The 274,021-nt window shown below is 59.1% G+C and overlaps 10 protein-coding genes and 1 long non-coding RNA gene across 22 annotated transcripts; 4 read left to right on the top strand and 7 right to left on the bottom strand.

The window, feature by feature from the left end:
• Positions 1-9,404: 9,404 nt before the first annotated feature.
• On the bottom strand, positions 9,405-12,451 carry LOC144380012 (uncharacterized). The gene is made up of 2 exons (XR_013443674.1): positions 12,276-12,451; positions 9,405-12,083 (listed from the first exon to the last, which is right to left on the bottom strand). It is a non-coding gene; the product is annotated as an uncharacterized LOC144380012 (long non-coding RNA).
• Positions 12,452-14,013: 1,562 nt separating this feature from the next.
• UBAC1 (UBA domain containing 1) lies at positions 14,014-35,109 on the top strand. Its single transcript, XM_036092131.2, has 10 exons — positions 14,014-14,322; positions 19,043-19,163; positions 20,275-20,348; positions 24,162-24,269; positions 25,516-25,618; positions 25,934-26,042; positions 26,707-26,935; positions 30,036-30,122; positions 30,673-30,811; positions 34,503-35,109. The coding sequence occupies exons 1-10, from the start codon at positions 14,185-14,187 to the stop codon at positions 34,616-34,618; spliced, it is 1,224 nt and encodes a 407-aa protein (XP_035948024.1). The 5' UTR covers positions 14,014-14,184; the 3' UTR covers positions 34,619-35,109.
• Positions 35,110-51,972: 16,863 nt separating this feature from the next.
• On the top strand, positions 51,973-112,276 carry CAMSAP1 (calmodulin regulated spectrin associated protein 1). Of its 9 annotated transcripts, none has more exons than XM_078062004.1 (19): positions 51,973-52,114; positions 52,263-52,422; positions 72,792-73,054; positions 74,077-74,238; positions 84,256-84,336; positions 85,353-85,385; positions 88,006-88,147; positions 96,095-96,234; positions 96,323-96,419; positions 100,164-100,338; positions 100,717-100,808; positions 101,317-101,398; positions 102,276-104,640; positions 105,442-105,578; positions 105,849-106,057; positions 106,140-106,245; positions 107,501-107,616; positions 108,066-108,184; positions 111,137-112,276. In XM_078062004.1, exons 2-19 carry the CDS (start codon positions 52,263-52,265, stop codon positions 111,437-111,439), a joined length of 4,782 nt encoding a protein of 1,593 aa, XP_077918130.1. In that variant the 5' UTR covers positions 51,973-52,114; the 3' UTR covers positions 111,440-112,276. The 9 variants fall into 9 exon arrangements, with proteins under 9 accessions (XP_077918130.1, XP_077918131.1, XP_077918134.1 ...); XM_078062005.1 differs by having other exon boundaries at positions 51,974-52,114; positions 106,143-106,245; XM_078062008.1 differs by lacking the exon at positions 85,353-85,385 and having other exon boundaries at positions 51,974-52,114; positions 106,143-106,245.
• A 10,873-nt stretch (positions 112,277-123,149) lies between these two features.
• KCNT1 (potassium sodium-activated channel subfamily T member 1) lies at positions 123,150-179,356 on the bottom strand. Of its 3 annotated transcripts, none has more exons than XM_036113120.2 (32): positions 179,271-179,356; positions 159,979-160,020; positions 153,315-153,394; positions 152,555-152,654; positions 149,317-149,373; positions 148,579-148,627; positions 148,450-148,509; positions 147,761-147,835; positions 147,609-147,692; positions 146,832-146,926; positions 145,675-145,855; positions 143,847-144,011; positions 143,630-143,766; positions 142,507-142,570; positions 142,298-142,406; positions 141,771-141,879; positions 141,259-141,408; positions 140,941-141,179; positions 140,533-140,767; positions 139,386-139,491; positions 136,293-136,465; positions 135,813-135,884; positions 135,434-135,568; positions 134,477-134,588; positions 130,739-130,840; positions 130,367-130,450; positions 130,157-130,285; positions 129,795-129,815; positions 128,792-129,116; positions 127,433-127,495; positions 124,295-124,379; positions 123,150-124,199 (listed from the first exon to the last, which is right to left on the bottom strand). In XM_036113120.2, exons 1-32 carry the CDS (start codon positions 179,354-179,356, stop codon positions 124,079-124,081), a joined length of 3,645 nt encoding a protein of 1,214 aa, XP_035969013.1. In that variant the 3' UTR covers positions 123,150-124,078. The 3 variants fall into 3 exon arrangements, with proteins under 3 accessions (XP_035969013.1, XP_035969002.1, XP_035969004.1); XM_036113109.2 differs by lacking the exon at positions 179,271-179,356 and adding an exon at positions 164,870-165,057; XM_036113111.2 differs by lacking the exons at positions 159,979-160,020; positions 179,271-179,356 and adding an exon at positions 164,870-165,057.
• A 13,073-nt stretch (positions 179,357-192,429) lies between these two features.
• On the top strand, positions 192,430-196,351 carry SOHLH1 (spermatogenesis and oogenesis specific basic helix-loop-helix 1). Its single transcript, XM_036113104.2, has 7 exons — positions 192,430-192,566; positions 192,813-192,960; positions 193,335-193,456; positions 193,542-193,639; positions 194,750-194,936; positions 195,416-195,486; positions 196,045-196,351. The coding sequence occupies exons 2-7, from the start codon at positions 192,883-192,885 to the stop codon at positions 196,254-196,256; spliced, it is 768 nt and encodes a 255-aa protein (XP_035968997.1). The 5' UTR covers positions 192,430-192,566; positions 192,813-192,882; the 3' UTR covers positions 196,257-196,351.
• A 4,801-nt stretch (positions 196,352-201,152) lies between these two features.
• LOC118548947 (uterocalin-like) lies at positions 201,153-203,909 on the bottom strand. Its single transcript, XM_078061307.1, has 6 exons — positions 203,817-203,909; positions 203,559-203,692; positions 203,238-203,311; positions 202,877-202,987; positions 201,258-201,359; positions 201,153-201,172 (listed from the first exon to the last, which is right to left on the bottom strand). The coding sequence occupies exons 1-6, from the start codon at positions 203,907-203,909 to the stop codon at positions 201,153-201,155; spliced, it is 534 nt and encodes a 177-aa protein (XP_077917433.1).
• Positions 203,910-216,364: 12,455 nt separating this feature from the next.
• On the bottom strand, positions 216,365-219,046 carry LOC118548944 (minor allergen Can f 2-like). Its single transcript, XM_036113103.1, has 6 exons — positions 218,951-219,046; positions 218,100-218,237; positions 217,531-217,600; positions 217,103-217,213; positions 216,485-216,586; positions 216,365-216,390 (listed from the first exon to the last, which is right to left on the bottom strand). The coding sequence occupies exons 1-6, from the start codon at positions 219,044-219,046 to the stop codon at positions 216,365-216,367; spliced, it is 543 nt and encodes a 180-aa protein (XP_035968996.1).
• A 12,079-nt stretch (positions 219,047-231,125) lies between these two features.
• LCN9 (lipocalin 9) lies at positions 231,126-233,734 on the bottom strand. The gene is made up of 6 exons (XM_078061306.1): positions 233,639-233,734; positions 233,202-233,338; positions 232,984-233,057; positions 232,524-232,634; positions 232,110-232,246; positions 231,126-231,146 (listed from the first exon to the last, which is right to left on the bottom strand). The coding sequence occupies exons 1-6, from the start codon at positions 233,732-233,734 to the stop codon at positions 231,126-231,128; spliced, it is 576 nt and encodes a 191-aa protein (XP_077917432.1).
• Positions 233,735-240,487: 6,753 nt separating this feature from the next.
• Positions 240,488-242,830, top strand: GLT6D1 (glycosyltransferase 6 domain containing 1). Its single transcript, XM_078061305.1, has 3 exons — positions 240,488-240,573; positions 241,440-241,577; positions 241,966-242,830. Exons 1-3 carry the CDS (start codon positions 240,488-240,490, stop codon positions 242,630-242,632), a joined length of 891 nt encoding a protein of 296 aa, XP_077917431.1. The 3' UTR covers positions 242,633-242,830.
• Positions 242,831-245,181: 2,351 nt separating this feature from the next.
• LOC118548946 (lipocalin 1-like) lies at positions 245,182-250,353 on the bottom strand. 2 transcript variants are annotated; one of them, XM_078061317.1, is made up of 6 exons: positions 250,115-250,353; positions 249,382-249,515; positions 248,500-248,573; positions 248,189-248,302; positions 247,356-247,451; positions 245,182-246,635 (listed from the first exon to the last, which is right to left on the bottom strand). In XM_078061317.1, exons 1-6 carry the CDS (start codon positions 250,223-250,225, stop codon positions 246,610-246,612), a joined length of 555 nt encoding a protein of 184 aa, XP_077917443.1. In that variant the 5' UTR covers positions 250,226-250,353; the 3' UTR covers positions 245,182-246,609. The 2 variants fall into 2 exon arrangements, 1 of the variants encoding a protein (XP_077917443.1); XR_013443673.1 differs by having other exon boundaries at positions 246,582-246,635; positions 247,356-248,302.
• A 10,131-nt stretch (positions 250,354-260,484) lies between these two features.
• On the bottom strand, positions 260,485-263,473 carry LOC118555416 (beta-lactoglobulin-2-like). The gene is given in 6 exon segments (XM_078061304.1): positions 260,485-260,501; positions 260,759-260,863; positions 261,266-261,379; positions 262,127-262,200; positions 262,800-262,939; positions 263,373-263,473. Coding segments are annotated over 6 exon segments (546 nt in total). The 5' UTR covers positions 263,469-263,473.
• Positions 263,474-274,021: the final 10,548 nt, after the last annotated feature.

The following is a 274,021-nucleotide window of genomic DNA, read 5'->3' as shown; positions in this document are numbered from 1 at the left end:
CTGGGATCCCCGCTCCTGGTCCCTCTGCCTGCCCTGCTTCTCAGCCACCCCCAGGCACCCCAGCCGCAGATGCTCTCTCCCGGTGAGAAAGTCACACCACTTTGGGTCAGCTCCCCATCTCCTCCTCCGGGCCCTGCTGCCCCTGGGGGGGCGTGGGGTTGGGACGGGCACCCTCAGTCCGCCTTCGGCCCCTCCTCCCTCCAGGGGCAGGTGGTGGGAGCGGAAGGGGTCCCGGGGCCGCAGCCCCCACGTCGTGCTGCGGGGTCTTCCACCAACAAGACTCAGATGGATCAGAGACGGGTCTGCGAAGTCTCATACCTATAACTTTAAATTAAAAAAGCCATGTGCTGTTTATGGTTCTGCTGGCAGCTCTGCGCAGCCCCATAAAGATCATATTATAGTACAAGCCATTATGTGCCAGCTTACTATATATATATTTCTAAATGGTTCGGCAAACAGCGGCCTCCTTATGGGCAGGGAAGGAGAACTGGTTCATTTGGGGTAACAAATGATCCTTGATTTGATTTTAAATGCAGTGACAGCCAAATTTATTTCTTATTTAATCACTTCCCTGTGCTGTTGAGAACAGGGTGATATTAAACTCCACAACGCACAGCAGACTCTGGAATCCGCCGAAAGAGGCACGCGAATAGATTATGTTTATAGGGCAGAGCGAGTTGTGGAGCGGGGCACATAACCAGAATGGGTATTTTTGTCATTTATACAGTGGCTTACATCATTATTTCTTCCTGCTTCCAATTTTTCAGTAATAAAAATATAGGCAATGTGATTCTCTTTGCATTACAGATAAACCATCTTGATTCTTTATTAAATATTTGTATTAATCTCAAGCACTACAAAGCGTTTGTGCAGATAAGTCAGGCTCCGAGCAGCCATTCCCCTCCGCTAGCTCTCCAGGAAGCGGCCCCTTTATGAGCGCACAGTCCCAGAGAAGAAGGTTTCCATACTCTCCGCCAGGTTCCCCTCCGTCCCTGCTTTATGGCCGTGCATGTGCGCCACGCTCAGCACATATTTGTTCCTCAAGATCCAACGGTGTGGGCAATCACTCCGCAGTCCCCAGTTTTCTGTTCTATTTAATTAGGAATTACCGCTCTGGAATCACTCACGGGCACCAGCTGGGACCCGCGACCCCTCTCGGCTGCACCGGGGGCTCCGGGAGTGACCTGGGCTGGGCAGCACTCAGGTGTTTGGGCCACAGAGCGATGGGGGCCGGGTCTGGGGGGGGGCAGCCAGAGTCTGCTGCAGCGGGGCTCCTGGTCTTGGGGGCGGGGAAGACAGGGTGCCGGCTCTGGCCGGCTCCTTCCTGGGTGGCCTGGGGTGAGTTTGCCTGCCCTCTCGCCATGGTGCGGGGGACACGTGGGTGACAGGGCTGGGATCACAGTTGGGACGGCTTCTTGCTGGGGGAATTCCTCCAGCCCCTGCCGTGGACCCACCCCAGAGCTGGGATGGTCACCTTCCTGGGAGGCCGTAGGAGGTGATGTCCTGTAACATGAAAGAAAGGAGGGTCCCTCGGCCCCCAGCTGCCCTCCATGTCTTCCCTCCACCCTCTCTGATTCGATTGCTCCCACGGGGATGGGTCAACGCTGCCTCGGGTGGCTCAGGCTCTGATGACAGCACAACAGTGGGGACCCCTCTGGGTGGTCCTGGAGGGCGTCTGCTCTTGGATGGGGTGCGGGTCTCAGCCTATCCCTGCTCGGGGGTGCACCTGTGAGGGGCAGGTGGCTGGGCCTGGGGCCCTGGAGACTCCAAGGGTCTCTCAGACTGGATGGGGGTTCCGATGGCTCCGGGGGTGTGGCGAGGGAGCCCACTGGTGGTCAGTGGAGGGCAGAGGGCATGTGGTTTTGCTGCGACCACTAAGGACGCTGTTATTCACACTCCGTGCCGCCAAGACACAGCCACCGCTGGACCCCCTTCGCAGTCCAAGCGAGCTCCCCACCCCCTTGCTTACCAATCTGACCTGGGAATGCCAAGTACCTGTGGCCCCTCACCTCTGGACCCTTGGCAGGCTCGGGCTGGGGGCTCTCTAATCTCTAACCCTCGTATCCTCCACTGACTCCACGTTCAGGGACGGTGGGAGGCTCAGGTCGGGTCCTGACTCTGCCAGGCAGGTCTGAAGGCCTCAGACAAGCCCCAACCTCTACACCCACCTTATGGCCTGGCAGGGCTGCTGGGGGTCCTAGTGAGAGTGGGTAAGCCATGGTGAAGGGGCCCTGTCCCTCGATCCCCAGAAGTACACCCCAGGTCCACCTTGACCAGATAAGGCTGGAAGAGCCGTCTGGGAAGGCTTCATGGAGGAGGAGCTCTGGAGAAGGCCCTGTGTCCAGCATGAGTCAGGCCAGGGAGGGGACAGCCTGGAGGGGGCAGTGCACGGGCAGGGGGTGGAGCAGGGGGGTGGATGGTGGGGTGGAGCTGATGGAAGCGTCCCCGAATGCCAGGCTGCAGAGCCGGCATGACTACCCAGGGAAGGTGTCATGCCCACAGCTCCCCGTGGACCCCGTACTGGGAGGACACTTAGGAAGCAGCGCTTGGAGCCAGGACTGGTCCAGCACCGGACCACACGCCAGGACCCAGCACGAGATCTTCAAAGCTACAGGTGTCTCCAAGACAGTCTTTGAGGTGGAGAAGGGGCAGAGCGAGTCTCGAACCTGGGTCAGTCCTGAGCCTGGGGCTGCCCGGACCCAGAGGAAGGAGGGGTGACTGGAACCACTGCCCAGTCCAGCCCAGGGGGTCAGCCATGGGCAGGTGTGAGCTCTGGGGGGCTCCTGGTGCCCCGGTCCAGAGCAGGTGGGACCCACCTCCTTTGCTTATGGACAACCAAGGTATCCTTGGGGCCTGGACCGCCGACAGTGTGTGTCTGGGGTTGGTTGGCGTCCGAGAACTTCGCTGCCTCTGCAGAAAGTGCCTGCATGGAGGAGGGAGGGCGGACAGGCCGGCTGGCCAGTCACCAAGGGGACGCCGTGTTCCCACCACCTCCTCGGCAGGGACCTGATCTGAATGCAGCATGGGCAGCGCAGGGCCTCCATGTCCAGCGGGGGCCGGGCCAGGTGGGGCATGGGGCGGGGGGGGGTGGGGGGGAGGGGGGCTGGGGGAGGGGAAGAGTGGGGGAGGGGAGGGGGAGGGTGGCTGGGGGTGGGGAGGGGTGGGAGGTGGGGAGAGGGTGGCTGGGACCTCCCAATGGCCACCCCCGCCCTGAGCCCCATGACCATCCCAGGGAGGCCCCCATCCATGGCAGAATTGGATGACTGAAGTGGGGACCCCTCCAAGTCCTGCCACCTCCCTAAAATCTCGGTCCTGTTGGAAGAATGGGAGGTTGGGTGGGGGTGCAAGCCGCCGCTGCTCCATCTCTGTGCCTCCGTGTTTCCACCTCTTGGTGGGACTTGTTGCCCCGGGAGGGAGTGGTGATCACATGAGTGACAAGGGCCTAGCACAGCCAGGTGGGTGCCCACTGCAGCAGGTGGGGGACTGAGGTCACCTGCACTCGGGGCCCCTGTGTCCTCCTGAGTCTCCACTCACCCCTTCACTGCAGCCTGGCACGTCCCCCCCAGCCTGGCTCCGTTGCCGTATAGACTGGGGCTCAGGGTGCAGAAGGGCCGAGGGGCCCGGGTGCATGTCCTGCCTCCTCTACCCGGGGGCCGTATGACCAGGGGGCACTCCCCATCCTTACCCATGAAAGCAGAATGCTACTCGGGTGTCCTGGGACTGAGCGGGGTGTGGGTGGGCCAGGCCTCCTGGCTCTCCGCACAGGGACAAGATGAAGATGGGCCGACACTGTATCCCTAGAGGGTTCCACGTGGCCCCCAGTTGGGACAAACCGTTGCCACCTGGGTTGCGTGCCAGATCCCCAGCCGGCTGAGAGGCCCCTGTGCTGAGCCTGTGGGTTCCTGACTCATTTACAACTGGGCATCCCTGGAATTAATGCTTCTGGTGGTTGCACACAAACCCAATGGGAGGAGGAGGATTTGTGAGGCCCCTGGGGGCTCCCTCAACCCCCATGGGAGTGGCCCCCCAAGGCAGCCAGCCTCCCCCTCCCCATCCTGGGGCCAGGTACTGGGCTGGACTGAGCCCCAGGACCCCTGAGGGTGGGAAAGCCACGGGGCAGCCCACAGAGTCCCAGGATCTGCAGGGAGGTTCTGGGGTGAACCCTGCAGATCACCTCACCCATGAGCCTCAGTTTCCCAGAGGCCCTGATGGGAATGCACAGGGGGGCAGCTGTGTAACCCTCATGTCCACCCTCCCTGGTGCTGTGGAGGCCAGCTGTCATCCCCCCACACACATACCTCCCCGTGGAGGCTGCTCCAAGCCCTGACCACCCCCATGGCTGTAGAGCGAGGGCTCTTCCGGGCCACCCTCACAGCATGTCCTCGGGCTAGGACCTGTGGGGCCTCCGTTTCTCCTAATCTGGACGTGATGTCTATGGAGCCAGGCCCGGGTGTCTGAGGTCTCATCCGCTGAGGGTTGGGGTGACCCAGGGCTCTCTCAGGGGTGGGGGGGCAACAAATATGTGGGAGAGGAGTCAGCAAGCCCCTGTGGTTAGATCTCACTGGAAGAGGCCGCGCGTTGCTTGGAAGAAATTAATTTTGTTTTGTTCACATCCTGCTGACAGTGTATTTGCCTGGCACCTCTAAGGGACTCTCGATGGTTCTGGTTTCTGGGATGTTGTAATAGAAGTTTTGAAATATTCCAGCCACCCCAGGGAATCGTGGGTCCTGTGGGCCTGAGCCCTGGGCTGGCTGTGCCCTCCACCCCCCCCACCCCCCGCCCCAGGTCGAGGCCCAGCCCCCTCGGTAGCACCTGCACTGAGCTATGGCAGCCACAGGTTAGCGCATTCGCCTCTGCCTGGGGGAAGGGAGCGGTCCGTGGGAGGCGGGGACAGAGGCTCAGTCTGGGGAGGTGGAGCGTCCTGGGGACAGGGGGAGGGGCGGCTGCACGAGTGTGTGTCTGACCCTCCGGAGCTGTGCCCTCCAAAACGCTAAGATGATAAATTTTATGTTTTATGTTCTTTACCACAATTAAAAAATATATATTTAAAAAAATGTCTGGGGGGTATAAACAGACCAACATTGAGGGAGTATATCAAAGGGACACAGAGGCCATCCTGAAAGAGCCCCAAGGGGCCCAAACTGGAACAGAGTGAGCAAAACAGGGAGTCATGTTGGACTCTAAGCCAAAGTGTGACATCGATCTCCAGGGCCCACGCGGGTATACGGAGCGGGAGGGGAGACAGGTCTCCGGTGCGCACCGGGCGTGGGCGGCTGCGGCAAGCCCTGCCCACCGCGCCTCCTCTGGTCACCAAGGTCACCAAGGTCACCACCTGGCCTGTCACTGACGGTGTGCACCTGACACGTGGGCTGAGAAAGGCACCTCAGCTCCGGGGTCTCCCCAAACCGCCGCCCCAGTCCAGTCACGAGGAATCCGTCACACATATCCCAGCTGAGGCCACGCCACGAAATCCCTGTCCTGTGCTGTCCAAGGCCATCAAAGTCATCGAAAACGAGGAAAGTCTGAGTGAGCAACTGTCCAGGCCCAGAGCAGCCCCCGACAGACAGCTGCCTGCAGGGTGGGTCCGCGACGGGACCCTGGGCAGGGAAGGGACTTAGGTAAAAACTCAGGAAATCTGATAAAGTGTGCACTTTAATTACTTACGTGGAAAGTGTATTCCTGGGGGTGCTGCCAGGCGCTCTCAGGGAGCATGTGACGGGGGCCTGTGGGGGTCCCTCCAGCCCCAGGCCCCAGGCCAGCTTATGGGCGCATCTCGGCGTCTGAGCCCCAGGTGCGGGCAGGACCGCGGGTCCTGGAGGAGGGGAGCCTGGGTTGGGACACGTGGGCTCGGGGGCCTGTGGGGAGGAGTCAGGTAGACAGAGGGACGGTGCCGGCACTCTGAGAGGGGGTGCAGAGGGAGAGTGACCGGAATAACCACATCTTAACCCATCATAATGTGGACAGTTTTGTTATGAAAAACACCAGAAAGCCATTAATGTAAATCATGAAATATTCAGCAAGGCAGTCACTTAAATGGTTCGTGTTCCCAGAATCGGTGCCGGGTGCTTCCTGCCTCGGGGGCGCCCAGACATCAGCTCTTTTGTGCATGTTCAGAGGTCATTATCTCAGAACTGGGAAGTGTTAGATCATCGCTGCGGATGCTCGCCTCAGAGCAGGGGAAGGAGGTGCTTCCGGGGCCACGGCCACCCTGCCCCGCGCCCCCAGAGGTGCTGTCCTCAGAGGGGGGCTGCCAGGGTGGGGCCCCCTCCGCGGCTCCTGGGCAGCTGGGTCACCTGTGGGAGCCGTCCTCTGCATGAAATTCCTCCCTAAACATACAGCCCAGCCCAGGTCATGCTGACAATAAAGAGAGCTGTCATGATCCCTTGTTTGCACTTTGCTGGCCCCTTCCAGGCCTTTCTTCTTATTTTTTTTTTTTAAAGATTTTATTTATTTACTTGACAGAGAGAGACACAGCGAGAGAGGGAACACAAGCAGGGGGAGTGGGAGAGGGAGAAGCAGGCTTCCCGCTGAGCAGGGAGCCCGATGCGGGGCTCGATCCCAGGACCCTGGGATCATGACCTGAGCTGAAGGCAGACGCTTAACGACTGAGCCCCCCAGGCACCCCCAGGCCTTTCTTCTGACAGCAGGCTGGGGTAGCACAGCTGGTAGCGTCGAGGCGAGCATTTGGCTCCAGATCTGTTTGGCTCCAGAACTGTGCTCTCAACCATCATGCCTGCCCCTGGAAAACTCCCCGCAAGATGAAGCAAAGCAAAAAAACAGGAGGAGGAAAAGAATAGAAGGATAGACCCATTGGGATGGCTGACATCAAACCCAGAAGATGACAGTCTCAGCGAGGATGTGGAAACTGGGAGCCCTTTCGTGCTGTGGGTGCTAATGCCGAGTGGTGTGGCCACCGTGGAAGAAAGGATGGGGGGTCCTCCAAAAACGGAACATAGACCTACCATCTGACCCAGCAATCCCACCTCTGGGTATGCCCCCAGAAGAATTAAAAGCAGGTTTTGAGAAGATATTTGTGCACCCACGTTCATAGCAGCATTATTCAAAACAGCCAAAAAGTAGACACAACCCAAGTGTCCAGTGATGGATGGATGGATGGATGGATGGATGGATGGATGGATAAACAAAATGCAGTTCATCCACACCATGGAATATTATTCAGCCTCAAAAAGTAAGGAATCCCGACACCTGCTACGATGTGGATAAACGTGGAGGACATGGGGCCGAGTGAGATCAGCCCGGCACAGAGGGACCAATCCTGAAGGATCGACTCTCAGGAGGAGTCAGACCCACAGACGCAGGAAGGGGGAGGTTGGGGGCTGGGACCTGGAGTAGGGTGGATGGGTCAATGGTTAGTGGGGACAAGAGGCTCAGTCTGGGAAGATGAACATCATGTTCTAGGGACGGATGTGAATGTGCTTGATGCCCCTGAGCTGTGCACGTAAAAACGGTTAAAATGGTAAATGTTATGTTATATATATTTTACCACAATTTTAAAAATAAAAAATGAGCACATGAGGATGGTGAACAGTGTGGGTGGAGGGGCTGGACAGGATTCCGCAGGCAGGACGGACGGGGAACAGTGGGGTGGGGACGGGGACAGTGGGGTGGCCTGAGCTGGGGCAGTGTTTCAGCACCTTGGAGAGAGACACGGCCGCACCTGGAAGGGGGAGGGGTCCGGGTGCAGGAGATGCTGGGGCCTTCCTGACATCTGTCCGCCTGCTCCTCGCTCTGGCAAAGCGGGCAGGTGACATTTCTCAAGGACCTTGCACCTCGGGCTCTGCAGGGCTTCTCCAGCAAGGGGTGGGGGGCCGGTCCTGCCCGAGGCTGTGCACTTGAGGACCACCCCAGCTGGGACAGGCTCTCAGGGGCCTGGGTCCCATCCTGCTCTGTACTGACTCTGCATGACCTCAGGAAGCCTCCTGTCCATCTAGGGGCCTCTTGACTCTACCCACTGCCACGGAGGCTTCCTGGAACCAGGGCGCCCATCTGAAGACAGGAGAGGTGCAGGTGAGGCTGGGACAGGGGGCGGGGAAGACCTGCCCGCTTCTCTTGTGTGCGGCTGGCCTGAGAGCTCCCGACACCAACATTGTCCGCTGGGGTGGCATGGCCCCAGCCCCTGGGAGAGGCCTGTGTGCTGTTCTTGTCCCTATTGGCACGTATGCCCCGGGCCAGGCCTGGAAACAGCACTCCTGGGCGAGCGGCTCTGCCCCCCGAGCCCCCCCCACAGCGCCGATGGCGTCCCTGTGAAACATCACAGCACGTCCCGCAAATGCCAATTCAGCAGAGAGCACACAGCCTTCCGGAAACAAAGCCCCTGGAGGCCCTGGCCACTCAGATTCTCTGTGACAGGATCCCAGGGACAGTTAAAGACGCCTGGTTACGGGAAAGCTGCTCTGGTCCCCGTCAGTGGCTTTCAGCGGGGGTCGGTTGTGCCTTCTGCGCACGCAGCGCGGCCGCCCATCAGAGCACGCTTGGGCGTGGGTACGTCCTGGGTGCGTCCACCCCGGAAGAGTTCCACTCTTTCCTCAATCCCAGCCCTGGGGCCCGCGTGGCGGCACCTCGGTTGTCAGCAGAGGGCCCCGTGGGCCCCTGGAGGTCAAGACCCCAGGCTGGACACACCCTCCGTAGCTCTGTTCTGGAAAAGTGAGACGTGATGTGATGCTCCGAGAGCAGTTCTCAGGGGCCACACCTTGTCAGTGCACGTTATTTCCAGAGTAAACCTGTGTCGTGGCCCTCCCCCATTTCACAGATGAGCAACTGAGGCCCAGAGTGACTTGTTCATTCATTCATTCTTCACTCGTTCAAAACAAACAAGAACGTGGCCGACTGCCTGTTCTCCCACGAGCACTGTATTGGGGCCGGGGTCCAGGAGACAGAGAGGCCTGCCAGTGAGGACGGAGAGGCAGAAGTGAAGACAGGGAAACGGGAAGGCCGGAGTTCGGATCCAGGGGGACTCACGCCTGGTAGGGGCAGCCAGGGTGGGCTTTGCAGCAGAGGGATGCTTGAGTGTAGTCTCGGGGGTCGTTGGGGGACAGTGCAAGCTGGGGCGGGGGCTTTGTGGGTGCAGAGCATGGGGAAGCCCAGGTGGGTGGGGTCCGGGGCTGGGGGTGAGGGGCTCGGCCCCCTTGGAGGCCGACCCGAGGCCAGGCTGAGGAGGTGCCCCCCAGTCTGCGAGATGGCCGTGGTGAGGGCCCTTAGGGTCTGTCTGGCGACAGGCTGGGGGCAGGGAGGCCAGCGCTGAAGAGGGCACCGAGGCTCAGGAAGAGGGATGGGGTCCAAGGAGCTTCCCACCTACCAACAGCCCATCTCTGAAAAGGAGTTCCTTCCCATATGAACAATTATGGAAGGGAGCCATGGCATCTGATTTTCCACTTAAACACGTATTTAGTGAATTGCTACGGTTTATTGGGCGCTTGGAATGGCCTATAATTGCATCAGGTGGTAGAGATCACACTGGGAAGATGCTCCTGGGGACGCTGCTGGGTGGTACCCCTCCTCCGTCTGCTCTGGGGTGCCATCATTCCTGCTCCATGGAAATCGAAGCTCCGAACGACAGGGCCGTGGGTCCTGGTTCTCTGTCTCTCCAGACCTGAGGCTGCAGTGAGGGGCTTAAGAACACTGGCTCTGGCATTGGGTAAGCCTGGGTCAAATCCTGGCTTGAGACCCCTTTTCATAGGTGAGCAATGGAGGCCCGGAGCGACTTGCCTGGGATCCCTCGGTGTCGGGATTTGACCTGGCCTCTGTGAGCTCCTCTGCTAAGCTTCCTGCCTCCTGGGCTGGCTCACGGCTGGTGACACGGTTGTGGCCCCAGGCATTTAGAGTGACTGCAGGATCTCAGGAGCCGAGGGGCACCTGCTTATAAACTGTGAAGTGCTCAGGGCAAGGGCAGGGGGCGCAGCCAGCTCACGGCTTATTCAGCGATGCTCCCGTGGGCTGACATGTGGGCTGACTGTGTGTCTGGAGTGCGTGGTGGGGAGGCCCAGCACCCCCACCCGGCCCCCTACAGGGCGGGGACTGGCTCCCGGGGACCTTCTGGGGGACCAGAAAATCACGGCTACTTCATTATTTCAGGGCCTGGAAAATTACTATTTGTGACAGCAAGCTTAAAAATGAAATAATAAGTCTGTCCTTTTAAAAAGCAAATTGTGACACTGGAATATTCATGAGCTGTGACTTCACGGGAATGGCAGCCGGGAGATTAGCATTCGGTTAAGTCAGCAGCACAGGAATTTAGGGAAATGCACTTGTCACTCTGAGGAAACGAGTGATTAATACTTTTCCTGTTTGCGGGGCCCCTAACGGGTGAATTTTTAATGTAATAATTAATTAACCTTGGGACCACTCCTATCTGCCAGGCTCCCAAGGCCTCAGGTCCTCGGGGGCGGGGTGCGGCGGCTCGCACACGCCCCGCAGGGTGGGTGCCCGTGACCTCTCGGCTGGGGCTTGAGTAGGGTGCCCCCCAAGCCCGCGCCCGCCCGGGACCTCAGCATGGCCTTACTTGGCCACAGGGTCTTTGCAGATGTGATCAGTTAAGGATCTGGAGATGAGGTCATCCTGGACTGAGGGTGGGCCCTGTATCCCGTGACAGGTGTCCTCTAAGACGAGGAGAGGAGTGGCACGGGGAGGAGAGGGAGATTTGGGACACAGGGAGCAGGGAAGACGGGGCAGCAACGGGTGCGGCGCGTGTCCATGCTGAGGGGCTCCAGCAGCAGGCCGGGACAGACCGTCCCCCACAGAGGGGACCAGCCCTGCCCACACCGTGGCCTCCAGAGCTGGATGAGAGTAGATTCCTGGTGTTGGAAGCCCCTGCTTTGTGGGACACTCCCACACTCGGCGACCTTGGGGGGCGGTGCGGGGTGGAGGGCAGCTGAGCATGGGGCTGCATCCTGGGAACCAGGAGCCCCCCAGACACCGGCAGCAGGTGCCGGGTGAGGGCTTTTGCGTGAACAGGATAAATGACCAGATGCCCGCCTCTCCTCTCTCTGGGCCTGGGTCTCCCACTGCAGGGTGTTGGCCCAGAGCTGTGCTTTTCGAACTGGGCTCCCCAGGGCACCCACAGGGGTGACAGGGCTGTTGCTTCTTGTTGGGTGCCTCAGGTCCCCCTCAACCACCTCCTCCTACCTCTTGCTATCTGGAGGAGAGCTCACAGTCATCCTTTATGGCCCGTTCCCATTACCCTCGCAGGGAGTTGCTGGCCGAGCTGCTGTGCCCTCAGAGTCGGGCACCACCCAGCCGGGCTCCCAGCAGGGGCGCTGAGAGGACTCCCACTGGGCCCTGCCTGCAGGTCACCCGCCGGCCTGCAGGACCGCGGCTCGCCCCCGCCCTCTAGTGGCCGCCTGGAGGCACCGCTGGGCGGCCGCTGTTGGAAGCTTTGGGTCCCTGCAGGCTGGGCTGCCCTGGGGGCCAGGAGGGCCAGGGTGGACGCCCCTCGCAGCCAGACTTGGAGTCCCCCTAGCCAGGAGATGCTCTCCAGCCTTTGTGGCCCAGCCACTGCCTGCTCGGGGCCCAGGACCTCAGTCTGGGCGGGAGCCAGAGGGGGTGGGGACACCATGGGGAGGGAGGTCAACCCCTTGGTACCCCCCAGGGCTCTTCCTGGGGACTCTCGGTGCTGGGATGGGAGCCAAGGCTCCTGCTGACTCCCCGTTGGGCCCTGGGCCTGCCACGTTCAGACCAACCGGCCCTTCTTCCTGAGAACACCTCCCAGAGTGGGCAGCCACCTTATTCTTGCTGCACTTCCAGCACACAGTAGGTACTAAATAAACACAGGTGGGGGCGAGGCAGGTGCACCAGGATGAGTCAGGTGCATGATGTGCTTTAGAGACCAGCATCTGTTGGGTGGGGGGGAGGCAGGGGTTAGACACGGGGAGAAGCTCAGCTGGCTGTGGCCAGGCCGGGGGGGAGCCCTAGGGCAGGGGGAGAGGCTGGGTACTTATACGCCACGGCTCAGCCACGGGAGGAGTGTGAACTGTGACCCTGCAAGGCAGCAAAGACAGCTGCTGGCCGCTCCCCAAAGCTGGGTGGCAGTCTTCCCTCTGCGTGTCCACACGTGTCCTAATCCTCACCTGGAAGAGGAAACAGCTCGGTGCATTCAACTGCCTTCCAGCCCTGTCCCCTTGGACACCCCCGCACATCCACCCCTGCACACAGAGAGCAGAGCTCAACATCCTTCCCTCCCTCCCCTCAGGTGGCAGCACCGCTGTGCACCTTGTCACCCACGCTGGAGGCGCTCACGTCCTCCTTGATTTTGCTCTCACCTACACCTGCCCTCCATCAGACGCATTTCCAAGCCGGGCTCGCCTCTCCTGCCCACAGGACACTGTCTTCACTGTCTTGGTTCAGGCCCTTCGCATCACCCTCTGGAAGGACACAGTAGCTTCCTGGCTTTCTCCTGCATCCAGGCAGCCTCCTGTCCTCCCCACCCCCACCAGAGTCACCACCATCCACACCGCAGCTCCCACGGCCTCCAGTGAGGTCCACTTGCTGTAGCGCAGTTTCCTGTGTCTTCGCCCCATGGGGCCCCTCCAGCCTCCTTCCCTCCCCTCACCGCCACAGTCTCCCAGGTCTCCCAGCCGCTGTGCTGAGAGACCGCCCCTCCTTTCCACATGCCATTGCTCCATTATTCTCCACTTCTCATTCTCAGCCCTCCTATGTCACTGGGTCCCCTAAGCGCCCCTGATGCGCCCCTCCTCTCTGGCTCTTCTTGCCCAGGTGTCCTTCTGTCCCGTAAGCCCTCGTCGGCATAGCCATCAGCTCCTGCGCTGGGACGCCTCTTCCCAGGGCAGAATTCCGGTCTCCGGCCTTAATCATTCCTGCGTGCTCAGTGAGTAGCGGAGGGTCTGACTCATGGAAGCAATTACGAAACACTAGACTGGACAAATGAGATTCGGACATAGTCAGAATGATTCTAGGGGAGAGTGAGGACATGTGTACAGAGCAGCTTGGGAACAGACCCCCGGACGACCTTCCCATTTAGACTGCCAGCCTCCTAGAGCAGGGGCCCTGCGCTGTTCGTCTCTGCTCAGTAACGGAGTTTTGGATGAATGAAGGAGTGAGTGGCTGCAGATCAGTCACCTCGTCTAGCTCTGGCCCAAAGGGCCGCTTCCATATCTGTCATCCTCACAGGGAGTGCGTGCAGAGTCCCCGGGGCAGGTGCCCCAAGCTTCTGCTAGCGGTTCTGCCCCCTGAGCCGAGGGCCGCGCCCCGGAGCCTCTGAGGCAGGAGGTTCAGGTGAGGCGGCGGGACCGCACTCCTAACAAGTTCCCAGGTGCTGCTGTCGCCGGGTTGGGGACCAGCTTCGAGAGATCGCTCCAGAGCAGTGCCGTCCAAAAGAAACGCATTGGCTGCCTCGTGTGCAATTGAAATTTTCTTGTAGACACCTCTTTAAGCAGTAAAAAGAAGCAGGGGAAATTAATCCAGTACTCCCAGACTGTTATTTCAAGACGTAATCAATATAGGGGCGCCTGGGTGGCTCAGACGGTTAAGCGTCTGCCTTCCGCTCAGGTCACGGTCCCAGGGTCCTGGGATCGAATCCCGCATCGGGCTCCCTGCTCAGCGGGAAGCCTGCTTCTCCCTCTCCTTCTGCCTGCTGCTCCCCCTGCTCGTGCTCTCTCTCTCTCTGTCAAATAAATAAAATCCTTTTTTAAAAAGATGTAATCAATATAAAGACAACATTGAGTATTTTTCATTGCTTTTCCCCGCGAAGTCTTGGAGATCTGTTGTGTATTTTACACTCAGAGCCCACCTAAGAATAGACCACCAAACTCAATGGTCCCGCTTGCCCGTGGCCAGGGCGGCAAAGCGCGGGCAGAAGCGGGATGGATGGAGCAGCAAGAGAACTACAGCTCCCGGCATGCATCGGGCGCTCCCGGTGACGCACTTCCGGCGCGGCGGCGGGAGGGCCGAGGCCGCTGGAGAACCACAACTCCCGGCATGCTCCGGGCGCGCGCTGTGACGCACTTCCGTCGCGGCGGAGACAGCGCGCCCCCGGCGGCCCGGCGGCGGGAGCGAGGCGACCGCTCGGCCCGCGGCAAGTGACGGGCGGCCAGCCGAGGGGAGCCGGGGCGGGGCGGCGGCGCCCAGCGAGAGAGCGCGCGGGCGGCCAGGCCCCGCCCCGGTGACCTTCACGGCCCGGGCGGCGGGCGCAGGCCGGGCGGCGGCGGCGCGATGTTCGTGCAGGAGGAGAAGATCTTCGCGGGCAAGGTGCTGCGGCTGCACATCTGCGCTTCCGACGGCGCCGAGTGGCTGGAGGAGGCGACCGAGGACACGTCGGTGGAGAAGCTCAAGGAGCGCTGCCTCAAGCACGTAAGGCCGGCGCGCCCCAGGCCTGCCCCCTCCCGACACCTTCCAGACGCCCTCCCCGGGCCGGCCCCGGGCCGAGCGCCTGTCGTTGGACGGCTGCAGCAGCCCGAGGAGCTGGGGGCGGGCGGGGCGACGGAGGCAGGACACGGAAGTCGCCGCGCGCGGCAGGGCCCGGGGTTTCCCCGCAGCTGTGCTTGCTTGCCCTCGGGGTGAGGCTCTGGAGGCCGGGAGCGGTGCCCGGGGAAGGAGGGGCCCGCCGAGGAGAGGGCCTTCCGTTGCCCGCAGGCCGGCCTCTGGGCCGGGGCCCGGCTCTGGCCGCTCCTGCCGCCGAACGTGCGGGCCTGACCGTCCCTGAGCCCGCTCCCCGCGGCCTTTACGCTGACTCGTGGGTAGAGCCGGGAAGGGGCTCCCGCCGGGAGAGCCACCTTCTGCGGCCTGTTGGTGTGAAATATCCCTTGTGTGGTTGGTCCCCGGGTCGCTGACTTTGGAACTAGTTCTGGTGGCCTTATCTGATATTCTCACCGGGCGGCGAGACGCCTGTCTGACTCCGGCTGCCAGGGAGGCTGCTCGGCACCCTGAGGGTTTCCTTGTCAGAATGTAGCTTGGCCTCTTGGTGCGGATCCCGCGTGGCGAATGACACGGGTACGGCGACGAACCCCAGGTTCTCGGGTTGTTGTAGCGACTGAGTCGCTCGTGAGTGTGGTTCCGCGGGTGGTCCTCGACTGTCCGGGGTCGCCCGTGAGTGTGGTTCCGCGGGTGGTCCTCGACTGTGCGGGGTCGCCCGTGAGTGTGGTTCCGCGGGTGGTCCTCGACTGTGCAGGGTCGCCCGTGAGTGTGGTTCCGCGGGTGGTCCTCGACTGTGCAGGGTCGCCCGTGAGTGTGGTTCCGCGGGTGGTCCTCGACTGTGCAGGGTCGCCCGTGAGTGTGGTTCCGCGGGTGGTCCTCGACTGTGCAGGGTCGCCCGTGAGTGTGGTTCCGCGGGTGGTCCCCGACTGTGCAGGGTCGCCCGTGAGTGTGGTTCCGCGGGTGGTCCTCGACTGTGCAGGGTCGCCCGTGAGTGTGGTTCCGCGGGTGGTCCTCGACTGTGCAGGGTCGCCCGTGAGTGTGGTTCCGCGGGTGGTCCTCGACTGTGCAGGGTCGCCCGTGAGTGTGGTTCCGCGGGTGGTCCTCGACTGTGCAGGGTCGCCCGTGAGTGTGGTTCCGCGGGTGGTCCTCGACTGTCCAGGGTCGCCCGTGAGTGTGGTTCCGCGGGTGGTCCTCGACTGTGCAGGGTCGCCCGTGAGTGTGGTTCCGCGGGTGGTCCTCGACTGTGCAGGGTCGCCCGTGAGTGTGGTTCCGCGGGTGGTCCTCGACTGTGCAGGGTCGCCCGTGAGTGTGGTTCCGCGGGTGGTCCTCGACTGTGCAGGGTCGCCCGTGAGTGTGGTTCCGCGGGTGGTCCTCGACTGTGCAGGGTCGCCCGTGAGTGTGGTTCCGCGGGTGGTCCTCGACTGTGCAGGGTCGCCCGTGAGTGTGGTTCCGCGGGTGGTCCTCGACTGTCCAGGGTCGCCCGTGAGTGTGGTTCCGCGGGTGGTCCTCGACTGTCCAGGGTCGCCCGTGAGTGTGGTTCCGCGGGTGGTCCTCGACTGTGCAGGGTCGCCCGTGAGTGTGGTTCCGCGGGTGGTCCTCGACTGTGCAGGGTCGCCCGTGAGTGTGGTTCCGCGGGTGGTCCTCGACTGTGCAGGGTCGCCCGTGAGTGTGGTTCCGCGGGTGGTCCTCGACTGTGCAGGGTCGCCCGTGAGTGTGGTTCCGCGGGTGGTCCTCGACTGTGCAGGGTCGCCCGTGAGTGTGGTTCCGCGGGTGGTCCTCGACCGTCCAGGGTCGCCCGTGAGTGTGGTTCCGCGGGTGGTCCTCGACCGTCCAGGGTCGCCCGTGAGTGTGGTTCCGCGGGTGGTCCTCGACCGTCCGGGGTCGCCCGTGAGTGTGGTTCCGCGGGTGGTCCTCGACCGTGCGGGGTCGCCCGTGAGTGTGGTTCTGCGGGTGGTCCTCGACTGTCCAGGGCAGGCTGAAGAGCACGCTGGCTGCTGGAGCGAGCCCTCCTCTGGGCCGCGCTGGGTGTCAGGAACTCACGTCAAGGAGGAGGGGCGCCAGGCTCACGCCCTCCGGCGGGCTCGCAGGCCTTTCTTCGGTCGAGTCCTTTCCCCACGTAGGAGACCCCAGGATGGCCGTTAGCCAGCAGGCTGTTAGAGCCGGGCACCGCTGTTTGTCTAGCGGTGTCATGTTAACAGAAACCTCCTCAGGTGCCGTGTCCCTCTCCCCTGCAGCCCACCTAGGACAGGAGCTCCTGGGGGCTGGGCCTGTATTCACGTGTCCGGGCCAGGCTCCCAGGGGGCCCCAGACAAACGTGTGCATGACTGGAATATGTGGGGATGGACTGTCAGTCCAGACCTGCATGGACATGGCATGCCACCTGCTGAGTCAGGCAGGGAGAAGTCAGGGGTAGATGGGAATGGCATTTCGCTTAACTTACTAATTTACATAGCTATCATAATGTTATTTTATGAAGGGGAACAGGAAATGAGAACTGTTTGATCCACAGATGCTTGCTAATGAATTTCAGGAGCTCTTGGGGTTCATTAGGCAGCCAATTTGAATAAGATGCTAATTATCATGGACCTGATATTTATTATTCCAGTCGGGATTGAGGTGTGTCGTTTGGGATTTTTCTGGCACTCTCCTACCTTAAATTGAGATTTTATTCCACTCTGCAGTCTCTCCAGGTGTGGAGGAGCGGCGTAAATCAGGGGACCTGAGAGCTGAGTTGTCAGAAAGTATTCCCACCTCGGTGCCCGTCCTGTTCCGTAGGCAGGGCGCGCTGCCTCTCGAGCCGGCCAGGACGCATTAGTTAGAGAAGAGAATTCTCAAGGTGTATACTCGAACGTCACCCTGGAGATCGTTCCCTGAGTGTCCTGTTGCTGCGGGCAGTGAGGCTTCGTGCGTGCTTGAGCTTCTGTCCCGCCTTCCCACTTTGCCCCGGTGCAAGCTGGCGTCATTTTTTCCTTCCTCCCCGAAGGGGACAGTGTGGGTGTCTCCCCACCCCCTCCACTTCACCCCATGGTCCTGTTGGGAGTGTGTTGCTTTCTCATTGAGGGGTATTATCATCACAACTCTTAGAGAGATGGATTGCCACACTTGCTTTTCTCTTTTTGGGTTTTTATACGGATTGGGATCTTTCGTGAAATTGCCACGACATAACCTGTACCTGTTCTTACGGCTGTTAATGTTTTTTTTTTTTTTTTTAAGATTTTATTTATTAGAGAGAGAGAGAGCAAGCACACGGGCAGGGGGGAGGGGCAGACGGAGAGGGAGAAGCAGGGAGCCCGATGTGGGGCTCGATCCCAGGACCCCGGGATCATGACCTGAGCCAAGGCAGACGCTTAACGACTGGGCCCCCCAGGCGCCGCAAGCTGTCCACGTTCCTTAGATCATGTGACAGGGCGTGTTGGGACGACACAGGGCGTCAGGTGCAGGAGCCCCCCGCTGGCTCCTCTGGGGCGGAGGCAGGTTCAGGAGTCACAGCCGCCCTGCCCGGGCGATGGGCTCTTCCGGGGCTATTTTGCTGCCACACTCAGCTTGCTCACAGTGCTGCTGCTGAGGACAAAGACCCAGAATGAAGTAACCGCGCACGGTGCGGATGACTCACGCCTGTGTTGTGCTCCTGGCATGCTGTTGGCATGCTGCACAGGACGGTGGTTTCAAGAGCCAGATGAGGATTGTTTTGGAAAATTGTGTTTCATAGACTGTATTCTGAACTTGTCAAATCCACTAGCCTGCAAATTTCAGAATTAGCAGAAGCACACCCCGTATTTCTGGGAGCAGAGCCAGTTTCGAATTCAAGGCGAGTGAGGGGGGTGGTGTCTGCTGCCGTAAGTGGTAGGAATGTATCCTCCTGTGGGCTGGGTTCCATCTGCGCCCCCTTCGGCCCTGCCAGTTTACGTGAATGTGTGACAGCCCCCCGAAGCCTTCACGCCACAGGTGTCGTTGCAACCCCCTATGGCCTGGACGTCAGTGCCCCCCACCCTGGTGTCACGTTCTGGGGCTTCTGGGCCCTGGCCAGTGAGCTGTAACTGTGTGCCGCTCCACCCCCTTTGAACGCCCAGGAGGGGCCCTGCTAGCGGCTCCTGCAGCTCCTGGGTCTGGGTGGTGGTCGCTTGGTGAGCCAAGGGCCGAGCAAAGGCCGGTTGCCCTCCTCTCGGACTTGTGCAGGCGTTGAAGTGGTCAGGCCCCTGTTTCTGGCTCTCTGTGGACTAGCTTCTCTCTCGGCTGTCTCTCAGCCCCTTCATGTATCTGGAAGAGAGAAAAAGTGCACAAATCATACTTCGATCTTAAGGTTTTCAGGGAACAGTGGACCTGCTATTTTCGTTTTAAAATGACTCTCCAGACCTTTCCAGACGAAGGAAGCGATTCAGGTTGCCACTAATTACCAGCAGGGTATTTTAGGTCAGGCTGTGAACCTATTTCAGGAGTACTTAGTGGGTTGGTGGACAGATCGCTGCCCTAGGGGATCAGATGTTGTGGCATTTTGTTCAGCTTCCAACATTCATGGGAGTTCTTTGACTTCATCTGTGCCTTAATTTTCTAGCTAGTAACCAGTAAATGCCTGGTGTGGCTTGGGGTGTCAGGTTCTAATATCATTAGAGTTATGATTTGTTTTCTGTCTTGAAATATATAACTTTGTCCCCCCCAGTGTGCCCAGGGGAGCTTAGAAGACCCCAAAAGTGTGACCCATCACAAATTGATCCACGCTGCTTCGGAGAGGGTGCTGAGTGATGCCAAAACGATCTTGGAAGAGAACATCCAAGACCAAGGTAGGGGCCTCACAGGGCAGCGGTGGGAGCCATGGCGCAGCTGGGAGCCGGGGAGCGAGAGGCGAAGGCGCCCTTGGCGTCCGAGTGTGTGCTCCAGGCTGGGGCCGAGCAGGGAAACTGGGTCAGCTAAAATGGTTTTGTTCTTCCTTTGTTAAAACAAAGTGCGCATTATGGGCTGTTTGTGAAAAACAGCACAAACCGAAATTGGACAAGCAGCATCCATCTGAGAAACCAGATGTGAACTTTATTTTTAATTCTGTGTCAGAGCAAGACCAAGGCCTCCAGAGCTGCTGCAGGCTTTATTCTGGGGCTGGAAAGTACAATTATGGTTATTGTTTCAAATGTCCTAGGAAGATACTCTTATTCTGTGCACATCTGTTTAGTTGCTTAGAGTTTGTGTTTGGAGGCTTTTGGGGAGAAATCTTTGGTTTTCTATTTGTCATTCAAAGGATGATTTTAATTCTGGGATTCCCTTAAATAATCTCTTTTGAAAGTACTGTTTATAGACCTTCATCGAGCGTGGAGGTCAAGCCCACAACCAGGTGGGAGCCGGCTGACCTTGCGCACACGGCCTCAGTTTAGCTCTGAGGGTTGAGGCCAGCTCTCCAACCTCAGAAAACTGAGCCCATTGAAATGAGGATGTTTTGCAAGATTCCCACCAGTTCTTTGCATGGTTCTCAGGGCTGCGCTGTGTGTGCCTCCTGGGCCACCAGTCACCTGTGTGACCCGTGGCCGGGTTCTTGCCACGCTCTGGAAGCTGTGTGCGGGCAGGAAGGCAGGGAAGCACGGGCTTGGCTTAGGCGGCACCCGGGGGGAGCCCCTGCTCGTCTGGCCTTGGGTCCTCTCGCGCCCATTTTTTTTTTTTTTTTAATGATTTTATTTATTTGAGAGAGAGAGAGAGAATGAGGTGGGGAGTGGGAGAGGGAGAAGCAGGCTCCCCGTGGAGCAGAGAGCCCGATGTGAGACTCCATCCCAGGACCCTGGGGTCATGACCTGAGCCGAAGGCAGATGCTTCACCAACTGAGCCCCCCAGGTGCCCCTCTCTTGTGCCCATATTGTCATCTTATGGAGGAAAACGGTAACCAGCTTGACAGACGTCTTTTTTTCCTAGATGTCTTATTGTTGATAAAGAAGCGTGCTCCCACTCCACTTCCTAAGATGGCTGACGTCTCGGCCGAAGAAAAGGTCAGTTTCAGATTTTGGAACCGGAAGTCTTGGTTAGAGTCTCCCACCCTCCAGCCCGTGAGAAAGAAACCTCCTGGGTACGAGGTGTTCCCAGACCCAGCAGGGCCCACAGTCAACAATCACGGGGGCCTCCTGTTGTGGCCGAGCCCCTCCTGGTCAGGGGCAGGCACGCAGGGAAGCCTCCACGCTGTGTTCTCTGGGCTGCGCGTCCGGCACCTTCTCGAGGTCAGGGTAACTCCTGAGCCCCTGTCAGGCCTGCCTCTTGTCGGGCGAGGCCTGCACTCACAGGACAAGGAGAAGGAACGCAGGGAAGGGGTGGTGGGCGGCGCACTAGGGCCCCTCTCCCGGGAGTGCAGGCGCGTGCGCAGTGGAAGGCCAGGGGTCCCCTAACACCTGCGCCCAGGTGCAAAGCGGTGCCATCTTAAAAGGGCAGCCACACTAATTTCACAGTTTTCCTTTGTTTCTCTCGGGTAGAGTTTCCTATTCATGCTTTGCAATGCTAGGGAGAGTGCTCACCCCGGAGAAAGCAGGCCAGACTCCTGGGGCGGGGCCCGTGCCTGCCAGCGGAACGCGCTCTCAGGGAGCAGAGCTATCTGAGGCCCTCCTGGGGGTCAGGCGGCAGGAGGGGCGCCTTGGGCTTCGCGTGCCCCCTTATCTGTGGCCACACCTGGCCAGTGCCGGCTCGCACACGGGCCGGCTGCTCACCCCATCTCCAGGAGGCAGATCGGGGCCTGCTCTGCCCCACCCTGAGAGCTGCCCGCGCGAACCGCGGTTCTCAGGTCACAGTGTCGGCTGGGGGTGACCAGTGTAGACAGCGGGGTTCCCACTGCCCCGGCACCTCTGGGCGCCTCGCAGCACACTGTGGACCTCACTTGGGAGGTCACCTTTTCTGTGCACATATTTGCAAAATGAAACATTGTAAGACGTTAGTGCCTCTTTTTGTGAATTAGTATTAATTTTAGGTGAAAGTAGTACACATTTATGGACTCAAATAACATTACCAGTCTCTTAATAAAAGCAACCTCCTCCCACCTGCGTCACGTGCCCTAAAGTTGCCCTCTTGGAGCTCTTTCAGCCATTCCTTCAGTAATTCTTTTTCTGATTTCAAAACCACACGCAGAATTGGTTCTTTTTTTCTTTCTTTCTTTCTTTTTTAAAGATTTTTTATTTATTTTTGACAGAGAGAGAGAGAGCACGAGCAGGGGGAGCGGCAGGCAGGAGGAGAGGGAGAAGCAGACTCCCAGCTGAGCAGGGAGCCCGATGCGGGGCTCGATCCCAGGACCCTGAGATCATGACCCGAGCCGAAGGCAGACGCTTAACGACTGAGCCACCCAGGCGTCCCAGAATTGGTTATTTCTTAGAATATCAGTTTTTGATTCTTTGGCTCCTTGATGTTTGGAGTGTTAGATCCTGACACTGGTTGAAGATCTCAGGGTTTCCATCAGTGTTAGTGTGCGCGTGCTGTTTTCCGTTAGGAGCGAAGGGTCCTGAGATTATTTATCCTTTTTCATGTTTCTCCTGGAATCAATAATTACCTTGTCAGCTTGTTTTCTATAGGCTTCTCGCTAATTTTTTGAAATTCTTTGCTGGGATCGATAAATCCCTCTGGAAGCAGGGTCCCCTGTACGAGGCCATCTGCCAGTCCCCGCTGTCCTGGAGACATCGTCCCTCCAGCTCCTCCCCGCAACACCCCTCTTCCTCAGTGGCCTCCAGGCCTGTCGTGCAGCCTGGGCCTTCCCGCCTCGCCCCTGTGTTAGAGCTTCTGAACCTTGTGTACCTGGACACTTCCTGCTGCCACCTGTCCCGGTGCCATGGACGCATCAGCCTAAAACCGCACACAGCTCCCGGTCTGCAGGTCAGCAGTCTGGGCCCGCTCAGCTGGGCCCTGCGCTCAGGCTCTCGGGTTCCAATCAAGGTGTGGCTGGTCTGCATTCCTCCAGGGAAGCTCTGGGGAAGGGTCTGCTTCGGGCCCCTTCAGGTGGTTGGCAGTTCCTATGGCTGAAGGGCCGAGGTCCCCTTTCCTTTCTCTGTCAGCCGGGGCACTTTCTTTTGGCACGTGGGGCCCGCCACTCTTCCTTGCCACGTGGTCCCCTGCATCTCTGGAGCCAGTGACAGAAAGAGCCCCGTCCTTTTGCAGGGCCTGCCTGATTAGGTAAGGCCTCCCAAGGCAGGTCATTTCCTTTCCTTAAAGTTGGCTGTGCCACAGCATGACCTTACCCAGGGTGCGGCCATCCTGCTCACAGGCTCTGGGATCGTGCAGGCATGATGGCCAGGGTGGGATCTTAGGGCCATCTTCAAATTCTGCCAGCAGAATCCAGTGTCTTGCAGTTGACTTGTCTCTTGGTCTGGTGGAGCCTGGCTTCCTCTGGCATCTAGAAAGGGAAGGGAATCTTGAGGCCCTGCACTTCAGCATCGAGTGGCTGTTGGTGAGCGCCAGCCGTGTGCGTGCACAATGAAAATGTTGGTCCCCGCTTCCAGGGTGTCCACGGGGCCGTGGGACTGAGGACTCGTCTTCTGTGCATGCTCCGCTCCCTCTTCTCCCACTCCCTCCGGGGTCTCTCAACATCTGGGGAGGCTGTTGAGAGCTCTCAGATTTCATGGTTTGCATGGATGCAGGTCTTCCGCCTCTGCTGTGTTTGGCATGCAGAGTCTGGAGATTCATGGGTTTTTGTTTTGAAGTTTTTCTGGATTGTTTTTGGAGAATGCCCTCCTCTTGTTTTCTCTTCCCTCTTTCTGGAGTTCCTGTTGGTTGGATGCTGGACCTGCCTTCAGGATGATTTCCTGGACATTATCCTCTAACTGTGCTACGGCCTGTTGATCTGGCCGTGATAGTTTACATTTCCCAGTGGGGACTTGGTCTCCGATGATGACAGTGTCCTGTCTCTCCGACGGTTCTCTGGCATGAAATCCTCTTCCTTTTGTTCTCTCTTTCATGCTTCTTTACTTTTCCCCTTCTCATTTTGGTCTCTGTCTTTCGTGTTGGGGGCTTTCCGCACGCCCCTGCCCCTCCTTAGCTGCCTTCTCAGTAAGAGGCACGGGGGGCTCACCGGCTGCTCTCTGTGCCCAGTGGGGTGTGCCTGCAGCTCGCTGGGCTTCCCTGTGGGGCAGACCCAGCCCTGTGCCCCCCCTCCCCACAGCGGTGAGTCTCCTGCTCGGTGTCCTTACAGCCACTAGTGATGGGGGGCTGGGTCTTACTGTCAAGGATTAGCATGGTACCTCCTTTTCCTGCTGCTGAGCCCAGGCTCCCTGGCTCGGGGGCTTCTCAAGTCTGCCCCCCAGGTGGTTGCTGGCGGAGCAGGGTGGTAGGGGAGCGCTGTTCTCGGCTCCAGCTGCTCACTCCCAACCTGCGCTTCCTTTGGGCTCTGGCATTGGCCTGGAGTTGGCCGGGCCTTGTTTCTGGTCAGGCTTCTGCTCTGTGCTGACCCCTTTCTGTTTTCTGTTTTGGAAGAACGGTCTCCATGTCTCCCGCTCTCTGTCTCGGGAGTCTTGACCGTCTGATAGGGTCGTGCTGTTGCGGCAGGGCTTCGGGAGCAGGCGGGGGGAGTGCGCGTTCCTGGCCCCGGCGCAGCCACAGCTCACGTGTGACGGTCTCTCTGTGGCCACAAGGGACCGTGTCTGTCTGCTCTCCTGCCCTGCCACCCTCTGGCCATGACAGGCAGGAATTGTGTCCCAAGTGAGCACCGAACCCGCAGGGACCCTCTGCTGCCGACGGAGAGTGATTCTCTCCCTAGTCAAGCTCTGTGTGCTCAGCTTACGTGGTCTTGCCTTTTACTGCTCTCATATTCATTTCTGACTTTCTAATTTTCTGTGTAGAAAAAACAAGACCAGAAAGCCCCAGATAGAGATGCTATCTTCCGAGCAACTGCCAACTTGCCGTCCCACAACATGGACCGGGCCGAGGTTCAGACCAACGTCAGAGACGTGAGTGCTCGCTGTGGGCCGCACCTCGGGCTCATCACACCCGCGTGAGGGCCGCATGGCCTCTTGGCGGTACTTTGGGAAGCCGGGGTGAAGGGCAGACAGGAACTCTGCGTATGACCTAAAATTATTTCTTTTTCTTTTTTTTTTTTATAAAGATTTTATTTATTTATTTGAGAGAGAGAGAATGAGAGACAGAGAGCAGGAGAGGGAGGAGGGTCAGAGGGAGAAGCAGACTCCCCGCTGAGCAGGGAGCCCGATGCGGGACTCGATCCCGGGACTCCAGGATCATGACCTGAGCCGAAGGCAGTCGCTTAACCAACTGAGCCACCCAGGCGCCCCCTAAAATTATTTCAAAACATAAAGTTTAAAAAGACATTGGAAGGCAGGACTGAAAAGATAGATCCTACTGGGAGTATGTTAGAGTTTTGCGCTAAGTTTGGCAAAATCTTGTAGCTAGAAGTCTGGACTCTTAGTTACTTTGGATTGGAAAGTTCTAAGCTAAAAACGTAGAGCGTGTCCAGTGTCCCGTGGACCGGCCCAGAACCAGGGGTGTGCCCGCGCTGTAGGGGACTGGGACAGCGTGACCACCTAATCCGAGAGCGCCACCTGCTCATGTAGCAGCAGAGAGTTCCCTACTGACCAGGGCCTTGGGCTCTGACACACATCCCCAGGCTGTGTGTGGGACGGCCCCATAGTGGCTCTCACGTTCTGAAGCCTGTTGTGGGGAAGAGGGGCGGCTGACCCCTTTCTCGCCTGTGGGACTGGGGACTGGTCTGTCGGGGTTCCTGATTGCATTCCCAGCGGCGTTCTTCCTCAGTAGGGGCCAGTTGGCTGCAGCCGACGCTGCTGTGCCGGCCAGCCTCTGGCCAGGTGAGAATCGGAGGCCCGGGTCTGGGAGGCCCATCCAGTCAGGCTGATCTTTTCTGCTTACGTAGCGGGCTGGCGCTTTCTGTGTTGGCCAAAGGGCTGAGCAATGTTTCCAGATGTTTCTCGGTGTCGCCAGCCAAGAAGCCATGCACACAGCCCATCTATGCCAGCGAGGCCTCTCCTCCCTGCCAGGCTGAGCCCTCCTGCCACTCTGCGGCCCCACCCACCTCTCCCTCCATTGGTCTCCACATCCTGGAACCAATAGCGGCGTATAGTTGGACTCAAAGATACAGAGCTGTAGGGCCCAGGAGTGTGCTTACACACCCAGCAGGTCTCTTGGGCACTTGGAGAAGTAAGAGCCTTTTTTCTTTCCCTGCAGTTCCAGACAGAACTCCGGAAAATCCTGGTGTCTCTCATCGAGGTGGCACAAAAGTTGTTAGCACTGAACCCGGATGCAGTTGAACTGTTTAAGAAGGCGAATGGTATGAGCATGCCCCAGGTTGACCGGATCCTGCGTTCAGACCCCGCTGTGTGCCCCGCCTCAGAGGCTGTGTCAGCCCCCTGCAGTCCCCGTTCACACTCGTGGTCCCCGCGTCAGTACTGGGGAGACTGAGAATGCTTTACGTTCGTACTTTCTGTTGATGTGGGGCTCCTGTTCAGCCTGTTGGCTGAAGGTTCCTTGTTGATTTGCTGAGATTTAGGGGGTTTGGCATGCAGGTGGGGCCCTGAGGCTCTGGGGTGGGGGCAGTCCTCGCAGTAGCCTGGCCCTCACAGGTGGCCCCATCTCTCGCCTGCAGCGATGCTGGACGAGGAGGAGGATGAGAGAGTGGACGAGGCTGCCCTGCGGCAGCTCACGGAGATGGGCTTCCCGGAGAGCAGGGCCGCGAAGGCCCTTCGGCTGAACCAGTACGTCCGGGCCATCTCCTCCCCTTGCTCCCGACGCTGTGGGGCTCCCCCGGGGTGATGTCCTCCGTCCTAAGCTCTTAGATTGAACCATTTATAGTAGATGTGAGCTTTTAAAGAGAGACCTTAAATGGCGTCCCAGAGGTAACTTGGTGGGGCATCTCGAAGTGTCTTAAGACAGTGGCCCTTGCTGGGAACGTGCCGTGGGCACGCTGTCCTTTCGGGTCCTCCCGGGGCCATTGTGTGCAAGCACCACGTCAGAGCCTGTGTGTGTCTGGGACGTGGCGGCTGGAGGTGTGTGCAGTGTCCCCTCCAGCAGCTTCCCGTGCTTGCCTGGCCGCAGCCACTCGCTTCTGCGTCTACGCGTGGACCCGAAGCAGATGAGTTGTACATCAGAGGACAGTCCGTGGGCTGTGCTTCTTTCTGCCGTGGGCCTAGATTCTCGTGTGTACCTCACCAGTTTGCTCCCCAGGCTCAGTACTTGGGTTTCGGTGCTCTGGCCGGGGTCTTGGGGTTGTGTGGGGCAGGGCCCAGAGCACCACAGCCCTCGGTGCTGAGATTCTCCCGACGAGGGTCACCAGAGAGGCTTTCCCTGGGGATGTCAAGGAGGCTGGAGGCCCTGGGACCGGCCTGGGGGTGCTGGAAAGAGTCTCCTGTTGCCTTTCAGCATGTCGGTACCTCAGGCCATGGAGTGGTTAATCGAGCATGCGGAAGACCCGACCATTGACACGCCTCTTCCGGGCCAGGCCTCGCCAGGAGGGGCGCAGGCCGAGGCCGCCCCTGAGGTTGCCCCTGAGGCTGCTGGGACTAGCACGGGAGATGAGGAGCCCAGAGATGAGCTCACGGAGATCTTCAAGAAGATCCGGAGGAAAAGGGAGTTTCGGGCTGACGCTCGGGTATGTGTTCCTGGGCCCGGGGGCAGCCAGGCGGGGTTGCTGTTTCTCCACGTGGGGGTAAAGCTGGGTGAGGGGCTTATAGACAGGCCTAAATTCAGTTTTAAGTTGCCCTCCCACAGATCCAGGTGGCTGTTTGTCCTCCGAATAATTGGCCGACACGTTTGTCATCTGAAAGCGACAACAGGATCCTGTCCACGTTGTCGCTGTTGGCGAGAGCCACGGGCTCTGGCAGAGCCCTGCCCAGGGTGGGAGGGTGGTGCGCTGCGGGGCTGCCTGCGGACGGGGGGGCTGGGCCGGCTCTGACGATCCCGTAAGCTGGCGTCTGCAGGCTCCGAGGACCGGGGCCCGCCGGCTGTGGCCGTGTCCGGTGGCTGACGTCGGCGTGCCGTTTATGCTGCTGCTCGGTCGTCCTCTTGTTGTGGATGCTTCTGTGGCTCCCTGTTCTCCACCGTGCTGTTCTTTTACTAGGCTTCTGGTTTCCTCTTGGACGTTTTCTGTGCTTTAAGCCTGCGTTTTTCTTTCAGATTACAGATGCATGAGCTCCAGGTGTTAGGGCCCCGAGTCCACACGCTCTCGTGCTTGTGCCCGGGGTGCGCTGTTGTCAGAGTGGGCTCCCCTGCGGGCGTGGGTTTCCGTGGGAACCCCGTGTGGCTGGGCTGTGGGATGCCCCCCGTGGGTGATTGTGAGGCTGTTACCCTGGGCTGAGCGACACCACCCGCCGGGGGCCTGGTTTCATGTTAGGCGCGCAGGCAGGGCTCCTGGGCCCCCGTGTGGTATAGGCCGTGGCTCTGGGGTTGACGCTTTCCTGCACGGGGGCCCCTGCTTTTCCACCTCCCCTTTCCTTTTGTGGGGCAGACCCTTTGCAGGGTCCTGGTCTCAAGCTCCAAGTCCTCACCTTGTAGGGACCCAAGGTCCACATCCTGTCTGGGTTTGGCCACCAGACCCCTGCCCCCAGGCCCTGCTGATGGCTCCAGCCCGTTCCCAAGGCATGGCCTTTGTCAGGCTAGTTTGCTGCTGGTCTTTGCTTTCTGGTGAGCTCAGCTGTGCATCTGGAAGCGTTTCTGCTGAGCTGGAGCTGGTGTTTCTAGAGCCCGGTCTGTGTGCTGGGCCGAGCCCTGTAGGACGGGGGGCCGCGCTCTCAGACGGTGCTTTGTGCTCTGCCGCGCGGCTCCGGGCTTCCCCCGAGGGTGCTCCCGTGTTGTCCTTGTCAGGCCCGCCGCTGCTCAGCCCTGTCCCGTGGGTGCCACCTCAGCTGTCTCGATGCGCTCTTCTCCCAAGATGGGCACCTGTGCGGGGCCTTCCTGTGGCCTCTTTGTGGGAGAGGGTCTCTGAATGTTGTTATCAGAGGCTGTCGATGCTGGACCAGCTCATCACAGTCCCCCGCCCTTTCGTCCTACACCATTCCAGAGAAGAACCCGTAAGGACAGGAGTGTTTGCGTGGTTCCTGGGAAGCCTGGGTCCGAGAGCAGGGCTTGCACTTGAGACCAAAAACAGACTTTTTGCTGTCGTTCCCCTCCCCCCACGCCCCCCATGCCAGTGCCAGTGGTGGGGACAGCAGGGTGCGGAGGGCAGGGCAGGAGTGAGTGCGTGGGCCCCGGGCAGGAAGGCGGGGGCACATCCCTGCGGTCACCGTGCGGAAGTCCTAGGTCGTCGCTTCCCCGGGCTGAGGTAGGAGGGAGTGACGGGAGAGGCTCGTTTTTACTGACAGCCATGGGGAGGCTACCCTATCCTTAGATTTAGTGGGAGCTTCCAGGCGATTTTATGTGACTTGGGTGTCAGACTGTGGCGTGGTGGGTCCTTCTCCCGGCATTCGTGGGTGGAGCGCCCCACCCCTGGGGGTACGAGCTGGTTCAGGAAAGCACACGACGTGGGTTGTGGTAGGAAGGGCTGCCTCCTGAGCTCCCTGTCCACCATCTGGCTCTGGTGAAAGTGTCCTGACTGCCACCTGCCCTGACTTCCTTCCTTTCGGGTGCTCTTTGGGACACCTGACAGCCCAGTTCAGGCTGAGCCCAGCCCGCTGAGGTGTGGCACTCTGTGGCCGAAGAGTGTGCCGGGGTGCTGCGGGTTGCTGCCTCGCGCTGACGCCCAGGAGCCCCGCGGAAGTAGGGCAGTTAAGGCGGGAAGGTCAAAGAAGTAGAAGACCGGGACCTCATTCAAAAGTGTGATTGGATCTTTAAAGAATTAATAAAATCTTCACCTTTTTTTCTCAAAATGGACTCTTAAAAATCGTGTAAAAGTCAAGAATAGGGGCTCCTGGGTGGCTCAGTTGGTTAGGTGTCTGCCTTCGGCTCAGGTCATGATCCCAGGGTCCTGGGATCGAGCCCCACGTCGGGCTCCCTGCTCAGCGGGAGGCCTGCTTCTCCCTCTGCCCCTCCCCCGACTCGTATGTACGCGTTCTCTCTCAAATTAATAATAAACAATATTAAAAAAAAGTCAAGAGTAAAGTGAAGGATTTAGTGTCTTACATGATTTTTGTCCTGAAAATGGACGTCTTCCCCACCCCCTAAAACATTGAACATTGGGTCATTGTTCCCTCCAGGAATCATCAAATGTTCATACTTATAGCTTAAATCTTATTACATGTGAGATGTTTAAAATTAATTTTAGTGTCATGTTTTAAAGATAAAATCTGAAGAGCCCCCCCCCCACCTTTTTTCTTCACAAATTGATATTAATGTGACCATTTTAGTCTTAAATCGGGTTTGCTTACAAGGCCTCTCCCTAATACCTGTCATTGTGGGTAACGAGGCCGTCTGTCCGCAACGAGCTCACGTGTGGTTGTGGAGACCGTTTTGTCCCAGTGTGGGGACCAGCCTACGAGGGTCTGACGTGGGCGTGGCCTGCCTGTGGCATGCTGGGATCCGCGGCTGCGCCGACTCGGCCTGGCTCTGATCCGTCTGTTGCTCAGAAGGACGGACTGATTCCCTGAAGCTGCGGAGGCAGAATCGGGCCCCAGGACGCCCTGTGCTGATCTCGTCAGCCCCCCACTGGGACGCCGTGCTGACATGTGGCCCGAGTTTGCGGACACTGTCGCCTGGCCCCCGAGGCGTGCTGCGCGTCCTAGCCCGCGGCCCTGAGTGGTGTGTGCGTTCTCCTGCAGGCCGTCATTTCCCTGATGGAGATGGGCTTCGACGAGAAGGAAGTGATAGATGCCCTCAGAGTGAACAACAACCAGCAGAACGCCGCCGTGAGTACCACGTGTCCGTGCGCCGGAGGCTTCCCTCCCCTCGCCAGCAGGATGCGCCCAGGACAGTCTGTGTGTCCGGCTCCTTCCTCAGGCGCTCTGTTGTTGGCTTTCCAGGAGAAGCGAGAGGGGAGATGGTCCGATGGTATAAGATGTTTTACGAGTTCTTTGTCTTTCTAAGAAAGTACGTGTTCTGTGGGCGAGCGTGTGATTTGTTTACTAAGTTTGTTGAACCAACAACTGCGAATCAGCCAGCTCCGGGCTCACCAGCAGCCGTGCCCACGGGACTTCCCGGGGACGCAGCCTGGGGTTCCGTGCATTTCTTCACTCTCCTCCCGGTACTGTGGGTGGGTCCTGCCTCACCCCTGTTCAGTGGCCGAGGACCGAGAAGTCACAGCCGTTTGCCTGAACTGCGGTGCGGGGATCAGTGTGGCTCTTCCTTCCTGATGTCCGAGCCCCTGGGCCTGGGCCCCACCCTGGGAGCAGCCCGGGGGGCAGCTGGTGCTGGTGGGGGCTTGGGAGGGACTCACGGGTGTGGCTCTTGCGTTTGCAGTGCGAGTGGCTGCTGGGAGACCGGAAGCCATCCCCGGAGGAGCTGGACAAGGGCATCGACCCCGACAGCCCTCTCTTCCAAGCCATTCTGGATAACCCGGTGGTGCAGCTGGGCCTGACCAACCCGAAAACGTTACTAGGTACGTGGGCTTCCCCAGGGGCAGACCCACCACACCCCACAGACGTCACCGAGTGATGGCGATGTGTCCGCCACTGTCCGTGACTCCTGCCTGAGTCACCACGGGGCTGGCAGGCAGGCTGTGCTCACGGGGTGACGGCTCCGGACGAGCTCCGGAACCAGTTAGAGTGGCCCGTCTAGATCGGGGGAGCGTGGGCGGGTGTTTGCCTTTGCTCTTCTTGTTGTGGGGGACTTCTTTGGCCCCCGTTTTATCTGTGAAACACAACACATGGACAGAAGCGTGTGTATTTTTCTAACTTAAAGAATAACAGTAAGACTAATAGCCACACATCTACGTTCAGCTTCAGAAGATGGTGTTAAGGGGGCGTCCGGGGGGGCTCGTTCGTTTGAGCGTCTACCTTCGGCTCAGGTCATGATCTCGGGGTCCTGGGATCGAGTCCCGCGTCCCCTGCTGCACCGCTGTCCCCCCTCGAGCCCTGGGAGCGAGCCTTCACTGTTGCTCAGGCTCCTGGGGGTGGTGCTGCCTGTGTCTGTCACCCGGAGCCCCCGTCCCCTCGTGCCTGCGCCCGTGGGCGGGGTGGGTCCTGGGCGGGCTTCTGCGTCCAGCGTGACTGTGCCACGGGCCGGGTCCCCGCTCTGCCGTCTGGTGGGACTCGCGTTGCTGCCTTGTGTGCGGCGCTGCTTTGGGCGGTCTGCCTTCCCCGGCCTTGCCTGTGGGCTGGGCGTGTGCAGGTGGGGCGGCGGGGATGCGTCCGGCTGCCCGCGTGCTCCGCCCCCGTGGCCCCCAGGATGCCTGCGGAGAGCAGCTGCCGCCCCGGCGGGCACAGGTGTCAGCGAGCTTGGCCCTCGCCGCAGCTGTGAGGCCCAGCCCCTTCCGGAAGCTTCGGCCACGCCGGGACCTCAGCTCTGAAAGGCCCATCTTTTGGCTTCTTTTTCTTGGATCATTTTTCTTATTCAGTCACAATTTCCTCACATGTGCTGGACGCTGATCTTTTATTAGTCTATTTGTATCTTGAAAATCGTTTTCCCATTCCTGGCGTTTTTGCTGACTGACCTTGATGTATTTTAACGTATTGAAAGTGTGTGTGTTTCATCTGACCTTGATGTATTTTAACGTATTGAAAGTGTGTGTGTTTCATCTGAGAAAACCCTCCGAGCTCGAGGCGAGGAAGACGTTCTCCTTTATTTGTTTCTAGGAGTCTTGTCAGTTTTGCTTTTCTCATCTGAGTCGGTAACCTACCCGGGAGCGTGTGCGGTGCAGAGTAGGGAGCTTTTCTCTTGGTCCCCAAGTTCTGGGCTTCGGGGGCACGTGTGTACGTATTTTCCTTCTCTGTGCGGGACGCGCGGGCCCCTCGCTCGGAACCCGGGCTCCCCTGCTGCCTGCAGGCCTGACCGGAGGAAGGAACGCGCTGCCTTGGGTCGGTCCGCAGCCCTCTGCTCTAGGCTGGTTTTGTCTTTTCTCCAAGAGGGGCTTCCATCACGACGGACGTGGGGTTTTACTGAATGTCTTTCCCCATCTGCTGGGACGGTCCTGTGGTGTCACGTTTGCTCACGGGAAGCCTTTCCTCACATTTCCGAAACAAGGCAGGCAGAGCTGGTGCCCCCCGGCTGGCGCCTGGTGGGGCTGTGGCCTGCGGACGGCGCTGGGGGCCCCGGTGCTGCCCAGCACGGGAGGGGCTGCGGCTTTCATGCCCGGGCGCTCTGCCTGCCCCCGGGAGGCCTCCCACGGCCGCCAGGCCCCCACGCCACACAGGGTGCACCTTTCTGATAAGTGTTTAAGGTAACCGGTATTACCTCAGACGAGATAAAGCGCCCACCATAGCTCATCTGGGACGAGCAGGAGAGGACGCAGAAGCCAGCGGAAGTCTCCTTGCCCCCACCCCCGGTCGGCGGGTTTCCTTCTGGAGCATCTGCGGGCTTGTGTGCCGTCCCGGTTTACTCCCGTCCTGCCGGTGCATCCCTGTGCGGCATCTTCTGGCCTCGCCCTTTAATTTTTTTTTTTTAAGATTTATTCATTTTAGAGAGAGAGACACACACACAAACGGACTGTGTGTACATGCGGGAGAAGGGGCAGAGGGAGAGAGAATCCCGAGTAGACTCCCCGCTGATCGTAGAGCCCGATGCAGGGCTCAATCTCACGACCCTGAGCTCACGACCTGAGCTGAAATCAGGAGCCTGACGCTTAACCGACTGAGCCACCAGGCGCCCCTTGGCTTTGCTGTTGTAAATGGAGGAGTTTAGCGGGTACAGATCTTTGATTCTATGCGGAGGCCTCAGGTGGCACACGCTGTTCCCGTTTTTAGTCACTCAAACCGCTCTTCCCCTTGTGGCCTTGGGCCGGCCGCGGTGACCGCCCCCGTCTGCTTCCTGCTTCGGGTGCAGCTCGCGTTCTGAGGACAGCATGACCGGGTCGGGGCAGCGGGTCCCCCCGCCTGCTGCGTGTGCTGGCCTCGCGCCCCGTGTGGCCTTGAGCATCTGCCGCCCACTTCAGTTGTGGCCTCAGCCTTCGAGCCTGGCTCGGAGCTCTTCACATGTCGGCGACTACCCTCTGTCACACGTGCAGACTTTCTGTTTGCCTTTTGGTTTGGAATAATTGTCTTTCTGGGATTGTCAGGTGTAAGTCCTGCCGAAGACCTTCCTCACGTACACACCCTTCTGTGTGGTCTCTCGCCGACAGCCCGGTTCATGGTTTTGTTCAGCCCTTTCCTCCCGGGAGGAAGCCAGACGTGGGCTCCTTCCCTCACTGGACCCCCACGCCGCCCACGTTACCTCTTGTTCTCCCAGACACCCTGGTGTTCTTCCGGGTTCTCTGATATTTTTACCTGGTTTTCAGAGGTTTCGATCAGGAGGGCCCCCGGTGATTGTTTTAAGGGCTGGGAGGGCTGTCCATCCTAAACGCGATGAAACCCCACTTTTCTGGTGAGCCGTGGTCCCACGTGACCCCAAAGAGCTGCCAAGTTGTGGGGGAAGCAGCTCCCCGAGGCCCATGCGCGTGGGGCGGCTCCGTGCTGGCTCGGGGCTGGCTGCCGGGCGAGGGTCGCTCACGCCCGTTTCTGAGGGAAACGGTTTTATAGAACTGTTTAGACGATTCATTTTATGTTGTGGAATTGTTCAGTTACATTTTTATTATTTTTTTGCTTATTGACTTATTTATTAAGATTTTACTTTTAAGTCGTCTCCGCACCAAACATGGGGCTTGGACTCACGACCCCGAGGTCACGAGTCGCCTGTTCCACTGACTGAGCCGGCCGGGAGCCCCTCGCTTATGTTCTTTAAAGTCATTTCCTTGAGACTGAACGTTGATTTTCCCAGTCAGATATCGTTACATGTGCAGCAGTGTCTTTCTGTTTTTTCCGCGTCTGGTGACTTTGCCAGGCTGGGATTGGAAGCAGAATTACTGACTCATAGGCTGTGACTATTTTTAAAAGATTGCTGATTGCTGTTGCCAAATCACTTTCCAGAATCCGTGTGCCCGCAAGTGCACAGGCCGCCGCCGCCCGCCCGGGACGGGGACGCGGTCTTCGGAGTGCGGCTCATGAGTGTGATAGCAGACGCTGCTGGGGGGTCGTTGAGGGGGTCGTGCGTGGCCCCCGGTGATGCAGGGCTCGCCCTTTTAGGACAGCGACTGCCAGGTTCCTGGCTGCGAGTGCGGAGGAGCTGCCTCAGCCGGCCTCGCTCTGTCTTCCCCACAGCATTTGAAGACATGCTGGAAAACCCCCTGAACAGCACCCAGTGGATGAACGACCCGGAGACTGGGCCAGTCATGCTGCAGATCTCCAGGATCTTCCAGACCCTGAACCGCACGTAGGCGACGCGGCCGCTCGGCTGTTCTGCCCCAGCGCCCGTCCCGGAGCTGGGGGCGGCTCCAGCCCAGGCCCTCTTCCTAGCCCCAGCCAGTCGCAGAAGAGCACGGAGACCCCTGGGTGCCGCGGGCTGCGGGGGGAGGGGGTGGGGCTGGAGGGGCCTCCCTGGAGCCCGCCCTCCGCGCCCGCCCTGGGCCGTCAGGGCGCCGGCTCTTCTCACGCTTTGATCTTCCGCTTGACGACCTGTGTGATGGCCGTGTGCACGGCTGCGTCCAGCCTCTGACAGTGTTTACAGACGCGGTGGCTGCTCTGGGAGGGGTCGCCTCCCCCACAGGGTCCCTCTGGGCTCTGGAAACGCTCCTTGACCCGACCCGTAGGCGCTGCTTGCTCCCTGGAGGAAGGCATGTTTCAACCCAAAGTGTTAACGTCAGTACTAACTTCAGTAGAGGAATTCACAGATAATTTTTCTTTAATAAATAAATGCCCTTTTTCCTACTGTCTGTGTTAGTGTCATTTTAGTGCTGGAGAAGAACCTGTTCGCGCTCCTGACATGGCGCGCTGGGCGCCCCCACGGGCACATGGACTATCGTGCGCGCTGTCTGCGGTGAGCTCGCGTTCCGACTGGAGCTCGGGGCTCTGCAGGCACGGGGCCGGGGAGCGCCCCCAGGCCCTCGAGGCAGAGCGGGGCGCCAGCCATTGGCCTCTACCACCGTTTCCTTTTTAAACGTTATTGGCGGGGGGCGCCTGGGGGGCTCAGTCGGTTGAGCGTCCAGCTCCTGATCTTGGCTGGGGTCGTGATGTTGGGTCGTGATCTCAGGCTCCCGGGAAGGAGCCCCCACATCGGGCTCTGTGGGAAGTCGGCTGGAGATGCTCTCCCTCTCCCCCTGCCCTCCCCCTGCTCACGCGCTCTCATACTCTCGCTCTAAAATAATAAATCTTTAAAAAACGTTCGTCGTGTTGCAAAATGAGGAACTGCGTTATAGCTTTCCCTTTTTTCCAATCCCGCTCCTCATTCGTTGCTTACTGCAGCGCTCAGACACTTCTCGGAGCCCCTCTGCTGAGGCAGCCCCCACCTGCCTGCGCCCCACCTCAGTGTGCTCTGCTGTTGGCCGCCTGGGTAGGTGCAGGCTGGGGGCCCCTCGCTGCCGGGGAGCCTCAGCCCAGCGCCCTCGCCCTCAGCGGCACTTGGGTGTTTTACGGAAGTGCTTCTTTCCACAGATCTGGGATTTCTCATTCTTTCTCACCGTGGTCCGTCTTCTTGGGAGCCTCACACTTGTCTCAGGCACAGCTTGGTGGGCGGGAAAGGTGGCTGAGCCGAGGCCTGTGGTTCAGGGTGCGCTGGTGGTGGAGGCTTCCGTCCGAGGTGAGCCGTGGCCAAACGGGCACGTCCCCCCTCCTGTCCCTGGGCAGCCACGCTGCTCCCCACCGGCTGGACCCCTGCCCCCGCTGTGACAGATATCCTAGAACACCTGCTTTACTGTCTGCAGTGAAATCTGGAGAAAATAAAACCTAATCACTTGCCCGGTTTGGAAAGAATATGAAAAATAAAGATAGCAATTTGAACAAAACGTACACGTAGACTCTCAGGTGCGGCCGTCCTAGAAGGCACGCGGCTGGTTCCTGCACCTGCGAGTTGTCACCGCCCTCGGTGGCTGCGCTCTCAGGACAGCGGACAAAGCACACGGGGATTTGTGACGTAAATCCTGGGCTCTTGATAATGTTCCAGGTCCGGCAAAGTGCGGTCTTCCCTGACTGGCTCGGGCGCTGCGTTCCCGGCGACGCCACGAGAACTAAGCGCGAGCAGTGGTGTGTTCCAGGTGGAGCCGTCTCCAGGCGCCGGCGATGCCGAGGGGGCCAAGGGAAGCTGTGCGGGCACGGATGGGACGAGGGCCACACGTTTGCGGAGGGCCCGGGCACAGGCGAGCCGAGGGGCCCCGTGCGAGAAGAGACCGCGCGAGCGTGGTGGGTTCCTCTCTGCCCGCCTCCCGCCGCCGCCTCTCCGGCGCTCCTCTGACTCCTTCATGGGGGCCGTGGAAGGTGCTGGGGCTCCACGTTTATCAGTAGGCGCACTCCCTGTGCCACGTGTCCGGGCGCAAGAACCAGCCTGAGAGGAGTTGTGTTCGGAGCCCGTGTGGGAACCGGGTGGCGTTTCTGGCCAGGACGTTGGCTGCTGGCCTTCTGAGTGTGTCTGCTGCTAGGACGGGAGAAAGCAAGGACAAGCTGGGGAGGGAGGCCGCCGGCCCGCCCCCGGCACAGGCCCCAGCAGCCCCCGCAAGGCTGCCCCCCAGGCTTCTTTGCTCGGACCAGGAATATGGCAGTGCTCAGGCCCGGGCCCGCTCCCGTGCGCCTCCCTTTGTCCTCTCCTGTCCTTCCCAAGTGGCAGCAGATAATGAAGGGCTTGGGGTCCACGGGCCATTGGATTGTCCCCTGCAGTGGCCCTTGCCGCACACTCTGTTCCTCTGGGAACTGAGTGGCTATTTTAAGTGAAATGTGGGCCCCAAAGAAGTGGGGAGTGTGTGCTCCAGTGAGCAGAGTAAGGTTCTCCTGGGTGCAGGTGGGGAGTGCATCCCCCTCAAGAGCACTTGCCTCCAGAATTTCGGGGGTCCCCCGGAAGGGGGCCTGGTGAGCCATTCTGCCCAGCTCTCTTGCGAATGCCTGGGGGTCGTCCGGGCAAGGGCACGCCCCAGGTCGTGTGTTCCAGGAAGGGCCGGCCCTGACCACCGCGAGGTGTGCCCTCCCACCACGTGGCTGGAACCAGGGCCGGCGTGGGGCTCCGTGGCTCACAGCTGTCCGCCCTGTTGCCCTGTTGCCAACCCGGGGGCGGTGAGGCGCGAGGCCGGGGCGGCCTGGGGCCGGGAGCCCGTGGCGGTCAGAGAGGCGCTCTGGGAAACGTGTGCACGCCTGGGCTGGTGTCCCGGGCTCAGCTGTCCCCCGGGCCCGCGTGGGCCCAGGGAGAGAGCAGAGCGTGAGTGCCGCAGACGGCCCTGTGACGAGGGACGGGGAGCAGACCGGCGTTTCCCATGGGCGGAGGGAGGCACGGCTGCTCTCTCCAGGGTGCAGTCTGTGACCCCACACCTCTGGCACGCAGCGGGTCCTGGATGCGTGGTGGGCGCCACGCCAGGGGACAAGACCTGGGACGTGGCGCTCTCAAGACCAGGCACTCCCATCTGGCAGGCGCTCTTGGAGGCCTGAGGTCAAGGGTGAGGGACAGAGACATCAGGGCTGACCGGTGGAACCCGTGTGTCCCATGTCACCTGCTCTGAGACTCCTCGCACGCAGGCAACTGTTAGGGGTTGAACTGTGTCCTTCAGAGCAGGTGCGTCGCCGCCCTCAGCCCCAGCACCTCGGATGCACCTGCATCTGGAGATGGGGCTTTCAGAGAGGGGATGGGGGGAAACGAGGTCACCGGGGGGCCCCAGTCCGTCCGGGCACTGAGGAGGTGGACACACGGAGCGGGGGCCAAGCTTCCAGACGCGCTTTGGCCTCCAGCAGCTGCAAGAGGCTGGAACAGAGTCTCCCTCCGGGCTCAGCAGGAGCCGGCCTCGGGCTGCAGCTCTAGAACCGGAGAGCAGAGATGTGCTGCTGAACGAGGACCCGTCTGCGCGGCTGTCCCGGGGCCCTGGGGAAGTCCTGCCCCGTCCGCCCCGCGCACAGCCAGCCTGGGGCGTGCGGGCGGGGCCGTTGCCAGCGGGCTCGGGGTCTTGGGAGCGGCTGTGTTCCCGGCACTCACAAGGCGCCTTCTTGTGACAAAATGTGACCTCTTGGAGCCTCTGGTGCCCCTGGCCTTTTGTGACCCCAGTTGGCAATTCCCATTACGAATTTTGCTCCTGGCAAGACCTGGGTCAAAGCCAAGTGTTGGAGCCCAAGCCCCCATGGTGAAAGGGGGAAAGTGACTCATTTATAAATCCCCAAGCAGTGTGTAATTGCGCTTTTGAGATGGTGCAAGATGAAGGTTGTGGCCTTAACATGTACCCTCTCGGCGTGGGATGGCATCTGCCGGGCCCCGTTGGTCACAGCCAGGGCTCCTGCTCCCCGGAGGGTTTGCTGGGCGCCAGCCGTGCATGGCCAGCCAGGACGGGTGGACGGGGTTGGGGAGAAGCCGTAATCAATCAAGTGCATGGTCGAGGCCACTGACCCGCAACCGCCTCCCCAGAGTTCCTGGGTCCTGAGGTCCCTCCTGGATAGTGCGTCCTCCCAGGGAGGGCTCAGCAGGATGGAGGAGCAATGAGGACCCTGTGTCCCGCTTGGAGGGACAAGCTGGGATGAGCTCCCAGCCGTAGAGCCGGCATGCGCGGACACCTGCGTGCCTGGCCCGCGTCTGCCCAGCTCTGGCAGCCCCCACGCGCCCTCAAGCCCTCCCTCTCCTGGGACGCTGTTGTCCCTGGGGGGAGGGGGCAGCAGAAGCTTCACACCGTTGAGTGTCTGTGGCCCTCAGAGCCTGGCCTGCCCACACATCTCCCTCGGGTTTCTCTCCCGGGGGGGGAGTTAGATTTTTAATGAGTTCAATTAATTAAGTTCAAATTGAATTAGCACCTTATCTTCAGGGGAGCAGTGATGAAGGGGAGGCCAGGTGGGGGGCGTCAGGCTGAATGTTGGGGTGCTGTGGTCAGTGGGTGGCGGATCTGACTTGGGAATGGTCGACCACTGATGCCAGGGCCTTGACTTGGGAAAGGTCATGCTTCTGTCCCAAGCCAGTGAGGGTGGACATGACGGGTTTCCCGTCCCAGCATGTGCTAGAGCTTGCTTGTGCGCTGGCCATCTGGTTTTTTAAAAAGATTTTTATTACTTTTGGGGTGCCTGGGCGGCTCAGTCGGTTAAGTGTCTGCCTTCGGCTCGGGTCATGGTCCCAGGGTCCTGGGATCGAGTCCTGCGTCGGGCTCCCGGCTCTGCGGGGGGTCTGCTTCACCCTCTCCCTCTGTCCCCGCTCTCTCTCAAATGAATAAATAAAATCTTTAAAAAAAGATTATTATTATTATTATTATTATTTTTTTAAATATTTATTTATTTGACAGAGAGAGACACAGTGAGAGAGGGAACACAAGCAGGGGGAGTGGGAGAGGGAGAAGCAGGCTTCCCTGCTGAGTAGGGAGCCTGATGTGGGGCTCGATCCCAGGACCCTGGGATCATGACCTGAGCCGAAGGCAGACGCTTAACTGACTGAGCCACCCAGGCGCCCAAGATTATTATTATTTTTAAGTCAGCTCTACCCCCAACGTGGGGCTCAGGCTCACAACCCCGAGACCCAGAGTCGTGCGTTCCACTGACTGAACCAGCCAGGCACTCCCATCCGTCTGCTTTTACTCAAACACTTTTGACACCAAATATGTAGGTTGTTTCCGCAAACAACCTGGTCTCCAGCTCTCAGACACCAGTGGGGTTTCCTACAATTCAGTTCAATGATGCTCGGACACCCAGAGTTACCCCAGAGGACTGCCCCTTCAGACGCCAGGGTCCCCCCGACCCCCCACTTCAGTTTGCTAGAACAGAACTCTGAAAAACACTTCACTTACCATCCCCTGTTTAACGGGTACGATGGACAGCCCGAGAGGGAGGCGGGCAGGCTGAGGTCTGGGAGGGGCCCCGAGCAGCTGGGGTGCACCACCCTCCCAGCACACGGGTGCGTTCAGCAACTCAGAAGCCCCGGACGCTGTCAGTCAGCGGCTTTCCTGGAGGCCCCACTGCATGGGCCTGACGATGGTGTCGCTGGCCATGGCGCTGGACTCAGTCTCCTCTCCCGCCCACGGTGGGGCTGGGGCTGAACGCTCGCCCCTAACCATGCCCGGTCCGGCCCAGCCCCAGCCTGAAGCTCTAGGCACACCCCACTCACCTCATTAGCCCACAAAGCGTGCTCTGGTCACCCCTAAACCCAAGGGTTCTGGGAGCTGTGTGCCAGGAGCCAGGGACAAAGGTTGAATATTTGTTTTTATCACATCACAACTGGGAATTACAGTGACGCTGGCCACCCCCCCACCCCATGGGAGCATGTCATACACGTGAACATCATCTGTCACACGTGTCTGTCCTGGGCGACCTCAGGGACCAGGAAGCCCAGCCCTGAGCAGGGGCCCCGCCAGGCTGGGGCGGCTGGGCAGGGGGTCGCTGGGGCGGACGGCAACCCTGGGCAGGAGGCCTCTGCGTCCCCCGTGGGGCTGGGTGGCCAGGCCATCCTCCGTGTATTTGGGAAGAGTGGGAAATTGTTACCTTGTGGGTGGCTGTCCGGGGCCGCTGGGACCACGTGCCCCTGACGTGGTGGCTTCAACCCAGCCTGGTTTGTGGTCCTGCCTCACGTGAGGGGCCACAGTGCAGGTGCGGCGGGCTGGTCCCTCCTGGGGCCCCGGGGAGGACGGCTTCCTTGCCTTTCCAGCTCCTCGCGGCCTCGCACCCAGGTTTGAGGCCAGCGGCGCCTCCCGTGGGATTTTCTCCGCCCTCTGCTTCCATCCTCACGTCTTCTCCCTCGGACTCTGAGCCTCCCGCCTCCCTTTTATGATGTCGGGCCCTGGTCCGCTCCGGCAGCCCTGACGGGGCGCCGCCCACGGGCCACGACCACAGCTCAGGGCGCTGCTAGTCCAGGATCCCGGCGACCACAGAGTCCGTGTCTGGCGAGGCCGCTCCCCAGCTCACAGACGTGACTTTTCGCTGCGTCCTCACGCGGCGGGAGGGGTGCGGGAGCCCCTGGGGTCCCTCTCCTGCGGCTCCGCCCCGCGACCTCCTCCCCTCCCAAGGGCATCCCAACACCTTCACCTCGGGTGGCGTTAGGTTTCAACACGTGACTCGGGGGGGGGGGGACACACACCCAGCCTACGGAGGAGGGTCTGTAGGCTACAGCCCAGGCCCGTCCAGGAAATCCAGGATGACCTCCATCCCGAGTCCTTGACCCAGTGCCGCCCCCCGTCCCCCTTGCTGTTCGGGCAGCACATCCACAGGCTCGGGGGCGTAGGACGTGGGTGCCTGGGGGGCTCGTTCAGCCCATGTCACTGTTCCACGGGTGCGGACTCCAGGGGACACAGCATGCCTGTCGGTTGAGGGTTAAACCAGCCCGTATGTGGCCGGACCCTCGGGGTGCGTCTCGGAGCACGGGGGGAGGGGCAGTAGGTAAAGGCACCCCACAGGCCACCACCCCCTCCCTGGAGGGCTGGGTGAGGGTCCTCGGCCGTGGGTGCCGAGGGCTCGCTGAGCAGGAGCTGTGAGCGGGTGGCCGCGAGGCCTCGCTCAGCGATCCAGAGAAGGACCGGCCCAGGCTGTGTGTCTGATCACGGGGAGGATCGTTCCGCCCTGGACTGCGTGCTGCGCCTCTGGGGCCCTCTTCGTGACAAGCCCGGGGTCAGCAGGCGGGCCGCGCCGCTGTGATGGGGCTTCAAGGCTATTTCTCTCCCCGCGTCCCGCCTCACTGTGTCCGCTCAGGCAGCCCTCCCGGGCTTCTGCTTTATCTTGACCTATTCTCAGATTTTTTTTTTAAAGAAAAGAGAAGAGGTTGGCCCATTTTGCACTGGCAAAAATACTTTTTTTCTTTTATAACAAAATCTTCCCTCTGGGATACGGGATGGGAATGTGCGGACAGACGCGGAGGACCCAGCCGCGGAGGGACAGTGTGCCAGGCTGTGATGAGCATGAGGGCCGGAGCCGGCCATCGGGGTCCAACACACCTCACGTTTCCATGAGCCCCCCTGCCTGTTGGTTGATGTTCTAGGAAGACCGAAATACACCGGATTTTAATGGAATCAAAACTGAAAATAGAAACTTGTCATTTTAAAATTTCCATCAAGAAGAGACAGCTGCCAAGTTAATAAAAAGGTTAAATTGGCCTTTTCTTCAGATCATGCCTGCAGGAACTCCACGTAACGTGACTGCTGCCTCCACCTGCCGGTCTGGCAACCGTGTGGGTGCTGCCGGGGCCGGGCCGCCGTGGCCTGTGCCCGTGTCCCCCAGAGCTGAAACCCCACCAGCAGCGGGCACTGGGAGAACCCGCATAAACGAGCAAAAGCAAGGAGAACCTGGGGCTTGCAGAAACCTTAGGGGAAAAATTGGCATAAAAATAGGACAAAGCCGGCGGAGGCCCTGAGGACGGTCATCTTGTTTCTGCAGGGGTTGGGAGGGTGCCCGGGCTGCCTGGAGGGGGAGCAGAACCCAGGAGCAGATGGACAGCATCTGGTGGGGTCGGGGAGCCAGCCCGAGGCCGCCTGTTGCTGGGGAGAATTTGCTTCCCTGTGTCCTTGGTGGACTTTTGAGGGACCAAGGCAGTGACTCGCCTGCTCACACTCTGAGCGGGTGGGCCAAGGGGAGGATGGGGTGCCAGCCCCCGACTTGGGAGCTGGAACCCCACCTTGGATCTCTCTCGGTCCCGCCTTCAGGGCCCCGGAGCTGGGGAGACAGTAGGGAGCAACTCCTAACATCGTCTTCGAGTCTGGAAGGCTCCCTGACAAATCACTCCTTCTGCAGATACAACCAGTCACATATTTACAATTAAGTCAGGTTTTGGGCAATCAGGCAGAGTTTGTCTGGAATTCTGGGTTAAAGACGATGCCTCCCAAGCTGAAACTTTCAGGAGCGCCCAGAAGCCTGTGCCAGTGGATCCTTCGTATAATGGAATTATCCAAAAATAAAACCAAACCATTGAGTGGAGAGGCCCCCATCCTTCTTGAGTGTCGTGTAATGACGCTGGCCCAACAGTCCTAACTGCCCCGGGTGGAGCCTGTCCTCTCTTTCCGCGTGGTCCCCTCCGACACCCCCAGCTCCCCGGGCCGCGGTCCGGACCCCATCACCCCCATGCTGTACCCTCCTCTGCTCTGCCCCACTTGCACCCACATGCTCCGTCACAGCCAGTGAACCCCTGTGCGCTCACCGGTAACACGCACCTGCACCATCAGCCTGCTGTCCCTGAGGAGAAGCCCCTCGGCGCTGCCTGGCTGGCGTGCCGTCTGCAGCCCCTCCCCGCTCCCACCCACCCACACACCTGTGCCGGGCCTCCTCCTGGCCCCTCAAACCCACAGCACCTCCATCCCGCCCTCGAGCAGGTGACCGGCCCCCCTCCAGTGCCCTGGCCATGCCCTTTCTCCTGCCCGGGGTGGAAGGACGTCATCGGACTCCCCTGTCCTGCACCAGTCCCGGCGTGTCCGCACCCACAGGCCGTGGCTTCTCCCGCACGCCAGCCCGGGGCCACCACTCCGTATCTCTGCGACCGTTGACAGCAGAGTTCCGTTCGCTTTGCCTCTGCCGCTCCATAAGTCGTCTTGTCCAGGGCCCTAGATGGCGGCTCCCTCTCCTGGGGCCCGTACCCCGACCTCCAGGCCCACACACAGGACCCAGGCTGCCCGCTGCCCGAGGCGATGGCCCGCTGGGGGCTCCTTCTCCCCGTAGGGCCCCTTCTCTCATGGCTGGCAGTGCCCTCCCTGTGGTGGCATCTCCTACCTGGGCCACCCTGGGAGCTGACGTTTCCACGTGGGGTCCAACAGGCATCCCGAATTCAATGTATCCAGACCTACCCCAGGCCCTGCTCCTTCCACCACGAGCCGTGTCCTGGCTTTGCCATCTTGGGGCAGGAAAAGTTGGCCTCAGAATTCTTAGGACAAAGTCCCTTGAGCGGAGATGGAATGACACAAACCACTGAAACCAGCTGAAGAAGAAACAGACAATCTAAGTAGACCCCGAACAAGTGAAGAGGGAGAATTCTTTTTTTTTTTTTTTAAGATTTTATTATTTTCTTTTTTGGGGGGGAGGGTCAGAGGGAGAGAGAATCCCAGGAAGGCTCCAGGCCCAGCACACAGCCCCACACGAGACTCAATCTCACGACCCCGAGATCATGACCTGAGCAGAAATCAAGAGTCAGATGCTTCACCGACTGAGCCACCCAGGCGCCCCCCCAAAGTTTTATTTTTAAGTCATCTCTACGCCAAGCGTGGGGCTTGAACTCACAACCCGGAGATCAAGGGTCGCACGCTCCATGGGCTGAGCCCGCCAGGTGGCCCAGGAGGGAGAACTCTTAGATAGCCGCAACAGAGAGGGGCCTGGGCTCGGGCCTGGATGCTCAGCCCCACCCAACGCCCACAGAGGGATGGACACCACTTCTGCACACACTTTCCACAAAATACAAGAGGAGGGAACACTTCCAACTCCTTTTATGAGGCCAGTGTTACCGTGATCCCAAACCAGACAAAGACACCACAACGCCGGGCCGGTATCTCATCAACACGGACACGAAACCCCGGACGTCGCAGTGGTTAACCACACCCGGGAGTGCGCATGCGGGATTGTCCGTGGAAGTGCCGCCCGCAAGAGGGCCGGGTCAGACGCCCCCTCGTGTCCCGCTGGGTGGCCGTGGTGGGGCGTCCATTTGCAGACAGAAGTGCCTTTGTGGGGGCTGTGGGATCTGGTGCAGCCCAAGACCGAGGAGCCTGGCGAAGGCAGGCTCGTACCCACGCCCCTGACCTGCCCGGAGAGGTCCTGGCTACAGACCCTGGGACAGCTCCGTCTGGCACTGGTCCAGCTGGCAGCACCTTCTGCCAAGGGCCCTGGCGGGAGGTGCGCCCAGCCAAGCCTCGGTAACGGGACACAGACCTCACCCCAGCCGTGGGTCCTGAAGTGGCCCGTGACCGGCCCCAGCCCCTCCTGGCCACAGTCCGCCAGCAGTCCGTCAGCACGGGGACACACAGCAGGACATACTCCCATCTGCGCCCCAGAGATTCCGAGCAGGCCCGACCCTCAGCTCCAGCCCCTCTGACCCTGGTCGGGAACAGTCCAGGCCGCCCAGGAGCCCGGCGGGGACACATGGATCTGTGCCTCCAAAGCCAGGCCTGCAGGCCTCGGTTGTGCCCGCGCACCCTGAAGCAGCCGGGACTCAGTCAGCCATGGTCTGGGGCCCCACCGGTGGCCTGGCCAGAGGATGGCATCTCCCCGTCCCGGGGATCTCGTTGGAGTGACACCTGTCTGCGCACCTGGTACCATAAGCAGAAAGTTAGGGTCCCCCGGAGAAAGACAGGCAGACATAGCTTTCTTGACATGTCATTTTAGCCCCCAGGCATTTAATGAAAAGGACAAACAGCCACCATCAGGCCAGTGACATGTCATTTTAGCCCCCAGGCATTTAATGAAAAGGACAAATAGCCACCATCAGGCCAGGAAACAGCCTAATCATATTCAAAACGGAAGACTGGCCTGATGCACACTTGAGCTGTCTTGGCGGGATCTGAACCCCTCTGAGCACTCGGATCCCCTGCCGGGCTGGGGACTCTGACCTGGACTCAGTTGCCTTAAGAGGACTTTTGCCCCAATTCCATGCCTTATTCCCCACTGCGCGAGGCTCTTCATGAATATGCATGCACCTTTGCTTACAAGTTCCCCAATTTTGTTGTCTGGGGAGATACTGCTCAGGGAAAGATCCTTTACTTGTTGCAAGTAAACCCTTCCTTTCCCTGTTGTTTGGCTTGGTTGTGTGTTTTGGCTTGAAGCCCACCGAGAGGCGAACTTGGTTTTGGGCAACAGTCGCTATCTGAGGGCCCAACGGCAGACCCAGCGGCAGCCCTACCAAACAAGGTCCTGGCTGAAGGCAGGTGTGTCCCCCAGGGACCAGACAGGACCCACGCCTTGGTGATAAGCCTGCCATTCACGGATCCCGCAGCAGCCCCAGCCTCTAAGTCGGCTCCTCCCCGAAAGGCCGCAACACCAGGGGTGATCCCACCATCCTGAGCAAGGACGGAGGAAGGTGTTTCCCGGCCCAAACCAGTCTTTACACCCTGGAAGAGGTGTGTGCTCCCCCCCCCACACCGAAGTCCTTCAGAGACAGAGGAGGGATAAAGACATCTCAGACAAACCAAAGCCAAGGGAGTTCATCACCACTGAACCTGCCTTACAGGATATGATAAAGGGAGCACTTAAAGTTGAGAAGAAAGGATGCTAAGTGACAACATAAAAACAAATAAAAGTATAAACCTCCCTGGTAAGGGTAAATATATAGTCAAATTAGAACACCCCTAACACCGTAAGGGGCGTGTAAATCACTACTGTCTCCAGTTTAAGACTTAAAAGACGAAGCAGTACTATTAAAACTAACAACAGCTACGATAATTTGTAAGTGGACGCACAATGTGGAAAGATGTCAAGTGTGATGGTGGTGGCATGAGGGGGAGAAGTAACGGTGTAAAGTGTTTGCACGTGACTGAAGGTAAGTTGTCACCTTAAAATAGACTGTTATGGGGCGCACGGCTGGCTCAGTCGGTAGAGCATAAGACTCTTGATCTTGGGGTCATGAGTTCAAGCCCCAGGTTGGGAGTAGAGCTTACTTAAAAAAAATAAGACTCTTATACCTACAGAAAAGAGAAAGGACTTAGAGAACACCACTGGAAGAAATAAGCCACAAAAGAAGACAGCAGGAGAGGAATAAAAGAACAAAATAATACAAAACAATGAACAAAATGGCAATTCTGAGTTCTTCCATTTAATAGTTCTTTTAAACGTAAATGGGTTAAGTTTCCCAATCAGAAGACATATCCTGGCTGAATGGGTTAAAAACAGGATCCAACAATATACTGCCTATCAGCGATTCACTTCAGTTCTAAGGACACACGTAGGCTGAAAGGATGTGAACAGACATGCCCTCTGCACACAGATGCCCAATATGACAGCAGGAGCGACCATGCTTGTATCAGACGAGAGAGACTGTCAGTCAAAATTGGTCACGAGACACAAAGAAGGTCACTGTATAGTGATAAAGGGGTCAGTTCATCAAGAACACATAACAATTGTAAATACATAGCACCCAACATGGGAGCACCTAAATATTTGAAAACAATGTTAACAGAAGTGAAGGGGAAAATAGACATACAGTCGTAGGAGGGGGCTTTAAGACCCCACCTTCAGCACTGGATGGAGTGCCCAGAGAGAGAGTTGGTAAGGAAACAGCGCATTTGGACAACACTGTGGACCACACGGACCTGACAGGCATACACAGAACACTCCACCCAGCAGCAGCAGAACACAGTTCTTCTCAAGTGCACACGGAGCGCTCTCCAGGACACATCATAGGCTAGGCCGCAAAGCAAGTCTTAACAAATTGAAGGAGATTGAAATCCTATCACACATCTTTTCTGACCACCATGATATGAAACTAGAAATCAGTAACAGGAGGACAGGGGCGCCTGGGGCGGTGCAGTTGGTTGAGCGTCCGACTCTTGGTTTCGGCTAGGGTTGTGATCTCACGAGAGATCTCGTGTCAGGCTCCATGCTCAGTGCAGAGTCTGCTTGAGATTCTCTCTCCCTCTTCCCCCTATCACTGAAAAAGATGTCTTAAAATGAAAAACAGGAGGACAACCAGAAAATTTACAAATATGTTGAAATTAAAACACACTCATCTGAACAACTAATGGGTCAAAGAAGAAATCAGGGGCGCCTGGATGGCTCAGTTGTTAAGCATCTGCCTCCAGCTCAGGTCATGATCCCAGGGTCCTGGGATCGAGTCCCACATTGGGCTTCCTGCTCAGCTGGGAGTCTGCTTCTCCCTGTCCCACTCCCCCTACTTGTGTTCCCTCTCTAGCTGTCTCTCTTTCTCTCTCTCTGTCAAATAAATAAATAAAATAAAATCTTTAAAAAGAAAAAAGAAATCAGGAAGTATCTTGAGACAAACAAAACACAACATACCAAAATTTATGGGATGGGGCAAGAGCAGTTCTAAGAGGGAAGTTTATAGAGATAAATGCCTACATTAAGAAAAAAAGAGAGATCTCAAACCCCCTAAATTTATACCTCGGGGAAATACAAGAACAAATTAATCCCAACATTAGCAGAAGGAAGGAAATAACATAGATGATTAGAGCAGAAATAAATGAAGTAGGGACTAGAAAAACAATAGGAAAAAAAATCAAGGAAGCTAGGAGGTGGTATTTTGAAAAAAACAAAATTGACAAACCCTTTGCTAGACTAACCAAGAAAAAAAGGACTCAAATCAACAAAAGTATAATGAAAGAGGAGAGACATTATAAGAGATAGCACAGAAATACAAAGGATCATAAGAGACTACTATGGACAATTATGTGCCAAACTGGATAACTTAGAGGAAATGGATATATTCCTGGAGATGTATAGCCTACCAAACCTGAATCACGAATAGAAAATCTGAATATACCAATATTGACTAAGGAGATTGAATAAGTCATCAAAAATCTCCCAACAAAGAAAAGCTCAGGACCAGATGGTTTTACTGGTGAATTCTACCAAACATTTTAAGAATTAACACCCATCTTTCTCAAACTCTTCCAAAAAGATTGAAGAGGGGAAGCACTCCCAAACAAATAATCCAATTTAAAAATTGGCAAAGGATCTGAACATTTTATCCAAAGAAGACATTCAAGTGACCAACAAGTACATGAAAAGGTGCTCGACAGCTCTCATCATCAGGGCCCTGCAAACCCAAACGACAGTGAGATATCATCTCACACCTGTGAAAATGGCTACAGTCAAAAACCCAAGAGATAACGAGTGTTGGCGAGGATGTGGAGAAGGGGGGCCTCATGCACTGATGGTGGGAAAGCAAACTGGGGCAGCCACTGTGGGAAATGGTACAGAGGTTCTTCAAAAAACAAAACAAAAGCAATTAAAAACAACTACCATATGACCTAGCAATTCCACTTCTGGGTATGTATCTGGAGGACATAAAATCACTGTCTCAAAGAGACATCTGCGCCCCCATGTTCATTACAGCATTTACAGCATTATTTACATAGCCAAGGCACGGAAACAACCTGAGTGTCCATCAGTGGATTCAACGTCAAGGAAACGTGAGGGTCTATTTATACACACATATGTATCTCGCTTATATGAGTGAAATGAATACAGCCGTAAAAAAGGAAGTCTTGTCATCTGTGACAACAGGAATGAACCTCCAGGGCACTATGCTATGTGAAATAAACCTCACGGAAAAAGACAGGTACTGTATGATCTCACATACATGTGGGGTCCCAAAACCAAACTCATAGAAACAGAGAGTAGTAGATCCGTGGTTGGCCGGGGCTGGGAGGTGGGGGAAAGGGGAAGATTTTTGTCAAAGGTACAGACTTACGGTTTTAAGGTGAATAAGTTCTGGGGATATAATGTACAGCATGCTGGCGATTCAGGACTGTGTTGTATCCTTGAAGGTTGCTGGGAGAGTGAATGTTTTTTGGTTTTTTTGAAGATTTTATTTATTTATTTGACAGAGAGAGAGTGCGAGAGCGTGCGAGAGAGCACAAGCAGGGGGAGCAGCAGGCAGAGGGAGAAGCAAGCTTCCCGTGGAGCAGGGAGCCCGATGCGGGGCTCAATCCCAGGACCCTGGGACCATGACCTGAGCCGAAGGCAGACATTCCACTGACTGAGCCACCCAGGCGTCTCTAGAAGAGTGAATGTTAAATGTTCTCACCACACACACACCCACACCCACACCCACACACGGTAACCAGGTGAGGTGACGGACGTGGTAATCATCTCACAATATAGGCCTACCTACATACCACAGAGGTACCGAATCATCACGTGTGCACCTTACAGGGTGTTATAGGTCAACCACATCTCAGTAAAGCTAAAAAAAAAAAAAATCCACCAAAACCCCCCAAAATGATTTGCCACGCTTGAAAAACAATTATATGCTGTGACCAGGTGGGATTTATCTCAGGAATGCAAGGCTGGTTCAATATCTGAAAATCAATCAATACCACATTAATCGAATGAGTAAAAAGACCTTACACCATATCTCAATAATCACAAAAAGGCATTGGGCAAAACCTGACACCCTTTCATGACAAAACACTCCAGCAAAATAGTAACAGAGAGGAGCTTCCTCAACCTGGTAAGCACGGAAAACCCCCATTTGACATAGTACTCGGCAGTGGGGGACCGGATGCTTTTCTCCTAAGAGCAGAAACGAGACAAGGACATCTACTCCGCTATCTCTACTCAGCGGAGTACTGGAGGCTGTGGCCAGGGACATCAGGTAAGGGGAAGACATAAACTGACACCCAGACTGAAAAGTAAGAGGTACGAGTATTTGTGTTCAGTTGTCACCATTTTATGTATAGAAAATCCGAAGGGATCAACTGAAACATGGTTGGAACTAATAACGCGACCATCAGGGTAGCAGGATACAAGATCAGTACTGAAACCCTGGTGACCCCTGCTCCTTCTCCCCACTCCACATCCTGTGGAGGGCATGGTCTCCCCCGGCTGCCTTCCCAGCCCTGCCCACCACCTGTGCCCTGACCTCCGCAGGGTTAGTCACCCCCCACCCCGCTGTGCTCCAAGTCCCCCTATGGCTCCCCATCTCCAAGAAGAGGTCAGACTCTACTGTGCTGACCTGCCACCCTCCCCGCGCCCCAAAACCCCTTTCCTAGCGGTGTCTCTCCTCCTGGGCTCTGGACTCAGTGGCCTCCCTGTCGCTCACGGCCCAGCACTGCCCTGTCCGGGCTTCTGTGCCTGCTGTGCCCCTGACCAGACAGCGCTCCCCCGGACGCCCCAGCCTGCCCTCCCTCCCTGCAGGCTCCCGTGCCCCCGCGCGCTCGGCCTTGGCTGCCCCTGCCGCTGCCGGCCACTCGGGGAACCTAGGCCGGGGTCTCCGCTGGGTGCTTGTGCAGTGACTGCGGGCTCCTCGTTGTGGCGCAGGGTGCCGGCCTTCCCCACCGGTCCCTGGTCTCCGCGGGCCCGGGGTCTCTGGGCCGGGCGGTGGGTCCGCGGGGGACTACCGCGCACACACGCGGTCTCCCGAGGGCGGCAGGGGCGCGGGCCCGGCGCCCACGTGGGGCGTCCCCGGCGGGCTCGGTGTCCCCGGGGTCGGGGCCCCGCGGTGGTGGGCGGGGCGGCCCTGGCTGCAGCGGCGCTCTCTGGGAGGGGGAGCCTCCGGGGCTGCCCTGGGCGGGGGATGTCGCCCTCCCGAGGTGGCCGTCGGCCCGTCGGGCGGCGGCTGGGGCCGGCTGGGGCCGGGGCGGAGGAGGCGCGGCCCAGACAATGGACTACTGCGGGACCCGCCGGAGCCTGCGTGCCCGCCCGCGCCCGCGCCCGCCCCCGCCCGCGCCCACTCCCGCCCCCGCCCGCGCCCGCTCCGCGCGACCCCGCGCCCGGAGCCCGCGGAGAGGGGCGGGGCCTCGGGCTGGCCCACTGCGCGTGCGGTGTGGGGCGGGGCGAGCGCGGGCCGGGGGGCGGGTCCCCGGGCTGGCCCACTGCGCGTGCGGTGAGGGGTGGGGCGAGAGCAGGCCAGGGGGGCGGGGCGGCAGGCGGCACGCAGCGCGCGTGCGCAGGGTGTCGGCGTCGCGCGCGCTCCCGCCGGTTGGCCGCCTCCTCAGCGGCCGCCGCCGCCGCCACCGCCGCCCCCGCCCCCGGCCCGCGCACGCGCCCCCCGCCCCGGCCCACGGCCCAGCCCGCGCCCTCCCCTCGCCGCCTCCCCGGCCTCCGGGCCTCCGGGCCTCCCGGCCTCCGGTGCCCCGGCCTCGCGGCGCGGCCCCGCAGCATGCAGCAGCAGCACTGGCGGCGGCGGCGGCGGCGGCGGCTGTGAGGTGAGGCCGGGGCGGGGGCGGCCTCCCGGGGGCGGCAGTGCTCGCGGGCCCGGCCCCCTCGCGGGTCCCGGCGCGGCGAGGGGCGCGGCGCCTTTGTTGCGGCGGAGGCCGGGCGCCGCCCGCGCTGCAGCGGCCTTTTTGTGTGCAGATGGTGGACGCGGGCGGCTGCCCGGCCGGGGAGGGCTGGAGGAGGATGGAGGCCGCGCCCGACGGCGCCGTGGACATCGTGCCCCTGGACCGCTACGACTCGGCCCGCGCCAAGATCGCGGCCAACCTGCAGTGGATCTGCGCCAAGGCCTACGGCATCGGTGGGTCGGGTCGGGGCCGGGGTCCGGGGTTCGGGACCGCCTTTGTGCGCGGGTGGCCTCCGGAGCCGGCTGGTCGCGGGCGGGGGTCCTCCGGCAGGTGCCGCGGGGAGGAGCGCGTCGGTCGCCGCGGGTCGGCCGCTGCCCGGCGGTGGGTGCGGGGCTGGCCGTCCTGTGCGGCTTGAGTGCGGGGCAGACGCTGGACGCCCGGCGCTCGGCGTGCGCGCAGAACCTCACACGCGGGATTCCCCACCGAGAGATTGGGCTTTGAACGGGTTGTGCCTAACGCGCATCCTTCCCTTCGGGTAACGCCCGTTTCGGAGAACTGGGCAACCTTGTTACTGAATCCAGTTTGTTAGGCCCTAATATGCTTGGTGGATTAAGGCGCTCCTGTCTCCAGCTCGCGGAATTTTACGGACGAAGTGATTCTCGTCGTGGCTTTATTAACCTCTGGTGCTTTTGTTTTGGGGACGCACCGAAGCTAATACTGTGTGACCTGCCTTTTCATTTGAAGCCTGTTTTAAAACGGCCTTGACTCCGGTGCAGACATCCCTGTGCGTAGAGCGGCGCCCAGGCGGAGAGGGGCCGTGGGGACGAGCGCGGCGGACCCGCTGAGTGCTTCCCGAGCGTGGCCGTGTGGCAGGACCACAGCAGCTCGGTGGCCTGTGCCGTGGGGGAGGCTCAGGCGTGAGGACGAGCCCGCCCTGCGGTCACAGCCTCCGCGCGTCGCCTTGTTTTAGGTTGGCTGAATCGCGCGCCGGGAGCGTGTTTTCCTTGATTCTGCGGCGTTCGGTTTCGCAGTTTTCGTTTACGGCTGCCCCGAGCGTTGCGGTTTCCGTGGAGTATGGTGGGGGCACCGCCGCGCGTGCATGCGTGGGATTTAGGGGAGGCACGGAGCTGAGAAACACTGCAGAAGCTTCAGAGTGAGATGTGACAAGGACTACGCGGAGCGGCCCTTCGGCACGTAGCGGTCGGGCGAAGGGAGAGCCCGACGGCGGGGTGGGCCCGCGGGCCGCCGGCGGCCTTTTCTTCGCGGCCCACCGCGTCCGCGTGCCTTGTGACCCGCACCACTCGGTCTCACGTGTGCTCGCGCCTGTCCTGACGGTGTCTTCTCGGGAGTTTCGTGCGTGTGACGCTCTTAGGTTCTTCTCGCTTCGGCCAGACTTCCTGCTTTTCCACGCTGTGTAGTAGTTCACTGGAGGCCCGTTCGCGTGCAGGGGCGCGGGCGGGGCTCCAGTCTCCGCTGGGAAGCTCGGCGTGTCCCTGGGCAGGGCCCTGGGGCATGTGTGCGGGCTTTCCCTCCTGTAGGTATTTTTAAGATTTTATGTATGGAAATGACTGCGGTTCTGGTAACGAAGGCTGGAAAGGCACGGATACCTTTTAAAAGCCCTCTGGGTGCTTGCTTTCTCGTTTCTTTAGCAAAGCAAATGCATGTTTATCTTGTTGCTTTTAGCTTTGGCGGTCAGCGTGGGATTTGTCAGCTATCTGGAAATGAAGGTGCGTCTCCAGGGTTGGTCTAGTTTTATTTCCAGTACCAGATCTCTCTTTGATACTTGTCGACTCATCAGGTAATTAATTCAAAGACTCATATTAACATAGGCCTTACAGTTTTGAAATTATTAAAGGTGGGTTTTTATAGAGCAGGATGTGCTCGGGAGCTGAAGGAGAGTAGATGCTGTCCGAGCATCTAAGGCTGGAGTGCACGTTGCCCGTCAGTCACTCGGTCACTCTCCTGTTGTAAAAAAGGAGTGACCTTAAGTGCCATTTGTTTACAGAGCAGAGTGCTCTAAAGCGGTTACTGCATTCCTGGTTTTGATTTTAGCCCATGACCTTAGAAACTTAAAGGTTTCTAGGCCTTGGTTTCAGGGGATAATGGGAGGGTGTAATTTTTGTTATCTTCCAAGGACAACGTTGAAACAACAACAAGGGAAAGTACTGGAAGGCACTCAGCTGTTTGCAGACTTGTTGCTATGTGGCCGAGTGGTGGTGACTTTCCCGTCTAAGGAGCCCTGGAAACCAGGCAGACACTGACCACACCTCAGCCCTCCATGGCCTGGGGCTGAGCTGCCTGAGCCAGGCAGGCCCGGAGGGGCCACCAGGGCAGCTCACTGGGGTGGAGAGAGCCCACGGGGCCAGTAGAGCCCATCTGTGGTGGAGGATTGACACTTTTGTCCTCACTTTTGCCTTGGAGTGATCAGACAACTGATTGGGAAAGCATGTTGTGGGATGGGAAATCCTCATGGTTGGGACGGGTCTCTGCGGTGGGGCTGGTGGAGCTGCTGCCGTGTCTCGTTATATAGGCCACAGGGTAGCCTGGACTCTTGTCTGCTTAACGGATACGAGGAGCAGCATCTCTTTGTTGTCACCTCTAGGGGTCACCACCTTGCTTTGTCACAGTGACCTTTGGTGAAACTGTGTGCTTGGAACCCCTCTCCAGGCCCCAGAACTGGGAACAGAGCCGGCTGCCCCTTTTTCCCTGGGCTGGCGGGAGAACAGGGCCTGTGTGAGTCTTAGTGCGGAGATCCTCATTTGCAAGCAGATGGTCGTTTTTTTTACCTGGTGATTCACTCAGATTCCTGGTTTATGAGTTCAGATTGTATTTTTTTATTTTTAAAGGTTTTTTTTAAAGACTTTATTTATTTTACAGAGAGAGAGAGAGAGACAGGGTGAGCACAAGCAAGGGGAACTGCAGAGGGAGAGGGAGAAGCAGGCTCCCCACTGAGCAGGGAGCCTGACACAGGGCTTGATCCCTGGACCCTGAGATTATGACCCGAGCTGAAGGCAGTCGCTTCACCGACTGAGCCACCAGGGTGCCCCTGGATTGTGTTTTTTAATAGTCATTTGTTCTTGGCAAGAGATTTGGGGGCTTCGGAGCTGGAGGTGACAGGGCAGCCTGGAGGCACCTGCTGGGTTTCCTGGGTGCTGAAGGAGCCGCTGCTTGGCTTGTAGCACCACCCTCCCTCAGCTTTGGTGCCCCGAGGACTGCCTGGGGTCTGTGAGGTCAGGGGCCGTGGTGTCCCGGTGGATGCCCTGGTGCAGGGCTCAGCTGTTCGTCAAATGGATGCCAGAGTTGGAAACCCTCTTGAAGCAGCTGAAGTACGTAGAGATACGATCTGTAGTCTGTCCTCGTGGCCATAACGTGGATGAGTTTGTATTTCTAGAGCTATACCAGTTTGCACACATTCTCTTTCCTGTCTTGATGCCATCAACTAAACGTTAACCAGAGAACGGACGTCCATCTTTAAGTTCAAACCGTCCCGATCCTTTAAATTGGAGCAACCCTCAGAACGCTCGGCCTCTCTTACGCTGCAGCATGTTAAACTTGTGCACGTATTCCAAAAATCCCATGATATTTTTTCTTTGTATTACCTTCATCCTCTTAGCTCGTAGGCTGCTCCTGCTGTGGATTTGCTTTGTGGCCGGGTTACCGTATCTGTACAGTGTTCTTTTTAATTTCCTAGTTGAACTGTTGAACAGCTCAGATTGCTTTCATCTGATCTGAATGTGGCCAGGATGGAGCTGGCGATAACCATGTAGCTGTCCCGTGCATCATTGTAGTGTGGCCACGTAGCGCAGGGCGTAAGTTATGGGATGAGGTCTTCCCGTTGGCTTGAAGTCCACGTGAACTGCTGAGTGTGTGAAGGGAAATGAATGAATGCAGCATGGCGTCAGTACCACAGCTGTCCAGGGGCCGACTGGGGCGCTGCCGCGTGGGGGAATGGGCTGCAGGGAGCAGTGGGGAGGCTTCGTGGGGCCAGAGGCTCTGAAGGATGGGGTAAGGTGTGGGAAGCCCCTCCAGGAGTTAGAGGGGAGGGTGTCTGGCCGGGTTGTGTGCAGGGGAAGAAGTGCTTGACACGGAGTCAGGTAACCTCATGACAGGATTTGTGGACTGGAATAGTAGTGATTAGTTTAGGAAACAGTCTGGACCAGATGGTCTGTGGTGTTCCAAGCTGGCTAGGGATTTCTTTCGAGATGTGTGGCTGGGAAGGTTTTTGTGTAGGGGGAGTGGTGTGATGAGACATAGAGCCTGGCAAGATTCTTCTAGCAGGTTGAAGTGGGCAGGGGCTGTAGTCAGGTGGAATATCTGGGATCATGTCTCAGGCCATTGTGGCTGCCATGACAACGTTCCATAGGCTGGATGACATCTGTCTCCCCCAGCTCTGGAGGCTGCAAGTCCAGGATCCTGGTGCTGGCAGAGTCAGTGTCCTGTGAGGCTGCTTCCTGGCGTGGGGTTGGCTGTCTCCTCGATGGGGCAGGAGGGGCGGGGAGCTCTCTGGAGCCTCCTTATAAGGGCACTAATCCCACTCGTGAGGGCTCCACCCTGCTGGCCTTCTCACCTCCTCACCTCCTCACACCTTCACCTGGGCCTGGGTTTCAGTGTCTGAGTTTGGGAGGGTGCACGCTGAGTCCATGGCAGAGCTGGTGTCATTTTGTCCGACGTGCCGAGGCCTAGCCTAGTTTGTCTGCAGGGGGGATGACAGAGCGGATGAGCCGACAGGTGTTAGGAAAGCAGAGCCCCCCCCCCGCCCCCCTCTCCCCCCAGACGGGCTTGACTGATGTCGGGGGCGGGAGGTGGGCCTGCACAGGGCTCTCTTGACGGGAATATTCAGTCCTTATTCCACGGAGCTTTTCTGCTTTCACGGCAGAACCGCACCTATGAGGTTCTCTTTCTGACTCCTCCGTCTGGCCCAGCCCTTTTTATTGTGCGTGCGAACCAGTTCACTTCCGTGCCCCTCGGTGACTCCTCCCCTCACTTCAGCCTCACTCACACAAAGTTAGACTTCCGTCAGCTCAGTGAGCACGTGCTGTGGAGTCTGGGGTCCTTGACGGGCCTCTCGGGGCTCAGGTGGTGCCCACATGGCTGCGCGCTCAGACCCCTGGGCGCCTGGGAAAGGAACAGCTGCTGTGGCAGAACAGGAACGGGAGGGTGAAACTCCCCTGAGGGAATCTAGAATGTTCCATTCAAATAAGTGAGGCTGAGTTTGTGGCTTCGGTGGGTAAGAGCCAGGCGGAGGTGAGGGCACAGACGGGGTGAAGAGGAGGGGAGAGGGCGGGGCGTCTCCCTGCCCGGGGGCCGGCCAGCCCTGCAGCTGGGAGTGGTGGGCACTGGGGCAGGGAGCTGGCGCCGGTGGGAAGGCCAGTGTACCTTGGGAGAGATGCCTGGGGCCAGGTCTTGGAGTGCCTTGAATGGTTGGTTGGCAAAGTGGGGTTTGGTCATGTGTGAACTCGGGAGCTCTTGAAGGTTTCTGAGGAGAGAAGAGACGTTTGAAACCTGTGCCTTTCAGAGGAGTAATGCCCGTTGTTTGGCAGGTATACAGTGAAGAATTTTTGTTCGGACTTTTGGGAAAATCAGCTTGTTGAGGGACACTTTACATACTTAAGTACAACAGAGTGCGCACATTCCAAGAGCGTAGTTTGAGGAGTCTAAGCACGGTCAAGGTAAGCCCTTTCCACTGACCGTCTCCAGGGGCCTGTGTGAGCCCCTCCAGCGGGTCCCAGCCCAGAGCCTCACTCATGTGCTCCAGTGGCTGTGGATGAGCTTGGTTTTTCTAGAGCCTTCTGTACCTCTACTCACACCTCAGCTACTCCCTGTGTGGCTTCCTACACGTAGGCTGATATTTTGGAGACTCACCCACGTGTGCAGACCTTTTTGCTGCATGGGGTGAGCAGTGGCCCCCGTTGTCTGGCTGCCCACAGTGTGCTTGCTCACTCACTCGTGTGTGGCCGCTGGGACTTCTGTCTCCCATGAATAGCACCGCTGTGAGCACTCAAGGACACGGCTGTGTGTGGGCATCTGTCTCTGTCGTCCTGGGGGACACCTGGCCGTGGAGTTGCTGGGTCACATGGGTGTGTTTAACTGCCTGGCTGGTTTCCAAGGTCGGCGTATCTCCTTTCTGTTTCCACCAGCAAGCGTGAGAATTCCAGTTGACCTGCATCCTTGCCAGCACATGGCATTGCCAGTCTTTTTAATTTTAGCCATTCAAGTGTACATGTTGTGCTCTGTCCCTGTGGTTTGGGTATGCATTTCCCTGATGACTCAACGATGATGAGCATTTTTTTTATGTGCTTATTGGCCATTTGAATCTTTTTTGTTGTTGTTGTTAAGTGTTTTTGGGTCTTTGGCTAATGTTTTAAACTAAACTATATAAATTGTATTTACCCAAAAACTAAACTTTTATTTTGAGATAATTGTATGTTAACATGGCATTTGTAAGAAATTACACAGAGATGTCTTGGGCACCCTTTCCCCAGTCTCCCCTGTGGTAACTTCTTGCAAAACCGTAATTTGGAATCACAGCCAGGATATTGACGTTGTATAATGTAGATCTAGAACATTCCGTTCTCACAAAGACCTCTTAACGTTCTGTTGCCTTCTGTAGCCACACCTACCTCCCTTCTGCTTGCCTTGGGGTTCGTTTGCTCTTTTTCTAGTTTCGTGGGGTAGGTACTTAGATTATTAAGCCTTTTTTTCTTTTCTAGCCTAAGCGCTTGGTGCTATGAATTTTCCACTTGGTACTGCCTTTGCTGCATCCCACATGCGTTTGGTACGTTGTATTTTCATTTTCATTCAGTTCTGTGAACTTTATTTCCTTTGATGCTTCTCTTTGACCCATGGATTATTTTATTTGTAAGTGTAATTTCCACGTGTTGAGATTTTCCTGTTTTGTGTTTTAGTTATGATTTCTAGTGTGATTCTGTTGTGGTGAGGTGATACTCTGTAGGATTTCTATTCTTTTAAACTTGTTAGAGTTTGTGTTATTGCCCAGGATAAGGTCTTTTTGGTGAATGTTCCATGGGCACTGGAGGACATGTGTTTTCTGCTGTTGGGTGGAGCGTTCCACACATATCAGCTAGGTTCTTTTGGTTGGTTGTATTGTGCAGATCGCTCTCCTGGTTAATTTTTTTTTTTTTTTTAAGATTTTATTTATTTATTCATGAGAGAGAGAGAGAGAGGCAGAGGGAGAAGCAGACTCCCAAGGAGCAGGGAGCCCGATGCGGGACTCGATTCCAGGACGCTGGGATCATGACCTAAGCCGAAGGCAGACGCTTAACCATCTGAGCCACCCAGGCACCCTCTCCTGGTTAATTTTTGTGTAGCAATTCTGTCAGTTGCTGATAGGGGTATTGAAGCCCTTAACTATACTTGCATACTTGTCTGTTTCTCTTTTCAGCTCTCTCCATTTTTTTTTTTTTTCCCTCATGTTCTGAGGCTCTGTAGTTTGGTGCATTCACATTCAGGATTGTAAGGACCTCCTGATGGGTAGACTGTCTTACCGTTATGTAATATATCTCTGTCTTTAGTAATTCATTTTTTATCAGATACTCATATAGCTATCCCTGCATTTGTTTGTTTGATAACTGTTTTCCTGGTATAGTCTCTCTTATCCCTTTATTTTCAGCCTTCTTAAGTCATTGAGTTTGAGGTGAGTTTCTTGTAAACAGCATATAGGTGTATTGTTTTTTTTTTTAATCCACTCTCTCAATCTTTGTCTTTTTTTTTGGTGTACTTAGGGTATTTACATTTAATGTAGTTGTTGATAGTTAAGGCTTAAGTCTGACATTTTATTGTGTTTTATGTTTCTTGTTCCTGTTTTCATTTTCTGCCTTCCTGTGCATTACTTGACTACTTTTGAAGATTCCATCTTGATTTATTTATATTGTTTTTGGGTGTGTGTGTAGTTTTCTTAGTAGTTGCTCTGGGTATCACAGTGTATATGACTTACATCAGCTGACTGGTATTGTTTTGCCATTTTGAGTGAAGTGTCAAAAACCTTTTTCCACTTTGGTCCCTTTGTTCTCTCCACCTTTAAATGCCATTGTTGTGAGTATCTGAAGGTGTTGGGGTTTAGTTTGTCACCAGATGTAATTTAGAAAACTCATAAAGAGGATAGTCTATTGTTTTTTACCCAAATTACTGTACCTTTCTGTTATTCTTCCTCCCTAATGCTCCAGGATTCCCTCTTTTATCATTTTATTTCTATTTGGAGAACTTCCTTTAGACATTCATTTAAGGTTTGCTGGAAATTACATTTTTTAATATTAAAAAAAATTTTTTTTGAAGATTTTATTTATTGACTTGAGAGAGAGAGTGAGAGAGAGAGCACAAGAGCGGGGTGAGGGGCAGAGGGAGAAACAGACTCCCCGCTGAGCAGGGAGCCCGACGCGGGGCTTGATCCTACGACCCTGGGATATGACCTGAGCTGAAGGCAGACACTTCACCGCCTGAGACACCCAGATGCCCCAGAAATTACTATTTTTTTAAGTTTTCCCCTGCCTAGGGGTGCCTGGCTGGCTCAGTCATTTGGGCACCCAACTCTTGGTTTTGGCTCAGGTCATGAGCTCAGGGTCATGGGATCGAGCCTCCATGTCAGGCTCCGTGCTCAGGGTGGAGTCTGCTTGAGATTCTTTCCCTTTCTCTCTGCCCCTTCTCCTGGGCAGAATAAATAAGTGAATAAATAAATAAATAAAGTTAGTTTTCCAATTAGAATGTCTTTATTTCTCCTTCATCCCTTCATCAGATGTGGAATCTGGTTGACAGCTCTTTTCCGCCAGCACATGAGAAAGGTGTGCTGCTTACATCCAGTCTGCGTGGCTCTGGGAGAGACCTGTTGTCCATCGAGCTTGAGGCCCCTGTTTGGAGTGCAGTGTTTCTCTTCAGCTGCTTCCATATATTTTCTTTGTCTTTAATTTTCAGAAGTTAGTGATGATGTGTCTTGGTGTGGATTTCTTTGGGTTTGTGTTATTTGGGGTTCACTCGGTTTCTTGAAACCTGTGGATTTGTATTTTTTGCCACATTTGGGAGGTTTTCAGCCATTATTTCCTCCAGTACTCTTTCAGCACCACTCACTGTCCCCTCTTTTCGGGGACTCCAGTGACACGAACGTTGGCTCTCGTTTTCCTCTCCTGCGGGTCCCCGAGGCTCATTTTTCTTCGGGGTGCTTGCTGTCTGTCCAGGTTGGGGAAGTGTGTTTCTCGGTCCACAAGCTCACCGCTTCTACCTTCTGTCATGTGCACTGTTGAGTCCAGCCACCCGGTGCACTTTGTTGCTGCAGTTTGCAGTTTGTATTTGGTTCTTTTATAATTTCTTTTTCTTTGCTGAAATTCTCTATTTTTCTTGTTTCAAGACGATTTGTAATTGCTTGTGGACTCACTCTTACGAGAGTTGCTTTAAAGTCCTTGTAAGAGAATTCCAATATTCCACTGGCATTGGTGTTGGTGTCAGTCGGTGGTCTTTCCTCATTAAGTCATGATTTCCCTGGTTCTGGGTGTGACGAGTGATTTTCGGTCGTTTTCTGGTCACTCTGCCTGTTGTGTGGGGAGCCTCTGGGTCTCGTTTACAGTTGGTGCTGCACGCGGGCCCAGGCCTACCTTTGTGCAGCGTGAGCCAAAGACAGCCTAACATTCGGAGCCCGACTGGTGCTGGGATATGTGCCTGGTGCGTCTGCGGCCGCAGGGGCCTCTGCTGGCCCTCCTGGCGCTGCTTTTAGGAAGCAGAAGAGCTTCCTGGCACTGGACTGCCTGGAGCCTCTGGAGGACAGAGAGCATTTCCCAGGCCGGGTGCTAGTCGTGGTGGGGTCCCCCTGTGCAAACTGTTGGGGGGATGGTGTGTGTCTCAGGCCGGTGGGGAAGGAGAGTACTTCCGGGCTGGGGGCTTTGTGGAGGTAGGTGTTCCAGACTGCTCATTAGTGGGGCTTTCTTTCTGTCCCCCCTGGTTCTCCCAGGCTGGCCTGCTGTAGCAGGTAGGCCTCCTGGTCAGTGAGGGGCGGGAACGAGCCCACTTGGCTTGCCTTCTCTTGCTAGCTGAGGGTCCAGAAAGCCAGGTCTTGGTAACCTTCTGTTGGGTTGGAGGTTGTGAGGTTCCCTGTGGCTGTGCTGTTCCTCCAGTCCGGGGGTCCCAAAACAGTTTGCCTTCCTCGGGCAGCTTTCAGATTCTCCTTTGGTTGTCTTTTTTTTTTTTTTTTTTTTTAAGATTTTATTTATTTGACAGAGAGAGACACAGCAAGAGAGGGAACACAAGCAGGGGGAGTGGGAGAGGGAGAAGCAGGCTTTCCGCTGAGCAGGGAGCTCGATGTGGGGCTTGATCCCAGGACCCTGGGATCATGACCTGAGCCAAAGGCAGACGCTTAACGACTGAGCCACCCAGGCGCCCCTCCTTTGGTTGTCTTTTGACTTACTTCCAAGGTTTACGGTTGCACTTAGAGGAGAGGAAGAGGGAAGGACAAGTCCGTGCCACCTTGTCCTTGACCACAGGTCCTTCATGGCTGCTCTAAGTTTTTGCTTTGTTTTTCAGTTTCATCCAGAGTACCAGGATGTTCTTTGGTGTGTACATCTCCTTTTTTATCTTGCTGGGTTTCATGACTTTACAAGTATGCGAAAATTCTTGTCTATTTGTTGAAATACAGTTTCTGTCCCATGTTTTCTCTCCTTCCTTTGTGGGCCTCCAGTCACACTCCTTTGACACCTGCAGAGTCTGTCATTTACCTTCTCTACTGCATGTTCTTGGTGGCTGGTCTGCTGTTCACCAGTCCAGTCTATGAAATAAAATTTAGTTACTGTATTTTTCTGTTCTAGAGCTTCTGCTTCGTCATTTTTCTGATCTGCCAAGTTCTTTTTTCTTTTCTTTTTTTGTAATTTCCAAATCGTGTTTCTGCCAAATTACTTCGTCTTTTTTTTAATATGTATTTTTTTATTTTTAAAGATTTTATATATTTATTTGAGAGAGACTGTGTGTGTGAGAGAAGGAGAGAGAGCAGAAGCAGGGGGAGTGGTAGGCTCCCCGCTGAGCAGGGAGCCCAACGTGGGGGCTCGATCCCAGGACTCCGAGATCATGACCTGAGCTGAAGACAGACAGAGCCACCCAGGCGCCCCTTCCTCTTGTCTTTTTTCCTTTCATTGTTATAAGAATGGTCAGGGGAGGTCTATAGCTGATCACTCCAGCCGTGGGGGTCCCGAGAGCCTGTTACTTCATCTTTGTTTCTTTGCAGTTTGATTAGGAAGCGTCTGGCCACTGTTTTCTTCCAGTCAGTTCTGTTTGGTTTTGCTGGGCTTCCTAAGCCTGCAAATCTGTGTCTTTAAGTAAATCGGGGAGATTTTGGCCATGACTTACTCAGATGCTTTTGGGCACCAATCTCTTCTCTGTGGGAGCACAGGCGTTAGACTTCTGATGTCCCACTGCTCTCTGAGCCTCTTCCTTTTCTTCAGTCTGTGTCTTCAGTGATGATTTCATGCACATTTCTTAGCTTCGCTGACCCACTTCCCCGTCCTCTTCATTCTCCTCCCTGTTCAGTGAATGTTTTGTCGATACACCGTATTGTTCAGTTCTCAAATTTTGGTTCTTTTTTTCTTTAGTTTTATTTCTCTGCTGAGAACTTTTATCGTCTCATTTATTTTAAGAGTCCTGACCTTGACCTCATGGAGTCTGGTTATAATCCATGCTTTAAAGTCTGATAGTTCTGAGATCTGGGTCATCACAGGGTTGGCATCTGTTGATTGACTTTTCCCCCAGAGAATTCGTCACATTTCCCTGTTATTTATTTATTTTAAAGATTTTATTTATTTGACAGAGAGAGAGAGTGAGAGCAGGAACATAAGCAGGGGGAGTGGGAGAGGGAGAAGCAGGCTTCCCGCTGAGCAGGGAGCCCGATGTGGGACTTGATCCCAGGACCGTGGGATCATGACCTGAGCCGAAGGCAGACGCTTAACGACTGAGCCACCCAGGCATCCTAAAAGAAAGTTTTTTTTTTTTTTTCAGATTTTATTATTTTTTATTTGAGAGAGAGAGAGAATGAGAGAGAGCACGAGCTGGGGCAGTGGCAGAATCCCTATTGAGCACAGAGCCTGACATGGGACTCGATCCCAGGACCCCAGGATCAAGACCTGAGCCAAAGGCAGACACTTAACCGGCTGAGCCACTTATTTTTATTTTTTAAAAAAGATTTACTTATGTAATTTAGAGAGCGAGCGAGAGCGCGAGTGAGAGTGTGCGAGGGGGTGAGGGGCAAAGGGAGAAGGAGAGAGAATCCCAAGCAGACTTCCCGCTGAGCATGGAGCCCAACTCCGGGTTTGATCCTACGTCCCTGAGATCATGACCTGAGCTGAAACCGAGTCACATGCTCAATCGACTGAACCACCCAGGCGCCCCTTTCCTATTTTTTACATGTTGACTAATTATGGATTGTGTCTTGGACATTTTGAGTATTACATTGTGGGGCCGTTTTCTGGATCCTGCTAAAGTCTTCCGGATACTGTTGATACGTTTTGGTGCTTTGTTTTGTAGCTGGGTGGTAATAATCACCTTTAGGTTCAGGCCACGGGTCTATTTTGCTGTTTGTGTGCGGTGGTTTCAAGGTCAGTTTGGTTCTTTGGGTCTGTCCCACATGCATGTAGCTCAGGGTTGTGTGGGTTCATCCATGGAATTTGGGGTCCCCTTCCCGGCTGTCTCCTTTCTTGGATTCTCCCTACACTTTTGGCTCCAAGAAGCCCCTCTCCTCTGGCTAGAAAGTCAGGGCTGCCCGTGCTGTCACCGTGCACCTCTGCACGCCTGGGGCGGTGTGGTGAGCGAAGAGAGGACAGAAACAGCAGGTGCCCTCCTGGCTTCAGACCCCAGAGGCCCCTCCCCTCTCAGCGGGTCCCACTGCGTGCACTGTGTGCACTGTCGCCCTCCGGTCACCAGGGCAGGCTGGAAGAGAGGGAGGGGATAAAGCCCGGGATCCCTCCCACTCTCCAGCGTGCGGGGCCCTTTCCCTGGTCCCCTGGCTGGAAGGACCTAGTTTCCGTGAGAATTTTGGCTGTGTGCCTGCCCCATGGTGCTGCATCGGGCCGCCCTCGGGTCCAAGGCGGGAGAGGAGGTGGATACAGAGCTGGGGACCCCGTAAGTGTTGCTTCTTCAGGCTTTGCTTCTGCTCCCGCAGTTGCCTGCTGTTGTTGGCGTTGAGAATCCTCATGGGGCTGCTTTCGGTTTCATGCAGAGTTCGTGGTGGTCAGTGGGGAGGGGCTGTCCTGAGCCTCCTTCGGCCTGGCAGTACCGCAGGCCTGGGAGCCTGCTTCTCTTGCTTATTGTCTCTGCTGGCTTTGTGCAGGATGTCCTGTCGTTTTGTTCATTTGCTTATTTTCCTTTGTGCTGAATGGGTGAGGTGTCTAGAAGACGGTAGGGATCATCAGAAGTCTGAGGTGGTGCCTTCCTCCGGGAGGAACTTGCATTTGCGGACACTGGCCCCCGTCCCTGATCCCCTCCCTCCAGTGCGTGGCTCTGGGTGCCTTCAGGGGCTGCTGTGCTTCCAGTTCAAGCCTGTTCTTAGGGTGCAGCCTTTGGGGTTCCCAGTCGAGAGTGTCTGCGAGGTTACCTGGGTTCCCTGCTCTCCTTGTCCGGCCCTGCAAATCCAAGTTTTGCCCTTAATAACTTGAAAGGTTGCCAGAAATGCGGCTTACCCTTTTTTTTTTTTTTAAGATTTTATTTGAGAGAGAGAGAGAGCACCAGTGAGCTCTCGCACAAGTCGAGGGGAGGGGCAGAGTGAGAGAAGCAGGCTCCCCACTGAGTGTGGAGCCCAATGTGGAGCTCGATCCTTGCGACCCTGAGATCATGACCTGAGCCGAAGGTAGATGCTTCACAGACTGAGCCACCTAGGCGCCCCAGTTTGACCTCTTTATGCCTGCTCTGGATGCACAGGTCCTCCTGGGACACAGGAAGGAGCGTCCCATCTGGTGAGCGTGCTGGAGTGTGGGCTCTCTGGAACATGCCCTGGCGACCTTGCCCTCGTCAGCTAGCCCGACCCTCGAAGGTGTTAATTCTATGTGTACTGTGTGGATTATGCTGTCCACCGGTACCGGACAACTCTCCATGTGGGTGTGTAAAGATCCTGACTCTGCGTTTGGTCACGAATCTTCCCTTGCCAGATACAGGGTACTCAGTTTGCACCTCCTTCACGCTGGTCCTGCTGGTGGGCACCCGCGGTGGAATCCCTGGGGTGTTAGCTGCGTGCTGTCACTTCTCTGGGGAGGGGGACTAGCACTTCCTGGGGAGTCTCTGAGGTGTGAGTGAGGAGGGTCTTGCCAGGACGCTGGCATTAGGATTTGTGCTCAGCCCTTCCCTCCCCTAGGCACCGTCCTTGGTAAGAGAGCTGTTCCCCGAATTGTACTCTGGGCCTCGGAGTGGAGGTGAGGGGGAGGAGGAGGGGTGTGCTGAGGGTTGATAGGTCTGTTTCTCACCTTAGTTTGGGTTCCGTAGCATCCCAGTGGTACCCAGCAGTGCTGTGTGCTGGGCCAGTGCCAGTGCTTCTCCACCTCATCGGGGAGGAGCGCTGTGAGGTTTGCAGCCCATTCTTCTCTGCACCAGCGCCCGGCCTCCTCTGCTCTGGTCTTTGGTTTCCCTCCATCCTGGGACTTCTTTTTTCCTGGAGTTTCTCAGAGTTTTGTGTTTTTTTATTCATTTAAAAAGTGTTTGTTTTTCCTTCTTAGAGCATGCTTATAAAAACCGGTTGCGTCCTTGTCAGATGACTCTGATGTTTGGGCCATCACGGAGTTGGGGTCTCTTGATTGCCTTTTTTCCGTTAGTTGTAGATGCCCCCTGTTTTCTTTGCGGAGTAAATCTGGATTGTATCTTGGACATTCCGACTCTTATGTGTGAGACTCTGGATCCTGTTAAAATCTAGAGAATTTTTTTTTTTAAACAGGTACCAAGCCCAGTTAGGTTGAGACTGAGTCCTGATGACCTGCCTTGTGTGGGCCTTAGCTCAGTGCTGGTTTAGTCCTGAAAGCCTCTGGGCCCCTCTGGCCTGTCCACGGGACACCACGGAGAAACCTGGGCCCCAGCGTAGTTCTCAAGTCATTGCTGTGCTGATCCCTGTTGGTGTCACCCAGGGGCGACTCGGGTCATCCGGGACAATACACACGGATTTTAGGATTCCCTATCCAGCACCCCTTCCTGCTTTCTGAGGGGGGGTGTTCCCAGGGTCTGTCCTCCTGGTCTGGCTAGAAGACAAGTCTGTGCTTCCTGCAACTGAGTCTGCCTCAGCAAAGCAGTGGGAGAAAAGAACCCACAGGGCGCCCTGCTCCCCGCGACTGTTGGGTACGGCTTTGTTATTGGTGCTCGCCTGGGGTAGGGCAGGAAAGTCTGTGGGCTCTGCCCAGCACAGCTGTTTTTCTTTTCTGTCTGGCGTTCCCAGCGTAGGCTGGGGGTGTGGGCAGAAGTCGAAGGCCTCTGGCCAATTTTACCGCCCTTACAGTGATTTGGGAAGCTTGTTTCCACGTGTCCACAATGAGAAGCGTTGTGGGTCTTCTTGGTGGAGCCTGTCACAGCCACGTTTGGAGCCTCGAGTGGTGATTCTCAGCCAGTGGCACAGATGCTGACGTCTGGGGCCCCACGTGCGGTGGGGGATGGGCTGGGCCGGGGCTGGGCACCGCGGGGTTGCTGGCGGCTGGGGGGTCTTTGCTGGCCTTAGACGCAGCTGGAGCCTGTTGGGGTCTCGGGCTTCAGTGGGGGGCCCTTGCCCAGCTCTGGGTGCAGGGACGTGGCATCGGTCTGCAGGGTGGAGTGTGGTGTGGCGGACGGCGACGGCATGGCTGCTTCCCTGACGCGTCTCTTTAAGCTCTTAAACCTCCTGATGGTCGCGTGGGTGGCAGCAGCAGCTATAACACTGTGCGAGGTGCATGGACTCCAGCTCTGCCCTCCCCCGTGACTTACAGCCTGCCCCAACCTGGGGAATAGGGGGACAGGCCCTCTTAGTGCCTGAGGTTCTGGGAGGCCCAGTAGTAGGAGGCTCTGACCCTCTGACCCCCGTCCCCTGCGCACCTGCTGTCCATCTCCACTTCCTTCTGCACCTAGTGCCCTCCCTTTGTGGTGCAGGCTGGCCGGAGCCCTCCCATCCCTCACACTGCCTTTGAGTCACAGGCACCCACAGGGTCCTAGTCCTGCGTCACCAGCCAGCCAGTCACAGTGTCCGCGCTGTCACTGCAGGCCCGTGTCACTGGGACCGCTGTCCCGCAGACCGCGCTCTTGTGGCGCCCGGTTCTGCTTGATTGCCAGGCATCGCCCTCCCGCTCAGGAGCCTTCTGCGCAGCGGACACCTGCCTCCTGCCTTCCAGGTGTCCGGTCGGAGCTCCTTCAGCTTGTGGCCACTGCCCTCCCACTCGCCTGCTGCCTCACCCTTCCCGCCTTCTGTCTGTCCTTCCGTCCATCCCTCTGAGCCAGAGACGTGGCCGCCAGGACCGCTGGCGGCGGGCGCCCCCCCTGTGGCTCTCAGAGCTCAGTCCGCTGGCGTTTCGCCCACGGTCAGTGAGACCTGCCCCTGCTGCCGCCCGCTGGCCCCGCTGCCTCCCTCACAGCCCTCCCCTCGGCCCCTTCGCCCGTCACGCCCTTGCCAAGGCCAGCGCTGCCTCCTGCCGGTACATCCACGGACCCCTTCCGGTCTCCTGCTGTGTCCCCCGGATCACCGCTCGGCTGTGTCCTTTCCCCGACCCCCCCTTCTGTCGCACCGCTTCCCCGATCACTTCTGCGCGCACTCCTGGGCGTCTCTTCCCAGGCCGGGGGCGCCCCGCCGCGTGCTCTCCCCGGGGCTGTGGTGATTCTGGGCCGGAGCTTCCAGGCTGCGTCCCCAGCCAGCCCCGTTCTCTCGTGCTCTGGTCTCCATGTTTTTCCGTCTCTGTTGACATCTCTGCGAGGGCCCCACAGGCGCCTCAGAGACGTCACGCCTAGAATGGCGCGCCCCCTCCCTGCCTGTCCCCCGCGCTCCTGGTTCCTGTCTTAGCAGGAGCCACCGGCCCGCATCTCGTTGGCGAAGTGGGGAACGTGCTGTGTGTCTCGGTCGCAGCGCGGCCCCGATGCCGCCGCCTCCCGGGTGTCCGTGCCCCCGCCGTCCCTCAGGCCGCGGACTGCAGTGGGGCTCCAGCAGGCAGTGACCCCCGTCCTCCAGCTCCTGCCCCCCCGGGGCCGGCCGCACCCGTTCCTGCGGGCCCTCGGGCACCTGACCGGCCTCGGGCCCTGACGGCCCCACTGGTGTCCCGGGGCCCTCCCGGTGCGCAGCCGGCCGGTGCCTGGGGGGTCGCCTGCCGGGCGAGTGAGGAGGTGGCCCGCGCCGCCTGCAGCTCCCAGCCGCCGTGTCCCACAGTCCTCTCGTCGGGGTCCTTCCCCCGTGTGTCCCTCGTGTGTCCTTGTCCCTGCCCCCTCCTTCCTGCTCCATTGGCCGCTGACAGCCTGGCTGCTCCGTGGCCCGCAGGGCCGGCCCGCGGCCCCTCTGCGCCCCGCAGCACCCCATCCCCTTCTGTGTGGGCGCCTTGTGTGCATGTTGCCTGGTGACGTCTCAGTCGTCTGAAGAGCCTCTGCCCCGGGCGGTGGGTCTCCTCATTCGACTCCCCTCGTTTCTGTGCATTTTTGGCTCAGAGGAGGGGCTCAGTAAATAATGACTAAACAAACGAGTAATTCTGACAAACCGGTTTTTTGGTTTGTAGAGGAAAGGAAGAATAAGTCACTAGTGATAGGTTCAAGGCATTTACAAAGTTGTCTTTTTTTAAATAGTTGACTTTAATAAAACCGATTGGAAATTTCAGAACTGTGCACAAGAAGTGCCGGCAGGAGTTGAGTCCCCTGAAGCAGACAGTTAGCTGGCTCTGCTGGCCAGTGGGCGCAGGGGTGGGTAGGGAGCTGGTGCCCTGGTGGGACGGGCAGGGACACTGGGCAGCAGGGGGCCTTTGTTGAAGTCCAGAGCATTTACCTGGAGTGGATGCGTCATTTTCCCGTAACTCACAGGATCCTGAATCTGCAGGTGAGGTGAGTCAGTTATGTGACTCATGTTCATATGTAATTAAAAAGTGGTTTATGAATCAATTTATAGTGATTATTTTCGAAGCTTCCACTAAGTGGGCCACCCGTGGAAAACCTTTCTACCCAGTAGATTGTAAGCGAAGGCAGCTGCAGAGCCATGGTGGGTGCTCTCTCCAGCCTTGCCGGGTTCCAGGGTTCCCAGGACTCCCGTCCTTCCTAGGGTCAGCCCCCCACTGTGCCTGTGTCCCATCCCCTCCTCTCAGAGCTGTGACCCCGGGGCACCTTTCTGTGGAGGGGAGCCCATCAGGTACCTAAGTGAGAGGTGACAGGGGCTGGGGCTGGGCGACGGTGGTGTGACAGTGGCTGTCATTTCCTGGATCTATTTCAAAGGGAAAGTCAGCCAGAGTTGCCAGGGTTTGGCAGGAAGAGAACTGGATGACCCTGAAGCTTTTAGTCTGAGCGGCTGACCTTGAGACGAAGCCCAGGAGGGGCACGTGTGGGAGGTGGAGTTCACTTACAGGCAGATTAGGTGCCGTGGCCAGCAGCCTCCACCTGCCGATCTCAAGGAGGCAGAGGGATGGAGGAATTCGGGGGCATGGCTGGGGTCAGGATGACTGAGGTCACCTGCCCAGTGAGGTGGGAAGTGCCCCTTCCAGTATTTGGAGAAATGAGGGGCAACTCGCAGAGGGGATGGAGGTGAGGCAGGCATGGAGAGAGGTGGAGGACTGAGGGGCTGGTCCCAAGGTCCCAGTGTTGGCTGGTCCTACTGCTCCTGCCCTGGTCAGCCTTGCATCCATCCCCCCCCCCCCCCGCCCCCCACAAATGTCCTCAGACCCTGGACTCCCTGGCTTGGTGTCCTCCCCTGACTTCCATCCTGCTTGGGACCAGGCCTTGAGTCCTCCACGTGTGTTCTCCCAGGCTGCTCTCTGTTCCCTGGGACGGCTCCTGTCCCTCCCTTAGTCCCCCACTCACATGTCACCATCACCTACCAAGAAAGCAGAAATCTTCCCACTGTGTTTTGCACTGGGACTCACTTCTTTTATTATTGGTATGGTCTGTTGCGTTTCAGAACTCTGGGGGATTTCAAGATAGGATAGTCTCTGACAGGGTCCATTCATTCACCAGACTATTGCTGGTTTGTCCCTGAGGCAAGGGTGTGTCCCTCCGGCCCTGGCTCTCTGGGCCTGCCCGGCTGCCTGGTGCTCTACCTGAGCTTTGAACCTCGGTGCTTGAAAACAGGTCAGCGTAAGTGTTAGCTACCGTTGTTAGAAGTAAGGACGGGTGTGAAGTGCTAAGGAGACTGGGGGAACACGGAGGAGCCCCAGACCCACAATGAGGTGATTGAGGCTCTGAGAATAGAGCCTGTAGACGAAGAGGGTGAGGGGCCAGGGAAAGAGGTGGAGAGTGCTTTTGGGGTCACTGGCAAGGTCGCCTCTTCCTCGGGCAGTGCCACAGAGAGCCTGGACTGAGCAGGAGAGGGTGTGTTGGCGGCCCCGGGTCTCAGCACTGCGTGTCATGGGTTTCCTTCGCCAGCCTTCTTGGAGAGACTAGGCTTGTCTGAACTCTTCCACAGGTTGGGATGGTTCCAGAACTCAACCATGGGGGCGGTCTCAGGGCTGGAGAGTTAAAGGTCTGCGGGCCTCACCCGAAGAGATCAGCCTCTGTTTAGCTTAGTGTTTCCCAGTCCACTTGAGTACACAGTGTCCCCCACTCTTGGAGAGCAGCAGCTGACATCGTGCAGGGCAAGTGTGAGGGACACCACTGGGGAGGCCATTCCAGCCATTTAGAAAGTGAGTGTCCCCAGCTGTACACAGATGCGCGGTGTAGTCGTGTGGGAGGTGGTGTAGACACTGCGTCAGGCACGTTCACAGTTGGTGTCTGCCGCTTGTGACCTTGAGCACGTGGTGTACTCTCCCTGTGCCTCTGTTTCCCCGTTTGTAACACAGGGACAGAAGTCACAATTTGATGGAATTGTGGTGATGTTTAATTGACACGGCTCATGTGGCATTGATGTTGCCTGGTCCAAAGTCAGGTGAAGGCCTGGGGCCGCTGCTCCGGGTTTGCCAGGGTGCTTGTGGGCCCGGCGTTCTCGTCCAGAGAGACCCTGGTGTTTGGCCCCGCTCCCATCTCCAGCTGGATGTCGGAAGAAAGGTGCACTTGACTCCCTGTCCGAGTCAAGGCCATCAGTGCGGCCGCGATGCTGGGTGTGCTGCACGCTGTCCCGCAGGGTGACCAGCTGCGGGGCGCTCCTGGGTGCCACACGCGGCCCCGTGGTGGGACCAGGTGCCCTGCCCCCCTAGCCTGACTGCCTCTCAGTTGCCTTTTGGCTCCATTACCCCCTTTGGGCTCCCACACCTACCTCTCGCCTCCCTGCGTCAGGAAGAGTTGCTCCTTGAGGTTGTGGTGGTGAAGTTGCCAAGGGGTGTGTGTCGCCCACGCCCCGCCGGGTGGTGTAAGCAGCTTGTTTGCCTCTGCGGGTGCGGAAGGTGTGGGATTATGCAGTAGTGGGGTCTTCTTATGTTATTAGTCACCCATCGTGATCAGTGGCAGCTCTGTCCTCTGTTAGCATTTTGGATGGACGCGTCACGCTCATGTGGTAATCTCTTCCTTGGCTCAGATAACATCCCCGAGGACCTCAGGGACCCCTTTTACATTGATCAGTATGAGCAGGAGCACATCAAACCGCCCGTCATCAAGCTCCTGCTGTCCAGCGAGCTGTACTGCCGTGTTTGCAGCCTCATCCTGAAGGGGGACCAGGTGGCCGCCTTACAGGGACACCAGTCTGTCATCCAGGCCCTGTCCCGGAAAGGGATTTACGTGATGGAGAGCGACGACACCCCTGTGACGGATCCCGACCTCAGCCACGCACCCATAAAGATGGTGAGTTTCCTGTGCGTTTGTGGGCGCAGGGGCTGTCCCTCGCCTACGGGGACTGCTTCTGGTGCCATGGGCCCCTGCACGGCACCCCGGCCTGTCGTGCTGCCGGCTGTCGTTCTGCACCGCGTCTGCGCGCGTGCGGCCAGGTCGGCCCGAAGCTTGAGGCACAGATGGCCTGAGCACGAGTGCCCCGCAGGATGGCCAGGGTTTGCGTCTGAGCCGTGAGGCCCTGAGCTGTGCCTGTCTTCTAGTGCGTGTGATTTCAGAGAAAGGGGAAAGAGCCGCTTCCTGTCCACTCTCTTCCTCGTTGGGAGTGCTCTGTGGGTGCGAGCTTAAGTTGAGGCATGTTAATGAAAACATTTGGAGGCAAATTTTTTGCAGATGTTGTGCTAAACAGTTGTTGAGCCTATCCTGGTAGATTCTTTCATGCATATCGTGTTTTTTGTCCAGATAAAGAAGGAAATGTGCTTTTTTCTCCCCCTCCCCATTTTTCTCTGGAAGCCACCCCACTGCTATGACTTTTCCAGACCACTCTGGGTCAGCGATTTTTGGTGCCTCCCACATTGCTGTTTTGACTGTTCACTGGCATTTTGCATTCTGTGGCTTTTCACTTGTGGGCTTTGTGGATGATGGGTTGTGAGTCAGGAGGATGTTCCTCGGGTTCTGGGAAGAAAGGATGCAAAGGTGTGGTGTAATTTTGGTGTTCAGCGCTCTTGACTGGTACCCAGGGACCAGTTTGTGGTCTTGCAGCCTCGGGCACAACTCTTCCCTTTGTACCTTTTCTCTCAACCGCGAAGTAGAGATGCCACCCTTGGGGCTCTCCAGGTTGCCATGGAGATGAGAAAGGAGGCACGGAGCCCTCCACACCACAGGGTGCCGAGTTGGCCGGACCCTGGGGACGGGTAACTTGCAGATAATGACCTTGAAACAATGCAGTTGGGTCAGAGTTTGTGAGCAGGGTCTCTGTGTTGAACCTGGTAGGAGAGGTGGGTTTGGGCCACCCTGATTGTTGCCTCTCTTTCCAGAGTGCCCACATGGCGATGGTGGATGCCCTCATGATGGCCTACACCGTGGAGATGATCAGCATCGAGAAGGTGGTGGCCAGTGTCAAGCGCTTCTCAACATTCAGTGCCTCGAAAGAGCTTCCATACGACCTCGAGGATGCCATGGTGTTCTGGGTGAACAAGGTGAGTGCTGGGAGCCGTGGCCAGAATGGGGACAGGGGGCTGCGGGTCGTCTCCCCGAGCAGTGTGAATGGCCTGGGGTGCTCCTTGGGTGGCAGGTGCTCTCCCCCTCCAGAGGAGGGGAGGGACCCTCCTCGTGTGTCATGCTGAGAACCAGCTCCTAGTGGGGGCCGCGGAACCAGCAAATGAAAGTGCTGTGGCCAAGCAGTGTGTCTGTCGCACTGCAAACAGGTGTGCCCCTGGACAAGAAAAGGAAGGGTGTGCGCGGGGTGCGATGAGCAGCGCGTGCTCGTGGTTTCAATTCTTACACTCTGTGGAGTTTTATCTCAGCACCTCTGTGCATCAAAGGGGTGCTCGATTTTACAAGGAGTTTTGGTGATTAAGAGAAAAGTGGTGTTGTTCCTAAGTGCTGTTTTCTCCTTTTAAGTTTAGAAGCTTACAGTGTAATCTTTTATACAGTGTATAGAAAGAGTATTTTTAGTGGCATGTGATTATTTATAGGATTACCTCACCAAAACTTTTTGCTTATTAAGCATCTTTATTTGCAAAAAGGTGTGCACTGAGGGACACTTGGCTAATAAAGCAGAGGAAGCAGAAGACGGAGCAGTGCCCTGTGAAGTTGTTCTAGTGTGCCACAAATTTTAAAATGATTTCGTTATACAGTTGGCAGGTGTATTCTTTATAAAGTAAGATTTTAGTAAGAGGCAAGGTAAAAATCAGTGGCCATGGAATTAGTCGAAGAACATGGCAAAGCCAGGCCATGGTGTGTGTGTTGGCTCCCTTGAAAGGGCCTCCTTCATTGTCGTGAGAAGCAAGGCCTTATGTCAAGTGCGTGTTGTGACTTCTAGCTAAGATGCTTGCCCTGTTGTTTACTTGGTTTCCTACCCAGGTGTGGGTCAGGGGAATCAAATAGAGGGGCAGACGACTTTAAATCTCTGCTCAGTAAGGTAGAAGGCTTTTCCAGGCTTCACTAGAACCTCTGGGTCCTGGTTTGGACTTGGAAGCTGGCCATTGTCCAGAAGGTCGCCTCTTGGTGGCGGGCACTATGTCTTACTTGTCTCCTGGCTTTGTGTAATCCTGTGCATGTGGGAAGCACCCACAGGAACTTGGTTAAAAAATGATGTTCAGGACTGGTGCGAGTTTCCATAGGAAACTGAACCTTCAGTGAGTCTTTCCTTTTTTTTTTTTTTTAAGAGAGGGAGAAAGGGAGGGAGGGACAGAGGGAGAGGGAGAGAGAGACTCTCAAGCGGGCTCCACGCAGAGTGTGGAGTCCGTCATGGTGCTCAGTCTCACAATCCTGAGATCACGACCTGAGGTGAAATCAAGAGTCGGATGCTTAACCAGCTGAGCCACCCAGGCGCTCCTTGGGTGATATTTCTGTAAATCCCAACATGAGCTTCCTATGGTCAGTTGTTCAAGTGTTTATTTTATTTTATTTTATTATTTTTTTTATCGTCGACATACAGTGCGCATTAGTTCCAGGTGTGCACATAGTGGTCGACAGGTCTGTACGTCATGCCGTGGTTTCCACAGACGCGGCTGCTGCCTGTCGCCACACGGCCTCCTTAGGGGATCTTGACCATATTCCCTGTTATATGGTTCATCCCTGCTAAAGTTCAAGTTCTAACTTTTTTTTTCTCTAATAACTTTTATTGAATTTTTTTCCCCTTACAAACGAAATGACATGGTCATGATAGAAAATTTAGAAAACACGATGAGCAAACAAAACAAAATATAAATTCTCTATAACCTTACCACCTGGAAATGGAGTGTTTTGATATAAATTCTCATCATTTTTATTCATTTGGATGTAATAGATAGGCTTAAAAGCGCAATTAGGTGCTTCCAGGTGCTGGGCCCTAAGCTGAGGCTTGCCCTTTGGCAGGATGGGGAGGGGTCTCCGGGGCCAGCTCTGCTGCCCACCTGCTGTTGTCTCTAGGTGCTGGCTCCGTAGGCGGCCACGAGCATTTGCCTCCCACACACAGCTGGTGGGCGGTGGTTGCTGTGTAGCTGAGGTTCATTTAAAGGCTTTAGACTGGTTTTTGCCAAATTTCTGACCATATGATTGTACTGTTTTTCATACTGTTAGTCCATGGAGGTGTCTTACTCCATGACTTCCCATGGATTAGATATTACTAAAAAAAACTTGTCATTTTTAAAGGTGAGATATAGTGTCTTATTTTCCTTTTATTTTTCTGTTCACTGGTCAAATCAAAGTTTAAAAAATAGAGTGTATGTTTGGCTATTTCCTTTTTTTTTTTTTTTTGTAAATTGCTTATTATCTTTGATCATATTTCTTTGGGGGCAGGGTCTCCCCTGCCTGATCAAGTTTCTCGTATACTAAGGGTGTTCTCCATGTACCATATTTTTATACACGATTTTCCAGGTTATTGCTACTTCTGTTTGCCTGTGGACCTTGGCTGATATGTGGAAGGTGATCTTCATGTGGTCCAGCAGCATCACTTTATCTGCTCACATGTGTTTTCTGGTATTAACCGCTGTATTTTAAAGAAGTGCACTCTGTTTCTGGTGCTGCATCTGCCTCTGGTAGGCATTGCCTTCTGATTTACTATTCGCTCATGTGACCTTCCCCTCAGGTCCCTGCGGGCCTGCTGTGGTCACATGGCCTGCTGTGGTTGGATCTGTATTCAGACGTGACATTACTGTGACTAGGAAAGACATTTTCACAGCTCGGGACCCTTTTCTTGTGCCACACTTTGGTTTTCCTGGAGTTAATACTTGCTTCAGTTTTTTGTGACCTTTTTTTGTCCTTGCCCGATAGTTATATTTTATTCAGTGTTTTCCATGTTATGCTATTTCCTTAGCATTTCCATATGAACGTGTTTCTTACACTGATAGGTTTTCTCTCATGTGTGTTCTTTGATGTTGACTGAGCAGTGAGCTCTGGCCAAGGGCTCCCCCCACACTTACTGCTTTCACGTGGCTTCTCTCCAGCGTGGATGTGCAGGTGTCAGATAAGGGGTGTGCTCACTCAGCAGGTTTCTGGCACTGGCTGCTCGTGAGGCTTCTCTCAGATGTGAGCTCTGATGTAGGGCGAGATGCGCCCCCATGCTCTCTGCACTCAGAGGGTTTTTCCCTGAACTGTGATGAGGTCTGAGCTCCCCAAAGCCTTTCCTGCATGGACTCCAGTGGCTGTGGGTCCTCTGATGCCTGACAGCTTACAGCGGGCCCGAAAGCCTTCCCACCTTCATTTTGCAGGTGGGTTTTCTCCCCACTGAAAACTGCTGCATGTTTAATAAGGTTCAGGCTCTTCAGAGTTCACATAGGAGAGTTTTCTCTCCAGCATCAGTCTTCAGTGCCTCATAAGATCTGAGTCTTCCTTGAAGCTGTGGTTGTAGATAGTGTTCCCAAGATTCCTGCTGGGTGAGTGCACTTGAGTACAGACTTAAGCTTTTCTCACTGCCGTGCTGGCCTGTTTTCACTTGGGAAGGTATTTCTGTGGGTTCACTTCCTTTCCGTGTTTGTCTGGGTGCTGTCACCCCTTTCAGCCACTCTGGAGTCACAGGCCTGTCAGGTGACCTCTGTGAGTGTATTTTCTGTGTGGCATCACTTCTAGGGACTCTCCTGCCCAGCCTAGGTGGCTCGGTGGTTGCTACATAGGCTCTTGCCTCCCCGTCAGCTGGCACTTGCCTCCCACCCTTTGGAGAGCCCTTGGCGTCCGTGCCGGGCTAGCCCCCTGGCCTCCCTCTCAGCCGGTGCCTCTGTGCCGGGAGCGTGTCTGGACATGGCAGCATGCTCAGAAAGGCTGCAGCTTTGCCAGCATTTCCCAGCTTCTGAGCAAGCCCCTTCCCTCTCCCTGGATCATCAGGCACTCTGGGGCTGGGGAATTGCCCTCCCTAGGACTGGGACTCACCACTGAGCTGTTCTCCAGATTCCCTGCTCTCTGTGTGTGATTGAGCTGTCCTGTGTCCCCAGAGTTCTGGAGTTTTACAACCATCTTGTTGTGGCTTTTGACATTTTTCTTGATGCCTAGCCAGTTGCTTAGTCTTTGACAAATAAAACCCAGCTTCACTGCTATATGATTTGCATGCAATAAATGGGTCCAGTTCTTCGAGTTTTGACAAGTGGCTATCTGTTTAACATTCACAATCAAGGTAACATTTCCATCACTCTAAAAAAGTTCCTTTGTGTCCCTTTGCAGTTAATCCTCCAGCCTAGATTACTACTGATCTGCTTTCTTCACTGGAAGTTAGTTTTACCTCTTTTAGGTTTTGATAAAAATGGATTATGTGTATGTGCTCATTTTGTGGCTGGGTTCTTTCACAGAATAAAATGATTCTGAAATTGATCCATATTAGTGCATCTGTCAGTGGTTTTCTTTTTATACTCAGGAGAATTCCGTTGTATGAAGAGAGCATGGTTTCCCTATTCCCCTGTTGATGGACGCTATGGTTGTTTCCAGTGTCTGCCTCCTGTGAATAAAGCTGCTAGGGACTCTTGTGTATAAGTCTACACGCAGATGTGTTTTCATTTCTTTGAGTAGCATACGTAGGAGTAGAATTGCCAGGTCAGTGATAAGGACGTATTGTTGAATGTTAGAAGAAACTGCTAATGTATCTTCCATTTGAAGCTGCCACTAATGAGGGAGCCCCAGTTGCTCCGGACCGTCGCCAGCACTTGGCACGGTCGGTCTGTCAGTGGGAGCCGTTTGAGTGGATGTGAGAGCTTTCTTACCACGGTTCTCATTTGCATTTCCCTAACGACTGAAGACATTTGTATATATTCTTTGGTTAGGTGCATGTTCAAATATTTTGCCCAATTTTAGGTTTTGTATTTAATTCTGTGTCAGTTTTGGTGACTTGTGACTTTCAAGGAATTTCTCAATTTTACTTAAATGGTTGAATTAAATTATTATCCTTTACATGCGTGTCTGTCTGTAGTGATGTCTCCTCTTGTTTCTTGCTCTGTCACTTTTTTTTCTTTCCTTGGTTTGGTCTGGTTTGTCAATCTTCTTAATCTTCCAAAAACCTACTTTAGATTTTTACTGATTTCTTCTATTTTCTGTTTAACTTCTCTTTTAATTATTTTTTCTATTTATTTTGAACTTAATTTGCTCTCCTTTCTAGTTTAAAGTAGAAAGTGAGTTCTTCATTTCAAGCTGCTGGCCCTCTGAGCAGGAGCCCCCCCCCCCCGTTTGTGCTGGAGTGCTCGCCCTTCTCGCTACGGGGTCCTACTTTCTCCGTGGGTTACCTAGAAGTTTGTGGTTTAGTTTCCACACAGTTGGGGGAGGTGATTCTAGATCTCTTTGAGTGCTCTGGTTTCTAATTCTGTTGTCCTCAGATAGTAGAGTCCGTGATTTCAGTCCTGAATCTATTGAGATTTGTTCCACGGTCCACTGCGTGGCTTTGTAGAGTGTTCCGTGTGCACTTGAACACGGTGCGTGCTGTGCCGGGCTGGGCGGGTGCTCTGCGTGTGGGTGCCCCGTCCCGCGGCCACTCTGATGGGACTTGAGGTCGCCAGCGTCCGTCGTCGGTTTTACGCTGCTGTGTTGGTGTTTGCAGTCTGCTGTTAGATTTACAGTTTCTAGGATTTCTGTATCTTCTGGATGGATTAACCCTTTCATCATCAGGAAGTGTCTGTCCTTTCTCTTGTCCCCGGGGTCTCCTTCATTTCCTGTAGCACAGCTGCCCCAGCTTTCTAACCACAATGCACCTGTGCTGTCTCCTTTCCTTTCCTCTTATTTTTACTTTTTTACTTTCTTGTCATTCTTTTTTTTTTTTTTAAGATTTTAGTTTTCAGTAACCTCTACACCCAATATGGGGCTCGAACACACAACCCCCCAAGATCAAGAGTCGCGGGTTCCACCACTGAGCCAACCAGGTGCCCCCTCTTGTCTTTCTCTTTAAAATGAGAATCTGCCTTATCGTTTAGACCAATTACATTTAATGTGATTATTGAGATATCTGGGCTTGATATCTGCTTTCTGTTTATCTCATTTTTTCCTTTTCTTTTTCTCTTATGGCTTATTTTGGACTGAATATTTCTCACTACTCCATTTATCCAGTAGTTTTTGGGGGCTGGTGTAGGGTTTACAACATGCATCTTTAGTTCTTTACAGTTTGCCTTCAGATAAAGTGATACCATTTTCACAAATGATGTCAGAAATGGCTTTTCCCTTCCTGGCCCCCATGATGCTGCTGTCGTTCACTTTACTGTAATCTCAGACATAGTGCTTTTGCTTTCAACAGTTAGATAGCTTCTGTTTTTTCATCATTATTATTTTCTTAAAGATTTATATATTAGAGCGTGGGTGTGAGCAGGGGTGGAGAATGTCAGAGGGAGAGAGGGAGGGAGAGAATCCCAGGCAGGCTCCCTGTCAGGACCCTGAGATCACGACCCGAGCCAGAATCAAGGGTCGGACACTCAATTGACTGAGCCACCCAGGCGCCCCCAGATATCTTTTAAAGTAATTGAAAATAGGGAATATTTATCCACAGAGTTTCCATTCTTGTTGCTCATCATTCCTTTGTATAGATAAAGAACTCTCAAACTTTTGGTCTCAGGTCCCCATTACACTCTTAAAATTACTGTGTATTCTAAAAAATTAAAAAAAATTAATCTATCAGTATTTACCATTTAGATATTAAAAACAAAATTTAAAAATTTTATTGATTTGTTTAAAAATAACAGTAAGCTAATTTCATGTTAATAGCTAATATAAATATGTTTTTATGAAGAATATTTTCTGGAAGAAAAAGTGGTATTTTACAGTTTTGTACATTTCTTTACTGTCTGGCTTCCTGGAGGACAAGCTGGATTCTCTTCCCTGCCTTGGCATGTAATTTGCTAGAGTGTGTTTGTGTTGAAGCGTGTGAAGAAAGTCTGACTTTGTGTGGAAGCGGGAGCGTGTGGCTGGGTGTTTGTGAGATGACGGTGTTGCAGCCTGCCATCCTCTCCTCCACTGTCGATGTGGCCTCTCCTCTACCATGAGCCGTGAGACTCCGCGCTGCCAGTCTTCGGGCCATTTTCTGGGGTACTTACACCGATGTGGGTGACACCTGGGTGTATCCGTGGGGCAAAGGGAGCTTCGGATCCTCCTGCTCCGCCATCTTCCCTGCAAGTCCATATGCACATCTCTTTTGATTCTGCACCAAAACTTGACGAGTAGTCGTTTCTCAAAGGTTAAACAAAATATGGGATTTGAAACTATTACCAATTTTTAAAAAAAACTTGAGGGGGCGCCTGGGTGGCTCAGTCGTTAAGCGACTGCCTTCGGCTCAGGTCATGGTCCCAGGGTCCTGGGATCGAGCCCCACATCGGGCTCCCGGCTCAGTGGGAAGCCTGTTCTCCCTCTCCCACTCCCCCTGCTTGTGTTCCCTCTCTCGCTGTGTCTCTCTCTGTCAAATAAATAAATAAAATCTTAAAAAAAAAAAAAAAACTTGAGATAAAATTCACTATTTTAAAGTCTACAGTCTCATGGTTTTTAATATATTCACAGGCTTGTACAGCTGTCCTCACCAATTCCAAACAGTTTGATCACGTCCAGAAAGAAAGTCCCCATCAGCACTCCCTGCCCGTCCCCACCCCCAGCCCCTGACCGCCGCGGACCTGCTTCCTGTCTCCGTGGGTTTGCCGACCGTGGGCATTTCGTACCCGCGGGAGCGTATACTCCACAGCCTTCTGGGTCTGGCTGCTTTCACTCGGCGCCCCGTGGTCTCCTGTCACCCGTGTCGTAGCTCGCACCCGGGCTCCGTCCCTCGTACGGCTGCATGGGCCTCCGCTGTGTCGGTGAGCCGCGCTGCCGCGGTGCGCTTCTCAGCTCAGGGAATTCGGGTTGTGTCCACCGTTTGGCTGTCACGGTGCTGCTGTGGTCGTGTGTGTACGAGATTTTGTGTGGATGTGTGTCCGTGTTTCTTGGGTATTTAGGGACCGAATTGCTGGGTCACGCGGAAGCTCTGTGTTTACCTTCTTGAAGAGCGGCGACACCAGCTTACATTTCTTCGGCAGTGTCTGCGGCTTCCAGTGTCCCACGTCCTCGCTGGCACTTGGCTTCCGGTTTTTCGAGTCGAGCCATTTTCGAGGGTGTGAAGTGGTGTCTCGTGGCTTAAGTCCGAATCTCCCCAGTGGTGGGAGCCCCTTTTCATTCCCACGTGCATGTCGGACATTCGTAGGTCTTCTCTGGAGAGACGTCTCTTCAGATCCTTTGCCCATTTTGAAATCAGATTCTTTGTCTTTTTATTGTTATAAGAGTTCTTTTATGTTCCAGATACTAGATCAGGGACTTTTGTCTCTGGTTATGTTAAAGTCCACTTACGGTTCTTGTGTCCTTCCTGGCCCTGCTACTCACCACGACTGTAACCTCATACACTGGCCATTTGGCACACGGTGTCATGGAGAGCTGTATAGACCTTCCCAGTGTGGTCACATTTCATGAACAGTATCAAAAATTACATTCATTGGGGGTGCCTGGGTGGCTCGGTCAATTAAGCATCTGCCTTCAGTTCAGCTTGGGCTGTGATCCCAGGGTCCTGGGATCGAGCCCCGCGTCGGGCTCCCTGCTCAGCGGGGAACCTGCTTCTCCCTCTCCCTCTGTTCCTCCCCCTGCTCCTGCTCTCTCTCTCATAAATAAATGGAATCTTAAAAAAAATTACATTCATTAATGCCACCATCAATCTAATCGGAAAATCCTTCCAATACTAGAAAGCTATCTAGTGAATGACAAACACATTTTCCAAAGTATTTTTTATTATGAAAAATTGTAAACATGAAGAAATATACGGAGAACACCCATGTACCTAACACTTAGATTTTACATTTAACATTTTATGATACTTGCTCTGTTACTTATCCATCCATCCATCTATTCTGATTCACTTATTTTAAAATTTATCTGTATTGATTTTTCTTTTGCCTTTTTCTTTTCAAAACAAAGTTTCTGCCTTCTTGATTTGATTTGCATGAGTTCATTTATCTGTATTCTTGTTTTCTTTTTTTTTAAGATTTATTTATTTGAGAGAGCGAGTGAGCAAGAGAGAGAGAGAGAACATGAGCCGGGTGAGGAGCAGAGGGAGAAGCAGATTCCCCGCTGAGCAGGGAGCCCGACGCGGGGCTCGATCGCAGGACTCCAGGCTCATGACTTGAGTGAAGGCAGATGCTTCACTGACTGAGGCACCCAGGCGCCCTATTTGTATTCTTGTTTAGTAAAACATTCAGTTCTGTGTTTTTTCATCTGATTATAGCTTTGACCATATCCCTTGAAGCATTGATGAGTATTTTTCCCCATGATTTTATTTATTTTTTAAAGATTTATTTATTTATTTTGAGAGAGAGAGTGTGCGTGCAGGCTGGGGGTGGGGTGGAGGACTGAGGGAGGGGAGAGAGAGAATCCTCAAGCAGACTCCTTGCTGAGCCCGGAGCGTGACTCAGGGTTCGATCCCAGGACCCCGAGATCATGACGGGAGCCGAAACCAAGAGTTGGAAGCTCAACCGACCGAGCCACCCAGGCACCCCTCTATGATATTACTTTATGATTGCCATTTTGATTTTATCTTTGGGTTAATCATTTGGGAGAGAATACTTTAATTTCTAATAAGTTGTATTAGTTGTTTAAGGGCTATACAGTTAAATCTTATGATTAAAGTTGATTTGGTGTCATGTGTCAATGAGTAGGGAACATGTGAGCCACCTGCTAGGCTCTGCAGCAGGCCGTCCCAGCCACACGGTCTCAGCAGTGGCGTTTGCTGATGGTGACAGCTTGTACTATTTGTGCGCCCCAGGCGTCCAGCGATGCGACCCATTGACCCTGTCGTGAGGTGGCGAGCGTCACACTGGATTGGAGAGGCACGGAGTATTTCCTGGAGGGGCAGGCCAGCTTTGGTCTCCATGTCGAGCCGCGATCATATGGAATCCATATATTCCTGCATACGTGTAATTGGCCTAAATGATCCCTGCATCTAAGGGAATGCAAACAAGCGAGGTGGGGTCCTTGGGAGGAGCAAAGATGCGGATTTGAAGATACGGAAGCAATTGCCCTTTTAATGCATTTTTTTTCTACTTCAGGTAAATCTTAAAATGAGAGAGATAACAGAGAAAGAAGTTAAGTTAAAACAGCAGTTATTGGAAAGTCCAGCTCATCAAAAGGTAAAGGGTAAATTTAATTATTCTGGAATGCATCTAGTTAATGTTGCTCCCGGTTTTAAAGAATAGTGTCAGTGTTTACTACTTGCTTATTCTTTATTTGCCCACCCCTCTTCCTGTCGCCCCTCCCCCCCCGGAGCGAGGCTCCGAGGTCCCCTGGCAGACTGGCTCCGTGAGGGCCTCGGGGGCGGGCATGGCAGTGCGCTCCTCGTTTCTCCCTGGCCGGGGTGGTCTTGTGTTTCACGTGGGAGGGTGAGGGAGATGTTGGGAGGTGTTGGAAGCTCAAGAATGGGGGCGTACAGCGTCACCTGGGAGTTAGCTTCTGATTTCACTGGTTGAGGAGAAAATTGCCTACTGTCAAAGGTGCCTTGAGAATCCCTTCTTTTGCTCGTGAGGTCCAGCGTAGCTGGTGGCGTATGTCTAAAACCCTGTCTGGAATTCAGACAGATAATGTTATGTGTCTCACGAAATGACACAGATGGTGCATTATCCATTCTGCTCATTTCTGTCCTTTCCTTCCCCTGTGATGGTATTTTTTTGCTAAGCAGCAGATGTGTGACTGAATCCACATCCCTTAAATGCATGTGCGATGTGGCCCAGTCACGTCTGTGGTCTCGGTGTCCCCTTGCCTCCTTCGTTCGCTCCTGGACTCTGGGGATGCCATGGGCACCACACCCTGGGCCACACTTTTGTGAGCCTCCTTGTTCTTCGGATGGGCACAGACGACGCACTGAGCGCCTCTCCGAGCTGCATTGGCATCTGTCCTTCACGGTGCCCGGCCCGTGCCGTTTCCGGGGTGTTCTTTCCTCCCGCAGAGGCTAGTGCTGTGGGGGGGCCTGTGACCTTCCACGTCAGTCGTGTGATGATAGAGGGCGTCCAGGTCACGGGCACCGGCAGCTCTTACTTCTCAGAGGACGTCCGGCTCTCCCGTGGATGTTGTGTGACGGTGTGTCTGGCGCGGTCCGGCCGTGGCCTGTCTGCTGACACTCTCTCCTGCTTCCTCCCCGCTTCCCGAGCAGTCCCCCTCCAAGTGGTACTGGAAGTTAGTGCCCGTAAGTGAACTCTGTGCATCCAGACAGCCATCCTGTTGCAATCACTTGCTTCCATTAAATAGCTGCTCACACTCGAACCTGTTTCTTTTGTTTAAATGTCCTCCTTGGTATTGTTACTGCTTTTCTATAGTACGAACCATAACCTGATTCCGGGCTCAATGGGCTTTTTGTAGACCACACAGTTTGGTTTTGCCCAGTTTCTTAGGTAATTTTACAGATAGAGTTTAGTGTTTCTTTTTATGGACACCTATTTACTTGCTTATGTGATGAACATAAACGTAAATGAGAGGATCCATCTCTAGTCTAATGGATACCAGAAGGAATAGTCTAATTTCCAAGTTACTCTTGACATTTTGTCCTTCTGATATTACCTTCCCTAATGGTGATATTTAACGTGACATCTCCTAGTAGGTGTCACACAGGTCATGTGATGGACGCAGGCAGCGTGCCTTGTGGAAGGCCTCTCGTGTGGCAGAGGGGGACTAGCCTCTCCAGAGATGTCTCCTGGGATGTGCAGAGCACCCCGCCCGGGGTGGGGAAAGGGCCAGCCAGGCGAGGGTCTGAATTGGGTCAGCAGGGGTACAGGATTTCTAGAATCCAACTTAACATTAAGTGTGAATTTTCCCATAAAAAGAAAGTTCAAAAGCAGTGATTTGGATCTATAATTTCAGCTGTGCTCCCCTTGGTGATGTGTTCTAGAAGCAGAACCTGTTTGTTACCCCATTCCTGTGGACAAATACTTGGCTCTCCCAGTGGTGCATTTCAGAATGGAGTTGTGGAACACAGGGCTTTCTGTAGACTCTAACTGCCCATTCCTTTGGTTTAATTACTGGGACCAGATAGTCCTTAGAATTTTATCAGGGAAATACCAAGGCTGTAAGCTGGTCGGTGGGATCCATGTGCTGAATTCTGCTTTGTGGCCGACTTTGGGGATAATTTTGCTTCTCTTTGAGATGTATTTGTAACAAAGAAGAGGACAGCCTTGTTATGAGTACGTATCTCTTCACTTCTTGAATCCCGAAGGCCAAATTGCTAAGTAGGAAGTTTTGTTATTTAGTGAGGATATTGTCAAAAATTGAGCTGTCCTGGAGGAAGTCAAGTCTTAGCTGAGAGTCTCGTAGAAACTGGAAGCTGCGACCAAGAGCAGTGACCCTTCAGCTTCCCTTGTAGACGTTGGTAGCCTCCAGTGCCCAGCAGGTGGGCTAGTGAGGACGGGCGCGGGAGGTGTGGTCAGGCCCGGCAGGCTTAGACATTTCACCCTGGTGCTCTGCAGCCTGGAGGTTTTAGAAACCTGACCTGAAGGTAATCGTACGAGCTCTCTGGACCCTGAAGTTCAGTTGTCTTCCCTGGTTTTAAACCCATGCCATCCATCTTCAGTGGAGACGCCATTTGCTTCACCGCATGCTGTGGTCGGTCCCCATGCGTGCTGTCTCGTGTGTGTGGAAGCCCGGCCCGGCGCATGCCCTCCCGCTCTGCATGCCGCGCCCCGGGGGCCCCTGCGGGCCGTGTGCACGCCGCCCGTCGTAGCTGCTGCTGCGGGCCCTGAGAAACAAGTTAAAGTCTCCGTCAACACAGGCCTCAGGGACACGAAATATAAACCCCATTCCTGCTTTGAAAGAATGTGTTAGATGTGTGTGATGCCAGGTATCAGTATTGATTGTCCCACTCTGTATATTTATTCAGACAACTTCAAATTCTCGATTGCTGAGAGATGGTTTTTCTTTGGGTTGAACCCCTCTGCAGTCTAAGTCTCAGAAATCCACAGTCATTAGTATGGACTGCTGATTTTCTTTCTCCCGTTTGTCTCGTGTATTTTCTTTCCCTGGAAAAGATGCAGCTGTATTGTGAATGTTAATGCAGAAGAAACCGAGCGAGCGCACAGCGGGACATTGGGGACAGGCGCCTGCGTGGGTCCCCTCCCCTTGGCGGCTTGTGTGTCTGTACACTCGTCACCTGACGATCAGTGGTGGGGGCCGCGCTGGGAGGCTGGGGGTGGCTCGGAACACCGTGCACACCCTCTCGTGCAAAGGCAGAAGTATGGAAACTGTGGAAAACCACTTGTCTCAGCTTGCATGCATTCAGTTTCCTGATGCTTTGTTGCATTTATTAGAGGGCCTGGTTGACGTATTCTATGAAATTTTGTCTAACCCGGTTTGGGGAATTTCTCAAACCATACATTAATGTTGTTTTGTAACCTTTCTTAATGGCTGAGGTTAATGCTGATAATACTGAGAAAAGGAGCAGTAAGGCGGGTCTTCCGAGCCTTAGCTTGTTCACCATTTAACTTGTTTCTCATCCGTTCAGAGTGCGCGGCTTTTGGTACTGTGGCTGTGCCCTCTGCCTCTTCTCTGTGCGCCCTGCGGAGTGGGACGGCCCGGCGCCGTCGGCAGCTAGCTGCTGTCACCGAGGGTAGCCGTGGCACTCAGTTCCCTGGATCTTGGCATGTATGTGCAAGGCCGACTCTGTCATCCAGACATTTGAGCTTTTCCCATATGATTGCCATTGTTGTAAACGTCATCCAGCGGGCATTATGTTAGTTGTCAATGTAACGGCCTGCCTGTAACATGGGTGGTCGTGGAGGCGCATCACGTGTAGACCGTTTTCCTTTTATCAACTGCAGGTGCGCTATCGCCGAGAGCACCTGTCCGCGAGGCAGCCGCCCTACTTCCCGCTGTTGGAGGACCTGATGCGGGACGGCAGTGACGGGGCCGCGCTCTTGGCCGTGGTCCACTACTACTGCCCAGAGCAGATGAAGCTGGATGGTGAGTGCTGCACGTCCCTGGGGGTGGGCCTGAGCCCTGCAGGAGCGCCCCACGCACATGGGTCCAGGCGTGTAAACGGCGGGGGAGTAGCACGCTGAGTCCTTGATCCCAGCTAGGATATTAGCGTATATAGATTAAAAAAAAGACGAGGATGATGTGCTTATACTTAACTTACATTTTTATCTCATGAAGAAGTTGGATTTTGAAAGTATTTGGGTAAAGTCTTAGATATATGTGATTTTTCTTACATTTCAGAATGGTTAGGATTTTGTCCGTCTTGCTACAATTGGTTTAAAACACCTAGAACCACGGTGCCTGGGTGGCTCAGTCGGTTCAGCATCCAACTCTCCATCTCAGCTCAGGTCTTGATCTCAGAGTCGTGAGCTCAAGCCCTGTGTCGGGCTCTGTGCTCTACTTAAGAAATGAAACAAAACCAAAACCATCTAGAGCCTAGTTTGGGGATGGGCAAGTATGGAATGCGTTTCTGAACGACTCCCGCACGCGTGGTGCTGGTGACAGGCCAGCTCTCAGGCGCTCGCGGCCCGATGGTGGGGTAGGAGATGAGGGTGGCTCCGTGGACCGCACGACAGCAGAGGTCTGCGGGGGCCTTGGGGACAGGAATTCTGATTGAGGTTTCCTAAGCATCCTTCCTCCTTTCTGAGGGAGGGAGGTACAGGCCAGGAGCATGCCCAGACGACTCCCTTATCCCTGAAATATTTGTGTTAGACCCTGACATCAGGGGATGGAGCTGCAGCTGGTCCTGCCTCAAGCAAGAGAGTGCTGGATTCTATAGTTTTTATAGCTAAAGCAATAGCTGAACTTGAGAGAAGGGAGAGTCTCAGGTTCCAGAGAGGGTCTCTATCTTGGAGTGAAAATCCCAAGTTGACACCTGTTCACCCTGGGGCCCATCAGGCCTCTCATGCTTGTCTGGCCTCGGGGCCATGTGTGTTTGGGAGCACTGTGACCAGAGCATGGAAAGGACTAGGAAAGGCCCACGTACCAGCCTTGGAAAGATGCAGGAGACTCGTTGGATGCCCGTGGCCCTAGGCCTGGGGTAGAGATCTTTCTTGAGGAAATGGAGCTGCCAGGATGGCTCTTGGGTGTAAAGGGGTTGATGTGTATGTTGCCCGTGTGGCAGGGGGAGGTTTTTTCTTGAACTGAGTCTAGCACTAGTGGAAGCCTCAGGCCATGGCAGGAGGGAGAGTGGAGGTCTGCTTATGGGGGGCATCTCCAGGAGCCAGGGTTCACCGCGTACTCTCGGAGAACGACCACCCCACTGCTGAATATGAGCTCCATGGGAAAGCAGGACCATGTGGGGAGGCAGCAGATATGACAGACAGGTTTGGCACCCAGGTGTGGGTGAAAAGGAATGTTGGAACGAGAACACAGAATGTTCAAAATGACGAAGGACATAAAAGAAGAGGTGGGAACCCGAAGAGAGATGGGGGAACCGGATTGTTCGGTGTGTGCTGGAACTTTCCCGTGCCCTCCACACCTCGTTTTGTGTTTCCATGCCTGTTGCCCTTTGTGTTCTGGGTATTTCTGGCTCACCAGCGCAGACAGTTCCTGCTTCAGTTGCATCTGGCCTGCTCCTCTGACCTGTCCACTGGGGGTCTTAAGACAAAACGAGTTTCTAGCAGGAGGGAGTCCCTAGGACAGAGGAGGTGGAACCGCGGGACGACGTGGCTGTGTTGAGCCTCGTTGCATCCGACAGCGGCACATCAACGTGGGCTTTAAAAATGACCGAAGTACAGGAGGAATGAACAGAACAGAATCACACTCCTAAGTTCAGTCACAGAAACTGATGAAGCGCCGATACGAGTGGAGGAAGGCCACAGAAGATTCGGACGCGAAGCGAACAGGCTTGGTCCAGTGCACCGACTGCCGTGGAGTATGCTCTTTTAAAATAAGCAAGCCCGGAAGCATCTATGAAAAATAGGCTTGATTAAGGCCCCCAAAGAAACCTTAACAGATTGTAGAGAATTGAAACTCTTCTTGCAGTGCATGCAGTAAAATGAGAAATCTTTCTCCAAACCTCCAAAATCTTTAATGCTTAGAAACCAAAGAAGATACTTTGAAGTATTTGTGGACCAATATCGCAGTCCTAGTGGGGTTCTCTAGTATGAGCTCCGCAAGGGCAGGGTTTCTTTTTTTTTATTTTTTATTTTTTAAAGATTATTTATTTGAGGGCGCACGTGCACGCACAAGCAGGGGAACGGCAGGCAGAGGCAGAGGGAGAAGCAGGCTCCCCACCGAGCAAGGAGCCCGATGTGGGACCTCATCCCAGGACCCCGGGATCATGACCTGAGCTTCCTGAACTGAAGGCAGCCGCTTCACCACCCAGGCGCACCAAGGGCAGGGTTTCTGTTTGTCTTGTTCAGTGACACATCCCACCCATCTCACCCGTGCCGAGGACAAGTTGGTGTTCGGTAGACACTCGCTGTGCAGCGAACGAACAACACACACCCAGAGCTTGTGGCGGGGAAGGGCAGACCTGTGGAAAATGAGGAATTTTAAAAATGAATGAACTAGGTTGGTCTAGTGCATTAGAAAAGAAGTAAGCCCAAAGAAAGTTGAAGGAAGGAGAACGAGGAATAGCTTTCTCTCTCCTTCTGTAGTCAGAAGTCCCTGACACAAAGGAGCTGAATTGCAGATTCCGTCTTGGAGGAAACCAGGACACATCTGGACCCTGAGCAGCAAGCACCTAATTAAGGAGCGGCGGGGAGCAGAGCAGAAGCGCTCGAGCTGGGGAAGGAGGCCGGCTCACTCCTGTAGAATCCCAGAAAGGCAGTAGAACAGACATGCTCGGGATGTGGGACACACTGGGGTCTTGGCAGGGGTGCTTGCGGTGAGGGCGCGGGGCCCTTCACCCCATGAGGGGGTGGTGACCTCCCCCAACACACCTCAGCAGATGGGCGACTGCTCTTGGGGGAAGCTGAGCCAGACAGCTCTCGTCTCAGACCTCTTACACACGGGCGGGTACGAGGGGGCTCACTGAAAGCTGAGCCTTGCGTTGAATTCTTCATACTGGAAGGTGAGAGAAGGTGAGACTGCTTCTCCTTTCCATTCGCCTGCCCCAGGGAGCCTCCTTCCTTCCTTGGCTCCACGATGTCAGTCTGCGTACATTCACAATGGGGAAGGACTCACTGATGAATGAAGGGGGTCTGGTACATCTACACAATGGAATATCATGCAGCCATAAAAAAAGAATGAAATCCTGTCATTTGCGACCACATGGATGGACCTAAAGGGTATCAAGCTAAGTGAAATAAGACAGATAAATAGTGTATAATTTCACTTATATGTGGAATGTAAAAAACAAAACAAATAAATACTGAGGACAAACTGGTGGTTGCCGGGGGTAGGGGGGCAAAGTAGGTGAAGGGGGTGAAGACTACAAACCTCCAGTTATAAAATAAGTCATGGGAGGAGAAGTGCAGCACGGGGAATACAGTCAGCCGTACTGGAACAGCCTGTGGTGACAGGTGGTGACAGTTGGTGACCACACATACAGTGGTGAGCATTTCATAATGTGCATAATTGCTGAGTCACTCTGCTCTACACCTGAAACTAATACAATGTTGTACGTCAACTGTACTTTGAGAAGTTGTGCTGGGGCACCCGGGTGGCTCAGTCGGTGAAGCGTCTGCCTTCGGCTCAGGTCATGATCCGAGCCCCGCATCGGGTGCCCTGCTCAGCGGGGAGCCTGCTTCTCCTTCTCCCTCTGCCCCTCCCCCTGCTTGTGTGCTCGCTCTCTCTGTCTCTTGCAAAAATAAATAAATATTTTGAAAAAGTTGTACTAATTTTCCTCTAATCTTTCTTGCTCTCATCATATCAAGAGGAATAAATTAATGTGCTTGAAGACATTTAATTTTTACCAACATTTCTTGTATTAGTAATATTTAAGTGAACATATGTTTTATATCTCATTTCATGGCATAATGACAATTTTTATATCATTGAATAAATAAATGAATTAATACACAGTGCTAAAAAAAAAAAAACAATGGGGAAGGAAAGAATCTCTGCAGAAACTGGCCTTGGGCAGAAGTCTCACAGCCGCAGCCCTCTGGTGCTCGTCCGGGAGAGGCCTGGCTGCCGCCCGCCGCCCCACTGCAAAGCCTACTTCCTTACCCTTGACTCCGGGCGGCCGCCGATCCCGCAACATTCGAGGAAGGCACCAGCCAGAACTCGAGGCCATGTCTGCAGAGGCCATGCAGGAGAGAACACGGGAGATGAGGGGGGCGGTGGATCTGTGGCCAGGGACAAGGCACCACAGGAGACCGTCTGAAGGACAGTGCCAAATACAGGTATGCGGCGTAACTGGGCGCCGACGGCCTCTGGAAATAAGACGTGGCTGCTGAAATTTCAGAGTTCGCTGAAGTGCTGGAGGACAGCTTTGAATCGCTCTCCCAGAAAGTAGAGCTCAAAACACAGTGGACAGTGGGAGAGAAGAGGTGGGACAGTGAGAGGCTCCGTCTGGACAGACAGGACAGGAAGGCAGGAGAACTTCGCCCGGACAAGTGCAGAACGTGCAGAAAATATGCTGTTCAAAGCCGCTGTCCGCTTGTGATGGGCGCGCTGGGAGCCCACCGGTTCTCGACGCAGATGGACTCCTGTGGGCCTGCTCCACCTATGCGGTCTGCCCTCGGGGTCCTACCCCGCCCCTGCCCCCCTCCGGGAGCCACTTGCCCTGAGTCCTGAGCAAAGGAGGACCTGTTTATAGTCCTTGGAAGAAGTTTTTAAACTATATTCTTAGATCCTGAGAATCAGTATAAAAATTGTGATTTCCTTGGATTGTTCATTTACTGCCAGTCCAATAAATGAATTTTTATAGACAAAGTAACGTAAAAATTCACTTGGAAGCGTGAAGGCCAAAGGGACAAAATGACTGTTTTGTAACATTTTATCTGGATATGTTTAAATTTACAGGAGAATGTACAAGGAATTCCTGCTGTGGTTCTATCCAGATGTTCTCATTGTTACATTTTGTCAAGTGTGTGTTGGATTTCTCTCTCTGAACCATTTGAGAAGGATTTGGGGGACAAAGGCATTCTCTCATCACAGAGGGATCAGGAAGGTTAATGAGTTAGCTAGAGCACTGACTAACGGTCCGAAAGTCTGTCAGTTGTCCCTGTAGTGTGCTGTCCGCCTTGGTCCCAGCGGGGGTTCGGGCTCCGCACCACTCACTGAAGGTGGTCGTCAGCCCCCTTTGTGGTGTCCTATCATCGGGAGCCCGTTCCCAGTCTTTCTTGTCTTTCTTGGCCTTGACCTTTTGAAGAGTACAGTAGGTCATTTAGTTTGTGGAATGTTCCTTGTTTGGGTTTGTCCATTGTATCCTCCTGATGAGATTCAGGGTGTGCATTTTTAGCAAGAATGCCGCAGAAGTGGTGGGCCGGTGTTGGTGGCCCCTTGGGTCACTTGGTTCAGTAGGTGCTGCCGGGCTTCTCCAGTCTGAGACCACTGGGTTTTGCTTTCTCATTAATTAGTAATTTAGGGAAGGGGCTCTGAGACCGAAAGCCTGTTTCTCATCAGACTTTTACCTGCTGGTGGTCCTGTCCATTGGTGGTTTTCTCTCTGGACTTTCCTATTTGTCCTTTAGCCTGCCAGTGCAGGGGAGTGGAATGTCTTCTTGTCACTGATTTAAGTGTTGATTTATATCGGGGGGTCTCCAGGGTTCTTGTTTTATCCAGCAGATTATAATCCATGTGTTCATTATTCTGTTGTGGGTTATCACAGGTTTCAGGCAAGCTGATCTTGGAAGAATTAGAGCGTGGGTACTAGGCTCTACAAAGACCAAGTTTTGTTGAACTTTACATTGGCCAAACCAGGTGGTTTGGGCCTGGGAGAGTCATGTGGCCTGAGGAGCGGGACCGGTGGTGTTCTGGGGGCTTGGTCCTGGTGAGGCGCACTGTGCTGTGGACGAGCAGCCATCTGTGGGGGAGGCTGTGAGGTCCCGGTCCACCGGAGGTGGGTGTCCCTGCCTTGGGTGAAAGACCTACACCTGAAAAGGAAAACTTAAGAATTTTGAGAGGAAAATATTTTTAGGACATCAGTGTTGGGATGGATTACTGAAATTACAAAAAAGCACAAGCAATAGAAAAGACACTACATTTAACCATATTGTAGTTCAGTGTGCTGACAAAGGAACAAAATGAAATGATAAATGATATCCCTGAAAACATGTTTGGAACAAGCATAAACTGACAAAGGATCGTCGCACAATCTTTTCGTAACCATGATGAGTTAAGAATTTGTACAAATGAATAAGAAGAAGGTGAACAACCTAGAGAGTGAGAACAGACTTTTGGTAGAAGAGAAAGTCAAGAATGACACCACACCAGTGGTCAGGGAGGTGCCATTTCAGAAGGGGATTTCACGCCCGTCCAGGTGGCAGGAACTCCGAGGCCTGCTGATTCCCAGGTGGTGGTGGCAGGGGGCCGTGAGCAGGCAGCCGGTGTGCGGAGCGGAGCTCGTGGTCCCGCCCGCCCCTTCTCGGAGTATTGCACGTACAGAGAGCGCACACAGATTTGGTTCTCACGGCATAATAGTGAGAACTGTAGGACGCTGTCTAGCTGTTCACATGAAGGACTAAAATGTACTCGCATCCCCGTAGATGGACTTGGAAACATAAACCTGAGCTTGGGGGAGAAACGGGCTGCAAAATGGTAGGCGGAGTGTTATCATGAATGTAAATTTAAGAAAGCCGGGTCAGTGGTGCAGTGTGGACGGACACACAGCTTGGTGGCTGTACCACAGCCCACGCTGGAGGGCTCACGCAGCTGGAGGAGAGCCGTTGCCCTGGGGTGGGGGTGGGCTTCAAGACTGTCTGTGGTATTTTATCACCGAAGGAAAAGATCTGAATCAGATAAGGTGTGGTATCATTTTTCCATCTGCGTAGAGGGTACTTGGGAATCTGGTCCTTACATTTGTAATGTTACATAATCTGAATTTTAAAATAAGGATGCGTTTCCGAGCACTGTCCGTGCGCACGGCTACTCAGCTCTGAACAGGTTTCTCTGGAGAGGTGACAGTGCGGGCCGTGGCGTCGGAGCGGCTTCCTCGTGAAGGTGGCACACCGCACATCTCACTTGCCGCGCTTCCGAACTCTTGGCAGCGGCTTCTTTTTAAAAAGAAGTTCTGCTTTATTCTTTAAAATAAGTTCTGCTTCTGGCATTCTTTTCTTACGTGTGTATATTTGCAGGCAGAACAACCCTAAGTGCTCAGTGCAGCTCCTTCCGTGTTCGTCCTGAGCTGTGTCTCGCGGTACTTGTCCAAGAGCAGCCGGCTCCCAGCCCCCAGCAGCTGGACTCCTGGGACCTGAGGCACATGCGCGAGTTGCCCGCTGGGAGGGTCTGGCGTCCTGCAGAGCGGTGTGCTGGGGATCGTCCCGCCCCACGTGGCCAGTGGCCAGCAGTCCCAGCCTCTTTGACGAAGGGAGACTTCTGCTGTGTGTTGTCTCCTGATTTTTTTTTGTGATTAGTAGTATTCAGTATTATTCCTTGGATAGCCTGACGTTTCCTGTTCTGTACCCTGTCCGTCCCCCCCAGTGGAGATCACTTCGTGCAGAGGACTTGCAGTTGGTGAAGGAAACGCGGTAGAACACTAACCAGCTTCGTGCAGCAAGGCCCTTTTAGAAACTGCAGGGTGGTGCTGCTGTCCATTTCAGAGCCCCAGTCTTAAATCTCAGATAGTTTGTTACGCTTTTTAGACGTTAACAGTTAAATTCAGCTCCTGGCGATTCGCAGATCTTTTTCTTGAGTGTTTCCTTGCTGTATTAGGGCGTCACTGTCAGGTTTACTATGTTTAAGTCTGAAATGTTACCCTTCTGTCCCCACCGTTCTCCCCATTCAGGATGCGTTCAGGGCAGAATCAGACACACGCCGACATGCGCTTTCGAAGCAGAGTGTCTTCGTGATAAAATGTTCTTTTGTTTTTATTTGTCAGACATATGCTTGAAGGAGGTCACGTCGATGGCCGACAGCCTGTACAACATCCGGCTTCTGAGAGAGTTCTCAAACGAGTACCTGAACAGATGTTTCTATCTCACCTTAGAGGACATGCTCTATGCTCCCTTAGTGTTGAAGGTAACCGTGAGTTATTGAAGACACGCTGTTCAACCCATGAAGGAGTAAGCTGCTTATCGCGTCCGTGGTTCTGTTTGCTTTCTTGTAGCCGAACGTTATGGTTTTTATTGCCGAGCTCTTCTGGTGGTTTGAGAACGTCAAACCGGATTTCGTTCAGCCCAGGGACGTTCAGGAACTGAAAGATGGTGAGTGACAAGCCTTTGGGGAATTGACAGTGGGTTTTGTCCGAGAGATGCCAGGTACAGAGCTCAGAAGGTGCCCGTCACCGGCCTCTACCTTTCCGTACAGGGTGGTGTTTGAGTGCTTCCTCCTGGGAACACAAACCTGTGTGGTTGTCTTCGCTGCCTGTCTCCGGCTTCTGCGTGTGGCCCACAGCACTTACTCAACAAGCTTTTCCGCTCGGGGCCTGTGCTTGTCCTGCAAAATCAGAATCCCAGCTTACTGGGAGAAGAGCTTCTGGGTGGTTCCCATTAGCCTCCTTGGTTGGAAAGTAGACAGCTCCACTCTTGTCCATGAGGAAGGAAAAAATCTGTTGACCATGGGGTAGGATAAATCTGCCAGCCTTTGAGAATCTACAAAGATGTAAGAAAGTGGTATGGGAGAATATCTTTGTGTCTGTGTGATTCCTTATAAAGAATCTAAAAGGCCACAAAAGAAACAGAAATTCAGCCATATTAAAATTAAGATTTTTCTTTTCACTGAAAGAAGATAAAGAGTTAAAAAAAAAAAAGAAAACTAGTCACAAGGGGGAGAAAATGCTTATAACATGTACAACAGATACCAGGTACCCGGAGTGTGTCCCTGTATATAAAAAGCTCATGCATTTCAATAAGAAAAAAGAATGGAAAATGACCAAAAGACCTGAACAGGTAGTTCAAGAAACTAGTATTGCAAATGCCCAATAAACTTATGGAGAGATGCATAGTCTACTTAGTACTGAAAACAGCAGTGCTGAACAACAGCCCCAGCAGACTGGCAGGAAGACAGCTGGGCAGTGCCAGGGCTTGGGCAGGATCAGGTGCGGTTCCCTCCCCTTGCCACTGCCGCCCCAGCTCAAGAACCTTCACAGCATCTCTTGCCTGAGAGGCGGCAGCCTGTTCTGCCTCTGCCTGCGGGCCCCGTCCTAGCTGCTGCCTCACTCGCCCTCCTTGCCACGGTGTCCTGTGAGGTCGCACGCTGCACATGACCCTCTCTGTGCCTTGGACCTTGCTGTGCTGCCCCAGGAGTCTCTCCCCCCGGGAATTCACCCAGCAGCGTGTGCTGAGCATCAGCCGCGGAGCAGGGCTGGTCCTGGAGGTGCAGATGGGAAGATGCGGCGGGGGTGACCGCTCCGTGTTGTGACCTGTGCTCTGACCCGGGAGAGCTGGCCTCCGAAGGGTGGGTGGTGGTTTTTCAGACAAAGCGGGAAGGAGGCTTGGAGGCAGCAGTGCCCGGAAAGGGAGCACATGTGAGGCTCGCTGTGGGATGTGGCCTGGCTAGCGGGGCCCACGCGGGCCCCTCTCCTCTGTAGGGCGAGCCGCTGGCGGTGGGCTGCTGCCCGGGCGTGCTGGCGCTTCGGGCTGCAGGGGCGGCTGTGCCGCGCAGACGGGAAAGGCGGCCCCTCGGCAGAGCACGCGCGTCTGCTTAGCGGTCACTGGTCCTCCCTGGGGGGCCTGGAGTAGTTGGCATGCCGCCACGTGCTCGCTTGGCCTCGTTGTGGACCGGTGCCTGCCGCGGCCTGTGTACCGCCTTTCTCCTCCGGGCCTAGGCCCGCCCCTGCCTCCGGCTCCTTCACGGGCGAGCCCATTGTGCCAGCCTGGTGGGGCCTGGGGACAGGCTGGCCGGCAGCGGCCAGCAGCCTCTGCCCGCATTCCGAACCGCACCTGTTCACTGGGCTTGCGCTTTCCTTCTGTCAGCTGGCTGTCCCGCGGCTACAGGCAGGAGCTGCGGGGTGCTGGGCCGCGGCCGAGTCACCCAAGGCGCCGACAGCGCCCGTGCGTGGTTGACGGCCATGTTGACGGCCATTCGCGCTCATCACTGGGAGTGTGTGGCGGCACTCCGCTCGGGACATCTCGTTCTGGGTGTCCCGTGGCCGAGACACATGGTCTCTGCCATGCCCAGTGCATGCCAGGCCTTGGTTGCTTGGTTTGTTTGTTTCTTTTTTTTAATGTGTAAATTTGCTTTTTTTATTTTTTATTTTTTTAAATTTTTATTTAATTGACAGCGAGAAAGGGAACACAAGCAGGGGGAGTGGGAGAGGGAGAAGCAGGCCTCCCGCTGAGCAGGGAGCCCGATGCGGGGCTCGATCCCAGGATCCTGGGACCATGACCTGAGCTGAAAGCAGATGCTTAACGACTGAGCCACCCAGGCGCGCCTGTTTGTTTCTTTAAAGATTTATTTATTTGGGGGAGAGAGAGAGTGAGCAAGTGCGCACGCATGTTGGGGGAGGGGCAGAGGGAGAGAGAAACTCAAGCAGACTACCCGCTGAGCACAGAGCCCGACACGGGGCTTGACCCTGGGACCCCGACATCATGACCTGAGCTGACATCGAGAGTCGGACGCTCCACTGACGGAGCCCTCCAGGCGTCCCAGGGCTTGGTGTTTGAAGGGGTGTGGTTCTTTGTGGTGGGCAGCGTGGCTGTCCCGTGGCATCCGGGGTCATCCTCTGTGTTTCTCCCCCTGGGACTTGTCACCGTGTGGCTCTTTTCCTGCCACTGCCACCTGCAAGGCAGAGGGTCTGCAGAGCTGTGGGGCCCGGGCCTGTGGAGGGGCCCCTGCTGGTCTGCGCCCCTCGGGGAGCAGTGTTCTGGGTCGCCGTGTGACCTCCGGGGCTGTGAGATGCTGTCATTTGTGTATCACTGTGGACGGGACGACCTGGGTACCCTGGACCACTGGGCCCCTGGTTCCTGCTCTGACCTTCTGTTGCCCTGCTGGCAGTCCCAGGGGCCACTCCTGCCCAGGCCCTGGAGCTCAGAGGTTGCTGTCCGTGTCTCTGCCGCGGCAGCTCCACGTGGGCCCTCCTGGCTGACTTTGGCCAGGACCCGTCTGGCTGCTCCCCGGGCAGCCTGGGGACCTCGAAGTGCGGTCTGTAATGCTGCAGCCTTCAGGCCCCTGGGGTGCTGGTCTCCTCCATCCCTGATGGCTTATTAGGGGTTCTGCTTTACTGCTGTGGCGGGGGCGGAGGGCAGGCTGCGCAGCTTCTCCGGCTCCCGTCCACGTTCCCAGCACCCAGGGTGGACGCCGCTGGCCCGCCGGCAGCTGGCCACAGGGGTGCTTCAGGCCTCGGGGTGTCAGGATCGACTCACGCCTGCCTCCAGCCGTCTGTGACACCTGAAGCGTCCCTTTGTCCCAGCACCCGGGCCCCTGAGTAAATGGTGTCTGTCCCTGTGGGGCCCGACTCTGGGGTCAGTGCGCGTGGTCTTGCCTCAGTGCTGTGGGTCCTCGCTCCTGCGGACAACTCTCGTCTGGGCGGATGGTTCCAGGCGCAGACCCTGGCTCAGGCCCACACGCGGGGCATGCAGGAGTGACCCCCTGGAGTGGGGGGGGACTGCCCTCTGCACCCTGAGCGCCTGTGCTTGGTTTCTTCTCGCAGGACGGGCTGACCGGTGCCGTCTCGAGTCCAGGGCAGCCACGGTGGCCAGTGGCGGGGCACCCATGGTGGTGGCGGCTCATTAGTGGTCAGAGATGCCAGCCAGTTCCAGTTCTTGACCTGATCTGTGGTGTAGCTTTTCATTTTGGTATAATATTTGCTGTAGTCATTACTACAAAATACATTTGTTGAATTTGAAACCGGTTTTTTGGAGAAGTTTGGTTTTAAGTAAAAGTTGCATTAGTTTTTGGTTCTTATAAAAGCTGCGTGGTTTTTTTTTTTTTTTTTTTTTAGGTGCTTCTTGCTGATGTTTTAAGTAACTAAGTAACGTGGACATTTCTATAAATTGCCATTTCTGCAGCTAAAACAGTGTCACATAACAAGAGCAGCCGGCCCCCCGTTCCTATCTCCAACGCCACCAAGCGCAGCTTCCTGGGCAGCCCTGCGGCGGCGAGCCCGGCCGACATGCAGCCTCCCGCTCCGCCGCCGGCCGAGGGCGGCCACAGACACCGTCTGCACGACGAGCCTGAGCACCTGTGAGTCCCCGCCCTGCCCCCTTTTCCGCTTACTTCGCACTTGGAGTTGCATTGTCTTTCTGAAGGGGCGATGGAGAAAGTGCTGGGGGGTTGGCAGCGGGAGGGCCTCCCCCTGCCTTGCCCTCTGACCCCGGGACCCCCCAGGCAGACGGAGGGTGACCACAAGTCACTGTGACCCCAAGTTGCAGTTTTGGGATATTTATCCCAGGTTTGAAGTTCTTGGTACTCTTTTGGCTTGTTTTCATAATAATTTTTCCCAAAGAAGCTACGACTCTCTCCTAGATTGTTGTGAATTCATGATGCTCTTTATTGTACGTTTGCTGTTGACCTTGCAGTCTGATAAGCCAGTGATTCTCTCTCCTGTTCTCTCCCATTTAGGGGGAAGGGGGCCTCTGCCTTTAGCCAGTCACATCCTTTACTGCCCCTGAGACAGAGACAGCAGAAGGCCGTGCAGGGGGAGGGCCCTCCTGGTAAGAGCGCCTCCTCCACCCTCCGATCTTCCTCCTGTAGCTTATTAAAATGGTCGTTCTCAAGTTGAACGTTCCACTGTGATGTAGCCATTTTAGTTAGGAGATTATGGTAGAATAAATTTAAATTAATTTATTATTATATTGATGTCCCTTAGAATTTTTAGTCTTTATAGTGAAACTGTCCTTGAAATCTAATAAATTATATGAAGTATACAGAAAATTGCTGTGTTGTGTTAAGCAAGAACGTCAGTGCGTTGATGTTTACTTAAGAGTTCTGATTATTTTATATCATGATTTGGACTAATGACTGAATTAGGTATTTCTTATTGAAATTATTGAAATGGGCATTGTTGTGATGATCTGCTTTTCTTGGGCAGTTCTGGTATTGGTATTCTGCATTATGATGCATTTCCTTAAGAAATGGTTGTTACGTTGAAAGAATTTCAGATGTTATGAAATGAGTTGCTTAACACTGAGCATCCTTAACACTGAGCTTCCTCACATGCAGATCAGAGACACCGGTCCAATTCTTTAACCCGAGTTGATGCCCAGCCACGAGGTGCAGCAGCGTGGCCGGATAAAAAGAACAGGTGAGCTCTGCGTCACGGAGAAGCTTCTGTGTGAAGCACTTATTAGGCTCACATAGCAGTTCTCCAGATGGGGTCCACCCAGGGCTCACTGGGACCCACCCTGGGGGTCTGCGGGTCAGAGCCATTTCCCGACAGTGCTGGGCTGTTCTCTGCTTTTCTCACTCTGGTGACAGATTGAATCGGACGCAGACACGGGAGTCTGGGTGGATAGCAGAGACAATTACAAAAGTGTTTTGTATTATAAACTTTTTAATTTTAGAAAATATGGTCATTTCTCACAGAACACGTTTCTTTTTGTAATGTATTTATTTATTTGTTTGACAGAGAGGGTGAGGGAGAGGGAGCACGAGCAGGGGGAGGGACAGAGGCAGAGGGAGAAGCAGGCTTCCCCATGAGCAGGGAGCCTGATATGGGACTGGATCCCAGGACCCTGGGATCATGACCTGAGCCGAAGGCAGACGCTTAACTTGGCTGAGCCACCCAGGAGCCCCTCTTTTTGTAATTTTTAATCATTGATTTTATTTATTTTATTATTACTATTTTTTAAATCTTTTTTTAATCATTGATTTTAAAATGTCTCAGTTTTAATTTCTAGTGTGATAAATTTTCGTATTGATAAATACATAATAAATATAAACTCTTTGAGGTCCTCAGTGATTTTAAAGGGTGTAAAGAGGTCCCGTGACTGCCAACGTTTGAGAACTGTTGAACTTAAACTGGTCTCTGGTTGTCCCCTGCCCTGGGAGGGTTTGCCTAAGTCCCCTAGACTTCGGATTTGTACTCTCTTTCCGTCACTAGTGTCTTGTCACTCAGTGCGTCTGAGTCACGGCTTGTATAGACAGTGGCGTGTCCCATGGCTTGTTTCCCCACCTTGCAGGCCTGTGTCTCAGCCGGCACCCTTCGCTCCCCACCATGCTGTCAGCTGTGATCTGGACCCTGGCTCCGGTGACAGTGTCAGCCTGGCCCGCTCCATCAGCAAGGATAGCTTGGCCTCCAATATCGTTAACCTGACTCCGCAGAACCAGCCACAGCCCGCAGCGCTGAAGGCCGATGGGAAGAGCCTTCTGAACAATGTTGATATTGAGGATGAGGACGAAGAGCTTGTGGCCATCATTAGAACGGATGTGGCTCCCCATGGCGGTGACCGGGGCCTGCTGACGAGTGCCAGGTCCCCCCAGAGACTGGCAGACACCCTAGAAGGTCAGCCTGACAGCTTCTTCTTGGAGCCGCTGATGCCAGCAGTGCTCAGGCCGGCCAAGGAGAAGCAGGCGATTGCCAAGGAGGAGGAGTGTGGAGAGGGGCGGCCGCGGAGCTTCACATCCAAGAGGCCCAGTGAGGGCCACCAGCCCGTGGTGCGCAAGAGGGCGCCCAGCAGTCACGGTGGTCGTGACTTGAGTAGGACTTTCACCCCGATCTCCTGTCCAGAACTTCCCGTGGCCATGGATCCCGCACCCACGGGGCCGGGGCCGCAGGTGGCAGGGGACGCCCGCGGTGGGCTTCTGGCCAGTGGTGGCTTTGATCTGTTACCTCAGGCGCAGTCTGCCGACGGCTTCTTTCTTCACGAGGACCCCGAGGGCAGGTTTTGCGTCAGCCATGCCAGGAGCCCCGGCGCCCACGACCCAGAGCCGTGGGTTGTCCCGAGGCAGGACTCGGACTCCGACGTCGCAGACCTGGAGGAAGCCGAGCAGGATTTCGTGGGCGAGGAGCACCCTGTGGTGATGGCCAGGTACGTCGGCGAGGAGGAGTCGGCGAAGCTGCAGGAGGACATGCAGGTGAAGGAGCACGAGGACAAGGACGACGCCAGCGGCCGCTCGAGCCCATGTCTGAGCACCGTGTCGCAGATCAGCAGCGTCTCCATGGCTAGCGGCAGCGTGAAGATGACCAGCTTCGCGGAGCGGAAGTTCCAGAGGCTCAACAGCTGCGAGACCAAGTCCAGCACCAGCAGCTCGCAGAAGACCACGCCCGACGCCTCGGAGAGCTGCCCGGCCCCGCTGACGACGTGGAAGCAGAGGAGGGAGCAGAGCCCGAGCCGGCAGAGCAGGGAGCACGCCAGCCTGCTGGCCTCCGAGCTCGCACAGCTGCACATGCAGCTGGAGGAGAAGCGCCGGGCCATCGAAGCGCAGAAGAAGAAGATGGAGGCTCTGTCGGCCCGGCAGCGGCTGAAGCTGGGCAAGGCCGCCTTCCTGCACGTGGTCAAGAAGGGGAAGGCCGACGGCGCCCCCCAGCCGCGGAAGCCGGACCACTTGGCGGGAGAATACGCTCAGCACAACGGAGAGGACTTTGATGGCGGGGTTTCCAAAACGGAGGAGTTTCTCCTGAAGGAGGAGGGGCGGGAGGGCGCGCTGCCATCTCCAGATGTGGACGCGGAGAGCCTGCTTCTCCTGCAGCATAAAGCGAAAGCCCCCGCCGCGCTGCCCGAGCTGGAGAAGAGCAGAGCGCTCTCCGCCGCCCTGCTGGAGGGTGCCGGCGAGGCGGTGGACGTGAGCGAGTGTGACCTGTCCATCGAGAAGCTGAACGAGACCATCAGCACACTGCAGCAGGCCATCCTGCGGATCTCGCAGCAGCAGGAGCAGCTGCTCATGAAGCCCCCCGCAGCCCCGGCCCCGGGCACGACGCAGAACGCCCAGGACCAGAAGGTCAGGGCGGCCATCCACTTCGTGGAGCCGCTCTCCCCACCCGGGACGACCAGTCACCGCAAGCCGCCTCGTCTCGGGCAGGGTCGGAACTCCCGCTCGGGGAGACCAGCTGAGCTGAAAGTGCCGAAGGACAGACAGCAGGCTTCCTCCCGAAGCAAGACCCCGACGCCTAGTATAGAGACCCTCCCTCACTTACGGTCCTTCCCCCCTCGGACCCCCTCCGACCCGGGCTGGGACAGTGTTGCAGAGCCTGGAAATGACCCTCATGACAAGTGCTTCTTCGACAGCTACAGGCTCCACGATGAAAGCAACCAGCGGACATTTGTCTTGTCCTCTTCCAAAGATGCGAACATCCTGTCGGAGCAGATGAGCCTCAAAGAAGTTCTGGATAGCAGTGTGAAGGAGGCGGCGCTCGGCTCCCCGGCTGTCTCCGGGAAGGAGAGCGTCCCTGTGGACGAGCCCCCGAGGAGCAAGGCCAGTCTCATCGAGGTGGACCTCTCGGACCTGAAGGCCCCCGACGAGGACGGAGAGACCGAGGGCCCCCAGAGCTCGGTGGAGCTCACCAGCGAAGGCGATCAGAAGCCGGGGGTCGGCTTCTTCTTCAAGGTAAACTGCTGCTGGCGTCCGTGTCCGATGGGCGTCGGGTGTCGTCTCTTGCCCCTGGTTGTGCGGGTGTGTTAGATGCTTGCACCCAGAGCCGGGCCCCGCGCGCTCTGTCACCAGGACCTGACTCCGCCGGAAGCACCCACGGGCACTGCCTGTTGGAGCGAGCGTGGCCGCGTGGCCGTGTGGCCGTGAGGCTTCAGTGCTGGGTCCGAATTGGGAAACCATGTAATTTTCACGGGTCAGAAGTGTTCTCTTTCTTTTGGTAGTTTTCTGACCATTTAATAAGCGTAAACGTTCTTAGCTCGCGGGCTCTGCAGAAGCAGGTGGGGCGCTGGGTCCGGCCTCCAGGACGAGGTCTGCCGAGCCTGTGAGAGCGGCCGGCGGGTGGGGCGTCTCTGTGGGGGCTTCCTGTTGGTCCCGGTGCCTTTCTTGTCGTGTTTTCTTAGTAGAAGGGGAGACGGGTTGTGGGGGCTTCCCTGCTGTCTCCCACGACTTTCCCACAGGGCGTAGGGTGTGTGTCCTCTAACAAGCATGCGGGCTTTATCTGGTGCTTAATGCTTTTAAAGCGGAAGGCCTGAGTATCAGAGCAGGGGGCCGCTCACGTGTGGAAACCGAGGTAAACGGGACTCCGTAGGAGACATGCGGAAAGGTCTGTCGACGGGGCTCTTTTCCGGGTGGCCAGGTTGTTCCCTAGCATTTTAGCGTCTACAAAGATGGCCTCATCTGGGGGACGCGTGCTGCCGGGGAGTGTGCGTGTCGGGGGCTGTGTCCTGCGGGATGACGCGTGCCGCCTGCTTGTAGGATGAGCAGAAGGCGGAGGACGAGCTTGCCAAGAAGCGGGCGGCCTTCCTCCTGAAGCAGCAGCGCAAGGCCGAGGAGGCGCGCCTGAGGAAGCAACAGCTGGAGGCCGAGGTGGAGCTCAAGAGAGACGAGGCCCGGTAACCTGGCCCCCGGCCCGGCCCTCCCGCTCCCACGGCCATGCCCCCCTTCCCGTCCCCCAGCCCCATCCTGCCGTCCCGCGGGTCTGGGCCGAGCCCTGGTTGACGTGTTTCTGGGCTCACTCCCCTCAATTCGCACGACGGTCCGCGGCTGTGGGCGCTCGTCCCAGGGTCGCGCCGCTGTGCGGGGAGCCCGGTGTGCCCGCGCGGAGGCCGGACCGGCCCTCCGAGCCCCGCCGAGCGCATCAGAGGAGCGCGTGTGTCCCGCAGGCGCAAGGCCGAGGAGGACCGGATCCGGAAGGAGGAGGAGAAGGCGCGACGGGAGCTCATCAAGCAGGAGTACCTGCGCAGGAAGCAGCAGCAGATCTTGGAGGAGCAGGGGCTGGGGAAGCCGAGAGCCAAGCCCAAGAAGCCGCGGCCCAAGTCCGTCCATAGAGAGGAGTCGGCCAGCGATTCGGGGACCAAGTGCTCCTCGACCCGTAAGCAGGCGGGGCGTGCGGGGCGGCTGCGTGCGGCGGCGGGGTGGCCGAGGCGGGCCTCGCGGCAGCTCTCCTGTCTCAGCAGCCGACCCCCTGAGCCGGGCCCAGTCGGGCTCCAGCCTGTCCCTGGCCTCCGCGGCGACCACCGAGCCCGAGAGCGTGCACTCGGGGGGCACGCCTTCCCAGCGGTAAGGGGGGCACGTGGGGCGGACGTGGGGGGGCGGGTTGTGTGCTGTGATTTCGGGGTGATCCCCCCCAGCCGGGCTGCATCAGAGCTGTAGAGCTGGAGCACTCTGGCTTTGTAGCCTCCGCTGCGGGGCTGCGTGTTTCCCGTGAGCGAGGACGCATCCCTAAATACCCGCTGTTCCCAGATGGCGCCTCAGTGGGTCCTCTAGTCTACGCTCTGTGGTCACCAGCTGTCCCGTAGTGTCCTGGATGGCCTAGGACCCCACTCAGGACTGCGCATGGCCCTGAGCTGTGGGCATCCTTAGTCGAGACCAGTCCTCTGCCCTCTGTCCTCCGTCACCCGGGTGCAGTTCCTGTGGTGGCCGCCCGTCGCTGGGGCTTTGCGGGACGCGGTTCAGCCTGCGTGTCTCCGGCGGCCGCTGTTTGTCGCTGCGGCCGGCGTGAGGTGGTGGCTTCTGCTGACGCGGGAGGACTTCCCTTGGGACTCAACAGTAATTTGGGAGGATGCGCTGGGGACCTCACTGGTACCACCGCCAATGGCCTTGTCCCTTCTCCCTGTGTGGGGTGGGCCCCCCGTGTCCTCCGTCCTTTACTGTGTGTGTCATCCTGTGGCCATGGCCACGTGGCCCTCCTCTTCACATGTCTGGTGGCTTCTGTCACCGGGGCCGTGCACAGGGCCCACGTCAGGGACTCTGGGTCCTGGCTGGGGTTTTGCTCTGCCGCTCGCTCACCTGGGCTGGCCGGGCTCCGTGGAGACTGCCCGAGGGGTGCCCTCAGGCCCGTCGGGGTCGGAGAGTCGTCGAGACCCGGGGTTTTGGACTCCAGCCCCCTGTGCTCCCTTCCTCGCTCCCTCCCTCCTGGGGTCTTGCCTGTGGTGTGTCAGGAACACACATGTCCCAGACTGTCCGGCAGGGACCCAGTGCTGCTTCCCTGCTCCACTGGGGTGGCGCCTAAGACAGACCTCTGATGGAGGCCAGCGTCCCTCCAGGGTGTCTGCTTTCGTCACACTGTTGTACCCGAGGCGTCGGACTTCTGTGTTTTGCCCAGTTTATAGTTGTGCTCCGTGGGGCGGAGGGCGGGTCAGACGGGGTTGCCCTCGGCATTGCCGCCCGTCTCCTCCGCCGCAGACGTTCCTTCTTGCCTGGATGGTGTGGGCTGGCTGGTGTCGGGTGGGCTCAGCCAGCCAGTGTGGGTGGTGGGCGAGGGGGTGCCCGTGACCATCCCTGCCCTGCCCCCGCTGCCCCTCTCCTTGAGCAGAGTTGAGTCCCTGGAAGCCTTGCCCACACTGAGCCGCAACGCCAGCCGGAGCACGGACAGAGACTGGGAGACGGCGTCCGCAGCGTCCTCTCTCGCCTCCGTGGCCGAGTACACAGGTGACGGCCTCGCTCCCCGTGGGGGTCATGGGTGTGTCCCTGCCGGGGCGGGGCGGGCTGTCCTTGGCTCTGCAACCACCTTAGTGGCTGGCGACGTGCCTTTCTGTCCCTGTGGCCTCACGCCCAGTAGTGTGTCTTGGCACTGGGGAACCTTAGACTTTGAAACTATTTCTTGGTTTTGTCTTTATATCAAAATAAGTGAAACTAGAAAGGGGACAAACTAATAACCACTTTGATCCTTTTCTAGTTTATTTAAAGTTCATAACTCGGAATGAATTCTTTCACATAGATTTGAAGCAGCTGTAACTTTCCCTTTCCAAAAGCCTTGACCTCGCTGACCCAGCCGGCCTGCTGCTTGGCTCTGGGGAACTGGGGTTTTCCTGCGCGTGTGAGCATGCGAGTGTGCGTGCCTTAGCGTATACGTCTGTGACGCTTGCCTGTTTTCACAGGTCCCAAGCTCTTCAAGGAGCCCAGTAGCAAGTCGAACAAACCGATTATTCACAATGCTATTTCTCACTGCTGTCTGGCCGGAAAAGTGAATGAACCTCACAAGAATTCAATATTAGAGGCAAGTATCAAATGTCAGCACTCAGTTTTTTTCTTTATTTTTAAGTGGCGTATAGTTGGCACACAATGTTATGAACCATTAGATTCTTATGTAGAATGAAGGGCTTTTCCTAAAACAGAAGCTCACTGTTCACACGTTCGGGCTGCCTGGTGCGGCCCCGCTGCTGGTGCGTGGGAGAGAGCACGCTCACACGGGAGCCGTCCGCTCGGTGCTCCGTGGCTCAGGGGGAGGGACGGCTTGAGGAAGAGCAGGCTTCAGATGAGCCAGACTCCGACTGCTGTCCTGGGGACAGAGCTGGAGTCCAGGGCAGGGCCCTACGGTGCGAAGCAAGTGGCGAGAATCAGTAGCCTCTGCGGGTTAGCCGGGGCGGGGTGACCGCAGGTAGCAGAGGGGGCCGGGTGGTTTCTGCACTCTGATGCCCGTGGCCGAGGCGGTGTCGGCTGGAGACCGAAGGAATTGGCAGAGGTGTCCTGAGGGATGAAGGGGAGCACGGCGGCAGGAGGGGGCTCCAGTTTCAGCTCCCGGATCACTGGAGAGATGGAAGTTCGGCAGTAAAATGCCTGTTGTTTGGTTCTGTTGTGCTGACCGCTGCCTCCCTGCGGGCAACTGATCACACCTTATGTGAGAATGCGGTCGGGCCTCGGTCATTTCAAGGTGAGCTGATGGTGGTCAGCAAGACGATCTGCAAGGCAGTTGGCAGGAGAGGGTCAAGGTTAGGAATTGGATGCCCTTAGCCTGACTGGCGCTCAGTGTCGGGGGGAGCGATGCCCTGTGCACCATGCAGGGGTGGGGGACGCCGCTCCTTCGGTGTATCACGCTGGTCTGGATGCTGTGGACCAGTCAGGGAGCAAACCCAAAGGTCCGGGCTGTGAAGCTGACATCGTGGGGAGTGAGGCGGCCCCTGATAGAGGAGTTCGCGGGCTTCTTCCGGGGCAGGCAGGGCACGGTGCCTGCTCTGTGGGGCTTGGCCCTGGTGTTGGGGCGTGAGAACCGCCACAGACTGTGTGTGGGTGAATGGGCGTGGCTGTCCCATAAAACTGTTTAGAGCAGCAGGTGGTGGCCGCGCTTGGCCGTGCTGTAAGCGAGGAAGCGACCAGTAACCTGGGAGAGGCGGAGGAGGGTGGGATGAGAGCCCGGGGGAAGGATGCTGCAGGCAGCTGGGAGCATGGCACGCACAGCACCACGGTGGGGGGCCTGGGGGAGCTCGGGGCAGGTCAGAGGGCACGGGGAGCTCCCACAGGGTCTCTGTTGGCGGGGGGACCCCAGCTTTGCTTTCAGTGAAGTGGTGAATGCAGCTGTGGGCAGAGGAGGGCCCAGAAACAACCCGCCCTGTGAACGTCATGTTGACTAGCGGGCCGAGGATAGACGCGAGGGGAGTGAGGATGCGAAAGGAGGCTGGTGCCTGGGATGGGCCGCCGGCGTGGGGGCCGTGGGGCGGGCAGGAAGGGCCTAGTGCCTGGAGGTGCTGCTTATTTGCATCTCGCCCTGTGTTTAAACACAGTTTTTATTTAGTTGAAGTCAGTGTTGTATACACTTTTGGATTCTGGTTCCAGAATTCATTAATCTTTTAAAATATATATTTGTGTGTTAATATATTTGAGTTCATCACAAGCCCATTATATTCTCACAAAACTAATAGGTATTTATGAAAAATAAGTCTGTTTTGTAAAACAGAATTAATTAGAAGAGTGGATTTGTTTTACATTTTTACAAATCTTCTAAATTCCTGGCTCTGCAGAGGACGGCTGGGTCCCTGTCTGCTTCTGTAGCCGTTACAGGGACGCCCATCCCCAGCCTCTGGAGAAGCCCCTTGCCGCGGGCCAAGAGGGTGAAGGCAGAGCCTGGCCGCTGCTGCGGGAGGGTGCTGGGCTCAGAGACCCCTGGCGGGGGGAGGTGCTGGGGTAGGCGGTTCAGCTGGGGCTTTAACAGGAAAGTGGTCTGGAATTCAGAGCACAACACAGCGGACCCTGTAATGTACCCACAGTGCTGCTTGCCTCGGGCTCCTGTGGGTGACCGCATCCCTGAGGTGTCGTTCACATGCACAGACCTGCAGGTCGGCGGTTTTCCGTCTGCTTGCTGAGTAGTGCGGCTGTCAGCGCCGATTCCAGCACAGAAAGAAACCCTGTCCCCACCCGCCCTCCCTGCAGCCCCCGGCTCCCATCATCAACCTGCTGTCTGTCTCTGGATGGGCCTCGCCTGCACGCGTCCCATGAAGGGGATCCCGCGCCGGGCGGCCTTTCGGGGCTGTCTTCTCCCCCAAAGCATCCCGGCTTTGTCTCATCCCTGTTCAGTGCGTGTCCGCACCTCACTCCCTTTCGTGGCCGAATCCTACTCCATCGTGTGGATGGGCCCCAGTTGGTTTATCCGTTCTCCAGTTGAAGGACGCCTGGCTTTCCACTTTTCTGATGATGGTGAATGCTGCTGGTCAGCAATCACGTCCGAGGTTTTGTGCGGAAGCTTTGGCTTCTCTCGTGTCTCCACCTCAGACAAGAACCGCTGAGCCACAGGGTGACGCTGTGCCTACGTTCCGGGCAGCTGCCCAACCGATTTCCGCTGCCTGCGGCTGCGTGGGAGGCTCCGGTCTCTGCACCGCCCCCAGCACTTGCTGTCGTCTTCCTGTTCGGTTGGGGCTCTCCCAGTGGGCGCGAGTGCTGTCCCAGTGTGGGTTTTGGTCTGCGTGTCTCTGGTGGCTCATGATGTCGCGTGTGACTTTTCTCTCCATTTCCAAAGCTTCTCGCACACCTCGACTTCTAAGTCAGGTGTCGGGGGCAGGTGTCGTGCCACCGACTGTCCGAGTGGGAAGACTGGAGCTCCGGGCTGTGGGTGGGCCTTCCCGAGAGCGGGTGGCCTGGTGGCCCTGGGGTCGGGCGGCGCCCACGGAGCGCCGGAGCGGCTCTGAGTGTTGGAGCGACTCTCAGGCCCGCGTCTCTGTTCCTTTACCCCCCGGTACAGGAGCTGGAGAAGTGTGACGCCAATCACTACATCATACTGTTCCGCGACGCCGGCTGCCAGTTCAGGGCGCTTTACTGCTACTATCCCGACAGCGAGGAGATCTACAAACTGACAGGCACAGGGCCAAAGAGCATCACCAAGAAAATGATTGACAAGCTGTACAAATACAGCTCAGACCGAAAACAGTTTAACCTGATCCCAGCCAAAACCATGTCCGTCAGCGTGGACGCGCTCACTATTCATAACCACCTGTGGCAGCCCAAGCGGCCCGCGGTGCCAAAGAAGACCCAGCCCCGCAAATGACACCGGTGCCGGCGGGCGGGTCCGAGGGCGTGCGGGCAGGATCGGTAGTTACTGTTTTTTCCATTTGGGTACGAAGTGTGCATAGTCACAGACCTTCCCCAGAGAGGCTCCCAGTGAACCACGGAAAACCCTCCCTTGGCTCCCAGCGCACACAGGATGCCGGACGGAGCGAGGCGGGGGACGAGGCACCGTGTTCAGCAGCTCACGGAGGCCACGGCCGCTGCTGACCTCGGAGGGTCAGACGAGGGGTGCGCGTGTCTCGAGGTCTCCAGGCCGTGGATCCCTTTACTTGAAGTTCTCCTTCAGTGTGAATGGAAAGTGACCCCCTCTGCTTTGTCCCCTCCTACCCCACCCCCTCTTGCACGTGACCTGACGCCCCTCGTGCTGACCAGCTGGGGTCCCGGGAGATGAGCGGGCTGGGGCTCGGTCTCGGGTCAGGGTGTTGGAATGTCTTTAGGAAAGGGATTTGAATTGGGGGGATCTTGTTCATTTGAGAAATTGTATGATATTTATTGATTGTGTCTACTGCCAATGTTTATATCCAGTTCTAAGATTTCTGAAAAAAATTCTTGTTCTTTGCTGCTCAGAAAACGTTTACTGAAAATACCAGTTCACTAAAAGCACTGAAAATCTGCAAAGTCTGTCTTCTGCTAAGATGCCGTTTACAGGCGTGGAGACGCTTCTTGCCGGCACGCGACCGTGGCGAGGGGTACGGTCAGCCGGCGTCTGCCTGACTGGAAATAGGCAAACGGAGCAAATTCTAGCCATCGCTCGCGAAGTTTTGGATAGTACTCTAATGATTTGTTCACTTTAATAAAGACAGATTTTGGTAAAGTAGACTATTTTTCACTCTGAGCATGTTTCTCTGGAGAGGTGATGCCCTTCAGCTGATGGTTCCTTTAGTGGGTTTATGGTGTCCTGACCCGTCCATCTTGATTCTGGCTTCTGAGGAGCCGCGTGCCCTGCGAGGGGTGTGCGGGGCTCCCTTCAGATGGACCATTCTATCCTGCGTATTTAAAAACAACGTAAGTGGTTATTCGCAGTTATGTTGGAACTCCAAGTGAGCGGAACGGCTCTGGATCGCCTCTGTGTTGGTTCAGACGGTCGTTCGCGCTTCTCCCGACCAGATGCTCCTGGGAGACAGGTGCGCCCAGCCCCGCCTGGCCTTCACGCGGCCGCAGTCCTGCCGACGCTGATTGACCGGCGGCTCTGAGCCCTGGTCTGAGCCAGCCGCCGGAAGATTCTGGAGTCACTTACGTTAGTTTTGCACGTTTCCTTGGAAGTGTTACTTGAATCTATCTCGAGCTGCAGAAAACCCTAAAGAGGAATAGAGAAAGACACATGTCCCTGCTCCCTAACTCCAGGTAGGATCAAAGGTAGGTGAGCTCTGTACCTGAGGAAGGAAGGAAAGGCTGCAGGACACGGGAAGGAACTGTGGGCCCGCCTCCCACTTCCTCCCGTTGCCCGCGCTGTCCTCCGAAGACACCTGGGTTTGTAAGTTCTGTGAGGGCAGCAGCTCGCCCTGTGACTGAGTAGTGGGGACCGTGTGATCCTGGAAGCGGAGCACTAAGGGGTCCTGAGCGAACTGTCTTGTTCCCGTGCTTGTCACTTGTGTGCTTCATTTCTCACTGTGTGTTTGATACTCTATTATTATATTTATTTTAAGAAATCACTAAAATGTAATAAAGTAACTAATTTGCTTTTTATTGATCACACGTGTGTGAGGCTGCTGTGGCTCCTTGCTTTAGAGGACTCCCCTTCGTTTTTCGGTAATAAGCACTCCTCTCCGAGGAAGTCATATCCTTCTGTCTTGGGGAGTAGGGAGGCTTTCTGACCAGCTGCTGCCTTTGTGAGGTCAAACCTTGTGAGCGCTTCTCTGCCGACTCACAAGGAACAGGGTCCTGTTGAAGTAAGTGGAATGTGATGATGATGATGATTTTTTTTTAGAGTTTATTTATTTGACAGAGATACAGCGAGAGAGGGAACACAAGCAGGGGGAGTGGGAGAGGGAGAAGCAGGCTCCCCGCGGAGCAGGGAGCCCGATGTGGGGCTCGATCCCAGGACCCTGGGATCACGACCTGAGCCGAAGGCAGACGCTTAATGACCGAGCCACCCAGGCGCCCCGAATGTGATTATTTTTAAGGAAGACTCAGGTGCTCCTGGCACAGAGCTGGGAAATTACGTTCCTGCCCGACCTCTGGGTAAATCCTGGGTTTTCTTGATGTGATTAGTGAACATATGGAATATCTCGAACATCATCCGCATGCAGTCTCTTTTCACTGTTCGTTATGTCAACAGGCACTAACTTGGCAGGTGACATTTTTTTTTAAAAGAGTTTATTAGAGGATGCGAGAGCACAAGCAGGGGGAGCGGCAGAGGGAGAGGGAGAAGCAGGCTCCCCGCCGAGCAGGGAGTCCAACATGGGGCTTGATCCCAGGACCCCGGGATCACGACCCGAGCTGAAGGCAGATGCTAACTGACTGAGCCCCGCAGGCGCCCCAGCAGCTGGCATTTCTGACATCCTGTCTTCAGGCCAGTGCATGCTGACGTGGCCGATGGAAGCATTTGGGGTTCTTTGTGCATTGATTGGTATAGCAAACTTCTTTACTATGAAAAATTTCAGACCCATGGGATGCATTTTGTCGAGGTTTTAGTCCTTTCTGGCTTGATACGGCAAACATTTTTCAGTTCTATAGGACTGCATTATAGCTTTATAAACGTTTCATTTCCAAAGCATCTACAGTGTTTGTGTCATGTTGTAAACTTCTTATGATGGAAAGGTAGCACATCTTTTTACTGCTTCTTGGAATTCTGAATGAAGTCAAGCTGCGCTTGCCCAGCCACAGAATGTAACTTTGTAGAGAAAGTCAATCAGACGATTGACGTTCACATGTAAGTCCTTGGTCCTGACGTAGAGTGCCGGGAGCCCGAAGGGTTGGTGTTTTAAGATGGATGACACTCGAGCAAGTGAGTCCTCCCTTGACATTTCTCTCGCGTCCATACACACGTGTGCATGAGTGTCGTAGAGATGGATGTGTGCGCGCGCAGGTGACCCCTCTAACTGTGGGGCCTTCCGCCCTGTGTCCTCCGTGCGCCGCTCCCAGAGCCGTCTCTGGTCAGGTGTTTAGGCCCCAAGCCTGCTCTTCGATGAGGTGGAGGTGAGGAGAATCATTAGTTCAGTCCTGGGCTGTACTTCTGCTCCTTGTGACTGTGGTTGTCCTCTGCAGGGGAAAGTACTGACCTGAATAAACTTTCCTTTTGGAAGGAACTTGGGTTAAGATTAACTTGGGTCACCTTTGATGATGGGTGCTGACTTGTGTGGATGGGCCTTGACTTCGCACGTCTTTCCATCAGAGTGTGTCACGCGCGGAAGGGACCCGGGGCATTGCTGCTCGCATCCGTCCGCACCGGCCGAGAGCAGGACATACCCAGGGTGGCATCTTCGGTCAGCAGCTCCGGGCGCCTGGCTGCAGTCTCCTTGATGGCGCCCCTGGGTCCGGTGTCGCCAGTGGACCCGTGCTGGGGGTTCTGTCTTCAGTTGCACGTGAAGGCCCGAGCTGTGGATGTGGCCTGAGATCTCGGGGAGGCACTTGGCCTGAAAAGCGTCTCAGTGTCCCTGTCCTGCTGTCTGCTTCTCTCCGTCCTGGGAAAATCCTTGTGCTCATTTGTCTGACAGAAGAGAGGGATGATCCCCGCTCTCTGCCTCACGTGGTCCTCGTGCTTTAGAAAGAGCAAGTTCTGAATTATCTCCTAAATAACAAGGGAAGTATCTCGCCAAAGCCACTTATAATGAGTATAGAGCGATGAGTGACGAGTAATGAGTAATAGAGCAAAATGTAGTAAAAACCACAGTAAAAAAAATCACGTACAGGCATGCAATTTGTGAAAAGTTTGTTTCAGAGAAAATTTCTTGGCAATGAAAACATTGGGTTGCTTCTGCTGCGGAGAAGCAGCAACAGTGTTAAGACCGTTTCCCATGACAGCCAAGGCCAGGCGCGTGTCCTACAAAGGCCAGAGGCTAATGGACGTGGCGTCTGCCGATTGGTCGTCTTGACGGGACGCAGCTGGCCTGCCTGGCGCTCTGGGTGCCTCGGCCTGGGCGGGAGCCAAGGTCCTGACCTCGGCCCGGCTGTCCCGCGTTGGGGTTGCTGGAAGACGCTCCTGGCGGGTCCGCGCACGGGGTCCCCGCTGATGGCACGGGCGGTGGCGGTCTCGGGAGGACGTTGCTGCCTCCGCAGACCCAGGTGGAGACAAGCCCACGGTACCGCGCACGAGACGGTCTCGTGCCATTTGGCTCTCGTTCTAGAACGAAAGGCACAGAAGGGTCCCTCGCTGTCTCACACCGTCACCAAGAGGAAGTCACGTGGACCCTCGTGGTGCTGCTTCCCCCGTGGGTTAAGTGGCATGTGGGGCCCCGGGCTGTGACGGGGGGCGTCCGAGGGGCCTCTTTTGTAAGCCGTTACTTTTAGTTGAGCTGATGAAACTGTCTTCAGTTTTGCAAGAGGCAGAATTTACTTTTTGCCTTTTTATTCCAGATGGTAAGTTTTTGTTGGTTTCATTACAAAACAATCCTTGTTCTTTTTTTAAACTGAAGCAGAACATACCTATAGAAAAGTAAATGAATCACAAGTGTACGGCACAATACATTTTCACAAAGTGCTTTTTAAAATTCTTAAATGAACAGTTCCTACTATTTGTCAGCCAAGTTCTCCCTAGGATAGTTTGCTCCTCTGCTCTGCTTACCCGCCGGGATCTTGTCCACTTGGGTAGGCGTCCAGCTGACCAGCTCCGTACCCGCTTCTGCCCCGTTGGGGTGATGCGAAGGCAAAGCGCGGTCAGAGACCATTGGCGGGGTTGAAAGGCACCGCTGTTTCATATTTTGTGCGTGTATTTATTCAAATCAGACTCTGGCGCAGCCGGCAGATACCCCCGAGTTTAACGGGCGGTCAGCTCCTGGTCCAGGAGTGCGCGTTGCCTGGGCGCACGCGGACCCAGGGAGGGTGGGCCAGCGCGGACTAAAGCAGACTGACCGGGGCCGGGTTGGGGCATTATGCACGTCCTTCCGTTGGGGTCATTCCGGCTGTTCCTCTGCTGGGTGTGAAGTGCAGTGTCCGGAGAGCCGAGGGTCGGACCAGGGCAGTGAAGAGCCGGGCGAGGGGGCCTGGGGCCGGCACAGGCTCCTGGAGGGACCGCAGAGGACACCTTCCGCTCGCTGTTCGCACTCAGGCTGGGTGGTTGGCACCAGATGGGCATCAGTAAAACTGGGTTAAACTTCCCATTGGGTTGAGGTCCGGGGACACGGAGGCCTTGCTCCTGCACCTGGACTGCAGCGTTGCGAGGAAGGTTGTGTGAGGAATCCCGTGCGACCCTGGGAGTGCGGGGGACTGGGGAGGCACGGGGCCGCGACGCCACACCAAACTCTGCGGGGACCGGAGCGCGGTAGCGTGGACGGCCCGTGCAGCCGGGACGGCTCAGAGCCACCGCCTTGTTCAGACGTGGACCGGGGATCCCACGGGGAGGGGAGGGGAGGGTGTGTGCTTGGTGGGGGCCCTTCTTGCCTGGAGTCTCCCTTACGGGAAGGTCACGGCGTTTTCAGGGTGGGAGTAGGTAGCCACAGAGTCCGTGGCCTCCAGAGCCCGCCCGGTGCTGCCCAGCGCTCCAAGCGCCCAGAGCAGTGTCCAGAAGGGCTTTGTGCAGGCCCGGGGTGGGAAGGCCTCAAGTGACCTTAAGTGGTGAAAAAGTGGTGGCACCCTCGAGGGGCTGGGCCCGCTCTGGTCGCCTGCCTCTGACTGACCCCTGCGGGCTTGCGAGGAGGCCCGCGGAGGGCTGGGCGCTGGGTCAGGAGCCCTCATTCCAGGGGCGTCCAGGTCGCACGGCCTTAGTCCTGGCGATCGGCATCCTCAGGCGGACCAGAGGTGGGAGGGAGAGAGGGGGGCGGTGTTCCGGTGTAAGTGGCCACGCTCGGGCGACGTCACACAGCTTTCTGGGAAGACGGCAGCCTCACGCCCACTTTGTCGCGCGGCGCACTCCCCGCCAGCCACTTCAGAGACGCCCGGGGTCTGGGTGCTCTGCGTCCTGCATCTGGAGATGGAGAGCTGGAGGTGGTGGTGGTTTAAGATGAATTTGCATCTTCAGTCTGAGCGCTTAACAAGTAATCGTTCACTGCGGTCCTGCCTTTTCTGCCTTCAGATAAACCTGCTAAGGCAGCCCTTGTTCGGAAGGCCCCGTTAGAGGCAGCACTTCTGTCGCTCAGGACGAGGGCACGAGGGCGGGGAGCCGGGAGGGCGGGGAGCCGGGAGGGCGGGCTGCTCACATTGTGGGCGGCTCTTGCAGGGCCCCCAGGCCTGCACCCCCCGAGCGACTCTTGTAGCCTGGACTGGGAGTGGATTCATTGACCAAAACAATCCCGGCTTTCCAGACAATTACATTTGATTTCTGTTTACTTAAAAACTAACAGTTCCGTGGAAAGTATGAGATGTGTGGATAGCTCACACTGTCCTGGGCACCTGTGGGCGTGGACTCCCCCTCGGGGCCGCACGGCCGGTTTGCCCTGCCGTCCACACGGCTCGCCCTGTCCTCACGGAGCTGCGGAGACGGTTTCCAGATGCACCGTGACTTGGAGTCTCCAGGAAAGAATGCTGCCGGTAAGACCACGCCAGCCCGCTGATCCTGAGACAGCTGTGATTTGAGAGATGCTCAGATGCAGGGGGAGAGGCGGTGAGTACGTCCCAGACCCACGAAGCGGGCAGACTGCGCAGGGAGGAGACGAGCCTGGGAGCCCTGGCATCTCAGGGCAGGTCAAGGGGAGGACGTCGCTGCGTTCCTGGCCCCGGTGCTCCTGCCAGTGCTAAAGCCTGAGTGCAGCTCAGGGGCTCACGGGGACCCTGGGAATCGGGCTTCGGGGCGCATGGGCCGCCCTGACGGTTTCACCAGTGAGACTCGCGGGGGAGCCCTCATTCCAGGGGTGTCCGGGTCACACGTGCCTCCTCTCCTGGGAGCCTCCGGCTCGTTCTCCGTGCCCGCGTTTAAGTGGATTGCTTTCACTGCTTGGTACTTTTTTCTTACTGATCTCATAGAAATTTAAAAAATAAACAGGAATCTTAGATGACGCAAGCTGCACATACGGCACATCGTGGCTTTTTGACGGCAATGCTGGCGTTTGGAACACAAGCTCATCTCGGGCTCTTACCGCGTGTTGCCCTGATCACGGTGGAGGAGAGCACGTTTCCGCGTCTCTGTTGGTCATTTTGAGTTTCCTCTTTTGTAAGATGTCTGTTCAAGTGTTTTGCCTTTTTCTGTTGGGTTGTCTTTTTTCTTGTTAATTCACAGCAGATAAGTTTTTGAAAGATAATACAGAAAAGATAATATAAATGGCCCATTCTGTGATTTTCCACCGTTTTGTTGGTGTCGTGATAAACACGTTTTTCAGGTTTATTTGGCCCAGTTACCCTTGTTCTTACTAGAGCTGCCGTGAGTTTACGGCGGTGTTTTTGAAATGAGCTTCACGTGCACAGCTGGTATTCGGGGCTGTGTTCGGGCCCTCGAGCACGAGAGCTGGCTTTCGCGGCCGTGCGTGAGGTGGGAGCCCGGTAGCATTTGTCTGCGGAGGCCTGATGACCAGACCCTTTGGAGCGCAGCCCCTTCCCCAGCGTCCCACCTGTGCTGCCACGGGGCTCCTGTGGCGGTCTCAGGCCTGCTGGCACACGTGGGAGGCAGAGAGACCACCCCACAGGCGCCCACAGCCTCGTCTCCAGAACCTGTGTGTGACTATGCTTGGTTGATGGTGAACGGGGTAAGGCCGCGGAAGGAACTGGGCTTGCTTCTCAGCTGACCTTGAGATGGGAGGTGACCCTGCTTGTCCGTGGAGCCCAGGGGGGCACAGGGACCCTCAGAAGTGCAAGAGGGAGGCAGCTGAGGGTCAGAGGAGGAGCTGTGGCAACAGAAGTGGGGCACAGGGAGGGGCCACGCGGCTGGCTTTGTCCGTGGACGAAGGGACCAGGAGCCCGGGAACGTGGGTGGCCTCCAGGATCCGGAAAAGGCAAGACACAGGTCCTCCCTGAGGGCCTCCAGAAAGGAGTGAAGCCCGCTGACCCCTTCTTCTTACCCAGTGAGGCCGGGGTTGCATTTCTGAGCTCCCCGAACTGGTGAGAGCGTCCATTCGTGGTGGTGGAAGCTGCTACACCTTGGCAGCTCCTCGCCGCGGTCGGAGCCAAGCCGGCTGCCCGTGTCTGCGGCACGTCGCGCGGGTCTTACTCCCTGTGGTCTGCTCGTGGGCCGTGGTATTTATGAAGTCAGCTGCTCCCGTCAGGAATGTCTTGAATCCTTTTGCATGTCACTGTCTACATGCTCCCACAACCATCCTCAGAAATTTGCAGCCTTAAACGTCTTTGTTAAAAATTAAGAAAGATTGAAAAAAAACCTGGAAGGAAGAAGAAATTCAGCGTGTGAGAAGCAGACACCGATGAGAGAAGCAGACACAGAAGAACCGGTCGGTGAGACCAGCCCGGCTGCGCCCCGGACCCCGACCGGAGGAAGCACGGGGGTACAAACCGCGTCCGCTTCTTACCGATGGGCGGGCGTACGGAAGCCGAGCTCAGGTAGCACAGTGGATCCCGCAGTGTTTTGGAAGACGAGGACATCACAGGAACGGAAATGTCTTGGCGTAATCCACACTAACAGCGTAAAAGAGAAAAACTGTGTGTGAAAACAGTTGCCAACACTCAAGATGTACTCGTCAATTTTGCAGTTAGAACTGCTGTAATTGACTACACCTGCCAGAGACTTCCAGCAAACTCCACATTTGACAGTGGGACACAGGAGGGGTCCCCGTGCAGGTCAGGATGGAGGCCAGGTTGCCTTTGGTCACCGTAACTAGGCAAGGCGTTCCTGGACGTCCGAGCCATCGTAATAAGAAAAATGAGGTACGACGTGTAAAAGTAAACAAAGGAAACCTCGTTGAAAGCGGGGTCTCCCCTTGCGTTGTGACGGGAAGAGCCTGTTGGGTTCCACATCCCCAGCAGAAGGAAGGGGGCCTGCGGGCACTCGGTGAAGCAGCCCCTCCCGGCCACCGCCACCGGACGGGCCTGTGGCTCACCCTACACGCTTGTCCTGGGTTGTAAGTCTCTGCTATTCCCAAATAAACTCATTTTGCTGCTAAAATAGCTGGCTTTTTTGTTTATTTAAGGTCAACAAAAGGTAGGAAAAGAAAAACCCAAGTGGTTATTATTTGCAGAAATGTGGAAGTCCTCTTAGAAAAGCAAAAATGAACAGATGACCAGTATTTAAGTCCAGAGAGGTGGCCGGTAACAATCCAGCACGTGAACTAGCGTTTCTGGACCCACTCGTAACCAGCTGCGTCAGGAAATGCATTGTGCAAAGGGGTCATGGAGCAGGAAGACTAGGACGTCCCTGGGAAGAAGCCCAGTACGAAGTGCGCAGGACTCTGCAGTCACTTAGGACGTATTTGGAAGCAGGGTGGTGGCCAGGGCTCAGCTGGGGAGATTCCGCCACCCAAGTGGGTCTACAAATGGAATGCCGCCCCAAGCAAAAGTCCCCAGAGACCTAGTGTGCAGTTTGACCAACTGACTCTGGGTTTGGATTTGGGGACCAGGGACAAGACAGCCCTGAATTTGGTGCCTGTCGTCCTGTCTTCCAGGTTTGGAGAGGGGCTTTGGGGCCCCTGGCACCTCTTGTCCATCTCAGCTCCCTTTGCTGGGGCCCCAAGGGCTCAGCACCAGCTCTCAGAGGAGGTGCTGGGGGAAGGGGTTCCCCTTGGAAGACCCCTGAGCCCACATGCACAGCAGGACAGCTGGGCTCCAGCCAGTGGGGCCGCCTCAGAGCTCAGAGTGGGTGATGAGCACCCCGGGACCCCTCCTGTCCTGAAGGGCCAGGACCCCGAGATGGGACGGAAGAGGGCTGTGGCAGATGCCCAGAGCGAGTCTGGAGCCCGCAGCATCTCGGGACACGGGACAGCGCAACAAGGTGGCCTGGTGAACAGTCCTCCCGGCAACCCGGAGGGACCCTGGAGGCATGGCACCGGCGGCCGTGAGGAGCCTGCCTGGGAGCCAGGCACACCGAAGACCTCCGGGGAACCCTGTCTGTGGAGCCCCTTGTCCACTTCTGGGGCCCGGAGACCCCAGGCTCTGGGCCAGGCCCGGGTGGTCCAGCCAGACCTGACAGGGTCATTCGTCACCAGCTCAGTGCTCTGCACCAGGGCAAGGCGGAAGGTGCCAGCGATGCTGTGGGCTCACGTGGCAGACACGTGGCAGGGCCCACGACCTAGCTCCGTTGGTGGACAGAGTCTTGGGCCAGAGACCCCACTCTGGGGTGTCCCCAAGCTCCTGTTGACCTCACTGGGCTGCCCCTGGGGGCCTGGAACGGCGGAGGTCCTCCCCCCAGCCCCAGGCAGGCGGGCCGAGGTCCTGGACTTGGAGCGGCCCACGTGCCACCCCGGACCGCAGACCTGCGTGTGCGTCCAGCCTGCCCTGCTGTCGGGTCCCACCTGGCGCGCAGCAGCCTTCTTCGCGGACCCGCAGCCCTGCCCGGCCCGTCTGCTGTAAGACCCCCGCCCCTGCAGCTTCCAGAATGCTGAGTCCAGCTTGAGCCCCCAGGGAGACCACTGGGGTGTGCACCGGGGTGAAGACGAGGCCGCCTGCCTCGGCGGTTCTGTGGAGCCTGGGGAAGGTTCGTGAGCTCCTCCCGCGGACACAGCTCGCGGCTCTTGATAATTTGGGGGCTCCTTTTGCCACGCGTGGAGGGTGAGCTCACCCCCCAGCTCCTTGCCGTTCTGCTCGCGGCCTTGTCTTTGGTTTTGTGATCCTGCTTTCTGCCTTCTGTGGTTTTCGTGGGTTTTACACGGTGCCGCATCCTTTTGTCTCTCAGCACATCACTTGGACTCTGGGAGACGGTTTGGGGGTTGCTCTGGAGTTTGCGGTGTCTGTCGCCTCTGCCACCACTTGTGGGCACAGCTCGCCGCTTTGCAGGGCGTGTCCCCCCCGCACCCCCAGGATGGCGCCTTCCCCTCGCCCGCCCGGCACCTCGTGGGGCTCCCGTCTGAGCAGTGTCCTGTCAGATTAGGAACCAGAAGTTTCTCCTTGTGTTTGAAACACGGAGAAGCTTCTCGCCCGTCCCGGGGGTGACCCCTCCTGGCGTTCATGCCACCAGCCCCGTTGTCCTCACGCAGCCCTGCCACCCCGTCCTGGTAACCGCGAACTCGGGGCTCACGGCCTGCACCCCACCTGGTCCCAGGGGTGGGGAGCGTTCTCTGCCCCTCCGCTCCCTCAGGCCCTTGCTGCTGGGTGATGGTGTGGGAGGGAATGCTCACTGGCAGGACCCTGTGCAGGGCCCTGGGGCCCCCACCTGCTCAGCACCCCGTCCTCAGTGGCCCCGGCCCCAGCGGCCACACCAAGGGCCTGCAAGTTCACTGAGGGCAGGAGGCCCGGGCAGGCTGGGCGTGGGGGGGCGGTGAGCTGGTTGTGTGGCCGGGCCACACCCTCCCTCAGGGCAGGCCCCTCTGCCACCTGCCGCCGTCTAGACACTGTGTTGACCCTTCCCCTTCACCCAGCTTCTTGGGGTACACTCTGAACAAGAGCCCCCCCCTCTGAAACGAACATGGACGCCTCTGTGCTGGTGCACACCCCCCAGGGCAGCCCTGCTCTCCTGCCCCCCAACACCTGCTGGTCTCAGGAGCCCAGCACACAAGTGCATCCTCATGTTTGCAGAAAACATCCATTTAATAGAAGGTTCCAGCATTGACCGTGCAACACCTGTCACAGTCACAAAGGAAGCCCGACGGCGTGTCACGCGTGACCACGCCGAGTCCTTCCCTGGCAGAGAGGACCTGGGCCAGCAGCCCAGGGTGGGTTGTGCTTCAGGTTGGGGCCAACGGGCGTCCAGCGGCCCGTGGAAACGGCCCAGCCCGCCCGACGCCCGCAGATGTAAACACGGAGGGGTTCTTGGCCGCAGTCCTCGCAGGAACCCTCGTGTGTCGGGCCCCTCGGGGCGTCTCGAGGCAGCCCGCCTCCCTCCACGCCCGCCGAGCAGGCCCAGCCTCAGGGTGAGGGGGCCCCAGGCCAAGCTGCTGTGTTCACGGCTCCCCTCCCCCGCCCGCACAGTGTGGAGCGCTTGCCGGCGGGGAGCCCCTCGGGGCCCGACTCTGGGCCAGACCCTCACAGTCGTGTGGCCAAGCCCAGCCCCGTGAGCGGGCCGTCCGTCCGTGGCCGTGGAAACGCGGCTTGCCCGTGAGCTGCGTGTCTGAGTGTGCCCGGCTGCTGGGGGCAGGGCTCAGCTCCCTCCCGTCCCCATGCACCCAGCCTCCCCTGCAGCGCAGCCGTGTGCCCCCGCGGCCCTCCCTCCGCTCAGCCGGGCCCCATCATGAGTTATGGTGCGTTGTGTGGGGACGCGGACTGTACAAGTTTGTAAAAACAGGTTAAAAAGGCCTCCCCGCCGGCGTCTCCTGGGGCCCGGGGGCACGCTCCCCCCTCGTCAGCCCGGGTGAGGGCTCCGTCCGGGGCGGGGGGGTGGGCAGCGTTGCAGCCAGGGCCCAGCTGGCCTGGCGGGGTCCCTGCGCTCCATGCAGTGCGATGCATGCCGACGTGGGGATGGGGCCCGCGGCCCCGGCGGCCGGGCTCCTCGTGGGGCTCAGAGCTGCGTCTCGTCGCGAGTCTCCGGGTTGCAGGAAGCCAGCCGGGGGCTGCAGCTGCCCTTCCGGCTCTGCGCGCCGCTCGCCACGTGGGCCAGGGGGTCGGAGCGGATGAGGTACCTGCGGGGGAGGCGCGGAGCCCTGGGCGCTGCCCTCCGCCCGCTGGGTGCGCAGCGTGGGGGCGCGGCGGGCGCTCGCGGGGACGCGGGACTTACACGATGTCGTTGGGCTCCAGCCTCGTGTCGGGCGGGGGGTTGATGAGGACGTAGGAGAGCGTGTTCTGGTGGTCGTTCATCTCGTCTGCAAAGGAGGCGGGCCCCGTGGTGGTCACGGCTCAGCCCCCGCCACCCTCTCGGCTCTGCCGCGCCCGACGAGCCCCGGGATCCTCCCAGCCTCTCCAGGCGCCCAGTCTGCACCCCGCGGGGCTGGCCCTGCCTCACGGGGTTACCTGCCGCGGGCCCGGCACGGGCAGGGCTCGGCCACCGCACCCTGGGCAGCCAGCCTCTCCAACGTGGTGGCCTCGGGCACACCTGCCGCTTGCACAAACCCGCGTGTGCGCGCACGCTTCACACACGTCTGACCCAGCTCCCCCGCGTGCCCCTCCCCCTCCAGGCTGACCACCCTCACCCCTCGTTCACCTCTCTGCTTTGCACATATGTCCTGTTTCTCAAAACCTGGTCCGCGGGGTCAGCCCACAGGGCCCCCCGCCCCCTTCCCAGAGGAGGGACCCCTTCGGAGCCCACAGGGACCGCCCGGTCTCTGGCGCACGGGTGGCGGTGGGGAGAGTGGGTTGTCTGGAGAAGCACTGGTCCCATCACAGATGCCCCCCGGCCACACACACGGCTGGCAGCGGCCCTGTGTTCACTGGCAGAGCCACGAGTGGCTCGTGACCTCAGTTTACCCATGTGGCAATGTGTAAAGGCACCTCCTGACCCGAGGCAGCCATCAAGGGGATGGCGCTCCAGAGGGGTCTGGCCCTGGTGGCCTGTGCCCCCAGCTCTTGTCCTTTCCTCCCTGCACCGTTCGCTCTTGGCAGGACTGTACCGGCCAGGCCCCCAAGAAGGGGATTCTCTGCAAAGCGGGAGAAGCAGCCAGTTGGCCAGCGAGGCTGGGGGCCGAGCAGTTCGGAGCTGAATCTGCCCCCTGCAGCAACGGGCCGGGCACAGCAGCCTCCTGGGAGGCAGGCGGGGGCACGGGCTGGGCCTTGGGGGGTGGGTCCCGCAGACACGCGCAGACTCTCGGGCCGTCCCTTGGCACCAGCCTCTGCGTCCACTCCAGGAACAGCTTCCTGGTGACCCTGGCTCTTTGCTCTCTTCCCACAGCCCGCGTTGGGGCCCTTTGGTGGAAGCTGCCAGCCACCGAGCGGGGGGCTCAATCGGTGGCCGTGCAGGGAGGCACACCTCCCAGCCCCGGGCCCCGCGTGCGCCTGCGGGGTGGGCCTCGTGGCGCGTACAGGGGTGCCGCAGGTGGAGAGGGAGGTGGGTCTTGCGGACCCCCAACCGCAGGTATCAGCGGAGCGCCATGCTGAGACACACGCCGGGTTGGGGCACAGAAAGTGGGGGCTGGTGTTGGGGCCAGAGCCAGCAGCTGGTTCCCCCCAGGGCACACGGGCCATCCCTCCGTGGGCAGCCAGAGCTGGGTGCCCATCCTCACGTGCTGGCACCTGCTCCTGGGGCCCTCCCCACCCAGCCTGGGCCCGTGTCTCCCCCTGAGCTGGACGACCAGGGTGGTCCTGAAACCAGCAGAGCTTGGGACCGGACTGAGCCAGGCCTGGCTTTGTGCGTCTGGGGGTGGTGGGCTGCGAGGTGTGGGGGCCCAGCTGGAGCGCCAGGGGCTGAGAGGGGCTTGGTCTCGAGCCACTACCCTGATTTCCCCAGGACAGGTCAGCTTCACTGTGACCACCGTGCGCAGGTGGGGGCAGGGGGCTGATGATGGCTCTCCTGGCAGATGACCAAAGGAGGTGTCACCTTACCTGCCCCCCATCCCCGCACCCCTACTATCCCAGACCTTCCAGCGACCCTGTAGACCAGATGCTTCCACTCCCCTACCCACCCCATGCCCCAGGGTCTGCACTCACTGCCCCCCAGCCCGGCACTTAGCCAAGCCTCAGCCACCTCCCTCAAGGGTGGTGGCGAGCAGGGGTGAAGGTGGACAGTTGCACTCTCAGTGGGCTGCCTGGCAGATGATACCCTCCCCGGGGGCCTGGCTAACGGGCTTCCCTCTCCTCTGGTTTTGCATCCGGCCCCAGGTGCTTCCCAACGTCCACATATAGGGGGGCCCTCAGCCTCAGCAGAAAGCAAGGGTGCGGCCGGGTGCAGGGAGGGGCAATGCGGCCACCCTGTTCCTGGAAGCTGCTGGACTTGGATCCGTCCTGGCCCTGTGGGTCTTCCATGAATGCCATCCTGACTTTCAGGTTAAGGAAAAGCCCAAGAACCCAGGAGCGGCTAATGCCTTGCCGCCACGGGCCCCGATGGGCCAGCCCCGCTCAGCACCCCCGGGCTGTGAGCCACCGAGGTTTTCACTCCCGGGCCTGGGACTGCCCCAGACGGCTTCCAGCCCAGGAAAACCCTCCCCTCTGGGGTCAGCCCTGGACGAAGGGGCTGCCCCAAGGCGCCTGGACATGCCAGCATGGAGCTTTCTCTAGGGCCGCGAGAAGCTCCCAGGGAAGGAAGGGGTCCTGGCAGCAGGGACCATGGCCTGGACGCTACTCTGAATTCGGTTGGGGTCTCAGGGCAGATCTGGGGGCTGCGGGGCATCCTCTTGGAAGAAACCTGAGCCCCGGATGAGAAAGGGGAGTATGGACAGGCTTTGTCTCAGCCGGAGAGGGAGATCCCCCTCTTGAAGGTCCACCTGACTCGGGCAGCTCACAAAGGCCCAGGACAGAGCAGACCCCAATTCCCCAGCCGCCGGCCCAGGCCTCGCTGCGCCCCCCCATGTGTGTGCGCGTGCGTGGGACCCAGGCTCGGAACCATCTGTCTGGATGCTTCCCCGGAGCTGGGTGGGCTCAGGGTCCCCGGCATCTCGGGCCAGCTGCAGGCTGACAGCCACGAGCACGGTCAGGGCAGACGTGGACAGCGGGGCTTACCCTGAGAGCACACGGGAGCAGAAGGACTGGGTGAGCCCTGAGCGCGGCGCAGTGACCGTCAGGGCGCCTTCCCGGGGTCAGTCATGTCCTCCACACACAGAGGACGAGGGTGTCCAGGGCCCTGCATGGGGGTGATCTGGGAGCACGGGGGCCCTCTCCTGTCTACTCTCTGTCCGCCTGCCTGGCTGGGGCGGGCCCTAGGTGGCCCGGTGGCCACGGCTGGCATGCCCCCTCGTGTGGCAGCCGAAGTCCGCCGGAGCAGAATTACCTTGCAAATATCCCAGGTTTACCCGATTCATGACATCACTGGCTGTTAAATTTGCTACATCCTCTACGGAACACACAGGAAGAGGGACAGACAGAAACAGAGAGAGAGAGAGGTCAGCAAGCAGCGTGCGGCGGCCGGCACAGCGGTGGAGGGCGGGGGGCAGCCAGCCGCACATGGGGGGCCGTGCACTCGGGGACCGGCAGCGGCCGGCGCCAGCCACCGGGGAAGCAAGCCCGTCAGCGGTAACATGGGTTCCTTCTCTGCCAAGCTCTGGGGAGGGCGGTGGGGGGGTTTGCAGAGGTCAAGGGGAACATGGGACAGGTGCCAGCTCTAGGGTCGGCAGGCCCGAATCCCTATCTGCTGCTCCTGGCCGTGGGGCCGGATGCACACCGCTCGGAGGGGCAGGGACGTGGAGGGGGACGGAGGTGAACCGTGCAGCTTCGGCCTGGTGGGGGCGGCACTGGCCCCCAGACTCTAGCCTCTGGTCCCACATGGAGGGGGCCGCAGGAAGCAGGCTGGGGAGAGCCCGTGCCCGCGGTGGGACAGCCAAGCCCGACTCACAGGCAGAGTCCCCGAGACGTGACCCAATACCCGCCAGAGGCTCGACCCAGCGCGGTGTGGGTGCAGACGGGAGCGGCGGGGAGCCTGCGCTCCCGTCCAGCCCACGGCAGAAGCGGCACCTGCAGAGCGGGCGTGGGAAAGAGCGCCTCTCCTCCGGCTCCGCTCTTGGCCAAGGTCGTGAACTTCTCCCCCAGATAAGCTCCAGAGAGAAGGGGCTGCCAGGTCTGGGGGTGCGGCCACAAAGCAGCAGAAGCGGGTGACTGTCTCAGGAGCTGCTGTGCGGCCCGATGTGGCCACGGGCCCAGCTGCGCCCTGACGTGCCCCATACGCTCTGGCTGCTGGGAAGGCCGGGGGGGGGTGGCCGGGGGCTGCGGGGTCTCCCCGCCACGTTCCCGTCCTCCACGAGAACACAGAGCACCCGCGCGTGCCTGATCCCAGAGGCGCTAATCCGTCCCCACGTGAGGACTGTGCCCTTGGGTTTGGGGGAGCCCTGCCTGGCCCGCCCTGCCCTACGGCCACGGCTCTCGCGAGTTCTGCATGCTGGGCTCAGTCAGCTCGATCTAGTCCCTTGTTTTACAGATGGGGAAACTGAGGCCCCAGAGCGGTGAGGGTGAGCCCTCCCTGCGGGCCTCAGGGCCAGTTCTGGGGGGTCCTGTGTCCTCGCACCAGAGGGGCTCCAGCGGGCCTCGTGGGGGCAGCGGGCAGAGCGGAGGCCCCAGGTGGCGGGGGCCCTGGGCACCGCGGCCGGCGCGTGTGTGTCCCAGTCCCAGTGGCGGGCGGTGCCGCCCGGGCCCTTACCGTAGCCGGTGGTGGGCAGCCCCAGGTGCTTCATGCGGTTCTTGACCAGCTCGGAGAGCTCCTGCCGCTCGGAGCGCCGGTACAAGCTGAGCCGCTGCTGACTGGCCCACTCGGCGGCCGCCGCCTTCCCTGCGGCCTTGGGGCCCTTGCGGCTCAGCTTCCGGGCCCACTGCATGCTCTTGCGCCGCAGCAGCGGGTGCTCGGCGGGGTCGCCGCCAACCGAGTGCCGGCCGTGGGTGCTGCCGCCGCCGCCCGCCCGCACGCCCCAGGGCCCCCTCGCTTCCTGCGTGTCCTGGCAGTCCTCCACGCTCACCGAGATCTGGGACTGGCCAGGGCGGGAGGGTGATGGGGAGGGGGGGCCCCAGCCTCCTGCTGGGGGACCCCAGGGCCCAGGGGCATGAGCGCCTTCCTCCTCCAGCCGGGGGGGGGTGCCAGCCCCAAGCCTTCCTCCTGAGCCCCAAACCGCCTCCAGGCCTGTCCACGTTTGCTGGGTGGACGAGGGCAGTTCCCCCACCTCTCGGGGCCCTGTTTCCATGGCTCCCACCTGGGCCCTGCCTATCCTGATTTTGCCACGGAGGACCACCCCTCTGTGAGCCCCGATTTCCCCATCTTGGAGAACTGGATAGAGTGGGGACGGGGAGCGTGGTAGACGGGGAGTGCCAGTGGCTCAGTGGGTGCATGGGAACCCGGGGGCTCGTGGGGACTCCCACCTGGCAGCACCCCTGAGAGGCTGGGGGCATGGGTCGGGCCAGATCAGCAGGGAGGGGGCCCCCCGCCACAAGGGGGGCCACAGCGGGACGTGCACAGAGCACAGGCGGCTGGATGAGCCTGCTTCCCCAGGGGCCCTCTTGGAGCTGCGCCACGGCTGACCCATCCTGGGGACGCACTCCCTGACCCTGCCATTGCCCGGGGCCCCGTGCCCCCCAGGCTTGGGGTGGGGGAGCGCAGGTAGGACTCTGCACCCGTCAGCACAGCTCGATGTGAGGCTCACGAGGCCACTCACCTGGGCTCTGAGGTCGTGGGGCTGCAAAGGAAACCAGGGGCAGCCTGGGTGCCTGTTGGTGCCTCTGCCCCCGCCCCCAGCCCCAGACACTGCCTGGGCCCCTCGTGGGCTCGGGACCCGCGTGGCAGGCTGCCCAGTGTGGCTCCAGCTGGCGGCACAGGGCCCCTCGTCCTTGAGCCCCCCGGCCCCACTTGGGGGTCCCAGCCACCCAGCCACGTGTGGGGGCACATGAACCTGACCCGAGAAGGGCCTGACAGCAAAGGCCCGGATCCCAGACTGAAACACGGCAGCGGCACAAATTACGCAGGAAGCCTGCGGGCTCTCGTGCGCCAGCCCATCCTCAGGAGCCCCCCGGCCCGAACCTCAGAGGTCGAGAAGACGTGGCACTCGGTCCTGTAGATGCCGATGGGGATCTCAGCGCTGGAGGAACACAGCTTCTGGAAGAGCCGGCCGTACGTGCGGATCCACAGGTCCTCCTCCGTGACTTTCATCTAGAGCGAGCGGCGGCCCTGAGCTGGGGCCGGCCACACGCGCCCCACGACGCATCCCCGCCCGGCCGCCGCGTCACTCACGGCGCAGAGGTAGCCGGAGCCGGGCGTCGTGTCGAGGCCCAGCAGCAGCCTGGTGATGGAGATCATGTAGTCCTTCACGAAGGACTGGCCAGAGAGGGAGGCCGCAGTGAGGCGGGGGCGCCCCGGGCACAGGCCGGGTCCTCGCACGCGCCCGCAGCCTCCTACTGGGAAGCCTTGTCCGGCCTGGGGATCGGAGACCCAGAGGCTGCCGGGAGCAGAGCCCAGGGCAGCGCCTTTCTGGGAGGAGAAGGACGGGGGACACTCGGGGTGGACCCAGGGAGGGACGCTCAGAACGGGGCTTGGTCGGCTGGAGGTGGAGAGGAGGCTGGGGCTCCCGCTGCCCTCGACCCCCTGCCCTCCTGACCCGCTGACCTGGTAGAGCAGCGTGTCCAACATGCTGATGCTGAAGACGCGGCCCGCGGCAAACGGCAGGCGGAACATGAAGGCCAGGTTGGAGCCGTTTTCCCGTTCCCTCTGCAGGAAAGGGGGACTCAGGCGGTGCTCGCACCACAGCGGCGCACGGCAGGGCAGGGTGTGCGTGCCCCAGCAGACGGCCGAGCTCGGGCCACAGCACCAGCTAGCGCCCCCCAGACGCACTCAGAGTGGGGATCTGGGGCCCCCCATCCCATGCTGGGCGTGGGACCTCCACGGTCCCATGGGGCCCCACGCTTGCTTTAATGCGCCGCTCTCGCCATCCCAAAATTCAAAATAATCTCAGTAATTTTATCCTTGAGCTTGTGTTTTTAAGTGAAGTCGGACGGGACGGTGGAGCGTGGGGACACACAGAAATCATGGAAAGGCGTGCGCCGTTCCTGCCTCCCTGTTCCCCCATGGCGCCCACGATGCTCCGTGAGCACCGAGTTCCAGGGACTCGCCACGGGGGTTTCCTGTGGCTTCAGGAACACAGAGCCACCCTCGTCCAGCTCCGGACGTCGGGAGCCCAACGGCGTGGGATGAAGGCGCTGGGGGGCCGCGCTCCCGGCAGCTCTAGGGGACAGTCCTTTCCTGTTTCGTTTCTAGAAGCTGACCGCGTCCCTCCACTCGTGGCCCTTCCCTCCTGCCCCCCAGCCAGCACGGTGCACCTGCCGAACTCTGACCCTCCGCCTCCTGCCTGGCAGGTCCCCGGTGAGGACACTGGGCCCCCGCGGGACCCTCTCCGGTCCACAAGGTCCCTCGACTGCGCACCACACTCTGCCCAGGCCCTGGCGAGTCGGACTTAGACGTCTTCGGGGTCATTATCCTCAGCACCCAAGGTTCGCTGCGACCGACAGCCGAGAAGCCCCCTTCTCATGGGACCAGACTTGCTTCAAGGGCAGAAGGCAGGCACGGTATGCGGAAGACCCAGGGGCCGCCTGGAGGCCTTTCCTGCCCGAGGGCGGCAGGGCGTGGGCATGGGGCACGGAGCCGGGCGGCGGGCTCTGGTGGTGGTGCCCCGGCCGGTGAGGCGAGCCGTGTCTGGACGCAGCACACGCCACGCGGCCTGCAGGCCCAAGTCCAGGAGCGCGTCTGTGCGCAGGACTCGGGGCACATCACGCGGGTGCGCGGCGGCACCCGCAAGTCTGTGCAAAGGGCGCCTTCCTTCCCCTGAGCGGCTCCCGTGAAGCGAGGAGGAAGCGGGTCCTGGGAGGCTGCGGAGGGCCGGGGAGGCGCGGCGCTGCGGCATGTGTAACAGAACGTCCCCAGCATCTGGAACACGGGGCCCACGTTCTCAGGCTGCAGGAGGCCCTGCCGGTGTGGCTGGTGCGGGAGGGATGCGAGCGCTCTGACCGGAGGCCCAGCTCGTGCGCGCGGGCCGGCGAGGTCGGGACAGGCGTGGATGAGCCCCTCCTGCAGGCGGGGCAGGGGCCGGAGGCCGCACTGGACGGGCAGCCCTGCGGGGCAGAAGCGGCCGGAACGGGGTGGGGGGTCCGCACGGCGAGGCCCCACCTTCCCCGGCCATCCTGCAGCCGGGTCCTCTCTCTACACGGCTCTGTGACCAGCAGGTGCCAAGGCAACTTGGGTCGCCCTTTCAAAAACCACCTTCTTCATCCAGTGCTCCTTGAAGTAGAAGACACGCACGCTTTCATAAAAATAAACTGCCATTAATTCTGTAAAAAAACGAGCCCAGCGGCTCCCGTGGGGGCCGTCGCCGTCGGGGCGCACCTGGGGGGCAGAGACCCACGGGGGCTCCAGGCCAAGCCTAGTCGGGACGTCATAAGACAAGGCCTCCGTGGCCTCCAGGCCCAGGACTCACGGGGGCTGGTGCGACGTCGGCTCCAACCATCTCTGAGGGGGGTGGCATCCCGCAGCTCTGCCAGCCCTTGTCTTTGCGGCCGGGACCCCCGCCCACGTCAGCCCGAGTCTCTGCGGCCTGGGGACCCCCCACCCACGTCAGCCCAAGTCTCTGCGGCCCGGGGACCCCCCACCCATGTCTGCCTTGTCTCCGCGGCCGGGGACCCCCGCCCACGTCAGCCCTTGTCTCTGCGGCCCGGGGACCCCCCATGTCAGCCCGAGTCTCTGCGGCCCAGGGACACCCGCCCATGTCAGCCCGAGTCTCTGCGGCCCGGGGACACCCGCCCATGTCAGCCCGAGTCTCTGCAGCCCAGGGCCTCAGTCCACATCAGCCTGGAGGAGCCGGGGCTGCTTCTCACACATTCTTCCCTTCTGCCCGGGCCCAGACCACGGAGCCACATGATGGGGTCCACCATCCTGAGCTGGGCAGGGGTGCGCCTGCCACCACAGGGTCAATGGGGGACGTCAGCTGCAGAAGGAGGGGAGAGCGGGAGCGCAGGCTGACCGCCTCGAAGCCCACCTCCTAGAACAGGCGGTGCGGGAGGCCCCTGAGGGACTGTGTGGCTCGAGGGAAGCTGGCAGTGAGGGCCGGGACCAGCAGCCTGGAGCCGAACCCCGTGCCGGTCACCCCCGCCCCTGCTCGGGTCAGACCTGAATTCCCAGACCCCGAGAATCCTGCTCATATCCAGAGCAGCAGCCCCAGCATTTGGACCCAGAATCCGGTGCACTCCAATCATTCCAGAGATGGACGCTCAGCCCACAGGCTGCTGGGACGGGCTCAGAGTGGCCGGGAGGGCTGGCCCCGGGTGCTGGGCAGAGCACACTCCAGGGAGGGCCTGGATGGGATGGGTGCCTGAGGTCCCTCTGGCCGTTGCGCTGAGCAGGCGCCCCTCTGTCTTCTCTGAGGGCCTGGAGGCCACCTGCCCGGCTTCTACTTGTCCCTCTGGCAAGCGGAGCGCCAGGGTCCCCACAGGCCTCTTGACCCAGCCCTGGGTGGGACGCACTTCCACCGGCGCTCAGGGTGAAGCTGCAGCTTGTCCCTTCTGGCTGGGGCTGATGGGCCGGCCTGGCTTGGGTGGATGGCAGCTGTGCGGTCAGCCGCTGAGACCTCTGTTCCCCGAGGAGGCGGGCAGCCCAGGCCCAGGAGCTCGATGCTCACAGCAAGTGCTTGCTGCACCCAACCTCCCGAGGAGGCCCGGGCCTCCTCTTCGGCAGCTCACCTGCTCCCTGGTCTTACCCTCACCCCAGCACACACCCTGCCCCTTGCTGTGGAGTGGTGCTGCCAGTGGCCTGGGCAGGGACGACCTCACCAGAGCCTGCGTCCCGGGTGGCCGGTCCCTGTGCCCCAGAGCTCCGCACCAACGCCAGCCGATGCCCTTCCTGGAGGCCCGGGGAGCCAACAGTGGATTCCCACCCTGCCTCCCCTCCACCGCGTGACCCCAGACAACTGCCTCCCCTCTCTGACCCCCGGTCCTTTGTGTGCACCTGCCAGGTAGTTGAGACCCATCATGTTTCAGGTTTGGGCACAGTGCCTGGGGCGCGGGAAATGGGGAGTCAGTGTCCCCCGTGCTGGTATTTACGGCCACGGCGGGCAGCCTCAACCCAGGCACGGCCAGGCCTGGACCGGCCACCAGGGGGACCAGTGCCCCTACAGGCTTGGGGACGACACAGGAACCTCACAGGGTAGTTGAGTCCCCAACTCTGACTCCCTCTGGCCAGAGGAGAGCAGGTGCCTCGGCCTCCCGTGGCCCCTGAGCCCCAGACCCCCCCATTCCCTCCAGGCTCTGAACCCTGACAGCTCAGGAGGTGGCACGGGGCAGGTCAGGTGCAGCTGCTCACCTTTTCCAGCTTGGAAAGAGCCAGAGAGTAGCTGTCCTTAGCACGGAACTGCATGAACCGCATGTTGGAAGGGTGGGTGAGCTCCGTGGTGATGCTCAAGCTGGGGAAGAGCCTGCAGGGGAGCAGGGGCTCAGGGCGGGGTCCCCTGATCATGGATGGGGGGCAGGGGCTCAGGCGGGGGTCCCCTGCTCACGGACGGGGAGCAGGAGCTCAGGGCGGGGTCCCCTGATCATGGATGGGGGGCAGGGGCTCAGGCGGGGGTCCCCTGCTCACGGACGGGGAGCAGGGGCTCAGGGCGGGGTCCCCTGATCATGGATGGGGGGCAGGGGCTCAGGCGGGGGCCCCCTGCTCACGGACGGGGAGCAGGGGCTCAGGGTGGGGTCCCCTGGTCACGGACGGGGAGCAGGGGCTCAGGGAGGGGTCCCCTGGTCATGGACAGGGGAAGGGGGGCTCAGGGCGGGGTCCCCTGACCACTGACAGGGGAGGAGGGGCTCAGGGTGGGGTCCCCTGATCATGGATGGGGGCAGGGGCTCAGGGTGGGGTCCCCTGATCATGGATGGGGGCAGGGGCTCAGAGCGGGGGTCCCCTGACCATGGATGGGGGGCAGAGGCTCAGGGCAGGGGTTCCCTGCTCACAGACGGGGAGCAGGGCCTCAGGGCAGGGTCCCCTGGTCACGGACAGGGGAGGAGGGGCTCAGGGAGGGGTCCCCTGCTCACGGACAGGGGAGGAGGGGCTCAGGGCGGGGTCCCCTGATCACTGATGGGGGAGGAGGGACTCAGAGTGAGGTCCCCTGGTCACAGATATTGGGGGGGCTCGGGGTAGGGCCCCCACGTCATGGATTGGGGTGCTCAGGGTGCGGTCCCGTGGTCACAGCTGCAGCAATGGCTGGGGGGCTCAGGGTGGGACCCAGCCTGGCCCTGCTGCGTCTGCCCTGGGTGTGAGCCCCTGGCCTCTCACCGGAACATGGTCTGCACATTGACGATGGTCTTGGCGTCCGCCATGTAGTCCTCCTCCGCGCTCATGGTGCTCTCCTTGTCCACCACCACCAGGTTGTCCGCATAGATGATGCCGCACTGCAGTAGGCTGTCCAGGCTGGGGTGGGGGGGTGAACAAGCCGTGTGGCCAGGGGTCGCCGAACACCAGGTCGGGGGTGCCGGGAGCTCCCTCTGGGCGCACATTGCTCTCCCTCCGCTCTACCTCCTGGCCTGCCCACACCCGGGGAGAAGGAGACTAGAGGAGGGGAGGGGCGGGAGGGGCCTTCCGCTAAGAAACGGGCCGATGCCCCCACTCCACCGTGGGCTCTATAGGGAGATGGCGAGGCGGCCCGGCACCTTACTTGTCCACGGAGCCCTCCATGTAGTAGACCATGGGGAAGCAGCAGATGGCCTCCAGGAAGTGGTGGTCAGGCCTGTGGGGAGAGCAGGTCCTGGGGGTGCCCGTCCTGCTCTGCCGCTCACCCCCCGTGCCCAGCTTGGGCCCTGCCCTGGGTGAGCAGGGCTGGGTGGAGCAGAGGTACCCCAGGACCGCAGCACATCAGACCCGGGAGGCCTTTAGAGACCCATAGGGCTGTTCTTTATTTTGCCCGAGGGCAAACCACAGCCCCGGGGCCGGGGGGACTTGCCCAGGTGAGACCCCGGGCTCTGGGGGTCGAGGTGCTGGGGCCGGGCGTCGGCCCCCCGGGGATTCGCAGTATGGGGAACACAGAAACCGTGAGGGAGGGAGAGCGGGTGCTCCCGAGGACCGGGGGGCCTGGGGGCGGAGCAGGGGAGGGGCCGGGGCATCTGCAGGTCGGGGCAGGGGGTGCGGCGGGCCTCACTTGTTGTCGAGCAGCAACACGATGGGGTTGAGCTCCTTGCGGGACCTGTAGTAGGCCCGCAGCGGCACGATGAAGTTGTACAGCCCGTTGCCCGCCGTCTCCGCCGAGACGATGATCAGCTTGTTCTTGAAGCCATAGGCCTTGGCGTCTTCGTAGCTGTTGTGTTTGCAGCCCTGCGGAGAGGCAGGGTCGGCCGTCAGCCTTGGAAATGGAACCACCGTGATTTTACCAGCAATAACCAGGTTCATCGGGAAGAAGAGAGCATTGCAACCCGGGACAAGCCGTAGGCCAGTTCCGAGAAGGGGAGGCCTGCTGGTTTTCGGAGAAGGGGTGAGTTCGGAGGGGCTCTTCTGAAGTAAAAGCCCACCGGGGACAGGTGTGGTGGCCTCCCCCGGCTGCCCTGTGGCTGGCCGGTCTCATCCCGCTGGGTCTGCTCTTGACGGCGTGTGGTAGGAGCTCCCCCATCTCTGTGGGGTCTCCCTTTACTGACTCTCATGCAGTGCTGGCCACCGTGATGACGCCAGGCTCCCCGGGGACCCCTCACCGAAGGGCGCCCACAGGCCCCTGGTTGTCAGCAGCTGGCCCTGGTCCCTTCACGGCCCGCGGCAGCCCCGTGGGAGCCCTAGGCCCCAGCAGACCCGCCCACCCTGCTCGTGGCGGCTCCGCGTCAGGCTGCCACGGGCAGAGCGGCGAGCGGGGCCCGCGGTGGGGGACGGTCCCGTCAGGGAGGGGAGGGAGGCGCTGTGCCAACCCGCATCATAGCAGATGCAGAAAGGAGATCTGGGTCGTGCGTGCCATGTGCGTACGTGTGTACATGAGTGCGTGCGTGTGTACGAGTGCATGTGTGTGCGTGTGTGTGTACATGAGTGCATGTGCATGTGTGCTCATGTGTACACGAGTGTGTGCGTGCGTGCGCGTGTACATGAGTGCATGTGTGTGTGCGTGCGCGTGTGTACGAGTGCATGTGTGCACGAGTGCATATGTGCGTGTGTGTACATGAGTGCATGTGTGCATGCGTGTGTACAAGTGCATGGGGCCTGCATGCGTGTGTGCGCGTGTGTACGTGAGTGCACGTGTGCGTGCGCGCGTGTGTGCACGTGTGTACATGAGTGCATGTGTGCATGCGTGTGTGCGCGTATATGAGTGCATGTGTGCGTGCGTGCGCGTGTGTGTACATGAGTGCATGTGTGTGTGCGTGTGTGTACGAGTGCGTGTGCGTGCGTGTGTACGTGAGTGCATTGTGCGTGTGTACGAGTGCATGTATGCGTGCGTGTGTACATGAGTGCATGCGTGTGTGCGCGTATATATGAGTGCATGTGTGCGTGCATGCACGTGTGTACGAGGGCATGTGGCCGTGCGTGCATGTGGGGGTGTGCGTGTGTGCGCGTGTGTACATGAGTGCATGTGTGTGTGCGTGTACATGAGTGCATGTGTGCGTGTGTGTACATGAGTGCGTGTGCACGAGTGCGTGTGCGTGCGTGCGCGTGTGTACATGAGTGCATGTGTGCGTGCGTATGTGTACATGAGTGCATGTGTGCGTGCGTGTGTGGGTGTGCGTGTGCGCGTTGGTACATGAGTGCATGGGGCCTGCATGTGTGTGTGCGCGTGTACATGAGTGCATGTGTGCGTGTGTGTGTGTACATGAGTGCATGTGTACGTGCGTGCGTGTGTGTACATGAGTGCATGTGTGCATGCTTGCGTGTGTGCGCGTGTGTACGAGTGCATGTGTGTGTGCGTGCGTGTGGGTGTACATGAGTGCATGTGTGCATGCGTGTGTACGAGTGCATGGGGCCTGCATGTGTGTGCGCGTGTGTGTACATGAGTGCATCTGTGCGTGCGTGCGCGTGTACATGAGTGCATGTGTGCGTGTGTACATGAGTGCATGTGTGCGTGCGTGTACATGAGTGCATGTGTGCATGCTTGCGTGTGTGCGCGTGTGTACGAGTGCATGTGTGCGTGCGTGCGCGTGTGTGTACATGAGTGCATGTGTGCGTGCGTGCGTGTGGGTGTGCATGTGGGCTCCGGCTGTGTCTGCTGAGACCCACATGCAGTGACACCCCGGGAGCCGAGTGCGCCCCATGCCCAGAACTTGGTGTCTCAACCCCATTTTGCACCGAGCGAAGCGGGGCTCCTTGCAGACGCTCCAGGCCTGGAGCAGGGCAGGTGCATGACGGGGCGGGGACACCATGGAAGCATTCCAGGGACGACAGGGACCCCAGCCCGCCCCAGCCGGCCTGTAGGGCTTCCCCCTGCGAAACGGGAAAGTCCGAGCCTTGAAGTCAGTAACGATTGGCCAAGAACTGCAATCCCACAGGAGTAAGCGCAGCGATAAGCCCTGAACCAAAGAGGAGTCTGAGGCCATACTGCGCAAAGGGGTAAATGCAGAAGGGGACGCGCTTCCTCAGGGCACAACGCTAGCAAACAGATACAGAAGGAATCTGGGATGAGAGACACCCAGGTGAAGGGCAGCTCTCCCCACAAATGACTCACTAACCACAAAAGCAAAAACGGAGGAACCTGGGTGGGCCACGTGTGCCACGTGATCCACATCAGCTCCCCCAGGGATGCGGCACAGGGACGTCTCGTGCCTCCAAGGACACGTGTCACCTTTGGCGATGGGGCCCCAGGTGCACACGCGGAGTCTTCTCATGAGAAAGTTCACGGACCCCCGGGCAGGTGCCACCAAACCACTGTCCGCACCTCCAGATGCCAGGGCCGAGAGCCAAGCGAAAAGGGACGGGACAGCTGCGTGCAGCGCATGGCGTGGACTGGTCCCGGCGGGGAGCCCACAGTGTGAAGGGCAGTGAGGGCCGTGGGACAAGGGGCGCGCTCTGAGGCGGCCGGTGGACCAGATGGGAGCCGAGGGATGGCCTTGCTCTCGGGAAGCAGGCAGGGGTGGGGGGAGGGGCTCCACCCGCTCTCAGGTTCGGGAACAACACGCCTCGGAAACCGACGCCCGTCTACGGGGGACGAGAGCAAACAGTGCGTCCGGGCAAAGGCCCAGGACTTCCTTCTCATCCTGCAGCTTTTCCGAAGTTCGCAATTACCTGGAAGCGCAAAGTCAGGCAGAGCTCGGGGGAGGGGGCCGCCCACCTTGTCCAGCCGCAAGCAGCAGAACGGGGCCTTCACGGGCAGCAGGTGGCACAGGGTGGGGGAGCTGCCGATGTAGGGCGAGTTGGGGGGGTAGCCCTTCACGTACCTGCCGCGGGAGACAGGAGCCCTCCTGTCAGCGTGGCCCGGGGGCTCCGCTCCGACCGCCCCCCCCCCGTGGCTCCGCCCCGGCCCGCGGTCCCCGTCCCCAGAGCGCAGCAGGGCTGTGCCCCGGGCGGCCACACGGAGGCGCCAGACCCCGCGGACCGGTGCCTGCCCAGGGACTGCATGTGGGAAGCAGGGCTGTGCCCCGACCACAGGGTCTGAGGCGGAAATCCACGCACCATGCACACGCACACACAACACACACGTGCACACACGCACGAGCTTACACGGGGCCTGGGATCTCGGGCACAACCCAAGGGTCGTGCCCTCCCTGAAGGCCCCAGCACCCCAGCCCGTGGGCAGACGCTGGCCCCCGGCCCCTCTCTGCTGGCTGCCCTGGGCTGGGCGGGTCTCCCCAGCAGCACCCAGCGTGCCCCCCACGGGGGCGGCCCCAGCGGCCAGCCACGCCACCTGCCCCGGGGTGTCCAGCCGCCCTGGGTGCCCCCCCGGATCTCAGAGCTGGTCCCTCTTTAAGGCCCGTCTGCCCCATCTGGGAAGCAGACAGAGGCCAGGAGCAGAGAGAGCAGTGGCCACGGCCTTGCTGGGGGAGCCCTGGCACCTGGCCGTGGTGCTGCCGTCGGGGAGCAGCCTGTCTGTCCCGGCCAAGGCCAAGGCGCCAGACAGAGGCCAGGGCAGGAGGATGGCTCAGGATGGCCAGGGGCCTCCGGGCCTGGAGGGCGCCTCACCAAGGGCTCCCCTAGTCGTGACCTCCACAGACGATGCTCAGCGGACAGCCACCCCCACCGAGCAGGCCTGGCACCGAGGTGTGGTGGCCCAGGGCGCGAGGCGGAGGAGGGACAAGGGGGCAGGCGGCACAGCCCGGCTTTCACATCTGTGCAGAGTCCCCAGAAGATTCCATTTGCCAGTCTCCCGCGAAACCCCGGCTCGGAGCCCACGGGGACATTTCCCTCCCCACGCGCTGGCCGCAGCCCCCAGGCCTGTCTCCGTTTCCCCCCGCCCCTCTGCCCCGGCACACGGCACTCACTCCACCACAGACAGCCCCTCGTCATCCGATGGCGTCAGCTCGTCCTCCGACGGGTCACTCAGCAGGTCGCAGGGCAGCAGGGCCGAGCTGTCAGCCAGCTCCAGGACGGGCGCGATGCTGGGCCGCCGGCTGCCCGAGCCGTTCTCTGTGGGCAGCGTAAGCTTGCCGCCCCCACCGCCCCCGCCGCTCTGTGCCGGCCGGCACTCTGTGTTCTGGAGGTCCATGGCCACTGTCCCTGGAACAGAGCGGCCGACCTTGGCTGGCTGCCCCTCCCCGAGATTTTCCTGGGGGTGGCTGGTTCCCAGGTCGGAGGTGGGACCCCTGGTGCCCACGAGGGCCCTGCAGGAAGGTGCGGACAGATGGGGACATGGAGGCCCAGGGGGAGTGCCCGCCTGCGTGGCGCCTCACCCATGGAGGCCACGATGCTGTGCATGGGCAGGCGGGAGGACCGGTCGTACAGACCCTGCCCCGAGAAGCCCTTCTTCTTCTGCTTCTCCTCCTGCTTGAAGATGAAGGCGGAGTTCTCCTCCTTGGTGATGTTGATGTAGAAGCAGGTGTCGGAGGCCGCCAGGGTGTGCCGCGGCCCGGGGTTCAGCAGGATGCTCTTGTTGTCCTCCCGCTTCAGCCCGATGAGGCACACGCCGTACCTGCGCGGGGCACGGCTTCAGGGGGCCAGCCAGACCCGCGTTCCCCCCCGCCCGCCCGCCTGTCCGCCGGGGCGCGTACTTCTTGTGCGCGTGGAAGGCGGCGTAGGTGAAGCTCTTGCCCTCGTACTCGCGGAAGAACTTGCTGTCCCCCATGCGCACGTGGTACACCTCGTTGCCCGAGCAGCGTCCGTACATGCGCTGCCACTGTTCCGGGGACTCCTGGCCCTCCCTGCGCGGGGCGGCCGCGACGTCACCAGGGCCAGCCGCCCCTCCTGCCCCCCGGGGGCTGCTGACGCCCCCTGCTGTCCCGCATCCCGCGTCTGGCTATGGGTGGAGGCCAGCAGGGCCAGCCTGGACGACCCGGACCCCGCCCTGCATGGCTGAGCCTCGGGGGGTGGCCTGAGGGGTCACCCGAGCAGCTTTTAAAAGCTGTAAACACGATGGTCTGACTTTTAGGGGGCTGCCAACATGTTTTGGGGCTGAGACTGGCCTCGGTGGCCTGTGGGCTCTCCCGGCACCCCACCCCGGCCGCCACCTGCGCCGTCCCTCCCCGGGCCTGCCCCCTCCCACGCCCCCTCCCCCAGCACTCACTGGCCACGGGACGTGTGCACCAGCAGGGTGATGAGCGTGGACGTGGCGGGACAGATGCAGTTGAGGGCCAGCATGGCGTACTTGCACTCCTCCTCACACACCACGTGGTCTGTGGCAGGAGGGGGCAGGTGGCCGCCCAGACGTCACTGTCCTGACAGCAGGTGCCCCACCGTCCAGCACCCTCCCCGGGGCGCCCCCTTGTCTGCCCCAGCACCTCTGTGCTTGACTCCCAGCTTGATGAGAGCTCCAGGGCTGGGGTCCTGCTCACCTGCCCCCCCAGGAGCCCAGCGGGGGTGCGCCCAGAGATGCCTCTTGGATGTACCACTGACCCTGGGGCCCCAGGGGGAAGATGGTCATCTCATACGGCGAGACCTGCGTGGGCTCCACTGCGCCCCACGCCTTGCTGAGCATGCTCAGCTGTGCCCCCCGCTAGGCCTTTGTGAGCTCTTGGGTGCTCCAGCCCTTCTCTACACCCCACCTGGCAAAATGCACCCCCACCTGGGTGCACAGCCACGGCCCCCACGTACCTGCAAACTTGACGTGGAACTTGTTCTCGGGTTTGAGAATCTGGACGTACAGGGGGCAGTTGGGTGCGAAGTCCTTCACGGCCCAGGCGCGCAGGATGGTCTGGTGGTCCTGAGCGGGGGAGGCGGGGTCAGGGCCATGGGGCGGCAGCCGCCGAGGGGAGGGTCTCTGCCCTCAGGCGTCCTCCTGCTCTGGCCCCAGGGGCACTCACCGCTGCTGTGCGATCCACTTCATTGCGGCTGCTGAGGATAAAGCAGGCCTCCCCGTTGTCCATCCTGCAAAGCACCAGGTTTGAGCACAGTCTGGACCGTCCATGCTCCGTCTCAGACACCAGGGGCTCAACGCAGAGGCCGGAAGGGGTGGGCCCCGTCGAGACCCCACCTCGCTTGGGCTGATGGCCTGGCATCAGGGCACTGACCAGCTTGCGGGGGGCCCATTCTCTATGACCCCATTAAGCCGGGGCTGGGCTGGTGGCAAAGAGGATGGACCTGCCCACTTGCCGGCCTGTCCCTTCCCAAGGTCTGGGGACATGGATGACGCATTCTGCTCTCCTCTCCCACCCTGGAGAGCCCTTGGCTGCAGCAGGGGCACTGAGGAACTGCTCACGCCCCAGGGATGGGAGGCCTGGTCCCTCCCCACCACGTCGCCCTGCACCCTACCCACCCTGGCTCTTTGCTTGTCCCTGCCAGGCCTCTGCCTCTCCCAGCCCCTTGGCCTGGAGCTGGGTGCTGGATCACAGAAGAGGCTGAGCCCCCGGCCACTGCCACCTCCATGCTGGATTCCTTTCTGAAACGTTACAGGTGGGACAGTGGGACTGACCCAGGGCTCAGGAGGTGGGCAGGTGGGTGCCCCGGCTGTCTGGTTTCCTGCTTCCCCTTGGTCCGTACAACCCACAACCCATCACAAAGGATGACTTGAAGTCCCTGGTATGAAGATGTGATAAGGCGGTTTCCTGGGGTGTCCCAGAACATGCACTGGCACATTCTGGAAAGTTCCATCTAACAACTTAGTCTTCTTATGTCAAGTCACTTTGTTAGCTTGTCTTTAAAAGAAACCTTGCCCACAGCCCCCACCTTCCCATCCTGGCTCCACCTGGAGCCACTCGTGGAACCCCACCGCATCCCCTGGACACCAGAGCAGGGGAGGATGGGAGCTCTGGCAGGCTGACCCTTGGGCACGGGAGGACAGGTGGGCTGGGCAGCGTGGGGCCTGGCTGGCCTGGGCGGGCGGCGGGCACAGAGCCGGAGCTGCTGGTCTCCCTGATGACCCTCCCACCTCAGGCCCCTGCTCAGACAGGCTCGGGGCCCCGCCCTCAGCCCCGGGATGGCACTCACTTGGCTCGCATGAGGTCCTGGTCCTTGAGCGCAGAGCCCTGGAGGTAGATGACCCGCTGGGACCACAGGGGGATCTGCAGGACCCTGCGGACCTGGATGTCCATCTCGGTGGGGCACAGGATGACGACGTAGTAGTCCTGCAGGCGGGCCTGGGGTCAGTGCGGACTCATCTGCACAGGTGGGGAAACCGAGGCCCGCAGCGCCCGGGGTGCCTCACCTGCAGCCGGGGGTGTGCATAGAACTCGTTCAGGAAGTCCATGAGCAGGTCGATCTTGAGGGAGCTGACGCACAGAATCACGTGCTTCTCAGTCTGCGCCCGGTGACGGCTGTAATTGCCCCCCGACTTCTGCCGCTCCATCCACAGGTAGACCAGCTCCTCGAACTGCAGGTGAGAGCGGCCGCGTCCCAGGTGGCCTGGGGCTCAGGGGGCCTTGAGGGTGCCGGCCGTGCGGGGAAGGGTGCTCTCCCTCTGGGGCAGCACATGCGGAGCTATCCTCCCCGGATAGCACAGAGGGCTGGCGGAGGGTCAGGGGGAGCATGGGGGGGACAGACGTCCCAGCCCCCGGCCCCCGGAGCCCAAGCAACCCTGACGCAATGCCCAAGTCTGCACTCCTGACATGCAGGTGATGATGAGACCCTGGGGCTGCCATCGGCCCCCAAGATCCCTTTTGGAGAAGCCTGGGGGTGTCAGGAGAGTCTCAGACACAGAGTCCGAAATCCAGACTCCGGGCGCGGAAGGGCACTTTCGGTGCCGTGGGGTCCTGCCCACCCCGCTCACCCCGCCCACGCCTCCTGGACGCCAGCCTCACATGGGGAGTCCTTCTAAATTAGGAAAAGGACAGATACAAGTGGCCCAGGGAAGGGAGCAGGGCCCCGCGGAGCCGCGGGGGTGTGGGCGGCCTCCTGCCTCCAGCCGATTCCCCCTCCAGCTCCGGGACCGCGGGTTACCGCAGCTTCCGTCAGCGGCAGCAGCTACCCTCCGGTGGGCTCACCCGTGCTGGGCGGCCCGCCACTAGCTCGCTGAAATGGGATCGTTCCACTGAATTTATGGCGCATCTGCTAGGTTCCGGGGACAAGACCCTGTGGCCCTGCAGCACAGGACCAGTTCCACCGCTGGAGGGGGTCCCCTGGGCAGGGTGGGGGCCGTGTGCCACGGGCTCCGGGCCCCGGCCTCCTCCTCTGCCACCTGGCACAGTGGCGTCTGCCTCCCGGGGCCGAGAGGGGTAAGTGACCCGACCGTGCCAGGTTCAGTCGTGTCCCCTAAGAGTCACGTCCACTCGGAACCTCCCCGTGGGACCTTATGTGGAAACAGGGTCTTTGCAGGTATGATTAGTTAAGGTGAGGTCAGACAGGATTGGGGTGGGCCTCCTAAAATGAGGGCAGAGGACACGGAGGGACACGCAGGGAGGAGGCACGTGAGGACGGGGGCAGGGATGGGAGGGACACAGCCACAAGCTGGGGGAGCCCAGGGATCCCCGCGGCTCCAGAAGCGGGGAGGGCATGAAAGGGAGCCTCCCTCGGGGTCTCCAGAAGGAGGCGGCCCTGCCGACACCCCGGACTCAGACTCGGGCCTCCAGACGGGGACAGGACGTCTCTGCCGTGTGAAGCCCACGAGTGCGGGCAGCGGTGGCCACCGCCGCCTTCTGGGAGGGAGATTTAGCGGGCACGCTGCTGTCTTTGCTCTTGTCTGAGGGCGCTAACCAGGCAGCGGACTTAAGCGGAAGGGCGCGGGGAAGAAATGGGGACCACCCCCTTCCACCCTCCCCGAGGGGGCGGGCAGCTACTCCAGCATGAGCTCAGCAGCATCCTCGCTCCTGAGCCTCCACCCCCAGCCCCGTCCCACCAACAGACGGCGGCCCCCCCGTCGAAGACACCGCCCCTGGCTCCTCGCCCCGCTGGGCGTGGCCTCACCAGCCCCAGACACCCGGCCGCCCCGCAGGGCCCGCTGTGAAGGGCTCCCCCATCCCGTCCCACTCGGGTCTCTGGCGTTGCTCATTCCCGTGCTGGGCGCCGGGTGGTGGGGGGCATGGGGGCTGGAGGCGCACCTGCAGTGGGAGCACCACCAGGGCCACGCAGATCATGATGACCACCAGCAGCTGGGACGGCCAGATCTTGGGCGTCACGTCGCCGTAGCCCACAGTGGAGAAGGTGACGATGCAGAAGTAGAAGGCCGTGAGAAGGGACAGGTTCTCGCCTGCTCGCTCCAGGTGCTGGATGCCACAGGTCCTGGAGATCCGGGCGGTCAGAGGGCCATGGGCGGGGCCGCGGCCACAGCTCCCGGGTGCAGCTCTGCCTGCCCAGGTGCCCCCATCACTGGCAGGGGAACCCCCACCCCACACGTGGTCCTGAGTCCAGCTCAGTTCATGTGGGCTTCCGGCGCTTGCCCCCCCTCCCCGTCTGCCAGAGCCCACACAACCCCGCTCTTCGGATTTCCCCCTGGGCATTCCCTTTCCAGCCCACAGCTCCACAGTCCCCCTGGAAAATGCACCCTGAGGTTGGATGGGGAGTTGCGCTGGTTGAGTGTGGTCCTGGGAGCCAGTGGGGGTGGGTGTGCCCCCAGCTGTGAGCCCCCACATGCCACCCCACCTCTGAGCCTCCTCCTCACCCAGGAGGTCAGACAGGGCGTGGGGCTTGCCCAGCCCCTCCCGCGCTCAGAGCTGCACAGCGCTGCTTCCCACGCCTGTGACCCCCGAGTCCCGGTCCCCAGACAGAAGGTGCTGCTGGCAGGGCCTAGGGGGCCCACAGCACCCACCGTGGGGTGCTCAGCACAGAGACAGGCTCAGAAACCCTCCCCCAGGGGGACAGGCGCCGGGAGAGAGCGGGCTGAATCACCCGGGGGATTTCCACCCTGTGGATGCGGGTCCTGCCCCGCCGAGCTCTGTGTGTTGGTAGGGCGTGGGGAAGGGGAGGCAGGAAGCCGTGGCCCTCCTTCTCTCCTTCCCAGGCCTTGGTGCCTGCCCCGCATCCTTGCCCGGGGCACAGGAGGTGGTGACTGGATTCACCAGCACCGGGCACGGCCCGACCCCTGCCTCCTCCTAGAGGAGCTGGACTCAGGCCCCCGGCCCCCTGGGAGTGTGGGCTCTGGGCCGCCCCCTGGGCCTCGGGCCGGACTGCCACCGGCCACAGCGGGGCCCTTCTGAGTTCTTGGCCACCAAGGCGAGGGCCGTCGGAGGGCTGGTGGGACCCCGCCGGGCGCACTCACCCCGTGAACACCAGACACAGCAGGGTGCAGAACAGGATGAGCACCTGGTTGAACATGGCTGACTGCGAGCGCAGGATGGCGCGGTGGAAGTCATTCTGCGGGACGCGGGCCGGTCAGGGGCAGAGCCTGGGACCCGCCACGGAGCCGGGGCCCTCTGGCCACGCGTCCCAGGGCCCGTGAGTGAGCGTGAGAGGGGAGGTGTAGCGGTATCCCAGGCCCCGCCGGGGACACCTGCTCTCAGCCCTCAGCTCTCTGCAACCCCCTCTCGCGACCCCCCCCCGTGGGGGTGGGTGGGGGCACAGGACTGGAAGGCCCTGGCTTTAGTTAGGATGGGGGTGAGCCCAGGGGGCCTGGACTCGGAGGGGACGGCCGCCCTGGGGGGGAACCTGTGTCAGGCTGCCTGCTGACAGCTCTGTAAAGGGGTCTTGGCCAGACACTCAGCAGAGGGTCTGTCCGTGGGCCCGGGTCACGTGGTCCTGGTCTTTGTGGCCTATTTGCTCTCGCCCCTCCTCCCTGCAGCCACTTATTTCCTGGGCTCAGGCAAAGCTCCAGGCTGAACCTCCCCTGTAGCACGAGGCGGAGGTCAGTCCTGGTCAGGACAGAGATGGAAGGGCGGAGACCGGCCTTTTGTGGTGACAGACATAGCATGCTTCTGCTTATCACCCTGGCCTCCTGGGGCACTGAGGGACGGTGGCCAGCTCCCCGCCAGGCTGGTGGCGTCCTGGGGGGCTCACCACCCAGGCCAGGAGGATGGCAGCTGCCCGGCCCACGGCTTACGATCATGTTTTCCAGGGCGTGCTTGGCCAGCCAACAGTTCAGAAACACAGGGATGAACAGGTTCCTCAGGGGCGCCCAGAATATCTGTGGAGGAGACGAGTCAGGGGGCTGGCATTGGGGGTGCCCCACTCCTCACCTGGCTGCTCACCCACCGTGACGATGAAGGGCAGTGTGTTGATCATCTCCAGGACGAAAGAGACACGGAAGATCTGCTCCCAGATGTTCCCCTGGGGACCGTGGGGGCAGGAAGAGAAAGACAAACCAGCCAGGAGGTCAGGGAGTGAGGTGGAGGTCAGGGAGTGGGTTGGGGGGGGACGAGCCAGCCAGGAAGTCAGGGAGTGGGGTGGAGGTCAGGGAGTGGGGTGGGGGGGGACGAGCCAGCCTGGAGGTCAGGGAGTGGGGTGGAGGTCAGGGAGTGGGGTGGGGGGGGGACGAGCCAGCCAGGAGGTCAGGGAGTGGGGTGGAGGTCAGGGAGTGGGGTGGGGGGGAGGATGAGCCAGCTGGAGGTCAGGGAGTGGGGTGGAGGTCAGGGAGTGGGGTGGGGGGGGGACGAGCCAGCCAGGAGGTCAGGGAGTGGGGTGGAGGTCAGGGAGTGGGGTGGGGGGGAGGACGAGCCAGCTGGAGGTCAGGGAGTGGGGTGGAGGTCAGGGAATGGGGTGGGGGGGGCGAGCCAGCCAGGAGGTCAGGGAGTGGGGTGGAGGTCAGGGAGTGGGGTGGGGGGGACGAGCCAGCCAGGAGGTCAGGGAGTGGGGTGGAGGTCAGGGAGTGGGGGGGGGCGAGCCAGCCAGGAGTGGGGTAGGGGGTCAGAGGGGAGGGTCAGGCTAGGTGGGGTCAAACTCACTTTGTAGCTGAGGTAAATGAGGAGCATTGTCTCCAGGAAGCTTATTATGGCCACGATGACCTAGGAGGGGCGGAGCCTGAGTGGGGCTGGGGGGAGCAGGGCCCACCCGGAGCCACGCCCCCCACTCACCTGAATAGCCCACAGAGTCATCTTTCTTTCCACCCAGAGGATGGGCGCCCTGGGGAGGGAGGGAGGTGAGCCTCGGGCTGTTGTCCCCCAGCCCCGGGGCCTCTGCTGACCCCAAGCTGCTCCTTGGGCGGATGGAGGGAAAGAACAGGAGGGGAAGGGGAGGCTCCCCGGGAAAGGAGGCAGGCCAGAAGCTGGGGGGTGTGGGGCAGTGCTGCAGGCTCAGGGGGCCCTTCGCCCTGAACGGGCTCGCTGGGGCAAGTGCAGACTGAGCCCGGGGCTCCCTTCCTCCCCAGCCCAGCCTGGCTCTGGGGCTCGGGGAGGTGCAGCCTAGCTGGGGAGGGGCAGGGTCTGCTGGAATGCTGGTGGTCCTACGGGAGGTGGCCGAGCCCCAGGAGACGCATCCTAAACTCTGGACCAGGCACCGTGGTCGCTCTGGGGCCACGGCTCTCCTTGGGTGAACGTGTCACCCACAGGAGGAGTAGCTACGACTTGCTGAGGCCCTCCAGCTGCCCCCCTCCCCACACACGGTCTGCGGGCTGAGCTGGAGCGGGGGTGGGGGCCGGGAAGGGGGCTGCTGAGTCAAGTCCCCTGTGGTGACGCCTATCATTCTAACACGGCCCCCGAGCCCTCAGGTGCTCTGAGGGGCATCCCAGCGCCGCCCAGCGCCCGGGCCAAGGCTGCGCTTCTGTCCCGAGGGGCTGGGCCAGGGCAAGGTCCCAGACTGGCCAGGGAACTCACCAGTTGATCTCGGAGGATGAGCCATTGAAGGTGTAATTCTGCTTTGGGCAGCCCCAGCTGTGGAGAGACAGAGCTGGCCCAGCCGAGCCCCTGAAGAGACGCTTCCCAAGGTTGCCGTGGGCTCAGGGAGCACGGTGGGTGGCCACCCACCCCACCCCACCCAGGGCCAGCTCCCCGAATCTCAGACAGGCTGAAATGCAGCCTGCCACCACCCGCCAGACCCCCAGGCAGGCAGGGTGGGAAAGCACACCATGCTGGGGCGGGGAAGCTGAGGATTCTGCTTGGTCTGACAGGAAGTTGCTGGGGAGGGTTGTGCATGTCAGAGATGGACCATGGGGCACTCAGAGCCTCCCAGAGACCGGAGCTGCCACAAACAAGGCTGGACGGTGCATGAGAGATGGGGGAGAAAGCTGAGCTCCCACCCTGAGGTGCTGACTCCAAGACACATGTCTCTGAGTCACTCTCAAGAACAAGCCTCTCTACACCAGCTGGATGCCCAGCCCCTGGGAAGGTGGTGGGGGCATGGCGGACCTGTTCATTCTGTCCCAGGATGTAACCAATCACTGACCGAGGGCACCTCACTCTCACAGAGCCCCATGGTGATAGGCAGCTCCCTCCTCCTTTTCTTCCAACTGACCCACTTCCCCTGAGCCTTACTGGGGCTATTGTTGCAAACTCAATGCTCATAGATGTGGCTGGATGTCCTCCCACCCACCCACCATCCATCTACCATCCATCCATCCACCCACCTACCATTCATCCGTCCATCCATCCATCCACCATCCATCCCACCATCCACCATCCATCCAACCATTCACCTACTATTCATCTATCCAACCATCCATCCATCCATCCATCTATCCAAAACCATCCATCCATCCTTCCACTTACCATCCATCCAACCATTCATCCATCTATCCATCCACCATCCATCCAACCATCCATCCATCCATCATGTACTATCCATCCATCCATCCATCCACCTACCATCCATCCAACCATTCATCCATCCATCCAACCATTCATTCATCCACCATCCATCCAACCATCCACCATCCATCCAACCATTCATCTACCATCCATCCACTTACCATCCGTCCAACCATTCATCCATCCATCCATTCACCCACCATTCATCCATCCACCTACCATCCATCCATCCACCCATCCACCACCCATCCATCCATCCACCATCCATCCAACCATTCATCCACCCACCATCCATCCAACCATTCATCCACCCACCATCCATCCAACCATTCATCCATCCATCCAACCATTCATCCATCCACCTACCATCCATCCATCCACCACCCATCCATCCATCCACCATCCATCCAACCATTCATCCACCCACCATCCATCCAACCATTCATCTACTATCTATCCATCCAACCATTCATCCATCCATCCAACCATTCATCCATCCATCCAACCATTTATCCATCCATCCACCCATCCATCCATCATCCACCACCCATTCATCCATCCACCACCCAACCATTCATCCAACCATCCATCCACCATCCATCCAACCATTCATCTACTATCCAGCCAGCCAGCCAGCCACCTACCATCCATCCATCCAACCATTCATCCATCCATCCACCATCCATCCAGCCATCCATCTACCATCCATCCATACATCCATCCACTATCCGTAGTTCATCCGTCCATCTATCCAACCATTCATCCACCATCCATCCATCCATCTACCCATCCAACAATTCATCCACCATGCACTCATTCATAATTCATCCATCCACCCACCTATCCACCCATTCTACCCATACTTCCACCAGGCCCCTCCTCCATTCATTTCCCCTCCCCCCTGCCCATCCATGTGCTAGGCATTGGGCAATGAATATGATAGACCTGGTCCCTGTACGGTTGTGAAACCAGATGCTCAGGAGCCTCTGGGAATGGGAGAAGGTGGGACGAACTCAGGAAAGTTGTTTGAGAGTCAGTCAGAGTCCCAAGTTTTCCTTCTCAAACCAGCATGGCTGGATCTGTGCAACCTCACCTGGGATGAAGACAGGAGGGGTTCTAAGGGAGGGTGAAAGAGTGTCTCTGGCTTGGGGACACCAGGCCTGGCTGCACGCAGGGGGTTAAGTGCAACTTGCACTGTCCTTAGGCCCCAGCTTCCTCCCTGGCTCGGCCTGGGAGCCCAGTGGCCACAGTTTACCCTCAGGGAAGAGGCGGGAAGAATCTGCTCTGAGGAGTGAGCCTGTTCACCCAGATGACAGTGATGACAGGCTGCCCGACCTGACAGTGGGGCCCTCAGCATGTGAGTGCCCACCCTTAGTGTGAGCGGCTAGGGAAACTCACTCAGCCTGAGCTCAGGAGAAGCAGAGACTGAGCCAAAGAGAAAAACATAAGAAAGAATCCAGGTTCCAGATGTCACCTCCGGAGAAATGGGAAGGCAGTGTCTGCCTGAAGCAAGAAGGAGCTCTCAGAAATTAAAGCACGATGCAGAAAGATCGGGCCCAGGCTGGAGGTAAAGCTAAGGAAGTCGCACAAAAGGAGAAACAGGGGAGACAGGGTCGTCCAGAACCATAGGCCCGGGCATCGGAATCCCAGAGACAGCGGAGGGGAAGGGGTGTAATCTTCCAAGGCCATGTCCCCCATGGTCTGGCGTGGGAGAGAAGGGGCCAAGCCAAGGTGTCCCAGAGACTGCCAGACACAGGCACAGAGAGATTCCACCAGCCCGCCAGGAAGACAAGTGTGATTCCCACAAGGATGGCAAGCAGAAACGGTAGCAGGAAGACCACGCGGTGAGAGGGGCCGAGGCCGACTCCCCTGCACTCGTGAGCCTGCAGGACAACTCAGACCTGAAGGGGGTGGGCCGTCTTCGCCTGTGCTCCATGCTGGGGAGGGGAGCCCAGGAGGGGCAGGTGGGACCACGTGCAGCCCCGAGAAAGGAACCAAGAGGCCCTGCATGGCTTGTAATCCTTCCCCCTCCCCGGCTGAAGGCAGCACAGAGCCGGTTGCTGAACCCCTCCCGTGCACCACTGGATGCACACCCACAGTCCACGGCCAGGGCGCCCTTCTCCCCGGGCTGAGCCTGTTGGTCAGCAGGACCCCGAGTGCGGCATCCTGGGCCCAGCTCTGTGGGGGAGGACACTGGGAAGGAAGGACCCCCCAAGGGGCCAGGTCGGGCCAGGTGCTGGGCACATGCCCCATGCTGACGCCATCGGCCTCGGGGCCGGCGAGCTGCCGCAGCCCCCAGCTCACCCACCATCCAATCCCCAGGGCTGGGTCGTCGAGCAGGACTCGGACGATGTAGAGCAAGCAGGTAAGCAGCTTCAGGGAGAAGTTGAACAGCCGGATCCTCAGGCCTGCAGCGGAGGGGTGGGCACGTCAGGGCTCCTGGGCCACTGGAGTCCCACGGCAGTCAGTCCCTGCCGACAGCTCCCCCTGGGCACCTGGGACCCCTGGGGCTGGGCTGTCCGCAGGGACTGAGGGACTGCTCTGCATTGTCAGGGTCTGCTACTGGGCCAGCCTCTGAGAGCCTCCATCCCTGTCCCACCTTATGGATGGGGGTGCAGATGGCTCCCACACCACTCACTCCTTGGGACTGGGGGGCTCTGGGGGGTACACTGATGGCCTAGGACTCGGGGGTACCACCTCCATGCCCCATCCTGCATCCCAGCTCCTTCTGGGAAAGCAGGCGGAGGGAACCTGTCAGGGGAGGGGTGGGGTTGCACGGAGGGGACCAGGGAACCTTGCAGGGTGTGGGTAGGAGGGCCTAGTCCAGCCCGGTGTCCAGCAGGGGGGTAAGGTCCCCACAGTTTCCGGGTCCCACCTCCCACTGGGGGGAAGGTGGCCTGAAGCTGAGACCAGGGGCCTTCCCCCCCTGCCCTGTGCCCACCACTCACTGACATAGCTCCTCCTCTGCCCCGGCCCCTGACCCACACAGGCCCCCTGGCTCACTGACAAACCCCCCTCCCCCCACCCTGCCACCCCCACAGGCCCGCCCCCCACAGGCCCCCACTCACTGGATCTCTGGTTTTTGATGAAGAACAGCTTGAGCCGCTCCTTGAAGGTGTTCTCATTGACGTAGAACTCCACCTGGACCCTGGGGGCGGGGAGAGGGGCATGGGGGGCTCTGGCTAGTGGGGGCTCACTCAGGGCCAGACCGGCTACTCCCACACTGCAGAAGCCCAGCAGACAGACAGAGGGCGGCAGCAGGATGAGGTCACCCCCCCTCCCCCTGGTGACCAATGCACCTGCGTGGTTCTGGCAGACCTGCCCACCCACCCTTGCAAAGCCACTGGGCACAGCTGGGGGCTGGTCAGTGGCCATCAACTCAGCATCAGGGCCCTCCAGGCCCCTGGAGGTGAACACCCATGGGGCCCCAGCCTTGACTGTCATAGGCAGCCAGCCACCCGGATTAAATGCACCCTGTGTGGCCCTCAGCACGAGCTCAAAACATGCCAGCTCATCTATATAGAATGTTCTGGAAGCTGATAGTCGGTTGCTCTGTCTGATGGCCCCTGTGGCTGTGCCCCGAGACTCGCTGCAGCCTGCAAGATGGTCAGGCCGAGGGGCCAGCAAGACGTGACCTTCCCTGCACTCGCCGTCAGGCCAGCACTGGGCCCCTCCGGCCCCGGCTGCTCTCCGTCCCTCAGGCTCGCCCGTACACCTGGCAAATGCCCACATGTTCCGAGTCCTGCCCAGGCTCCCAGTGTCCTGGGACAGACCACAGCAGACCCAGCATGTCAGTGAGGGAGTTGCTGTGGGAAGGGCTGTCTGGTCCCTGGGGGGTAACACAGAGCCTGGGGCAATGGGCCACTGCCCGCCACTGCCCTGGCCACAGACGGGGGCCTCCTGTGGCTGCTGGGCCCGGCGTGCTGGGCTGGTTCCCCCAGAACGGTCAGGGCACCAGGGCAGGGGGCTCCGACCTGCTGTGGGTGGGCTGTGCACAGAGGCCCCGGCTCCCACCGAGGCAGAAATTAGCCCTGCTCTTACCCTGACGGCAGCTACGGGGGTGCTCTGCCTGGGGCTGCCCCATCTCCCAGAAGGTCTGCAACCGTGCTTGCTCCCCAAAGCCTGTTCTGGGCAGAGCGCGGGACACAGACGCTGTCTGGACCGGCCCCGGTGGTGGGCCCTCGGGCAGGGCGCCGGCACCTCCCTGACCGGCTCCAGGCTGGGGGCCTTGGCCACAGTGGCCCCTGCTGGGCACAGGGCTCAAGAAGGGCCCCCGAGGAGGCAGGGGTGGTGTGGGCCCCTCTCCACTCCTGGGTCCTGGTGCAGGGCGGTCACCCAGCCACAGCCTGGACTCCCAGAGCCGAGCGACAGGAAGGGCCTCCTAGAGACCAGCTAGGTCCAAACCCAGAGCCGGTGGCCAAAGTACCCCACGGTACACCACAAGCCCTGGACCCCAGGACATGCCCCGTACCCCAGGACACCCTGTACCCTGACACGCCCCGTACCCCAGGACACGCCCCGGACCCCAGGACACCCTGTACCCCAGGACACGCCCTGGACCCCAGGACACCCTGGACCCAGGACACCCTGTACCCAGGACACACCCTGGACCCCGACACACCCTGGACCCCAGGACACGCCCCGTACGCCAGGACACGCCCCGTACCCCAGGACACGCCCCGTACCCTAGGACACGCCCCGGACCCCAGGACACGCCCCGGACCCCAGGACACCCTGGACCCAGGACACGCCCTGGACCCAGGACACGCCCTGGACCCCGGCACACCCTGGACCCAGGGCACGCCCTGGACCCCAGGACACGCCCTGGACCCCGGCAAACCCTGGACCCCAGGACACCCTGGGCCCCGGCACACCCCGGACCCCAGGACACACCCCGGACCCTAGGACACGCCCCGGACCTCGGCACGCCCCGGACCCCAGGACACGGCCCCAGACCCCGGCACACGCCCCGGACCCCGGCACATGCCCCGTATCCCACGGTACCGTAGCATAAGCTTGTTTCCTCTCTCTCCTTAGAGCGCTCCCTCTTTGGGAGGGAGCTTCCTTTGGAACCCCTGAATCCCATCTTCCTCCATAGGTGCCACCTGGAGCTGGGTCGGGAGGCCCCTGACGGTCTCTTTGGGGAGCTGGTCAGAGAAGCCTGGCTGGGCCTGGGCCCAGTCTGGTCAGGTCAGGGGGGCAGATGCAGCTCACTGAGTTGGGACTCCCCGGGGCCCCAGAGCACCCAGCTCAGGAACACACCCTCCCCGCCACGCTCCGGCCCTCTCCCGGCAAAGCCTAGACACAGGGGTCTCCCCACCCGACCTGTGCCATCTATTCGGGCTTGCTCCCTGGCCAGCAAGGCCCTGCCTGGCCCCGGTGGCTGGTGGCCGTCGGGCTCCTTCCTCCTCAGCCTCTCAGGACACTGACCACGCTGCCCTCCTAACCCCACCTGCTCTGGTCACCTCCTTCTCCCCCAGACTCCTTGGCTGTCCCCGATCCCAGCTCTGAATGTGTGATGCCCCAGGACTGGTCACGGGTCCCTCTCGATGCCCACCTGGCCTGCTTCTGCAAGCTGACTTCGAAACCCCAGCTCTCCTCTGAGCCCCCAGCTGCCCTCTGACATCGCCCCTTGGGGTGTTACTCCCTAGACCAAGCAGGACCAGCCCTTCCCCAGGCCAGAGGTGGCTCCCTTCCCCACGTCAGACCTCAGACCACCCCCCCAGGACACCCTCTATGCCACTGAGAGCCCCTATTCTGCGGGCTCCACTCCCTTCCGGGGGTCCCACCACTTCTGCCTCCCCTGCCTGTTCCTGCTGGAGGCCAGTAGGTGAGACAAAGGGCAGGAGACCAGAGTCCCTAGCTCCTTCCAGCTTTCCCTGTTGGGAAAACCCGGGGACTCCCAGCTCCTTCCCGGGCACCCCAAACCTAACCCAACCTCGCCCCCTCCCCACTTCCCACCAGCCGCCTGCTGCACAGGTGCCTTTCCTGGTCTTTCCCTGCTGTCCAGGCCCGTGGGGTCAGGACTGCTGCCCTGGGGCTGGTTGGGCCCCGGACACCTTCGCTTCCACGTCCCCTGTCCCCTCCCCTGCTCCCCAGAAGTGGAACCCTAGTCACTCCTCAGCCGGCCCTTGTCCCTTGTGGGGGCAGCTGCAGACACCCATCGGGACAGCCCCCCCAAGGCGTCGGTGGTCAGCGGTCAGCGGCCTGCAGGTGGGGGCGGGAAGGGCTGGCGGACGTGGCCGCATGGATCGAGCCTGCAGGGCCAGGGAGCGTCAGGAAGCCTCCCCCACTTTTAAGTTTTCATGAGCGGTGGCTGCCCACTTCTACCACTGACACAGAGAGCAAATTACAAGCTGTCCTTTATCCTGAGACACAGGTAGTGATGAGCGTAATTAGGCCGGCCCACGAGGAAATGCCTTCCAGAGCCGCGCAGACCCCGAAGCCCCAGGTTCACCGCACAGGCTGGGCCTGGCTGAAGGGTGCGCTCTGGGCTCGGCAAGCTGGTGGGAAGAAGCAAGGGGGCCTGGGGTCACAGGCGGTCTGGCCTGCCCGAGACCCTGGCCCTCCACTGCCTGGCTGCTCCGTGGCCCCTGCACCTGTCTGAGCCCCAGCCTCCTCACCGGGGGAATGAACAGTGACAGGACCGTCTGCCACGGCGTCTTGACGGTGCCAGGCCGGGGCCATTGGCTCTGGAGACTTTACCTGTCCTCCCTGCACCTCAGGCTCCTCCCTGTGAAGTCTGGCCAACCGCTCGTTCCCAGATGGATTAAGTGAGACCGCCCCAGTGCGGGGCCTGGGGCCTGGCACCCACCGGCTCGGACGGTGCCAGCGATCAGGGCTGATCTGATTCTGGGTCCCACAGTGGCCTGCTCTGTCGCTCACATCACCCCGGGGAAGACAGGCACTGGGCCATAAATCCACGTGTGTGGCTGCAGACGGTGCGTGGCCCATACCCTCCGTGGGCAGGGGTGTGACCCTGGCAGGGGCCGCCCCCTCCCCCGATGGCTGGTCCAGCTATGGCTCAAGGCCCTGTGACAGGCCGGGTGACCAAGCTCACAGGAAGCCACCCGCAGGAGGGCCGGGAGAGGGGCCCTGGGAACCCACACACGGTACGGTGGCCTCGGAGCTCGGCGTCGGCATCCAGCGGCCAGCGAACACCGCCTGGGCACCCCAGGCCGGGGCAGAGTGAAGGGGTCTACCTTCCTACGCGTCTGTTCTCGGTGAGAGGCCTGGAGGGGAGGGCTGGGCGCGCCAAGGCCACTGCTGCCTGCTGCCGGGGGCCCGGTCTAAGACAGGGGTGCCCCACGGGCGTGCACCGGATAGGCCTGGTCTGGGGCCCAGAGGCTGCAGGAGCCTGTGTCTCAGACAGCCAGCATACCGCCTGGGGTCAGGCCACCAGCCCCGAGGACTGGACAGGCCAAACCTGGGTCCCGTCCCTGGGACAGTCCTCAGCCCTGGCTCCTCTGTCCACAGAGGTGAGTAGCTCTCAGGCTGGTGAGGACAGGGGTCCAGGCCAAGCAGACAGAAGGGCCATATCGCTGAGTCCTGCCATGGGGCCCCTCAGAGGGCTCCAGCCAGACTCATCCCTCCATGCATGGGAAGGAAGGTCCAGCAAGGCCCGAGACTGGCCAGGATCACCTTGTGGGTCACAGGCACTGGGGGCTCTGGGCTCCCCATGGGACCAGGGCCTCTTGAATGTTTGGGGTGGAAGGTCAGTCCCTAGCTGGCTCTGCCCCATCCCCACCTGGCTTGTGTTTGAGCAAGGCCCACCGCCTGCCTGGGCCCCACAGTCTTGCCCACGCCGCAGTGGACCCAAGGAGCTCCCCTTGCTCCGGCAAAGCGGCTCAAAGCTCACCCACCCGGTGCGAGGACCTGCCAGGCGAGCCGGGCAGGGGGAGGCTGGGGGCCGTCCAGCTCCCTGCTGACCAGCAGGCTGACCGGTGGGCCGACAGGCAGGCCCTGGGGAATCCTGGCAGGTGCCTCTGGCAAGGGTGGCCTGTGCCGGGAAGCTCCAAAGGCAGGGCACCGCGGTTGGCCTGAGGGGAGGGTGGCCAGACATTAAGCACACGGCCCACGGGCCAGGCCCACCCGCGTGGCCACAACAGCCGTGCACTCACATGGGGCCGAGATCCGACCGCCCGCTTCCCTTGGGCTGCCGCTGTGTGCTGCCGGCTCTCCGGCAGGCGCCTGGGAGCTCCCTCTGCACCAGAACCCACACACTGACGGGCAAGAGAAAGGGCAGGGCCCAGGCCCACCTGCCAACCCTGAGGCCAGCTATTCTGAGAAAGGGCAGAGCCTGGGCGCAGCCCGGGAACCCAGACCAGGACAGACACGTGGCTGGCACCACCCCCGGACAGTGGCACTCCCTGAGGCCTGCGGGCAAGGAGCCGGCGTGGAGGCACAGAGCACTGGCCGGGGAGCCTGCGGGGCGGCAGGGCACTGGGGGTGGTGGCGTGGGCATGAAGGCTCCTTGTCCCTGCCACTCCCAGCCCAAACCTGCAGACTCGCTGGCGGGAGGCTGGCGGCCACATCCCTCCCGCACCCCTACCCTCATCGGGGTGGCTCGGGATCCACCTCAAAGGGAGGCTGGAGGGTGGGGGGTGCTGGAAGGCTTTCCTCTAGCGCTGCCCACTGCCATAGGCCCACTGCAGGGGACATCCCCTGGGTCGGGAACCTGGAGGAGCAGCCAGGGGACCGGAGGAAGAGGACAGTGGACAGTGGCTTCTCAAACCAGCAGATGGGCCCAGCCTGGGCCTTCCGTATAGAGCGGTCCCGCCAGGGACCTCCTGCGTGCATGTCGGAGAGGGGCCCTTGTTCTGGCACCCTCGGCTGGGCCAGGGCCTGGGAGAGCCTCCTTGGGGTGGCCTGGGGTGTCTGCTCTACCAGTGACAACTCTGGGGGGGCAGGCCCTGCAGCTTCAGCCCCTTGGGTGGCTGCACACTGTCCATATCCTCCCGGGCAGCCCGGGGTGCCGGGGAGAGCCCTGCCTTCCACCCCGCCCGTTACCCACCGCACCACGGGGGCCTGGGCCGGCCCAGCCTCCAGGCTCCCACACTCCTGATGGGACAGTCCCAGCCCCAAGTCTCAGGCTGCAGGGAGACCAGTCAGCAGCCCGAAGCACGAGGGAGCGGTGTCGCTGCCGACAACGTGAATAAATGAAATCAGGTCCCACTTGGCGGCCACCCTGAGCACTGAGGGCCTGGGCAGGATGTGGCTGCTCTGAGGAGGACTCTGGTCTCCCCGGCCTCAAGGCCACCCTCCATTTGACCTAGGTCTGAACTGAAGCCAGGAACAGCCTCGTGCTGGGGGCCTGGATGACACAGGTCGCCCAGGCTGGCTGAGGTGGGAGGGTCCCTGCAGCCATCTGCATGCCTGTCCCCGTATGGGCAAAGGCTCAGGGTCCCCATTCCCACTGTCTGGCCACTCCCAAGGGCTGTGGCCACCGCTGTGGGAGGCTGTGGGTCTCTGTCTCTGGACAGCCCTGTTTCCTACTCCAGGGCTCCTCCCCAGGGGGCTGCCCACCGTCCTGTCCTTGGCCTCAGCTTCATCGCCCAGGCCCGCAGCTCCTGCTGGTGCAGGGAGGTGGTGGCCGGTGCCGCCTCGAGCCTGCTCCTGCCTGGAGTTTCCCCCCAGAGCCTGCAGGGCCTGAGCCCCCTCCTCCCAGGGTCTGCTGCGGGTGCAGGGATGCTTGTCCGTCCCTGCTTCGGCCCCCTCCCTGCAAGCACTTACTGAGACAGAGAGGAGTCCAGACTGAAATCTTCCACATGAAGCCTGGGGACAGACACAGATGGTCACGTCAACACAGAAGACAGATGGATGGAGGGCCTGGGCTCCTGGACACTCAAGGAGGCTCTGGGCAGGATCCGAGGGAAGTGGGGGCGCACCCATGTGCATGCGCCCCCCCAACCCACGGAGCCCCCAGGCAGGCAGAGCAGCCCACGGGCGGCAGCCTGCAGCGGGGCAGTGACCATGCCTGGCCCCCTCGGTGCCCAAGAAAGCAGCACAACACAGCAGCTGGCACATGCGCCCCCTGCCCAGGCCGGACCCCACCCGAGGCCAAGGCCAAGGCCACCCACCTTCAGCCCAGGGATTAGGACAGGATCAGCCCATTTGGCGAGCGCTCACTGTCCCTGCTCCCGCCAAGCCTGCCCAGGCACCATGAGCCCGGCTCCAGGGAAAGGCCCCGCTTTCCACCCGGCAAGCTGACTCGGCAAGGGCCAGTTCCCACACGAGAACGAAAGCCAGGCTCCCTTGTCTCAAGTCTACCCACCCCCACTCTGCTACCTGCTCTCCGTGGGCCTGGCCACAGAGCCCACGGGCCCTGCATCCTGACTTCCTAGTGAGAGGGCAGGGGTGCTGAGGCTTCTTAGGGGGTGCCAAGTGCACCCCTCCACTGGCCAGCAACCACAGAGCTGCTGCCCTTTGGGCTGCCTGCCCTAGCGTTCTGCCAGCCTGGCCACATGCAGCTGACGCCAAGACGGCTGGGCCTGGGCTGGAGCGGAGGCTGGTGGGAGCTCTGGGGCTCGGGGGACTGGCCCCTGTGGGGCTGGCGGGGGTGTATGTGCCCGCAGAAAGTCTACTCTTTGCTGATGACGTGCCCATCTGGAAGACTTCAGGACCTCTCTTAGTCCTCAAAGCAGCCATGTTCCAGAAGAGGAAGCGTAGGTTCAGAGAGGCCCACTGCCTCCCAAGGCCATGGGTAGGGAGGAAGGAGCCGGCCTGTAGGGCAGGGCAGCCCCTAGCCATGGGCAGGGCTGCAGGCCCACGCCCACTGCTCCCTGTGCAGGGCCCGCTGGGCAGGCAGGCTCCTCTCCTGGTGCCCCAGCCGGCAGCTCCTGGTGCTTGGGTCGGCAAGGCGGGGCCGCAGGACACTCCGGGGAACGAGGTCTGGACAGGGTGTGCGGTGGGGCTGGGCTCCACACGGAGCAGGGGAAGCCAGGGCTTCACCAGGCCTCAGCCTGGTGTCACTGGGAGCTTCTGGCAGATCCTACACGTTTGCCCAGCTCAGGTTCCCTTTCGTTGGCCCCGGCACTGCCCTGAGCCCTGAGTTGGGGTGACAGCTGTGTGGGGGTGGCAGGAGCCTGGCAGGGCCATGGCTGTTGCGGTGGAGCTAGGAACTCACTGAGAGTAGGTGGGGGTGCTGGGGGGGATGTGGAGAGTGGCAGGGTTCCTGGAGGAGCACAGGCCGCATGAAGGGGAAGAGGGCGAGTGGACCAGTGGGGGAGGGGCTCTGCTGCTGCTGTTGGACTGTGACAGGCAGGCTTGGGGTCACGGCAATCACATGGGGTCCTGGGAAGAACAGCAGGAAAGCAGGACCACATTGGAGCCCCAAGGACCCCGAGATGTGGAGGTTAGTGCTGGGCTTCCAGCGCCCGGGGAGGACCCCGCGCGGGAGCGCAGAGGGAAAGGTGTTTCCTGCAGTCCTTGCTCTCCTTCCGTCCTCAGCCCCACAATTCACAGAAGCTCCCAGGGCCCTGCAAGCAGGGATGGCCCTGCCCCTCCAGGCCCATCCTTGGTGGCCAGAGACGCTGCCAGGAGGACAGACTGCGCCCAGTGGCCACTCAATGCAGTCCCCACCTGGGGCTCACGGGGATCCTAATCCAGGCCAGGCGCCGCAGCCACCTGTTCCGGCCCCGCCCCCACCAGGCCCCGCCCATCAGGCCCGCCTCTCCTGGTCCCGCCCCGGCCCCGCAGGCCCCGCCTCCCCAGGCCCCGCCCCACCGCTGGGCCTTTGCGCGGAGCCCCCTGGCAGGGATACCCTCTACTCCCCAAACCCTGCCCATCAGCCTAGCTCTGAGTGAGACCCCTCTGAGGATGTCCCCTCCCCTGAAACTACCAATGGCGGGGCACAGACAGCTGGACGGCCAAGTGCACGACTCCTCCGCCCAGGCCCCCCTGCTCCCCCTCCTCCCTGGGGACCCCTCTTCCTTTCTTTCTGCCTCGGGGACACCCCGGCCTCTGCCTGCTGCCTCAAACAGGACCTGAGTTCCATCCTGGCCTCTGGCCTTCCGCTCCTTCCCTCCCCTTGGGGCATCCACACCCACAGGAGGGACGCTGGCCCCTGGAGTTCTCCCAACTCAGCTGTCCACGGGGTGCCCCCCACACCCTGCCCGCACTCCCCACAACTCCCAGACCCCGGATTCTCCCTTCTAGATCTTTCTGCAGCCCTTCCCTTCTCACTGGGGCTGCCATCATGCCTTCCAGGCTACCCACTCAGGTGTCCCCTCCAAGGGTATACCCGTGAGCCCCTCCTTTGCAGAAGAACCCCAACCCTGACAGGGGGTTCCCAGTAATCAGGCCTTTCCTCTCCCACCCTGTGTGTCCTTCCAGGTCAGCGTGCCTGACCTGCCACAGCACCTGGGAAGGGCAAGGGTACCCAGCCCCAGGTTTGCTGGGGGCACAGGGGGCCCCAGAGCAGCACTGACCCATGTGGAGGGTTCACTGGACCCCTTGCTCAAAAGCTCTTGAATGATGGGCTTCATCGCTCCCACCCCCACGTCACAGTTTCTAACCATTGTTCCCCTCCCACTCCTGGCCTCACAAATCATGGGGAAGGGGAGGGACAGAGGAAGGAAAAGACCTATGAGCTCAGAGCCCAGGGAGCCTAGGCTGGCGGTGTGTGTGTGTGTGTGGTGGGGGGACCCATGCTGGCCCACACTGTCCCTGTGACTAGGGTGCACTGTGTTGGCGGGGGGGGGGGGGGCTTGGGCATGGCATTGGGAGCAGGCTCTCCAGCCATGGTGAAGCCTCCAGAAGGCTCTGGGCCACCCTGGGGAAGGCCAGTGCTGCCTCATGGCCCAGGGAGCTCTGACACTGGCTGGCCCCAGAAGGTGGCCAGGCATGCAGACGCGACCAGCTTTAGGAGCTGTGGCCCCTGGCTCCCTCTGACAAAGGTTCCCAGCACCCTAGTTGCGGGATGCTCCGTCATGCCTGAGTTCCTAAGGAGCCCTGCAAGTCCGTCTCTGCTCAGGAACCTGTTGTGGGCGCTCTCTGCTCCTGTTCAGAATGAACTCCATGGCGTGTGTCTAAAGTCCGGGGACATGAGGCTGCAGGGCTCCAGGCCCTGATATTGTGCAGCTAGACAATTCCCTTTGCTCTGCAGAAGGAGGCTGATAGGGACCCCGTACTTCAGGGGCTGCTGGGCACAGAATGAGTCACCCATGTAAGCACCAGCCCAGAACCGGGGGCAGGAGAGTGCGGGGATGGGACAGGGCTTCCTGGAGGAGGTGGCCTTGCCATCTGAGCTCCCATTCTGCACTGCAGGCTCAGATGCAGCCTGGGTAGGACCTGCCATCTCTGCGTCCCTGCAGGAACAGGGACAGCAAGGGGAGCCAATCTCTTGCAGGGGCTGGGCTGGCTGTAACCAGAGCCTCTGGAGTCACTGCCCCCCATAGCGTCCAAGAGGCGATGGAGAGGAGAGGAGTCTGTCCTCAGGGCCTTGGCCAGTACTTGCTTCCTTCCCATCCAGGCTACTCATTAGCTGTTCCGGGGCCTCTTAGAGGCACTTAATCTCCAGCCTTAGCAGTCTGGTCTGGGGAATGGGGATAACTGCTGGGCAGCACCCCCCCCCCCGGCCGGGGTGCTCTGAGGAGCCAGAAATGGGTGTGAAGGCAGGGAGGGGCCTGGACAGCCTGTAGCCAGGCAGGAGGGGCAGGGGAGAGGCTCCCTAGGCACTCTTGATCCTGCCATCTGCCAGGCCAAGTCCCTGCCAACCTCCGCCCCAACCTTAATGAGGCCTGGCACCCCCACCCCCGGGCTTCGGCCCTGGCTGCTGGTGCCCCTCCCTGGAGGCCAGCGGCCCTGGGAGCCCCCGCTCTCCTCACCCTGGCCCAGCCTGCACCTCTCTGCCAGACACAGGATTCTGTGCCCACGACGTGTGCCTACACCAGGGCAGGTCTGATTCATCTCTGTTCCCCCCGCAGCATCTAGAAGGGCTCCCTGCACAGAGAAGCTGTTGGCTAAGTACTAGTGCAGCAGACCCAGCCTCAGTGTCCTCACCCGGGAAATGGGGGTGCTGTGATCAACCCTGCCCCTGGGAGGAGCCGGAGAAGGGCCTGTGATGCCCCCTCCCCAAGTGGACCCCCTCCCCAGGAAACGGGCCTCCTGCACCCTGGGTGCCACTAGCTCCAGGCCCTTGTCCCCAGAGATCCTGAGACCTGACTGTGTCCCAGCTCCAATCTGCTGTGCAGCCTTTGGCCAGGCCCCCAACCTCCCTGGGCCTCATGCTGCCCGCCTCTTAAGTGGGGATGCGGACGCTGGCCCTGCCTCCCCACAAGCAGCCGCTGGAACCAAAAGGAGTGTGGGCTCAGTGGGCCAGGGCCGGGCAGGGGTCACCGAGCCACCTGGCACAGTGTGTGGGTCCTGTCTTCCCTCTCCCCTCCAGTCTTACCTGCAGGCCCACGGTACCAGCTACTGAGAGCAGGAGAGAGTTGGGGGGGCGGGGAGCATAGGCTCCGGACGCCTGGGTGAGGGTTCCGAAGGGGGAACCCGGCCATCCCCCCCCCTTCCCGGGGCTGAGGCGACTCGGCAGGTGCAGCTCAGCGGAGCCCGTGCGGGATGCGAGCGGCAGAAGCAAAGCCCCTCCCGGCGGCACGCGGGGTCCCCCGGCGCGCGCCCCTACCTCTGGCCCACGTCGCTGCCCACGGAGCCCCCACCGCGGGCCGGCAGCAGCGGGCTGAGCCCGTGCGGCTCCTCCGGTGCCGAGGCGCCGGCCGAGGCGCCCCCTGGGCCCGCCTTGCCCTCGGACGGCGAGCGCGGCAGCTTGGCCCGCGCCATCCTGCGGGAGCGCACGGGCGGGAGGCGGCGGGGGCGGTGCTCCCATCTCCGTGCCCCGCCCCGCGCTCCCCGCGCCGCCGCCGCAGTGGATCGGCCCGGCCGGGCGGGGGGCACCACCGAGAGGCAGGGGATGGCAGGACGCGCGGGCCCCTTCCCTCCTCGCGCGGAGGAGCCCCGGCGGGAGGGGTCTCGGCGCCCAGCGGCCAGGGCCGCCTTGTAACGGAAGTAGTAGTAAGAATCACGACAGTCACGGCGGCGCTGGGGGAGGGGAGCAGTAGTGGCGCGGTGACAGCTGGTGGCTCTTGGCCACTCACCTCTGCAGGCAGGAGCCGCCAGAGCCCACCAGCGTTGGTGATCCCCGCCCTGTGCCCAAGTCCCAGGCGGCCTGCGGGTCCTGGGAGCCAGGTGCGGCTCCGGATGGCCTGCCCAGAGCGGTGCCCACCTTCCGGGCCCTACCCCTGGTGCCTGCTCAGGTTGGGTGGGTCCACCCCGGCCAGGTGGGAAATGTGCGGTCTGTCTGTCCATCCTCCCCATCCCCTACCTCCCAGGGCTATGGGGGAGTCCATGGGGGCACTCACCGAGTGGTGCCCATGTGCTCGGCTCGGCTCCGTGCCAGGCACAAGAGCCCTGCTTTGGACAAAGCAGCTGCTTCGTGGAGCCCCGTCTGCACCTGATGCCCCGCTGGGGACAGCTCTGGTCACCGCAGCGAACTGGAACAGCCCGAGGAGACAGGACAGATTTCGGTTTTGCGAAGTGGGGCGCTGAGGCACGGAGGTAGGAGGTGGCTTCCCCAGGAGGTGGAGAAACGGAGCCAGGAGCTGGCAGGTGAGGTGGCTCCGCGGGGTAACAGCCGGCAGGTGTGGGTGCTGGGGGCGCCGAGGCTCCGGCTGGAGCCCGCCGGGTGCAGGAGGTGCTGAGACGCACGGCTGTCCTCCACAGTGGTCAGCGGCTCCAGGCCTTGCTGACTTGCCCAAACCCTGACGCCCAGGCCAGGGGCTCCCGCTTGTCTGGCTTACGGATGGTCTGTGGGAGGAAGGTGGGCCTCAGAACCCCCAAACCCTGCCTGGTCCCTCCCCAGACGTGGAGAGGCAGGAAGGTCTGGTGCAGAGCCATTCGGTGGTCTCAGCAAACTCACAGCATCTCCCTGGACTGCGTTCCCTGTCAGGAATCTGCCCTAAAGGGACGAGGTGTTTATGTGGGCAAAGCCCCCTGCCTGCCCCTGGGGGAAGGAGGCGAGGAGATGGCGGCCCCTTGTCCCCCTCCCTGCGGAGCGACACGGAGTGGGGCTGCACCCGGTGAGCGCTGGGCTCTGCAGCGCCGGGCACCGGGCAATGCCAAGGCTTCCGCGTGTGTCGGTCAGTAACGGAGCAGGGCCGGATGGCAGGGACGCTCACCCGGCTGCCCCAGGAGGGGCAGGGAAGCCGAAGGCTCCTTGGGATGCGTTTTCACCCGCAGACAGGACACGAGCTCGCGGTCCCTGAGCAGTGGCGGCCAATGTGTCCCGTCCATGGCAGGGAAGCCCGCACATCTGGCCCATCCACCGTGGCTGCTGTGTGTTCTCCTGTTCCTGGATTTTGGGAGAGCCTTCAGTCCTCACGTGGTGATGGCTTCTGAGGTCCAGGATAAGAGGTGACGAGGGAAGGTTTTTCCAGTGTTCGGTATGATGTGACCTAACGGAAATCATTGCTGATGTGCACAGACGGACCACCAGGCAACCGTCGACGCCATTCTGTATGGGGTGGGTGGCAGAGGCCCTTCCAGCTGGCCGCTGCAGCACTTACATAAGGTTTGATTTATTTCGAAAATGATCATCCAGTTTAGTATACGGTCCCTGATCCCTGGTCCCTGTGTGTGGAGGAGAGACCTCCCCCCCCTCCCTGGGCACGGGGCAGTGGCCCGAGGTGCCGCGTTCCCTGTTCCCTGGCCATGGCGCACCGCGAGGAGTGTCCCAAACTGCCCGCTCCCACCGGGGCCGGACAAACTCGAGCCCCAAGGCCACGGCGGGAGGGGCGGATGAAAAGAGCAGGCTCCCTTTCCTCAAGCACGGCCAACACTGCTTCACCCCTACCACAAGAGCAGCCCTGTGGAGGGGGTGGCCACTTTGCATCTTCTGTGCCAAGAGGGGCTGGGCCGGGCAGAGGAGGACAGGACAGGTGGAAGTAGCCAGGCTTCTGGAGGACTGGATGGCGGGGGAGTCCATCAGGGCTGAGGGAATGGGGAGGACAGGGGGAGCAGATGCGGTGGGCTACCAGATCCGTTCTGGACATCCTTCAAGGGCCTGCTGGACGCCGTCTCGTGGGGGACTGGGCGGCTGGGCTGGAGAGGGAGCTGGGAGCAGGTGAAGCCTGCAGGTGGGACGTCTACAGGTGTGAGGACAGGTAGGAGGGCTGGCCCACGAGCCTCCCGCACCCAGGGAGACGCAGAGGCTTCGTGAAAAGGAGCGCCGAATAACCGAGCGGCAGGCAGAGCGCAGGCCAGGGGACCCCCAGACAGGCGCCTCCCTCCACCCTCTGAAGCCAAACCTGAGGATCCCCAGGACCCTGTGTGCGCCCGCGGGGTCCTGGGGATCCTCACCCACAGCCCCATGTCAGGAGAGGTGAACTGGAGCTGTCCGGACGGCGGTCACTGTCGCCTGGTTGGGGCGATGCCTCGGCTGCAGCCTGGGGCCTGCGAGCCCACGGAAAGATGCTCAACACTGCCAGTCACCAGGGAAGTGCGAGTCAAAACTACAATGAGATACCACCTTGCACTCGCCGGGACGGCTGCTATCGACGCACAGAAAATAAAGGTGCTGGCACGGACGTGGAGAAATTGGAACCCTGGGCCCTGTTGCTGGGAATGCGAGATGCTGCAGCCACGGTGGTCCGTCCGCACCACGGACTATCACTCAGCCTTTCAAAGGAAGGCATCCTGACACCTGCTACAACGTGGATGAAGCTGGAGGACATGGTGCCCAGTGAGGTCTGCCCGGCACACAGGGACCGATTCTGTATGAATGGAAACGCCCAGGAGGCCACAGGAGTCAGACTCACAGACCCGGGGGGCAGGCTGGGGCTGAGGGAAGGGACAGTGTTTCACGGGGACAGTTTAGTTTGGAAAGATGAACGCATTCTGGGGATGGCTGCACAACGTGAATGTGCAGATGCCCTGAACTGTGCCCTTAAAAACAGTTAAGATGGTAAATTCTGTGTTACGTGTATCATCCACAATAAAGAGAAGTTGGGGAGGAGGGTACAGATCCCAGCTGGAAGGGCTCTCACTGGACCCGGCAGGGACAGGGGAGCACCGGGACCGGCAATGATTAAATCTCGGTGGAGGAGTTTCCTGCCGCTGCTGTGACAGATCACCCCAAATTTAGTGGCTCAGAAAAATGTGAATCTACCATCTCATAATCCTGGGGGCCAGAGTCCCAAAATCCAAGTATGGGCAGGGCTGGTTCCTTCTGGAGGCTCTGGGGCAGTCCCCCGCCTCTGCCAGTTCTCGGGGTCCCGTCCTCACGCCACTCTGACCTCGGCTTCGGTCCCTCCCCCTCCCTTCTCCGAGGACCCTATGACACCACGGGGCCGCTGTGACGATCCGGGAGCCCCTGTCGATAGCCTGCACCTCATCACATCCGCGAAGTTCCTCTTGCCAGCAGAGGTGACACGCCCCAGGTGCCAGGGACTGGGGTGTGGGCGTGCTGGGGGACACTGCTGAATCTCTGTGACTCGTCCCCACAAGGAGGCTCAGAGAAGCAGCCCCGCGGGGTGACGGCTGAGGCTGCCAGGACACGTGCCTTCCTCCGGAAATGGGTGATGAGAGAGAGAGGACGGTGTGCATTTTCCTGCCTTTTCGGCAGCAGTTACGTGACAGGGTGTGCGCCCGGCTCCCCTCCACGGGGAGAAGCAGCCCTCGCAGAAGAGCGTGGCTGACTCTCGGGCACGAGACGCGGACGAGGCAGGTGGCAGGGCCCCGCGAGGACGCTCCTGGGGCCACGGTCCTTAGATGCACGCGGGGTCCACGCGGAGCACCGGAGCAGGGCTGCGCGGCCGGCCCTAACCCAGCCGTGGCAGCGGAGGGACAACCAGCCCACGAGGCCACATGGTGACCACAGCGTCACCTAAAAAGTTCTCTCACCCAAGTCCTTCGTGTTCGGTCCATGGGGCCTTCGGACCCAACAGCCAGCGTGTGAGGAAATTAGAGGCGGAGGGACGGGCTGAGGCGCCCGGGAAGGGGCAGCCGGACGGCGTGGCCGACGGGACTCCCACAGGAAGGAGGCCTCACGTATCAGCTGCCTTTGCTGCGTAACAAGTCGCCACTGACTTTGCTGCGGCAGCCAACACCTCGCCCCGCACGGCGCTGCAAGTGCGAGTCCGAGCGCAGCCTGGCTCCGTCTGTCCCGGGGGCTCGCGAGGCTGCGGCCGTGTCAGCGGGGCCGGGCTCCCGCCTGCAGCTCACGCAGACCCTGTGGCGGGGGGCCGGGCCTGTTGCTGCGGGCTGCCATCTGCTCTGTTCCTAAGGGCTGCCTCGGGGCTCGGCTTGCGGCCCCCCATCGGTAACGCCAGGCAGGGGGTGCCAGAGGCCCCGGGCCCCAAACCTCCGCCTCCTCGGCGTCCCGCCGGAGAAAACGTCCTGCTTTCAAAGGGCTCGTGTGCAAGACGGGGCCCACCCAGAGACTCTCCTTCTGACTGACTCAGAGATCGTGGACGAGTCTCCTTAATTATAAGGCAGAATCCCTCTGCCAGCAAGGAAGCAGCGCCGACGGGGTGGCTCGAACGAGGGGAACATAGGTCTCCCGTCCCAGAGGCCGGACGCCCCAGGCCACGGGGCTGGCGGGGCTGGATCTCCTCGCCTTGCTGGCGGATGTCCTCTCTGTGCCTGCCTCCAAATTCCCCTTTATAAAGGGCGCCAGTCATGTGGGAGCAGGGGCCCCCTCGACGACCTCATGACCTGTCATGACCCTACTTCCACACAAGGTCACCTTCTGAGGCACTGGGGGATTGGAACCCCAACACGTGAGTTTCGGAGAGACCAAGTTCAGCCGCCAACCCTGGGTCGTGTGCCGTAAACCCGGGTGTGACGTCTCATCATATTCACGGTCCTGGGCAGCCGTGGAGATCTTGGGGGGCCACACCGGGTGGGAGCCGTTCCAGATCACGAAGAGTCTGTGTAACCACACGGGACACAGTGCTCCTGGTCTGAGCAAAGCAGCTGCGAGGGGCGAGCTCTCCCCCGGCCAGGCTGCTGCGGCTCCCCTCCCCAGACCCCGCCGGCCCCTCGCTCCCCTCCACGCCCTCCGGCAATCCCTGGGCACCACCAGGGCCCCCCCAGCACACGGCGTGAGTCTCGGGGAGGCCCCGTAAATGCCACTGGGAATGTGCTTCTGGGAGACAGTCACTTCCCAGGGTGGGGCTGGCCTGGGCGCCTGGGCTGCTCGACAGCAGGCAGACCCCAGACAGAAACGGGGTGATTTCTGTGATGGTCACTGTCCCCCACTAATTCTATGCATTCCAGTGTCCCGTGGCTGCCGTAACGGGGACCGTTCCCTCCAGTTCTGAGCCCCGAAGCCCATGGTCAGTACCGCTGGGCTGAAATCCAGGTACCGCAGGGCTGTGCCCCCTGGAGGCTCCAGTGTCCCTTGGCTTGTGGCCACGTCCCTCTGATCCCTGCCTCCGGCCTCACACGAGCTCCTCTGTGTAAAATCTCTGTCTCTCTTTTTTCATTTTGTGGAAAAACATACATAACGAAATTTACCATTTTAACATTCTTTGCCTCCTTTTTATGAGGACACTTGTGACAGCCCTTAGGGTCACCAGGGTACACTCCCCATCTTAAAATCCTTACTTTGGTCCCATCTGCAAAGTCTCTGCCATCCAAGGCCATGTTCACAGGGTCCAGGGATTAGGACGTGGACATCTCTGGAGGACTACCGTTCAGCCGATGTGAGAGGGGTCCTGGGCCCTGCCTGGCTGTCTTCCTGGGGCAGCTCCCACAGCCTGCCTGGGTGCCCCGCTCCCATCCAGCGGGTCCAGAGGAATGTGACAGGGCTGGCACGTGGGGGTGCCGACACTGGGGGGGCACTGCCCGGCCGTGGGGCCACATCTCCCCTCATGGGCATCATAGCCACTGCCAGGCTCAGCTGGAGTCCTTGGCCACGCTCCCTCCAGAAGGGGACACAGGGCTGGGGTCTTCTCCCTGCTCCTGGGCCCTGGTTAATTGCTCTGGAAGGGGCCCCTAGAACAAAGGACAGACTGGCCAGAGAGGCAGAGACACAGAGACAATCGGCTGCTAGTCAGCTGGGTGGGGCGGGGCAGGGCAGGCCTCTGCAGGGCCTGGGGCTCTCCAGGGGCTGGATGCGGGAGCTTTCCACAGGTGACCTCACCTCAGCCTCTCCGGCGCCCCGAGGGAGGCTGAGGAGCCCACTGAGGCTGAAATGGGGTAGGGAGGAGGGAAGGAGCCCGCACGTGGGCCCCCAGGGGGTGAGGGTGCAGCCAGCTCAGCTCCCAGAAGGGACTCCCACCCCTAGAAAAGGCAGAGACACAGTGGCGGTTGGCCAGGGCCTTGCGAGACTGGGGGGGCTGCCCCTGCCCAGCAAACAGCTGTGGGGAGGAGCTGGGGACGTCTCCGTCTGTCCTCTCAGACTCTCCCTACACACCTGCACCAGGCCCCAGCCCCCTGCCCAGTGCAAACACCTTCTGCCTGCCCCCTGCTGCCCCATGGGAGTGGTGTTCCCTGCCTGCAGAGCAGCCTCCTTCCTGGGCTCTCATGGGGGTCAAGGTCACAAAGGACGTAGGGCCCCCACAGCCCCTCCTCGGGAGCCCTTGGAGCCAGGAGCCATTTTTCCCGCAGGCTGGGGGAGGCCCAGTGGGCGGGGGCCTCTTTTCCGGCACTTCTGCTTATAAGCATATTTTCAATGTCAATGTAGGACCTGCCCTGGAAAACACCCCAGCAAAGGACAGGCCACATTATTCACAGACTCCATCCAACCTCAGCGGGCCAAGGGTCCCACCCGACAAGGGCAGGGACCACCCTGCAGGCCCAGGCTGCCCTCCACAACCCCACGCTGGAAACCCTTAGTGCCCAGAGAAGGGGGCAGGGGCCGGGTCCCTGGGTCCCTGGGTCCCTGGCTTCTCGGGGCCCCTGCCACACTTTACCCCCTGATGGGGTGTCAGCAGCCTGGGGCTGCCATAAGGTGCCACAAACTGGGGGGAGGGGGCTAAGATAACAGGAATTCATTTTCTGCCAGTTTTGAGGCCAGAAGTCCAAAATCAAGGTGTGGGCAGAGCCACGCTCCCTCTGGAAGCTCCAGGGGAGGGTCCTTCTTGCCTCTCCTAGCCCCTGGGACCCTGCTCCTGGCTTGAAGCCATGTCCCCGCAGTCTCTGCCCTTGTCTTCTCTTCTCTAGGGATACTTGTCACCGGGCTCAGCACCCACCCTAACTTAGGATCATGTCACCTTGAGAGCTTTACGGTAATCACAGCTGCAAAGACCCCATTTCCAAAAAATATCGGGTACACAGGCTCCACGTAAGCATGCATTCTGGGGGGGCTCTTTCCAAGCACTGTAGGGGTCTGGGGTACTTTCTGCAGCCCCACTCCTCCTGAAGCTCCCCTAATTAGCTGTGGGACCCTGGACAGGTCCCTTTGCTGCGGGGCTGCCTCCATTCAGCCAGGGGCACACGTCCAGCCAGGAGGGGACGTGGGAAGCTCCAAGCAGGCTCTCTCTCCAGTTTCTCCTGGGACGCCCTCAAAGCTTAAGAAATGTGAAGTCAAAGCACAGCTTAATCCCACGAAAGGTTACCTGCCACTGCTTTTGCAGCGTTAACTCACTCCCCTAAGCCTGCCATGGGTTGAATACGTGTGTGTCCCCCCAACTTCCTATGTTGAAGCTCTAGCCCCCAGTGTGATGCTATTGGGGGGACCAGGGGGGACCCTGGGGGGTGACTGGGTTTACCTAAGGTCACAGAGCTCCCTCTGTCTATCCATCACATGAAGACGCTACGAGTAGGTGGCTGTAAACCGGGAAGGGGCCCGTCAGCAGGACCCCACTACGCTGGCACCCTGACCTCAGACCTCCAGCTGCCAGAACTCCGAGAAATCAGTGTCTGTTGTTTAAGCTGCCTGTTCTATGGCATTTTGTTACGCAGCCCGAGCTGACGGCGGCATGGCCTGAACACTACCGCCTCCCCCCTTCATTCCGGATGGGTGTGAGGCGGGATGGTCCACCCACGATGCAGTTACAGCACTAAGCGGTACATCATGGGAAGCGCATCAGGCACCAAAGGGAATTACGATTTGAAACCAAAACTGATCATGGTTTTCGTGACCTTGGAGGATCCTGGCTGCCCCCTCGCTGGGGGTCCGTGCCGTACTCTGCACTAATTCGGGAGGAACTGAATTCTGAGTCACGCACACGCGTCTCCGGATGCAGGCTTAGAGGCCAAGAGGCACACTGCCCTGCAGAGCCCAGGGGCAGGATGGGGAACACGGCTCCCGGGGGACACCCAGTTCCCCATCTTGGGGACTCCCAGACACCTCCAGGGCGAGGGCAGGGGGGCCAGGGGTGCCGGCACGTGGACTGAGGCCCCCCCAGCTCCCAGAAGATGGAGCGGCGTGCCCAGTCTACAAATACACACGCAGGGCCCGGGGCCTGGCTGACCCGTGTTGGCACATGCGTGCCTGTGCCCCTCCACCTCTACCTCCTTCTCCTGTCCCTCTCTGTTGTCCCTTCACTCTCCATCTGCCTGCTGCAAACCTTCCTGGTCTGGGGGACCCCAGTCCCCAGAACCCCCACTTGGAGGAAGGCACCACCTGCCCCCAGGAGCTCAGCTTCCACGGGGGTCACCTGCCCTTCTCTCTATCCACCCTGGCCACCTCTCAGGCTTTGTTCCCTGTGGGGGACCCCAGGTGACACGGGGAACAGAATCAGACAGCCCCGGCCCGCTCACAGTGCAGTGGGGGAGACGCAGGCGATGAGCCCTGGACCCGGAAGGTGACTGGAAAAATCACAAATTTTACTCCCTTAAAGCTCCTTACAGCTCCTGGAATTTGCCAGAACCTGGCACCACCCCAGGCTTTTCCTTGATTCGATCACATAGGCAGTGCAGAAGCTAGTCCCAGACGCATCCCCGGAGCAGCAGCCTTGTGGCGTCCAGCACCAGCTCCTGGGGCCCACACACAGCACCCTGGCCACACTCTGACAGAAACCGCCCAGAGCGTGCGTGGGGGCAGAAGAGCCTAGGGCTCAGGCGGGATAGAGCTGCGGCAGGCACAGGGATTTCGGGTCTGAGCCAGGGAAGGAAGGAGGCAGACTGGGAGTCCATCAGAGAGGCCGGTGTGACAGAAGGCTGGTATCTAGGTGTGGCTGCCCTGGGATGAACAGGGTCTCTGGGGGCAGATGAAGGCTTGGGCTTTAACCCCATGGCCCCCCTGCCCGGGCACCATCCAATCCTATCGTGCAGGAGCTGGAGGTGGCAAGAGACCCTCAACCTGGCCTGGGCCCCCACCAGCCTGGGGCCTGGCCATTTCCTTGGCCGGCTGTGTCCTCCGAGGCCTGTGGGTTTGCAATGGACACAGGCCACTAGCCAGGGCAGGGCAGGGAGAAGGTGCTGGGGCAGAGCTGGGGTCCCACCTCGTCCCACCTGACTATGGGGCTACCAGCCTAGCCCCACCCATGAGTCACGGCACAGAGCAGAAGGCTGGCCCCAGGAGGCCTGCGCCCAGCAGCCCCACGCAGGGAGGACCTGGGCGAAGCAGTGAGCTCCTCTGGTGCCAAGCTAGCCGCTCTTTGAGCCTGGCAGGCGTGGGTGGGGGCACGTCCATGGTCACCCTCTACTGTGACAGGGCCCTCTGTGCTCATCAGTCTGCAGGGAACCCCCACGTGCAAGACTCGGGCCAGCCTGTTGTCCCCATGGCTTCCCTCACAGCCTCCGATCTTCCCTGAACACCCCTCCAGAGGAGAGATCCCCGCCGGCGCTTGCCCTCTGGGGCTCTCGGGAGGGTCCTGGGTCCTGTGCCAGTGAGCAAGGCCAGCGTCCCCCTCTGAACCCTGCACATCTACAGGAGGTCCTCCTCCCACATCTGCTGGAGCCCTGGGTGGAGGAAGGGAGGGGAAGGGCCGGGCGGGGGGCAGGCTGGCGTGGGTCTAACCCTGCCACACTGAGCTATGTCTGCACTTGGTGGCATCTCCGGTGAGGCTCGGTAACATCCACTTATTAACAGTTACAGCTGAGTGGCCCTGAGGGCAGCACTGTTCCCGAGACCCCCTGCTGCTGGGGGGCCTGACCCCCTTCTGCTCAGCGGAGGGAGGGGGGTCGTGGGGAGGGGCACGCCTCCTGCAGAGACCCCAGCCCTGCTCGCTCCTCCCTGCACCCAGTCCGGGTTTGAGGGTCCCCAGTGGACGGAGAGCTGAGGAGTCCTTGCCCCAGGGGCCACGGCTGTCAGTCACCCCCCTGCTGGGCTGGCAGGGGTCTGTGCTCGAGTCCCTGCCCCCCCTGTGCCCCCGCAGCACAGGACTGCCTGTCTTCCCGCTTCCCAGCTTGTTGTGTGAAATAATATTTGGCGTTGCTCAACTCCACAGAAACAAGTCAGGCTCCGTCCTCTTGTCAGGGGAGTGAAGGCAAACAGCCAAATGGGGTCCCTCTGGGTGGCATTCTGACCCCTGGAGGCCTGGCCTCTGCGTCCTTCTTGCGGCAGGCCGGTGCTCCCCCCCAAACCCCAGAGCCCCCAAGAGCCTTGACCCCTGGATGCTTCTGAGGGTCCACCCGTCCTCCACTCAGATGCCTGGGGAGAGGGGAGGGTGCCAGCCCTGACACTGTCTCCAACTCTCCATCCCCCCGTTGCCCCGCTGGCTGGGTCCTGGCCCGGCAGGCAGCTGTGGGAAGCAGGTGGTCTGGGGCGTGCAGGCCAGGAGGTGGCCACATGCCAGGCCCTTCGTCCTCACCTGAGGCTCTCCCCACCCCAGCCTTTCCCACAATTCTGCTCCTTGCGGGGGACAAGGTGGTGGTGTCCCCGTGTCCCCGTTACCTCAGGGCACAGAGCCCACCTGCATCTTCCTGAGCCTGGGGGTGCGCGGGGCTGAAAGCCTCCCATCTGTGTTACAGGAGAAGGTGGAAAAAGACTTAGGATGACAAAAGCCCCCACCTGTGTCGATGTCTCATCACAGTGCCGGTTTGCGGGGTGACTGGGGCTGTCAGCAGCCCTTCCAGGAGGAGGGCTCATGGCTGGCGGGGCCCTGAAGCCTCCAGCTGTGAAGCAGACCCTCAGGCCCCTAAGTCTGTCCCCCCAGGACCATGGTGCCACATGCTCAGGTGCCCAGGTGCACAGGACAGTCAGCTGTGGAGGTGGGGGGAGGGGGGCAGGGCCTCCTTGAGCCGCTCCTGGGTTCCTGGGCTCCTGGGCACAGGGCCAGGGAGCTGCCCTGAGGTGGGGCGGGGAGTCCTGAGCCCCAGGCCTTGCACAGCCCAGGTGCACTTCTGCGGAGAGCCCTGCTCCCTAGGACCTCAAGGCCTGGCCCCACGGGCAGTGGTGAAGGTCGCCCTGAGACCTCAGCTGCCCCCTGGAAGGTCTGTGAGCTCTGGCTCTGCCCTCCTCCCCCGCCCGGCTCCCCCAGGAGAGGCCGAAGCAGCCTCCTTGGCCCACGCGGGCCGAGTCCCTCCCACCCTCCAAGACCACAGCGTGTGAGGCTGCAGTGACTCATTGCTGGTGGCTTTATTTCCCCGGAGAGCAGGAAGCCCACAGCCCTGCCCGCCCACTCACAGCCTGCCAAGAGTCAGGGCAGCAGCACCCCCGCTTACCCCACGGAGCCTGCCCTGGGGCCTGGGGGCTGCAGGGGGAAGGTGGGGGGAGAAGGGCTCCAGGATAATGCTGCTGATGGTGTCTGGGGTCCCCCCAAGCCCCCACCCTCACAGTGCACAGGACAGCCTGCAGCCCCAGGACCCCATGCCAGCCCCCTGCCCCCCGAAACATCCTTATAAGGTCTCTATACATGCAGAAGGGGTCCTGCTGGGCTGGGCAAAAGCCTGCCTCCATTCTCCACTTTAGGAATCAGTGATGGGGGGGGCACAGGCACTGAGGATGAGAAGGGGACTGAGGGAGAGGCTCTGGGGGCCCATGTCACAGGCATCCAGGAGGGGACCTCCAACAGTCAGCTTCCCCTAGCTCCTCCTCCCTGAGCTTGGGGTATCAGCTCAGAGCCCAGGCTGGGCCTCCCTCTGTGTACGTTCTTAGGGATGGGGTTCTCAGGTGATCTCAGCTGCCCCCACCCCCGACACCATCCCTGTTTCCAGCTCTGCCGGCCCCAATAAGACCTAGCAGCACAGCCTGGGAGCATGAGGGGTTCATGAGAAGGACAAGGCCACACTTGAGCCAAACAGGTTTGAAAACATAGAAGCTCTTCTGACTGGGCTCCTGGTACAGTGTCTGGCAGGGGATAGAGGAAAGTCCCCCCCAGGTCCCTACCTTGCTCATTTCTCAGGCCTGCCCGCCCCCCCCCCCCCCAGCTGGCTGCTCCTGGAACTCTGGGCAGCCAGCACTGCGCCTCACAGGCTCCCCTCCGGCCCCCAAGTGAGCAGGCATAGCATCACCTGGAACCGGGCTGGAGATTGCAAACCAGCAGCCCCCTCCCCACCAGGGAGCCCCTTGGACCCTCCAAGGGCCAGCCACCTCCACCCAGGCCCCATGCCTCCTCTCTGGGGTGAGCAGGGAGAAGACCTCTGCCATCCATTCCTGAAAGCGGAGCAACGTGTCGCTCTAATTATATCAACCGCAGACACTGGCATTTATCGGCGCATCCGGAGGCCCCCGGCCTACTCGGGGCGACAGACGCCATTCCTGCCCACATTGGAAAAATCTCTGGGGCTGCTGTTCGCAAGACTTCACCAAGTCCCAGGGGAGTAGGCGCTGAGGGGCTGGTGCTGCCTTAGAAGATGCTCAGCGCACGGGTTCGACTCAGGAGAGCCCCCAGCCCTGCCCTGCATTCCAGGAGGGCAGGAGGGCCCCGGCCCCACACAGGATCCTCCTGACCCCTCTGCGTCCCCAGAGTGACGTGACACTCTCCCAGCATGTGCTCTCGGCGGGGCTTACTTATTATTACAACTCTCAGTCTGACAAGAGGAAGCAGGATTCAGAACGCCCCTCTGCTGAACTCGCAACCTCAACTGTGGGCGGGCAAGCACTGTGAGCTCAGCTCTCCTCCCGATTCGAACGCAAGCAGACGTGGTGGGGTCTGGTAGGATGCTCTGCTTCGGGCGGTGGGCACAGCGGTCTTAAGATCCCTTTCCACAAGCTTCAGCAGCTCCTCACCTTCCTTACACACTGACCTCGTTCACAAATGTGACTTTTCCCAGCTGCAGCTTCAGTAAAGGATCATCCCGAGGGCTCAGCCTGCTTCCCAACCATTTCAACCAGCGTGCGCCATGTGCCGATGGGAACGACTGCACTGTGGGTGGGGGCCACTGGACCTCGGCCCAACCAGTCTCGGGCTGGGTGGGGAAGGACCTGCAGGTACCCAGGGCCACTGAGGGCTGTTCGGCACACAAGGCAAGGAGAACCGGCTCCTTCCCAAGCCCCACAGGCTCCGGCCCCACTGAGCCCCTGCACTCGCCTTCTCTGGCTCCCTGGCGGGTGGAAAAGCACCTCCCCTGAGGCTGACAGAGCTTAAGTGCCGGGTGTTTACCCAAGACAGCTATTTGGGGAAAAGGCAGAGAAAAGCAACATTTCTTCCAGCTTCCTGCCAGCTCCCTTGGCATATGAATTATTCCCAAGAGCTGGTTCTGCTGGTCTCTTACCGAAAGACTCGTTTGCTTTTCTCCAGCCAGGACAATTTGAGGTGAGGGAACGTTGTCACCCTCTGTAAGGAACCACGACAGAAGCTTGAAAAACACTCCCTCAGCTAAGAATAAATGGCCCCAGCCAGAGTCTGGAGGACACCAGCCTTCAGCGAGACTCCCGGGCTCCGCCACGGGCTTGCTTCCGGCCCTGGCCTTGTTCCCCAAATCAGCAGAGCTTCCAATGGGGCTGGGGGCCGCCGCACGCTCGGGGAGTCCAGGCCCAGGGAGCGGTCTTTGGGAGGACCCCCCAGCACAGAGCTCCCCGTCCCATCCCCCGGGCCCCCTCCCGGAAGGAAGACGCTTCCCCCCCTCGCCCAGCCCCCCGCCCGAAACTTCCCCCGCCCGGAAGCCCGGGAAGCCCGGGAAAGTTGAAGGGCAGCGGGCGGCGCACCGGCCTTCAGCACCGCGGACAGCTCTGAGCGCGGCGACCCCGCCCCTACCTGTCGTCGTTCTGGTCTCCCAGCAGCAGGTCCCGGAAGCGGTACCGCGGCGGCAAGGGCAGCACCTCCGTGTCCAGGTCGCTCATCTTGAAGCTGGCGGTGTCCGGGCGCACGCCGTCCCCGCGGCCGCCGTCCCCGCCGCTGGGCTGCCTGCGGGCACACGCCAGCGCACCCTCAGCCCGCGCCCGCGCCGCGCCCGCGCCCCCCCAGCCCCGCCTCCCGCAGACCCGCGCCCGCGGGGTCAGCTGAGAGCCATCCCCGGTCTGCACCCCCAAGTACCCCCCAACACCCCCTCCCGCCTCCCCGCCCCCCCCCGGGACCCCTGCCCGCTGGGTCAGCCACGCACAGGCACAGCCCTCCCCCTCCCTGCACCCACTGCCCCTCCCCCCTGCATCCCCCTCCCCCCCGCATCCCCCTCCCCTTCCAAAGACCCCTGCCTGATCAGCCCAGAGCAGCACCCCCCTACTCTGGCTGCACCCCCCAGTCCCACCCTCTCTCCCCAGCCCTGCCTCCTGCAGGCCCCGGTCACTCAGTGCAGCCCTCCCACCCTCGCTGGCCTGCCCCCCGCAGCCCCACCCTGCCTGCCAGGCCTGTGGCCACTGGGATGCACGGCACCTGCCTGGGGCTCACTCCAGAGCACACGGGGAGGTTTGTCAAGGCCAATTCAGGGCCATGAAGCCCTCCCAGCGGCCCCCTCCACAATCCTTGCTGCTAAGGCTTTCTGCTCAGCTTTCCTCCAGGTCCAGAACACCTGTCTTTTTCCCAAAGACCTCCTCCCAGACCCTCAGGCTCCTAGGGAGGGGGATGCCTGACCAGAAGACTTAAGAAGAGGTCTTTGTCCTTGGCTTCCCTGGGGCCAAGTGGCTTGTCTCAGATCAGCACCTAGGAAGGGATGTCGTTGGGGGCAGGCAGGGTCTCTCTGGGCCCCGGAACTGCCCTTGGCGGTATCAGCAGGATTCTGAGACCACAGAAACCCCTGCCCCTATCACTTGAGTTGAAGAGACCTGGCCGGGCTGGAACAGGGGATTGGGGGCCAGACTAGGCAAACTGAGGGGATCCCTGGTGGTCTTCAGCTTTTTGAGGTGCAAGCATGTGTCTTCCAGGGCTCCTGCCCCTTTCTTGTCCCCATCGCCACACTGAAGTGAGTTTTGGCTAGTTACCCATGATACAAGTGGGGGTAGGTGCCAGCAGACCCACCCCCAGGCTCCTGGCCTTCCGGGGCAGCAGCTCCCAAGGCCCTGTGCACATCAGCCCTCTCTGCTCTCCAGGCGAGAGGATCACTAGCCACCCCATTGAGCCCCATAACCCCATAACAACGCGGTGGCACCTGACCCAGCAGGGCAGCTGCGCATCTCTTAATGGGATACCTTGGGGACACGCATCCCTGTGGCAAAGATGTGCAAACAGAGACCCAGGCTCCCGACCTCAACCAGCCCCCTGGACTCCTGGTCCTCTGGCACCAGCTGACCTTCCAGGTGAGTCCAGCCCCAGATCACCCCTTGGTGTTGCTTCCCAGACAGCCCATGGTGGGATGCTTGGGAGAAAGCAGGAATCCTCCCCTCGCAGCCCCCACGCCCCGGGCTCGCCCTCACCAGGCTCCTCTAAGAGTCAAGACCCTCAGGAGGGCAGCACATCAGCTGTGATTCTTTAGAGTGGGTGGGCCCTGGGCTGGGCCTCCTGGGAGAGCAGAAAGGGCTTGGGGACGGTGTCCTCCACCTTAGCAGGCCCTTTCCCTGTTCTAAAGACTGACTGGCAGGAGAGTGCAGGAGGACGCAGGGGCTGGACTTAGCCTCCAGGCAGGCACAGGAATCTGCTGACCACACTCTGCTCCCCAAGCTGGAAAAGGCTGTGCCCAGAGGCTGGGAGCAGCACTCACCTGGAGCACGAGATCCACGCAGGTTCTGGGCAGGTGGGCGGGAGCCTAGAAACCCTCCTTTCCTCAAACCCGGAGGGGCAGGCACGTTCCCTGAGCCCCCAGCGAGGGCCCGTCCCACGCTCCCTGTCCCCTGGACACGCAACAAGGGGGCCTCAGCACCCCCATCCCACAGGTGTCAGAGCTGCTCAAGGACTGTCCCAGGTCAAAGCTGCAAGTGGCAGGCGCAGGCCCGACACGCCCGCATGCTATTTTCCCAGGTTACAAGGTCAACCCCGAGGATCTGGCAGCGTTTGAAAAATAACATTTTCCTAATTGCATCAGTGTGGCCGCATGTTTTTCCTTAGTCACAAGCTGGCTGGGCTGTGGGGAGGCGCGGGCAGGCAGGAGGACCACGTGGCCAGAGGCTGGGGGCTGTAACTTCTCTGTTTTGCCCCTCTCTTGCTGAAAGCCTCGAGAGACTGCTGGCTCCCCAGGCATGGGTGCCCCTGATTCCTTCCCCGGCGTGAGCTGCTTTGGGTTTTCTCTCTGTCCCAGTCTCAAGGCCCAGAGCTGGCAGGGTCCGTGGAAGAGCTCAGAGGTTGGAAGCTCCAGGGGCTTCCAGGGGGGACATGGGTGGGGGGGGACAGGAAGTGCACCAGGAGCTGGGAGGCCTGGCCCCACACCCCTGGGGCAGGCGATAAGGGTGCGCTGCCCTTCATCCCTACTGGTGCCGCTGGGACACTGGACACGCGAGTGAGTGAACGGACACCCCACAGGCCTCCTGGCATCCTGCCTTGTTCCCCCAGCAGAGCTGAAAGCCCAGGGCCGTTTGTTGTGCTAGCTGAGGGCCAGAGCCCCCGGGGTCTCCTGGAAAGGTGCCCGTGGCTGAGCCACGCTCCCCGAGGCATCGGGGTCTGGTTGAGACTTCTCCCTAAGCCCCAAGGCGTGTGTCCCTGAGAGCTTCTGGGCACATGGGAGTGGCGTGCTGTCCCCCCGTCCCTGCCGCAGCTGAGGTGGTCCAGGTGGGGCAGGAACAGGACCCTGGCTTGGCTGCCCAGACACAGTGTACTTCCCGCTCCCTTCTCCCTGCCTGACCTGAGGGAGCTAGGGAGAAAGTATGGGAAGCCCGAGACTGTGCTGGTTATCTTTACATCTCCTGTGATGGTCGCACCAAAGGACTGCTGATGTCTACATGAACTGTGTGCTCTGGTGGCCCAAGGAAGGCATCCATCTGCCCAGCCCTCATGTGCCCTCAGGACAAGATGGGGAGCCCCCTCCGTGAGACCTGCCAACCCTTGGAACCAGGGCAGAGCATCCCCCCTGCCCCCGGGCAGGGCGGGGGGCATCCCTGCTCCGCCCGGGGACTCTCAGGGCCCGTGGACACAAACGCATGAGGCCCAGGCGGTAGCCGAGGGTCCTGAGGACTCGAGCGTGGTTCAGGCCTGTCCCATCAGTTCACACTGGGCAGCCCCAGGGGAGTCACCAGCCCTCTCTGAGCCTCAGCTTCCTCATCTGTAAGTGAGGGTGCCTTCCATCCTCCTAGGCTGGTTGTAAAGGGGTAAGAAGGAGGTGCGTGTGAGACATTCGGCATAACCCCTGGCACAAGACGGCTTAGTCTGCATCAGTGTTTAATTCTGGGCTGGCTGGCCAGCATTTGGCCAAGTTCTGGGGGATAAAGGCTCTGACCCCAAGCGTCCCTGGGACAGCCAACACCCCATCCTGCCCTCTCCAGGTCAGCTGGAGGCCCCTTCGGGGAGCTGGGGTTTGTGATGCTGACCTGTGGGATCCAGCCGGAGGCCAGGGATGGGACTGGAAGTGTGCAGCCTGGTGCACAGCCAGAGAAGTCCCCCTCAGCAGTCCAGTGCACACGCAATCACGTGTCCTGAGCCTCCAACCCTGCGGGAGGGAGAGCCTCGGCAGCACCGCGGGGTGGTGGCACGGGTCCCGAAAACAAACTGCACGGAGCCAGGACTCACCATGCCTATCATCTGAGATGAGGACCCACGGGCTCATGGAGCCTGAGGAGCTTCACTGAGGTCCTGAAGCTTAGGAAGAGGCCACCGGGGTGGGAAGCCAGGTTGGCCTGAAGCTGAAGCCTTCCTGTTTAGCAGCAGATGTGCTTGCTGCCTTTGGGTGGCGAGGGGAACCCCCGGGAGCCAGGGATTTCTGCTTCTCTGTCCTGCTCGCATCCACCCCCTTGGTGCTCAAGGAGTCAGTCGGAAGGACTACCAGAAGGTAAATAGTCAAAGACCTGCTCCTCCCACCAAAGGCACCAGGCCCTCATGGTTTTACACTCAAGTCTGCCCCTCAGTCAAACCGCTCCAGAGCCCAGGAAGAAATGGGAGCTCCTCTGCTTATTTCCCAAGGCTGGCCCAAACCCGTCACTGAAATCACACCCGTACAGAACCAATGCAGACATTAGGCCGTCTCCCTTAAGACTCTACATACAAACAGCCTGAATAAACTGTTAGCGAATGGGATCCAGTAGCTTATTAACATCGCACGGAGAAAATCAAATAGAGTTTATCTAATATAAGTGTAATGTACTTCATTATACTAAAAAATTCAAGAAGGAAATCCATTCGGATTACACTGGCAAATACGGAAGAAAACATTTGTTAAGAATCAAAATCCACTGATACATTAGACGTAGAAAGAAACATCCCCAACTTAATTAACAAGAGGAATCTTCCAGAAATCGAGGCCAACACGGGGATGCCAGTCTGCCCGCCATGACGGGAATCCTGGCCAGCCCACGAGACAAAGAAAAGAGCGAGAAGAACGAACCCTGAAAAGAAACGCACACAGCTTTAATGGTGTGCGGCCAGCACAACCACTTGCCTAGAAAACCCGAGAGAATCGACTGAGAAACTATTAGAACAAATGAAAGCATCTAATAACCGGGCCCCACCTGAGCGCATCCCACAAGCCAGGAGCGGGAACAATAACACAGCGGCAAGCGTCTTGGGCAGATCCCGCTCACAGTGGCCACACAGACCTGAGCCCCCGGAGCCGATGGGACCACAGGGGAGACCGCACTGGACTTGGACGCCGGCTGGAAGCCATCTCTAGTGGGACAAGGAGGTCATGCTCCCAATGGCTCAGCAGTCCATTCCCCAAAGTGGCAGTTAGTTCCCATCAACACACGTGGTCAATTTCTCAAAACATGACAAATTGCTTCCGAAATTCAGACCGAAAAATAAACGTGCAACCAGAGCCAAGACAGGTCTTGCGGCTACCCGGACTGAGCCGCAGCCATGGGAGCCCTGGGGTTGGCACGAGAAAGGACATGCGGCACGGACCTGGGGACGCGCAGGGGGTGGCGGGCACAGTGGACCTCCCCCCTGCCCTGCACTGACGGGACATGGGGATGCGCGCCTGGCCTGGCAGGGTCGGTGCTGGAACCCAGGTACTCAGGCCAGGCTGCGGCGAACACGAGGCCCCACACGGAGGAGAAGACTGGAACAGGATGCAGGGAACACTTGTCTGGCGTGGAGAAGGCATCTAGTACGTAAAGACCAGAGCACGTCAAGAAATGGAGCGGAGGGCAGAACCACGATCCCCAGGGACAGCCGCCGGCAGCAGCAATCACGGCCGGGCCACCTGCGGGACCACCCGCAGGTCGTGGAGGAAAGACACACGGGCACAGAAAGACGAAGGATAGGCACGTGGCAGGTCAAAGAACACACAAAAATCGGCCAACGTATACGTGGAAAAGCTTTCCACTTTGCTGATCGTTGGGGAGACAGAGTCGAGTGCGGTCACGTGCTGGTGGCCACGTGTGGTCTGAGAATATCCAGAGCGGGGCGGGCATGCAGTGGGCTCTCGTGCCCGTGTGTGCCTCGTGGACAGGAGAGAAGCCGCTGGGAGCCATGCACTGGCTGTGACGGAGCAGCGGGGCTGTCCTGCCCGGAGCCTTTGCCCTTTTGGGGACTCCACATCAAAGACAGCACAACTCCACCCCTGAAGAACCTCCCAAGAGGACGTTTTCTCCGAGCTCCCAGCTTGTAGGCCATGCACCGGTTGTCTCCACTGTGTGGTGACCTCAGTGTAGGGGTGGCAGCTGGGGGAAAGGCCACGTCTCGCCCACAACGCCACACGAGGAGCCCACGTCACAGGAGACTTGTCACTGGAGGCCAGGAGGCCAGGACCACCCCTGCCCCCAGCATCCCCAGGCCGGCGCCCCAGTCCCCTCGCCCTCGTCCTGGGCCCACCTCTGGGCAGGCTCTGGGGAGAAGAGCCCTGCTCCTCACCCCGGGTGTGCGGCATCCTGGGAAAACATTTGTTCTCCCCCCAGGGCCCTTGTAGGGGTCCTGATTGCTCACAGTGCTCAAAGGGACTGTCCCAGGGCCTGCGGTGAGTGGCAGCTCCTCTGGCTAAAGGACATGGTCTCTCTCCTATGACGTGTCCCTCCACGGCTCACACTCAATTCAAAATTCCCAAAGAGCCTGGGGAGCCACGTCCGTCAGAGGACTTGGGGATGAAGGATGCATGCACGCGTACATGTGCACGCGTGTGTGAGTACGCCCGTGTGCACAGCTATGGGTGTGAGCACACCCCCACGCATCCCTGCTCAGCACGGAGAGCCCTGAAGACACTGCAGCATTGTCGGGTGGGGGGGGCAGCGGAGAGCCAGGCTTGGTGCCCAGGGAAGCGGAAAGCCGCATCTCTCTGCTGACCACAACAGAAAAGCTAAGTGCTTCCTCTGCACAATAATTAAAAAGCTGGAGCTGTTCAAGCTGCTCAGCAGCAGGCCGGCAGGCACCTCTGGGGAACGTCCACCCTCTCTCCTCAGGGGTGGGGGTTCTGAGTCAACGCCGCGGACGGCTCCTCCCCACCGTCTCCCGGATGTGTCCAGTTCCAAAGTGAAAGCTCAGAACACATCGTTGAACTGCATTCAAACTGGAAAGTCATCCAAACAGACACTTCACAGTAGCTTTCTCCATACACCGAGCACACCCAGAGGGCAGGCAGGAAGGGCCTGGTAGTGGTGTGGACGCAGGGTCTCGGGCCCAGGGCCCTGTCCCCACCACTGGCCTTCCCTGAGCCCGAGGTCCACCCACGAGGATGCAGGGGGAGGCAGAAGCCACGGGGATTTGCAGTTCCCACTCTGCCTGCCCACCTGGGCTTGGGCCTACCTCTCAAGAAAGCCCCCCGTTGCACACCCCTGGAAGGACCTAGCATGCCTGGTCACTCAGGGTCAGGCGGTGGGTCCGTGTCCAGATGGCAAGGCCCAGCACTCACTCCCTGGGTGCCCATGACCCTTAGCTGGTCCTGCCCGTGAGCTGTATCCCGTCCTCTGGCTGAAGATGCCCGAGTACCTGCCCCTCCAGCTGGACACATGGGATGTGGGGGGCCCTCAGGAACCTGTCAGGACAGCCAGCCTGAGGTGGGAATGCGGCATCCCCTCTGTCACGGCAGGGCATGGGGGCTCCCCCTAGAGAAGGGCTGCCCCATCTACCCCGCCAGGCCCCTGCTCAGCCCGCAGAGCTGGCCACACTGCGTGCCCCTGAAGGCTGGCATGACCTGCAGAGGTGTCCTCATCTGGAAACATCCTCAGGTGGGGACGTCACTGCCCACATGTCACACCTTACTCCTGATGGATCCTCGGCTCTTAGAGCCTCATGCTCTCGCATCCAAGAGAACCCAACTCTCTGGCTGGCTCCCCTGCCCTCTGTCCTCTGAGCCCTGCCAACACCTCCAGGGTCACGTCCCCACCAACACCCTAAGGGCCCCTACAGGAATTCTGTGCCAGGCTGTCAGCCCTGCCGGCCTGGAGCTGTGCTGTCACCGCAGACGCAAGCCCCAAGCTGCAGCCAGGGTCCCCACAGGTGCAGTCAGGAGAGCGGGCTGTCATCTGGCCCGGCGGTAGACAGGCTGTTCGACTTCCCCGAGCCTTGCCACTCCCACGACCCACAGGTCCTCAGCTGCTGGCCCCGCACCACCCAGCCCAGCGATTACAGGTGCTCCCGCAGAGGCTGAGCTCCACCTGCTCCCCTACCTGCTTCCGGCCCTGACCCCTAGGGAGAAACAGGAGTTCATGCTCCGTCCCCCCGTGACGGCTCCAGGGGCAGGGACAGAGCTGACGAGAGGAGCACCCCAGGACGCTAGCCCTTGTGCCTCAGCCACGGGCGGGGGGCGGGGGCAGCGGACACCACCACTTCACACGCTGCTCGGGTCCCGGCCACGGCCCCTTCCTGTGGCCGCCCAGCAGCCCGGAGCTGGGTCCCTAGGCTCTGGATCCCCTGCACTAGCGAGGACACGGTGGCTGCCCTTCCTTTCAGGAGACCAGCACCAGCTGAGGCCCCTGGCAAGGAGCCCCGGTTCAGTCACTGTCAGCGCGTCCGGCAATATCGCAGGCCAGCAAGACTGGCGCCTAGGGTGGCTGGCCTGTCCAAAGGCCTCCAGACCTCACTGCCCCACACAGAACAGCCCAGAGCGACAGCACGGAGGAAGGTCCAGACGACACAGCGACTTCTCCGGAAGGCCTCTCAGGGACCCCAGTCCAGGGAGCTGGCCCAGCCCCGCCTCCATCCCCTGCAAACGTTTTGAACTCACCAGCATCTAGTACGAGCCTCACCTCCTGGGCAAGGCCCCTGGCTCCACAGGCGGAAAAAGATTTCGGGTGAATGTGTGGAGAACACCCCCCCACACAAGGCCTGAAAGAGTTCCCGAGACAGCTTTAAAAATGCCTGGCTAATCAGGTGCTGCTCCTGAGCCAACACCCACTTCGGAGCTCCCCCCAGAGACTCCCGTGCACCCCCATCATCCGCCGCGGCTCCAGCAGCAGGCAGGGCCCTCGTCCACACTCCAGGTGCCCCCGCCCTGTCCTGTCCCGCTCTCCCACTGGAACGCACGTGTGCACACACGCACACACACACTCAGGCACGCACACACCCGCCCAGTAGCCCGCTTCACCCACAAGGCTCCGGACACACCAGGCAGGTTCCCAGGGCAGAAATCCCGGGGGCTTGTCTGGAGAGAAGACAAGGACTGCCTCCCTGAAGGCAGGCAGCGCTCTGGACCGGCCTGCAAACCCCTGCGTCCTCCAGGAGCCCAGGGAGAAACCTCGTGAAAGAATTCACACTTAGTCACTAACCCTCCGTGGGGAGGGGAAGGCACAGCCACACAGCCCGACTCGGCCACCCCACAGGTCACTCAGACCCGGGTGTGCGGACAAGCTGGCCGGCGGACAGACCAGCACACGCAGAGGCCGTGGCGCAGCGGGACGTGAGGACACAGGTCACGCCCGACCTGCCCTCTGACAGAAGCACAGCTCCCAGTGGCTGCCCCCACCTCTGTCTCCTTCTCACTCACCTCTGTCTTTCTGAGCTGCTGCTGCAGACTCTGCTGGCAGAAGGCAGACCCGAGTCCCCTCCAATCCCCTAGACCAGGAGGCCACCCTCGCGCCGGCCAGAGCTGGGCTGTACCTTGGCCCTGAGAACCTTTCCCACAGGGCCTGGGCCACTTCCTGCTGCCCTACAGGCACCGCTCCCTAATATGGGCCTGGAGGGCTGGCCAAGACTTCCTGCCAGGCACGTCCCCGGCAGGACGCCAGCCCCAGATCTTTGCACCCTCTGCCATCATGGCCCACAGGGTGCCACGCCAGCCCCCAGTGGGGAGCGGCAGGGCTGAGGGGAACTGGCAGTTCCGGGAAACGCCAGAGAGCTCGGACCAGAAGGCTACCACTGGCCAGCTCTGGGGCAGGACAGGCCTCCCCAGGCCTCTGTCCCTTCCATCACAACTGTCACCTGCAGGGTAGTGACATCTGTACCTGGGGAAGCAACAGGATAAAAAGGGCAGTGTCCACTGATCGGACGGGGTGGCTGGGGCCTGGGACCCCACCTCCCAGGGATAGACCTGGGGTCCAGACAGGGGTCCAGGCGCCAAGGTAAAGATTCCTGCAGCCCAGAGAGCTAGGAGCCCTCCCCAGGACCCCTGGTGCTTGACCTCACAGCCTGGGGCCGGCCCCTGCCAGCAGAAGACAGGGGTACCCACCACCCCACCTCTGCCCAGAACCCCAGCACTGTTACTGATATCATGCAGCACCTCTCAAGACAGAGCCGCACCCACGGTCCAGATGGGGAGCAAAGCCAGGCCCCTGGACTCTGGAGCCGCCCCTGCTGTGAAGCCGGGTGCAGGAACCTGCCCCGCAGAAGCTCCCCAACCCAGGCCCTCATTCCACCCGAGAAAGGTCTTGCTTCTCCCAGCTGAAGCCTGCCTCCCTAACCCAGCAGACATGTTCGTAGCCGCTCTCACTCCAGTCCAGCCTCACCTTTGTTGGGTGGGAGTGGGGGGTGGGGGTGGTCCTTACCCAGGCTGACTTTTCATGTGGGCTCTCCACCTAGCCTGACCTTCTCTTGGGGGCCCTCACCCAGTCTCCCTTTCCCCATCCAGCCTGACCTTCCACCCAGCATGACCTTCCCTGGGTTGGGACAAAAACCCAGCCGGTCCGTTGGGACTCTGTCTTCCCCGGTGCAGTCCTGGCTGCACAGAACACATGGCATCCTGGGACACTATGGGGAAAGGTGGCCGACCGTCCGTGCCAGGCTCCCAAGCCACCTAGAAGCTATATATCAGTTGGTCCTCTTTTCAGACCGCGGGGCAAATAGGGACCCGAAAGAGAAATGACAAGCCAAAATACCAAACGATTAAAAGCCGGGACTCCTGCCCTTTGTGTAACAGCGCACCTGCCTCCCACACCCCGGTCCGGGTCCTTCCTGGGAAGGACGGCCCTTGAACACCGCTTCCCTGCGGAGTACCCCTGCTGCCATGCCCCACTTGGGTGCCCCGCAGCCACCCCTGCCGGCGTGCACCCTGATATACCCCTCCTCCAGGTTCGGTGGGGGGGGGGGCTGGGAGGCCCTGCGCCTGGGAGATGCTGGAGCCTCAGACCTAAAAATGGCCGCGCTAGGGCCACTTGCACGCTAAGATCGCAGGCAGACAGACGCCAGCCCTCCGCACCTGCCGGTCGTTCCGCGCGGCCGGGTCCTGTGGGGCTCTCCTGTCCCCACCGTAGGCGGGGAAGGGCGCTCGCGGGTGCGGGCGTGGAGGTGGACCTGGGATGTGGGGCTCTCGGAGACCCGGGGGTTTCTGGGGTGCAAGGGTCCTGGGAGGGGGCGCAGGCGGGGACTGGGGTCCCTCCGCCAGCGGAGAGGCGCATCGGCCGTACCTGGGGGCGCATCGGCCGTCGTCGAACACGAAGGTCCGGTTGGTGTGGCCCGCGCCGCGCGCCCCCGGCCACGACACCCTGGACGAGCCCCCCGGGCTGCGCGCCCCGTCGGGGAGCGGCATGCGCGGCGGCAGCGGCTCGGATCCGGAGCCAAAGGAAAAGCTTCTTCGCTTTGCTCCGAAACACAGCACTTTCTCTCTCCGAGCAGAAGAAAGCCTGCTTCAGGGTCGGGGTTCGGGCGCCAGGCCGGGCGCGCCCCCTGCCGGCCGCGCCGGGAATGGCGGCGGCGTAGGACCGGTCGGGGGACCGGGAGGGGGACAGTCGGGGTCGGCCCATCCCCACCCGGGACCCGCCCCCACCGCGGCGCTCGGAACCCTCGTAACCGCGAGAAACAGGAGACAGCGCTTTAACGCTGGAAACCCCAAGGGCGCCAGAGGGCGCCTCGCCCCTGGTGGGAGGGGCTCAGTCCTCCCAGGGACGCCCCGCCACCCCTGTCCCTGGAGGTCCAGCAAGAGGAGCAGACAGACCGCTAGAGCACTGGCACTGAGCGCCCCAGAGACCTGCGGGGCCCTGGGGCTCTGAGCAGCGCTCCCCTGGGGAGTGAGCTGAGAGGGTGGCGAGAATCCAGGGGCGCAGGGCAGGCAGAGGGCCCAGGCGTGGCCAGAGGCAGGGGTGGGGAGGCAGGCAGGCCAGCCCTCGGGCGCTGGGGTGCTGGGGAGGCACAGGGAGGGAACTGCGGCGGGAGCTGTCAGCATGCCCCTGGCTCCTGGGGGAGGGGGCACTTCACTGAGGTGGGGCGCCTGGGAAGAGGACGTGTTTCCGGGGACAGGCGCACGTGGACTGCGGACTTGCCGGCCTCCAGGGGCACGTGGGCATCCTCCAGCCGTCCCAGCCGACCCCTGAGTCCCACCGATCTCCGCCAGCAGTGCTCAGACCAGCCTTCCCGCTCTCCTCTGGGAGCCCCGAGCTGGGTTCCTGGCTGCGCAGTGTTCCAGAAACTCCCGTCTCCTCCTCCTCCCCCCACACCTGTGGCTGCCCCCGCCGCAGGTAACACAGACTGCTCCGTAGAGGGAGGGAGTCCTACCTGCCCCGTCTGGCGTCCTGACGCCTGGCCCACGTGACAGCGCCCGGAGCGCCTGGACTCCTGCGGGTTCCTGCCCGGCCCTGCCCAGAAAATCACACTCTACCCCCGTCCCCTCCTTCCCGGGGTAGTCCTTCACCTGCGGCCCCCTCCCTAGGTGACAGAGCGCAGGTCGGGGCAGCACCCAGGGAGGCCCCCCCGAGTGGGAGCGGGCCGACCCCGACCCCCGGAAGAGCCGGGAGGGGCACCCAGGCCAGGCCAGACTCCGGCCTCAGGGCCTGCCGACCCAGGCCGCCACTTCACAGCGACTTCCGCTGGGAGAAACTTTGAGGCCCCGGGGCAGAGCACGTGCCTGGGCGGGGCAGGGGGCACGTGGGGCAGGGGCGCACGTGAGTGGGCGGAGCCGGCCAGACGCATGCGTGGGGCAGGCGCCTGGGGGTCCCGGCGTGTGGTCGCCTCCTTGCGGCTGCGCTCATGGCGTCCCGGGGTCCTGAGGCTGCTGTTGGGGGGTGCAGGTGAGGACCTGGGGGGCGCTGGAGGGGCTCAGGTGGAAGGCCTCTGCTCAGGGGTGCCGGGGGTGGGGAACTGAGCTGCAGGTCCCCACCCGGCAGGACCCCCTGGGGCAGGGCACCGGCCGCAGGCCCTGTGGGGGGAGGGAGGGCCGAGGGGGACCCTGTCCAGCATCACCCCCACCCCTGCCCCGGCGGCCCCCCGAAGACGTCCATGAGGGCCCCTGGGTCCTGCGGCGTTCTCCGGGGTTCACGGAGCTCCGCGCTCTTGCGTGTCCTGGGCAGCGGCTCTTCCCCATCCAGCGGCCAGGGCTGCAGTGAGAACCACGGCCAGGGCGCGCACCCGCTCAGGGCGCCCCCGGAGCCTCCCGGCTCTGGCTCCGGCTCCGGCTCCGGCTCCGGCTCGGGCCTCGGCCTCCCGCGGAACGTGCTCAGCGAGAGGGAGCGCAGGTGGGTGGAGGATGGTCCCGGGCTTGCAGCGGCGTTGTGGCGGGGGCGGCCGAGGACGTCAGATTCGTGGCTGTGACGCGGGTGTGGGCAGCTGGAACAGGGATGTAGAGGCCATGCAGTCAGGGGGCAGTTAGCACGCGGCAGGCTGAGCAAGAAAACCCAAGGGAGGGCCTTCCCAGGGCCCACCTCTGCAGCCCCCTCTCTGACCGCTGTCCTGGGCTGCTCAGGGGTGTGCCTCTGGGGTCTCTGCGGGGGGGGGGGGTTGGGGCGTGGGGGGGGCGTCCAGGGCCCGGCTGGCCATGGCTGGCGCAAGCGTCTGAGTAGCTTGTGGCCGACGACCCTGAAGGGCTCACATTGTTGGGAGAGCTGACCAGTGGAGGGCCTGGGCGGCTCCGAGGGGCGTTCAGGCAGCTGAGGTCCTTCCCCTGGCCAAGGCCAGGTGGGCTGACGGACACTGTTGCTTGTCTGGAAGCAGGAAGCGGATCTCCGTGAGCTGCGAGCGCCTTCGGGCCCTGCTGCCCCGGTTTGATGGCCGGCGGGAGGACATGGCGTCGGTCCTGGAGATGGCGGTGCAGTTCTTGCGGCTTGCTGGCACCCTGGTGCCCGGCCAGGAGCCGCACGCTGTGAGTGGTGTTCAGGCCGCCGGGTCGCGCTGTGTGGAGGGGCCGCTGGGGGGCATCTCCCCCCCCCCCCGCCCCGGGGGAGGGCAGCTCTGACCTCCCTTGCTCCCTGCGGGGCAGCCAGGTTGGCTGTGATTTCGGCTGGCGTTCTCTGCTTCTGCCGGTTCCAGCTGTCCGCGGGAGCTCCTGGGAGCCATCTCGGTCCCCACTTCAGTCCCTCACATCCCCTCCGTCCCCTGTTCTGCTTTTCCGGGCTGGGGTCTGCGCTCAGGCTGAGCCTCTTGGACCCCCGCAGGGCAGCCCGTGACAGCCGACAGCCTGGTTTCCCGTGTGCGTTGCTTGACCGTTGTCGTTTAGGTTGTTTGTTTCCATTTCAGGTTCTTGGTCCTTCCAAGGAGACATGGCGCGAGTGGCAGAGGGATGTTACGCAGCAGGCCGTATCGCGTCCGAGCGCGGCAGGGCCCCCAGACTGCGGCATGGGAGCCTGTGGCCTGACCGTGTTAGTGTCCCCTGGGTGGCTGGGGAGCCCGCGGGGGCAGCAGACGCAGACCGTTCAGGCTCCCCCTCTGTCTTTGTGTCACTAGGCCACGGGCTCCTCCCGGCTGTGTGACCGCGGGCGCAGGCGAGGGCGAGGCCCCGTCAGGGGTGGCCGAGGGGCCGGAGGGGCCGCCAGCCCTCCCTGGTAAGCAAGGGCGGGTCCCAGCGCGGATGGGGTCGGTGCTCTCGCCAGAGAGGGGACAGGGGCGCGCGGCAGGATGGCATGGGGGTGGGGGTCTGTTTATCAATAAGGGTTGGACACCTATTGTGGTTCTCTCATCGTGACGCGCCTGCGTGTCAAGGTGAACCTCGGGGACCCCGTGCTGCCCTCAGCTGTGGTAAACAGGTTAACGGGCGCCACCAGGGGCAGGGGTACACCTGAGGTGCCCTGCGCTTCTCAGCTGCAGGCGGGGGGCCGTTCTTGGCCTGTCCTTGTTCTGTTCTCTGCCAGGGAGCAGGGTCCGAGCTTCTGCTCCCCAAGGACAGGCCCCCAGTCCTCCTTCACCTTGGGCCTCTAGGGGTCCCCGGGTCCCGTCCTCGTGCCTGCTGCTGGCCACTGTTGTGCCCGGCTCTCTTGAGCAGCCCCCACACAGCCTGGGCTTCTTGGTGCTCTCCTGATCCTTCTGTAATCGAGTGAGTCACGGGCTCTGCACGGGCAGGGCCTTTGTCCTGTGCCAGCCAAGCCCACAGGGCATTGCTGATGACTGCCTCTGCCTCGTGCTGGACCCCGCACCCCAGATATCTGTCACTCCTTGGGCACGAATGGCTGTGAGGGCTTTTAGGCCCCATGCACGTGACTGCCCCGGGAGCCAAGGATGCCTTCTGATTGCCCGAACGTGCCCACGGAGCAGGGGAGGGGGCTTGCTGTCACCAGGGCTGGCGGTGGAGCTGGGGCCTCCAGAGAACTTTGGGAGCCACGGGCAGGGCGTGAGGGTGCAGAGGTCACATGCACCCTCTGCATGGTGGGTGGAGGGAGCTAGATCTGAGGGAGGAGGCTGGGGTAGGGACTGTGGGCAGATGGGGTGGGGTTCCAGATCTGAGCCCCAAGGGCTGATCTGAGGCCAAGCAGGTGTTTTCTCTGAGAAGTTTCCGTGGCCCCAGGTGCCCAGCACTGCAGCCCTGGGTGTCCATCTCCGGGTCATCTGTCTGCCTCCTGCTTCTGAGCTTTTTTGTCCCTGTGCCGGGGACAGCAGGCAGGGGCCGAGGGCTGCTGCCCGTGTGGGGAAGGCCGACCCGCACCTCATTTCTGCCGTAGAGTCCTGCAGCCTGCTGTCCCAGCCCCCAGGCCCAAGTCCCTCCAAGGCGCTGAGGCTGCCCCCACCCTGGCCTCCCCGCTTGTGGCAGCCACCCTCCCCCCTGGTGAGCGAAGAGGCTCAGAGCTGCCTGGGCCAGGCTGGGCCCCCAGCGGAGGGGGCTGACTGTGTCGTGACACTGGACGCCAGGTGGGTGCCCTGCTGGGCGTTTACAGCAGTCCCACACACCTCCTTCCAGTTCTGCTCACGCTTTGCCCGCCCCCACCCCTGGGAAGTCTGTCCCCCTCCCTCACTGTGCCTGGGCCCCAGCTGCCAGCCCAGGCCCGTTTGAGCCAGACACCATGTGGCTTTCTGACGCGTTTCCGAAAACGTTGTCATGTTCCTAGCTGGTCTGTGTTTTGGCTGATAGTAAACGAGTTTGTGTTTCGTGAGCACTCACCAGCTGGGGGCGCGGGAAGGGAGCGTGGCAAAGGAGCGTGGCAAAGGCAGGGGGTGGGGGGGAACCAGCAGAGGCAGGGGGACGGGCCAGTCCGTCCTCAGTGGGCAGGCTCAGGGTCTGGCGGGGAGGGAGGGGCACCCCGTTCATCCTGAACCTGAAGCCACCTTTGAGGTTCGAGGAGTGGGTTCACCTGGGATCACTCACGGTGAAGTCTTCTGGTCCCATTCAGGTCCGTGTCGGGATGTGACATGGAAGACGGGACGTCCTACTTGCTGAACGCCGGTCCCGACTGGTGGCTGGGTGAGTGGGGCTGTGCAGCCTGGGCCACCACTGGCCGTGATGAGGGCCAGGCCTTGGGGCCTCAGCCAATCTGGATAAGGGGCTGGGCAGCTGGCTGGGATTAACAGGGAGATGTGAGCAGACTTACGCCAAGGTCCTGCTATCTGTTTCTGAGCCCCTATTTTCTCCCCGCTGGTGGTCTTCAGGGTCGTTGGGGTGGGGAACCAAGGGGACGTGTGTGCGCGGGGAGCGTCTGTGAGTGTGGCGTGTGGAGCTGGTCGTGTCTTCTCTGCTACTCGGGGTCTGTGCTTTTCTCTAAACTTCCCTGCAAGGGCACCTGGATGGGAGATGAGCAGAACGTCTCTGAGATTAGTGTTTTGTGAAACGACATTGTGTCGTGCTCTGATGGGTCCTCCTGGGTCTCGAGCAGGGCCAGCAGGAGTGGGCTCGCCCACCTGTCATGGCCCTCGGGAGCCAAGGGCTTCCAGGCCGGGCAGGACGGAGGCGGGCCTGTTCTGCACCTTGACCCTCCTGTGCCCGGCCCAGGCCCCCAGGCTGATGTGTGCCATCTGCTTCCAGGGTCTCTGGAGGGCAGAGGTGCCCCTTCTCGGAGCACAGCCAGGAGCAGCCTGCTGGACAGGGCAGAGCCAGGCTTCCTGACAGACCCCGAGCCTGGCTCCCAGGAGCTCCCGGACGGCCCCCTGGAGCCATGGGGCTCGGATGTGGGCTGCCCCAGCCTGGCCCTGCGGGAGGAGGCAGACAGTATCTTCCCCGACTTCTTCCCCTGCTAGGCAGCGGGGAGGGGCCGTGTCTCACGTGTCCGTGTGGGGCGCCGGGCGGCCCCCGTGCTCTGCTGTGGCGAGGCTGGGGGGCCGCAGCGGATGCAGGCCGAGGATTAAAGGCAGGGCGGCACTCCTACAGAAAGCGGGACTCCGGAGCGTCTGTGTAATCAGCGCCATTCACTGGGCAGATGGCACCGCTTCCTCTCGGAGCGCGGGCACCTGCCTGGGCTTTTGTTTCTGCGACGTTCTTGGCCTCGCGGACTCCCTAAATAGCCCTGCAGCCTGGGGCGGGCTCCGGGGGCTGGGAGTTCTGTGTTCCCAGCCTGCTCCCCGGAGAAGTAGGCGTCGGACCCCACCTCTCACGCCTCTCACCCCTCACCGCCTCTCACGAGGCTGGTCTGGGCTGTGCGGCTCTCACGGCCCAGGTGTCTGTCGGGGGAGGCCATGGTGCTCTCAGCCGCAGCCAGGGCCCCGAGGGAAGGGCTGGCCTCCACCTTCGAGGTGGGGACCTCTGCACTCCCCTCTCGGGCTGTGGCAGAGGCCACTTGGTGTCAGCATCTGGACCCTTCTCCTGGCAGGCACAGCTCCAGTCCCAGCTGCTGCTGACCGCTGGGATCTGGGGAAGGCCTGGGTTACCGGGAGGAGCATCCCAAGCCCCCATGGTCGAGTGCGGCTGACCCTGCCCTGCATCTCACCACCTTGCAGCCACAGCAAAGGCGGGTGTCCGTCTGTGCCCCCGGCTGGCCGGGGCCTCACTGTGCTTCTCCTCATCCCCTTCTGGAGACGCTGGGCTCCAGACACCCCCGTGACCCTCCAGGCCAGCAAGTGCTCCAGGAGCCGGGGGGTTTTTTCTCCCCAGCAGAGTAGATTCTCCTGACTGTGAGTCCTGAGCCCCCTGCCCAGGTTGCCTCCCCGCACTTGCACGCATTTCCATCTCCGCAGCCGGAAAGTTCCATTCATTCTGTGAGGCACTGCAAACGGGTGAGGAGCAGCTGGTGTGGGGTCGAAGCGCTGGCAGTGTGAGCCCTCGGTGGGGCTGGAGGGGAGCCAGGCAGCGGCTGCGGGGAGGGAACCTGGGGGAGGCCAGGTGCCCACGGGGGCGGCTATCGCCCCTAGACCCCAGTGCTCAGGACGTCTGCTACTCGTGTGCATGCGTTTGTGGGCCTCGGTGCTGGTGTGCGCACATGTGTGATTGTGTGTGGTTCTCGAGTGTAGGCCTGTGCCTCCCCTTGGAAGGGTGGGATGCTGCAGGGGCCCTGCCGTCAGGCCAACACCCTGAACCCCGCTGTGGGTGACCCCGCTGCATGGCTGCCGTGTCAGGGCCGAGGCAAGCGCCTGGGTCCTGCCCCTGTGAGTTTCTGGCTCCCTGAGCCCAGAGGGGGACCTGGGGTGGAATCGCTGAGCCCCAGTTGGGAGCAGGTCTTCTCTGCTGGGGTTCGCTGCAGGGCTCCGTGGAAACCGCAGCTGCCTCTGGTCAAGCTGACCTAGAACAGTCTGGCTCTGAGCCCCCGGCTGGCCACCTGTGCTCCCCACCCCCACGCTGACCTCAGGTCAGCACCCAGTGAGGGAGATCAGGAGCCCCAGCTGAGGCCTTGGAGAACAGAGATGAGACCCTGCCCAGCCCCAGGCTGTCCCTTGGCAAGGGGGGGACGAGGCCCTGTCTCAGGCGGCAGGCCTGCCTCATCTTGAGCCCCCGGAGGGGGCACTTGGAGGCCTGGTGCGGGCTTGGGGGTAAGAGCAGTGGGCGACCAACAATGTCTGCTCCTCCCGCCTCCCCCAGTGGGAGGAGGGTGCCCTGGAACCAGCATTCACCCCTGCCGGGGCCACGTGGTCACACGGCCCCTGCTCCACAGGCCATAGGAGTGTGGGCACAGAGCCCCATCCCTGAGCTGGCTGGGGCCTGGCCTCCCTCCTGTGGACAGTGACATGCAGGGGAGGGGCAGGCAGGGCTCGATGGCAGAGCCCCCAGCTGAGCGGGAGGGGAGAGGGGCTGCCGCTGGGCCTGCTGGGGGCTTGGTTGGAGCTGTAAGGAGCTGCAGGGTCCAGGGAACAGCCTGCTTCCCATCCATCGTCCTGCTCTCCAGCCCTTTGTGACCCGAATTCAGCTCTCAGTGGTGGCACTCCTACCTGCGTGTGCTCGAGGGTGGGTTTGAAAAGCCGTTGGCTGGTGACTTCGGGCTTGCTCTGGGCATTTGGGGCTGGCTGGGGGGCTTCAGCACAACTTCCCCCCCAGCTCTCAAGGTGACCAGCTTCCCTCCCCACTGCCCCCACCACGAGGTTTGCCTGGAAGTAGGACACACAGAAGGGACACGGCTCCGCAGGACCCCGGACACCCTCAGGCCACACCCTCAGCCCACACTCCCCTTGGTTTGGAACATCTTGGAGGGGCTGTGCCCACGGCTTGGTGACAGCCGGCCGTTGGGCTGAGTGCTGACCGCTCACCACCCTCAGTCCGCCCCTCCTCCTGCCCACTTTCCTCTCCGTCCCCCTGCCTTTCCATTGCTCCTCTTGCTCCATGGGCCTCGCGGCCAGTGTGGTCACCATGCACTGGGGTCTGGGGCGAGGTGTTCAGTTCTGCTCAGTGACCTCGTCTAGTCCCCTGGCCACATGGGTCCTGCTGGAGGACTGGGTGCTCCACTGCTGGGGAGGAGGTGACGTCCCGGGGCCCCTCCTTTCCCCCCAGGCTCTGATCTTCTCTTGGCAGGACAAGCATGTCCTCCATCTCCCATCCCAGGTGACCAATGAGTGAGCGAGAGGAAATCCTCTGGGGACCCTCGCTTGACTGGCCGGGACTCACTGTCCCCCCCCCACTCCCCCATACAGACCTAAGGGAGCCAGAAACCTGCTCGGCACAGCTCCAACCCCGCCCTTGTTCACTGGCAGTCAGGACACTTCGTCATCCCCCAGTGGGCCCTGCTGTCCCCCAGCCCATCACCTGAGCATGATGGGGTGCTCATGGCTGAAAGGGGGCCTCCAGGCCTGCTCACAGCCAGGTCCCATGCCCCTTGCTCAGAGGATGACCGACTGGTCCCTCCACCCTTCCTGCTCCCCTCCCCGTGTGCTGGCAGGGCATTCGAGTTGTGGGGGCAAGATGGGCTGGGCCTGTCCTGGAGGGTAGCAGGCGGTGGGGCTGGGGGCTCTGGGGTGAGGGCAGCTTGGCTGGCATGAGGAGGAGTAAGGAGACAGGTGCCCCCAGACTGTGACCCAGACAGGCGTCATAGGGTGGGCCAGGGGTCAGCGCTATCCCAGGATGAGCGTTGGTGAGAGAAAAGATGCAGAGGTGGGACGCGGGAACAGCGGGGGGTCTGGGGAGCCAAGGAGAAGGAACTCGTTGCCCCTGGACGGGGGGAAGCAGGAGAGGATGCAGCTGTTGACCTGCTGGGGACCCGAGGCCTGGGGCCACTGAGGCGGGCAGCCACCACACGGCTGGGGCAGAGGAGGTGGCTCCGCTGTTGGGTCTTGCTGGAAGAGATGAGCTGGAAAGGCCCTTGGTGGGTGCCGGTGGGGGCGTGGGCTTCTGATGGAGGGGGCCGGGCAGGAAGGACCCCTGGGTGCTGGGGGTGGCCTGGGGGGGTCCCAGGGGCTGGGAGCCTCATCCCAACTACGGGGGTGGGAGGCCCCCTCTTCTGACTGCCAGCACAGACAGCTCCCCTTCATGCAAGGCCGACGCAGGCCGTGGTGCTGGGCAGCATGGCCTGCCCTGAGAGACTCCCTCGAGGGACTCTTGGCCGCTGGCAGGAGCCCCCTGGTCTCGGCCAGGGGGTGGGCTTGATGGATGGCTCAGGGGTGGTGGCCCTGGGGTAGGACAGGCCTGTCCGCTATGGGGCAGGGAGCCTGCGTGCAGCTGGGGGCCTTGGGTGTGCATCAGAGGGGGCGGCGGGCACGCACCTGCCAGGCCTGCACAACTCAGGGAGGAGGAAGATGCAGTGGGCAGCATCTCCTGCTGCCTGCCCAGTGGCTGTCCCTGCCCCCAGGGTGTCCGCCACCATCGTTTAGCAGACACACACATGTGTGGCCAGAAGGGGCTCCTACGCCGGGACCAACCTGGATTGGCGCTGCTCGCTGGCTCTGCCCCTGCGAGACTTACTTCTGTCCCTGCCAGGTGGGAAGCCCCGGGACTGAGGGGACCAGGTTGCCCTGGGGTCTGGCCTCGCTGACTCCCTGTGTTGTGTGCGGTCGTCCCTTCTGAACGGCATCCTGGGAACCCCTAGCAGCTTCCCCCCACCGTGTGGACGTGAGCCTGTGGTGAGCTTGGCTCACCAGGAGGGGAGGGTTCCCATCTCTGACCCCTGCGGCCCTGGCCCCGTGTGGTCACCAGTCAGAGCCCCCCCACAGGGCACACTCGGTCTCGGGGCGGCAATCCTTTATTGGACACACCAGGAAAGGTCTCCAGGAACGGGGAGCTTCCTGGGGGGATGGGAACAGTTGAAGGGCTCCTTGGGTCAACTGTGAACTTTTGGTCCTTCGAGGGGGCAGCTCCTGTGAGTGAGAGGCGGCAGGGTGGGTTCAGGGGTGGGTACGGGTGGGGCGGATCCTGTACTGCCCTGGGCTCTGCCCCCGGGTCGGGGGCTGGGGAGGTCTGTCTGTGAGCAGGACCTCACCCTGGTCCGCTCGGCCATTTCCCTCCTCCTCCAGACTGGCCCTGAGCCTCTCGGCAGGCCCCCCAGTGCCCCAGGCTGGCCCTGCCCCCGTCAGCGTTTGGGGGGCCCTGTGGGCATCCCCACCTTGGTTCTGCCCAGCAGAACCAGCAGCTTGTGTCCACGCCGTCAGCCCCCAGCTGCAGCCCACGGCTGGCGTAGCCGGGGCTCGGTGTGTGCCCCTCATCACCCCGGCCTCGGGGGTCCCTGTGCCACAGCCCCTGCGGGGTCAGAGGTCACTCACCTGGGCCCAGCGGCCTGCCTACTGTCAGGCACGCAGGCGGTGGTCTGTGAAGAGGAGTGCGGGTTGCTGAGCGGGAGGCTGAGCCGTGCCCTTCCAGCCTCCGGGTCTGGGGTGGGGGCGGGCACTTACCCGTTTGGGTCAGGTTGATGATGTTGGCCGGGCTAATCCCGTGGCTTTTGCAGTAATTCCTAAACGTCTGCATGACGTCACAGCTCGCGGTAGGGGTCCGGCCTGCAGACACAGCAATAGGGGCTGTCCCTCTGGCAGGTCATTTGGGACAATGGGCAGTGGGGTTCTGCGAGCTTGGAGACGGCCCTGGATTTTCAGGGTGCAGGCAGGGTTGTGGGGACGAGCTGCCGTGACCAGAGTGGGAGGGGTGTGCCCAGAGGGCCCCATGCCAGGCCGGAGAGGAGGCAGGGGGCCCCACAGAGTGACACCCGGCCCTTGGGTGGGGTCCGGCCTATCCTCGGGGCCCCGGTCCTTGCTGTTCCCGCCAGTGATGCCTTTGTTTACTGCACGTCAGGATAAGGGGCCGGTGTCTGGTGCTTGGCTTGTTTCAAGGCCAGCAGAGCGACCCAGACGTGTTTGGGAAGTACCGTGGGGACACAGGTGAAAGTTCGCCGCCCCCTGCCCTGCGGCCCCAGCCCCAAGAACCCACCGCCCGCAAAGCAGAAGCAAGCAGCAGGAGGGGGCGGTGGTGCCTGCCCGCCTGGCTGGTCAGCCGCTCCTCACCCTCCCCAAACGTCGCTCTGCTCCGGGGCCGGCAGTCCGTGCCCCCCCGCCCCGCCCCACCGCACGCTGAGTGCCAAGCCGGAACTCCCAGCCTGGGTGTGGCCAGTTTCTCCTGGACATTTGGACCTCACTCCACCGGCCCTGTAGGTCTGGGGGCCCAGTATGGGGCTGCGCACTAAATCAGATCGTCTTCATGCTCCCTGCGTGGCTGGATTGGGTCCCCCTGAAAGGTGTGGGCAAGTCCTGGTCCCCAGAACTTGGGAATGGGACCTGCTTTGGAAGCAGGATCTTTGCAGGTGTGGTAAGGGTCTTAGGACGAGGTGATGCTGGGTTCGGGATGGGCTGGAAAACCAGTGACAGGTGTTCTTTTACGGGAAAGGGAAGGGAGGCTTGAGAACAGAGGAGAAGCCCCGTGGGGACGGAGGCAGAGCTCAGGGACGCCGGGGGCCCCAGGAGCTGGAAGGGTCAGCAGGTGGAGGGGGCCGAGCCCCTGCCAACGACTCTGCTGCTGACCCTCGCCCGCCTCTGGAGACTGGCCAGTGGAGCCCAAACAACAGCCCTTAACTCTGGGCCCGAGTGAGGTCGCCGGCCTGTTCCTAAATACGGACATTTCCCCAGCCGCCGTGTCTGGACACAGCCACGTCATGCCCAGGACGCCGTGGTCCCTGAGGACAGCAGTGAGGTGTCACAGCTAACACACAGACCCCCATCTCTTACCTGCTTTTCTTGTTTGTGGGTCTCCGTGGCCCTGGTGGCCTCGGGGAAGCAGACGCTTCTACGGCCTGGGGGCCAGCTGGCCAGGAAGACCGTGGGGGCCCCGCTCAGGTGGGAGGGGGCGCAGCATGGGTTTTCTCCAGACTTTACTGTCCGTGATGCTAAAGGAGGCTTACCTGAGCTGCTGGCCTGTTAGGTCCCCCTGTTGGCCTAGCACCTTACTACGTTCCTGTCCCCCCTGCAACCCTGTGGCCGCCGGGCTCCCCGCTGTGTCCTGTTGGCTGGGGGAGGAAGGCACTTACTGAGGAGGTTCACCACCACTGTCTCCTTTCCGTGCCAGTGGTTGTGGATGCAGAAGATGAGGAAGCGAGAGGGGTCCACCTCCTCTAGGAAGATCATGTTGTGGCCAGCATCTGCGAATCCGGGGCCCAGGGTGGGAGGCAGGTGGTGCAGGCTTCCCCATGGGGCCAGAACTGGGCCCTGGGAGCCCTCCTGTCCCTCCACGGCCTTAGACAACTTGGTGCTCGTGAGCAGTCGGGCCCCAGGAAGGGGCAGGACCGGGTGTGGGCGGCGGCCCGGCAGGTGAGCTCCTGGCCACACACCGCCGGGACTCCCAGGGACTCCCCGCTCACAGGCTGGACGACGCTGACCCTTTATACTTACATTTCAGCGTGTACTGAAATTTCTTTTTTGTTTTATTTGCCATCATTATAATCGGGACACACATGCCCTGTATCCTGGGAGAGGATGATAAGATTCCTTGGGACTCTGCGTCCAGAAGAAGTGCCCGCGGAGCTGGGTGGGGCTCGGTCACAGCAGACGTGGGACACGTGTGTCCTGTCCCAGGGCAGCGAGCCCCAGCCCTGTGTCACCATGTCCCCCGCACTCTCCAGTGTCTGGGACATGGCCGTGGGGCCGACCGGGGATGGGGCACGGGGCTCCCCTAGACCTTGGCCCTGTCTGGCACCCTCTTCCCAGACTTACCTCCTGTAGAGATGGAACTCTATGGTCTTGAGGGTTACATGGATTTTGCGGACGAAGAACATCACGTGTGAGTCCTTCCACAGGAGTGTCGGTTCGTCAGAAGCCTGGGCTGTTGAGAACCAGTCGCCGTTGACCTGCCGAGCAGAGGTGGGCGTGCCGGTGCGGAGGGAGCAGCTGGGGCTGGTGGGCGCCGGGCCTGTCCCCCACCCGCTGCCCCCAGCCGCCACCTTCTCCCGCTCCGACGCCCGCGGCGGCTACCATATTCTCATCGATGTTGGGGTCCCGGGGCCCGTGTGCAGGGCGTGGGGCCCCGAGCAGAGCTAGCACCAGGACCAGCCACGGGGCGTTCATGGTGCCGCAGGAGGGGCCGAGGGGTGACTGGCGGCACCTGGGCGTCCAGAGCCTGTGGCACCGGCCCTTTCGTGCGCTGCAGGGGAGGGCTTCTGCCACGTGGCCGGCTGCCACGGGCTCCCTCCTGCCCACAATGACCCTCTGTTGACACTACCTCCAACAATGGCCACTTGGCCGTTTGTCCACAAAGCCCCTGCCCAACCCGTGCTGACTGTCACGTGGTTTCCCAGAGCCACAGCCGTGCGCCTGGCTGCTTCCAGGATCCGCGAGTCCCCGCTGGGCACCGACCTCTGATCATCGAGTCGGAGCTCCGGACGCGGCTGCCCTGGGTGGCCGTGACATCTCGTGACAGCCGCCCGAACGGCTGAGTGCTGGGTCGTGGTGTCCAGGGCCTTGGCAGGGGATCCGAGGAGGCTGGAGCGCGCATGCCCCATGCTGCCGCACCGGGGCTCTGGGGGCCGTGGCCACTCTGGGAAATGCCTCGCTGCTCCGCGCCTGTCCTGGAACCGCCCATCTGGGCAGAGCAAGGCGAGGCCTGGGGCCAAGGAGAATGGGAACGGGCTGCGGGCAGCGGGCTGAGCGGGGGTGCACCCGTCTCCACTCTGGCCCGTTTCCAGAGCCTCCCTGCTGCAGGGTGATCTGAGCTGGGCCAGATTCGTCTGCTCGGAGACCCCCCAGAGCCCACGGGAACAGAGCGGGCCAGTGCAAGCGCAGGTTACCGTGTCCCCCACGGGCCGGGGGGCCTCAGGTCCTGAGCCCCGGCGTCCTCACTGTCGACGTGGCAGGGATGACTACCCACCCGCCCACTTCTTGGCTGCAGGGCTCCTTGGAGGTGTTCACGGGGAGGTCTCCCCCGCCCCACCTCTGCCAGGTGCCTGCACCCCCACCAAGGCCGGTCACTGTGCTGCGTCCCCACGCTCACCCCTGCCCCCTGTGGTCTGTGCTCACGACAGTGGTGCCACACGGATATCAGAACCGGGCAAGGACCGTCACAAGGAAGGAAACCTTACAAGTCAGACTCAAGACGTAAGATAAACCCAGCAATATGTGGAAAGGGTGATGTATTAAGGCCTTGTAGGGTTTGATCCAGAAATTCAAGGTTAGTTACTGAGAATCAACGTATTTCACATGCAGAGTGGTGGGAAAGCTCGTATGAGCACCACGTTAGCGGCAGGAAGGGATCTGATGAGACTCAGCAATATTCGTGATAAAAACTCACACTGCTGTCGACACAGAAAGGAACTGATCTGTTTGAAGGGGGGTTGCCAGATTCCCCCAACAGTCCTGCCTGAGCGTGAAGCGTGGAAACCTTCCCTGGTGGGACCGTGGACGCTGTCACCACTGTGTTGGACACGGCACTGGCCCTTCCCGTAAGGGGACAGAAGGGAGTACAGGGGAGAGGTTGACAAGGAATGTTACTGAGGTCATGCGCAGATCACCTGCTGTTAAGTTTGTCATGTTGGCGAGTTCAGGAAGGCGAGTGGCCCCAGGATCTGTACACAAAAGGCGCCGTTTCTGAGTGTGAGCAATCATAATTAGGATAGGAACTTGAAGAGGCTTTATTTGCAATTCAGAAAAAAAAATCAGGTAACCAGAAATAAATCCAGCAAAAAAATTGTGCAGACCTTCTGCCCAGAAAACTATCAGCTAGTATGAAGATATTTAGATGAACTGAATAAATCACATACCATGTCAACGGGCTAGAAGTCTCAGTACTGCAATGTCCAGTCTCTCCCTGGGATCCACAGGATCCTAGTCAGAATCCCAACGGGATGCGTGGCGTGTGGTCCCCACGTGCCAAGACACTCCCACCATTCAGTTTGGTGGAAGTCGCTCCAGCAGACTTGGGTTCTTACTGCAGTTTTAGTGATGAGGTCTCTGTGGTATCGGTGCAAAGCTGCGGAAGAAAACACACACACCTTCCCACGAGGGGGCCCTGCAGGGAAACAGGGTAAAAGCGTTCTTAGGACTGGACGCTGGATGCCCTTCAGGACGAAAACGAGCGTGGGCCTGCATTATACCCGCACAAAAATAAATCCCGGCAGGGCGCTGAGTGGTGTCCCGCCCCAGAGCTGGGTGGAAAGTTCTGTCCCCGGGACCTCAGAATGTGACCTTCTTTGAGATTGGGTCTTTGCAGGGTGGCCAACCCAGTGTGACTGATGTCTTTATAAGGAGGGCAGGTTTGGACACAGACGCTTGGAAGACGGCGTGAGCACCACCACGGGACAGAAGACAAAGCAGAGGTGGCAGGCCGCGGCCACAAGCCAGGGCGTGCCGGCAGCCCCGGAGCTGGAAGGGGCCGGAAGGACCAGTCTCCCCCTGGAGCCTCCAGAGGGGGTGCGGCCCTGTGACCGCGGATGGGGGCCTTTGGGCCTCAGAATGCGGAGAGCACAGCTCTTGGCTGGCTCCGCCCCATCTGTGATCCTTTATTATAGCAGCTGCAGGGCACCCATACGGCAGGACAGGGGACAAGTCCCGGCAGGAACAGGTGGCCCACCCAGAGGGGGATCTGCAGAGTTCAGGGAGGGGACTGGGGCTGAGGTGTGGGAGGTGGGGGAGGGGTCAGCCAGGGGAGGGCTGAGCGGGAAGCAGCTGTGGGGCTGGCCGCAGGCAGGGCCTTGGGGAGGGACGCAGCAGGGGGTCCTGCAAATGCCCCAGACTCTGGCTCCCGTCTCCTGCGGGGCCTCCCTTCTGTGGACCCTGCGGGAAACCACCTGTCGTTGCAGCTGTAGGGACGTTGTGGGCGGAGAGCGGGTCTGCAGGAAGAAGCGGAGTGTCCCGCACGGGTGGACTGTCCATCTGGATGTGAGAGGTCAACGGCCAAGCCTCTGAACCAGAGGAGGACTGCAGAGCACATCCTGCAGCCTCAGGGAAAAAGAGCCTGCAGACGGGACAGAAAAGGCAGGATCCCTTAGCGAAAATCCCGCTCAGCTGGACCGTGAGGCAATGGAGAACCCTGTCCACTGGAAGACAAGGGGTGAGAATGCAGCCACAGGGTGACAAAGATGGATTATCTCCATTACCAGCCAAGGGCTCTTCTCTGGAATATATAAAGAACACATATCAAAGCAACAAAAAAGCACTGACGGAGAAACGGGCAAAAGACGCTACTTGACAAAGAGGCGATCCGACGGCTCAAAGCACGGAAGGGTGTGCGACCTCACTGGTAACCAGGGAAGTGGAAATTATATGAGATTCTCGACACCCCCTGCCCCTAGCGCCCCAGAATGGCTGGAAATAAAATGACCACACCAGTAGTAATGAGGATGGGAACCAGCATGAACTCGGATGCTCTGCGGCAGGGAGGTCAGTGGGTCTAGAGCCCTCAGAAGGCCAGTTGCGCGGCCTGCCAGAGCCCCTGGACATGGCTGATGCTCTGCTTGGTATGTCCCTGTAGAGATGTGTGCCCACAGGCCCCCTGCATCCCAACGCTCTCCACTCCGAAGTCCAGGGACGGAACCATGGTGCTGGCTGTCCTCGGGAGGGCGGGAGGTGTCTGGTGCTCACATTTCACAGCTGCCACGGCGACCCGCACCCCACAGAGCAGCCACCACCCGCCAGAGCCCCCCGGAGTGCCAGGTGCCTCCCCAGCCTGCTGGCATGAGAGGGGCCCCCCAACCATGCCTGTGAGGACACGAGGTGTCGTCGGAGTCCCTCCTGTTGTGGGCACTCTCTTACCTTTGTTTTGAATGAAGAGGTGCAGGGGAAGGCCCAGCAAGTTTGCAGGCTCAGGGAGGTCACGTGCGGGGGCAGCACGAGCCCTCCTGGGGGTGCAGGTGGAGCGAGGCGGGGAGCCCACCCAGGCCCCTCGGGGAGCAGCTCGTGGGGTGATCGCCGAGGCTGCCCCTGCCCCTGTCCCTGCTGCGCTCGGCACGGGCACCCAGGCATTTCAGGGGCGATCAGCCGTGGGGCAGCACGTGCTGGTGCTGACCCCACAAACCAGGGGGAGGAAGGCAGTGGCGGGCAGCCCTCCCCGGGACGAAGGGGTGCTGCGGTGGTGGCCATCCTGCGTCCCAGGGTTTAACTCTGCAGCTTGTTTTCGGTCACGCTGCTTGCCTGGTGGGGGCCGGCGGGGGCCAGCAGGGGCCTCCTCGGGGGTGACCTCAGTCCTGACACCTGGCCACCTGGGACCTTGCTGGCTGCATGGCAGAGGGAAAGAAAGTTTGCGGACAGCAGTCTTTGTGAGTCACTTGGGCAAAGTGACTCTGGGGACGCCCAGAACTGGGAGAACTGGAATCTGGGGTTGGGGGGCACCCTCCATGCCTCGCAGAGGAGCTTGTGGTAGAAACAGGGCAGTTGGCTCATTGCTTGGAGGTTGAATGCAAGAAAGGGACTCGGTCACATTCTACTCCTTCAGGGAGAGGCCCCCTGCCTCCTGGAAGGGGTGGGGGTGAGCAGGGCCATGGAGGTGGGGTTGGGCTTCCAAGACACTCCCCAGGTTGAGAGTCTGGAAGGCCAGGGTCTTGGGTTCTGTGTTTTGATTTGGAGAGCGTTTTGGGGGGCATGTTCTTGCACGATACTGGCTACTGCCTTTAGGACCCCTCGCTTCTTGGGGTCTTTACCCCCCAACTTCGGAGTGGCTGCCCAGGTGTCTCTCTGTGACCTGTGGTTGCCCATCTCCTTCCCACTCTCCTGAGATCCTGGTGGGGGTGAGGAGGCCCACTTGGCACAAGTTGGGCTTCAAGATATCTGCAGCTCCAGGAGCAAAGAGTGGGGGCCTGGGCCCAAGCTGAGGTGCTGCAAGTGGCCAAGGAAAAGTCCTTTGCCGGACCCCTGGGCTGGGGTCCTCCCTGCTCAGGAATGGCCATGTTCTGACAGGTGGGCGCTGAGGACCCTCACCTGTGCCCCCCATTCAGGTGAGCACTGGCTCCTCCTGGCAGAGTTATAGGGCATGCACGGCTTTCCTGATTGGGGCTGAATAGGGTCTCCCCAAAATTCATATCCATCCAAACCTCAGAATGTGACCTTATTTGGAGTAAGTGTCTTTGCAGTTGGAATTAAGGTAACGCTTGACATGAAATCATGCTGGATTAGGGTGGGCCCTGAATCCAGTGACGGGTGGAGAGACAGAGGCTCACATGTGACACGGGGGGATGAGCCAGGTGAGGTGGAGGCTTGCAGCAGCAAGCCGGGGACACGGGCCCCACCAAGCCCGGGAGAGGCAAGGGGCAGGTTCTCCCTCAGAGCCTTGGAAGTGCTCGGTGCCGCGGACACCCGGGGCTTGGCTCTCTGGCCTCCAGACTGGGGGCGGGGGAGAACAGTTCAGTTGTGTGTGGTGGCCCCAGGAGGCTGACCCACTGGGCTTGTGCCGGGTCAGGCTGCGCGTGCCCCTCGTGTCGGCTCGCCGAGCTTTTTCTTGTTTTTATACATGTAGAGATGAAGTGGGCAGGTCACTCAAGGTCATGCCATGAGCGACAGTGACAAGTCAGGCCCCCACCACTGTCCCTGCCTTGCTCCACGGCTCAGCTGGCTGCCTCCGTCCTCATTGTCAATCCCAGGCAGGCCTCCTGGTCAGGCTAGCGTGCTTCTGGAAAACTGGCTCCCAGCCACCCTTGTGTCAATGGCCCCTCGAGGAAGTCATGGGCACCTCGCCCCGTCTCAGACCAGAGCACAGGTGCAGTCCAGACGTGGAGCCTTCAGCCCCCGTCGCCCCGCTCTCTGCCTGGGCATCCTCGTCGGGGACCCGACGGTGAGTGCCCCTCCCAGAAAGGTCCTTCCTGGCCAGGCCCCCGGCAGCAGTTACTGTCCCCCGGGGCCTAGGGCGGCCGCAGCAGATGGCACGTCAACAGAGGTTCCCGAGATGCTAATTTGCAAAAACAAGAGCTGGTGTCCTAGTGGCCTCTTCCTGGAACCGACTGGTTCTGAGGCCTCTGGCCTGGGACCAGCAGGTCACACGCTTGCATTCTTTGTCCCCGTGGCAGGTGTGGGGATTGGCGTCTTTGTCCTTGTCCCAGGGCCCAGGTGACCTCAGTCAACCGTGGGCACTGGCCGTGCACTTTGTGTCCATGTGTCCACTCTGCATCATCTGCCTTCTAGGCTGTGTGGAGGTCACCGCGCCGGGGCAGGACCGGGAATGCAGGGCAGCTGCTAGCTGTGGAGGGTCACAACCCAGCTCCACGGGAGCCCAGGGGGCTGACGCCTGGGGTAGGGGCTCAGCCAGGGGCTGGCCGTGGCTCTCCTGCAGGTGGTCACTGCAGTGGCCCTGCACTTTCGGCCCCTGGGGCTCTCCCAGCCCCCCATCTTTTGGGCGAACGGAATCCAGAGCCCTCAGGCGCCCTTCACTCATCCTGCCCTGCAGGGCTGCCGGGTGTCACCCACCTGCCCGTCGTGAGCCCGGGCTCGAGTCTGCAGCTGGGTATCCCCCCTCTAGTGAGGCATCTCGGGATGGGGGGTACATACCCTGCACTTGCCGGCCATCCTCCCAGAGCGACTTCTGACACTGCTCTGTCCTTGAAGCACGTGCACACCCATAGGACGCCGGTGCCACTGGCCCGGTGAGCGTGTCCGGCAAAGAAGCTGGACGTTAGCTTTTCATTATGAACACTTACCGCCAAGCTGCAGCGTGGCTCCCGTGGTTCAGCCAGCCTGGTCGCTGAAGCAGCTGTCTCAGGCGATGCTAGTCTTCCCGCGCCCGCCCCACCACCGGGCACCCCTGCCGGTGTGACCCTACCCTAAATCCCTGGAAGCACCTCCTCCCACCCACCGTGCATCCCTAGCACCTTATTTTTCATTTTGTCTGTTTTTGGAGTTGAGAAAAATAGTGTCCTATAGAGCACACGTTTTTGTATCCAGTTGTTTTTGGTGAAATATTATGTTTGTAAGTTTCACCCACGTGACTTTTGAAATGAATTTATTTTTATTGTGGTCGCATCTACATCACAGAAGATCCGTCCTCATAACTGTTTGAAGCACACAGCTCCGTGGTACTGGGTACACGCACCGGGGTGGGCAGCCGGCCCCGCCATCCGTCTCCAGAACTTTCTGCTCTTCCCAAACTGGAACTCTGTCCCCAGGAAGCACCCCCTGTCCCCCGCCCCAGCCCCCACCGCCTGCTCTATCTCCATGAATACGACCACACTAGGGGCCGCACATAAATGGAACCCTACGGGATTTGACCTTTCATGGGCTGGCTTATGTCCCTGAGCAGAACGTGCTTAAGGCTCCTGTGTGTCCTGGCATGTGTCAGAATGTCCTTCTTCCATGCCGTGTGGTGATTTATCCGCTCCCCGGTCCGTGGGCATTGGGTCCTCTCTACCCTTTGGCTGTGCTGAGTCATGCTGCTCACACACGGGTGTCGGAGTCCCAGCTTTCAGTTCTAGCAGGGGCTCTGCCCATAAGTGGAATTGCTGGGCCATGGCGTGGTTCTGGACTTCATTTGTTGGGAAACTGCCACTGTTTCCCACGGCAGCCTCACCATTTTACGTTCCTGCCGGTAGTGGGAGTGTGTGTGTGTGTGTGTCCATGAGTGTGTGTGATGTCATAACCACCTGCAGGTGTGGGGGGTCCTTGCTCATGGCTGTGGTCCACGTCCCCTGTAGGGTTGTGTTGGTTTATTTCCCCCCACATAGCATCCTGTGTGGGGCCGGCCTGCAGGTCATCCGTCTGCTCTGCTCTCAGTGGACATTTTGGGTTCCTTCTGGCTTTGGGCTGTTACCTGTCCAGGTCCTTTGGTAACTTGTAATCCCATTTATTTAGGTGCTAAGTACAAAATAGTACTAAATGCTAAACAAATACTCTGTACTAAATACTAAATAAAACCTAAGTATTTCCTGAAATGTTTAGGAGCCGAATTGCTGGGTCACGAGCAGGTGTGCTTCCAGTGTTATTAAAAACTCCCCAAACTCCCCCAAGTACTGGGCCACGTTGTGTCCCCACCGACCACATTGGAGAGTTCTTGCTTCACATTGTTGTCAGCCTTGGATGAGTCAGCCCTTAATTTTAGCTGTTTTGTGGGTGGGAAGCGGCAGGACACCTTGGCTTTGCTTAGCGTCTCTGATGACTCACGAGGCTGAGCACCTTTCCGTGGACCTGTCGGCCACGCACATACACGTCGTCTTTTGTGAAGTGCCTGTTCCCCTTTGCTGCCTTTTTTTTTTTTTTTTTAATTGGGTGGTTTGCTTTTTGCTGTTGATTTGTTGGAGTTCTTTAGAGATCCTGCCTGTGAGCTCTGCTGGATGTACGTAACTTGATTTCTTTCCCCTTAAATTGCAGTATGATCGACCGTTCCGTGGAAAAAATTTAGCAACAAAAGAGAAAAAGGATTCGTCTTGCATGATTTCGAGTCTCTGAAATGTGCTGAGGCTCGTACGTTGTGATGCAAGCCCTGGTGTGTGTGGGCCAGGGGCGTCGGTGCCCCGTGCCCCCGAGGGCCAGGTGCTCTGTGTGCCGTGCTGAGTGTGGCGTTCCGTGGATACGCCCTCGGTCATTCCTACTCACATCTGCATCTGTGTTTGCTCTGTCTCCCTGTACCTGCCGTTACTGCGGGGATGGCAGGTCCCCGTGTGGACGTGACCTTACGTGGAACAGTTGTCTTTGTGGATGGGAGTACATTGGGCATCCTGGGGGTGGGGCAGGTGTTCCTGGATGACTCGCTAGGCTCTAAACGGAACTGCAAGGGCCTGTAGAATGGAGAAGCAGTGGGATATTTGACACAAAAGGAAGAATTTGCCTGTGGGGGGGGGGGGTTTGACGACGCTTTGCTCCTGGCTTGAAGGAGGAGAAAGGGCCACAAAGGCAGAAATGCCGCTCTAGAAGCAGGTAAGGAAACGGATCCTCCCGGGAGCCTCTGGAGGGAGCATGACTCTGCTGGCCCCTTGGCCAGAGACCGACCTCGGACTTCTGACCTCCAGAGCTGGGCAGAGGTGCCTGAGGCAGAGGCCAGGGGTCACCCGGTGGATGCAGAGCCCGTGGCCTCCAGCGCCCAGCATCCTCCATGCAGGGTAGGAACATCTGCTCGGGCCCAGCCTCTGTGGGGCTCCTGGTCCCCACCCCCTCCTTGCCTATGGGTCCCCGTCCCCACCCCCACCTTGTTCTTGCTCGTGGTCCCAGGGGTGCCCTGAGCCCTGCACGGACCCCTGGGGCCTGGATGGCAGGAGGCAGGTCCAGAGGGCCCTTCCTAGGCCTGGGGCTCCCCAGTGGCTCCAGCTACCTCTGGGGCGGGTTCAGCATCCATGCCGAGCTTCTCAGCACCAGTGGGGAGTGTGTTGACTTCTTTGTCTTGAAGAGCGATAGCTGGTGCCCCGTCCCTGTGGGGCAGAGCTCTGCGGGGGACACCGAGTGCTTCGTCCTGCCCCATACCCAGCATGTCGTGTTCCTGCTCCGGAATCCGTGAGCGCTCCGGGCAGCTGGGCATGAACGACAGGCTGGCAGCCATGGAATGTGTAGGGAAACAGAGTCAGGGAGCTCTTCCAACCTGGCTCCCGGTGTGGGAGGGGCTGTGAGCGGTGGGAAAGGGACTCGGGACCAGGGACATGGCAGCAGGGCAGGCTGTCATTGGTGGTGGGGCCAGCCAGGTGCTTGCCCCACCCTAGATCACAGACCAACCACCCCTTCACCCTCCACAGTCTTCTCAAGGGCCCAGGGGAGCTCCCCGTCTAGTTCACTCTTTCCTGCCCAGGATGCTGTTCCTGGCCCCATTCGGTACATTTCCCCCGAGCTGTCCCCAGGGGCTCTGGGATTGTTGTGGGTCACCCTCCACCCCTTCCCGTTCTCCGGCTTCCCGGGAGCAAAGCCCTTCACTCTCCTTGACCGTGTCCACACAAGTGAGCCTCACACCCCAGTGCCCCCACCCTTGATCACTGGCATGATTTGGGGGCTGCGTCTGGCCCCCTCTCCCACTGTGGTCCAAGCTGTACGTGGCCTGGCATCCTTTGGGTGCGCGTGGGTAGCCTTGGCCCTGTGCAGATGGATGTGTTTGTTGTCAGTCCCTCGAGGGAGGAGAGTTAGCAGACACCCTGCCTGGGCATCGGTCCCAACGTCCCCAATACTTGTTTGGTGATATTCCTGGACCCGGCGTGCGGGTCCACCTGACCTCCTCAGGCCTTGGCCTTGGCCTGCTTTCGGGGAGAGGCCCGAGGCCCTCCTAGCGCCTCACCACTGCCAGGCCCCACCAGCGCGTCCTGTTTCTGAAGCTCTGGTCACAGTTCGTGGTGCCTTATACGCGACAAATGATAAAAAAGATCATTAATGCAAAGTGAGCGGCCATGTCTCATCTTTGATTTGGTTTCATGTTTGTCCTGTCATACCTTTCTCGCATCTGCATCCTTGCTGCCCTGGTTTTTCCTGCTGGCTGAGACCCTCCTCTGGCCCCGTGGGGCTGTGGTCCCTCCTGAGCTCCCTCTGGGCAGCTCGTCTCCTGGACGGGCAGCGCGGGGCTGTCTTCGGGTCTCGGCCCATCTCAGAGTTCTCAGCCTTGTCTCCCTGTGCACCGTCCTCTCTTTCCTTTGCCCTGGTCTTCATTTGCCTGAACCTTCTCAAGCGACAGCGAGAACTCCCTGGAATCGCTTTGGCTTCTCTAAGTGGAGGCATTCTGTAGGACTGTTTCCCCTTTCGGGCAGGGCTTCTGGCTCAAAGAACATGCCTGTGTCCAACTCGGCAGCTGCCGTTCATTCTGAATACTGTAAATTGCTGTTGAGTTTTCCTTAATTTTTGCCGAGCTGATGGTAGACAAATAGCTTGCCTTATTGCTTTAATTAGTGTTTCTCTGCTAGGGAGCTTCAGCGTATGTGTATTTTTATTGGCTATTTGAATTTTTTCTTTGGTGAATTGCTTCTCTGTAGTCTTTGTGCGCTGCTTTGGGAGCTGGCTCGTGGTGTGGCCCCGAAGCAGAGTCCACAGGGAGGACTTTGTCAGAGCTGCAGGGCGGAGGGACCACCAGGATTGCTCATCCTGATGGCCTGGCCCCTGGGTGCCCACGCAGGAAGGCAGCCAGGCAGCCTTTGCCATGTGCTCTGAGGGGATTGCCCCAGTGTCCCAGCAGAGGGGGGAGCCCTCACTTTCTGCTGAGCTGGAGTCCCTCCTTGTGCATCTTCCGGCAGTATCCCCAGGTGGCCCGTTGGCCCCACTCCTACCAGGAGGGTGGACTTAGGAGCTTGCCCTCGTTCTTGCTCATGGAGGGGCCTTCCAGATTTTTCCTCTCCCTCGATGAGAGGAGCCCCCATTTTCCACCCGTCGGACCTGGAGCAGGCACTGTGACCGGGGCCCTGGTTGGGCCCTGGGGGTCAGGGTGTTTGGGGGACGGTGGTGCAGGCACATCACCAGGAGGAGGCATGAGACAGAGGTTGCAGCCCGTGTGGTGTGGACCCAGTCGGGACTCGTGCCTCCATCCCCCACCCACCAAGCACGTCCTCATGAGGGCCACCCTCTCTTTTCTTAGATCGTGGGCTTTGGGTGAAGCCACCCCCACCCCTGACTAGGGAAGACACGTGACTCAGGCCTGGCCGCTGAGAAGCATAAGAGCATCACCTCTCTCCATTTGGAGATGAACACAGGAGGGGCCAGGACCTGGGCAGGCCCGTGGGCTGCAGGGCGGAGCCCTCTGCAGGGACTTTGGAGAGAAGTATGAGCTCGTTACGCTGTATCTCGAGGAAGGGGGAGGTGGTCTGTGGCTGCTGGCAGCCGTGTGGGCAGCCGGAGAATGGAGCCAACAAGGAAAGAAAGAAGAGGCAAGAGACAGAAATATGGCTCTTCTGCCCCTGGATACAGCCGTGCCTGCAGGCAGTCCTGCCTCAGCACCTTTCATGTGTAAGAGCCAACACAGTCCATGTACTGCTAAAGTGTGCGTGTGTAAGATTTTCTGTTATTTCAAGCCAAGAGTCCTAATGGATGCACGTTCGCACACTTGAAAGGGTGAGACTGTAATGAACATGTTCCTTGTCACTTGGCAACAGTTTGTGCGTGAGTTCTGTGGGCATCAGCTTTGGGGAGGGCTCTGGCTCCTTCTGCTCACGCGCTCTGATTAGGGAAGATGGTTCGTCTTTTCCTTTGCTTGTTTCTGCAGCCCCAGAAGAAACGATCCCTGGACAAGTTTGACCAGCCCAACAGTCATCTTTTAAAAGGAACGTCCTTTATTGTGCAAGGGGGGACCACAGCATGGGGCTGGGCAGGGAGCAGGCACGGGGCTGGACAGGGCTGCACACAGAAGTGAGGGAGGGTGTTCTTGGTGGAATCCCTGGAGGGTTTGCGGAGGGGAGAGGGGGAGCTGAGCAGAGGGCCCCGAACCCACAGGTCTGAGTCCCCATGCAGGCAAGACCCCTCTTGGCCCTGCGCACAGGGGCGGGGATCGGGGAAGGGACAGCACAGGAGGTAGGGGGCAGGCCTGGGCTCTGAAAGGCAGCTCAGGGGCCGGGGTGGGGGCTCCGTCCACCTCCCAGGCCCCCCTGTGTAGCTCAGGCTGTGGACAAGCCCATGGGCCCAGCTCCAGGGTGGCACCACTCACCTGCGTGGAGCTGACGGCCCTAGTCTCTAAAACTCTGGCAGTGATCTGAGGGGGCACAGTGATCTGGAGTGAGCCCCTGCCCGCTGGGTGGCCGCTGACCTGAGGGGACCCGAGGGTGTGGGAGAGCAGGGGGCCTCACCATCAGTGTCCAGAACCACAATCTGATCCTTGTGCAGGCCGAGGTCTTCACAGACGGACTCGAATGTCTGCAGGAAGTCCTCCTGTGTGCTGGGGTCCCGGACTGCAGGGGACATGGGAGGTGGGGCCTGCCTGGTGCTGTGGGGGTGGGGGGCAGGGCCCTGGGGGCATCGGATGCTGTGGGGGTGTCAGGGTGCCATGCTCTCTGGGACCGAGAGGGGAGTCTGTGTCTTGGTGGGAAATTGGGGCTGGCGTGGGGAGCAGAGAGAGACCCCTCTTTCCCTTGGGATGACCTAGGAGGTGGTGACTGTCCCTTCTTCCCCTTGCCCAAAGCAGTGTGGAGGTTGAGCCCTGGTCCCGGGATGGTCCTGGTGAGAGGGCCATGTGAGCAAGTGTGTGCAGATGTGAGCGGGGCCCGGGGCAGCAGTGGGTGAGGCTGAGCAGGACGAGGCTGTGGCTGGAGCCTTCAGCCGGGGTCTGGTCCCTGACCTCCCCAGACCCGTTTAGCCCTCTGCTGCTGGGGGGGCAACAGGCCCCTCTCCCCACATGCTGGCTAGACCTGAGTCCTGCCTGTGAGGGTGGCTCTGGGGCCTCGTTTCCTGGAGGGGACCCCACGTACCCATCAGGTTGGCCACCAGGCTGGTCACATCATTGTACGGGTTGATCACATAGAGAATCAGGTAGCTCTTGGGCTGTACCTCCTCCAGGTAGAAATCATTGTGTCCCCAAACTGTGGAGGACACTGGGGAGATGCAGGCTGGGAGATGGGTGGCCGCCCGGTGGGGTGAATGCAGGCCCACCTGGGCGGGGGGGGACACCTGTCCACTTTCTGTGCACAGGGCCAGTGCACCGCACCCTGCCCAGCATCGTGGGCACCTGGATGTGGGAGTGGGCTCTGTCCCCTGCTAGCCGGGCTGGGGGCCCGAGTCCCGATGCCTGCACACCCCTTAGGCATGGAGCTGCCGGGTCCTTGCCACGGGGCTCTAAGCCCAAGAGCCAACCGCCGAGTGGGGCCATGCCCTCAGCAGGCCCGTTGCCTGCACACACTCTCCAGGCTGAATTTGTTGTTGGTGTCAGCCTTGAACGCCGGGAGGGAGACTTTCTCGCACCGGCCTTCCTGCCTGCAGACAGAAGCGGGTGGTTACTCTGTCCGCCTGCCCCTTTCCGCGTTTTAAATGAAAGTATAATTCGCCCACGGTGACAGTCACTGCTTTCCGTGTGGGCTTCTAGGAGTTTGGCAAATGCATCCATTTGATCCCCTTGAAGGTGACCTTGGTCCTCCTTGCTCCTGGGCTGCACGTCCAGGCTCTGGCCGCCTTGGATGCCTGGATGCTGCGTTGTCAGCAGCAGCTGAGGGAATGCACCAGGGACCGCAGCACCCCCAAACCCCACGGCGTGCACACACACACCCGTGCTGACCTGCACAAGCCCCGGTCCCAGTGCTTGGGACCCCATGCCTAGAGGGGGCAGCATGGTGGCCCGGGCCACACAGCGTGAGGGGTCTGGAATCAGACCTCTGATGCTTCCCCTGTGGAACAGCGTCCCCGTCCCCTCCCCGGGGCCGGCCCAGTCCGCCCAGCTCCTGCGCTGCGCCCAAAGCCCCTGGCGCCCTGCGCTCTCGGTATGAGGATCTCTCCGTGCAGGTTGCCGTCCTTCGCGCTCATGGTGTTGATGAAAGCCCTGACGTGCCCGCCGGGCCTGATCAGAGCCGAGTTATTGGAGGCCAGGGCGACGGTGTGCCAGATCCCACACAGCTGTAGGGCCGCAGGAGGACAGGGTGAGGCCTGGGCCCTGCCCTCCTCGGGCCCCCCACCTCCCTGCCAGGCGCCTGCTCCCATGGCGCCCAGGAAGGCCCTGTGATGCTGGTGCGGCCGGCGGATTCAAGGACAGTCCCCGTGTGCGGCACCGGCCCCTTCTCGGGCCAGGGGAGCAGCCAGTGTGTCCAGGCTTCTGGCCTCACGGACCCCGTGCCCAGCACTTGCCCCCTCAGCCCCAGGGGATGCTTCGCTCCCTTCTGGACTGAGCTCGGAGCGCCTTCCAAGACCATGGCAGGTGCTCCAGCCCCCAACGTTGCCTTTGGACTCCTCCACGGGCCCCCCCACTGTGGACTTGCCCTGCGGCTCATTTACAAGTCACCCAGAGTGGTCTCCGGCCCTGGGCTCTGACTCTCCAGTCTAGGCTCCTGACGCTCGGGCTGGGTCTGTCTGTGGTCTGCCAAGGGCGGTGGCAGCCAGCGGCGTGGGACAGGGCTGACCCTGGAGCACAGGCCTCTCAGTCTGCTTCCTTGCACAGACTCAGATGGGGGGCATCTGGCTGCCTGGGACCACGATTCCAACCTGCAGTCCTGCTCCCTGGACGACCCCCAGAAGGCCTCCGCCTTAGCCAGGGGCAGGCCACCCACCGTCCGTGACGCTCGCTCAGGGTTTGACCCCCCCAGCCCCTGGCCTCCTGGGACCCCTGTGCTCACTTCCTGCAGCCTCTCCTGGGGCTCCTCCTGGCTTTCCTCCTGAGCCTGCAGGCCACAGACCAGTGCCAGGCCGACGGTCAGCAGTCGGAGCTGCATGCCGACGGCACCGTCTATCTGGGTTTGGAGACGGCTGGGGACTTGCAGGCTCTGGTGACCGGGCCCCACGGCCTGTCTATATAGCCGTGTGGTTGGGGGCGAGGTCACGTAGCAAGAGCTCCTGCCCCGTCCCTGCAGGGCAAGTGGAGACTCTTAATGCTCATGTCTTAATTTTGATCTTAACGTTAGCCAGCTTTTGCGTATTCTCATCTCCGTTGCTTTGGACCCCAAAAATGTCATGTTCCCAAACAGCCAATTTCCCAAATCAACAGCCAGCCCTGGGCTGGGCCAGCTTCCTGGGCTGAAGGGTGCTGGACTCACCTTGGCGTGCCCTCTGCGCCGCCACGTTGCCAGGGCGCGGCTGGCGAACGGGCTGTGAGCAGGGAGACCCCGGGGTTGAGCAGTAGGGTGCAGGAACCAAGGGTGCCCCCATTCCGATGGGTCCTGCAGGCCCCCGGGAACCCACAGCCTCCTGCAGGCCAAGGACAGTGACTGAAGTCTGTTGGGGGCTGAATTGTGATCCCCCCCAGATACGTATGTGGAGGTCCTAACCCCCAGGACCTCAGAATGTGACCTGATTTGAAACCAGCATCATTACAGATGTTATGAGTTCAGATGACATCATGCTTGGAATGGGGCCCTGACCCAGGATGACTGGTGTCCTCGTGAACCGGGGGTAATGGGGCACGAGATTCGCACAAGGAGACGCCCAGGGAAGACTGGGGATTTGCTTTCCCCAGGAGCGGGGAGAGGCCTGGGACAGATCCTTCAGTGGGAATAGCCAGGCCGACACCTCAGTCCCAGGCTTCTGGCCTCCCGACTGGGAGAGAGGAAATCTCTTTTGTTTAAACTCCCGTGTGTAGCACTTTGTTCCTGCCCACCCCCCCCAGCAGACTCAGCACCTGACCAGCACTGCCCCCTGCTCCCAGAGGCCACGGCCCCGTAGCTGCCGTCCCGTCCCCTCTGCCCAGACCTGAGGACTGGGAGGGACCGTGCAGCGTTTTTCCCTAGGGAGCCCCCTGCCCAGCCTTCCTGACTGGGTTGCAGAGAGTCACAGGGCCTGGGTTCTGCTCCAGCACTCAGGACAACCCCCCCCCCCCCCGCCCCCAGAGCTGGGCTGAGAAGGTTCCACGATGAAGCAGTTTTCTTGTGGCCTGCCTCTCCCAGGGTCAGGATCCCATGGTGACCACTGACCCCCAAGCTTGGCTCGTCCCCTCGGCTGTCACCCGCTGATCTCCCAACATTGCCATGAGCTGCGTGTTCATCCCTAGTGATGGCAGCTGGGAGGTGATAGAGTCAGGAGTGCAAACCGTCTGGGGGGGTGGCTGGGGGTCAAACAACATCCCCCCAAAAGATACGTGGAAGTCCTAACCCCTGGGAGCTCAGAATGTGACCTTATTTGGGAATGTGGCCTTTGCAGATGTAATGAAGATGAGGTCATGCTGGGGTAGGGTGGGCCGTAAATGCAATGTGCCAGGTGTCTGTGCAGGAAGAGGGACCCGGGACACAGGCGTGTGGCGGGAGGCAGACGGGGAGGGAGGCGTCGGCCAGCCCAGGATCGCTGGCATCTGCAGAGGCTGGGAGATGCCTGGGGTGGGTCCTCCAAAAGAGCCGCCCGAAGGAACCATCACCACTGGTCTTGATGGGGGACTTCTGGCCTCCACAACCACGAGAGAACGGGCTTCTAAGCCGCCCAGTGCGCGGGAGCTTGTTACGGCCGGCCCGGCTCTGCACACGTCCATGGGGCTGCCCGCGGAGCTGAGGGCTCCAGAAGGTGCTCTCTCGGTCCCCCCATGGGCGCCACGCCGTGCACAGAAGGGGAGCCCACCCTGAGCTCACACGCCTCCTCAGTGGCAAGATCTTCCACCCTTGGTTCACATCCACGGTGAAAACCTTGCAGGCAGACATCAGAAGGAATTATTGGCTTTCTTAATCTTCACGAATTCCGGAAACTATAGGTGCTCATTCCTTTGTTTTGGCCAGATTTGCGGAGTGCCTGTGTGTACCCGCAGGAAACCCCACCGACCGGAGGCCTGCACCTGCTGCTTGGGGTCGGACACATCAGGACGCGATGGGGGGGCATTACAAATGCTGCGTTCTATGGAGGAGACGATACGAGGAAGACACACAGTTGGGGAGCCCTTCTGGGTCTGTGTTGAAAGGGCAAGTCCACCTGAGAACGTGACCTGTGAGCAGAAGGGGGAGCAAAGCGGGGGAGGGTTGAGGGCAGGGGGAGGGCAGGGCTGGCGCAGTGAGCCCTGGGGGCCGGGACAGGGCGGCAGGTGCGAGGTCCAAGGGCCCCCCCCGACCCCCGCAATGAGGTGGGAGCAGAGCGCGGACATGGCCCAGCGAGCTCTCACTTCGCCTTCATGCTCGAAGGACCAGATTAGAGTCCTGGTTTTTGTTTGTTTTTCCTCCCAGCCTTTGTTGGTGCTCGTCCACGTTCTGTGTCCTGCATTGTTTCTGATGAGACGTCACTGCTCCCCGAGTGTTCTGGGTTCCTAACGGGTCACGTGAGACAGGTGTTTGTCAGTGGGTGTTCCTAGGGGTGCTTTTCTCTGTGCTGCTTCTGCCAGAGGGTTCTGGGGTCCTAGAATCGACCAATTCACATCTTTTGCCAAATTTGGGATTTGTTTTTCCATCCATTATTTCTTTAAATGTGTCCCCCACGTCCTTCCCTTCTCTGCCTTGGAACTCCAGTGAAATATCAGGCCTTCAACATCGTCACACAGATTGCTGATGTGCTGCTCATCCCCCCCCCATCTTTCTCCTCTGGTTTTTAGATTGGACAGTTCCCACAGCTCTGTCTTCCAGTTCACCGACTTCTCATGTCTCCGCACAACCATCCAGGGAGTTTCTAATCTGATGTGTGTACAGTGAGTTCTGGGATTTCTGTTTGTTTCCTCTTAGAGCTGTTACATCTCTCTGAGCTGAGCCTTGTTTTCGTTCCTTAGGAGCATATTTTTCCTTTATGTCCTTGGATCTTTGCCGCAGTTGCTTAAATGTCTGGTCTCGTTACTCCGGCACCTGCTTTCTGAGCATGGGCTTGCCCTTCGTGTATTTGCTGCTTTGGGATTGTATCCAGGACGCCATGAACGGTGTGATTTAGATTCTGGATCCTATCTTGTTCCTCTCGAGAGTTTTCAGCCATCAGTGTCCTTGGCTGGATTCAGACTTTGAGCACAGTGTGTTTGCTGTGACAGAAACGTCCCTTCCTTCCTCCCAGGCCTGCTGGCTGCGGTCTGTCCCGGGCACGCAGAGAGGTGCCCAGGGCGCAAGTGCGGGTTCAGAGCTCACCCTCCTTCCCGTGACGCCCCTGTCCGTGCTCGTGGCTCAGGCTGCCTCCAACGGTGTTCCCGGGTTCTTCAAGCCAGGAAGATCGGGAGTTTGTGTCCGCGTGTGGGCCACCCCGCCTCAGCTGAGTGGGGCCTGTGCTCACACAGAAAGCTGTTAAAAAAAAAAAAAAAGAAAAGTAGAGAAGGAAAAGAGCTACATGGCACCTCATCCCGTACTATCTCTCCTTGCAATGTGGTCACTGTCCCGTGCCTTTAGATGGTTATTGGTGTCTTACCCAGACTAGTTATTACCTCTGTGTGTGGTGGGGCTGGTCCCGTTGCCGCCGCCCCACGTTACTGGAAGCAGGACACAGACTCCCATCTTAACAGGGACGCTGTAGCCGGCGGGCGGAGAGGACACACGGAGTGACCAGCCGGGGCGGCGGGGGTCTGTGAGAATCCAGGCGCGAGGAGGGGCTGGCTGGCACGGGGGAGCCTCGGAGCAGGTGGTGAGAGGTGGGGTTCTGTTTTGAGGAGTCAGAGGCCTGCTGGGGGGTTGGCGGAGGGGTATGGGAGCAGGAGGCTGGAGGATGATGCCGAGCTGCTGTCCTGAGCAACTGGACGGTTGGGGTTTGGGGGAACCTGCGAGTTCCGTTCCAGATGCCTCGAGCAGAAGGGGCCTGTCGGCATCGGTGCGCGTTTGGGGCTGGCAGGTGCTCGGCACTGCTGGGTCCGTCGGCCTGGCCCCGGGTCCCAGCATCATGTCCCACGAGAGACGAGCCTCCCGTGTGGCCACTTCCTAGCAGGGAGGCCCGGGCAAGCCCCGCATGGGGCTCTGACTTTCCAAGCACCACGTCCATCTCATGGGGCTTCTGGAGAAAGAATGGAATGGACTAATGTCCAGGACAGCGCAGGGGAAAGCCAGGCCCCTGTCCCTCCCCACAGCTCGGGGGGCCCCTGACATGGGGCTGTGGTGGCCGGAATCTACTGCCGGCCCGCGAACACCCGAGCCTGCCCCCCTCCCTCCTCCCGCCAGGAGGTGGATGCCCCCAGGTTCAGTCCATCTGGGGACAGTCATGAGGGACAGCCTCGTGTCAGGCCAAGGGGTCTGAGCAGTACAGCCGGGAGCCGGTCCTCTGAGAGGCCCTCTTCCCCCAGCATTCCCGGCAACATCTGAGCACCTGCTGGGGACAGCCACCCATCGTGGCCTCGGTGACGCTGCTCGGAAGGAGCCCGTAGCCATGGCGACTTTGAAAGATGCTCACGTGTCATGGGGCCTGGCTGCCAGGGGCAGAAGCCCCCTGAGAGGACCAGGGACCAGCTTGTCTGAGGACGGAAGGGAGCGGGGTGAGGTGGCAGCGCTGTCCGAGTCCCCAGGCCTGTGTGGCCTGTCGTGTGGCCGCTCACGGGACCCCGAGCTCCGTTTCCTGCACCCAGGCTGGAGGTAAGGGCGCTGAGGGCAGCTCTACGCTCGTGTGTGTGTCCTGGGCCGGAGCCTGCTGGGGGGAGGGGGTGCGGACGGGGTGGGTGTGGGAGCGTCCGGCCGACCCATCCCTTGCCAGGCCCCTCGCCATGGTCTTCCCTGCCCAAGGCCATGCAGGACCGACCACAAACTGTATTTCAGTGTGGGCGCGGCCGGCCGCTGGGGCGTCCTGTGGTGTGCTGAGTCTGACGGTCCTGTCCTAGGGGCCTGAGCTCGGCCCTCCCTCCTGTCCTTCACCCCCACACACCGTTGGTGGTCCCGACCCTGAGGGACCCTCCCACACGGTGTCCCACGACCATTGTCTGTCTTTCTCTTCTGGGCCCAGCTCTGGCTGCACCCGTCAGCCGGGCCTCAGCCTGGAAACCTTGAGGTGGCCCTCCAAGCCGGGGGTGGGGGGCCGTGATGCCACGTGCGAGACCACCCACCCGCTTTCACCAAACCCCTCGCATTAGCTTCCGGGGCCTGTGATGGGCTTGGGGCTGGGGAAATGGAGGGCAAGGAGGCCATATTCGTGCCTCTGGGACTTAGGTCTGTGGGTGAGGTAGATGGGCCGGGGTTGATGCATCTGTCCACCCTTTTCCCTGTGTTACGACCTTGATCCCTGGCCCTGCCATGCAGGGTCACTACCCCAGGACTCTTCCCACTAGCCTGGAGCCCCCTGACACCAGCTCCCTGCATGCCACGTTCATTCTGGAACGCTGAGCTCCATGCACCTTACAAAACTGAATTCAGTGGTTGCAGGTCGAGCTCAGGGAGCTAGAGACGCAGAGGCCTAGGGTGGGCCTGGGTCTCAGGGGCCGAGGGTCCTGCAAGCTGGTCTGACAGGGATCCTGACAACGTGGCCTTCCCTGCCTCCCAGAGGCTGCCCTTCTCCGCAGGCCTGGCCAAGGTCGCCCTTCGGCCTGCTGTCCAAACCCGGCCCTGTTAGGTGCTTCTGGCACTAACAGCGTGCTGGGTTCGAAGTGTCAGTCTTTAAGAACAACATGAAGGGGCCAGCTCCTGGTAGGCAGCCTCAACTCTGCCTATCCTGGATTCGGAGCATCAGCCCCTGGCCGTCCCCTGAGCTTGAGGGAGGGCGGACCAGGGGATTCGCTCCTGGCTCAGAGCAGAGACTCTGCAATCGATTGTTTAGTTGGGGCATTTGTGTGCCCGCCTCCTGGCAGGTGCTGAGAATGCCGTGATGGCCAGGCAGACACGGCCTGCGGAGCTCCCGGGCCGCCCCCCTGCACCCTGACAGCCGCAGGAACCACCAGCCGCTCGAGTCGCTGGTGTGATCCTGGTCACAGTGACCTTATGGTGCAGGGGTCCTCATCCAGTTTGCAGCTGTGGAAACAGGCACGGAGAGGCCAAGGGCCGTGCCCGCGGTCGCACAGCTGGGAGGTGGCGGAGTCTGGTCCAGCGTCCTGCACCTGTGGGCTGCCAGGCTGCCTGTCCTAAGTGCCAGGGGGGAAGGGAGGTGGAAGCGGCACCGAGCGCACAAGCTTTGTGGACAAGGGGAGGCAGACGGAGGAGAGGTGGTGACAAGATGAAATCAGCACGGTAAGAGGCGGGTCACAGACCAGGGGGGACCTGCCGCCCAGGGGAGCAAAGTCAGATCCGTGTGCAAAATAGAGAATTAAGAATCAGCAGGGAGAAAACCCACAGACTGAGAAAGGGGCAAGGAGTCTGAATGGGGAGCCCCCAGAGGAGGAAGAGAACCCACAGCCGCACTTTCCACCTACTGGGTGTGAGGGAGAATGCAGACAACGAGCTCTGGTTTCTCACCCGCAGGACTGGGCCTGAGCGACCCGAGGGGTGGGGGAGGCGGTGCCTGGGCGTGCAGGGCAGAGCCGCTCAGAGTCATCTGGACATTGCAGGCCGTGTGGGGCTGCCGCACCCTTGGGGCCGGCAGTGGACGGTTTACCCTGGTGCAGCGGGGGCACCCCAAACCATCGCCACTGGAAAGACAGATGCATCCAGTGTGGCGTATTTTTTTAGAGATTTATTTATTTATTAGAGAGAGTGTGCAGGGGGCGGGGCAGAGGGAGACAAGCAGACCCCCTGCTTAGCGTGCGGGGCTCGATCTCACGACCCTGAGATCACGACCTGAGCCCAAATCAGGAGTCGGTCGCTCAACCGAGGGAGCCCCCCAGGCGCCCCCAGTGTGGTGAATTAAAGCTGAAACAAGGCAAACCGCAGAGCGACACGGAGTGAGCCAGAGCCGCGTGCACCAGCACGGACGTTCCCACGGCAGGTGCCGGGCACAGAGCACTGGCCGTGCGCGGGCCAGCAGCGGAGGAGTGGCGGCCGCGCACCAGGAGCACAGACACCTCCCTGAGGCTTGCGAACGCGGCAGGGGGTCCAGCTGTAAATGTAACGCAACGGGAGGTGGAGAGCAATGTCTGCATGAGCCCCTGGGGGCCGCCGGGGGTCGGTGACGTGGTGTTCCGCCTGTTGGAGAGGCCTCCTGATCTAATACCGAGGGTAAGGAGGAAGAAAAAGCGGCACAGAGCCCCCCACGATTCGGGGTTGAGCGCCGCTGGTGAACCAGAATCACAGAACTGCCTGGGATGCGCACGGGGGCCTCGGAGAGCCTCAGGGTGACTAGGGTACCGCGTTCACCCCCAGATGAGGGATCCGGTCCGCTGTGGCCTCACCCTCCCGCTTCTGTGCTGTGTCCCCCAGGACTGTCCTGTCCCCACTTTTGGATTTCGTCCTGGCGGACGCGCTGGCTGGGCTGGGAATATGGGGGGCCGGACTCTAGTCAGCTCCTCTGAGCTTTCTCTCAGCGAGGCCTCAACCTTGGCCTCTGAAGACATGGACAAGCACGGAGAAGCCCGCATTTCTGGGATGACCCTAGCCCCACCGAGCGCCGGCCAGCACCCGAGGCGGGCCCCGTCTGCCAGCAGCCCAGGATGGCCTGGTCACACGCACTGCGACCTCCCACCTTCAGTAAATCTCCAACTCCCTGACTCTGCCGGAGCCCCCTTGTCCCTCTCCCTGGCCTCACTCCCACCTAGGAGGCCCAGTCGCCTCTGGACGGGGAGTTCAGCCATGGTGCGCCCCCCTGGCTACTGCCTGGGAAATCTGTCCTCGCTGCTTCAGCCAGACCCTGGCTCTGGTCCACGGCCTCCCCGGGTAGAGGGGCAGAGCAGGGGGGTGGTGGTGTTAGGAGTCAATTGGGTGCTGAGGGAGTTAGGGTCAGCGTCCCCAACAAGAAAACAGGAAGCCGGGACAGCTAAGACGAAACCGCACCAGCATCCTGTTTGACAGCTTAGACGAGACCACAAGAGCATCCTGTCTAGCAGCCTCTGCGGGAGTGACTTCTGCAAAACATCCCGAAACAAAACAACGAACCATCAAACATTGTTCACTGTCACAAGTTGAGGCAGTTGAACAATAACCCGCTAGTAGCCAGGGGCGCGATCAAAGCCCTGATGGGCATACCTTAGCGGCCAGTCCCCACGGGGCCACTCTCAGACTGCTTAAGATGGTTTCTGGAAAGAGCTTCTGAAAACCCCCGAATGTGAGAACGGCAACCCTCTTGGGTCCCCTCCCTCTCCAGGAGCTTTCAGCGCTCAATAAACCTCGCCCTGCTGCCCGCCACCCTTCGTCCGGTCTACCTCTTCCTGCCTCGGAGCGGCGCGACCCAGAACTGCGGGCGCTAACGGAACAAGATCCTGTAACAGTGGCAGAGATTTGAGCACGGATGACTTTGGGAATGGTAGGGCTCCTACCCTGGACCCTCCCAGGCCACTCTCTGTAGACGGGGGACCCCCACAACCCCTGTGAGCCCCAGTGTCCTGGGCGAGGTGGCAGAGACCTCTCCCAAGGAATGAGTGAGAGGGAGGGCGAGGCAGCGGGCCGGGTGCGTGCTATCCTAGCCCAGGTCCCCACGGCCCAGCGTTTGCTCCAGCATCCGTTCCTGTCCCTGCCCGCCATGCTCAGCCGTGCCCCGTTCTTTCCGGATTGCCAAGCATCGTGCCCATAGCTCGCTGGTGGAGGATGTGATTCCAGGCTCACTTCTTGGGGATAATTGAAAAATTCCAGGTTCCGGAGGGCTTTACAAAGCACACGAGGCAGGCACAGGGCAGATGAGTGCGCACAAGGCGAAGGTCACAGACTGGTGTTCTCGCTGCGGTGGCGGCTTGGGGAGGCCTGGCCTGAGCTGCAGGTCCCCACGGGGTCTGGACGTGCACTCGCGCCATCCTGGCCCTACAGGCAGGGGAGGGTCTGCCTGCACGGTGCAGGGATGGTGGCAGGCCTGGGGTGACCCTGGTCGATGCAGGATGGGGACCTTTGTTTGGGTGAGCTGTCCCTGCCCAGCCCTCCCCCGTCCCCCAGATGGGCACCCAGTGCCACCTGCCTGATTCAGTTAACAGAACTGGCTGCTTCTTTGCCCAGCACGTGGGGTTAGGGACCTTGCCCACCTCTTGCCTTGGTGTCACTTTTTCCGAAACCTACTTTTTCCCGGACATACGTGTCTTGACCTGTGAAGTCTGAGGCCAGGCCCTTCCTCCTTGGCCCTCTTCCTCGCAGCCAGCACCTGCTGGAGAGTGTCCCACATTCAGACATAGCAGCGGTGGGGGGAGTCAATGGCAGACGGTGTGCTGGCCTCCGTTTCCAGGTTCCTGCTTCAGGGCACCATGGAGTCCCCCCCCCCCAAGGGGCTTGGTGTCTGGGAAGGCAAGGACTGAGTGTTGGGTGGGCAGCCGGCCTGGCTTGGCATCTCCTCTGCGCTCAGACTCACCCAAGCTGGGAGCGGGTCCCTCTGCCAGGGGCCCCATGCCTTCCCGGCCTCTGGGGAAGTAGGAACTGAAGCAGCGGGTCCTCATTATGCATGTCAGTGATCTGGATAAAACCCACACGGGGACCGTCTTCTTTCTTCTCTCGTCTAAGGCCAAGAGAGAGGGACACGGTCTTCCGGAAAGCCAGTGAAGGGTGGGGGGCAATGAGAGATGAAAGAAGACTGCTACGTGCCTGGGAGCCTCTGTCCACCCTGTGCCCCTGAGGGCGGGGAGGGGGCAGCAGCCCTTCCTGTCCCCCCCGCCGCCAGGGCCATGCAGGAGGACCCCTCTGTTCTTAGAGAGCAGGACTCCAGAGCTGGGCCTGACCTGGGGCTTCCCACGCTCACACTGGGCCGCGGTCGGGTCCAGCGGGGATTCATGCCGCTGTGGGCCGGGGCGGGGGGGGCATGTCCTGGGGCATTGGCGCCCTGCCCCGGCTCCCTGGCCTCTCTCCCCCGGGGCCGAGGGCACGGCAGCCGGTCCCCTAGAGATGTGACAGGGGCCCCGTGGGGTGGGGGGCAGGGCTTGTCAGGGGTTAACCGATGCCCCTTCTGCTGGAAGTAAGAGCATTTCGGGCCACAGCAAACATTGAGAAGTACTTTCCCACTGGGATCACACTGGCGTTTGAGGGGCGACCTTTTCTGTTTACTCTCCTGCAACAAGCTTGCTTAATTTTGATCAGGCCAGACTCACCGCTTACGTCCTAATCACTCACCCTCGCGAGGGTGGACCTCGGCTGCCCCAACACCAGCAGTGATGATGGTCTCTTGGCGGTTCCCTGGCGCCCCACCGAGCCCTGCCCCCTGCCCTGCCCCCGAGTACTGCCCCCTGCTTCCCTGACTTTGCTTCTGCCGCCTCGTCCACCTGGGGGTCTCTGCGGTTGGGTGGGCTGCAGGAGCATGCTGAGGACCAGAGCCCGGCTCGGACGGCGGGGGGCCTGGGGTCTCTGCTGTCTGCCACATCCTGACCATCCCTCCTGGGAAGCCCCCGTTCTGATCCCCAAACGCCGACCTGCCGTACCCGTGGGCCCCGCTGAGGGGGCAGCTTCCCACATGTCCCTTGCCACGGCCCAGCAGGCTGGACTGAGGTTCCGGACCAGGAGCTGGAGGCCGGGCGGGCCGCGGGGGTGCGGGGTGCGGCCCAGCTCCCTGCCCGTCCTGACACGCTCTGTCCGGCGTCTGGCGCCTTTGGAAGGGGCACGAAGCTCTCCCTCTCCGGCCCGGAGCACCTCGAGCCCTGGTCCTACAGCAGCCTGACTCAGCTGTTACGAGCAGACACTGTTCCCCACAGCACCCTGGGAGTAGGGGCTGTGGGGTGGACCCCTTGAGATCTGCGGCTGGCTTTCAGTCCTGTGCTGCTGACCCCAGCCAGGGCCGTCCAGCCCATATGTCCGTCCTGGAGATTTCTGGGACGGGAGGGGTGCGCTGTGGGGAGATCTCCGGTCATGCTCCCCTGTGGAGGGAGGGCAGGGTCAGCTGGTCCTCAGACTGGGGGTGCCGAGGGGCCCAGGAGAGCCCCCTCCTCGCCCTGCCCGGCTGCCCACCCCGGAGCTGCCCAGCAGCCGGCGAAGCGTTTACCAAGCACGCCTGGGGGGCTTGGTCCCTGTTCTCGGGGGCCGTGGGGGAGGCGGAGGCAAGCCCAGGCGGGAAGCGAGGGGGCAGCGATGGTGGCGGGGCCTGGGGCTGAGCCTGGGGAGGGGGAGACGGTGCGGGGTGCTGCTAGCATTTTCTGGGCTGACTTGGAAAGAAGGACACACACTCTCTTTTTAACTCTTTATTTTGAGGTAACTGTAGACTCACACGCAGCTGTGAGAACGAGTCAAGAGACCCCTGGTGCCCTTCACCTGTCCTCCTGATGCCACCGTCCTGCCTGCCGTCCCCCCGACGCGGGCCCTGGCGCCTCCCCCACCCCCTGCCACCTAGCTCGCCTGCACTGTGGGGTGTGTGTGAGTGCGTCTATAGGTGTGCGCTTTTCCTGGTGTGCGCAGGCTCCCACACCCTCCACCATAGGCCAGATTCGTGGGGACCCCCCTTCAGGCCGCACCCCCTCCCCACCCCTAAGCCCTGGAAGTCACAGGTTCTCTGTTTCTGTGGTTTTCGAGACTGTTGGGCCAAGGCAATCCTAAAGTGTCGCCTTCTGGGGTTGGCAGCTATCACTCGGCACCGCCGCCTTGAGACCATCAGGCTCCTTCCTGTCCACGCCGAGCTGCGTCCCGAGGCGCGGGGACCGCTGTGTTCAGCCGTTCCCCCGCGGGGCGCGTGGGGCCGTCTCCGGGCCGGAGACCGTGAGCACGGCTGCTGTGGGTGTTTGCCTATAGGTGTTCGTGGGCTTGTTTCCATATTTCTGGGATGAATATCCAAGGGGCAAGCACTTCTCACCCACGAATGGATGAACCACGGACTAGTGGGAACTCTCCCATGTCCCAGCTGCTGAGGGGGATGGCGGTCACCGCCTTCCACCTCGTGCCCCTCCTGGAGGTGCCGTGGGGTCCTCGCCTCTCAGAGGAGGCCACTGTGGAGGGCCGGTCCCCAGGACGCGTGAGTGGGGGGTGAGCGTCACTGGGACATGGCTGGCCCCTGAGGAAGGAGGACAGCTCAGAGAAGGAAACTGGGGGCCGAGTGGGGTCCCCAAATATGTGCATATTCCAATCCCGGCCTCCAGAACCTGTGGGTGTGATCTTATTTGGAAAAAGGGTCTTTGCAGATGTGATTAATGTGAGAATCTTGAGGGGCACCTGGGTGGCTCAGTTGGTGAAGCGTCTGCCTTCAGCTCAGGTCATGATCCCAGGGTCCTGGGATTGAGTCCCACGTCAGGCTCCCTGCTCAGTGGGGAGCCTGCTTCTCCCTCTCCCTCTGCCTGATGCTCCCCCTGCTTGCCCTCTCTCTCTTTCTCAAATAAATAAATAAAATCTTAAAAAAAAAAGGTGAGAACCGTCAAATGAGATCATCTTGGATTATCCAGTGGCCCTAAATACAGTGACAAATGTCCTTATAAGAGGAGGAAGAGGAGAGACCCAGACAGAGCAGAAGCCGTGTGAACACAGGGGCAGAGACTGGAGGTGCATGGCCTCAGGCCCAGGGGTGTGTGGAGCCTGCAGACGCTGGGAGAGTCTCCGGCAGGAGTGCGGCCCCACCACCTTGACCTCGGACTCTGGGCTCCAGAGCTGGGAGGAGTGAATTCTGTGGTGATAAAGCCCCCAGTCCGTGGCCAGTAGTTATGGTGGCCCCAGGACATTGACACGTGTGCTCAGACGCTACCACCGCAGAAGGCAGGGGAGGGATGGGTTTGCAGAAGCGGCCCCATGCCTGCACCCAGCTTCCTCCCACGGCACCCTGTGCTGCCCCCCCTGCCTCCCCCCCTGCCCCCCCATGAAGCTCACACACCAAAAGGCCTGGGTGGGTTCCTCTACTTCTTGTATTTGAAGCAGGTATCTGGGAAGACAGAGCTTGGCTCTCAGATGGAGCCTCACTGGGGTCTCCATCCCCCAGCCCCGAGACCCTGGGGCTCCCCGGAACACCCCTGCCCCAGGCCCTCCCGGCCCAAGGCTGCTGGTGCAGAAGGTGGTGGGGCCTACTTTGGTTGCTCAGGCTGATGATGTTCTGTGGACCCAGTCCGTACTTTCTGCAGACTTTTTCAAATCTGTTCAGGAAGCTGGGACTCAGGTTCAGCACCCGTCCTGAGGACAGAACAGCAGGGGCTGGGGTCCCTCACTGCTTGCTCGGGACGGTGTGCAGAGGAGGTCTCAGGGGGACTTGGGCAGCGCTGAGGCCGAAGGGGGGGTGCCCTGAGCAGAGATGGGGCCGTGCCAGGTGGGGGTCCCCCACACTCCACGACGTGACCTGACCGTGTGTAGACAGGCAGGTGGGAGCCCCGTGTGTGGCCCAGAGGAGGGGGTCCCCGAGGGGCCTGGCCAGTCTCCCCCCCGGCAGGTGGGAGGGGTCAAGAGGTGGTACCATAGAGTGCCAGCACGTTGGTGTCTGTCCCGTTCCTGATGTTCCGGAGATGGAAGGTGATGTACAGTTTGTAATCGGTCTCCAACAGGAGCACCTTATTGTCGCCCTCATCTGTGTGGAGACTTGGCTCAGAGCGGCCCCCCGGCCCTCCCCGGCCCCTGCCGGTCCCCGGCCCCCACGGGTTATGCACTGGCTTGCTGTGTGGTGGTGGGCTGGTGGCCCTCGGCAGGAGGGGGGTGCCACCGGCAGAGGTCCCTGGGCATTGTTGGTAGAACAGTGCATGCTCGGGGAGGGCGCACCTGCCTCCCTGGGGCCTGGGCCAGGCTGGTCCTCTCACGGCACGGTCAAGCTGTCACAGGGCCCCGTAAGATCCCCTAAGTCAGAGCTCACCAGGAGACGGCCAAGGCCCTGAGGAAGGGGAGCGCGCTGCCACCAGCCGGGAAGACCCCCGTGCACTTACAGTTGACCGTGTACTCGCCGTCCTTCTCTGTCCTCTCGCAGACCATGGCCACCTGCACGCACTCCCCGTGCACCCTGAAACCAGCGGGGGTGATGTCGGGCAGCCGACCCGCACCCCGAGCCCGACCCCAGCGTGCAGCCCTGCCCTCCCGCTCTACGGGGTGGGGGCGGGGGGGACACCCGTCCTCCCCAGTCCCGGCCGAGACGGGCGGCACGCACATGAACAGGAAATGGAACCTCAGTCCGCCGTCTTGCAAGCTTTCAATATTCCGTATGAAGACCCTCAGGTCCCCATTTTCCTCGATCCGCTTCATGTCATTGGAAGCTATGGACACTGAATACCAGACCCCCGAAACCTGTAGACAAGGCCCCGATGGACAGGGAGACTGGGTGGCGGCCCTGGGACTTCTTGGTGCCTCCTTCCTGGGGCTGGGCCCCTGGGTGTATGGCTCCCAACCAGGGTCCTCCCCTCCCTGCCCTCCCAGAGTCCTCCCTGCCCCCCAGAGATCCCTGTAGCCATCACAGCTGGGGGAGGAGAAGCAAGCCCTTCCAGGAGCCGTGTCCTCCTCCCAGGTCAAAGACCCCAGATAGTGGGAGGACGGGGGCCCTGCAGCCCGGCCCCAGGGGAAGGCCCAGACTCCGGGCCGCAGACCCACCCTGGCCATGTCATAGTTCTTCCGCACAATGGCTCGGGGGTTGAGCTCCTGGGCGGAGACCAGGCTCAGCCCCAGGCTCAGCAGGAGTAGTGCCATTCCTCCTGGTGGGTGCCTCGCCTGCGGCCCCCTACCCTTATACCCCTTTCTGCCCTGTGGTTTCCGCCCCCCTGCCCCCAGCACTGCCTGTCCTCCCCACCTGCACGCTAGGAACACAGCCAAAGGCCACCACTGCAGCTGCCACCTCCCACGGCTCTCGGATGTCCTGGAGCCAACGACGGGCTCACCCTGCAATCTGCTTGGACAGAGTGTCCGTCTGGGTCAGAACCGCAAGGGGAAGTCAGGTCAGGCCGGGGGCCCTGGGCCGGAATCCCCGGCTGCAGGGGCCCCGGGTGACGCTGGGGCCTTCCTGGCCTCTCTCTGCTGCTGGAGCTGGGCGGCAGACAGCCCCGAGGGCGCCCATCCCTGCCTGGGCCTGGGCGTCTGGATTCGAGAGCATGTAGTTGCCATGCAGGACACCGTGTGGGCCGTCCTGGCCTTGAGGATGTGACTGTGAATTTGGAGTGAAGGTCCACAGAGCCCTGTAAGGGATGAATCCCAGGGGAGGGGACATGAGGGGGGCCCCAGGTGGTGGGGCCAGAAGGAGACTCTTCGGGGTTTGGGGTCTGGAGAGCACAGACGTGGATTCAGATAGATGTGGGCCTGGCCTCCACTCTGACCCCTTCCTGGCCAGGGTCCAGGGCAGTGGTGGAAAGTTCCCCGTCTCCCCGTGCTGCGTGCAGGTCCAGGGCCAGCAGAGGGCCTCAGGTGGACTGACCAGGACATTGGACACCAAATCCTATTAAAAGTACCAGATCACAGCTCGTGCACTGGTTGAATACTGTTCCAGGGTTTGTGATGACAGTGAGTACCAGTTCTCAGGAAGCCCCCTTCCGGCGGCGGGGGGCAGATAACCAGACAAACAGTGGGGCCGGCCTGCCCCACCCGCTGCTCCTGCCAACCACTGGCTGGCCCCTGGCAGGGAAGGACCCCCTCCCTGGCTGGCCCCTGCATGGCCCCTGCTGCCTCCAAACTTCTGTCCCGCTCAGGTGTGGCTTCCGGAACGCAGCACCTGACGTAGCCCCTCGGTCAATGTCCCATCCCCTGTTGGGCTTCCTTGTTCACTATTGGGCTCCTGTTCCGAGCTGGGCCCCCTTCTCTATCTGATTCACCAACTCACTCCCGAGGCAACAACCCTCTCCCTCCGCCTAAACCCGGCTTCCCTCTGTCACTCAGCAGGTGCAAAATAATTTAAAGGATGTGAGTCTGACTGTCCTTGTAGGAGGGGCGTGAGTTCTGCAGGGCACGGGGTCGTGGGACTTCTGTCTGAGGGCTTGCTTCCCCAGTGTGGTCTCAGGATGCAGTGAGGACAGAGCAGGTGTATCTGTCCACTCCCTCGATTCCCTCGGACACTTGCTATTGGCACCTGTCGTGCCCCTGAAGGGGGGCCCCCGGCTGGTGGAATGTGCTGGATCCCTCTCCAGGAGCGGAGCCTCCCCTCAGCCCAGCCCCAGGCCCCTGCGGCCTCAGCCTCCCCCACTGCCCTTGTCCTGGGCCTGCCTGGGCCGCCTCCCCATCTGGACGCTCCCGCCGACGTTCTGCTCCCCGAATGCTGGACAGTCGCAGGCACGATGTGCGCCCACCCACGCACACGCCCGTGCACACCACGCACACATGAACGCACACACCAAACCCTCAAGGGCAGCCCGGTCTCCCGCTTTCCTTCACAGTCAAATTTCTCTAAACACAGAGTCCAACACCGGCTCGAATGGAAAAACAGGGAGAAAATATGAAATAATTCAAAACTGATCTTGACTTTCGGGTAAAGATGGCGTCATGGAGGTCTGTGGAGAGCCAGGAGCCGTCGGGGTGTGAGGGCGGCCGTGGCGGCTTCGAGGAGCGAGCCCGCCCAGGTCACTGTCCCCCAGGGCCGGCCATCGGGCGGGGGCTCGGGGCGGGTCGCCGCCCCACTCTGCTCTCCCTGGGGGCTGGGCGGCCCCATGCGCGGGGTCTTCCGAGAACCACAGGCCCGCGGCGGGAGGGGCACTTCCCGGGGGCGGAGCGCGCAGAGACAGGCGTGGACAGCCGGGGGCGCTGCGGGGAGGCTCGGGCACAGGGAGAAGCCTCCGCGTGGGCACAGAGGCGAGAGCCAGGTGTCTGGAAGCCGAGGAGCGCCAGGGAGGCCGCGCCCGGAGACGGGAGAGCGCGCTCTGCCCGCACCTGCTGCCCGCGCATCGGGCCCCCTCGGCCGTGCGGGCGCACGGCTGTTGGTTTGAAGCCCGTCAGTCTATGGCAGTTCGTTACGTAGCCTCGGGAAGCCAAGACGCCACGCATCCTGCTACGCTCTCAGTAATAAACATGAATTTGTTTTCAAAGGGGGGAGTAGGGCAAGGTGCGTGTTACGACCACAAATCCCGATGGTGGGATCCAGCGTGCTGTGACTTCACTGTGCGTCCGTGCGCCTCCCGACGCGGGGCTCGAGCTCATGACCCTGAGATCACGACCTGAGCCGAAACCAAGAGTCAGCTGCCACCCAGGCGCCCCATCCTTTACTTTTCAAGTGGGACAAGGTCCCGTCGTCCGGCAACCACGAGAAGCCCCCGCTAGCAGATGCATCATTATGACTGAGACTTCCTGACGTCTGCGTCATCAAAGGGCCCGCTGATGTCACCGCCCACAGAGCAGGGGACAGCGTCCGGCCTGTGGCTTTACGAGGACCCAACGACAGAATGCTTGGGGAGCACCGCCTTGTCCCTTACATTGCCCCCGGCCAGGTGAAGGGATCCTTCAGGAGGGACGTGGACAAGTTTGAGTGACTATGGAGAGGAGGTCACCGGGGCGCACGTGGCATTTCCAGTGCCCTTGAATTTATTTAAGAGGGGGCCCGCCGCCCGCCACGGGGTGTGAAAGCTGTGTCCCGTGTGGCGCTGCCTAAAGCAGACGGTCCGGTACAAGTAGACGCGCGCTGCATTCGCAACGTCCGGTTTTCTCGTAGCCACATTATAAAAAGTAAAAGAAACGAGTGAATTAATTTTCACAACATATTTGTGGTTAGCTCAGTAGATCCAGGCGATTCTGATTTCAATATTTTATCGGTCTAAAATTATTAAGGAGATACGTTCATTCTTTTCTTTCATTCTACGTCTGCCTTCAAAGCCCAGTGAGTGTGTTTTGGGCACTCACAGGACGTCTCAAGTGAGAGCAGCCACGTTTCGTGAGCTCGGCAGCTGCACGTGGCTGGTGGCTACTGAGCCGGGCAGTGCAGATCGGAAGCCTCTTGCCCACTAACCGAGTGCTCGGGAATGAATGAAGCACCAGAGACCTCTACTTTGCTTCAACACGTAACCCTACAGACCCGTGACCAGAAATCCCAGTGTGAGCTCGGGGGGTTGGCCGGAGCCCAGAGTTCCACGTTAGAACCTAATGCCTGTGATTTAGGCTTTAATCCCTGTTTACAAGCATCAACCTTCGAGGGAGCTCAGAACTTTTATTTAAACCACCATAGTCTTGGGACAAATGAGCCATCTTACTATCTGTGGGAGGAAAAAGAACAAAAAGGCTACTTTCAGGGCCCGTCACGCCTCCTAGTCCAGGAAGCCCCCTCCTCATGAGAGCCAGGTAGTGGGGAGATTCGATGCCTTTCTTCTCTGCGATCCAGGTGGAGGGGCAGGTGCCCTGAGAACACCGTAGCACAGAGCTCCCCGGCCCAAGCCGCCTTCTCCTTCTAGAAGCAGGACCTTCGGTTGGTGTCCCAAGGTCTGCCAACTAGACATCGTAAATCCACGGCTAGAAGGTGGCCAAGGTGCAACTGTTTACTATTTAAAATCTACTTCTCTCTGCTTTTCTCTCCAGGAGACCATGAATTGCAAGAGAAGGATGCTGTTATTGATCTCCTGTGTTTTATACTTCATGTTGCTCGAGTATCATTTCAGGTAAACATAAAATACTGGTGAATCTTGACCCGCCGCGATCGGCAGAGAGGATGTGAAGAGCTGGGTTCGGTGCAGACGTTACTAACACTCTCCAAAGTGACCAGACCTTCCCTTCTCTCTTTGGTACAAAGCAAAGTGTACCAACTTTAATTCGTTCCTCTGTGATTGGGTAACAATGATCTCGGAGGGAGCAGTAGGAACCCAAAGCGCCTGCTCTTGGGGAGCTTTCCACTCCAGATGGAGAAGGCAGACCATCGCAATGTGGGGTGTCCGAGTTTACAAAACTAAAGGCATGAAGGAAAAGGGAAGCGAGGTGAGGGATAGCACGGGGTTGCTCTTCTGGACAAACTGGAACGGCCCCGAGCAGCCTGTTGGGGCAGCAGGTGCACCCTGGGGTGGCCTGCGGTGGGCCCGTGAGAATTCTCTCCTGTAGAAAAATTCCGGTCCTCGCCTTCTCGCCCACTCCGCACGACCTTCTAATGAGCAGGGTGGTCTTCCCAAATGCTGTTTGAAAGGCAGCCATATTGTGAGAAATAACGTCTTTACAAACGAAGCCTTCGCAAAACCCATGTCTGATAAAAGGCTTATATCCAAATATGCAAAGAACTCTTCCAGCTCAACAATAAGGAAACAACCTAATTAAAAAACGGGCAAAATCCAAGCAGACAGCTCACCGAAGATACACAGAGAGCAAACAGGCTCATGAAAAGACGCTCAGAATCATTCGTCACTAGATAATTGCCAACCAGAATAATGAGACGCCACCACATGCCCAGGAGAGTGACCCAAATCAGGAGCCCTGCCGGCAGCACGCGCGGGCGAGGACACGGGGCACGGGACTCTCGTTCGTGCCACGCAACACAGGGCAGCCACTTTGAAGACACTTTGGCGGCTTCTTACAGAACTAAATACAGTCTTCCCGATGATCTAGCAGTCGTGCTCCTATTGATCCGAGGTGTCTGAAAATGTACATCCACCAACAACCTACCCAAAGTGTTTATAGCAGCTTTCTTCATAATTGCCAAGGAGTGGAGGTGACCGAGGTGCCCTCCAGTGGGTGAATGGATAAATCAAGTGTGGTGCATCCAGACAAGGGGATATCATTCAGCACGAAACGGAAATGAGCTACGGAGCCATGAAGACACGGAGGAAACTTGGATGCACATCACTGAGTGAAGGAGACCAATCTGTATCTTCCACTCCATTGAATGGGAGTCCTGAATTTTGTCTGGCAAACTTCCCTACAGAAGGGGCATCTCTGCTGGCAAGAAGCTTTGGTGTGGGAAGACCTACAGAGTAAGAGCAAAGGGGTGGGAGCTAGGGGCGTTCTGACGGTGACAGAGAAACCAGAGACCGAAAACCCTGCTGGCAGCCCGGAAGTCAGCTTTCTTGCCCATCGGCTGGGAAATCTGCCCACGTGCACGTCTCCATGAGACCAGCGTGTGTGTGTGTGTGTGTGTGTGTGTGTGGTAGGTCCAGGGAGGGTGGTGGTGTTCAGGGAACAGACAGGACACGAAAGATCAGTATCGCACAGCAAGTCTTCTGTCTCCCGGAGCCCACGGGGAATCCAGGAGGGGCCCCAGGTCCGTGTGACGGTTTGCTTCTCTGGGATTAGCGGATGGCGGGTGGGTTTCGTGGGGTCTGCAGCATCGGCCTGCACTGCAAACAACTGGGCCTGTGAGCACGTGGTTTGGGGAAGGAGTAGGTGAGTGGCCAGAGCTGGGCACCCTTGACCCGCCATGGGATAGCAGTCCTCGGCGCCCCGCAGCTTAGCCCCTCACGCAGGACGAGGCTGACCCTGCTGTGGGTGGAGCACCTTCCTCTAGGGTGATGGTTTCCTTAGGTCAGGACCCCCTCTTCAACCAGCCATGTTTTCCATGCCTCTGTTGCTCCGTGGGACCCCAAGGATCCGTGACCCCAACATTCTAAAAGAAAGGCCACTTTGGGGGCACCTGGGTGGTTCAGTCGGTGAAGTGTCCGACTCCTGATCTCAGCTCAGGTCTTGATCTTGGGGGCGCGAGTCTGAACCCCGAGGTGGGCTCTGTGTTGGGTGCGAAGCCTGCTTATGAATAAATAAATAAATGGCCACTTTTTAGCACTTTGGTTTGTCACTTCATGATGTTAGTGAAGTTCGCGCGGGCCATCCGGAGTTTGACGGTCTAGCCCTGGGGGATCCAACAATGAAATCGGGGTGCTCTCTCGCCATTCTTCCCTTCCTGACCGCACATCCCAGCACGATGGAAACAAGTTGCCCGATCTCGTTGGAGCACAGCAAAACTCTAGGTGAATCATGTATTTAGATGAACATTAAAGACGGACGCCTGAGTCTTTCTCCGTTAACCGCGGCCAAGCCGCTGGGGCGGTGAATGAGGGCGTCAGATCTGCGCTGTCTCGGTAGGCAGCCTCTAATGTGGTGCTACTGGGGGTTTTGTACATCCTCCCAGCAACTTGCCCACAGCCCTTTCTTGCCGTCCCCCTTCTGGCTGTCACCTCGTCACCCCGCACCTCTTTCCTGACCATTGGTTCCCTTCCTGACCCGGAGAGATAGCTCCTCTCCAAGTGGCTCCCCGGCCCCCCAGCTGTTTTAATGCGCCATATGTGCAGCCAGAGCCTGTCCCTGCAGTCAGCCCCGACCTCTGGGGACCGCTGGGGACCGCTGAGGCCGCCGCCTCGGCTCCCCAAGGGCAGCGGGCAGGCTGTATGTCCACCAGCACCGGACAGTGCCTGCCCCGCCGCGGGGGCTCCGTAGACCTTGGCTGAACACACGCATGACTCGTAATAACTTGGTTTTCCCTTCGCACCCAGGGACGAAGTAGAAGAACTGCGGCTCTCAGACTGGTTTAACCCTAGGTAAGAAGAGACGCGTCCGCTCACACGAACGATGGTGCTGGGTGTGGCGCGAACGGCTTTTCCGATCACCCAGGGATTGCTGCCCTGGGAGGCTTCCCGTGCCTGGAGCTTTCATTTGTAAGGCTGTCCACACTGACACGCTCTCCTTGGCTTGACCTTCTTGGTTTTGTCAGTGACAGACTCTCTTTGCAGGTGGTTTGAAAACACCATGATGGCTGCTCTCGATTTCGGCACCGGCACTGGGGAGGCCCCCCCGCCCCATCTGTATTGGCCGCGTGGTATCCGACGTTAGGTTTGCACACCATAACCGACTCAACCAGCTCCCTGCTGGTTTTAGATTGTCTGCCATTTGGGGCTTTTGCAAATAAAGCGAACCTTGTACCTAGATCTTTTCACACTGCCGCGTGAGTTGATCTGTGGGACAAATCCCCCAAATGGGGTCACTCGGTCAAAGAAGGCAGGCATTTCTAGTTTGGATGTAGGTAGCTAAACTTCCCTTCAATAATTGCACCGTTTTACTTTCTTAGGTACAGTGGATGAACTGAGACATCAGAAAATCGTTTATTCTAGGCAAAACTGCTAGTTTAAAATATCCCAAGTCAACTTGCAATTCTGTAATTATTCCTGTGTTTGAGCATAGTTTAGTACATTTATCATTCATTTGTATTTGAACTTCTGTGAATGTTTTCCTCACATGGGCATGTATTTTAAATGGACCTCAGCTTCTTAGATGAATCATATCCATGATTCATGACACTGTCCTCATTGGTTCCTGCAAAACCTGCTTGTATTATTTATGTGTTTGCTTGCTTTATTATTTTTAATGCAACAAAAATTATAATGTGCATCTAACTTCCTGTCCTTTCCCATCCCTTTACCCTGTCCCCTGTAACTTTATACAAAGAGGATATCACGCTTATGCACTCTTCTGGGACTTACATTTTCTCTTGACCTGCTTTACTTGCTTTTCGTTTGTTCAACAGAAAACGCCCTGATGTTGTAACGACCACAGGCTGGCTTGCTCCGGTCATATGGGAAGGCACTTTCAATAGACAGGTCCTGGAAGAACACTACGGAAGACAGAACCTCACCGTAGGCTTGGCTGTCCTTGCTACTGGCAGGTAAATGCGAATGAGCGCACGGAGACCTTCCGTCTCCAGCAGGCTGCCCGTAGGTACCCATAACCGTTGTATCCGGCTGTCCCGTACAAAAACCGTGATGTGGTTTTCTCCTTGCTTAGCTGGCTCATTCATGCCACTTGGCTCACATTTCTTTTCTTTCCAACGGTTGTTTCAAAACTTCAAAGGCTTTTCTCAGACCCCCCGGGTCACTATATCCTTTCTCACTAACCAGAGCAGTCAGACCTGTAGACCCGACCTGCCTGCATTACCCACTGGGGGTCCCATAGCATCAGTGACTCGTCAGTTAGACAACATGTTTGGTGACATGTCCCCTTCTCTTGAAAGTGTTTAGGAAGCATCTCCCTCTGTGCGTGTGTGTGTTTTGCAGGATTGCAGATCAGTACCTGGAGCTGTTCATACAATCGGCCAGTAAGCACTTCATGACCGGCTACAGAGTTATCTTTTATATCATGGTGGATGCCTTCCACAGGCTGCCTAACCTGGAGCCAGGTCCTCTGCAGACGGTCCAAGTACTTGACATCAGAGGACACGATGCGGATGACCTTCACCTCATGCGCATGAAGAACTTAGCTGTGCACATAGTAGGGCACATTCAGGACGAAGTTGACTTTCTCTTCAGCATGACTGCCAATAGGGTCTTCCAGAATGACTTTGGGGTGGAGACCCTGGGCACGTCCGTGGCTCAGCTCCATGCCTGGTGGTACTTTAAAAACACGGAGAACCTCCCTTACGAGAGGAGGCCCGGATCCACGGCGTGCATCCCTTTGGGACAGGGGGACTTCTACTATGATGGCACGGTCATTGGTGGCACGCCCCTGGAGATTTTAAATTTCATCAAAGAATATCTGGACGGGATTATTCGCGACAAGGAAAATGGGCTGAACAGCACCTACGAAAGCCACCTGAACAAGTACTTTTTCATCCACAAGCCCACCAAGCTGCTATCTCCAGAGTACAGCTGGGACACGGTGCTGTGGCCCCCGGCCCAGGTCTGGTTGGTCAAGGCAGCGCGGTGCTCTGAGAGGGCCTTCTGACTCACCAGCTTCTCCTGTGGACGGGCCGACCACGTAGACACGGATTCCTGAGCACAGAGGGCGTCCTAAAGCTCTCGGGTTTCCGGGGTGTAAACATTGATGCCATCCATCCGCAGGAAATGTTTCTCCTCGCAGTTGTGAACCGTCCAGTTTGGTCCATGCAGGATAAAGAATAAAAATGATTAATGTTTAATCACAGTCATGTTGGGATCTATATATCGTAGAGAGCTGGCTCGTCATTTAGGAGGCATAAAATGATTTTTTTTAATGGAGAAAGATTGTAGTCCAGAAAAAAAGAATACACACAAAAGGGCAAAGTATTAAAGGGAAAAAAATAAATGTTCATCAGCTCACTCGCAGAATATGTGATGTGCCTCAGTCCTGGGGCTCATGAAAAAGAAGGTACGCACTGAGTTCTGTGGCGAAGGCCCTCTGCTGGGTGCAGCGAGGGGTAGGAGGTACTCATTAAAATCAGACCCGTGGCGCCGCATGGCACAGGAGACTGCTTGCGCATTGCTTTTGCAGGTCAGGAGTGCGAAGAGCAAGGGGGGCGTGGGTGGCGGGGGCAGCGCGGTGGCTCCCGTGGGAGGCAACAGGCCACCGCGGAGGAGAGCACTGGGGCCGTCTCTTTAGGGCAGGGAGGGCTTAGAGAGTCCCTATGAGGGCTGGAGGGGCCAAGGGTTTCCTTTGTGGGACAGAAACCAGCGTTGGTCAGTGTTACACCTGCGTCGCGTCCCCCAGCTCTAGGTGGAAGCCTTGACCCCAGCCCTGCAGCTCGTGGCTGCCTGGACACGGGGTCTTCACAGAGGCGATGGCGGTGAGTGAGGTCACGCGGTGGGGCCCGATCCAGGCGGACTGGTGACCTCGTGAGACAGGAGCTCGGGACACACACACACACACACACACACACACACACACACCGCTTCCTGGAATGGAAGCTGGGGGCAGGGACGCCACCTGTGGTCGAGCCCTGGACCCCCCCATCGTGTTACGCCACCTCCCTCACCATCTGTCTTGAAGGTGCTCTTGAAGGACGTGTTTGTCCAGCACCAGCGGGTCCTACTGTTTTTGGCAGCTGCCCCCTTTGACCGAATGATGATGCTACTTTCAGTGACCTCCATTCTTGGGCGTCACAGAGTAGCTCTCAAAAACAAAATCTGTGAACGTTTCAAAACCGAGAAAACAGCTAGTCAATGAGCCATGAGCCCTAAAGCACAAGCTTGGTGTGAGCTATCTCAGGTCAGGCCTAGAGAGAGAGGAGGGCTTCACTCAGACAAACAAAAGCAGATTTCCCCCTGTTGTGACTGGTGGGCAAGCCTGGGGGACTTCCTGGAAGGGGCGCTAACGTTCTCCCTTTAACAAAATCATGGGATCAGACTGAAAGCACTGTGGGTTCCTTGGCTTCTTCGGGACGAGGACGGGTGAATGTGTTAATGTCTAGAATTTCCAGGTCCAAGAACAAGTCTGTCTAGAGGACATGAAAGCCGGGTCCCCCCAGAACGGCCCTCCATTTCCATCCCTCCGAGCAACAGCATGCTTCCCCACACAGTGGGCGCTAACTGGGCTGTAAAAAGAAATTTAATTTTGCCAACCTGATAAGTAAAAATAGCATCTCTTTTTCTGGGATTCCTTGTGATGTCGAACCTCCTCTTACTCTGTAATGATCGGCTATCTGATTTGTGATCGTACAAATGATCGGTTTCTGTGCCCTGCTCACTTTTCTCACACTGGGGTCCTTTTCATGAGCTTTGATGGGCAGCTTCAGAGAGGTGATGTGAGCCCTCTATCAAGCTTCTTGACAATACTAATTTCAGGCTTGGATTTTAATTTTGGTGAAGATATTTTTGATGCATCGAAAACATAACTACCATCTTTTCCTTTGATATTTATATCCCTTGATATTTAAGGTAGGGTCCCATCCCTGAGTTATCGATAGTGCAGAACTTTCAAGGTTTTGTGTCTATTCAGAATCAATCAGGAATTAATTTTAAGATAATGCAAAGAGTGAGATATCTAAACTTATTTTTTTCCTCCAAATCTCTTCCATTTCCCCTAATACTATTTATTGAATTAATAATGCTTTTTAAGATGGGCTGTTTGTAGGGGCACCTGGGTGGCTCAGTCGTTAAGCGTCTGCCTTCGGCTCAGGTCATGATCCCAGGGTCCTGGGATCGAGCCCCGCATCTGGCTCCTTGCTCCGCGGGAAGCCTGCTTCTCCCTCTTCCGCTCCCCTTGCCTGTGTTCCCTCTCTCGCTGTGTCTCTCTCTGTCAAAAAATAAATAAAAATCTTTAAAAAAAAAAAAAAAGGATGGGCCGTTTGTATCCTGCATTGTTATTATACTTGCTAGTGTTCATTTCTTGACTCTATTCACTGATTGTTCTTTCTGTCCCTGAGCTAATTCTACACACTTGTAATCGCTGTCGGTTCCTACTCGTTACAACAGAACAGTGTTTGTGTGACTTTTCTCTGAAACATTTCAAAACTTTTGTTCTTTCGTGTGGATTCTAGATTCAGGTTTGCGGTTAGCGGTAAAGATCCCACTGGAATATTATTTTTTAAAGATTTTATTTGTTTGATAGAGTGCGAGGGCACCAGCAGGGGAGGGGGCAGAGGAGAGGGAGAAGCAGACCCCCGCTGAGCAGGGAGCCCTACGTGGGGCTCGATCCCAGGATCCTGAGATCATGACCCGAGCCAAAGGCAGATGCTTAACGACTGAACCACCCAGGCGCCACCCCCCCCCACCACTGGAATATTGATTGAAATCCTTGGATGGACAAGTTAACTTGAGGATTATTAAATATTTATGATATTGAAGACTATGCAGGAATACCCCATATCCATTTATTTAAGTCATTTTTTCACTGTCCCAGAGTAAGGATTTAAAAAATTTTTTTCTCCTATAAATTCTGCAGGTGTCTTACTAAATGTCTGAGCATTACTTTCTCATTGTACCATGTCCATTCTATTTCTCAAATTTGGGTTTTCTTTTTTTTTTAAATTATGTTCAATTGGCCACCGTATAGAGCATCGTTAGTTTTTGATGTAGTGCTCCATGATTCATTAGTTCCATATAACACGCGGTTTCTGGTTCACAGGAAGGCATCGTCCTTGGAGCACCTGCTTGTCTCCGGCGTCTGAGTGAGCCGCAGGTAGACATCCGCCCCCGGGGGCCGATTGGCTTCTCACAGTGCTGACCTCACCAGGTTGGTTGGCAATGGTGGATGTTGCCTTTGCCGAGGGCGTGGCCTCCGGGAGGCCTTGTCTTTGCTGGGGCGTTTCTGGGGCAGGATCTGGTCATACCTGTCTCTGGCAATTCCAGACGGCCCGTATGGAGGCCCCTGATCCAGTTTCCGGAGAGCCTGCCCTTCAGTGGGTGGTCCCTGGCTCACCCGGGGAGGGGGGGAGTCTTCGGTCCAGGCACTGCCCTGGTAGCACCCTTGACTTTGAGGAGGGGGCACTGGGCTGTCTCAGCTCCCCCGCTGCGCAGGTGCACGGGCCCGTGTTTCCCCGGCCCTTCTGGGGGAGAGCACGGGCAGGTACTGTGCCCACTCAGTGCTCTCTGACCTGGGCAGGACGTGCGGCTTGGCTCACGGGGCCCAGCGCACCTCCCTGGAGTTGTCCCAGAGCAGGACCCAGGTGGGAGCAGGTCAGAGGAGCGCCAGCCCAGCCCCTAGCGGGGTTGTGCCCCCGAAGGACTCCCCGGGTGGCCCTCTGCCACACTGCAGTGCTGTGTTCACCGTGGCCCAGGGCTCTGGGGGTTGCCTGTCCCTTCCCGGCCACTCAGAGCATTCTCACGCCCCTGGGCCTGGCTGGGAGAGGCCAGGAAGGGGACGAGCAGGGGGCTGGGCTCAGGGTGGAGGGCTGCCTCGGGTGGCCGAGGGATTTGGGAGGCACCTGGGCAAGCAAGGCAGGGGGAGGGGAAGGAGGCGAAGGCAGGGGTCAGGGGACCGGGCAGGAAGTCTCCGGGGGCCCTGACTTAGGCTTCGGCTGGGGGGCACCGGGCTGTGGAGGGGAGAGAACAAGATGGGGATTCCAAGGCTTTGTCCATTCCCTTTGAAACCAACCAAACCCAGCGTGCAGCCGGCGTCCCTCACTGCGGAGCAGCGTGCCTTCTGCTGTCCAGCACCCACGGGCGGCCACGTCCTGCCACGGCCCCCCTGCCCCCGCTTTGACCCAGACTCCACCACCCCGCCCCTCGGTTCGCCCCCGTCGCCGCCAGGGGTTGGTGACCACACAGCACGGCCGTGCTCCCCTGCTCCGGGCTCCCTTTTCCCTGATAAATCAGGGACGGGCCTGCAGTGACCCCGTGTAACCCATGCAAGGACTGGAGGCTGTGTCTGTCTTGTTCTCCATGCTTCCCACCCCAAACAGCCCGGCCTGGGTGTGTTGATGGACTGCATGGTGCACAGGGAAGGGGTGTGGGGCGAGGGGCTCCACTGTGTGGCCTTGGCCTTGTTTCCAAGCCCCTCTGACCCTAGTGTCTGAATCCACAGAAGGCAGACGGATATTGTGCCCAGGTCACTGTGTTCTAGGGGATTCGTGCCGCCTGGCAGGCGAGGCTCCCAGGAGGGGCCCGACCATGTGGGGGGCCCTGGAGGGGCTGCCCGTGTTTTTAATTGCTCTGGTCTTCTGCCTATTATTGCTAGGGGTTCCAAGCCTGGCAGGCGAGGCCCCAGCGCAGCGGCCTGGGCGTGGGGGAAGTATCTGGAGGGCCGTGCCTACCATCCAGGTTGAAGACCGGGGCTTTCTGCAGCTGGAATCTGGCAACGTACCCAAGGTACTTCCCCAGCCACGTGGGGTCCCCAAGCATTCTTCTGGCTGAAATCAGAGGGGCCGAGAGTCCAGAGGCCCTGTCTTTTCTCCGAGTGCCCCCTCCTCCTGCCGGCCCGAGCCCTGCCGCTGACTGGCTGGTAGCTGCTGCCTCAGCCCTGGTCCCGCTCCCTCCTCGTCTCCCCTGAGAGCAGGCCCACCCTTGGCTGAGTGGGCACTCCCTCCTCGAAGGGGCACGTCAGGCCCCGGACCCTCTGGGGAGGACCCCGTTCACACAGCAGCCTGCGGCCTGCATGACTGGGCCAGCCCGGGACACCCCCCACCGCCTCCACGTAGTCCTCAGGACAAGGTGTCCCCACCGTCCCGGGGCTTCTGCACGTGGCACTTCCACTCTCTGAGGTCTGATGTGACTCAGTTGTTTTAGGTTCATTGACTAGCTCCCCGGCGAAGGCAGGGGAAGGTTTCTGTTCTAGCGGAGTGTCCCTGCTCCCGGGACACACACACACACACACACACACACACACACACCCCCACCACACACACACACACACACACACACACACACACGCACACGAGGCTGTGCTGTAGGCGGACCAGCTGAATGAACTCCCGAGGGAGTGAGCGGGCAGGGGCAGGGATGCCCAACCTGAGGGGTCCCCGGGAGCAAGCGCCCACGGGGGTGCAGCTCTGAGCAGTCCCGCTGGCCCCAGAGCCCCCAGAGCAGCAGGCCCTGAGCACAGGTCTGGGGCAGCACCCGGCCAGCGTCGGGGAGAGCCGCCTCCTACCCAGCAGAGCCCACAGGCTGGTGGTCTCGCCGGCGTCCTCGAAGCGGACGTAAAGGATGAGGTTGCTGTAGTCGGTGCTGACGAAGCGGACGAGCATGCTGGCGCCTCTCTCCACTGTGGGAGACCCCGGCCCAGTAACAGGGGACGCCTCTCTCCTCCACCCACCCCCACACCCCCCGGACAGCGCAGGACACCGGGAGGATGTCTCCCTCCAGCACTGGCACTTCCCCCACGGCCCCGGTTCGGGGCATCGAGCGTCCCCTGGCCCCCAGTCCAGCACAGCACCCGGGCCAGAGGGCTGGGCTACTCACGGGAGCCTTGGAACTGGCCTTGGAGCCCGGTTGGGTGCATGGTGATGTTCACTCCTTTGCATACCCCCTCTCCTCTGGGAAAAGAGGAGGGGGCATACGGTGGTCACGGCCTCTCCCTGTCTCCTGGCCCCCGGGGACATCGGACGTGCCCTGGATGAGGTCCCTGGTGGCTGCCTGAGTCTCTCGGCTCCCTGGGCTCCCGAGGGTCGTCTAGCTGGGGGCAGGGCTAGAGGGCAGGAGTGAGGAACCAGGGACTTCCTTGTTGCTGGAGTGCGGCCAAACCTCCCGGGAGGAGTGGGACCCAGTCTGTCCTTGGCTTGGAGCTCCAGGTCTCTGGGTGGGGGACCCTGTCCTGGTTGTCCCCAGTCACCTGGGCTCCACACATAGGCCACGCCTTTTCAGCCCCCTGCCCCCGGGTCTTCAGTTTCTCCACTGGGGTGGGTGGGGGTTGGGCTGGGTGCCAACGGACCCTGGGACAGCACAGCCCTTGGGGTGGTGTCTGTGGCCGAGCCCTGGCAAGGCTGTGGCTCTAACTTAGGGTCCTCAAGGCCACGGGTGCTGGACTGTTCTACGTTATCACTGAGATCAGCACAGCGTGTCGCCACTGTGGATGTTCCTGAGCAACCGACCAGTGCGAGGCGCAGCCCTGCCTGGGCGTCCCCAGCCCCCACGGTGGGAGGGACCCGGCTGTGCGTGTGTCTTTCCCCAGGCCCCTCGTCGTAAAGCTTTGGGGCTTCTGAAGCTAAACCTCAGACCTCTCGGGAGGGTCTCGAGCCTGCAGCTTAGTGCCATGTGTCCCTCTGGTTCCCCCCACTGGTCACTGTCCCTCGGGAGGCCCCTGAGTGGGAGCACCCTGCGAGGAGCTGCAGAGGCCGTGCTTACGTCCAGAACAAGACGAACTCCACGTCCTCGTCCTGGGTCCAAATGGAATGGAGGCCGAGCCTCAGGGGATCGGCTGGGGAGACCAGGTGGGCACGGCTGGCAGCCAGCCGGGTGGTGAACCAGCGTCCCTCTACCTGCAGGGTGCGAGGTGCAGAGGGGGTAACGGTCCCTGGCCTCCAGTCTTGGCTCTCAGGCCCCAGCCCCGCCAGTGCTGAGCGCTTCCGGGGAGGTCAAGGGCCAGTGGGGTGTACTGGAGGGGACAGGTGGCCCGTTCCTTGTAAATGTCCTTCTCTGTCAGGCTGCCCTCTGTCTCCCCAGTGCCCTTCTTGCCGCCTCTCCCTTCCCCACTTCCTTCAGCTCCTCCCGTATCTGGCCCAAGCGCTGTCCCCTGTTGGGTTCCAGACGCCCTGGCTGGGGTCTGGGGAGGGGTGAGGGCCGCCCTGGAACCATCACCGAGTCCTGGGGTTGCTCCAGCCACACTCCCCACAGTGTTGGGTGATGGGCAGGTGGGTCAGATAGGGCAGGGGGAGTCTGGACCGCTCCCTGACCCCAGGGCTGGGCAGGGGTACGAAGACCGCCTGGTTCCTCCGTGAGGCTGTGCCTGGGCCCAGGACGCCCCTCGCCCCTCAGCTGGCCTCTCTCCCCGGTCCTGCTCCCAGAAGCGCCCCCTGCAGCACCCGGCACCCACCTCGCCGTCGCAGGGCTGAGCCTGGGACCTACCCAGCTCCGTTACCTTGTGGGCATTAAACCCTGGTTGTACTGGCACCTCGTCTGGAGTCTTCTGGGCACGGGCCAGGCCCAGGCTGAGGGTCAGCAGCAGGAGGGGCCCTCTCTGCAGGACCATGACGGCAGGGCCCAGACGGAGGGGAGCCCGGGCTGCTGGGTCCCTTCTTCGTAGGCGTCCTCCAGAGGCCACTCGTCTGAAGAGCTATCCCGGCCAACCCCGCCGTCCCTGCCGGGCTCCCTGCGCATTCAGAATTATTCCCACAGGAGGGACGTGGCCTCCCCACCCCGCCTTGTCTCTGAGGGATGGGAAGGGTGTCATCTGACCTGGGGGCGGGTGCTGTCGGGGCAGTCTGACCACATTGCTGGCTGTCCTGCAGGTGTCACTTCACCCCTGGGGGCTCTGCTCCCTCCTCCCGGCTGGTGCTCCTCCCAGGGGCGTCAGTCCTCTGACTGAGCCAGGACTGTCCTCCCCCCTCCTCCCCTTCCACCATCTTGGGCGGTGTGCTGGGGAGGGAAGGCAGGAGGGCGCACAAACTCTCAAGGTGGCACTCAAACCCTGGCACGAAACCGGGGCCCTGTATGGCTGGTTCCTATTTCCCTCAAGCATCTCTCACAGTGTCTCCAACTGTGGCCACTCAGACCAGACTCCAGCACCCCCTCTGCCTACCACCGTCCTGGGGCCCTCTGAGCTGCGCGACCCTGCTGGCCGGGGTGCAGACGGGAGCCTGGAGCAGATGCAGAGTGGGTTTACAGCACGGAGAGGGCACAGGGAGGGCAGGACAGCCATGGGGAGGGGACAGGGAGGGCAGGACAGCCACGGGGAGGGGACAGGGAAGTCAGGACAGCCACGGGGAGGGGACAGGGAGGTCAGGACAGCCACGGGGAGGGGGGACAGGGAGGTCAAGACAGCCACGGGGAGGGGGGACAGAGAGGTCAGGACAGCCACGGGGAGGGGGGACAGGGAGGTCAGGACAGCCACGGGGAGGGGGGACAGAGGTCAGGACAGCCACGGGGAGGGGGGACAGGGAGGTCAGGACAGCCACGGGGAGGGGGGCAGGGAGGTCAGGACAGCCATGGGGAGGGGGGCAGGGAGGTCAGGACAGCCATGGGGGGGACAGGGAGGGCAGGACAGCCACGGGGAGGGGGGATGGGGGGGCAGGACAGCCACGGGGAGGGGGGCAGGGAGGTCAAGACAGCCATGGGGGGGACAGGGAGGGCAGGACAGCCACGGGGAGGGGGGACAGAGAGGTCAGGACAGCCACGGGGAGGGGGGACAGGGAGGTCAGGACAGCCACGGGGAGGGGGGCAGGGAGGTCAGGACAGCCACGGGGAGGGGGGACAGAGAGGTCAGGACAGCCATGGGGAGGGGGGCAGGGAGGGCAGGACAGCCATGGGGGGGACAGGGAGGTCAGGACAGCCACGGGGAGGGGGGACAGAGAGGTCAGGACAGCCACGGGGAGGGGGGACAGAGAGGTCAGGACAGCTATGGGGAGGGGGGCAGGGAGGGCAGGACAGCCATGGGGGGGACAGGGAGGGCAGGATAGCCACGGGGAGGGGGGATGGGGGGGCAGGACAGCCACGGGGAGGGGGGACAGAGAGGTCAGGACAGCCACGGGGAGGGGGGACAGGGAGGTCAGGACAGCCACGGGGAGGGGGGACAGAGAGGTCAGGATAGCCACGGGGAGGGGGGACAGGGAGGTCAGGACAGCCACGGGAGGGGGGACAGGGAGGTCAGGACAGCCACGGGGAGGGGGGACAGAGAGGTCAGGACAGCCACGGGGAGGGGGGACAGGGAGGTCAGGACAGCCACGGGGAGGGGGTATGGGGGGGCAGGACAGCCATGGGGAGGGGGGCAGGGAGGGCAGGACAGCCACGGGGAGGGGGGCAGGGAGGTCAGGACAGCCACGGGGAGGGGGTATGGGGGGGCAGGACAGCCATGGGGAGGGGGGCAGGGAGGGCAGGACAGCCACGGGGAGGGGGGCAGGGAGGGCAGGACAGCCACGGGGAGGGGGGACAGAGAGGTCAGGACAGCCACGGGGAGGGGGGACAGAGAGGTCAGGACAGCCACGGGGAGGGGGGACAGGGAGGTCAGGACAGCCACGGGGAGGGGGGACAGGGGGGGCAGGACAGCCATGGGGAGGGGGGCAGGGAAGGCAGGACAGCCACGGGGAGGGGGGCAGGGAGGGCAGGACAGCCATGGGGGGGACAGGGAGGGCAGGACAGCCATGGGGAGGGCATAGGGAGGGCAGGACAGCCATGGGGAGGGGTGCAGGGAGGGCAGGACAGCCATGGAGGGGGACAGAGAGGTCAGGACAGCCATGGGGAGGGGACAGGGAAGGCAGGACAGCCATGGAAAGGTCAGGACACTCCAGAGTTGGGCACGAGGGGGACAAGACAGTGTCCCTGGGGTCGCACCTCTGAGGATGCTAGGAGCCAGCCCAGCGGGGAACCTCCCCTCCCTGTGCTAGGGGACACTTGGCTCCCATGTCAGGGGTCCTCGGGCGTTTTCCTCAGTCTGTCCCCTCCTCCTGGGGTCCTGCCCCTTCCCTGTGTCCTCCTGCTGGTCCCCTCAGCTGTCCACGCCAGTGGCCTGGTGAGGCGGCTCTGGACTGCTCCTCAGCCTCCCTCCCCGTGTGATCCCTGTCAGTCTGGTCTACAATGTGGAATTCTTTGATTCACTCTCCCCTTTTCCGTGAGCCGTGCCCACTGGAGCCAGACCCTATCTGGGTCACACCAGGAGTGAGAACCAGTCCGTCTGAGTTCGCCCAGGTGCAGCTGCGGGATCCTATCCTGTCCGCCCTCCGGGAAGCAGCAGCTGCCCAGATGGGCGCCCCACATCCCCTGGGGCTGTGAGGGGATGCCCCAGGAGTGGCAGGAAAGCTGGGGGGCCGGTCAGCCCTGGGGTCTCTGAGGACGTGGCCGGGCTGAGCATGTGGCCCCTGCCCCCACCTGTGGGGGAGGGGACGTGATGCTCAGGCTGCAGTTTTCCGGGGCTTTGATGTCAGATGGGACGTATGGGTAGGAGCCTCCTGCTTCCATCCTTGGATCTGGGTCCCGGTCCCCACCCCAAGCGGCGCCGAGTTGCTTTGGGGGTTTGCACAGTGGAGAGGACCCCCCAGTCACACGGGAAAGCTGCAGACTCCTGTTCCTTCACGACGCCCCCCGAAGTATGTGAGTGTGTGCTGTTGGGGGGTGGCCGGGGGCGGCGGTGTGAGGCCGGCAGTGAGTCCGGCCCCAGGCTGAGCCGGACCTGGGCACCTGGCGACCAGAGCCGGGCCGACGGAACCAGGAAGGGGCTGCAGACAGACTTTACCCCTGAGCCCAGACGCCAAAGCCGGGGAGCAGCAGGGAGTCCTGCAGCGCAGCGGCTGTGTCCATCGGAAGGAGGAACGGGAGAGTGGTCTAAAGCCCTGACCTGAAGATGCCGGTGCAGCGGCAGACCACCGCCTGTCCCTGCTCGGGCCTCCGCCACCTGCCAGGCACCCACGGGCATGGGGAGATGGTGACGGTGAGGTCCACAGAGCCTTCCAGAACGTGTAGGCCGCCACATGAGTGACAGCCTCACATGGTGCCCACCTCGCGGAAGGGGTGACCGCTAAGCTGTGTGCTGGGGTGGGGCTGGGTGCAGGGAGGAGGGAACAGTACTCTGGAGGGTGGAACAGTGTGTGCGAGAGCCCTGAGGCAAGCGGGGGACGGCGGGCTGAGGGAGAACAGGTCTGAGGGGCATGGGAATGTGGGCGGCATGGGGAAGGTGAGGGCGCTCCGTGAGGTCACCCAGGCCAGGTCACAGGAGCTCCTGGGTCTCATGCAGGATGTGGATTTCATCTGTGTGATGGCAGCTGGTGGAAGGGTGTGATTGGGGTGACATTTTGGCAAGACCCCTGGGCTGTGAGGCTGTTGGGGTCACTCACCCTCACCAAGGCCAGGCTGGCGGGGAGTGGGAGATGAGGCCATGTGGGAGGCCAGCCTCCGAGCAGCAGGGCAGCCGGTCAGCCTGGAGGGCCGGGGTCAGAGAGACCTGGGGCTAGCAGAGCCTGGAGGTGGGGTTGTGGAAACTGCTCTGGTGGTGGGTGTCCGGAACGCTCCACGAATCAGCTGTGTCCTAGAGAGCAGCTCCCAAGCCTCAGATCCTTTCCAGAAAAAGTCAAAAAACGTACACAAGCTGGAAATGAAAAGACCTCTCTGCTGGAACAGCAGGACCGGTGTGTGAGGTGGGGGGGTGCGAGTGTGTGTGTTTGGGGCTAGACCAGAGACTGGGGGGGAAAGGGTTTTCGTCCTGCCGCTCCCAAATCTTTCCATCCTCCCTCCTTCCATCTCCCCCTACCCCCTCCACCCCAGTCATACAAGTCATTGACATCGGAGGTCAAGGCCAGAGTGTCCGCTGTGAGCTCTGGGCCTCAGACTCTGCCCTGACGGAGCCCTTTCCTGTGACCCCCACCTTCCCTGCTCTGGGAGCCCAGGGACTGTCAGCCGCCCCCACGGACAGGCTTGCTGCTCTTACCATCAGAATGCCCACCTGCGTCTGGGGGTGAGGTGCTGTCCGGCCCTGCCTTTCCAGGGTCCACCATCACCCACAGACACAGGGAGACCAGCTCCGGGCCTGAGAGGTCACTAGCGCCTTCACCAAGGGGGTGTCCCTGTGGGCATCCAGGGTGGGACCTCAGATGACAGCCCACGGCTCCTCTGGGCCTTCCTCTCCCCTGGGAGGGGTCTAGTGTCTGCGTCTTGGGGTGGGTCTGGGGGAGAGGACGGGTGTGGTGGGCAGGGGGACAGGCACGTGGGCACGGGGTCCACCTGACAGTGCGCGCACGCTGGTCACTGTGCACGCCTGGCCTTGGAGGACCCAGGACAGTCACGGCTATGTCAGAGGCAAACTCAGAAAGCTCTGGATGACATGTCCTCGCAGACTCGAGATCAAGCCCACACCATGGATGTCACTGAAGGACTCTAATGAGATCCACTTGTGGAAGTCCAAAATGGCTCTTTAAGAGAGGGGTTCTGAGTCTGGCCTACAGTTTCCTGAGTTAAGAGGCAGACCGGCAAAAGCAGGACCATCGAAGCTCTCAGGTGGAATTTCCCCGCCAGCATTTCTCTACTGTTTGGGCCATTTACTTCCCAGGGTGTGTTCATGCAGTAAGAGGACTCGGGTGCCACCAAGTGGCCATCCTAGGGACGTCAACGCCCTGCGCTGTGTGGGACCCACCAGTAACTTCTCCTTAGGTAGCAACGCTCTGCATTTGAGTTACATCTTTAGGATTCAAAGTGAGAAAACCCACAAGAACTGCTTGTTCGCTTATGGCCACTGAGGCCTGGGAAGAGGCAGCCCCTAGCTCAGGCTGTTCAGAAGCTGTAGAGCTTAAGGCACGAAGCCGACTTCTAATTTTTTAGAGATAGGCACGAGCCACGGAAAGTACCACAACAGGCCTGTCTCCGGGAGTGTGGGTCGTGGGGACTGGTGTCCTGGAGTGGAGTAGGGTTCTGCCATCAGGGCTCCCCACCCAACCGCAGGCCAGGCAGTTCAGCTGCGGGATTTCTACGGAGCAGTTTTAATAACTAGGTGGGAAGTGGACAGAAGCACAATCTCTAGGGTGCTGTGCCAGCTAGCCGAGGAGGGCTGAGCTGTGATTTGGAGAAATGGGGCTCCTTCCTATGAGGGACCCATGGAGAGCGAGGCAAGGAGAGGCCACTGTTTGCTGGGAGCCTTTTCTGGGCTTGTACACAAATTAGGAAGGATTTAGCATGGTTTTAGGGACACCCCACTCCAGGTAACTGGATGTCAATTGGGTGTATTTGTGTGGGTCTATTTCTGGGTTCTTTACTCTGTTCCACTGATCCGTGTGTCTATGTCCCTACAAATACCACAGTCTTGATTCTTTTGGCTAAATAATAAGATTTAAAATTTGGTAGACCAATTCCTCCCATTTTATTTTTTTTTTTCAAAATTATGTTAGCTATTCTAGTACCTTTGTCTTTCCATATAAATCTTAGAATAATCTTATCTATGTCTACAAAAAACCCTGCTGGGATTTTGGTAGGAATTGCCTTAAAGCTGTATACCAACTTGAGGAGAATTGACATCTTTTACTCTGCTGAGTCTCAGTTGATGAACACAGTAAGTCTATTTACTTAGATGTTCCTTGATTTCTTTTATCAGTGTTGCATTGTCTTCAGCATACAGATCCTGTGTATGTTTCATTAGATTTACATCAAAGTATTCCACTTTTTTGGGAGTGATTAAAACTGGTATTCTATTTTTAATTTCAGTGTCCATATGTCCATTGCTAGTATGTAGAACTGTAATTGATTTTTGTATGTTTATCTTATATCCTGCCACCTTGATGAACTCATTAATTCGAGGAGGTTTTTCTTTGTTTGTTTTTGTAGATTCCTTAAGATTTTCTACCTAGATAATTGTGTCATCTGCAAATGAGATACTTTTATTTCTTCCTTTCAGATTTGTATTCCTTTTATTACCTTTTCTTGCCTTATTGCCCTGGCTGGAACTTTCCGCACTCTGATGAATAAGAGGATTGGGAGCAGGCATCCTTGCCATGTTCCTGATTATTCACCATCCATTCATCATTCCCCATTAAGTACAGTGTTAATTATTTTTTAAAAAGATTTATTTATTTATTTGAGCGAGTGTGTGTGTGTATGAGTGGGAGGGGCAGAGGGAGAGGGAGAGAGAATCTCAAGCAGACTTCCCATTGAGTGCAGAGCCAGACACTCAGGGATCAGCCCCACAACCCTGAGATCAGAACCTGAGCTGAAACCAAGAGTTGGATGCTCAACTGAATGTGCCACCCAGGAGCCCCTAAGTACAGTGTTAAGTTTTTTGTAGATGCCTTTATCAAGTTGAGGAAGCTCCCTCTATTCCTATTTTTCTGAAAATTTGTTTATCACAAATAGCTGCTGAATTTTGTCAATGTTTTTTCTACATTGATTGATATGATCATACAATTTTTCTTTGCTATCCTAATAATATGGTGGGTTACACTGATTGGCTTTCAAGTGCTGAATGAGCCCTGCATCGCTGGTATAAACTCCACTTTGTTATGGCGTATAATTATTTTTATATATTGCTGAATTCTATTTGTTAATATTTTGTTAAGGATTGTTGCATCTGTAATGATGAGGAACATTAGCCTGTAATCCCCCCTTCCTTTTTTTTTTTAACTCTTTGTGTGGTTTTGGTATCAGAGTAATATTAGCTTCATAAACAAATTGGGAAATGTTCTTTCTTCTTTTATTTTCTGCAGGAGGTTGTGTGGCATTCATACTAATCCTTTAAAGATTTGGTGTAATTCTCCTGTGAAATCATCTGGGCCTGAAAATGTCTTTTTGTGGCATTTTAAAATTGGGAATTCAATTTTCTTAATAAGTGTAGGGCTATTCAGATTATCTAGTTCATACTGGATGAGTTGTGGTAGCTTGTATTTTTCGAGGAATTTGTCCATTTCATCTAAATTGTCAAATTTGTGTATATAGAGGTGTTCATAATATTTCCTTATTATCCTTTGATGTCTGTGGGGCTGTGGTGATAACTCTTCTTTCATTCCTGGGTTAATAATTTGTGTCTTCTCTCTTTTTTGCCTTGTCAGTCATGCTAGATGTTTCCTTTCCAATGTTTATGTCTTCTCTTTCTTATTATTGTCTTACTGCACTAAGACATTCAGCATGATGCTGAAGAGGAATACTGACAGCGGACAACCATGCTTTGCTGTCAGTCTTAGGGGGAGAGCAGCAGTTTCTTACTATTAAGAATGATGTTAGCTGGTTACATTTGTTTGCTTGTTTTGTTTTGTTTTGTTTTTGTTTTTTTAAATTATCAGTTTAAGGATGTTCCCTTCCAGGCCTAGGTAGGATTGTATTTTATTTTCGGCTTCCTTCTCGCTGAGTGACAACTTCTGACCAATGGGTGGAGAAGAGGTGGATGGCTTGAAGTCCTCTGCATGTCTATGTTTTCCCTCTAGTGTGGTGACCAGCAAACTCCTGGGAGTGGCTGTTTGATCACCTGGATTCCCGAGTGGCCATGAGGTGCAATATCTCTACTAATCTGTAAAGGAAATTGCAATAAACAAGAAATAAATCTGATGTTTTAAGCCACTGAGATTTTAAGGTTGTTTGTTAATGCAGCATAAACCAGCTTATGTTGAATGACACTCTTGATATGTGAAAAGTTTGCCTCATGAAAGGGATAAGATACTTTTGAAATATATTTAAAAAAAATTGCCTGGGTGGCTCAGTCGGTTAAAGTGTCTGCCTTTGGCTCAGGTCATGATCTCAGGGTCCCGAGATCGAGCTCCGCATCGGGCTCCCTGCTCGGCGGGGAGTCTGCTTCTCCCTCTGCCCCTCCCCCTGCTTGTGTTCCCTCTCTCACTCTCTCAAATAAGTAAATAACACCTTCTTAAAAAAACTTAAAAACAGAAATGTCATACAACCCAGCAATTCCACTTCTAGGTATTTACTTGAAGAAAATGAGAACACTGATTTGAAAAGATATCTTCCCCTCCCATGTTCACTGCAGCATCATTTTAACAACCAAGACACAGCAGCTGCCTGCATCCTTCCATAGAATGGATAAAGATGTGATGTACATACACCCAGTGGAATACTACTCATCCACAACGAAGAGTGAAATCTCGACATCCATGACGACACGGATGGGCCTAGAGGATATTGTGAAAGACAGACGAAGACAAACATCATTTGATTTCACTTACATGTGGAATCTAAGAAACAAAACAAATGAAAAAATAAGCCACAAAGAAAAACACAGACTCATAAACACAGAGGACAAACTGGTGGTTGCCAGTGAGGGGGACAAACCAGGTGAAGGGGATGAGGGGTACAGACTTCCAGTTATTAAATAAATAAGTCACGAGGATGAGACACACCGCACAGAGAATACAGTCAATAATAGTGGTAATAACTTTGTACCATGGCAGATGGTGACCACACTTACAGGGGTGACATTTTGTAGGGTACGCAGTTATCGAATCATTAGGCTGGACCCCTGAAACTAATATGACATTATGTGTCATCTATACCTCAGTTAAAAATTTTTTAAAAATGTTTAAAGTTTTCCTTTTAGCCCAAACTGTAATTAATATTTTTCTAGAAATGTATCTATTCCATCTATATATTTAAAACAGTAATATTACACACAAACTTACATATCTATAACATTTATATATAATTTTACATAAATAAAAATATGTGTATATATTGTTATATGTAAATCATTCTTGTTATTTAAGAAGGCCTTCTTCTGTGGCTCTATACCCTACATTAGTAACACTAAAAGTCTGTGGAGAACAGGTCTCCTCTGACCGCTGTTCCCAGACCCCCTGACCGGGGAAACCTCTATTTGGTCCTAGCCCAGAACAGGTTGGTGCATTTTTAGGCATGTGAAGCTCGATGCCCAGGCTTCCTGGAAGCAATTACCCTCATGTTTCTGAAAGACAGCCTTGCACGTTCAGAAGAGCACAGACTTTGATTGGCGAGTAACTTATTTACGGTTTTCTATCGGTATTTATTAGATTAAGTGCCCAGCCATTTTTCACTTGTCCTTTGTGAAGTTTGCGTGGCATGCAGCGTTAACGGGCACACCGCCCCTGCGGCCCTTTTATCTCGTCCGTCAGGTTTAAAAGAGACCCCCGTCATGAGTGCTGATCCCCAGATGTCACCTGTTGTGGTGCCGAAGCCCGAACCCTGCCCGCGCCTCACCCCCCGAGCTGCGCATCCTGCACGCATCGACCAAGAAAGACCCAGACGGACGGCTGGCTGGTTGAGTTCTTTATTGCTGGAGGAGGAGTGGCTCAGAGCACAGCACCCCAGGCTGGTGCCCCAAGGACCCCGTCCCCTGGAGGAGCGGGTCCCACAGGACCTGGGGCTCGGTCCCTCCTAATTCCTCTGATGGGGGAGGGAGGGGGCGATGTTGTCTTTGGGACCTGAAACGGACGAGGGCTCCCTTGTGATTCCTGGGGAGCCTGCTGGGCCTTCGCCAGCCCCTCCCAGGTGGGGGGTGAGGGACGACCTCTCCACCTCAGGCTGAGTGGTGGTCAGCCCACGCCAGCCCCCCACGCTTGCCCACATCCTTGCCCAGAAGAGGCCATGGGGACATCTGCGTGGGAGCTTGACCGGGACACAAGGAGGACATCCCAGAAAGGCCACTGGAGAGAGTGGGCCCGTGGCCAGCCTGGCCCCCGTGGTCACCAGGAGGGACACCAGGTCCCAGCCATTCCTGCAGAGGGACCAGGGCCCGACGGAGGGGAGCTGGGGTCCCCTGGGACGCCTCCCACCGTGCACGTGCCCGGGATGTGGGGGCAGGGCTGGTATGCGTTACCCCAGGAGGCAGGTCAGGCAGGAGCTCACCTAGATGCAGCACTGCTCTGTGGGGGGAGGGAGAGCCGTGGGGGGGGGTCATAAGTCGCCAGCCCTGGGGGACAGCCCTGGGCCCAGAGGGGTGTGGCAGAGGGGGTGGGGCTGGAGACCCTGCCTCAGGGGCTCTGCACCTCGCACCCCCCAAGCTGGGGGCCTGGGGAATGGGGACCACCGTGGGAGACGGCTGGGCCCAGCACTCGTGGCTGTCTGGTGGGTGAGCCCCACGCGGAGTGCAAGCGGGGACGTGGGGAGTGGCGGTGATCACCTTCCACCTGCGTTGGGTTGAAGAAGAGCCGGATGTGCACAGGCAGCGTCTCGAGGGCTCTGTTGAATTTCTCCATGACCTGGTTGTCGACCTTCAGGGTCCTGGCTGTGGGGGGTGGTGGGTCAGTCCCTGGGCCGCGGGGCTTTGACGACCTCAGGGAGACCCAGGGGCCCCGCCCAGGGAGCGAGTGCAGGAAGGACACACCAGTGTCCTGAGGTCAGCTCCCAGGGTGGCCTTCGGGGCTCAGCCCACCTGCCTACAGGGTCCCTGTCCCCCCCCTTCCTCCTGGGACAGCGCTGGGAGGAGAGGGCTCCACTCGTAGACAACCCCCCCTCCCCCCCGTCTTCTGCCTCAGCCCCCACTCGGCCTGTTCCTCGTCCCCGAGTCCCCGCAGTGGCTCACAACCGATCACCTTTGCTAATGTGAGCCCCGGGGGCTGGGAGGCAGCCCCTCCCCCTCCCGTCCCCAGGCCCGGGGTGAGCGCCCCTGCAGGACTCCGCTACACACCCAGGAACTGGCACATCATGCCGCTCTCAGCGGGGGGCGCGGGGGCCTCCACGCAGAAGAACAGGTAGTGGGTGTAGTCTGTGTCCAGCACGGAAACCTTTCTTTCCCCTTGGTCTGGAAGAGAGGCCGGAGCAGAGGCCTGAAATCTGTCTGGGTGCCCCTCTAACCTCCCTCACGTCTCAGGCCACTTCCCTGACCCCAAGGGCACGCCCCCCCTCCCCAGGCCTCGCCTCCCCCCACAGACTCGGGAGAGGGCGGGTGGGCCCTGTGGCAGGGGAGGGCTGGAAGCCGTGGGGAGGCCCCAGGGGCCTGACCCAGAGGAGGCCGAGGGCAGGGCGGGAGGCCGCTAGGCCCGGGGGACAGGGCCGGTGGGGTATAGAAAGGCTGGAGGCGAGGCGGGTGAGGCCCAGAATGTTCCAGAAGCAGGTTCCAGGACCGAGAGGCAAATGCACAGTGTGTTTATGCACAGGTCTGGCTTCTGTGGACATGTGTACGGAGCCACAGGCCGCTGGGCCCCGAGCAGGGAAGTTTCCGCACGCCTGCCCTCAGACGCGTCCCTGCACCGACCCCCACCCGCACGGCCACACGGATGTCGCAGCGAGACAGATGCTGTTCTGCTGTCTTCCCTTGCCAAGCAGGGGGCGCAGGGGCCAGGGGGGCTGAGCCCGCCCCAGAGGGAGTGGGGTCCCCAGGCCTCATCACCCCGGCGAGTGCCCTTTGTGGTGTAGACGCGGGAGAAGCAGGGCCTGACTCTTCCCTGCTGCCGGGATGCGGAGGGGGCACTGCTTGTCCGGAGCCGCATGGGGGGCCTGACCGGGGTGGGGGTGGGCGGCCCCGCAGGCACGGGGCGGGGGCACTTACAGTCGACCGTGAACACGGCTGGGTCCTCAGTCTTCTGGGCCATGATGTTCCCCTCAACGCATGCACTGTTCTCCCTGAAAAGCCAAAGAGTGCTGGGGTCCTCCATGAACCCCAGTGTAGGGACAGGAGCCGGCTCCAGGAAGTGTCACATGCCCTGCAGACACCCAGCCCCGTCTGGCCCTGGGCCAGCTGAGAGCAATGTCATGAGGGGTTGGCCCGAATGTGAGTGGCCCTGTGGCCCTGAACAGGTGATTCAGGTGAGTTGACAATGGGGCAGACAGAGCCAGCCGGGACACCTGCCTGGTGGTGGAGGGCATGTGCCAGCTCAAAACTGACCCTCTCTGGGAGGGGCTGGGTTACAGCACCTCCAAGGACCTCATCATGGGTCACACTCAGAGGTCCTTGAGCCCACGGCCCCCACTCCAGGGGCAGACAGGACCTGCCCAGGCCCCCGGGGCCCCAGCCCCACAGCTGACCAGCCGGCCTCCACACGGGCCTCTCTGCACACCGACCCGGGGCCGCCCTGTGTGGTCGGCCTGTTGGCCCAGAGCCCGGGGCGGGGGCTCCGAGGGCACCGGGAGCCACCCTCAGGACCCTGCCCTGCCCGCCCACCTGCCCATCCAGGAGCCAGGCCCTCGCTGGCCCCCAACCCCAGGGTGGGGGGCACACCCACCATTTGCGCAGAATGATCTCCAGGTTGTCCTCGGGGGTGGGTCTCAGCTCCTGGACCTACACCCTCAGGGGGGCGGTCTTGGCGTCCAGGAGGGAGATGTCGCTGGCCGCCATGGCCATGGAGTGCCACGTCCCAGCCACCTGCGGAGGGGGCCTTGAGCTGCCATCGGGGGTGGGAAGGGCCCCGGCCCATGGGGGGCTCGCCCTCCCCCCTGGCCTGCTGGCTGGTCTCCTGCACACGTTTCTCAGGCAGCACGGCGAGTGGGTCAGGACTCAGCGCGTCTGAGGATCACCGACCACGTGCTGATGCCCGTCTGAGGTTCTTGCATGTTTGGAACAACCATGCTCTCTACCCCAGCGCTGCCCTGAGGAAGCTCCCACTCAGGGGTGCGTCCGCGTCATAGGTGACCACCCCGGGAGCGAGAGGGAGACACGGAGGTGGCTGGAGCCAGCACTTGGGGGACGAAGACGTGCCCTAGCTCTGTGCCTCACTGATGTGTGCAGTCGGGCCCTCCTGTCCTCCGCCAGCTGCCCCTGGCCCCGGCCCCCCAGCACCCGCCCCACATGCCCGTACCTTTCTTATATCCAGGGCCCTCGTGGTCTGGGGGACGACGATGGCCTGGATGCCACACACGAGGGCCAGGCCCAGGGCGAGCAGGAGGCACTTCATGGCTGCGGCTGTGGTTGCGCTGAGCTCCCGGGAGTGAGGAAGGCCGGGCAGCGGGCTCGGGCCCTTATGTGGGGGCGGGGGGCCCCGCGAGCCAGCACCATCCGGGCCCCCGGCCACGCGGTTCTCGGAATCCCCCGTGGCTCAGCCCCAGGGTCACAAGGACATTATCTTCCAGGACAGCGTGAGGCCCTCTTTCTGGGACAGTGTCACTGACTTCCCTGAGTCCAAACAAGAAGGTCCCTGTGTCCCCGGGGCCTGGACAGTTCCTGGCAGGCCCCAGGGGGAGGGTCTGGAGTGTGGGTCCGGGCTGGCCGCCGGCGTCAGAAACACTTCCTGGGTCGCGATCTTGGGCAACAACAGGTCAGAGTCAGCACTGAGGACAGCTGTGTCCCCGAGGCTGGGAGAGCCCCACGCAAGCCCAGGGTCTGTGGACGACGTGCCGTGGGTGGCCATCTGTCCTGCACAAGGGGCACACTTTTTCACACTCCCGGTCCCTCCCTATGGGCACCCAGTACACACAGCTGTCCTGGCGTGCACGCCCTGGGGCTGGACGTGGCTATGCGGTCTCTTGTGCTCCATGGGGACCCCCTCCTTGCCCCTGCATGGCCATCTGGGTCCACAGGTCATCATCTGGGGGCAAAGGCTGGGCTCTCAGATGTTTGGGCAGACGAGCAGCATGCAGTGCCCAGAGGACTCCGGCAGGACCCCCCACAGCCCTTGCCCTCCTTCCCTAGGCCACCATCAGCGGGTTCTAGGTGCCCCAAAGCACGGGCAGCCTGCTTCCTTCACCCCGTTGCAGGTCTGGGGGTGGGGGTGGGGGCTGCAGCAGCGGTGGGAATGCAGGTGGGCGGACAGCAGGCCTCTGGGCCCAGCTGGACGAGCGTGTGGCTGGCAAGCTGACCAGCTCCAGAGATGGAGGCGTTGTGGGGGTGCAGTGGGTGGGGAGGGGGGCCAGGGGACCTGGGACTCAGCAGCGGGCCTGTCAATCAGGAGCCCAAACTGGAAAGAACACAGCCTTTATTTTGGGGTCTCAGACGGCAGCTCGGGGAGCACAGGGTCCGGAGTGACCAGAAGAGTGTCCGGCTCATGCAGGGAGAGCAAGGGGTTTTGATGAGAGAGAGGGAAGGAGTAATTACATGAATAGAGGAAGAAAAGAAGAGAAAAACCTGGCTAGTCTGGGGCTGACCAGCGGGGCGCTTCTGATTAGTATCTTCCTGATTATTTTTTCGGTGCTCACAAACTGCATTGATCAACTTACTGTCCTCACATGACCTGCCTGCAGGTCTCTCTAGCGACATTTTATGAGCACCTGGTTATAAAGCCGGTTCCGCAGCCGGCCCAGCTCGGGAGCTCGTTAGCCAGAGAAGACGGTGAGGGCCCTCACGTCCAAAGTGTTAGACAATCCCACAGGCCCGGGTGCTGGGGATGCCGGGGCCCCCGACGAAGGGATGGAGGGCTTGGAGGAGCTGAGGTGTGACGGTCCCTGTGGAGGATAGTGACCGGGGCCTGGGTGGATGTAGGCATTTGCAGGCCTTATGTCTTGATCTGAGAATTCCATGAATTTCTTTTTTTTTAAAGATTTTATTTGTTTATTTGTCAGAGAGAGAGAGAGAGAGCACAAGCAGGGGGAGCGGCAGGGAGAGGGAGAAGCAGGCTCCCCGCTGAGCAGGGAGCCCGACACGGGACTCGATCCCAGGACCCCGAGATCATGACCTGAGCTGAAGGCAGATGCTTCACTGACTGAGCCACCCAGGCGCCCCGAATTCCATGAATTTCTAGAAGTCCCAAAATCTTGACAAGAATGGGATTTTATATTACCCCGGATGCGTTGCCCTTGCAAAGTGAAAACCCAAGAAAGGAGTGATTCCTCACATGCTCTTTCAACACATGAGCCTGACAGAGGGAACGGCGTCTCTGAGGGACGAGGCCGAGACAGAATCCCCACCCTTGGCAACTGGTCGGGTGCACTCTGACCGGCCTCACAGAGCGGGCAGGACGATGCCCACTCTGCCTGCAAGGGGAGCTTGCGTGGCACTTCCGGGTCCCCTCTGCAGCAGACCACACATTGCCAGGGCCCCCTCTGTGGCAGACCTCACACCTCTGGGGCCCCCCTCTGCAGCGGACCCCATCAGGTGCAGGGGAGGGGCTCTGGCTAGTGTCCACCTGGGGCTCCGAGCTGGTGTGATGGGTGCAAGGCAGCTGATGCGGTCCGGCTGTGGAAACTGGCCCCTGGGCGGCTGAAACTTGTACCCATGGCCGTCCCTAGGCTCGCACCTCTGCGGGGTGGGCAGGACGAGCGGGGCTCCTCAAGCCCAGCACAGACACTAGGCTCAGCCTGCAGTCAGGAGGCCAGCTCCCTGCTGCTCCCCACTTGCCCGGCTTCCCATTTGTCCCCGGCTCTGGGCCGGCCTGGAGTGGGGCCCGTTTCCCTCCTGCCCGCCTCTCACGATGGCCACAGGACCTCGCCGGGCGGTGGTGCCGGGCCGTGGTGCCGGGCCATCGTCAACAAAGCGCCCTGTGCACCCATCTTGGAGTCTGTTCCAACAGCTTCCCCTTAAGGGAGACCGTTGTCACAATGGGGCGTGAAACGCACATTTACAACAACAGAGACCCGCCCCCTCATGTCCACACACACTCACCCTTGCTGGCTCATTCTTCCCTGCACTGCATGGCCCAGGGTTTGGGTGACGATGATACCCCGCCCACCCCCCCTCACCGCCGTGCAGTCTGGTTTCCACCCAGCCTCACACCCGCAGACACAAAGATGGTTTCCAGCGGTGGGCTCTCCACCAGTGCGGCCTATTGACCAGTCCTGGCTCCTCTGGGAACACCTGTCCCAACTTTGGGGTTCCTCACCCCTTGGGCTGTTTTCCTTCTCCAGCCCCCCATCTCTCCCCACGCCCAGAGTGCTCGTCCTTTGTGCTCTGCTACTGGGGTCTCATCCTCTCCCAAGGGTCTGGGCTGCCCTCTCTAGACCTCTAGCTTTCATTTCGGTTGTGAGTCTCCCGAATTCCAGGTCAGCTCCCTAGCTCCCAGGACACCTCCCAGCTCCTATCCAAAACACCTCCGAACTGGCTGTTTTCCCAGAGACCCGACTCTTCCTGTATCTCCGTGAGGGGCCCTGAGAGTCATCCTTGAATTTTCCATCCTCTTCCACTTGACATTTGCGTTTTACCTGTAAATTGTCCACGTCCTCTGTTCTGTTCTCACTGCCAGTTCTCTGTCCCTCAACTTCATGTTTCTTTAGCAAATGTGCCATTGGGCATGCCCCTTACATGGCCTCCCCACCCTCAGCCTCACCTAGTTCCAGGCACTGGAGAGGGAAAAGTCCTACATGCCAGTGGGATTGTGTTGTTGTGATACTGAAACACAAACAAAGAAATGCAGATACCCTCCTTGCTGGGAAGTGTTCTAACCAGAACGTGCATCAATATCACAAAAAGGTGTGTACCTGGCTTCCTTCAAGACCCAAAGGCAGAGCCTCTGGGTTTGGGGATTGAGAAGGTCTGTTTACTGGCTGCTTCTCCCCACCTCTGATTCTGATTCAAGCCGGGTTAAAGCTTCCCCAACAGGGCTCACAGTCTGCGGGGTTGTCCAGGGATCTCCTGCTCTCTCAAGATTTATAATTGCTGATTCAGTAGCCCCCTGTCTAGGGCCTAAGCTCCTGCATTCCCTTCCTTGCCTTTGAATTTTGCCCCAAGTCCATATCTGCAGTTCAGGAACCCGCCCTGATACCCCCATCCCCGTGCCTCTGAGCACAGCAGAGCAGCAACCTTCTGCAGCATGCCAGTGGGCAAACCCATCCTCCCTGTTCAAGACAAGGTTTAGGGACCCTTTTCTGAGAGGGGCTTTCCTGAAGGTTCCAAGTATTTGGGGCCCATACTGTCAGGGCCTCGTTTCCCTGTGGCACCCTCGACACCTTGCACATATCCACATAGGCGGGTGAAGATTTACACCGTACTGAATACGAGCCTTGACAGATGCCTTGTGATCCTTCTGAAACATAGACCGCGGGAGGCCTGGGAGAAGCTGCTATGAGAGCATTTCCCACTTACCACCACATCTTCCTAGGAGGCTGCAACGAGAGAGTGTCATCTCCTCCCAGGTTCTGATGCAGTATGAGGCTGCCTCTCAGAGCAAAGCTACTTAGCTTTGCCTAGAAGGGGCTTCTCAGTAAGAGGACTTCCCACCACTATTGTTGCATTGCTATATCCAGATCCTTCTGGATCTGGTGTCATCCTGTAAAACAAGAGACATGGATGTTGGCACACTTGCTCATCTTGCTTTTGCTATCGATGTAAGTAATACAGTTTCTGAATCTAGGAAGGGCTCATTGTTTCCTTACCAGCTGAATCTGTCAGCCTTGCTTGACACATATATCTGTCATCTCACTAATAACACCATTTGATCCATATTTGTGTAGCAGAAAGAATTGTTTTGCATTTTGAAAGTTACCTGTATTCTGTGTAGTAAATCTCTGTAGCATTCATCCCAGAGTTAACTGTTCAAGGGACTCTACTGAGGCAGTGTGGAGATAGCAAAGATTGTAAAAAGGAAAAGGAATGAGGGATAGTGGATGGATAGATGGTAGATGGATGGTGGATGGATGGATGGTAGATGGATGGTGGATGGATGGATGGATGATGGATGGTGGATGGATGGATGGATGGATGGATGGTAGATGGATGGTGGATGGATGGATGATGGATGGTGGATGGATGGATGGATGGATGGATGGTAGATGGATGGTGGATGGATGGATGGATGATGGATGGTGGATGGATGGATGGTGGATGGTAGGTGGTTGGATGGATGGTTGGCTAGATGGATGGACGGTAGATGGATGGTTGGAGGGATGGATGGATGGTAGATGGATGTTTGGATGGTTGGATGGATGGGTGAATGGCTTCCTTAACTCATATTGGATAGGCCATTTACTTTCTCATTCTCACAATCCTTCCAACTTTCCAAGGTGCTTTCATGTCCATCGTCACCTTTTGTCCCTCCCCTCCCCCATCAGCTTCCTGTGCAGGTGTCAAGAATGAGATAGAATGTGTCAAGTCCCTGACCTATATTTACCCACAGTTAGTAACCAAGGCTGGCCTTGAGTCCAGGGCTGTTGAGGTCAGCCAGAAGCTCATTCTGGAATAGAACATCACGTCCAGCTCCCAGGGCCCTCCTCAACCTGGTGTTGGGCCATCTTCCTGAACCCAGGGTGAGCCCAACACCTCCCAGATTGTGTAGAGTCCTCAGGCACTTCTTCACAATGGATCTTTGTGTCTCACTAGCTCAATTTTTGGCTCCATCTGGGACTTCCTAATAACCCAAATGACAGCTGGATCTGATAATTAACTGAGCGGGGCAGGAAACAGGTGAACACCATTCAGTGTTAGGGCTGCAAGTGGTAATTAGGGCACTAAGGTGGTGCTGATAAATATTTACAAGGAGAGAGTCAAAATAGGACTCGGAATCCTGAACTTGGCCCTGTTACTCGCCAGGCTTTCTCTACCTACCCAGAAACACTTGACCCAAAGGACAAACCAGGGCAGACACTTTCTGACACTTCAACTCATGTTTTAGGATGATCAAAACTGGATTTTACCCTCTTTATGAGCTAGACCAGTCTATGGTTCTTCTTACTGCAAGAATTGCAGGGCAATTCTTGAATGAAAGAGAAAATTGCAGAATATTTAGAAAATGAAAATGAACACATAGCACATCAGAATCTGAGATATCTAGGTAAAGTGGCACTCAGAGGGAAATCTGTTGTCCTAAAGATAATTTTAATAAATAAAAAGAACGAAAATAAATTAATTAGCTATACCACTCAAAAGTTAGGGGGAAAAACAACATAACCATAAGAAAGGATAAGGAAGAAACTGCCAATATAAAAGCAGAAGTTACTGAATCAGAAAATAGAAAAATGGTATATTTGGTCAAGTGGTGGTTCTTGAGAAATACCAATAAAATACGGAGCATTTGCCCTAGTCAAGGAAAAAGGGAAAAAGGGAAAAAGAGAATATACACCAAATAATAAATGCTCTTGGGAAAATAACCACAAAAAGAGAAGAAAGTAAAGAACCATTTGAAGGAAAAGGTTTACTTTACCTCATGGGATAAATAAAAAGTTGGATGAAATAGACAGTTTCTAGAAAAATATGTTACCCAACCTGACAGTGAGAGAACTATAGAGTGTTAATGGACTAATTTCCTAGAAAAAAAACTAGAAAAAGGAAAAATAAGTTATTAAGGAGGTATTTCCCCCCAAAATACCAGTTCCAAATAGACATACAGGGAAAATCTAGTATGCCTTTAAGGAAAGTTAATTTGAATGCTAAAAAAATAAGGAAACTTTCCAAATCATTTTTATCAAGTTAAGACTTTGTTTCCAAAACCTGCCAAGAAATGTACAGATCAATCTCAGTTTTGAATATCAGTGTAAAATTACTAAATAAAATATTATCAAACAGAGCACAGTAACGCTTTCAGAGGGCAATTCATAAGAGCTTCATTCCAGGATTGTGAGCATAATTCATATTAGTAAACTTATTGGTAAAATTCATCATAGTAATAGATCACAAGAGAAAAATTATGTGATCAGTTCTGGCGATACTATCAAGGCTCTGATAAAATTCAAAATTATTTTTAATAATAAATTTAACAAAAATTATACAAACTCAGTGTGAAAAAAGAATTACATTCTTGAGGATCCAACAAAGGACACAAACAAAGGAAATGCATGTCATAATTGTGGCTAGAATGTTCCATAAAGATGTCAATTCTCCCCAAGTCAACCCATAAATGTAATGCAAGTCCATAAAAATATCAGCCATATTTTGTACCAGACCATTTGATCCTAAAGTATATTTGAAGATTTAAATAAGAATAACTAACAAAATTCTGTTAAAGACAATAAGGATGATGAACTATCCACACCAGATGTTAAGATAAAATAATTAAAACACTGGGGTTCTGGACTATACTAAAATAAAAAGCTTCTGCACAATAAAAGAAACCATCAACAAAACAAAAAGGCAGCCTACTGAGTGAGAGAAGATATTTGCAAACGATAGACCTGGTAAGGAGTTGATATCCAAAATGGACTTAACAACTCAACATCAAAAAATTAAAAAATAAATAAATAAAAATAAATTTAAAAAATCCCATTTAAAAATGGACAGAGGTCCTCAATAGACATTTTCCCAAAGAAGACATCCAATGACCAACAGATAAATGAAAAGATGCTCCGCATCTCTCATCATCAGGGAAATGCAAACCAAAACCACAATGAGATACCACCCCACACCTGTTAGAAAGGTTAAAAGCAAAAACACAAGAAACAACAAGTATTGGCGAGGATGTAGAGAGAAAGGAACCCTCATGCATGCAAACTGGTACAGCCACTGTGGAAAATAGTACGGAGGTTCTTAAAGAAATTAAAAATAGAAAGATTGTATTTTCCACTACTGGGTATTTACCCAAAGAAAATGAAAACAGTAATTCAAAAAGATATATACATCCCTATGTTTGTTGCAGCATTGTTTACAATAGACAAGACATGGAAGCAGCCCAAGTGTCCATCGATAGATGAATGGATAAAGAAGGTGTGACATATATATAATGGAATATTACTTGGCCATAAAAAAGAATGAGATCTTGCCATGTGCGACAACGTAATACTGTATTATGTTAAGTGAAATATGTCAGGCAGGGCGCCTCAGTGGCTCAGTCATTAAGCGTCTGCCTTCGGCTCAGGTCATGATCTCAGGGTCCTGGGACCGAGCCCCGCATCGGGCTCCCTGCTCAGTGGGAAGCCTGCTTCTCCCTCTCCCACTCCTCCTGCTTGTGTCCCCTCTCTCGCTGCGTCTCTGTCAAATAAATAAATAAAATCTTTAAAAAAAAAAGAAAAAAAAGAAATAAGTCAGGCAGAGAAAGACAAATACCGTATGATTTCATTTATATGTGGAATCTAAAAAACAAAACAAAACAAACAAACAAAAAGCAGAAACTGACCCATAAACACAGAGAAAAAACTAGGGTTGCCAAAGGAGAGGGGATGCACAAAATGGGTGAAGGGGAGTGGGAGGTCCAGGCTTCCAGTTATGGAATGAGTAAGTCACGGGGATGACAAGTGCAGCCCGGGGAACATAGTGATATTGCAGTAGCACGTATGGTGACATATGGTGACCACACAGCGTAACATGTAGAGATGCCAAATCACTATGTTGTACACCTGGGCCTAATGGAACATGGTGGGTCAACTGTGCTTCAAAGATAAAACAAACAAAACCAAACCACTGGGGTTCTGGCACACAGACAGCCCAATAGAATGGATGAAAAGTCTCTGACCAGACCCAAACACACATGAGAATCAGGAATGTGGGGAAACTCAGTAGTTAATAAATGGTCTTGGGAGAACGGGGTGGACATTTTGGAAAATATAGTTTAAGTCCTAACTCATGAATTAAAACAAATGAATTCCTGATGGAGCAAAAGATTGAACAATGAAAACAATAAAACAATGCAAATTCAGGAATTCAGTATCCAGAATATAAGAGGCCTTTCCAAAAATGATCAAAACTCTGCAACAGTGGTCAGAAGCTACAAAAGGAAACACTGGTGAGTTTAACCACGTAGAGGAAACACGTTGAAATGACCCCACAAACCGAGTAAGAAGAGAAATGATGAACTGAGGAAAATTATTATTATTATTTTTTTTTTTTTAAAGATTTTTTATTTATTTATTTGAGAGAGAATGAGAGACAGAGAGCACGAGAGGGAAGAGGGTCAGAGGGAGAAGCAGACCCCCCGCTGAGCAGGGAGCCCGATGCGGGACTCGATCCTGGGACTCCAGGATCACGACCTGAGCCGAAGGCAGTCGCTTAACCAACTGAGCCACCCAGGCGCCCCAGGAAAATTATTTTTAACTGATAGCACAAATAGTATCTAATTTCCTTAATATATAAAGAGCTCCTGCAAATCGATAGAGAAACACCAAGAATTCAATAGACTAAGATACAATTTGATCCTTCTCAGAAAAGTATTTTAAATTAACTAAAAATGAGGACAAAATATATTAAAATATGTGGATGCACACTTTGAAGGGAATTTGTATCATTGATGCTTATATTAGGCCACATAAATATGCTCCATTGCAAAATCTAAGCCTGCAGCTTAAGTAACTAGGAGAACAGCTTGAAACCAATGCAAGCAAAAGAAAAGAAATAATGTAATAACAAAAATCGATGACATAGAAAACAGAAAACCTATAGAGAAAATCAATCAAAAACAGTTTTGAGGGACACCTGTGTGGCTCAGTTGGCTAAGCACCTGCCTTCGGCTCAGGTCATAATCCCAGGGTCCTAGGATTGAGCCCCACATCAGGCTTCCCGCTCATGCTCTCTCTCTCACTCTCTCTCTTTAATAAACAAATAAAATCTTGAAAAAAAGAGGGGTACCTGGGTGGCTCGGTTGGTTAACCATCTGCCTCAGGCTCAGGTCAGGATCCCGGGGTCCTGGGATCGAGGCCTGCATCGGGCTCTCTGCTCAGCGGGGAGCCTGCTTCTCTCTGTCTGCTGCTCCCCCTGCTTGTGTGCTCTCTCTCGCTGTCTGTCAAATAAATAAATAAAATCTTTTTTAAAAAAACTTTTGATCTTTGAAAAGGTCAGGAAAATGGATAAACCTCTAGTCAGATTAACCAGGAAAACTCAGGTAGTTGACACATATCACTATTAGGGATGAAGAATGTGACACCAGTACAGATCTTATGGAAACTAAAAGGATATTAAAAGTGGTGCCTGGGTGGGCTCAGTCTGTTAAGTGTCCAATCCTTGGTTTCGGCTCAGGTCATGATCTCAGGCTCGTGAGATTGAGCCCCTGCTTGAGATTCTCGCTCTCCTTCTCCCCCTGCCCCCTCCCCACTCATGTGCTCTCTCTCTCCCTCTCTCAAAAAAAAAGAGGATATTAAGGGAACATTTTAGATGGAAATAATTCTCATAACTCGGACAAAATGCATAAACTCCTAGAAAGATACAAAGTATCAAAGCTTATTATAGAAGCAGTGGATAGCCAGAATCGACATAGATCTATTGCAGAAATTGAATTTGTGGATGAAAATCTCCCCTCCCCTGCCAAAATCTCAAACCCCAGTTAGCCTCACTATTAAATTCTATCCGACATTTAAGAAAGCAGTAACATGAATCTTGCAGAAATTGCAAGCTGAGGGGTGACTCCCAATTCATGTTGTGAGACACACACTACACTGATTCCAGCGGGCTATGTGCTGTTTATTAAATAAGACTTACTTCTTTGAATTGAAATGTTATCCCCTTCATCCACTAAATTTCTACACAAATTTCTTGCCACTCTATTTTGCTCCACTGATCTTTTGGTTTATTCCAATGACAACGTGAATCCTTCTCTGTCCCTTCTATTGACTGTGCGTGGTAGCCCCAGCCCCCTCCCTCCTTCCCTGGGGACAGATCCTTCTTCTTTTTTTTTTTTAAGATTTTATTTATTCATTTGAGACACAGAGATACAGACAGAAAGAGAGA

The sequence above is a fragment of the Halichoerus grypus genome, chromosome 14 (genome assembly GCF_964656455.1).
Source record: "Halichoerus grypus chromosome 14, mHalGry1.hap1.1, whole genome shotgun sequence".
NCBI classification, from domain to species: Eukaryota; Metazoa; Chordata; class Mammalia; order Carnivora; family Phocidae; genus Halichoerus; species Halichoerus grypus.
The sequence above is the reverse complement of the archived record's forward strand: the minus strand, read 5'-3'. Positions and strand labels throughout refer to the sequence as shown.

Coding starts and splice junctions, on each gene's coding strand:
- UBAC1 (XM_036092131.2), top strand. CDS start 14,185: ATGTTCGTGCAGGAGGAGAAGATCTTCGCGGGCAAGGTGCTGCGGCTG. Junction 24,270..25,515: donor TTCAGACCAACGTCAGAGAC/GTGAGTGCTCGC, acceptor CTTTCCCTGCAG/TTCCAGACAGAACTCCGGAA. Junction 30,812..34,502: donor CAACCCGAAAACGTTACTAG/GTACGTGGGCTT, acceptor TCTTCCCCACAG/CATTTGAAGACATGCTGGAA.
- CAMSAP1 (XM_078062004.1), top strand. CDS start 52,263: ATGGTGGACGCGGGCGGCTGCCCGGCCGGGGAGGGCTGGAGGAGGATG. Junction 52,423..72,791: donor CGCCAAGGCCTACGGCATCG/GTGGGTCGGGTC, acceptor TCCTTGGCTCAG/ATAACATCCCCGAGGACCTC. Junction 88,148..96,094: donor AGAGCAGATGAAGCTGGATG/GTGAGTGCTGCA, acceptor TTTATTTGTCAG/ACATATGCTTGAAGGAGGTC.
- KCNT1 (XM_036113109.2), bottom strand. CDS start 165,024: ATGGCGCGGGCCAAGCTGCCGCGCTCGCCGTCCGAGGGCAAGGCGGGC. Junction 142,407..142,506: donor AAGTGGATCGCACAGCAGCG/GTGAGTGCCCCT, acceptor TCCCCCGCTCAG/GACCACCAGACCATCCTGCG. Junction 130,451..130,738: donor TGGACACGCTGCTCTACCAG/GTCAGCGGGTCA, acceptor CTCTCTGGCCAG/TCCTTCGTGAAGGACTACAT.
- SOHLH1 (XM_036113104.2), top strand. CDS start 192,883: ATGGCGTCGGTCCTGGAGATGGCGGTGCAGTTCTTGCGGCTTGCTGGC. Junction 192,961..193,334: donor CCGGCCAGGAGCCGCACGCT/GTGAGTGGTGTT, acceptor TTTCCATTTCAG/GTTCTTGGTCCTTCCAAGGA. Junction 193,640..194,749: donor GGGGCCGCCAGCCCTCCCTG/GTAAGCAAGGGC, acceptor TTTCTGCCGTAG/AGTCCTGCAGCCTGCTGTCC.
- LOC118548947 (XM_078061307.1), bottom strand. CDS start 203,909: ATGAACGCCCCGTGGCTGGTCCTGGTGCTAGCTCTGCTCGGGGCCCCA. Junction 203,312..203,558: donor GAGTTCCATCTCTACAGGAG/GTAAGTCTGGGA, acceptor ATCCTCTCCCAG/GATACAGGGCATGTGTGTCC. Junction 202,988..203,237: donor ATTTCAGTACACGCTGAAAT/GTAAGTATAAAG, acceptor CCGGATTCGCAG/ATGCTGGCCACAACATGATC.
- LOC118548944 (XM_036113103.1), bottom strand. CDS start 219,046: ATGCAGCTCCGACTGCTGACCGTCGGCCTGGCACTGGTCTGTGGCCTG. Junction 217,601..218,099: donor GAGAGATCCTCATACCGAGA/GCGCAGGGCGCC, acceptor GTCTGCAGGCAG/GAAGGCCGGTGCGAGAAAGT. Junction 216,391..216,484: donor TGTGGTTCTGGACACTGATG/GTGAGGCCCCCT, acceptor GTGCCCCCTCAG/ATCACTGCCAGAGTTTTAGA.
- LCN9 (XM_078061306.1), bottom strand. CDS start 233,734: ATGGCACTACTCCTGCTGAGCCTGGGGCTGAGCCTGGTCTCCGCCCAG. Junction 233,339..233,638: donor AGAACTATGACATGGCCAGG/GTGGGTCTGCGG, acceptor CCTTGTCTACAG/GTTTCGGGGGTCTGGTATTC. Junction 231,147..232,109: donor TTCTGCACCAGCAGCCTTGG/GCCGGGAGGGCC, acceptor CTCCTTCCTCAG/GGGCCAGCCATGTCCCAGTG.
- GLT6D1 (XM_078061305.1), top strand. CDS start 240,488: ATGGTGCTGGGTGTGGCGCGAACGGCTTTTCCGATCACCCAGGGATTG. Junction 240,574..241,439: donor CGTGCCTGGAGCTTTCATTT/GTAAGGCTGTCC, acceptor TTTGTTCAACAG/AAAACGCCCTGATGTTGTAA. Junction 241,578..241,965: donor GCTGTCCTTGCTACTGGCAG/GTAAATGCGAAT, acceptor TGTGTTTTGCAG/GATTGCAGATCAGTACCTGG.
- LOC118548946 (XM_078061317.1), bottom strand. CDS start 250,225: ATGGTCCTGCAGAGAGGGCCCCTCCTGCTGCTGACCCTCAGCCTGGGC. Junction 249,516..250,114: donor CAGGGTTTAATGCCCACAAG/GTAACGGAGCTG, acceptor CGCACCCTGCAG/GTAGAGGGACGCTGGTTCAC. Junction 248,303..248,499: donor AGGCCAGTTCCAAGGCTCCC/GTGAGTAGCCCA, acceptor GGTCTCCCACAG/TGGAGAGAGGCGCCAGCATG.